The following is a 288358-nucleotide window of genomic DNA, read 5'->3' as shown; positions in this document are numbered from 1 at the left end:
ATGACCATCAGGGACCAGAGGACCCTGGGGAAGTTAATTCTTAGACTTGCCAGAATGCTGTGACATGGCACACAGAGAGCTCGGCCAGTCTGGTTTTGCCTCTTGGGAATGTGACCTGGGAACTATTGAGAATCTGGGAGGGGGACAGGTGGCTGTTGTGGCTGACAGCCACTGGGCGGAGTCAGAGTAGGGGTGCCTGGGGAACTCGTGGCTGTGCAGGTCAGATGGTGGGGAGGGGGCAGGGAAGAAAACAGGCGGCACTGTGGTGTACCTGCTTCACTGCTCCAGTCAGCCGTAATGGGTGAGCATCCACTGTGCGTCAGGCACTCTGGCAGGCGCTGGTGATCCAGCAGGGAACAAAGCAGACACACGTCCCAGCCCCTGTGGAGCTGACATTCACGTGGGGGAGACATAAAATAACCAAGGAAAGAAGAAATGTTTACATTAGTGACAAGCGCTGGGGAGGTTTAGAAACAATGCAGGGAAAATAAGGAGGAAGAATAGATGAAATAAGATCGGTAAAATTTAGGCATCTGATTGATGATGGATAGATGGGGGTTCATTATACTATTTTTGAGGATGTTTAAAATTTTTTCATAACCCCCAAATTTTAAAAGAATGCAGGTACATTGGACAGGAGGTATCAGGGTCAGGGGAGGCCTCACTGAGAAGATGACATGTGAGCAAAGACCTGAAAGAAGTGATAGCAGGTAACAGGGGCTGAGCGTTCCAAGCAGAGGGAACAGCAAGTGCAAGATCCCTGAGGCAGGAGCGTTCCCGGGGTGTGGAAGATCACAAGGCGGGCAGCATGGCTCCAGCAGAGTGACTGAGGGGGAAGCAGTGGGTGAGGGAGGGCATGAGAGTCACGTTGGGTCCGTGTAGTAACTTTGTCTTCACTCCGAGTGAGATGGGGAGTCACTGGAGCATTTTCAGCAGAGGGATGATGTCATCTGACACAGGTTTTAGCAGATCTTGGAAGTTTTTGGGGTGAAGATCCATTCATTCTTCCCTCTGGAGTCCACTGAGTGTCCTTGAAGCCAGGACCACACCTCAGCACTTCTGCGACCTAGCTCTATTATAGCCCCTGTTCTCGGATGGCCTTGGAACTCCACTTCTTTTTTATTTTTCAGGTATTCCCATAATAAATCTCCTTTATTTGACTTTACTTCAGTGGGTATCTTTTCCTCAAATTGAACCAGACCACAAGGACAGCCGCTTTTTCTTCTGTGGCTGCTGCTCTTGGAGAGCAGACAGGTGTGCAGCAGGACCACTTGGGCTGTCCTTCACCTCCGCTCAGGAGGTGAGGGGAGAAGGTCCCAGCTCTGGAGGTGAGGGGACAATACCGCAAAGTCTAGTCAAGACGACACATCTCTCTGATTTCATAAGCCCTCAGGTGGTCTAAATTTCGATGGTATTTCCATTTGGAAACTTTAAGACAAAAAGTACACTTGAACCCAAACCAAATGTAGATCTCTTTGTTTTAGAATCTCATGTTATGAAAAATAATAAAATCCTAAGACACTCCCTCTGCTTCTCAAGTACTGAAATGTGAACTTCTACCCAGAAGTTAAGAGGTATAATCAACTGAGTAAAGGTAGCCATTAAGGAGAAGAGTTTTTAATTATTATTCTCTGCTGCATTTGGTGGTTAAATAAGGCGCCTTTCTTTAGAGTCTTATTTTGCTTGGCATTTATCATGTCAATAGGCTGAAGAACTACTATCTAAAAATAGCACCTAGCGCTGAGTCTGTCAGGTTTCCAAGCCCTCCGGTCTCTGAAGCCAGCTTCTCTCTTCACTCCCACCTAAAACTCAAAAAACCACCTGCATTGCTTTCATGTGGGCCTTGCCCACACACAACTCCACCAAATCCAGGCTCACACTTGGGAATGTGCTGCACGTGACCTCCTCACCTGAGAATGTCACAAAACCTGTTTGCTAGAGAGCTCGCATGCTCTTACTAATGAATGAACAAGTGTGAGCTGGACAGCTTCTTCTAATGACATTATTTGCCTGTAGAATTCTTTTGTCCTCAGGATGGATGAGACAAATGCTACATTTTTTTTCCATTATAAAAGTTTTACTGAGAAAGGGAAATTTTTTTTAAAGATTTTTTTTAATCCACTGGACTCTTTTTACCTTGTGATAGAAAGACCCGTCCCAGCATCGAGGCTCATAGCATGTCTGTAGTGTTTATATTTGGTACTGTGTATTTCCCTCACTGCTGTTATCTGTAATCATTTACTATCTCTTAACTACATCCCCCCCCATGAGATTGGACAATTTTATCAACCTTATTTTACAGGGAACTGGTGGGATCAAATGCTTTACCACCATCATATGGGTGCAGGGTAGCCTCAGAATTAGGGCGCCGCTCAGCGCCCTGTCCTTGGGCTGGGAACCAGCATGGCTAAGTCCTTGTACACGTGTGGTCCCAGGCAACCTAGCGTGGATGTTGTTCCTTGATCAGCATTATGTGCTTCTCTAGAATATGATAGGAACATAGGGAGAAGAGGGTTCTCGCCTATCCTGTAGGCATGTTCTATTTTTTTCTTTGACTCAGCTTAAACACCCACACTTAGGGAGGCAAAACTGCAGGACAGTCCCCAAAAGTGAGGGCTTCTTTGTGGCAAGGGCATTCTTTCTTCCAGTCAAGAGGGTATTTAGAGGGGCTCTGGGAGAGATTATTCTCCTGATTTTTTTTTGGCTGCCTTGGGGCTTAGTCGCTGCACGCGGGCTTTCTCTAGTTGCGGTGAGCGGGGGCTACCCTTCATTGCGGTGCATGGGCTTCTCGTTGCGGTGGCTTTTCTTGTTGCAGAGCACCGGCTCTAGGCACATGGGCTTCAGTAGTTGCGGCACACAGGCTCAGTAGTTGTGGTGCACAAGCTTAGTTGCTCCTCAGCATGTGGGATCTTCCCGGACCAGGGCTCGAACCCATGTCCCCTGCATTGGCAGGTGGATTCTTAACCACCGTGCCACTAGGGAAGTCCCTGTTCTCCTGATTCTGCAGCAAGTTTAGCTCCAGAAGAATGGCCTAGGTATTGAGAATGGCTCAAATGTGACTTTGCCCCATCTTTCATTCCATCTGAAGTACGTAAATTATAATAATCTCAGTTTATTACTATGAGCAGGGAAACAATGAGAACTAACAGCCTATTCAGAGCTGCCAAAACCTTTCCCAAGAAGCAAACTGGTTCTCAAAGGATGGTCAGCTAATAACACGTTCTGTAAATACCTGCCACTTTATTAATATACCAAAAGCCAAATTAATTTGTCCCATTAAGGTCACCCACAGCTTGAACCCGATTTCTTCACTGTGGTGTGCTTTTTTAATTCAAAACAATTAAAATGGAGATCATTTTCTTCTGACTCCTTATGGGAGTATTAGTGTCATTTTACTTCCTGAATTAGCTGCTGTAACAAGTAGACCAAACCTTTTTCATGGTTAACATAATAGGAATTTATTTCTCCATCACTTCCGGCATGGCAGGTGGCTTTCCTCCATTTGATGATCCTGAGACCCAGGGCTCTTTTATCTCCCGATATCCCCTGGGCCTTAGCGTTATCCACATCAAGCTGGCAGAAGGGTAAGGAGGATATGAAAAAGGTACACCCACTTCTTAAAGCCTTGACCTAGAAGGACAGAAGTTGTTTCTGCTTATATTCTTTAGTGAGAACCAGCCACATGGCCACACTTAGAGGCAAACAAAGCTGGGAAATGTGGTCCCTGGCTGGGCAGCCAATATTCAGTGATAACTCTATACCGTGAAAGGGGGGAGTGAAATGTTGGAGGACATGTAGCCATCTCTGTCCCATTTCCTTCAGTAATCAAAGTAATCAATGTGGATAATTTTCTGTGGTACTTTCAAACTTGGTGCCACTTTAGATGCCCACATTTTACATTCTGCCTCTTATACAAAATCTTCAAGTGTCCATGAGGGCAAGCGCCACTGGTGCATACCTATTGTGTGTGAATTCAGGCCTGTCGGGGCCTGCCCAGAAGGCTGGAAGGAATTCTGTTTGCATGAGATCTGGATGAGCTTCAAGGAGAGACAGTGTGTGGCTGAGCTAGGCATGAAAATAGGAATCCCTTACCTTGCCAGACGGTGAAGTGGATGAGGAAGGAACCACTATGAGAGAAGAAGATGGACTGAAACTTCTAGGTCTGCAGATTCTGAAAGGAAGGGTGGGGATGGCTGTACAGGATGGAAATAGAGGGAGATGATTAAGGACAGCACTATTGCCTCCTCCTGCTATTGAGGATCGAACCTCCTACTCAGCTTCCTCTTCACACATGACTTTACTCTTCCACCGTCTTCAACATATAACTTCATTCTTCTAGGAAACACTTGGCCAGGGAGATAAAAGAACAGATAACTTTATTGATCACTGTAGGAACTTCCTGCAAGACCTATCTATTCTTTAATTAAAAAAAGCATCCCATGACAGTTTATACCCTAAGACTCTTTGAGTCTCTTGCCTCAAAATCCTTGCTTTGTTTTGTCCACCAATCCTAAATTGTATCATGATTCTTCCTCAGTCTTGACCATACCCTTACTTTGAAACACCTGTCTTAAGCCAGACTTCAAAATCTCAGTAAATATATCTCCTTAGGCCTTCCTGCTCAGAAATGCTACTAAGACTCTGAGGAAAAGTGCTCTCCTTTCCTGCTGTAAGCAATACACTCAGCTTATGTTTGTTTTTGTGATATTTTGTGTAGCCAGCATTCCACAATATCTCCTGGTCTGGAGGATTTGTGCCAACTTCCAAAGGGAAGGGGAACTGTAATAAAATAAAAATTGTACTCACATGAAAAAGTGGTCCCATTGGCAGCTCCAAGCCACTGAGTAGGCCCAACGGTCTCCTATTTTGGCTTACAAAAGGTCTTTTTAAAAATGGTGGGAAATGGACCTCACCCCTAGACTGTGATTCAGAAAAAGACTGTGATTCAGAGAAACACAACAAGGTAATTAGAGGAGCTACAGGACAGCCAGGAGGCAGTGGTCCTTGCAGGGGGAATCTTGAAGGTAGAGAGTGGCAGAAGGTAGGAGAAAAGTAAGTGCTTCCTGAAAGCACACTCAAGACATCTCAGGGGCTCTTGAACAGGCAGCGATCATGATTTCATGAATGGGACTCTTAGCCTAGATCCTAGTTACTTTTCTCTATGCACTGCTCCCCAAGCCTGGGGATGCGTGGCTGGGCATGGAAGGCTGGCATCTAGGAGACCTGGTTGTAAGAGTAGAGTCCCCTGTGATCTGGGCCATGGGGAGAAAATGGAGGAAGGGAAGGGAAGACTGTGATACCCAAATAGGAAGGAGTTGGGAACACAGGAGAACAGTCTACCAGGAAAGAAGCTGCTTTTTTCTTGATGAGCTGAGATCTTATGAGCCCTGAGGACCCCCCCCCCCCCACAATAGGATTGTGGACCAACATCCAATTCTGGGCTGGGTTAGGAATGGAGGAAAGAAAATGTGGAGGATTTATAATCTCAGCAGGGTAAAGATTTGCATTAAATGCCTCTGATAAAAACTGCACTTTCCCTGAGAAAATTATCAGGCCATCAGTCATTCACACTATAAGCTAAATTAGTGAATCAGCTACTTTCCTTCTGATATTTACAAGAGGAGGGAGAAAATTCAAGTTTGTATGAGGATAGGGGAGTAGGGTGGTAGAAGGGTGTGTGGGGAAGGAGATGGAAAGGTTGTGTAGAGCTCCACACACATCAGAAGAAGTCAGGTGTGACAGGATGTTGTAATGGGGCCCTGAAGCCAGAGGAAGTAGTGTGACATTCAATATGTGTGTGTGGGATGTTCACAGATGAGAAAGGGACCAAACAATCCTACTTGCAAATTTATTTTCTAGGCCAGAAATCCTATACCTTTCATCTAGTATTGGTTAGAGTGTTTAATTTGCAAGGTGGGAATATTTGTTTAGCACTGAGCTGAATACCTGAAAAATGAACATTTTATTTTAACGTCAGTTAGGAAAAGAAATCTTAAGAATAAAACCGAGAAACCTCAAAGATCTGAGATTTATCTGTAAGGACAGCAGCGCTTTTTTTCTTTAAGTGGAATAGATTATCTGCTTGGGAATGTGAAGCCTCTTCACTCTCCAACCCAACTGCTGAGAAAGCTACATTGAAAATGGAGAAGCTGAGTTTGTCCTTGGAGAGTCCTTATGATATGCAGCTGAGCTTTTGGTTAAATGTTTTGAGACCTGGTGAGAACCGTAAACTCCCCTTTCTCCTAGTTTCTCTCCTGTAAAACAGAGAAAAATAAAAACAAGGGTCAGAGGGTTATTTCACTTGGAGAAGATCCCAGGAAGGACCAAGTAATTCATCAGGTGGAGCAGATGTGGTCCAGAAAAAAAGATTAGCCAGAGAAAATCCATCTGAAGAGCCGGATCTTTGTTGATAGCTGGCCTGAAGGACACCCCAGGATTCCTTTACCCTCTGAAAGTGACACATCATCACCTGCATCATCAGCCTCTTTAGAGTAAAAATCTCTTTACTTACCAAATATATATAGAATATAGAAAATTTTGCATTAAAAAATAACATTTATTGAACTTACCTTTAATATAGAGAAGTATGAAGAGATAAACAAAAGGTTAGGCTATAATCTCACTTTTGATAAAACAGATCAATGAACAAACCTATCCATGGTCACAAAATACAAATATACAGAAAGGCCTAATTTATGATTTATTTATTCAGTTCCTGATTGATGGACACATTCTATATGTCCTCCCTCCCCCAACTTCTTTTTTTTTTTTTTTCCCCAACTTCTTTTTTTTTTTTTTTGGTATTATAAATTTTGCTGCTATGAATATCCTTGTATGAACATCTTGGTGAACTTTCATTCAGATACCCAGAGGGCAAGTTCCTAGCACTAAGAAGTTAAGGGAAATGTATAAGAATCATGACAGGTCATAGCTACCCTTTATTGAACAACTACTTTGAGCTGAGAAAAATTCTAGATATTACTTTTAATCCTCACAATAACCTTGCAAGGTCTTTATCTGTGGTCACAGGGGAGGGTGATCTGAAATTCAGGCAGGAGGAGGGTCCTGCCTTAGGTAACAGAGCTGCCAGTGGCGGAGCTGGAATTCGGTCCCGAGTCCTTCTGACTTGGAACTGACATGGCCATCTAAAGGTTACAAATAACATTCAAGAGGAGATCATCAAACTTTGTCTAAGGCCTTGACAATCCACTAGCCTAAAGCTTTCAATTTCAGATGTGGCAGGGAGACTTCAAGCTTAGTGTTTTGCCAAAGGCCACGGAGCTAGGTTGGACCCGGGACCTGCCTTCCAGGCCAAAGCCCTTTCAAGTTCACTAGTGGGTTTGCATGTTTGGGGCCACAGATGCTCTTCTTCTAAGGAAAAGCGTGTATGAAGCGTAGAAATTCAGAGCTGCTCTGTTTGAATGGAAGAAGGCCCAGCGCCTGTCTCTCCTTTGTTCTCCACCTATTCTGTCTCTGTCTCGGCACCTCTGGGGAGCACGGTTTGAAAACCACTGGTCTATATCACAGCTGCCTTCTGTGGGCAAAGTCAATAATCCTTGTTGTACTGGACAAGCTCCAAAGCTCTGACTTGATCCTCCAAATGGCTGTGTAGGGCCTGGGGGGCCACCCTTCGTGCTGCAGTTCCCTTGGCCTCGTCCTCCTGCCTTGGGGAGGCCTTGTGACGGGCCTGTCCGTGCTTCTTGCTCTTGGACAGGCTATTTCAGATGTATTTAGGACTCTGGGGTTGTAAAAACCCACTATTACTAATCCTAGAAAAAGAGAGGAAAAGTATAAGAAGAAATAATCCAAACATTTTAAAATGTGAAACTGTCTTCTTCTGCCTGGGGTGGCGTCAGTGGAGAAGTACAGCTGCTAAGCTGACAAGTGCGATAAGCATTCTTGGGCCGGATGCACCATGAGAAGATGGGTAAAAACACCAGGAGCCGTGCATCTATAAAAGAAGACAAACAGGAAATTTGATGTGAATCATCAGAAAGCAGACTGTGCAAAGAGGGGCCGTGCAGCTTCATCAGAGATGAAATGCATGGTGCTGTGTTGTTTAGGGCAGCGGACGGGAGAAAGCACATTCGCCAGGTCTAAGATAGAGACGTGGGGCGGCTGGGTTGACCTAAGCTGAAATTAACAGATTCCGCTGCTGGAGGTGGGACAGTTTAGGAAATTGAAAATGAACTTCAGCTTTGGGCACTGTGAGATGAGGCCATATTGATGCATCAGTAACGTCAGGTGTTCTGTGTCTGAGGTGCTGTAAAAACCTTCAGCAGACCATGCGGCCTCAGCTCATTTTCTGGTCATTTATCCACCAGTTTCTGTCACCTACCACTGTGGGAGCTGGGAGGCAGTTAGCCTTTTCATCCTTGTTGGCAGGCGCAGAGTAATCAGAGTTACACAAAGTTAAACACGGTTCTGATCAGAAAGACCACCATCTGATGTGGGTGAAGCTGCCTGCGCTCCTGGGCCCTGTGTGCGGGTCCCGTGGGCCCTAGTCTTCTACCCTAACTGGCTTCCCACACGTGTCGGAGGTAAGGGGGAAAGGTGGGAACAGGTCGTCTAGGACTGTGACGCTGTCTGAAAGCTGGAGCGCCCCGAACACTGAGAGAGGCCAGGGTTCCTTTCCTCCAAAATGGAATTCTGGAGGCAACACTGCCTCTGGCTTTCACCAGCTCGCCGTCCCAGCCGCAGAACTGACAGATTTTGCAGGCCTATGGATGAAAGCCTGTGATGCCGTTGAGAAGAGCTCCAGGTGGTTCTGAAGATGTTCAAGTCATCTCCCATGAGGACATTAACAAATGCTGCAGGCTGAAACGAAGGCAGAGAGGGAAAGTGTGGTAGAAAGAGTCCTGGACTTGGGCTCTGGAGAGGGGGCTTCAAGGGCCCCTCCTGCCACTGGGCTCTTGGGCTTCACTTTTTGTCTCTTTCCTCTCCTGTTATATAAAGAGGTTAGACCAGGACCTGAGTGAGGCCATTCCCACCAACCCTGGTGGCAGGACACTGTCTCCCGACTGCTCCCCCGTACTCAGTCTCTCTCCTCTCCCAGCCACCTCATGTAGTCCTAAATCTAACACTGCGTGTCTGCTACGGCACTGTGCATAGTGCTTAACAGATATGAACTCACTCAATCCTCATACAATCGAATAGGGTAAATACTATTTTTTCTACCTTACAAATGAAGGAACGGAGGCACAGAGAAATTATGTAACCAGTTCAGGGTCAGACAGGTCGGAAGTGGCCAAGCCAGAACTGAAACATCATACTGCCTCTAAAGCTGGGATACCCTGGGCCGTGGACCAGTACCGGTCTGTTAGGTACCAGCCTGTTAGGAACCGGGCCACACAGCAAGAGGTGAGTGGCGGGCGAGTGAGTGAAGCTTCATCTGCCTCTCCCCCATCGCTGGCGTTACCGCCTGAACCATCAGTCGCATTACCACTTGAACTATCCCCCCACTGGCCCGTCCTGTGGAAAAATTGTCTTCCACGAAACCGGTCCCTTGTGCCAAAAAGGTTGGGGACCGCTGCTCTAAAGTGTACAGTCATTCAAAAATGGGCAAAGGACTTGAATAGACATTTCACCAAAGAAGATATACAAATGGCCAACAGGCACATGAAAAGATGTTCAGCGTCACTAGTCATTAGGAAGATGCAAATCAAAACCACAATTAGATACCACTTTACACGCATTAGAATGGCCATCATCAAAAAAGCCTAGAAAATTATAAGCGTTGGTGAGGATGTAGAGAAATTGGAATCCTTGTGCTTTGCTGGTGGGAATATAAAGTGGTGTAGCTGCTGTGGAAACCAGTTTGGTAGTTCTTCAAAAAGTTAAACACAGAATCACCGTATTGATCCAGCAATTCCAATCCTAGGTATACACCCCAAAGAACTGAAATCAGGGACCTAAGCAGATACTTGTAGACCAATGTTCATAGTAGCATTACTCACAACAGGCAAAAAAGTGGAAACAACCCAGATATCCATCGACAGATGAATGGATAAACAGAATATAGTATATACGTACAATGGAATATTATTCAGCCGTAAAAGGGAATGAGGTTCTGACACGTACTGTACCGTGGATGTGCCTGGGAGACATGACACAGCATGAAATAAGCCAGACACGAAAGGACAAATATTGTATGATTCCACTTGTATGTGACACCTAGATCAGATGAAGCCATAGAGAAAGTAGATTACAGGTTGTCAGGGGCTGGAGGGGGGAGGGGATGGGGAGTTATTGTTTAACGGGTACAGAGTTTCTGTTTGAGATGATAAAAATAAGTCCCGGAGATGGATAGTGGTGATGGTTGCACAACAATGTGGATATACTAATGGCACTGAGTTGTACACTTAAAAATGATTAAAATGGTAAATTTTATGTTATGTATAGTTTACCACGATAAAGAAAAAGAAGTGTACAGCCAGACTCCTCATCATGATACACATCATGCCCCTCCTGCTCTGGCATTGTTAGTGGTTCCCTTCTTCCCCTCCAACTCAGCTACAGCACCTCAGCCTGGGACAAGAGCCAGCTGGGCTGCAGGCGGCCCGCCTCCTCGCGAAAGCCACGCTCCTGCTTACTTCCCTGCCCCTGCTGTGCTGCTCCCAGCCCCATGGGCTCCCACCTCTGCTCGCAGCCTGCAGGCAGAAGGGTCTAAGCCCCGCTCTTCACCAAGAAATCTTTGCCGTCTACATCAGTGCTTTGGGCTATATCTTTGAGGAATTTCCCTAAGAGTTGGAGTCTGTGCTACGATCTTAATGCTGAATTATACATTGTTTTGTAGCAGTGTCCGCCTGTGGAACGACTCTGGGTCACCATCTAGATTTTACTTTGGATCTAGAGTAAAGGACAGAAGTGGAAGTGCAGCAAACAATAAAGAAATGCTTCGTGACTTGCCTGGAAACAATAACGCCGCTGATTTTTATGTCAACTCCGGCCTCTATATTGCCTTTGGGATTGGTCTGTGTGGAATGAATTGCAACTTACAAAGTCAGGACTAAAGAAGGGACAGGTGAACATAAATAGGAGAATTAGGAAAGGAATAATAGGAGTCAGCCAGCCTGTGCTCTGGTTCATGGGTAATGGCCTTCGATTAGAATAGTATCGCTCTTTGAGTAGCAGTTCTAGAAATCTCAGCATCAAGAGAAGCTGTAATTGCTTACAGTGTTATCTGCTTTGTTGTCGTGTCATTTTATTTCTTACCCGTTTTATATTCTGGGCACAGACCAGCTGGGAAGGATACCAACCCGGTGGCGTCAGTAGTGGTGGCTCGCGGCAGGTATGGTCTGTTTAAATCTTGGCTTTTATTTAGGTCCTTCTTCTTGTACATGATGGGTCACTTGGAAAGAAGTGATTCCATTGGGTAGTTGAGGAGGGGAAGGCACAGGAATAGGGGAAGTACTTAAATTATGCAGTACTTCACAACCAAATTCAAATTAATTTGAAGCACCTTGGGTAATTTGCTTTTTTCCCTTTTTTACTTCTGTCTGTGTAACGAAGGGCAACGTACTTGCAGGCCCCTGCATCCTGACATACCTGGCCTGGGTGTGACCAAGCAGATTTCCCTGCCGCTGCAGCCTGCAAGTTGCTCCCCCTACGGTGGAGACGAGAGGCCGTCAGGCCTTCCCCCGCCCGACTCCGAGATGAGGTTGGAGTGTAATGAACAGCGACCTCCAGTGTGCGGTTCAGGATTTGCGCTTGGCTAAGAGCACAGAATGAAAATAGCAGAGATGGGAATTCTTCTGAAATTCCCTGCAAACAAAGGCGAGATAGACCTTTCCTTATTGTTTCCCCTGGTAGAGAAGCTCAGGACTGAAGTTTTGTTTCCCTTGCACCGCGCACAACCATCAGTGCTGGAGATGCTACTCAAAACGTTGTCTTTTTATTTCTCCAGCAGATTTCCTCCAAATAGATCACTGGGATTTGTTTTTCTTAAGCCTTATCGGTTGCCTTTAGAGTTCACTCCGGATAGCATCAACCTCTCTGACTGTGGGGTGTGTATGCCAGCTGGAGGGAGGGTTGAACGGGGGAGGTTGGAGTGGGGAGCTCAGAAAGGGGCGACGGGCAGTGTCTGTGGGGAAGGTCAGGGGCTCCTGCTCACCCTTCCTTGGTGACAGCGACTCTCAGAGGGTGGCCGGCTCTCCACTTCTTCTTCTGGCTATCGGCTATTGAAGACTGCCTTCCCCTGACCCGGTACTTCAATAACAGTAATCCGCCAGAGAGGGTTCCTGCCCTGTCTCTGTCCTCTCCTTGTCTTCTGCCCCTCCCACTCTTCTGAAGCCAGGTTCTGAGTCTCAAGGGCGATGTTTAGGCCAAGTTAGCTCACAGGCTGATGGTGTTCATTCCCTCTGAAAAACGGGGCCAAAGGGTGATCTCCAAACTCTGTCAGGAGCCAGGGGGAGGGTCTTCAGAGAAAGGCTAAAATCACAGTTCCTGGCCCATGACTCTGCTGTTTTGTGACGGGAATAGGGATTTGGGGGTGGGCGAGGGAATACATTTTCCTGTAACTTCAGCCCATTGAAGGCTGATACAGTCACCGTACACATTTGCAGTAATAACTGGGCTTGCCCTGCTACTGCCTTTTAACAAAACTTCAATGTGGAAATGCTGCATCTTACTGTTGTGTTTAAAGTTGTGAGCACATCCCTGTGCTTGGGTTTCCCTGGTTTCATGAGGGCTTCCTCCACCCTACATTTTTAGATCAAGGACCTAAGCAATTGCTTCAGGTGGAAGCCGTCCTTAGAGCTGACAGGCTAGAGCCATAGACTCAGGCCAACCTTGGCCATGTGTTCCCTTAACATCACACTTATATGCCAGGAGTGGGAGTGACAGATGAAGATGAGCCCATGAACAAGGTGAAAAGAAGATGAAGGGAGTGGTGGAAATCACATGACCAGGTAGAGCCAGGGAGGCCTGTGCGGGTGCTGGATTGGTTCAGCAAGTTTTCCCAGGTGGCCTGGCTGAGCATGTGGTGCAGCTTAGGAACAGGTTTGGGGACAAGAAGAAGGTCAGACCAAGGGGGAGGGACACAATGAAGAGGCAAAGTGGGCAGAGCTCCCTGTCCTTGGATACAAAGGATCAACACCTTGGCTCTATCTTTGGTGATGTGGAAAACGGCTAGAATCCCAGCCCAAGATGGGTAAGAAAAGTAAAATAAGAATGATGATTCAATAAAAAACAGTGCCAACAGGGGAAGATAATTCTGGCTGAGGTGGCAAGGGTCAGTGGAGGAGGGTAGTAGATTTAGAGGGAAGAAGTCTGGGGTGGAAGATGGTTCCCATGGGAAATTACCAGTGTCTGTTCTCAGGCTGTGACTGTACAAAAAGAAAGGTAGAAAGGCTAAATATCAAGAGGCAAAAGTGACAGCAGGATTGGTGAATGGATTCATAAAGACTGAAAATGAATTAAAGATTCCTCTGAAGTTCTCTGTCATGGAGTTGGCAAAATGGTGTCATTGATGAAGTGGGCACTCAGGAAGGGCCACCTTTTTCTGGAGGTGGATGGTGATCTAGGTAAAGATTGTGCCTTGGAAGCAGAGCCCTGCTGGAGAAGGGCTGGGCTCATTTCCGATTCTCACTCTTCCCCCTTCTACACCCCTTTGCCTCTGCCTGGCATAGCTCCATTCATGCGAAATGCGCGTTCACCCAGCAGATGCTAATGGCAGTTTCAGGGCTTCTCTCCTTCCTCAAACCTCCAAACTGCCTTCTGCATCTCACGCTCCCACCAATTATCTGCCAGAGCAGGTGAAGGCACAGTTGGTTTTGGTTCTCCCATGACTTGTAAGCTCTTCGGGGGAAATGAACCACATCTCATGTGTCCTTTATTTTTCATAGTATATTGCTTGGCATGTCACTGAACACCTAGTGTGTTCTTATGTGCCTGTGTCACTCAGCGTTCTTCAGAGAAAACACACACACACACACAAAGAGATTTACTTTAAGAATTGGCTAACATGATTGTAGGGTTCTGGAAAGTCCTAAATCTTTTGGGCAGGCAGCAGGCAGGAAACTCAGGCGGAAGTTGATGTTACAGTCTTGAGGCAGAATTTCTTCTTTGAAAAACCTCAGCTTTTGCTCTTAAGGCCTTCAGCTGATTGGACGAGCCTCACCCACATTATGCAGGGTCATCTCCTTTACTTAAAAGTCAACTATTGTAGATGTTAGCCACATTGACCAAATGCCTTCACAGAAACACCTAGATTAGCATTTGATTAAATAAGTGGGTACCGTAGTCTACCCAAACTGACATATAAAACTAACCATCACAGAGCAGCTGATAATAGAGTCATATTGAGGAGTACAGGCACAGCCCTTTTTTTGCGCTTTGCTTTGCTGTGTTTCACATATACTGCTTTTTTTTTTTTTTTTCTACAAATTGGAGGTTTTGGGCAACCCTGTATCGAGCAAGTGTATGGTGCTATTTTTCCAATAACATTTGCTCATTTCATGTCTCTCTCGCACATTTTGGTAATTCTTCCCACATTTCAAACTTTTTCATTATTATTATATATGTTATGGTGATCTGTGATCAGTGATCTCTGATGTTACTACTATGACTTAGCAATAAAGTATTTTTAAGTTAAGGTATGTACATTTTTTAGACATAATGCTATTGCACACTTAAAAGACTACAGGATAGTGTAAACATAACTTTTACACGCACTAGAAAACCAAGAAATCTGAGGTCTACCTACAATTTGCTGTACAGTATTCAATAAGGTGGAGTCTTCAGAATAAGAATGGAGAAAGTCACTGAGGGAACTTGATAAGAAGCAGCGAATCTCCAGGGTGTGCACAGTGGAAGCCACGTGGTGCTTCTGGGCCAGCTGGTTGTCAAGAAGTTTGCAAATCAGGAGGAGCTTGAAGATTCTGGGTTTTTTGAGGGTTAAAAGGAAGAGAGGAAGAGATCACTCTTAGAAGGTACTATGCAAAGAAAGGACTGGGGTGGGGTTGGGGGAGAGATGGGGAGAGGGAGAAGGGGAGAGAGAGAGAGAGAGAAGGAAGGGGAAGGAAGGAAGGAGAGAAGAAAGGGAAGGGAGATAGAGGAAAAGAGAGAGGAGGAGGAGGGGAGAGAAGAGAGAGAGACCTAGAGTTTTAAAATCCCAAGTCATTGTTTGTTGTCTATGGTTAAATGAAACTGAGGTAAATTTAAGTGGCTTCAAAATTAGAAAGAAATTTTGTTTTCTTTTCAGGCAATAGGAAGAAACTAATGAGGGACTTTGGAAATGTGAGAATAAAGTCAATAGGAATCTAAGAAAGGCAAAGCAGATGCCTCTAGTGAAGAGAGAGGGTTTTTGACAGATTTTCAGATGACAAAAGGCCAATTTTTATCTGGAAATCGGTTAATTTCAAATAAATTTGTGTAGGTAAGACCTTGAGGGAGTTAAAACAACAACAACAAACAAATAGAAAAGCCAAACAAAACAGCTTACAGCAGAAATCCAGATACTTGCTGCAAAACAATTAGTATTAGCATTGCTGGAGCATTCCCGAAATAGATGTGCTTCACCATCAGCCTTCTGTGAACTCGAGCAAAAAGGCATCATTACCCAAATTACATGCCAGGAGAAGGCGCTTCTGCACCCAGATGAACTTGTGAAAAGAACGTTTAAACCAAAAGCAATTTTGCCTATCTGTAATTTGCGCTATTCCCTTTGCTATCATTAAAGATATTTATTCTTGAGCAAATTTCTCACTCTCAATCTGATTTCTTCTTTTTCTTAATCCAGCCATGAAGTCATAAAATCCCCTGTTTGGGACAATATGATTTGCTGCCATGGAAACAATTACAATATCATAAATGTATCTTGCCCCATGAGATCAAAGAGGAAAAGCAATGATACTAATATTTTGCAGTTCAGTAGTGCCACTCATCCGGCAGTCAGTGGCTGGTAAATATCATCGATTTGCAGATGGGGAAAACTGAAGCCACAAGCTCTCATGTTTTGGTCTAAAGCTCTTGAATTTTAGACTGTGGCAAGAATGTCCAGATCTTTCTAATTCCCACTCAGAGAAGCAGCTAAGGGGCCAGACTCTTGGTCTCCATGTCTCTTTTTTGTTTTTTTAAATTTATTTATTTAATTTATTTGTTTTTGGCTGCGTTGGGTCTTCGTTGCTGCGCGTGGGCTTTCTCTAGTTGCTGTGAGGGGGCTACTCTTTGTTGTGCGTGGGCTTCACATTGCAGTGGCTTCTCTTGTTGCAGAGCATGGGCTCTAGGCGCGTGGGCTTCAGTAGTTGTGGCACGCATGCTCAGTAGTTGTGGCGCATGGGCTTAGTTGCTCTGTGGCATGTGGGATCTTCCCGGACCAGGACTCGAACCCGTGTCCCCTGCATTGGCAGGAGGATTCTTAACCACTGTGCCACCAGGGAAGTCCTCCGTGTCTCTTTTTGGATGAGGATGGAGAGCCAGCTCCCTTCCCAGTGCCTGTACTTCACCAACAATTCCTAATTATGAGAGTATTTGATGGAATCTAGTTTGATAAAATATACAAACAAAAAGTCTTTAGCAATTGCCACAGTAGTGAAAACATTTATATACATAGGAATAGGAAAGAGATTCTGGAAGTGCATTAAAAAGTAAGCACTCATATCCAGTCCAGCCTTGGCCTGACACCCACCCCCCCGCTCCAGTCTCACCTAGGTGCTCGTTCTCTTGGCTCCTGGCCATCGGTGGATTTACCTAGAAGCTAATGGCACTTGAACTCCAGGGCCCTTCACATGTACAGATCCTTTCAAGGCTCTGGGAAGGGCCCTAGCATTGTGTTCACTGGACAGACTTTAAAAAGATCTACACTCTTATTTCCTCTGTGTTGAGTATTGTTGGAGTGGGCTTTTGGGTTCCTGGTAAAAGAAAGTGAGGTAGGGATGCATTTGGATTAAGTGGTTTGCATTCACTTCTGTTTATGGTTAAGTTATTGCTGGCCATTTCTGAGCAGCGGTGGCTTCCAGGAATACTCTTATTGCCCACTTTCCCCAACCCCCATGCGTGGTGTGAAGTATTAATAAGTCTGAACCAGGTTCCTGGAACCAGGCATTGTTGGCCTTCTTTGTACATGGAGCAATGTGCATGATGCAATAATTTATCTTTTATTTTGGAGGGGACGCCGTGGCATTCTTCAGATTACTGGAGACCTAAAATTTTTACTGATGTGGTGGATTCCTGAATCTTCATAGGGTTTATCTCCCACCCTCCAGAGTGCATGTGGCTTAGCCAGGCCTGCAACACATTAGCCACTTCTTGCCCATCCAATCTAATTAGCATGATGTTGTTAGTATAATGGATCAATGTGATATTCTGTGGGATGTCTAACCACTCCAGGCTTTTATTTTGGACTATATTATGACAGCAGGTGGGAGAGTTAATCTAGCCCTCAGACCAGAGTATAAATATACACTGTTATCTGTTTCTGGTCCTCTTTTTTGTATTTGCCAGCTCAGTGGCTACATTCCATGTAACCAAGGCCATGTTCATCTGGTCCAACAAATATACCACATCTGGTACAGCAGCTGCATTTGGGCTTGGTTGAGTGGTACCATCTACTGTCATCCTTCAGGACCTGTCTGGTTTTTGCAGAGGCCAGACTGGTGAAGTAAATGGAGGTTAAGATGCATACTTTAGGGTTTTTTTCTGCCATTCCTGCAGGAAGCTTTATTGCTTTTGATTTACTATTTTGAACTGGGTTTGGGAAGAATGCTGTTTCAGAGTTTTCCACTTGGATTTCCCCACAGATCGAGGCATCAATGTGGGTATATTTGCATTGAATTGTACATTTAGGAACTGTGGGAATGACCATTGGATGGGTCCATGGATTCACTGGGCCCACTGTAAGCCAGACCTGGGCCAGGCTACCTCCACTTTTTACTTGGAACTGATATGTCCTCACTCTAACAGGAGGGCCATGCTGATGCTTTGAGTCTCCGGTTATCAATATCAAGTCAGATCTTATGTTCAATAGACCTCAGAATGTCTGGGCGTATCCCTTCCTCAGTGTATGTGTGGCAAGTGGTCACACCTCTCTCTGGGGGAGGATTGGAGGAATCATTACTGGGTGCACTTGCCATGATGTTGCAGGGTCCTTCGTCCCAGGGACCCAACCTCTCCTTCAGTTATTAGGTTCCAAGTCCACAGAACGTGCTCATATCTGGAAACTGGGCAAGGGATCATGGCTTCTTACTGGTATGATAGCCCCCAGCCTCCTGATCATTTATCCTTGATTTCTTTTTATTTCACATTGAGTAGCATCCTTGCCAGGTACCCATTAATTTTGTCCTAGGGATTTTAACCCTTAATAGAGAAGTGTGGGATGCTTCTGAAGTCTCAGAGGGTTCAGAACAATCTAGAATTCCAAGATTTTTGAGGGCTTTAGCCTAACTATCCCAATCCGGTGTATCACTTGGACTAGATGGACCCCAAGGTCCATTTTAACCCTGAAACATCTTTCAAGAATGACATTTTAGATCTAATTCTAACCTTTCCTCAAGCAGCAGCAAGGCACAGCCTCCGGGGGCAGACCACAAACGTTCGAATTGTGGCTCTGCCAATTTAACTAACTGTGGGACCTTGAGCAAGTTACTGAGTATCTCTAAGCCTCGGTTTCCTTATCTGTAAAATGGCAATAACAAAATACCTCCCTCAGAGAAGGAAATGAATCAATCTGTGTAAAGCATTGATAACGATGCCTGGTACATGTTAGGTAGTTTTGTATCAGTATTTGCTATCCCGGCTCCTGCATTCAACAAGCTCATTTTCGGATATGAGTGTTCGTTTCTGCTGCCCCTGTGCCCTGCGTGTACCGCGTGCTGTGTCTACCTTTAGCACAGCGTTCAGCACATTCACTGTGGTGACCGGGGCCTGTCTGGTTTTCCTGCCTCACTTTGAGCTCCTCAAGGGCCCAAGTACGCCTTGTTTCCTCTCCGCTCCTGACACAGTGCAGCCGTTTAGTAAATACTCCTGTGAGTGGATAAGTGAGCTTGCAGTCCAGAAATTGGCCTGTCTTCGGCTGGGTCCTGAAGTGATTTTAGGACCCAGCTTTTTCTCGCCCAGCTGCAGCTGGGTTCTCTGTCAGACGTGCACATCTGCATCCCTTGGTCTGAGAGCATCTGCTTCCCGGCTCCTCTGGCAAACAAATCATCCTTCAGGCACTCGCACGTCCTGAACCCTGCTGCTGTCGTTCCTTTCCCCTATTTACCTGCGCTCTGGCCCCTTGATTGTTTCGGCAGTTGAGAACCACCTGTTCCTACCTCTTTCCTGACCTTCAGGTTATCAGTTAGCTTTTAAAAACCAGCACCTCAAGTTCTCCGCTTTAACCTCCATGCTCCTAAGTTTTTGTTTTTCTCCCCAGGCAAATAACATGAAATCCCTTGTTTCTGTTCTGGCTTCTTGTACTGAGACCCCTCACCTAGCTTCTTGCCTCTGGTGGCTGAAACACCCTTGATGTTTCCCATCTCCAAACCTGGGTATTTGATTGGTACTGCCTGACCTCCTAGAGCAGGGATGAAACAGTCATGGCCACTCCCCATCCTGTGTTCAGGGCAGACAGAGCTAATCAGTCTCAGCTCTCTTTCCTTCAGGGTGCCCATAAGGTTGCAGATCATGTTCAACTCCCAGCAGCCACTACCTATCAGCATTGGCACATGAGTGCAGTCCTGTTTGCCCTCCCTGAATTAGATCATGGCCCTTGCCCACATGGATCTACTTTGCTAGTTTCACCTCTGCCTCTCGGGACTTGACCTTTCTCCTGCCCATTTGACAGATGATGCTACCTACCATTCTTCTTAGTCCCTGGCCCCTACCAGACAGCTCTGGGGCCTGTTGGACTTTAGCTACTAGGACTCTACAGAATCTGGCTCAGTTATGCCTTTTAAGGGTCAAATATGACTCTTGGCCCACAGTCCCTCCACCACCATTATTACTGCGCTGTACCTGGAAGCAGCTTCTCTAACCAAGCGTTTGAAGGAAGCCCAGAGAAATAACAGATCTTTTCTGAAATGTACTAGTTTCTTCTCTGTGCCCATTTATAGGATTTTCTTGGGGACAGAGCCAAGTCTGATTGATTGTGTTTTCCTGAAGATCACTCAGAATTGGGCTTCTGAGTAGGCTCTTTGGGGACCCAACTCTCCCATGCGTTCCTGTGTCCTCCACAAAAAAAATAAAAAGAAATCCATACTCCATCCATCTATCCCTGAGGACAATAGTGCTGATGTGAGTCAGTGAGATTATTGAGCCCTGGTGCTGGGGGTGAAGCTTGTGGTGTGAAAGGCAACAAGTTTAAATACTTTGACTTCCACATAATAGTTTGTTCAGTTTCCCCTTTGGGCTACTTGCCACGTGGTGTCATCTCCTGCCCTGGAAAGGCCAAGCAGAATCAGGTTGGGGCCTGGGGCAGGATGCTACACCCCAGAGCCCAGGCTTTAGGGAGAAATGCGCTCTTTCTCTTTCCACTCTTTGCTGAGGCTGGTCTTCCCTCAGCCCTTCTCGCCATTGCAAGGTCAAGATCAGCATGTTATTTGGAGAAGAGGCCCACAGGGCTGGCCAGTGAACGTTTAGCAGCTGTTTAGGCTTCCTAATCTCAAGCATCTCACGTGGCCATTCCCACTGTGGGGTTCCAAGGGAAGCCACATGCCTCACTGAAGAGGTCACAAACTGGCTACAGAGCCCGGGGACCCCTACAGCCCACATGGCCACATTTAAGAATTGAGGATTTCATGTGAAATTCCAGATTTCTGCTTTCTCCTGAGAAATAAGATGTACCGTCCATGTTGGACCCATCTTATGATGGCATACGTTAGCAAGAGTCAAGTAATGACTCCTCTTTTAGATGATGTCATGGGCTAAACCATGTCCTCCAAATTCATATGTTGAAGTGCTAACACCCAGTACCTCAGAATGTGACTATATTTGGAGATAGGGTCTTTAAAGAGGTAATTAAGTTAAAATGAGGTCTTTGGGCGGGTCCTAATCCAATATGACTGGTGTCCTTATAAGAAGAGGAGATTAGGACACTGGCAGATACAGAGGAAAGAGCATGTGAATAGACAGCAAAAAGACAGCCATCTACACAGCAAGGAGAGAGGTGTCAGAAGAAACCAAACCTGTCAGCTCCTTGATCTTGGACTTCTATCCTCCAGAACTAAGAGAAAATAAATGTCTGTTGTTTAAGCCACCCAGTCTGTGACATTTTGTTATGACAGGCCTAGCAGACTAACACAAATGGACATGCTCTCCAGTGGGCCACGGTTCCCACCACTCCTCTTCCTGGTCCACTTCAGCCATTTCTGTCACCTCTCTGAGCCCTGGAGGCATACTGTCTGTGACCCAAGTCTTACCAGACCAGAGAGAGTGCTTTTTCCTGGTTGCGGGGAGGGGACCTCCTACTTCCTTCACATTCTTACAGAGTGGCAGGTTGTGAGATTCTGAATCTGGGCCAAATGTCTATACTTTTCATCTCGATGACGCTTCCAGATACTTAGAATTCATTTATATTCAGAGTGGGTAGCATGATCAAGCTTGATACTTCCTAGACTGAGTGTTCTGGGACTTCCGACCTGGCGTGTGGGGAGGTGAGGCTGGCTTTCATACATGCAGTCCCAGGAAAGCCAAAAGAAAACACTGAGGCAAAGTCTGAAGCGAGGGCCAAGCAGAGACAACACAAGAAGCTTTAATCTGAGGAGACAAAGTAGCATGCTTGCAAACTAGGGAAAAGGCAGCAGGACAGAGAACGCAGACACAGAACAGAACAGATATGCCCAGAGTGAGGGACTGAGGCGGCAGAGCAGGCCTGAGCTGGAGGGAAGCCATCAGGTTTTTTGCAGGGTGCCTATGGCTGTATCCCTTGTGACGTACGGGAGCTTAGACATCTGGAGGAGAGCCATATTGCTCGGCATGCTATGAAAAACCCTCCTTTTGGCTTCTCAGTATAACTTGTACAGGTTTTAGGCCTATACTGGGGAGGCATAAACCAAATTAAAGTGTACAAAGTTCACAGAGGACAGAAATCCACACTTACTCCAGCACCTGAAGGCCTCACCAATTCACATGCACAGGAATTACAAGGAACTGGCATTGGTGGCGATCACATACACCTCTCCACTCTACCATATTGTTTTTTCTGAGAATGTAATATTTTTATTTTGATACCGTCTATGTGAGAGGATAAAGAAATGTTTTCTCCTTCTGAGGTTTCTGTGAGGGTAGATTTTGTTTATGCTATTGGAGGAAAAGCAGGGCTTTTGAGTAATATGTTGACTAAAGGCCAGCCTTTACCCCAAGTGGAGCAGACCATGCCAATGCTCGCCCTCATTGTCTTATGTCATGGGTTTACCAGTGCTCATGAAGCGCTGTCGGCACCATGTCTTTATTATTTCAACTCTCCACTGTGTATGGAGAGAATAAATCATTTTTTAATTGTAGTATAGTTTATTTACAATGTTGTGTTCATTTCTGGTGTGCAGCAAAGTGATTCAGTTATACATATATATGTATGTATTCTTTTCCATTATGGTTTATCTCAGGATATTGAATACAGTTCTCTGTGCTATACAGTAGGACCTTTTCTTGTTTATCCATTCTATATATTGTAGTTTGTATCTGCTAATCTCAAACTCCTAATTTATCCCTACCCCACCCCCTTTCTCTCTTTGGTGACCACAACTCTGTTCTCTATGTCTGTGAGTTTGTTTCTGTTTCACAGATAAGTTCATTTGTGTCGTATTTTAGTTTCTATATATAAGTGATATCATATGGGATTTGTCTTTTTCTTTCTGACTTACTTCACTTAAGAGGCTAAATCATTTTTGTCGTCTCTGTAAAGTCACTTTAATCACTTAAAGACTCATGGCTCCCCTTCATCTCTCTCCTTAAAAAACAAACATAGGCCATTTTTTGGGTATTTTCTCATAAGACTTTTCTTTCAAAACTTTTATCGTTCTCAATTTCCTCAGAAACTTCTCTGATTGGTCTACATTGGTTTTGAAATTTGGAACTTGAAGAATATACTTAGTATCCGTACCGGGTTTGTACTTAGTGAAGGCCCAATCCAAAGTAATGAACACATGCCTGTTTGACCTTAGAGTAAAATCCCTGCAGCCCAGCCTGACACACCATGGTCTGCTGTTGCCGTGGGGCCCTCTGTGGATTCCAAACCATTTATGACTCATGCTTAGCTGGACAAACAGTCTCAATTCTCTGCTTGCTCCATATTTGTTCATATGAGAAAATATGAACACTCCCACAGGAAGCCGTCATTTTCAGTGCCCTGATACTTCATCAAAAATGTTTTGGTCTGGGACTCCCCTGGTGGCGCAGTGGTTAAGAATCCGCCTGCCAATGCAGGGGACATGGGTTCGAGCCCTGGTCTGGGAAGATCCCACATGCAGCGGAGCAACTAAGCCCTTGCGCCACAACTACTGAAGCCCATGAGCCACAACTACTGAGCCCGCGTGCCCAGAGCCCTGCTCCGCAATGAGAAGCCACCACAACGAGAAGCCCGCACACCGCCACAGAGAATAGGCCCCACTCACTGCAACTAGAGAAAGCCCATGCGCAGCAACAAAGACCCAACGCAGCCAAAATTAAAAATATAAATAAATAAATTTATTTAAGAAAAAAGAAGTAACCCATGCATATGGTAAAAAAATTCAAAAGGTGTGAGAATACACATTAAAAAGTACGTCTTCAAAAAAAAAATGTTTTGGTCTGACAAGAATCACATCTTCCAAAAATTCGTGATAGAATTCCAAACTACAGAATAAATGTACCAGTTGTCTTACAATCCCCTGGTCACATCTATTTTATGAAATGAAGCATTTGCTTCATTAAATAAATATTAAGATATATTGTAAAATTTGAAAAAAAATCACATCTTTTGAGTATATATTAAGTTGGCTAGAGAGGAATATTCACTAATTTATTCATGCTTTCAGTAACTGTTGATGCTCCATTACGTGCAAGTGTATGGAGGATATAACAGAGAATGAGACATGACTTCTCTGGCCTTAAGGAGGAGGCTCCTCCTTTCAAATGGCCATGAATATAATAGAGATTGAGTCTATATTTTCTCCCCTCCTTGGACATCATTCAAATTCAGAATGTTCAATAAAGGTTTATTCTGAGCATAGTGAACTGACTGCTTCCAATAAACGACCCCTTCTCCATCCTCTCCTGCAAATACAGACCACCACCATGTTTGCTTCTCATCTAATGCATGGGGATTTTTATTTTGTGACTGGGAGCAAGAAAAGAAGATGAGGGAGATGGAGGAGATACTGTAACATGTGTCCCCACCCAGTCCAAGGAGCAGGTGAGTGCTGTGCTTGGTTGGGGGTGGAGGGTGCATGTCAGGAGCTGGTTGGAACCACTCAGATTGTGGACATAAGCTCAAGTAACAAAGCATGGCCCAGAGGTGAGGGAGAGGGACATTCTCCCAGCCACATTGGGAGTCTCACACAGTTCTGGAGCTCTGAAGACTGGACATATTGGGACCAGTAGAAAATAATACCCTAGACGTGAGCTTTAGGTTTTCATGATAAGTGTGGCCATTTGGAGTGTATGGGAGAGGCTGATTATTGCTAACTTTGCTCCCCTCCTGAGATTCCTAATAAATGCAGGAAACGGGGGTGTGACAACTAGCTTGGAGACTTCATGTGTTGTATTTGACATAAAAGTTGACGATTGCTAGCTACAGTGGGCATTGCAGGTAGAGAGGAATGGGGAGCAGGAAAAAGGGAAGATGAATATTATCTTGAGTTTATGTGACATATCAGCATATTGGGTACTTGATGTGTTTTGTCTTACCTTATCCACACAATAACCCTGTGAGATAGAGATCATCATCTTTATTTTCAGATAATTAAAGTGAGACTAAGAGAGGTTAAGTGACTTGACCAAACCAGGATTTGACTATAAGTCTGCTTGGCTCAAATACTATATTCTTTCCATTATATCATTGACTTGTTATTATGAATGGGATTGCCTTTTATACTCTTCTACTGTCATGTCATATGACCTAAACACATAAACTTGGTCTACTTTGGGAGTGAGGCCTCACTCTCATTACTTTGAGATGATAATATGACTTGTCATCACGTTCCTCTTATAGAAAACTTCCAAGGAGACAGTGAGAGAGTATGATGCTTTAGTGTACTTCTCTTCTGTAATAGAAAAGTTGTTCCAAATCTGGTCTGGAGCAGACTTTTCTATGTGACAAAAATCCATAACTTCCTCCTAGAAAAGAAACGCTTATGCAATTTTCTGCTGAATTTTAATGAGATGAAGATTGGGTCTAGGAAATTAGTTACTTACCCACCCAGTTGACTGCAGCTGGTTATCAGAAAAGATTTCAGAGACCTTTAACCAGGCATTCTTTTTCTTTTGTATCTAACAATGATATTTGCCCCATTCTCTTTGCCTTTTTTTTTTTTAAAACATCTTTATTGGAGTATAATTGCTTTACAATGGTGTGTTAGTTTCTGCTTTATAACAAAGTGAATCAGTTATACATATACATATGTTCCCATATCTCTTCCCTCTTGCATCTCCCTCCCTCCCACCCTCCCTATCCCACCCCTCTAGGTGGTCACAAAGCACTGAGCTGATCTCCCTGTGCTATGAGGTTGCTTCCCACTAGCTATCTATTTTACATTTGGTAGTGTATATATGTCTATGCCACTCTCTCACTTTGTCCCAGCTTATCCTTCCCCCTCCCCATATCTTCAAGTCCATTCTCTAGTAGGTCTGTGTCTTTATTCCCGTCTTGCCACTAGGTTCTTCATGACCTTTATTTTCCCTTAGATTCCATATATATGTGTTAGCATACTGTATTTGTTTTTCTCTTTCTGACTTACTTCACTCTGTATGACAGACTCTAACTCCATCCACCTCATTACAAATACCTCCATTTCATTTCTTTTTATGGCTGAGTAATATTCCATTGTATATATGTGCCACATCTTCTTTATCCATTCATCCGATGATGGACACTTAGGTTGCTTCCATGTCCTGGCTATTGTAAATAGAGCTGCAATGAACATTGTGGTACATGACTCTTTTTGAATTATGGTTTTCTCAGGGTATATGCCCAGTAGTGGGATTGCTGGGTCGTATGGTAGTTCTATTTAGAGTAGATCCATGCCTTTAGAGTATCTGTGACTTGGCATACTATGGGCCTTTTTCCCTTGCAAGCATGATTGTAGTGATATTTTGATACTTTCTCATGAATAGATTATCTGAAATTTTTTCTTTAACACAAACAATGGTAACTATTAATGGCATTTATTGAACTCTCACAATATGTTAGGCAAGGTTTTAAGCACATTACATGGATTATCTTATCCTCAGAAAACCTGATAAGGTAGGTATGCTTAGCGCCCTCATCTCACAGATGAAAAAATTGAGACCTAGGGAAGTGAAGTAATTTGTTCAGCATCTCACAGTTAGTTAAGTGGTAGAGCTGGGCTATAAATCCAGACAGTCTGACTTCAGTCCTGTTCTTCTTACTTCTTCCCCATAATGCTTCAAGTCTCCTCTCCTTTTATTTTAAAAGGCTTGGTAGCTTTTGCCTTATGAACCTTTGAATATCAGTATACTAGTATTCTCTGTTGGGTTTGCACTTTCAACTAGAAAAAAAAAAAAAACAACAACCAAAATGTTGCCCTTTGCTTTCATTTATTTATCTGGCTGAAATGTGTCCTAATCATTCTTTGTTCTGACCCTTCAAACTTTGGCTTTTCCTGGGGGAGATGGAGCAGTTTCTAGCCGAGGAGTGACGTGATCTGACTTGTGCTTTTAAAGGCTCACTCTGTGGTCTATAGAAGTAACTGTAGGAGGGCGAGGGTGGAAGCAGGGAGACCAACCAGGAGATGCTCACAGTAATCCATGTGAGGGCTGATGGTGTCCAGGACCTAAGGGGGAGAATAAGCTACGGTCTATATTTTGAAGGTAAAGTCAAAAGGATTGGGTAGATTAGCTCTGGGTAAGGAAGCAAAGAGCCTGACTGGAGTCTGTGTCTGTGGCAAGAGAAGAGAAGACGGCTGATCTTCTGAGCCTGGCTTCTGGACCATCTGCACGAGGGTAGGAATCATCTACACCAGCTCCCCTCTATAGACTAGAAGAGTCCTCCCTGTGGGAATCTTCCTAAACCCTGAGATACAGGATATCAGGTTTTTCATGGTTTCCTCTTCTTTATAAATGGTCACCTCTCCTGCTTGGAGCAGTTTATAAAAACAGCTTTCTCATTTGCCTGTTTCCAGCAACGTATATTCTCGTAACATTCATGGGTGATTCTCAATTTTGTTTTAATTTGCCCCTTTTAAACTGCATTTTCCATATTGTATGAAACCTCTTTTGAGGTGTCTTCCCAGGGCAGGATCCCTCCTTCTGAGAAGTGTTCCCCCCAGTTGCCTTGTCTGCCATGTAATTCTTTATAGCCATCTTATGTAACCCTTAGCTAATAAATTACTCCCTAATTTATCACTTGATAAGCCTGGATCTACTTATGTAAGTTTTGCCCATCAGTGGGATAAACCTTCTTACTGATACCCACAAGAAGATTGCTTTCATGTTGGTAATTATCTATATTTGTACCTACACCCATATCTATATATGTTTATGCATATGATACATATTTATGAATATTTACTTATTTAAGCTGTCAAAATTTAAGGTTAGGGGTACCACGAGTAATTCTCAGTTAGGATCCCAAAACCCTCTCAGTTTTAACAATACAAGTTCTCACTCAAGTCCCCCTTGGGAGCTTTAGTATCAAAGGTGAGGCTGGAATCATACCAGCGAGATGAGAAGTTGCCCAACTTGGGCTTTGTGATTGCTTAGGCATAGGGTGATAATCTCCCCATCTCCTTTCCTCATAAATTCAAACTCAGGTTTGTTTCTATTACACAGCGACGTAAGCTATTTGAGCGGGAAACACCAGTCCACCTGACTGAGTGCTTGGCTGAAAGTGACAGAAACCCAGTTGAAACTGACTTAAGCACAAAAGGGAATTAATTGGCTCATGTAACTGAAATGTCGAGGTTCGCCTGGCTTCAGGAATGGCTGCACTCAGGCACTCACGCTACACGATTGGGAGGAATCTGGATCTCTCCATTTCTCGGCTCAGTTCTCCTGTGTTCTCAACGCGGGATCTCCTGACCGCATGTGCCCCAGCAGCTCCAGGCTTATATCCCACCGGCTGGAAACTTCAGTGAAAGTAGAGGCAGGCCCAGCAACTGGGTCTCACTGGGACTTGGGTCCCAAATCTGTTCCCATCACTGTGGACGGTGGGACACAATACCATTTGGCTGTACGGAATGGGAGTGGAAAAGGCATAGTTCCCCAAAGAAAATCACCAGAAGGAGGGAGATAGATTCCAGACCGCCCCACCAGCAGGTGCCCTACCTTAGATTTAAATTCCATTTCTGCTCCCTTGGGCTCTACCCTTAGGGGATGAGCATCTTCGTGAGTTACCAGTGCCCACTGAATTCCCAACTCAAGACAGAAAGTGCCTTTTTGAAAGTGAAACAATGAGGTTGTTTCTTCAGGAGCTTTAAAAAAATACTTCCTCCCCCACTCCCTGCTTGAATTTAATCTTTTATATTTCCATCAGAAATAATTTCTAGTGTTCTTTCATCTGCAAATAAGCGCTGGTGTTGTCTTTGTCTGCATGTATTATTTATCATTCAATTCCTGGTGTCTCTGTCGATCAGCCTGTGGGTGTATGTGCCTGAATTTAAATGAGAATTTATCTGTGTGGTCAAAGAACTCCTTTAGGAAATCAAAAAAGAGGCTGGGGAGGCAGCAGCTTGGCCCCATGCTGCCCTGGGAGCAGGAAGCCTCCTTTGGAGTCGTTGCCTATACAGATGGCATGGAGTCCTTCTCAGCTCTAAGATCACCAGGCAAGTGGAGGGCAATTCACAGATCTAATGCAGCCTTGGTTCAGCCCAATGAAGAATTTCTAGAGTACCTAATGGCAGTGATACAGCATAGATGGCTAGCTTGCAGCTCACAACTGTTAAGAACACATTGCCCATTCTCCTGCTTTATCATTTCTAATTTCCCTCAAAAGGGGCGACTGCAAGGAAAGGAGCTGAAATGCAATTTATTTGTTCCCTTCTACTCTTAAGTGGTTATAACCACTTTTCAGAGTTTGTTGGTAGAAATGATAGGTGCTATTTGCAAAAAAAAAGAGAAAAGAAAAACAATATTAATAATGCTTCCCAACATGTAGCCAGCGCTGAAAATAATAGTTCTCCTGCCAACTAAAGGGTTTCTATCCCCATGGCAACAGGAGAACTACTCCCAAATATAAGGTGGAACGGCAAACACCTTGGAGGCCTTTTACTTGCTCAGTGGACCCTGGGTTTGGTTTTGTCCACTCGGCCAGGAAACGTCCGCAGGGTCAGCAGCTAATAGTTTTGGCTCCTAGAGATGCAGTCTAAAGGTAGAGCAGCCCAGACTTTATCTTGATGAATCCCTGAGTGCAGATCTCCTCTTTTGATACAACTTTGAAGAGATTTTATTAAAAGATGAGATGCTTTTTGAAAAGAATCACAAGTTGGAAAATTTCCTTTAGAGTTATTGAAAAGAAAACTTTAGGCAAATCTCCACAAAGGGTTTTCTTTCCCCCTCCTTCTTTCCTTCCCCTCGTATCAAATGAGTGAATTAATTAATACGAGGCATAGCAGCATCCAAACTGGAGAGACAAGACTCATGCATGAATAAATACAAGTGGGAACATATGCTAAATGCTGCCCTGTGGCACACACAGCAATTCACACAGGTCATTGTGGCCTAATAAACCTGAAGGAACGTCAAACAACAAGAATTCCCTTTGTGAATCTCGTTTAAGAAAACATTTCAACATCCTACAGGTCCTTAGAGCATTGTGTATTGTGTGTACTATTGGCGAGGCCATCCCCCTAAACGCTGCCAGATCCTGTGTTGCGTGTGAATTACGACTCCAGGACTATTACTCCCTTCCCTCCTCCCTTCTGTTTCCTTTTCCCCTCCTGTCCCACCCTTCTTTCACTAGCACTTTTTATAGAATATCTCTTTAGTCTCTGACTTCATAGTGACCTGTGTTCATTTCTGGTGAGGAACGTTGTCCCCTTAAATTTCACAACTTTATAGAAACTTGGACCTTAACTTGCAGATTTGAGAACCACTCACTTCCAGCTGGCCATGTAGAGTTGATATTCTCCCAGTGGAAGTCTCCTCTAGGCTCTTGAATTGCTAACTCTCTGTTTTCCTTTTGGGGACAGAGTTCACATATAATCTTCTCTTTGCCTCACAAACAACTTTTCTTTGCTGTAAGATGGAGTTCAACTTGGTGTGCCTTCGAGAAGCCCTCATCAGGTGCAGTTGAGCTTGGTGGTCCTAGTAAAGAGTGCGAACCCTGAGCCCGACTACTAGGGTTTGAGCTGTAGCTCCACCGCTTGCATGCTGTGTTGATTTGGCAAATTGCTTAATCTCTATGTGCCTTCATTTGCTCCTCTTTCAAATGGGGACAATGTACCTACATTGAAGGGCTGTGAAAATTAAAGGAGTTAACCTATGTTCCAAGCTTTCTTGCTTAGAACAGTGTTCGGCACTGGGTAAACTACACAGTAAGTGTAGCTATTATTATTCAAGGAGTGATGGTACTGTGGCTAACATCTTCTGAATGTTCACTAGAAGCCAAGTGTGGTACTAAGGGTTTCACATGAGCTATCACATCTGATCTGCACAAAGCCCTTTGGGGCATGTATTATTACAACCTTGGTCTTGTAGATGAGGAAAGTTGTCGCCTGATGTCAGTCAGTTATCCGTTAACAAGTAACAGAAACAACAGGAAACTAACCTAGTTCTGTGTGGTAGTGAAGCACAGACACTGAATTACAAGGCTGGGCTGTGTGTATATCAGTTGGTTTTTTTGTTTTGTGATGTGGGGAAAGGTTTGAGTAGGAAAAAGCAACCTTTTCAGAGAGTATTTTTTGTCTTATTCGTATCTCACTTGGATTTGAGAAACTAATTTCTATTAAATAATGATCAGATCTGTGAAGATCATTTTATATAATTGGATCCTCCCTCTGGACGTCTTGCTTAGCGCACGCACACCTCTCAGATGCTCAGTTCACAGCCCGGGAAAGGTGCGGCCAGTTTCAGAGGTGGGTCCAAAGCTGGATAAAGGAAGGTGAGCTGGCAGTGGCTTGAACAGCACCTAAAAGTGTTTCTCCTCCCGCAAAAAACACCAGTCCTCTGTTCTAATCAGTTTGGTGATCACCTCGGAGGGAACTCACAAAATTGAGTCCAGGACATGAATTCTGACGAGAGCAAGAAGGGGCAGGAATAGGGGCCTCCGTGGGGGAGAGGCCTAGGCCGCTGGGATTACTTGCAGGTAGCAGTCACCTGAGGCTGTCTGGGGTCTCCTAAACGAAGAAGGTGTCGATCAAAAGAACTTTTGAAGATCACTTTTATTTGAAACTTTTGCCTAGATCTGGCCTTGGGTAGCCCATTAAGGCTCTGGAAACCAACAGCTACTGCCTTTATATGCCAAATCTCAGCCTCACATGCACCATTTACTCTTGGGTGGTATTTAGTACTGGTGTTGTATTAAATTTCACCTTGTTAAAATAACTGCCATAATAATAATAAAAAAAAAATCCTACTGGGCACATGGGCTGTAGCAAAGGGAAGCTACCTTTTATTCTTTTTAACATGCATGGTCCAGCTGAGCTGATAACCAAACCCCAGCCTCCCTCAATAAACCCAGCGGACTGCTCCGTCCAGAAATGAATGTCGTATTTACAAGGTTTCTTTTATATAAGCAGCAACACCCCTACTCCACACCTTCTAGGCCATTTGTGGCTCTGTCTCAGTTCACAAAGGAAGCATTTCATTTTCTTTCTCTAATGGAGACTTTTAAAGGAGGTTGGCTATTGCCAAGGCATTTTCAGATGCAGGACAATGAAGCAGGTTGGTTTCTTCGTGAAGCCCTGGTTCCATCTTCCTTGGTGAACTGCAGGCATCTTACCTCCATAGACCAGGCTCTAACTGTCATGCTTTGCAGTCACCTGCGATTCCCATGGGAATGGCACGAAACCGTGTGACTTCACTCAACCTCATTTCCCACCAACTTTAAATTGAGTTTAACAGAAGTAACTACTTCACAAGACTCTTGTGAGGATGAAGCAATAATGCACACAGAGCATCTTGTGCAGTGCTTGCCACAGAGTAAGCGCTCAGTAAATGACAGCTAGTATTACCCCTCCAGCCTTGTTGTAGCCTGGTCTTGTGTCCTCTTAGGTGTCACAGTTATGAAAAGTATGCTATGGTGTCTTCTAGAAACTTGTGAGGGAATCTTATAATTTTCCTTAACTAACTCCTTGCAAGCTGGTGCTCATTTACTCATGTTGCTCTCCATTAGCATTAATGCCTCACACCTTCTCAAACGTAGAACCAAAATCAAAGGCTGCCATCATTGCCCTCAGTTATATGAGGCATAAATAAACTTCTCTGAGAGACTTGGGAACTTGCCTAGTTCAAGGTTAATTAGCTGTACATCTCCAGAGTGTGTGTACAACAGTGCATTGCTCCCACCAGCTTAGAAACCTTGTTATTTAAAGACATTTCAGTGCCTGGGAGGGAGGGTGCACAGTACATCTCTCAGGGTCAAGGCATCCCTGCTTATGTTCGGGGCTTGAGTGAGGGTGCGGTTCATCTGACCACAGTGACCAAGGGTTTCAACTTCAGGGACAAGCCTTCTATGGGGAGTTTTCAGAATGCAGTCAGCCTTTGTGGTGGTAAGAAGGACTCACAAGGCAGACTGTGGACGAAACAGTCAGGTGAAATCTTCAGCATCCATCCTCTCTTCTTTGGATCCTAGAATTCCAGCTCGAGAAGTTCCAATGGCCATTCTCTCTGCTGTTCTGAAAGTTAAGGCAGGTAGAGGGATGGTTTGGGGTATTGCCTCCCAGGGCAAAGCATCTTGAAAAGTTGTCAGTGCTTTCTCCATTCTCTCCCGAGACCTCTCCCATCAGACTTCTGTCCCCACCTCTGCATTCAAACTGCCCTTGTTGGGATCGATAGTGACCTCCACGTTGCCAGACCCAGTGTTCTCAGATCTCATGTTACTGGACTCATCAGTGCATCTGACATAGTCGGTCACTCTCTGCTGTTTCAGACACATTCTTTGGATGCCTCTCAGAAGCCTCCCAGTTTTCCCAGCCTCTCCAGCTGCTCCTTCTCAGTTTCCTTCTCTGATTTCTCCTGATATCCTACACTTCTGAACACTGCAAGAGCCCAAGCCTGGGTTTTGGACATCCTCTTTTCCTACAGGCACTCCCTGGGTGGTCCAGTCTCATGACAGTAAATGCGGATGACTTGTAGATTTATACCTCCAGCTTGTACCTCTCCCTTGAAATCCAGACTCATACAGGGATTGCTCATGCAACATCTCCACTGGGGTGTCTGTGGTAGGCTGAATAATGGTCCTCCAAAACACATCCGTGTCCTAATCCCTGCCACCTGTGTGTGTTACCGTAAATGGCAAAGGGCAGTTTATGATTATGTGATTATGTTAAAGATACTGGAATGGGGAGATGATCCGTGTTTATCTAGGTGGGTCTTAAACGCAATCACCTGTAATCTTACAAGAGGAAGGCACAGGGAGATTTGACACACAGAAGAGGAGAAGGCAATGTGACCGTGGAAGCAGAGATTGAAGTGATGCAGCCACAAGCCAAGGAATGCCAGCAGCCACCAGGAGCTGGAAGAGGCAAGGAATGGATTCTTTCCCTAAAGCCCTACTGTGGCCCTGCTGACACCTTGATCTCACCCACTGAAACTAATTTTGAACTTCTGGTCTGTAGAACTGCGAGAGAATACGTTTTGTTATTTTAAGCCGCCAGGTTTGTGGTAATTTGTTAGGCAGCCATAGAAATCTAATACCATGCCTAATATGTGTCTAGAACCCTGTGGATCCAGAATCACACTCCTGAGATTCCCTGCAAGCCTGCTATCTCAGAAAAGTGAAAATTCTATTCTTTCAGTTGCTCAGAGCAGAAACCCTAGAATCATCCATAACTCCTCTCTGTATTTCATATTTCACATCTCATTTAGTGAATCCTGCTTAGCCTACCTTCAAAATATATCCAGAGTCACCATTGCTGCCACTGCCATCCTGGCAAGGCCATCGTCACCTCTTGTTTGAATCATTGCAAGAACTTCTAACTTGTCTCCCTTCATCCTCTTGCCCCTGACACAGTTGAGAAGATACTACACAGCAGCCAGAGATCTTTTCTGTGGCGCCAGGAGGACGGAAGACGGAATCCAAAATTCTTATTATGATGTCAAGACCCTCTATGACTCGGCCCCTGTTTCCTCCCTCCCTCCCTTCAGCTCCCTCTCACTCTTCTCACCTTCTCGAATTCTACTCCAGCCACACTGGCCTTCTTCCTGTTCTCTGAATATTCGTGCCTCGGGGTCTTTGCACTTGCTGTCCCTTCTGCCCAGAATGCTCTTCTCTCAGATATCTGACAGCTCACTCCCTCATCTCTTTCAGGTCTGTCAAGTACCACCTTCCCAATGAGGCCTTCCTGGTCATCCTATCTGAAATTTCTCCCCCAATATAAACCCTTCACCCCACTATATCCCCGATTTCATTTTCTCTTTAGCATTTATGACTATCTGACATATAATATATTTATATTATATATTTTACGTGCTTATTGTGTTGGTTGTCTTTTTCCCTCACCAGAATATGATTCCAGGAAGAAATAGATTTTTTAAAGTTTTATCCATTACCATATCCACAGTGCCTAAAATAGCACCTAACACATAGTAAGTGCTCAATAAATACTTGTTGGATAATTGATTGGATTAATTTCCTGGTGGTCATTTTGGCCAAGAGAGTAGAGATATTCACACTTCATTCCTGAAGAAACTGTGCAACCCACACACATTTTAATTAAGCTTCACTAATGGCCTAAAGCATAGGAGGATCTTTGTTAAGGAAAGAATCCTTTGTTTAAAATGAAAAGAGAGTAATCATTCTTTGATTTTCTTTGTCTTCACTCACTCCCCCATTAGCTGTTTCAACCCTTCATTCATAGATTCTCTTATAGTTCTCCTATTCTTCTGAGTTTCCGGGGTTGTGTAAATGATGAGAAAGTTAAAAATGTGGAGCAGAAACTGATGAAAATCTAGGATCATTTTTCTTTTAATGGTTCAATATCAGAAACAATAAAATAATATAAAACATTCTTCCCTGAAAGGTCACACCTGGCCATGTGAGATCCTTACCTCTGTTCCTAGCATGAGGAAGGTGCAAAATTAGTGTCTAGTGAACGAAAGTACAGTCAGGTCTCCATATTTGAGGGTTCCACGTTTTGGAATGCAACCAACCATGGACTGAACTTCCTTGAGATAGGGACCATTACTAATCTCTTTTTTTAAAAATGAAACTGAGGCATAAAGCGATTAATTTGCCAAAGGCCACTGTATTAATTTTCCCATGGCTACCATAACAAAGTACTACAAACTAGGTGGCTTAAACAACAGAAATATGTTGTCTCACAGTTCTGGAGGTCAGAATTCTGAACAAAGTTGTCAGCAGGGCCACACTCCCTCTGAAGACGCCAGGGTAAGATCTGCTCCAGGCCTCTCTCCTAGCTTGTTACCAAGCTGGGCCTGTGCAGGTCTTCACATGGCATTCTCCCTCTGTGTGTCTCTGTGTCCAAATTTTCCCCTTTTTATAAGGACACCAGTCATATTGGATTAGGAGCCCACTGCAGCATGATCTCACTTTAACTTAACTAATTACATCTGCCAACAGGCCTGTTTCCAAATAAGGTCACATTCTGAAGTACTGGGGGAGTTAGGACTTCAACATATGAATTCTGGGAGCACGTAATAAGTCACCCACCAGTTAGCAAGTGGCAGAACCAGGACTTGAACCCAGTTCTGTGCTGTTGACACCACAACGTGCTATGACCCATGCACGGACAGAGTGCAAGGGAAACGATGGTGCTGCCGAGGGGGTAGGTACTGGATCCGTGGCTGTGGTGGTTGCAGTCTTGGCCATTGTATGGCGCACATGATGTTTATTTACTCTCATTTTCTACTTCCATGAAAAAAAAAAAATAGAATAGAACCGTGGGAGATGTTTCATAATTTTTATAATGAATTTTATGTGCTTTTGATGGTTCCATTGCCTTTCTGGCAACTTTGATGGTTTTCCACTGGGATTTAGGATGTTACATTGAGGTATCATGAGGTAAAGGATGGGGGTGGGCAGGCATGATTCCCCTACCCTGGGACTGGACTGAGAGCTAATGACTTGTTTTTGCATTCAGTAAATAATTATTGAGCCCTCCTATTGTGCTAGGCAGAGTGCTGGATGCAGGGATAACTAGTGACTACATCAGACTTAAGGCCTGCCCTCTCACAGCCCACAGTCTTGTAGGAGATGGGCAGTTATGACAGAGGCTGTGGACTGGGGAAGTGCAGGTCCACGGACTCGGAGGTCCAAGAACAAAATCCATGCAAGGAAGGTGATGGTGAAAAACCAGCTTTTCATATCGGTGAGCAACAAGTACAGTTCATGAAAAGTCCTGAATATATTTTCGTACCTTAAAGGAAATAATGCCATGGATACACATGTATAGCGTTTAGATTGCCTTCCTATTACTGAGCCATGAGGAGAACTGAAAGAGGATGGAGTGAGGTAAAATCAAAGTGTCTGCTTTTCTGCACCCCTGTGATTGTGATTTTCTATGTAAAGCCTTTCATATCTCCACCTCTACCCAACCTACATGATAGCTGGCGTCAAAGACCAAGCTGGAAAACCAGCCAACGGACAGTTAAGAGCCGCACAGGCAGTGTCAGGAGTCTTGTTTCTGCTCCAGGCGGGATGCATTTTTATCTCAGTCCCCAAATCACCCTTTCTATCACACACGTCCCTTCCACTATTTTACTAAAAGGCACCGAGAACATTTGGGGCCAGAGAACACACCAGGACAGCCCTCAGGGCAGAGAGAGGATGTGAGAGAGCCAGCCCCCAGGGATAGGGGAAGATCCAGTTGGCAGCCAGTGTGGTGCCTAATGTGTGAGAGGCCCAGAGCAGCGACTCAGCCTGGTGAGAGGCCAAAACAGCACCCACCAACAGAGGAAGGGCAGCCCAGGAGAAGAGGAGCCTGAACACGTCAGAACTCAAACCGGTTGGCAACAAACTCGTTCTCACTAGTTCCCAAATGGAATTACATCTTGAATCCCAATGCACAATATCATCTGAAGTTGTGTGTGTAGAGATGTCATTCTGTAGTAACATGCATCTAGCTCTTAGTCCGGTGTCTTGGTCCAGTCTTTTCCCAACAAATGCTTTTGGTATGTCCTTAAAGTCCTTGATCAAAGAGCCCTCTCAGGTGTCACTTTAGATGGTTGTCCGGTTGGAGTGGACCTTACCTAATAGTTCAAATCTATTCAGTGGCCAGAGGGGGGAAACTCAGAAAATCATACCCCTTCCAGAAAGGAGCTTAAACAAGACTTATTTCAGTCTGTTTTACCTTACACCCTCATTACACAGCAGGGACTGTGCCTTGATTTTTACTTCCCATAGCACCAAGCACTGTATGTGGCAGGCGTTAAATAAATATACATCTATATATGTGTGTGTGTGTGTGTGTGTGTGTGTGTGTGTGTGTGTGTGTGTATATATATATATATATATATATATATATATATATATAACATATGTTGAATTAAACTACATGTTCCGACAGTCTCAGTAAATGCTGCACATCTTTGGCAGGGGTTTTCAGGCCCCCTGTACCATCTAGCCCCATAGGGCTGCTAAGACCTATGAATTTTGACTGTCTAACCACATCCTGTTTTGCACAGGTACTTGCCGCCGAAGCACTTATAAAAGCAGTTGACTCTACTAAAGTCTAAAGTGATAAAAGATTACCAATGATGATGATGGTGGATAATTGCCTCCAAGAGTAGAGACCTACTGCTGTTACTGTTTGTTAATCAGGTATGAGCTGAGATGATCCTTCCTGAATGTAGAAGAGGGCAGAGTCCAGAAGTGGCTCTCATAGAAAAAGTCTCAGCATTCCAATTGGTCTTTAAACAGGATCTCTCATCTTGAGAGGCAAGATATTTGATACGCAGAGTAAATATCCCAGGTTGAGGGACACAGCTACAGGACAAGGCATAGATTTTAATTCCTCATGAAAGGGTCAAAGGACCACCACCCTCCTTGCAGGAGCTTTTAGCATCATGTGTCTGGGTTGTAAATTTCCAAATGGTGGGGTGATTACTGCCCTCCAAAAGGCAAAAACAGAAGAACTTGGCTTCTGCCCTCCCTCTTCCTCATCCCAGCCCTAGGAACTCACTTTAAGGAAGTATGGGCTTGTGAGGTCAATGACCTCTGGGATACCTACCTAGGTACCAAAGTCAGTGAAACTTGGACAGAGTAATGGGTTTTGGATTTGAACTCAGTGTGTATACCTAAAAGTCTATACTGCTAACTCCTTTATTTTTATTGGCCAAATGAAATGCAAATCAACTGATAAAACTAAGAAGTTGGCATCCAGAGAAGCCCCAGGCTTGCACCAGTGTTAAATGATAGTTCAGTCAAGCAGCACAAGGAAAACACAACAGCATAGGACCTTTATGGAAGGGCCCAGCTTCTTACTGACTGGGTCTCATATTGTGGGAAAGAGAAGGAATGTTGAAGAAAAGTCTCACTGTTCTTAATTACTCTAAGAGTGGTTCAGGCAAATTTAAGGGAAAGAAATTTAAGGGAACTAGGGCAGGAATCATTCTACCCACTGTGTGCTGTGAGCTCCACTCACCACATCCCTCAAGGATGACGCCCCCTGCTGGTACTCATCACAGATTCCTTGTTCATTAAGACAATGACCTTGGCCTAATAGGTTTTCTCTTGTTATCATGTTCAAATTATTAAGGTTGGGCTAGAAAACAAAGTGGCAGTTGCCCTAGGACTGATCTGAGTCAGATAAATGTGCCGTGATTTGTGTACAGATAGAAGGTAGGAGGAGTGATAGGAGAGAACTACAAGGAGCCCACAGTTCTTCTATCCCTGGAGGATTCTGATGAGATCTCCTCCGCTGAAGGCTTTTTGGAGGCATCCTCTGTGGACCAGTACACACTTCATCTGCAAGACTTTCCTGTTTAAGATTCAGAAACCATCTAACTTACTCCTCAATATACAGTTTTCTACACATTCTATGTCTTTGACACTATCAAGATAAGCAAGATATATTTGTAAGGATTGGGGGGTCAGGAAGGCACAACGAATCATGGCACTTAAGACTCGGTGGTCGGCAATCCAAAAATGGGCAGAAGACCTAAATAGACATTTCTCCAAATAAGATATACAGATTGCCCACAAACACATGAAAGGATGTTCAACATCACTAATCATTAGAGAAATGCAAATCAAAACTACAATGAGGTACTACCTCACACCAGTGAGAATGGCCATCATCAAAAAATCTACAAACAATAAATGCTGGAGAGGTTGGGGAGAAAAGGGAACCCTCCTACACTGTTGGTGGGAATGTAAATTGATACAGCCACTATGGAGAACAGTATGGAGGTTCCTTCAAAAACTAAAAATAGAACTGCCATACGACCCAGCAATCTCTCTACTGGGCATATACCCTGAGAAAACCATAATTCAAAAAGAGTCATGTACCACAATGTTCATTGCAGCTCTATTTACAATAGCCAGGACATGGAAGCAACCTAAGTGTCCATCGACAGATGAATGGATAAAGAAGATGTGGCACATATAGACAATGGAATATTACTCAGCCATAAAAAGAAACAAAATTGAGTTATTTGTAGTGAGGTGGATGAACCTAGAGTCTGTCATACAGAGTGAAGTAAGTCAGAAAGAGAAAAATACCGTATGCTAACATATATATATGGAATCTAAAAAAAAAAAAAGTGGTTGTGAAGAACCTAGGGGCAGGACAGGAATAAAGACGCAGACATAGAGAATGGACTTGAGGACACGGGGAAAGGGAAGGGTAAGCTGGGACGAAGTGAGAGAGTGGCATGGACATATATACACTACCAAATGTAAAATAGATAGCTAGTGGGAAGCAGCCGCATAGCACAGGGAGATGAGCTCGGTGCTTTGTGACCACCTAGAGGGGTGGGATAGGGAGGGTGGGAGGGAGATGCAAGAGGGAGGAGATATGGGGATATATGTATATGTATAGCTGATTCATTTTGTTATAAAGCAGAAACTAACACACCATTGTAAAGCAATTATACTCCAATAAAGATGTTAAAAAAAAAAGACTCAGTGGTGGGTCGGTATGGACTATCCTTTGCGGAAGCGGCTGTTGCGCAGGGATGCAGCAGGGGCGATGGTGAGTGAACCTCCTTTCCCAGGCCGCACGTTCCCTGTGGCTGCTCTCCTGGGGCCATTCCTGAGCAGGAGGAGAATTTGGTGATAGCAGTGACTTCTTTTCTCTTTCACTCATCGTCTCCCTGCTATTCAGCAATTAGAAGGCTGTGCCCATTATGTGCCAAGTACTCTTCTCTTTCAGCTTTTCCTCTGTATCCAAGTGATCATAGATTCAGGTAGTCAGAAGTCACTGTCTTCAGGAAAAGTGTAGCCCTCTGTCCTTCTCTAATCTCGGAGTAATTCTACAAAACTGTGAATCTCACACAAGTGTTTTGACACAATTTGACACCCAGGACCCAGTGCTTTAGCGGAGACGACTGTTGGGTCTGGTACAATACGCTCCTTTTAAATCATTCATGCATGGGTATATTCAACAGATTTGGATACCTACTGTGCCATCAGACTTTAGTTAAAGCTTCTGACTTAACCTCCTCCCTCTTTAGGCTTTTTGTGATACGGCCCCGCACCACCTATCTGATGCTACTTCCCACTCACTTATAACCTCATTTGCTGAGTACGTATACCCACAAGGGTATATCACAAGCGCACTGCTGCAAATTAGCATGCAGTACTTGATGCCGGGCAGCCTGCTGTCCGCGATACTGTCCATCTGTTCTTATCACAGCCTGCCTCACCATGGTGAGCCCGAGGCTGATCTCCAATAAATACTTGGCTCATTGATTCATCTGTGAAGCCACCGTCTTTGAACAGCCACAAGCTCGTCAGTGAGGAGTATCTTGAGCTGCCTGGTGCAACAGAAAAGGGAAATTTTGAGAAACAAAGGAAGCTAGGGCAGCTTCTTCTTTGAAATTGGGACTGAAGCTAATTTAAAAGGCTGCCAGAAATCTGGAACCACTTTGCTGGCTGCAAGTTTTTGGTGAAAGCACGAAGAGTGTTTCCTTTTTCCTGAGGCCAGTTTGTAACATCCTGGAAAGGGTCCTTGGACTCCACTAGAGTCTCTGTGCTCTAATGCCTTCATTGGGCCCCACGCCCTTTGTGATGGGCTGTCCTTCCCCCAGACTGAAATCAACCTCACCCTCATTACTTTCCTTTAAGTCTTGCCTGTCCTCCCCAGCACCCCTATACACACACACATATTTGGACCAGTATTGTTAATTTCCTTCTTTTTTCTGGCTCCTGGAATTCATTAGCATCCTTTTTCCCTTCCTCGACATAACCTGAAATCTTACCAACATCAAAATTCTCTTCCTCCAAAGTGTTTATATAGTGACTCTTTGCATGCAGTGCTGGGCTGGGCAAAGCAGCAAATAAGTTCGGGGATCAAGGTCCATGCCCCTCGGGTGTGTCGTTTTTCTGCCAGCACCAGCTTCGATGGGATGTTCAGAACCTTTGGTCAGTTAATAAATACTTCTTACCCCTTTACTTTTTCTTTGCATTATTTCCTTTTATTTTTCTTTTTGCCTGTAAGATGGAAATAAGATCACTTTGTTTCATGGAGCTATTTAGAGGGATAAATGAGGTAATTTACCCAAAAGCACTTTGACAACTATAAAGTCCCAGTTACATGCTTGTTATTATTTTCCATCACCTAGCATAATGCCTGGCACTTTGGCACTTTTTGGTTGAAAGAATGAGTGAATGAATGAATGAATGAAATAAAAACCATAGTCTCTGAACTCTGCTTAGAATCAGGCTGGGAAGAGGCTACACTCGTTCATGAAATACCACCAGAACAGTGTCTAACAACACCTCACTAATCGAGATGCCCTTTTTGGGTAGCGGCAATTATCTAGAACATAGTTGAAATCCAGTGTCCCCAGATCAGCCAGAATAAATGTCCCTGAACACTGGCACCAAAGCACATGCCCTTTACTCATTAAGGAGGTCTTCAAACATAACCTATTTATTCTTACAATTTTGTTCATTCTTTTAGCAAACATGCTTCTCTGGGCTGCCAGCCTCAGAGCAGCATTTTGGAGCAAATGGAAGATGGGAACGTCTGGCTGAAGGAAACTTGTCATGGGCTCAGAAGGTATCTCAGTGATCCAGCCTTGTGTGATAATTGATGCTTTTAATGATGGCCACTTGTAATCAAGTAAAGCCTCAAGTAGATTTAGTATCTTCTGAAACCATATAAGTTAAATAATACATTTTAGAAATGTTAAAAAAAAAATTTCATGCTTAAAACGTTAACTCCAAAGGTTGGAAAAATGCAGGGTAAGTGTAGCGTGACTGTGCCCACAGATGTGGAAGGACACTGTCTAGGTTCAGTGCATGAGTGCTGAGAAGGTCAAGCATAGGCTGTTCACAGCGGGTGTCTCTTCCCAGAGGAGAGGATTTGAGCAGTAATAGCCGCTGTGGTAGCAGGTGCCTTAATCTGTGCTTCGCAATAATCTAAGTGCTTTTTCTGTATCAACACATTAAACCCTTGAAACAGCTTTATAAGGTAACCTTGTTATTATCATCATTTTACAGATGAGACACAGAGAGGTTAAGTAACTTGCCCCAGGCCAGGCCACACAGGAGTGGAGGTGAGCCTGCCTCCAGACTCTATGCTACTCATCATTGTGCTAATTGCTTCCCTAGGTTTTTAAAGAGGAGAATAAAATCCACTGATAGGGAGAAGAACCGTAGGAGCGATGCGCTGAGTGGGAATGATGAAGGAAAAAGGAATTATTAAAACAGTACTTTAAAAACTGTGAGATCAGAAGAAAGCTGCCATGTACTTTTGTTGCTGTTGTTAAAGAAACATGTATGAAAATATGTGAGGAGCCGCCTGAATGATGCATTAGAAGAGACCATCACTCAAAAACAGGGCACGTTATATAATAGCAGGGGTGACAATGATTTCATAAAGCTCTGGTTTCAGTTGTGTGTGTGCCTGTGTGTGCGCGCTGGGATGTGATGTAAAATATTTTTCTTACTAAGAGTCACAGTCAAGAGACTTTGAAAGCCCTTGCTCTGTAGAGTTTGCTGCTCCACTGGGACAAAGCTGGCTGGAGCGGCCAGCGATCAGGTCCAGATTTGCTGTCTCACTGCTGTACAGTCTCTTGTAACCTAATAGCTCCGTCCGTGCTGCCCACTCCTATTTCCTGGGGGAGGGGCCATCATTGACTGAGTTGTTTGGGCAGCATCCAGAGTGTGAGTATGTGGGTTTGTTCACAAGGGGCTCTTATTGGAGGTTATTTCCTTAGGTCAATTGTGAAGTGTACAAAAGACCAGTCAGGCAATAAACAAACATGGATCGAGCGCCTACTACGTGAAGGGCCCTGTGTTAGGCTACTTGGGCTCTGACGTTTTCGATTTAACAAATATAAGCCTGATGTAAATTTAAGAAACGGCAGAGAGAATAATCTGTTTTGAAATGGGAGAAAGAAAACCAAGTCCTCCCCCTGTGTAGCTCTGTAGCTTGACAAGCTTCAGTTTAAGGGCTGGCTTTAATTCTGTTTTCATTTCCAGTGGGTATGCTTTGAGTTGGCACACAAATTCAATGTGTGAATGGCGTGGGAGTTGAGAAAGTTGCATTGCTGTTTCTCTTCTTAAAATTAACAGTGGAATCCTTGTGAGAGTTGTGTAGGCCCCGGAATGTGCCACACATGATTCTCTAACTGCATAATTAGGGAGTTCTCCATAATAAAATAGATGAAATAGTCCTCATTCTTGCCGAGATGTGTGCCCCTCCTCCGCAGCCTCCTCTGAGAAGCAGCTGACTGACAAAAGCTCTGCAGGCTTCTCCAAGTCCTAGAATCTTGCTGTCAGTGTAGTATCCACACCCTAGCCATTAGGACTTGTCTGGTGAGGTTTACAGATGTTCCTACTTGCCCTGAAGCCCTGTTGCCTTGAGCTTCCTGGCTTTTCTGAATCCACAGTGGATGCTTCACTGATCTACGATATGTGTGTACATGTTCCCAGGAGAGGTCAGTCCACAGTGGGTCACGGCCGCCTTCCTACATAAACGTGGTAGGTCATCATGGGAGCTTGTTAGAGCTGAAGACTCTCAGGCCCCGCCTCAGCCCTACTGGATCAGAATCTGCAGTTAATAAGATTCTCAGGTGATCTGTGTGCACACTGAAGTTAGAGAAGCACTGGGTAGACACTTGGGAGCAGCTCAGAGGCAGTCTAGATTTCTATGTGGAGCCTCAACCAACTGTTGACCTGAAACAGACAGACTGACTGTTATTTCTCCAACAAAAATGAGTTTATTTGGGGTCAGCAAAGAATTGCAATTGGGGTCTGCGACCATGATGAGCCACATGTTTGTCCCCACACAGCAAAGAGAGGAGAGCTCTTTGAAAGAAGGGAAAAGGAAGGGGCGGGGGAGGGCAGTGGGGTTTACAGTAAACAAAAAGCCCATTAGAGGAACTGAGAGTTCAAAGTATAGTGGTTTTTCATTGGCTGAGTGTGACAGTCTCTCATTGGCTGAGCTTTTGCCAGGCAAGAAGAGGAGGTCTTTCTTCTTCCTTTTGAGCTCTGTTATGGTGGTAGGGGGTGAGAGTTCCCCCTTCTGGCCTCTTGGCTCTATTTTAATTGAGGTTTCTGTTTATTGATTTTTACACAACCAACCAACTAACCAGCCAATCAATACCTACATTTCTATAGACCATCTACCATGTTTACCATGATAACCAATACTCATGATTACCAGTGCAAGGATCAAAGTAATAAAAAAGTGCAGTCCAGGTGTTTCCCAAGTAAAAACTTTCATCACAGTGGTAGCAGGATCAAAGGCAATAACTTGGCCCAGGGCAGTACTAAAGTGGGAGGCATCTGATAAGTCTGTGGTCCCTGCAAACTCGGATGTTGGAATGCAGCTTTGGCTAATTGTGATTCCATCATAGTGAGTGGTCAGTGCTGACAATAGAGAAAGAAAATCTGGTTTTAGTTTTTTGACAAAAAGCAATTGTTGGAACAGGTGCACAGGGAACATGAAGGTAGGCGCTGTGTCCTGCTGTGGCTTAAAACTTTTTCCAGAAGTCTATCAACCAGAGTCTGTAGTTATACAATGGTTATAAAACCATTCCTCAGGGATACACCAATTATGTATAGTTTTCCCTCAGCATCCGTGAGGGGTTGGTTCCAGTACCTCTTGTGGATAACAAAATCCACAGATGCTCAAGTCCCTTATATAAGATGGTGTAGTACTGTTGGCCTTCTGTATCCGCGGGAGAGTCTGACATCTGCACATTTTGATCCATGATTGGTTGAATTCATCTACGCGGAACCCATAGATACAGAGGGCGGACTGTATTTAAAGGATTCTTTTCAAGTTCTTAAGGCCATGTTTGACCCTTCACTTTCCTACTGGCCCAATATCCAGCTGCTTCCAAGGTTACTAATTCTTCTTTAGAAATGCTTTTCCACTCACTTCTCCCCGCTTCTCCCTCCACTTCCGGTTCCATACCTACAGTCCACACTATTTAGCTTCTGATTATAACAGTTATTAGATGATTTTCTTGTTTCCAAAATATTTCCCCAAACACATCTTGAAAATTTCTTTAGCTGTACAGAGTTTCCTGAGATGATGTGAATCAGGCCACTTCCATGCTCCATAACCAAATGCTATCCCATCTGTGAATGAAAAATGTTACCTGCCATATCAGTAAATGAGGGACGTTGCAACCCTCAGCCACTGCAGCCACCCCCAACAGTGAGCCCTGAGGGGACTCAGGATAAGAAAGCACAGGATGCTGGCCCTAGATAGCTATGGTGCCTAGCAAAGGAATGATTTCAATGAGCCCAGACTCTTGCACCTTTTTTATTTTTTAATTTTTATTGGAGTATATTTGCTTTACTATGTTGTGTTAGTTTCAGGTGTACATCAAAGTGAATCAGTTATACCTATACATATATCCACTCTTTTTTAGATTCTTTTCCCATATAGGCCATTACAGAGTATTGAGTAGAGTTCCCTGTGCTTTACCGTAGGTCCTCATGTTGCATCTTCCCATACATAGAAAAGCGCTAAATCATTAACTTGAGATATCTGGTTTTCTTTTTATTAATTAATCTTTTGATGTTCCGACTACCTGGTCTTTGAGACAAAAGCCCCTATATTTCCCGGCTCCTCCCTTACCTCTTCCTTCAGAGCGATCTGACAAGCTGTCTTCCTGGCTTGAGGTCCTCAGAAAGACCACCACGTAAAACATAATGCTCAGCTTTTAGGTTGTGCATTTTTTCAGTTGACACATCTAACTTCCCTCCTTGGTCTTCAAAGCTTCAGTGACCCGCTCTCACATCACGTGGACAAACTTACCATTTATGCCCAAAATACTGGTTAAGATTTCTTCCCCAATAGCATCCTTCAGAAAAAGAAAAGTCACTTTATATTTAAGTCTTTACAAAGTTTGATGACTCTTGTAAAGAGCACCAAAATTTGGGTGTTTTCTGAACTACTTTATTTGGAACAAAAGTCACTACTGAGAGGACATAGGATTAGACTAACATCGGTGAAAGTTTGGGATGTTTATTGAGGCCACCTGTTAGAATCATTTTTTTAAAAGGAAGCAAAGAAACTTAACATGGTTTACTAATTACTTCTAGGAGTACGACCTCACTTTTAAGATTTTTAAAGTGATTTATCTTTTAAAGATTACTTAGAAAAATACAGGATGAGGTTACTTTGTGGAGATCATGAGTATGTAACCACAAGAAGAAGGTTAAAAAAAAAACAACTGACCTAATGGGATGGTACTGGTAAATTGCAGCTTGGATAAAATGTTTAGTGACAACTTTGCACACAGATTTAAGTCACGCTGTATGTCTAGCATCTTAGATGACTGTAAAGATGGTGTGCCCTGGAAAATTGTGATGCGTAACTCAAAATATAGCTGTAAGTGATGATGATGATGCATATGAAGATACACAAGAAGTGTTTCAAGAACTGGGCTATAAGAAGTGAGAATGGAGAAAAGCAGTGTTTGTATGTATGTCTCTGAGACACAAAGATGTGCTGCCCAGATGGTCTTTGAGGAAGAACTTGCTGTCTCACCATCAGCACCATTGAGCTGCAGACAGCTCCCCAGCCCAAGGTCTCACTCTTGGGGGCAGTCCCTGTCCTGGGACCAAACGAGGTAGAGACACAAGGGCCTGGCTCTGGGGTATCACTTAGGATGTCTCTGGTCGGCACCATTGGCTCCTGAGCTCCCTGCAGGGCTGGCTGAAGTGCTGTCAGGCCTGTAGCTCAGTTACACGTCTTCCTCTGCCCAATCCTGCTTCCTCCCTCGTCCTTTTACAGGTGTTGATCTCTGTTAAACGTTGTGCACCCCAAACTCCCTCTCAGCATCTGCTTCCAGAGAACTCGCCCTGCGAGAGTAGGGTACCACATTAACAAACATTGCAGGAAGACACTGGCTAGTTCATCGATATCCTTGCAAGTTTATACATTCAGGTTGGCGAGTAGTTTTTTAAAAAAATTGTCTCATTGGGAAAACTGGATATCACCTTACGAGCAAAGGTTTTTATTTGCATATCCTCAGTATTCCCATCAGTAGCGTATGCAGGCCTGTCCACTCACTGTCCTTCACACCCATACCCTACTCCCTATATCACATCCCACCCCACTCATTCCTGCTCTTAGGTTTTGCCTTATGCTGTTCCCTCCACTGTAAATGCCTTTCCTTCTGCTCTCTTTCATATCTGTCTAAATTCGACTCATTCAAGGTCTTCAAGGAAGGTACCACTTCTTCCACGAAGGCCTCCTTGCCTTAAGCTGCACTCTTTTATTATTCCTTTATTTTTTAAATTGAATTACATTTTATTGTAGTTTAACAATACAACTCAATTAAGCACAGTTATTCTCTAATTGTTTCATGTGAAGCAGATACCAAATTCATATTTCCTAGTACCTGATATAGCCCAGAGTATTAAGTAGTTACCTGTAAAACACTAGTCAGTTGACTAAAATACATGCATGATAACAATATTGAAAATATTAGGAAATATATCCAGGAAAATTTTAAATTTGAATCATACCCTGGAGCAGTATGTTCCAAAACCTGTTTCCTGAATTTGTTCTTTAAAAAAGTTTTCGTGGTCAAATTAATTGGGAAAATTGTGCCTCTAGCGTCTTCCTATAAGGGATGAGCACATTGGCCAATTAAATAGTAAAGGATCTGAGAAGTCCTAGAGTAAATAAATCTGGTTGACTTTATTTAACCCAAACTACTGTAATTTTAAAAAATACATGTATTTTCCATTTTAAATAGCATCTATGAGCATCCCCGTGGTATTTGTGTAAAACAGACTCTGGGAGCCATACCCCAGCAGACAGCGGAGTGGGTGTCAGCACCGACAACACAGGTAGGCCTGGAGGCCAGAAAGATGGACTCTCCGTGGCAAACGGGCCACGACCTCTATTCCCAAATTTGGGGTGGGGAACAGGCTCCGCAGGCAGGTGGCCGATAGCACCATTCCAAGCACAGGAGGCACCATTCCAAGCAGTAGAAGAAGCAACAAGAGGCAGGGCTGGCAGTTCATACCAATGACTCCTGGGCAAAGGCTCTCTTTGGGCAGCTAGTCTCAGCTCCAGCTGCCAACTGGAATCACCTGGGGGAGCTTGAAAACATCTGGACGCCTGGGTCTTACCCTGCAAATGCTGATGCCACTGGTCTGAGGTGAGTCCTAGACCCTGGGATACTTAAAGCTCCCCAAGCGATTCTAATTGCAGCTCAAGTTGAGAGCCACTGCTTTAGGGGAACAGGAATGGAAATGTTTAAAAGAATGTTTTCTTCTGCATGCTAGGCTTCCTTTATTGAGCGTATCTGCCGTAACACAAGTTGCTCTGGAAATTGTCAACCGCTGCTGTGTAAGTCATGGCCATGCTGCTCCCCTTGGAGCCGAGCCTCCTGCTCCAGATGGGGGTCTGAGGACCGCCAGCACCGACTCCACCTGAGGGCTGGTCAGAAAGGCCCCACCCACATCGTGAATCACGATCCCCGGGAGATTTGTATTTGTCCCAGAGGCGCTGAGCTAGAACAGCAGCTCCACTCCATGTAGCGCCTGCCATCCAGAGAGTCTGCCTGTGTGGTTTTCATTCATCTTAGTATTGAAGGCACGTCTCTCCCTGTCACTAGTCATCGGCCTCCTGTACCTCAGGTCTGCTACCCTGGAGGCCAACTGCCTCTCTCTCGAAGGAGGCCTCAGAGTCCCCAAATTAAATTTTCCAAAGACCAGTTAGTCAATATTTTGAGTTAGGCAATCTCGAATTGGTGGAAATCTGTCCAGCTGCATTCCCCTGATGTGGTCAAAGCAGAAAAAACCAGAAATGTAGTTTGATTTATAGAGATGACAAATGGTGTCCGAAATGGCTCTTTTCCGTCTTTGTTTTGGATTAAAGAACGGGGGAAAGTCAGAAATGTAGGTCCTAAGTGATCAGCCAAGTCATCCAAATGAATCTGAGCCAGGACAGAAGAGTCTGCTGTTCCAAGGGCTCCTGGGGAGCTGAGCTGGATGAGGGAAGAGGCGGGGCTCAGGGGCACCCCTCCCATGACAGAGGCGAGCTCCTCACTGTGGAGGGTCATGCCAGCTTCACACCACACGTGATCGCACCCTGCCCCATCAATGACTGTCCTACAGCTTGAGCCCAAGTCTCCCACTGGGTGTGCTTGTTACCTTCACAGAAGGATTTAATTGTCAATTCTCCTCATGATGAAAACCAAACCGACCAAAACAGCCTCATGTTTCTGTAATGAGTACATGTTCTGGATCATCAGCTGTGCTCTTTCCTTCTCCATCAAGCTCACGGAAGGTCTGTCCTTCCAGGGCAAACACAAATGGCTGGCTCCTCCTGCTTCTCCTGCATGCTACTTGTGCCTTCACTCTTGAATTAGCTCCCTTACTCATTTGTTCAACAAACATTTATTATCCAGTGTTCATTGAGAATAGCACTAGGCTCTGGGTACATATGCTCCTGTCTACACAGAACTCAGAGACGAGCACATGTGGATAGACTATTGAACAACGAGTTTCTGGGAAGAACTCTGTGTTAGAAGGTGAAACTATAAACACTGCTTCATCAAGAGAGAATACTAATTTATTAACCTAAAGGATAAGATCGTTATTAGAGGTGTGCTGGCATATCCATTCAAAAGAAAAGATGAACATTTGACTTGTGTATAAATTCAGTCATTCTGAAGACCACTTACTTTCCTCTCTCCAGAATACGACATCAGCCTCAAACCTGACAATGGTAACTTTGGAAGCAATGCAGCATGTCTGCTACCTGCTCAGTCGTGCTGACCTCTTCCATCTCATGCTGTGCTGTGGTACAAGAATCAGGCCGAGTGTGGCCAAGTGGCAGTCCAAGCACCACAGGATTGTGCACAAGTTGATAGAAACGTGCCCATTTTGGGGGCTGGGGCAGGAATATTCGTTGAAGGTGATGCAGCAAGAGCCCAGGGAGAAAGCTGTGTTTATTTTTGGTCACTTAATTTCTCAAAGGGGTAAAAGGGAAAAACAAGGTTCTTGGTTACCAGCCAAAGGCCCCCTCCTGGCCAGCTTATGCAGAGGAGGAGTTCATTGGCAACATATTGGGTAGCTCACAGGATGCCCCGGAAATTTGCAGAACTAGGCTTGGAAAATGGGAAGCTGGGCAGGGGGAGCCAGTGGGGGTCAGGTCTCAGGAGCAATCGGGTCAGCACATTGGCATCAGTGCCGCCCGCTCCAGAGCAGGGCTCTGGATGTCAGCATCACCGTCACCATGACAACTACAAGTCACATCTGTGTCACTCCTTCCAGAGTCCCCATCACAAGCATTCAATTAGCCCAGCCCAGGTCATGTGTCCACACTGTATCTGCCAAGAGGTAGAGAAAAGCATCATTTGGCAACTTCCACCTCCTGTAGTAGGAAGTGGGACCCTATCTCCCTCCGAGACGCGTATTCTGGAAGGTTTATTCCCAAATAAAACGGTGTGGGTGCTGGGCAGCCAAAAATATGGCACATGCCCACTAAAAATCATAACTTTAAAGTTGCGTCTATCTGAGCTCTCCTATCCGTGCCCCTGCCTGTGGTAAGAGTCTGAGGAAGGTTAGGCCGGCCTGGCCATCTGCACAGGGAAGAAGACAAGGTAGCATTCCAAAAGAGGGCATACAAGTTAGAACTCTGCTTGATACAGTTACTAGAAACCCAATCCGGATTCACTGAAGCAAAGCAGAACATTATTTTAAGAGTATGGGGAGGAGTGTGTCTCGTGGAGCCCAAGGGCTGGTAATTGCTAAGACTTCGGCAGTGACGCAGTCCAGTGACTCGAGTGCTGTTGGGATTCTGACCCTAATATTATTATAATTAATAATAATATTTGTGAAGCACTTATGATGTCCTTGCATTTATTTGTACAACAACTCTGTGAAATCTGAACTAAAATCACTCCCATTTTACAGAAGAGGAAGCCTGGAGAAGTTAGGGCATGTGGCCAATGTCACACAGCTAGTAAGTAAGACAGCAGGTGAACCCGGAGTCTGTGCCCGTGACCCTCACCACACTGCATTCTCCTGCCTTGGTGCCAGACCACGGTCTTCTGTCCCTCAGCTCCACAGACCCCGAGTTTCACACCTGCGTCCATTGGCCTAGGGAGAGATCACACTCTCCTGTGTCCCAAGTCCAGTCTCTCAAGAGGACAACTGTGATTGGCCAGTAGGTGCCAGAGGTAGAGTCACCCCCAGTGGCTCTGCCATAACCAAGTAGATGCAATGGGTGAGGGCTGGGGACTTCAGAGGCAGGGCAACCGTTCCCAAAAAAATCAGGGCTGCTGGCAGCCGAACACTTGTTAACTACACATTTCAACCTTGCCTCCTGTGTGACTTTCCATGTTTGCCTTACTTTCCAGCAATTTACAAATAAATTTAATTTTCAAAGGCAATGACTAACTCATTCCATGTGTCTGGGAACACTATTTTTCTGCTCTCTTTTACAGAATTACTTTCTTCTTTTATTATTAAATTTTTTTCAATTTTGCCATTTCACGCTACGCTTGATTTTTCTGGCAATCCGTTTTAGAACTTCTACGAAAGTAGATGAGGTACAAATCATAGATTAAAAGAGAAAAAGACCGCAGAGATGTGCTGTCCAACATGGGAGCCCCTAGCCACATACAAGTATTTAAATTTAAATTAAATTAACTAAAGTTAAGTAAATTTAAAATTCAGTTTCTTGGTTACACTAGCCATATTTTAAGTGCCCAGTAGCAAGCACACTATAACAGCAAACTCTGTATTATAGAATCTTTCCATCGTTGCAGAACATTCTACTTGCCAGCGTTGCTGCAGAGGGTTGTCATATGGCATGGACTGTCTTCTGAAATAATGAGCTCCCTAATGGAAGTGGTCCCTAACGGAAGTGGTTCGCTGACCAGGACCGACCCTTCCGCTCCCAGGGGCTGTGAGTTCCAGCCTTCTTTCCCATCACTATACTTCCTTCGGATTCCTTTCTGACTTGCTCGCATATTCGTTTACTCAAAGCCAACACTGGAATCACATAAATGTGAGTTATTTCTTTTCTATAGTAGAAAAGGTATACAACTATAATAGAAATTTCTTGCGCTGGAGGGACATTTATTGCTGATACTGAAAATTTAATGCACTTGCTTAATTAGAGGTGGGATGGAAGGAATGTATGAGCTGGAGATGCTCGTTAACAAGATGAATTGTTTGCATGTGGAGATGCTTCCAGAGCCCAACAGCAGAGGCTCCGTGTTCTCCATGGTAGGGAAGTTTCCATCCTTCCTCTTTTTATAACTGTCCAGAAAAGACAGGCTATTCTTGATGAAAGCTGCTTTGAATCTTTAAAATTGTTTTGTCCACATTAAAACAGAACTCATTTCCATTCAGTGCCAATCCACAAATTGTTTTTACCACCCCTTGGTGCTAAGGGGGGGTCACAGCTGCTCCTGTTTAAGGTAAATTCTGCCCTAGAGTGGGAGGAGTACCTTTGGAGGCAGCTGGGTGATGTGGGAGAGAGTTCCCCCTACGACTGGTCAGAGGTCTTGTGAGGGTGGGGCTGCTTGCCCTTCCTTGTCTGTGTGCTGAAAAGAGGGCAGGATGTCCCCAGAGTGTCCCCAGCTAGAGAGGTTGGACCCCAGAGGTGGGACCTTGCAGCTCACCAATGATTCTCATGCCCCAAGCGAGGCATAGAAATAGCCGGGTCTTTAGACCCCAAGGAACGACAGGGGCTGGGACAATGTGGCCTGTGGGCTGCAGGAACCTGGAACCCTGATACAAATCAGGACAGAGCAGGTGCCCAGTAATGATAATGATTCAACTGCCCATCAGCTCAGTGGAAGGGGGACTTGGAGTCATATTTAACTTGATTTAAGGGATTCTAAAAATATATATTTCTTGTGCACCTGAGTCTCAGGACTAAAATTCTTGCTTGCTGCAGTTGGATATACTAAGTTTGGACATAAAATCCAAGGGGCTGGTAAGGACAGTGTCTGTGTGACTGGCAGGGGACACAGATGGCATTCCAGCAGCCAGCAGCCAGGACTGAAGAGTTGCTTTCCACACTCTGAAAATTTGACATGAGGCGCACCATGGGGAGGCCTCTTGTGGATGAGCCTTGTCAACTGGCAGCCCCACTGGTGGTGAGAGGAGCTCAGTTTTGTTCTGCCAGGTCTTACGTTAGGATAGCATGTGATTTCACAATTGATTCAATTACGTTGCATGTGGATTTGGCTAATGGTAGATTAGTATGTATTTTTTATTGTTTTTTTTTTTTGAAAAACAATGACTACTTTTCTGAATTCAAGCAGAAGCTTTTTAAAATGACCTCCATGAAACTGATGGGCCAGATTAACTAACTCTGCATTTTCTTTGTGAAGCATACTGACTGTAATGGACTGAATGTTTGTGCTCCCCCAAAATTCATATGTTGCAATCCAACCTTCAATGTAATGGTGTTAGGGAGCCCAGAGAGCTCTCTCCCCGTCTTTTCCCCATGTCAGTGTACAGTGAGAAGACTGCTGTATTTCAGCCAGGAAGTGGGCCCGCACCAGAACCTGACCATGGCCCTGATCTCAGACTTTCAGTCTCCCAAACTGTGAGAAATAAATTTCTGTTGCTTGTAAGTCACCCAATCTATGGTGTTCTTTACAGCAGCCTGAGCTAAGAGGTTGACTGATGTCCACAGCTCATTGAGGGCTGGCGGCTGGTACTGCACAGGCTACTGTTTAGTGGGCCCACAGTGTGTTGTTTGCTTCTTTCCTAACCTGTTAATTCCAATTGATTGTTTCCCGGTAATTACACAGTTTGACCAGATATTATTAAAACTAGTGATACACCAGTACACAAAGAAAGAGGGATGTGTTACCAGTGAAAATTCAGCTTAATGCTTTGGAAAGACTCAATGAAGGAAAGTCTATTTAAAAAGCATTGCTGAATTATATTTGATGGTTATCAGTACAGCAACTAGAAGGATTCTTGAGTCAAGATGCTTTGCACTGTCTTTAAATGCTCATCTCACTAAGGAAACCCAGTGAGACAATACAGAGGATGCATTATGTGTGTGTGGTTTGCAAAGAAAGGAAATATTACAGCACTCTAACCAGCAAATCCATATTCTAAGAAGAGGCATTGGCTCAATAAAAGGATTGGTGAGTAAATATACATTTTAAGTTCCCTGTTACGATAAAATGTTGGCTGCGTAAATGCATCATTTGTGTGCATGATTCTCCTTTTTGTCCGAATGGATTATCGCCCTCTACTGTCAGCAGTGAGGGATGCCAACCGTGATTCGCACGGCGACCCCACCCACGGTTTACTTTCAGAGCACCTCCTTTCAGTTAGAATGTGCAGGCAGGTGTCCGTAACAATGGGGCTGAAAATGTAGCCGCGCTCACACATCAATATAACGAAATTATTTTACATCCAAAGTATTTTCATCTATTTATTTTCAACTGTTTCATCTATTTATAAAAGAATGTTTTATAATTGAGTGATGAACACCCTCACCCCATCCCCACACGATTTTATTGCCTTTTAATTACACTCGGTAATATTTAAGCATAGATGTCGATTTAAAAGGCGGTGGCCTTCAAAAAGGACAGCTGCTATTCTTTGGTGCCACAGTGACAATGTGAAATAAAATAATTCTGACTATGGAAAGGTCCAATCTTCCAATGAATGAGAAAAATAATGTGTGTGACAGACAGTTCTCTCCTCCCACATCAAGGGACTTGGCAGGGAGTGGAAAGCATCTTGAAGGGACATCCCGGATACTGCGGGAGACCTGGCGAGATGGCGACGGGATCCTCCCACCTCTGCGGCAGCTTTGCAATCAATAACGCAGGGCTCTGCGGCAGCGCTGCGCCTTCTTTCTTACCCGCCTCCCGCAGCGGAGCGGAAGGCCAGTACGTTAGTCCATTGCGCCATCTATCGTCTATCAGTGTTCGTTGCAGGTTGGGTCTGGAAAACTGCAGAACTGCAGTTCTGAACATCAGAACTGAACATCAGAAACTGCAGTCTGAATTGTGCGTGGGGCAACGCTTAGCCTTCAAAAGGCGATCTAATGTTAAAAGGCAAAGAAAGAAATGAATGCCGTGTTTATTCATTTGCCTGTAAAACGAATAACTTAAGTCTAGAAACTCCAGGTGCCAATCATGTAAGGTAAATAAAGATTATCAAGCACCTGTCAGTCATTTTGTGTGTACCAAGGCTATATTGATAGGTCTCGTCAGTCTCCACCCTCTTGTGACTCGGTCCAGTTGGAACAATCCACATAAACGTTAAGTCCAGCTAAATCTGAGGTTCATGTTAACAACGAATAGATTTTTAATATAAAATATGTCCCATATATACTAAAAAAAATAATTGGGCACCCTATCATTATTATTACCATTCTTTTTATTAGCTAAATCTGGCAACCCTCCATGGAAACACGTGATTGCAATACAGGTTTTACAAGGCCATTAGCAGTGAACGAAGGGCTTGGGGACCTTTGTTCAGAGGTGCTGGTTAGGAAGGCTTCTCAGCAGAGTCACTAATGCCAATGGTTCACCAAACCGGTGAACGGTGGGCAGGTTTCTCCTGGTAGAACTTCATAAGCAAAGGCGAGAGTCTGGGGGAACACACAGCACAGCACACACACAGCATTTCTGTGCTGTGTAAGTGCAGGGGTGAGCAGGGGAGAGGCCCGCGGGAAGCCCGCTGCATCACGGAGGGCTATCTACCATGCTGGCCAGGAGGTGGATTTTATCCTGGGTGCAAGGGGGAGTAAGAGAAAGGTACTGAGTAGGAGAGTGACTTGGTCAAATTTGTGTTGAAGGAAGATACATCTGCAGCAGTGTCGAGGAGGGCCTGGGAGGTGAAGAAACCTAGAGGTGGGGAGACGTGGAGGATATCGTCCAAGGTCAGCGAGCTGGTAAGTAGCAGAACTTGCATTGTGAACTTGGGTCTGCTGGCTGCAAGTCAGCCAACGGGCCTGCCCATCTAATTGGATTATGATTCCCACGTGCAATCATGTTTAGGCTCAGGAATAACACCACATTATGCACATTTTCCTTCCCTGAAAGATGAGCTCCACCCACATTTGGAAACACGGGAAATACCTCGTCCTCCTCTTCTCTCCCTTCCTGCCTCTCAGGAGGCCCCTCAGCTCCTGCATCTGATTAACTCAGCCCTCTTTCCCACACAGGGCTCCCCCTGCAAACCCGTCTAACAGGGCCAAGTGACAAAGTGAGTTAGATCCTCTGAGGTAACCTCGCGGGCCTTGTTTTTCTTGGGCCGCAGCCTGACTTTCTGATGCCCTGGAATGAGGGCACCTGTTTCTTTTCAAGGAGACTCTGCTATGAGGCCCACGCAGATGGCAGGGCTGGCGTTCTGCGGTCGTCAGGGGCTGCTCGTTCTTGGACCCGGTTCACTAAAAGCTGGACAGGAGGCCAAGCAGAGCCTGGCAACCCTTCCCACCTGCCCTCCGAGGCGGGGGCATTGGCAGCACCTTAGCACGCATGGTGCAGCCCCTCAGAGAGTGCGCAGGTGCTGGTGAACTAGGCTGGTAGGTTAGTGGGGGAAGAAGAGAGAGCAAACTTGCTCTCCCGGACATGTGTCATGAAATCCATGTCAGGATCTTGAGGCTAGAGCTTTGCGGAAAAAAAAAAAAAGGTGGGGGGGCATTTAACAGAAGATACACACGTAGGAAAAAGGTACGTGAGAAGTGCAACAATTAGTTAAGAAAGGGCACAAAAGGATGCAGTGGATAAATTATGCAAGAATAGAGACATGCATAGATTTGGTAGTTTTAGGGCGATTTTAAAAGGAGTGCTTTTAAATAACCAACAAGTTTTTATTGAACACCTGCCATTTGAATGCCCTTCAGCACCGTTGGGCCGGCAGTAGCAAGTCGGTTGGAAGAATCCCTGATTAGAGATCTAGTTGCTGGCCCAGGCAGAGCGGACAGAGAACCAGAGGAGATGGTATAGAGGTTCCCGGCATTGGTTTTGTTCTGAGGCCTGTGAATTTTCAGGGGAGAATATGCACTCTAGGAGAATGGTGATTTTGTGAGACTTATGGTATTCGTAGCAAGGATGAATATGAAGCGACAAATCCAGGCATGTAGGAAATATCCGTTTCTTCATTGTCTTCAAATACAAATTTTAATTTGATTAACTTAATTTTAATTAAAGTTAAAATTTAAATTAAACCTGGCTCTGAAGCACCCGCCCCCATCTCCATCTGGAGATAAATTTATTATTCTAAGCCGTCATTGGTGGGCTCCTCCCAATTCCACCACCGCCACCAGCGGAGGTTGGTCAGCAATCCAGGAGGCCTAGCTGGTGCGTGGAGAAGAGGCCAGGCCTCTGGTCTTCCCTTGCTGAGCTTCCTGCCCACACCCGGACGGTCCACGTCTGCACGGGCACTGAAGGCTCTGTACCTGCACAGAGGTCCACGGGGAACTTGTGCGGAGATGGCCCGAGTGTCCAGTTCGTACCGCCCACCCCTCCCCGCCGGCCTCCCGAGCTTCCTCCTCCTCTTGGCTGCCTCAGACTCACTCCTCTCTTCTCTCCCAACATCACCTCTTCCGTGAGATCCAGTTCCCTAAAAGACGAGAGAAAGCATTGCAGTAGCTTCCTTCTTCTGCTTGGAGGATGGATAGAGGGAAATATAAATGGCCTCACTAACCTCTTGAAAGTAGAGAGGGGAGCAGGGGTGGAAAAAACGTTGAAAATGCGGTGCAAATTAATTATCTCAATAAATCATCCTGCTGCAGATTACTATGTAATTTACAGGCCATGCAGAGGGGCAGCAGAGCAGGGGGATTAAATGCTTGGATTCTTGGTTCTACCTCTTGCTATCCACGTGGCCTTGCCTCAGTTTCCTCAAAGATGGTAATAACCGTACCTCCCCGGCAGTGACGCTGTGACGAGCAGCTGAGTCCACACGTGTACAGCGCTCGGCACAGCGGTAAGGCGCCCTGAGCACTTGGTAATTGTTAGCTGCGGTTATTATTAAAGCTCTACTTTCGCTGACACACACGTTCAGCGCCTGACTACACCAACCATGTCGGTTCTTTTCTCGGATTAACAATAGCTCCCTCTCCACAACCAATAAGAGAGGAAAAGAAGGACGACGGGGTGAGGAAAGGGACACTCATCCCATGCTCAGTGCACTGACGGAGGTGTGGAGGCTGATCTCTGCCTGCCCAGATGACCCAGGAGAAGGGACTATTCTAGTTGTGATGCTGTGCCTGTCAGAACAAGCTCAGGAATCTTACAGGAAGGGCAGTGGGACATGTTCTTCACAGATGGAGCTTGTCACCACCAGAGGTGTGTGTTTTGCCAGTGGAGAGACCACTGGACCAGGAGTCTTCCCGACTCTTCAGCTGGCTTCCTCTCTCAACTCTTTTCTTTTTAAAATAAATTTACTTATTTATTTATTTTTGGCTGTGTTGGGTCTTCGTTGCTGCGCACGGGCTTTCTCTAGTTGCGGCGAGCAGGGGCTACTCTTCATTGAGGTGTGCGGGCTCCTCATTGTGGTGGCTTCTCTTGTTGTGGAGCATGGGCTCTAGGCGCGAGGGCTTCAGTAGTTGTGGCATGTGGGCTCAGTAGTTGTGGTGCACGGGCTTAGTTGCTCCATGGCATGTGGGATCTTCCCAGACCAGGGATCGAACCCGTGTCCTCTGCATTGGCAGGCGGATTCTTAACCACTGCACCACCAGGGAAGCACCCCTCTCTCAACTCTTTGTGTCACGGCCTTACAGATGTTCTCCCCGCCCCCTGATTTAAATTAGCTCCTACCTATCATTCTCTCTTGTAATTTCTTCTTCTTTATTATTAGCCTTTAGCCTTTATTCAATTTTTAATCATGGATACTTTGCGTGTTTATTTGTTTAGCATCTTCTCTCCCAGTAGATTACATAGCTCTAGAGGGCTGGGATTAAGTGTGTTTTGTGGACCAAGTGCAATCACTTAACCTCAACTTTTTAATCTGCTAAATGAGGATTTGCCTACCTCACTGAGCTGTGAAATTAAAAAAGATAATACATGTGAACTTCCTTGTAAATCATGAAACATTTTGCAAATATTAGTTATGCCCAATGACATGTCTATTTGAATGTACATCACAAGCTGAACACTTGTGAAATGAACTCCCAGGCAGATTAGCATTTTGTTAAATGAGATAATGGAGGAAAGTGCTCACAGCAAGACACGCACCGTGATGGCTCTTGATGTCTAAAGTAGAAGATGGCAGCCCCAACCTCTAGAAATACGATAGTCACTCAGTCCATCCGTAGTGGGCTTGAAATAGTTAAATAGGAGCACGCCCATGGCTGGAGATGTCTAAACACAAGCCACAGTGAGTAACCCAGAGCCCATCCATTCTGTACACTGGAGGAGGATTCGCAAGTTCATTCTCAACTAAGATGTTCCTTTCCTACCAAGAGGCAAGGATGGGGAGTATGACACCTTCCCCTGCCCCGTGGCAGAGAGACTGCCGAGGGAGGGAAGACATTTCCAGAAGAATGGCTGCTGCTGCCAGCATTTCACAGAGAGCACATGGGAGGAACATGAATCTCCTTAAGTTCAAACACTGAACAGATATGTGCAGTACCACATTTGGAACAGGATGGATGTAGTTGATGAATATGCTAATCCTGGGCTTAGATTTTTCTGCTTTTGATGGACCAGCGAGGAAATGAGAAATGATCCTTTCTCATGGCCAGTGTGGTGCATGAATCACTGAGGCTGGGAACCCAAAGATCAGATGATGTTAAACCAGAGAGACAAAAATAATAGACAAGATTGGACCAACACAGACCCATCTTCCTTCACTAGGCCGTTCTCAGGTGTTACTGAGTCCACGTTTGTACTGCTTATGGAGAACAGGCAAATCAGTCGAGAGACGAGGTGTTGGGGCAAGGAGTGGCGACTTTATTCGGAAAGCCAGCAGACGGAGAAGATAGTGGACTCGTGTCCCAAAGAACCATCTTCCCCGAGTTAGAATTCAGGCTTCTTTTATACTAAAAGGGGAGGGGGTGAAGTCTTGGTTCTGATCCAGCTCTGGAGGGGGTGTGTTAATTTCCTTTTTCCTGCAGCCATTCACAGGTGGGCCTGGTCAGAATGTTTCCTGTGAGCTAAACAAAGGTATTTTAGCTTAACTCTCAGTACCTGGGAGGCAGGGTTCCCAGAGAGGGGCCATTATGTTAATTTTAGCTTATAGGCAACATCCCTTTAGTGACTGACTTGTAATAGAATGCAGAGGTTTTTCCCTGTTACACAGGTTTTGTCCTGTTTCTCAGGGAGGAAGGATGAGGAGTTGACACCTATAACTATGCTGGGTATTCCTTGTTGTTTGGTGTGTATGTAATTATGGTGTAATTGACTACTTAGTAAACTGTGTAGAGTATGTTTGCACATTTTATGGAGTCCCTGGCCCTCCCAGGACCCCAGATTCCCCATTGTTGGCAGGAAGCCCAGTTTTTCCCCAGGTCTTGGGCTTGGGACTGAATGAGCGTCAGTCACTGTGTCCTTATACATAGAAACAAAGGTGAGCAGTGAGCCCAGGAGAGGCAACAGGTAAAGGGAGGATAGGTAACAGGTCAAAGGGAATAGAAATCGGCCCTAGGATGGGGGCGGGAAGATGGACCAGACACTGGATCCACAAGAAGATGAAGCCCCATCACAGACGCATGTCAAGACACACGGACAAAGACCAAGGTTGAGAAGCTGGGTAAGCAAAGGTCACGCACAACGGGACACAGGAGGACATGGGCTGGTGACCACACATGCCAGGGAGGTGAGAATTAGAAGGAGAGGGGGGTAAACATTTGTAATAAATTAAAAAAAAAATCTTAATTTGTTAAATGAATGATTGCCACTAGTGTAATTGTCTTATCTTAGCCCCAGAAGATCGGGCTTAACTTTACTCTCATCTATCATGGGGCTGCGGCCACAGAAAGGGGCTTCTCTCAGGCCCTGTACTGCAGGCGTCCACCTGGGTTCAATCTACATTTTTTTCCAAACCTAACCCACCTGCTATGAGAAACGTGCTGTAACAGAGGAAGTACAGGGCACTGTGAGTAGAAGCTGGGGAGTGAGGGAAGGCCTGTGGGAACCTGTTACCATGTGGAGGGAGAAGCCCAGATGGAGCAGGCTGTGATGGGGTGCTGTGGGCAGAGGCCAGGCTGGTACCCTGTGCTTGAGGACCCGGGAAAGCAAGCAGCACAGAGAGGCCTTGGAGAGGCAAACCCAGACGAGAGGCTGAGGGCAAGGCGGGTAACTGCGTCTAACTTCACCATTTTGCCCAAGGCGGGCTCTGATCTCTAGAGCAGGTGGGGCAGTTCCTCAAACAGAAGTCACCCCTGACCTGCCCTTCTCAGTCCCGGGAGGAGCGCGCTCCAGGCCACCGCGAAGGTAAATATGAGAAGAGTCGCCTGAAAGTAAACAGGGCAGTAAAAGGGATCCGGGAAAGCGAAAGCAGAGTCTGAGAGCAGGAGCACGAAGTCAGGAGCCGGGAGGTGGAGACGTGGGTCCTTTTCTCCAGGAGAGACAGGGGAGCTTTGTGCGCTGGCCTCGCATCTCTGGCTGCGCGCGGCCGGGCCGGGGCCATGCGAGGGCCGCTCCTCTCCACGCTTCTCCTGGCTGCTCTGTCACAGGTACGTCCTGGCTCTCCCACCACTGCTTCCCCCAGGGGATGCGGCGACTCCTATTTCCTCAGGTCAGAAATAAAAAGGAAGAGAAGATGGGGGAAGAGGAGGGATGCATTCCTTGTGGAAATGCTTGCAGACGAATAGGGAGCATTTTCCCCTCCAAATCGAGTCCTGTGTGGGTTCGTTAGCTTCGGGAAAGAGTGAAAAACATTTCTCCCTTTCGGGTAAGGGCACCTAATCCTGCTTCCGATATGTTTGAACAGCTCCCAGATTTTCCTACGGTGTAGTTTTTACTGGTGTCTGCTGGCACACGCACTTGGGGAGCGGCAACCCTGTGGGCAGGGTGGCCGTGGTCCTCTGTGGGCGCCAGGCCGGGCAGAATGCACAGAGCCGCCGGAAAAAGTGATGCTGACGGCTTTCTTCAGCTAAGCCTGTCCTTGTTGGAAAGGAGCTTTTCGGAGCAAACATTTATTTTTAAAACATTCTATTTCTTTTTTCTTAACCCATGAGTTTTTCACTTTTCATGAAAAGGAATCAGTCCACGGGATTTTTAAATATTTCACGCAGCAGACCAAAGGGAAGTTTAATTTAATATGAGCAATTCTTTGCTTTAGTATTTTTTATTAAGGCCATTAAAACAGGGTGACTTATTTATGGATTTATTTACATGGTGGAGGTTTTCGCTAGCCCAGAAGACGGAGCTTTTGAAACGTGGTTATTTAGAATACAGGGATGTGTCTGTGAGTTCATTTGGTTGAGGCAGTAAGTAGTAGATGTATTTTAGAAAACAAGGGGTTGAAAATTGTTATATGTGGAGAGATTGAAGATTTAAAAAGGGTCATAACAAGAATGTCAGTGGTACCATTATGTGGAGGGGTGCTTTTCCCCAGTAGGGGTGAGATGGGGCTGCCTATTGCCTATTCCAGTGCTCTTGAGAAAACCCCTGTCATTTTTGTTGACTGAGAACTACAGCATCTCCCTAAACAGCAAATATTCCAACAGAGAGAGATGTGCCCAAAGTAAAAACCAAAAACAAAGACAAAAAGGGGTTATATAGAGAGCAACAAGAAAATATTATGCTTGATGGCAAAGTTAAGGGTCTGATAATACCTACCATTGATAGAAACTCTATGTGCCACGCACTTTAGTCGTTATCTTAATCCTCAGGATAACCTTGCAAAGTGGATATTATTAGCCCTGTTTTACAGAGGAGGATTGAGGCTCAAAGATCAAATAAATGAAAGTTATCTAAATCCCAGAGCTATACTAAAGCTCAGCTCTGTGGTCAAGACCCCTCATTGTTTCTGTTGTATTATTCTGATGATTCTTTTGTTGTCTTGAGCATTTGATTTTGAAAACAATCAAAATGTCTGAAGGAAAAATTGTATACAGTTCTCTACATTTACCCACATATTTGCCATTTCTGAGACCCTTGATTTCTTCCTGTATTTCTTTTTTTCTTTAAATTAATTAATTAATTAATTTATTTTTGGCTGTGTTGGGTCTTCGTTTCTGTGCGAGGGCTTTCTCTAGTTGTGGCAAGTGGGGGCCACTCCTCATCGCGGTGCGCGGGCCTCTCACTATCATGGCCTCTCTTGTTGCGGAGCACAGGCTCCAGACGCGCAGGCTCAGTAGTTGTGGCTCACGGGCCTAGTTGCTTCGCAGCATGTGGGATCTTTCCAGACCAGGGCTCGAACCCGTGTCCCCTGCATTAGCAGGCAGATTCTCAACCACTGCGCCACCAGGGAAGCCCCCTTTTCCTGTATTTCTAAAGTACTATCTATTGTAATTTTCCCTTCAGACTGAAGAGCTTCCTTTAGTATTTCTTGTGGGACAGGTATGCTAGCAACAATTTCTCTCAGCTTTTGTGTATCTGGAAATGACTTTAATTTTACCTTCATTTTTAAAAGATAATTCCACTGGAGAAAGAACCTCAGGTTGACAGTTTTTTTTTTCTTCCAGCATTGTGTCTGGGGGCCTTGTTCTCCTTCTCCTCCTCCTTTTTTAAGGACATAGTTTTTTTTGGCGTGGTTTTAGGGTCATAGCAGGTTTGAGAGGGAGGTACAGAGATTTCCTGCGCACTGCCTGCCCTCCACCCGGATTATCAGTGTCCCCCACAAAAGTGGTACACTTGTTACAACTCATGAGCCACATTGGCACATCATAACCATCCAGAGTCCACCACTTACGTTACGGTTCACTCTTGGTGTTGTACATTCTATGAGTTCGGACAGATGTATAGTGACATGTATCCACTCTGATAATATTGTACAGAGTATTTTCGCTGCCCTAAAAGTCCTCTGTGCTCCACCTATTTATCCCTTCCCCCAACCCCTGGCAACCACTGATCTTTTTACTGTCTCCAGAGTTTTGCCCTTTCCAGAATGTCATATAGTTGGAATCATACAGTATGTAGACTTTTCAGATTGGCTTCTTTCACTTAGGGATATGCATGTCTTTTCAAGGCTTGATAGCTCATTTCCTTTTAGCACTGAATAATGTTCCATTGTCTGGATGTATCACAGTTTATCCACTCACCTATTGAAGAACATCTTGGTTTCCTTCTTTTGATGAGAAGTCAGATCTCATACTTTTTTTTTTTAAATTAATTAATTAATTAATTTATGGCTGTGTTGGGTCTTCGTTTCTGTGCGAGGGCTTTCTCTAGCTGTGGCGAGAGGGGGCCACTCTCCATCGCGGTGCGCGGGCCTCTCACTATCGCGGCCTCTCTTGTTGCGGAGCACAGGCTCCAGACGCGCAGGCTCAGTAATTGTGGCTCACGGGCCTAGTTGCTCCACGGCATGTGGGATCTTCCCAGACCAGGGCTCGAACCCGTGTCCCCTGTGTTGGCAGGCAGATTCTTAACCACTGCACCACCAGGGAAGCCCCCAGATCTCATACTTAATGTTATTCTCCTGTGTGTAATACTCCCCCTTTCTCAGACTGATTCCAAGATTTTCTCTTTATCCTTAGTTTTCAACTGTGTTACCTTGTGACCTTGGAGATCATATAGAAATGCTTCCAGACTGGAAAGATAAACAGGTGCCCCCAGGTGGGAAGTTTGGGGAGCAGGCACTCCATTAGAGGGAGCAACGTGAGAAAAAGCCTGGAGGAGAAACTGACCTGCTGCCTCTTGTCAGGTGCATGGCATAGGAGGAGAGTGCATTGAGTGCTGCCGCTAGAGAGGAAGGCGGGGACCAGCACACAGAGGGTTTAGATACCATGCTCAGAAGTTTGGACCATATACTGGTGACAGTGGGGAGCCACTGAATGGGCTTCTAGGAGATGAGGAGTAAAATCAGATATGGTGTTTAAAAAACCTTTTTTTTAAATTTTATTTAATTTATTTTTTATACAGCAGGTTCTTATTATCCATTTTATACATATTAGTGTATATATGTCGATCCCAATCTCCCAATTCATCCCACCACCACCACACCCCCGCCACTTTCCCCCCTTGGTGTCCATACGTTTGTTCTCTTCATCTGTGTCTCTATTTCTGCCCTGCAAACAGGTTCATCTGTACCATTTTTCTAGGTTCCACATACATGCGTTAATATACGATATTTCTTTTTCTCTTTCTGACTTACTTCACTCTGTATGACAGTCTCTAGATCCATCCATGTCTCTACAAATGACCCCACTTCGTTCCTTTTTATGGCTGAGTAATATTCCATTGTATATATGTACCACAACTTCTTTATCCATTCATCTGTTGATGGACATTTAGGTTGCTTCCATGACCTGGCTATTGTAAATAGTGCTGCAATGAACACTGGGGTGCATGTGTCTTTTTGAACTATGGTTTTCTCTGGGTATATGTCCAGTAGTGGGATTGCTGGGTCATATGGTAATTCTATTTTTAGTTTTTTAGGGAACCTCCATACTGTTCTCTATAGTGGCTGTATCAATTTACATTTCCACCAACACTACAAGAGGGTTCCCTTTTCTCCACACCCTCTCCAGCATTTGTTGTTTGTAGATTTTCTGATGATGCCCATTCTAACTGGTGTGAGGTGATACCTCATTGTAGTTTTGATTTGCATTTCTCTAATATTTAATGATGTTGAGAAGCTTTTCATGTGCTTCTTGGCCATCTATATGTCTTCTTTGGAGAAATGTCTATTTAGGTCTTCTGCCCAGTTTTTTGGTTTTTTTTTTAACATCTTTATTGGAGTATAATTGCTTTACAATGGTGTGTTAGTTTCTGCTTTATAACAAAGTGAATCAGTTATACATATACATATGTTCCCATATCTCTTCCCTCTTGCATCTCCCTTCCTCCCCCCTCCATATCCCACCCCTCTAGGTGGTCACAAAGCACCAAGCTGATCTCCCTGTGCTATGCGGTTGCTTCCCACTAGCTATCTATTTTACGTTTGGTAGTGTATATATGTCCATGCCACTCTCTCACTTCGTCACAGCTTACCCTTCCCCCTCCCCATATCCTCAAGTCCATTCTCTAATTGGTCTGTGTCTTTATTCCCGTCTTACCACTAGGTTCTTCATGACCTTTTTTTTTTTTTTTTTGCCTTAGATTCCATATATATGTGTTAGCATACTGTATTTGTTTTTCTCTTTCTGACTTACTTCACTCTGTATGACAGACTCTAACTCCATCCACCTCACCACAAATAACTCAATTTCGTTTCCTTTTATGGCTGAGTAATATTCCATTGTATATATGTGCCACATCTTCTTTATCCATTCATCCGATGATGGACACTTAGGTGGTTCCACGTCCTGGATATTGTAAATACAGCTGAAGTGAACATTTTGGTACATGACTCTTTTTTTTTTTTTTTAATTTTTATTTATTATTTATTTATTATGTTTTATTTTTGGCTGTGTTGGGTCTTCGTTTCTGTGTGAGGGCTTTCTCCAGTTGCGGCGAGTGGGGGCCACTCTTCATCGCGGTGCGCGGGCCTGTCACTATCGCGGCCTCTCTTGTTGCGGAGCAGAGGCTCCAGACACTCAGGCTCAGTAGTTGTGGCTCACGGGCCCAGTTGCTCCGCGGCATGTGGGATCTTCCCAGACCAGGGCTCGAACCCGTGTCCCCTGCATTGGCAGGCAGATTCTCAACCACTGCGCCACCAGGGAAGCCCATGACTCTTTTTGAATTATGGTTTTCTCAGGGTATATGCCCAGTAGTGGGATTGCTGCGTCGTTATGGTAGTTCTATTTTTAGTTTTTTAAGGAACCTCCATACTGTTCTCCATAGTGGCTGTATCAATTTACATTCCCACCAACAGTGCAAGAGGGTTCCTTTTCTCCACACCCTCTACAGCATTTATTGTTTCTAGATTTTTTGATGATGGCCATTCTGACCAGTGTGACATGATATCTCATTGTAGTTTTGATTTGCATTTCTCTAATCATTAATGATGTTGAGCATTCTTTCATGTGTTTGTTGGCAATCTGTATATCTTCTTTGGAGAAATGTCTATTTAGGTCTTCTGCCCATTTTTGGATTGGATTGTTTGTTTTTTTGTTATTGAGCTGCATGAGCTGCTTGTAAATTTTGGAGATTAATCCTTTGTCAGTTGCTTCATTTGCAAATATTTTCTCCCATTCTGAGAGTTGTCTTTTGGCCTTGTTATGGTTTCCTTTGCTGTGCAAAAGCTTTTAAGTTTCATTAGGTCCCATTTGTTTATTTTTGTTTTATTTCCATTTCTCTAGGAGGTGGGTCAAAAAGGATCTTGCTGTGATTTATGTCACAGAGTGTTCTGCCTATGTTTTCCTCTAAGAGTTTGATAGTGTCTGCCCTTACACTTAGGTCTTTAATCCATTTTGAGTTTATTTTTGTGTATGGTGTTAGGGAGTGTTCTAATTTCATACTTTTACATGTACCTGTCCAGTTTTCCCAGCACCACTTATTGAAGAGACTGTCTTTTCTCCACTGTATATGCTTGCCTCCTTTATCAAAGATAAGGTAACCATATGTGTGTGGGTTTATCTCTAGGCTTTCTATCCTGTTCCATTGATCTGTATTTCTGTTTTTGTGCCAGTACCATACTGTCTTGATTACTGTAGCTTTGTAGTATAGTCTGAAGTCAGGGAGCCTGATTCCTCCAGCTCCATTTTTGGTTCTCAAGATTGCTTTGGCTGTTTGGGGTCTTTTTTGTTTCCATACAAATTGTGAAATTTTTTGTTCTAGTTCTGTGAAAAATGCCAGTGGTAGTTTGATAGGGATTGCATTGAATCTGTAGATTGCTTTGGGTAGTAGAGTCATTTTCACAATGTTGATTCTTCCAATCCAAGAACATGGTATATCTCTCCATCTATTTGTATCATCTTTAATTTCTTCCAACAGAGTCTTATAATTTTCTGCATACAGGTCTTTTGTCTCCTTAGGTAGGTTTATTCCTAGATATTTTATTCTTTTTGTTGCAGTGGTAAATGGGAGTGTTTCTTAATTTCACTTTAAGATTTTTCATCATTAGTGTATAGGAATGCAAGAGATTTCTGTGCATTAATTTTGTATCCTGCTACTTTACCAAATTCATTGATTAGCTCTAGTAGTTTTCTGGTAGCATCTTTAGGATTCTCTATGTATAGTATCATGTCATCTGCAAACAGTGACAGCTTTACTTCTTTTCCGATTTGGATTCCTTTTATTTCTTTTTCTTCTCTGATTGCTGTGGCTAAAACTTCCAAAACAATGTTGAATAATAGTGGTGAGAGTGGGCAACCTTGTCTTGTTCCTGATCTTAGTGGAAATGGTTTCAGTTTTTCACCATTGAGGACGATGTTGGCTGTGGGTTTGTCATATATGGCCTTTATTATGTTGAGGAAAATTCCCTCTATGCCTACTTTCTGCAGGGCTTTTATCATAAATGGGTGTTGAATTTTGTCGAAAGCTTTCTCTGCATCTATTGAGATGATCATATGGTTTTTCTCCTTCAATTTGTTAATATGGTGTATCATGTTGATTTGCGTATATTGAAGAATCCTTGCATTCTTGGGATAAACCCCACTTGATCATGGTGTATGATCCTTTTAATGTGCTGTTGGATTCTGTTTGCTAGTCTTTTGTTGAGGATTTTTGCATCTATGTTCATCAGTGATATTGGCCTGTAGTTTTCTTTCTTTGTGACATCTCTGTCTGGTTTTGGTATCAGGGTGATGGTGGCCTCGTAGAATGAGTTGGGGAGTGTTCCTCCCTCTGCAATATTTGGAAGAGTTTGAGAAGGATAGGTGTCAGCTCTTCTCTAAATGTTTTATAGAATTCAACTGTGAAGCCATCTGGTCCTGGGCTTTTGTTTGTTGGAAGATTTTTAATCACAGTTTCAATTTCAATGCTTGTGATTGGTCTGTTCATATTTTCTATTTCTTCCTGGTTCAGTCTCAGCAGGTTGTGCATTTCTAAGAATTTGTCCATTTCTTTCAGGTTGTCCATTTATTGGCATATAGTTGCTTGCAGTAATCTCTCATGATCCTTTGTATTTCTGCATTGTCAGTTGTTATTTCTCCTTTTTCATTTCTAATTCTATTGATTTGAGTCTTCTCCCTTTTTTTCTGGATGGGTCTGGCTAATGGTTGATCAATTTTGTTTATCTTCTCAAAGGACCAGCTTTTAATTTTATTGATCTTTGCTATCGTTTCCTTCATTTCTTTTTCATTTATTTCTGATCTGATCTTTAGGATTTCTTTCCTTCTGCTAACTTTGGGGTTTCTTTATTCTTTCTCTAATTGCTTTAGGTGCAAGGTTAGGTTGTTTATTTGAGATGTTTCCTGTTTCTTAAGGTAGGATTGTATTGCTATAAACTTCCCTCTTAAACTGCTTTTGCTGCATCCCATAGGTTTTGGGTCATCGTGTCTCCATTGTCATTTGTTTCTAGGTATTTTTTGATTTCCCCTTTGATTTCTTCAGTGATCACTTGGTTATTAAGTAGTGTATTGTTTACCCTCCATGTGTTTGTATTTTTTACAGATCTTTTCCTGTAATTGATATCTAGTCTCATAGCATTGTGGTCAGAAAAGATACTTGATACGATTTCAATTTTCTTAAATTTACCAAGGCTTGATTTGTGACCCAAGATATGATCTCTACTGGAGAATGTTCCATGAACACTTGAGAAAAATGTGTACTCTGTTGTTTTTGGGTGGAATGTCCTATAAATATCAATTAAGTCCATCTTGTTTAATGTATCATTTAAAGCTTGTGTTTCCTTATTTATTTTCATTTTGGACGATCTGTCCATTGGTGAAAGTGGGGTGTTAAAGTCCCCTACTATGATTGTGTTACTGTCGATTTCCCCTTTTATGGCTGTTAGCATTTGCTTTATGTATTGAGGTGCTCCTATGTTGGATGCATAAATATTTACAATTGTTATATCTTCTTCTTGGATCGATCCCTTGATCATTATGTAGTGTCCTTCTTTGTCTCTTGTAATAGTCTTTATTTTAAAGTCTATTTTGTCTGATATGAGAATTGCTGCTCCAGCTTTCTTTTGATTTCCATTTGAATGGAATATCTTTTTCCATCCCCTCACTTTCAGTCTGTATGTGTCCCTAGGTCTGAAGTGGGTCTCTTCTAGACGGCATATATATGGGTCTTGTTTTTGTATTCATTCAGCCAGTCTGTGTCTTTTGGTGGGAGCATTTAATCCATTTACATTTAAGGTATTTATCGATATGTATGTTCCTATTCCCATTTTCTTAAATGTTTTGGGTTTGTTATTGTAGGTCTTTTCCTTCTCTTGTGTTTCTTGCCTAGAGAAGTTCCTTTAGCATTTGTTGTAAAGCTGGTTTGGTGGTGCTGAACTCTCTCAGCTTTTGCTTGTCTGTAAAGGTTTTAATTTCTCCATCAAATCTGAATGAGATCCTCGCTGGGTAGAGTAATCTTGGTTGTACGTTTTTCTCCTTCATCACTTTAAATATGTCCTGCCACTCCCTTCTGGCTTGCAGAGTTTCTGCTGATAGATCAGCTGTTAACCTTATGGGGATTCCCTTGTGTGTTATTTGTTGTTTTTCCCTTGCTGCTTTTAATATGTTTTCTTTTTTTTTTTTTTTTTTTTTTAATGAGGATCTTGAATCAGATGCGTATGTTTTGATTGATTGATTGATTGATTGATTTTGGCTGTGTTGGGTCTTCGTTTCTGTGCGAGGGCTTTCTCCAGTTGTGGCAAGCGGGGGCCACTCTTCATCGCGATGCGCGGGCCTCTCTCGTTGCGGAGCACAGGCTCCAGACGCGCAGGCTCAGCAGTTGTGGCTCACGGGCCCAGCCGCTCTGCGGCATGTGGGATCTTCCCAGGCCAGGGCTCGAACCCGTGTCCCCTGCATTAGCAGGCAGATTCTCAACCACTGCGCCACCAGGGAAGCCCCCAATATGTTTTCTTTATATTTAATTTTTGATAGTTTGATTAATATGTGTCTTGGCGTGTTTCTCCTTGGATTTATCCTGTATGGGACTCTCTGTGCTTCCAGGGCTTGATTAATTATTTCCTTTCCCATATTAGGGAAGTTTTCAACGATAATCTCTTCAAATATTTTCTCAGTCCCTTTCTGTTTCTCTTCTTCTTCTGGGACCCCTATAATTCGAATGTTGGTGTGTTTAATGTTGTCCCAGAGGTCTCTGAGACTGTCCTCAGTTCTTTTCATTCTTTTTTCTTTATTCTGCTCTGCAGTAGTTATTTCCACTATTTTATCTTCCAGGTCACTTATCCATTCTTCTGCCTCAGTTATTCTGCTATTGATCCCTTCTAGAGTATTTTAAATTTCATTTATTGTGTTGTTCATTGTTGCTTGTTTCCTCTTTAGTTCTTCTAGGTCCTTGTTAAATGTTTCTTGCATTTTGTCTATTCTATTTCCAAGATTTTGGATTATCCTTACTATCATTATTCTGAATTCTTTTTCAGGTAGTCTGCTTATTTCCTCTTCATTTGTTAGGTCTGGTGTGTTTTTACCTTGCTCCTTCATCTGCTGTGTGTTTTTCTGTCTTCTCTTTTTGCTTATCTTACTGTGTTTGGGGTCTCCTTTTCACAGGCTGCAGGTTTGTAGTTCCCGTTGTTTTTGGTGTCTGTCCCCAGTGACTAAGGTTGGTTCAGTGGGTTGTGTAGGCTTCCTGATGGAGGGGACTAGTACCTGTGTTCTGGTGGATGAGGCTGGATCTTGTCTTTCTGGTGGGCAGGTCCATGTCTGGTGGTGTGTTTTGGGGTGTCTGTGGCCTTATTATGATTTTAGGCAGCCTCTCTGTTAATGGATGGGGCTGTGTTCCTGTCTTGCTAGTTGTTTGGCATAGGGTGTCCAGCACTGTAGCTTGCTGGTTGTTGAGTGAAGCTGGGTCTTGGTGTTGAGATGGAGATCTCTGGGAGATTTTCACCGTTTGGTGTTGCGTGGAGCTGGGAGGCCTCTTGTGGACCAGTGTCCTGAAGTTGGCTCTCCCACCTCAGAGGCACAGCCCTGATGCCTGGCTGGAGCACCAAGAGCCTTTCATCCACATGGCTCAGAATAAAAGGGAGAAAAAATAGAAAGAAAGAAAGAAAGAGGATAAAATAAAATAAAGTAAGATAAAATAATGTTATTAAAATAAAAAATAATTATTAAGAAAAAAAATTTTTTTAAGTAAAAAAAAAAAAACTGACGGACAGAACCCTAGGACAAATGGTGAAAGCAAAGCTATACAGACAAAATCTCTCACAGAAGCGTACACATACACACTCACAAAAAGAGGAAAAGGGGGAAAAATAATATTTCTTGCTCCCAAAGTCCACCTCCTCAATTTGGGATGATTTGTTGTCTATTCAGGTATTCCACAGATGCAGGGTACATCAAGTTGATTGTGGAGCTTTAATCTGCTGCTTCTGAGGCTGCTGGGAGAAATTTCCCTTTCTCTTCTTTGTTCGCACAGCTCCCAGGGTTCAGCTTTGGATTTGGACCCGCCTCTGCGTATAGATCGCCTGAGGGCGTCTGTTCTTCACTCAGACAGGACGGGGTTAAAGAGCAGCTGCTTCGGGGGCTCTGGCTCACTCAGGCCGCGGGGAGGGAGGGGTATGGATGCGGGGCGAGCCTGCGGCTGCAGAGGCCGGCATGACGTTGCACCAGCCTGAGGCGCGCCGTGCGTTCTCCTGGGAAAGTTGTCCCTGGATCATGGGACCCTGGCAGTGGCGGGCTGCACAGGCTACCAGGAGGGGTGGTGTGGAGAGTGACCTGTGCTCACACACAGGCTTTTTGGAGGCGGCAGCAGCAGCCTTAGTGTCTCATGCCCGCCTCTGTGGTCCGCGCTGATCGCCGTGGCTCGCGCCCGTCTCTGGAGCTCCTTTAAGCGGCGCTCTGAATCCCCTCTCCTCGTGCACCAGGAAACAAAGAGGCAAGAAAAAGTCTCTTGCCTCTTCGGCAGCTCCAGACCTTTTCCCGGACTCCCTCCTGCCTAGCTGTGGCGCACTAACCCCTTCAGGCTGTGTTCACGCCGCCAACCCCAGTCCTCTCCCTGGGATCCGACCACCGAAGCATGAACCTCAGCTCCCAGCCCCCGCCCGCCCCGGCGGGTGAGCAGACAAGCCTCTCGGGCTGGTGAGTGCTGGTCGGCACCAATCCTCTGTGCGGGAATCTCTCCGCTTTGCCCTCCCCACCCCTGTGGCTGCGCTCTCCTCCGTGGCTCCGAAGCTTCCCCCTCCGCCACCTGCAGTCTCTGCCCGCGAAGGGGCTTCCTAGTGTGTGGAGACCTTTCCTCCTTCACAGCTCCCTCCCACTGGTGCAGGTCTGTCCGTATCCTTTTGTCTCTGTTTTTTCTTTTTTCTTTTGCCCTACCCAGGTACGTGGGGAGTTTCTTGCCTTTTGGGAGGTCTGAGGTCTTCTGCCAGCGTTCAGTGTGTGTTCTATAGGAGCAGTTCCACGTGTAGATGTATTTCTGATGTATCTGTGGGGAGGAAGGTGATCTCCGTGTCTTACGCTTCTGCCATCTTCTCCTCTCTCTCTTCTGCCCAGTTTTGGATTGGGTTGTTTGTTTTTTTAATATTGAGCTGCATGAGCTGTTTATATATTTTGGAGATTAATCCTTTGTCCATTGATTGGTTTGCAAATATTTTCTTCCATTCTGAGGGTTGTCTTTTCGTCTTGTTTGTAGTTTCCTTTGCTTTGCAGAAGCTTTGAAGTTTCATTAGGTCCTATTTATTTTTGTTTTTATTTCCATTACTCTAGGTGGTGGATCAAAAAAGATCTTGCTGTGATTTATGTCAAAGAATGTTCTTCCTATGTTTTCCTCTATGAGTTTTATAGTGTCCGGTCTTACATTTAGGTCTGTAATCCATTTTGAGTTTATTTTTGTGTATGGTGTTAGGGAGTGTTCTAATTTCATTCTTTTACATGCAGCTGTCCAGTTTTCCCAGCACCACTTATTGAAGACACTGTCTTTTCTCCATTGTATATCCTTGCCTCCTTTGTCATAGATTAGTTGACCATAAGTGCGTGGGTTTTTCTCTGGGCTTTCTATCCTGTTCCATTGATCTATATTTCTGTTTTTGTGCCAGTACCATATTGTCTTGATTACTGTAGCTTTGTAGTATAGGCTGAAGTCAGGGAGTCTGATTCTTCCAGCTCTGTTTTTTTTCCCTCAAGACTGCTTTGGCTATTTGCAGTCTTTTGTGTGTCCGTACAAATTTTATTTGTGAATTCTATCAAACACTTAAAGAAGAGCTAACACCCATCCTTCTCAAACTCTTCCAAAAAATTGCAGAGGAGGGAACACTCTCAAACTCATCCTATGAGGCCACCATCACCCTGATACCAGAACCAGACAAAGATACTACAAAAAAAGAAAATTAGAGACCAATATCATTGATGAATATAGATGCAAAAATCCTCAACAAAATACTAGCAAACAGAATCCAACAACACATTAAAAGGATCATACACCATGATCAAGTGGGATTTATCCCAAGGATGCAAGGATTCTTCAATATACAGAAATCAATCAATGTGATACACCGTATTAACAAATTGAAGAATAAAAACCATATGATCATCTCAATAGATGCAGAAAAAGCTTTTGACATAATTCAAGACCCATTTATGATAAAAACTCTCCAGAAACTGGGCATAGAGGGAACCTACCTCAACGTAATAAAGGCCACATACGACAAGCCCACAGCAAACATCATTCTCAATGGTGGAAAAACTGAACACATTTCCTCTAAGATCAGGAAGAAGACAAGGATGTCCACTCTTGCCACTATTATTCAACATAGTTTTGGAAGTCCTAGCCACGGCAATCAGAGAAGAAAAAGAAAGAAAAGGAATACAAATTGGAAAAGAAGAAGTAAAACTGTCACTGTTTGTAGATGACATGATACTATACATAGAGAATCCTAAAGATGCCACCAGAAAACTGCTAGAGCTAATCAATGAATTTGGTAAAGTTGCAGGATACAAAATTCATGCACAGAAATCTCTTGCATTCCTATACACTAATGATGAAAGAGAAATTAAGGAAACACTCCCATTTACCACTGCAACAAAAAGAATAAAATACCTAGGAATAAACCTACCTAGGGAGACAAAAAACCTGTATGCAGAAAACTATAAGACACTGATGAAAGAAATTAAAGATGATACAAACAGATGGAGAGATATACCATGTTCTTGGATTGGAAGAATCAATATTGTGAAAATGACTATACTACCCAAAGCAATCTACAGATTCAGTGCAATCCCTATCAAATTACCAATGGCATTTTTTACAGAACTAGATACAGTGTTTTTTGTTTGGTTTTGTTTTTTTTGTGGAGATGCTGGGGACCGACAGATATGTTTTTTAAGAGCTCCTTAAAGCTGTGACGTGGTAGATTTGTTGAAGTCATTCTTGAGGGAGGGAGACCGGTTAGGAACTTACTGCAGTAGTACTTGGTAGCAGTAAAAATGAGGGAAGGGTGACTAGTTTTAGGGCTATAAGGATGATAAGCAGGATTAGTTGTTAAATGACTATGGGAGGTGGGGGAGAGGAAGATGACCTGGATGACTCCTAGCTTCCTATCTCCAAGGTATGGAGAAGCTGTCTCGGGTGGGTGGGGCAATGTTGAGTTTGGGCCGTGAGTTTTTCCTGTAGGATGTTCTAGTGGAGACATCCAGTAGGCAGCCAGCTATATGGGTCTGCACTCAGCGGAGCAGTTCTGGATGGAAATTTAGATTTGAAGCTGCATAGTGTCAAAAATGAAGGCAAGGGGGTGGATGAGATGGTCAAGAGACAGTGTGCAGGGTGAGAACAGCAATACATTAAGGTCATGAAACACCAGTGAGCTTAAATCTAAGTCAAATGCAGGGTAACAGGAGCCTGCAAAGGAGATTGAGACAGTATGTCCAGAGGTAGGGGTAGAACTGGGCAGGGAGGTGGGGCTGCTGTCATGAAAGCCAAGAATTGAGAGTCCAACACTTAGAGAGGGGAGGACGGAATGTTCATGAACATGAGCCCAGCTGAGAGGCCACCGAACCCGGCAAGGGGTCCCTGGTAACCACGTCTGAACCTGGGCAAGAATGAGAAGCGGGCACTCACTATTTGTAGCCTTGATATTCTGCTCCTCTACATTTGGAATTTCCATTGCTCCTCCAGAAGCCCAGCACTGTATCCTCAAAGTCTATTCTCACATGGTATATTCAACTCAAATAGTAGCTGAAAGTGTTACTCTGGGGAATACATGTCTCATCAGTGGTAAGAAAAAAGGCTGAAGATTCAATGGTGGAATTTCAAACAGATACTTTTAAATGTAGGGTTTTTTTTTTTTTTTCTGATTCTGACTTTCTTTTTCACTGTCCAAACTTTTTCTTTTTTTTTATTAGCTATCTATTTTATACATATTAGTGTATTTATGTCAATCCCAATCCCCCAATTCATCCCCCCCCCCCCACTGCTTTCCCCACTTGGTGTCCCTTAAATGTAGGGTTTTTGAGTTGGAAAGAGGTTTAGGATGTCTGAATCAGTCCAATTGCCTTCAGTTCCATCAGATAAAAATTGAGAGTTAATTACAGAAATTACTTGCCAGGCACTGTGCTAAGTGCCAGTTGTACACCAGCAAGTGAACCTCAAGTCCCTGTGGTTGGGTAGCTTTAGGGTGAGTGGAGAAGACAGGCACTTACACACTAACTTCAGTACACCGACAGGGAAAAGGGAGCATGGAGAAGTTATAGAAAGTCTTCTGGAGAAGGTGGTAACTCAGTGAAGGAGTGGGGGCAGGTGAAGAAGGTTACAGGTAGAAGGAACAGCCTCAGATATGCAGGGAACCGCAGGCACTTTCACTTGCTAGAAGCTAAGGAATCTAAGGAACGCAAGAGACGAGGAGGGCCCTGAATGCTGTGCTCAGGAGCTTGGACTTCCCTGCAGGTCACTGACGTTTGGGTGTGAGGGATGAAGGAGATGGAACAGGTGAGGGTGATCTCAGTTTCCTGGCTTGGGGAACTCAGGGGATGATGCCACCATTCACTAAAATGGGGACTAGCTGAGAGCAGTTTCTTGTGGGGAGGGAGAAAGTGAGGTGCTTGTGGGACATCAAAGTGGGATATACCCCGTAGAGATGAATGAGTTAGTTGTGAGGTCAGGGGGAGAGTCTGCGCTGGAGAGGAAAAACAGACGCAGAGATTCAGTGATCTGTTCAATATCAAAGCTGGTTGGTGGCAAGACCTGGCCTGGGGAAGGGAGGAAGGTAAGGATTGAGAGCTCAGGCTCTGGAAGCTGCCTGCCTGGTGTAAGTCCCTCTTCTTCAACTTACTTGATATGTGACCTGGAGTAGGTTAAGCAATCAGAGCCCCATAGTCCTCCCTTGTGAAATGGGGTGTATTGTTTCCTATTGCTACTGAATAAATTGCTACAATCTTCAAACAGCACAGATTTATTATCTTCCAGTTCTGGCGTCTGTAGTCTGGAAACAGAGCTAAAATCAAGGCAGGGCTGTGTTCCTTCCGGGGGGAGTCTAGGGGAGAATCTGTCCTTTGCCTTTTCCAGCTTTTCTAAGCTGCCTGCATTCCTTGGCTTGTGACGTCCCCCCACCCCACCCCCCACCCCTGCCCCCTTCAGCAGCGGCATCGTGTTACCTCTGCTTCTAGCATCACATCTTCTCTGACACACCTGCCTCTCTCCTTCCCTTGGAAGGAAGAGTAGATTGGAGGGGAGAATTGGGAGTTTGGTTTTGGTCATGTGAAGTTTGCTATGCCTGTCAAATATCTAAGTGGAGACCTGTTAAGTAGGCAGTTTGAGTTCAGAAGAGAGGCCTGGGTGGAGATATGAGATAGAGTGAGGGAAGTTACTTCAGAGGTCTTTACCCACAGGGGGTTCCAGTGTTTAGGGATGAAGATGATGAGAAGAAACTAGCAGAGGAGACTGAGAAGGAGCCATCAGTGAGAAAGGAGAAGAGTCATGTGTCGGAAGCTGAGTGCAGAAAAGTTTAAGGAGCGAGTGATCATGTCAAATACTGATAGATACTATTATTATTACAATTCACCACACCGTGTTCTTGTAATCTGGGGGAAATCTGTTTCTAGAAAACCTCTGAAATTAGTTTGCGGAACCATTTCTAACATCACCTTTGTTGTCAAATGAAGTTCTACCGCAGGGCCCAAGGCACTGGGCTGTTAGACACGGCACCCGAAGGAAGGCCTGGTGAGGTAGCAGAAGTGCACCATCGTCAACAGTTTTGTCACTGGCCCTGTCAGTGCGCTCACCAGAAGCCCAGCTGCCCTCCTGGAGTGAGCCTGGTGAGGGATGGCTGTGGATGCTGTAAAATCTGTGCCAGGCAACCGGGCGACACCTGCAACGAGGCTGACCTCTGCGACCCCCACAAAGGGCTGTACTGTGACTACTCAGCAGATGGGCCTAGGTACGAGACCGGAGTGTGTGCATGTAAGTGTTTCCTTCTGCACTGGCTGGCGAATGTGGAGTCTAGACAGGATTTTTGTCTGCAATTGTTACTTTGGAATAATCAGCTTAATGTGACTAACTATGAGGTGGGTTTAGTTTCCATGCACCAGTGAGACTAGCCTTCTCATACTGGACACCATGTGAAACGAGCAGATGTTACACACACATTCAGAAACCTGTTACTTTTATTGCATTGAAATGATCTTGCAGTTCTTCTCAGGTAATTGCTTTTAATGATAAAAATAGGAGAAATTATGTAAACAGTCTGACTTATTAAAGTGCCACAGATGACAGCTTTCGTTAATACTGTCAGAAGCAATCTGAATTCAACCTTTTCTGTGACTAAAAAATAATCTTTTTTAAAATGTAAGGATGTATATCTAGTATTCAGACATACAGCTTTAATCTCAGCCTTCCCAACTAACCATCAAGTTACTGTACTTTTAAAATTTATTTATTTTTTATTTTTGGCTGCGTTGGGTCTTCGTTGCTGCACACGGGCTTTCTCTAGTTGCAGAGAGCGGGGGCTTCTCTTGTTGCGGAGCACGGCCTAGAGCTCGCAGGCTCTAGAGCGCAGGCTCAGTAGCTGTGGCGCACGGGCTTAGTTGCTCCACAGCATGTGGGATCTTTCTGGACCAGGGCTCGAACCCATGTCGCCTGCATTGGCAGACGGATTCTTAACCACTGCACCACCAGGGAAGCCCAAGTTACTGTACTTTTTACTGAGGCATATTTGTAAAAAAGAAGGTAGGGGCACCCCAAATCACAACAGGATCCTCAGCTTTATGGGCCTTAGCTCTGCAGACTGCTTGAGACCATCTAAACCTATGCCTTGACAATAATTCAGGATACCGATTTATTGAGGATTAAAAAATAAAATTTCTAAGGGAAGAGAAATACTCATGTCAGCTGGGTGGTTAAGTTACTCTGTAGAAAAGTCTAAGTGGGAAGGAAAACTACTAGCAGAAGTTTGGTTGTAAGTATGGAATGAGAGCACATCTCTGGAGTTGGACTGAATGTGTGGAACAGTTCAAGTTGATAGCCTGATGCCCCTGTCAGCACTTGATTATTGTATATTGGTTAAGAATGTAGGCTCTGGGTTCAAATTCTGAGTTCTGTCTGATGAGTGACCTTGATCAAGTTGCTTAACCTCTCTGTGCCTCAGTTATATCATATGTACTTCCTATTTTATAGAGTTGTTAGGAGGATCAAATGAAATGAAGACACAAAACCCAAAACACCTAACACAATATCTGGTATGTAGTAAATTCTCAAAAATGTTAGCTATTACTTATGGAAATTCAACAGGAAAAACATGATCTATCAGACTCTGGCATTCAGGAGACCTCTTTCTCCCAAACAGTGCCAGGCAAGGTATTTCATTAACCTAACAAACACTTAGTGAGCATCCGCTACTGAGCTAGACACTGTGACCAGCAGGTGGGGGCACAACAGGGAAAAAAGAGATACAGGTCCTGCCCTCACTGAGTCGAAGTTTACTGTGTCAGACAGACCTTTCCACAAGTAACTTTATGTACAATGTGATGAGTATTGTAACAGAGCACAGCCATGAGGATGGGGGTGGGGATGATAGTCACAAACTATGGCTCAGGGACCAAATCCGCCCACAGTCTGTTTCTGTAAATAATGTTTTATCCGAGAACAGCCACACCAGTTCAGTTACATATAGTCTGCGGCTGCGTTACATACAATAGCAGGGTCTAGTAGTTGCAACAGAGACCGAATGGTCTATAAAGGCTTAAGATATAACTTTACAGAGAATGTGCTGATTCATCATATAGAGCAATGGTTTTTAACCTTTTTTTTGGTCTGAGGATCCCTTTAGTCTTAGAAATTAATGAGGACCCAAAGGGCTTTTCTTTTTTTTTTTTTTTTAAATTATTTATTTATTTATTTATGGCTGTGTTGGGTCTTCGTTTCTGTGCGAGGGCTTTCTCTAGTTGTGGCAAGTGGGGGCCACTCTTCATCGCAGTGCGCGGGCCTCTCACTGTCGTGGCCTCTCTTGACGTGGAGCACAGGCTCCAGATGCGCAGGCTCAGTAGTTGTGGCTCACGGGCCCAGTTGCTCCGTGGCATGTGGGATCTTCCCAGACCAGGGCTCGAACCCGTGTCCCCTGCATTGGCAGGCAGATTCTCAACCACTGCGCCACCAGGGAAGCCCCCAAAGAGCTTTTCTTTATGTGAGTTATCTCTTGGTATTTAACGGATTAGAAATTTTAAAATATTTACTAATACATTTAAAAAAACAAACCCATTGCAAATTAATACGAATAATATATTATTTGTGGAAAAATTTTACTTTAAAAACAAAGAAATTTAGAGAAGAGTGGAAGTGGAATTGTTTTACATTTTTGCAAATCTCTCTAATGCCTAGCTTAACAGAAGATAGATTCTTACATCTGCTTCTGCATTCAATATACTGCTATATGTTGTTTTAGTTTGGAATATATGAAGGGATTCCAGCCTCACACAGATACGTTGTTGGAAAAGGAAGGAATATTTTAACAGACTTTTCAGATAATTTTGAATATTCTTTTTCCATATTATATTAAAACTTGAGAAGTGGAGTTTCTTAAAAATTAGCTGCATCACTGCTAATCATGTGGAATCGGAAACCAAATCAATGAACTTTTCAAACTCTGTGACATTAAAATACATTCCTCTATTCAAAGACCCACTTGGAATGGGGCTTTTCCTCATGTATAATTTTGTAATACCATGCATTGGTTATTTGGAAAATACCAGTTTGGAACAATGGGTTATATAGATATTTTAAAAAATCACATTAGTTAGTACCAAAATTATCGGAAAAGTCTACATATTGGGTAGCTATAAAGATCTCAGTGGTGGACACAAGTTTTACAAAATTCTAATTTTTGCTCAAAAGCTTAAATTCTGTCACTGGCAACAAGTACTGTCAGTTGTTTTCCTTGAAGTGACAGGCTTGTTTCATTGATTTTCAAGAAAATGTCTGCCAAATACCCGAGTCTGAATAACCATGAGGTATCTGTCAATCATTTCTTCAGGGGAAATTACCACTAAAAAAGTGGTTAGTTCGGCCCACAACTCAAACAATAACATAGGTGCTTTTCCTCGAGATAACTATTGTACTTTGGTACAATATCTAGAGAAAGGCTCTACGTAACTTCCTGTTTTGTCACACAGAATATTAAGACATGTATATTTGATCACTCAGATTTAATAAAATTAGTAATTTTTACTGTGTCATTAAGGACATTCTTAGGTAGAACTAAGAACTTTAAAAAACAGTACATTTATGTACAAGTGTATGGCAAGGAAAAATAGTGACTAACCTATACAGTTTGATTCACGCTAAAGTGCCAGCAGCAGTTTTAGCCACTGCTGCTTTTGCACCATCAGTACAAATGTCAACACAGTGAAGTCAGTCACATCTTAGTATTCTGAAAAGGTTTTGACCTTCCAGTTGTGTGAAAGGTCATCAGTTACTGTGCAGTATTGTAAACAAATTATGATTTCTTCACGCATTCACTTATCCTAACTTCCTAGGACTATATCCCAGCCTGCTGCTGCGCATCTGGGGATGTCTGTCTCACCAGCCATCAGCCCAGCTCTGAGGTTTACAGTCGTTATCCCAGTGCTATACTCATAGTGATTTTTTTTTAAAAAAATAAATTTATTTATTTATTTATTTTTGGCTGTGTTGGGTCTTCGTTTCTGTGTGAGGGCTTTCTCTAGTTGCGGCGAGCGGGGGCCACTCTTCATCGCGGTGCGCGGGCCTCTCACTATCGCGGCCTCTCTTGTTGCGGAGCACAGGCTCCAGACACGCAGGCTCAGTAATTGTGGCTCATGGGCGTAGTTGCTCCGCGGCATGTGGGATCTTCCCAGACCAGGGCTCAAACCCGTGTCCCCTGCATTGGCAGGCGGATTCTCAACCACTGCACCACCAGGGAAGCCCCATGCATAGTGATTTTTTTATTAACTTTACTCAAGAACAGGGAACAGGGTCTTAATTTTGAAGGTGACTAGTCAGGGCTGATAATCTACGATATAATGAAAATGTCTCATTTTCACTTTTTACAGATGTTCTGTGAAGGAGGTTTCAGACGTGGCCTAAAAAATTGAGAATTGTATTTCATAAAGGAGATAGCAATTTCCTCTATGGTTTACAACTGGAAGTCTAGACTATCAGTTATGGCTTCTTTGGTGATTTTGCTCTTTTCTCTTTTCAGACCTTGTAGCTGTGGGATGTGAGTTCAACAGGGTACATTATCATAATGGCCAAGTGTTTCAGCCCAATCCCCTGTTTAGCTGCCTCTGTGTGAGTGGGGCCATTGGATGCACACCTCTGTTCATACCAAAGCCGGCTGACAGGCACTGCTCTAGGGCTAAAGGTGGAAAGAAGACTGATCAGTCAAAATGTGGCCTGCGGTCATCACAACAGCAGCTGTCAACAAGCTACAAAACAATGCCAGGTACTCATAAGTAGAACTCTCTCTCATGTACGACTTTGCCTGGTTTTCTTTCATGTTCCTTTTATGTACCATAGGAACTAAGTAGGTACTTACTGATTGGTGATCAGTGTGAGTGTGCCGTCATACTCAGTCTCTACCTCAGGCAGGTATGCTCTGAGTATCTGAAAAGGGAACTTTATAATGTTTCAGATTTTTTACTTTTTTTTTGGCCATGCAGCTCATGGGATTTCAGTTCCCTGACCAGGGATTGAACCCACGCGACAGCAGAGAGAGGGCTGAATCCTAACCACTAGATCACCAGGGAACTCCCCGAATGCTCCAGTCTTTGAAAGCTCTACTAGGTCAGGAAAACTCTTCTAAACTCTTACTACCTCTACTTATTTCCATTTAACCTCTTCTCAGGAAAACTGACCAAATATTATCCACATGTACCCTGGCCTAGAAAAACTTTTATCTGTATTCTATTATGGGCAAGAGGTATGAACCATCCAGTGCCAAAAATTTCCAAAGGTAACTTTTCCATATGGTAAAAGCAGAAATGGAAGGCTATGATCAAAAATATTTGAGGGTACATTGATTTGTAAACATTTCTAAAAACAGATAAAACTAATATAAAATTACCCTTTCATTCACTGAAAATGAAGCTTAACAATTACCAACTTCTCTAAATAAATGTGCACACAGGCATTTTTAAGTAGGTTACCCAGGTATGTGTGTAGTCAGAAACTTGTAATGAGAATCTTTATTACTCATCTGGAGCATCTGGCCATTTACAGTTGGCATCAGTATGTTCATAAACCTTGTAGTTTGGTCTGCTCTAAGCTAGCATCTTATTTAGGTGCCAGGGTTTTTTGGGGACAGGAGTTTCAAAAATGCCAGCAGATGAAGCACAGGTGAGGAAGGACTCAAAAAGGGCAATATTGATGCCTGGTTATTATTCACATCTGTGCTTTCATCCAGAAATTAAGAATGCCTTTTTCCTGAAATTTGGAGCGTAGTAAATGAAAGGTGCCATGGAAATATGGAATACTTCCGTATGCTAAAGACTCCTGAATTCACTTACGTGGATAGTTAATAAAAGCAACTGTAATCAGAGAAATGAGTTAGATCTTTAAAAACTAATTCTTAAAGGAACATCCTCTGGGATTCCAACTATGCCAATTAATTCAAAAAACTTTAACAGGTTACGGCAAATCGGCATTCACCATCCCTGGTTTTCAGCTAACTGCGTGATACTGCTAATGCTCTAAAACTTTTGAAAATATAAGCCAAATTGTTTTTTTTAACACACGTACAAGAACAGTTGATTTTCTGCATTGGATCTTAGTGACTCAGTGTTAAGTTCTTAGAACCCATGCGTGAACCTCCCTGGTGAGACCACCGTAGAACAGCAGTTGTCCCCAAGGCCAGGCCTTTGGGTCACGGTCAAGTTGGTCTCATTTGTGAAGTCAGAGCAGTTTCAGTGGATTCACTTGGAACCTGGTTGGAGGAGGTGTCAGATGGTCATTCTTAGTGGTCAGTACTTTGCTACAAAAAATGAGAAAATCTCCCAAGTGCTCTCTGGTAATTAAAATATAGGCCTAGATATGTTTCAAAGGAAGTATATGTTCAGTTTAATGTCTCTCCTCTGCTTAACTTTGAAACTGTACTTATGGGCCCAAACAGGAGTTTGCTTTCAAAGTTGAGCACAATGACACATGCACACTTTTATATTTGTGATAGTAATTTATATACTTAATTCGACAGTCTACGGTTGGAATCTAGCTTTTGCTTGGTCAGCAGGAAGCATGCAATGACGTAATGCCCCTATGCTTTTCTCACTGCTCACCAAACACTGAACTTGTACTTTGAAAATTTCTTCTAGTTTTCTTGCCCTTTAATGAATGTTAAGCAAATTCCTGAACTGCAGCTCTTGGCTTAACTCTAAGGGGGGGTTCTTGGTAATATGATAATCTAACCTACCTTTATTTATTGCAGATGCATGCCAAGCTTTTAACCTGCTTCCTGTGCTGAGGTCTTTAAACTGTTGTCTACCTTCCAGGTATCTCCATTTTTCTGCTTCCTCTCCCTCAGTTCTGTGTGCAATGGCAAGATCCTACTGTAATAACACTGACAACAGTATCAAAGTATCATTTTATTCAAAGATAGCACATACTTCAAAGTGACTCTTCTCTATCAAGAAGGCATTTTTTTTGGGGGGGGGGTCGTTTTTAAGTTGATATTTTAAAGTAATGTAGCCTGAATTTTGCTGTGTTAATTGCAGACTCAAATCTCCACCTTACTCCCAAAGCACCCACTTTAGGATGCATATTAACCTGAAGGAAATGCTTTGAGACAATGAACCAATTAGCAGTTTGCTTAAAATGAACCAAGTGCCTGATTCATTCATGAGCAGGAGGCAAGCTCCCCATGGATTTACAAGAAGATGGAAGATTATGCACTCTTTATATTTTCATTATTCACCCCCTTCCCCTCCCTTGTTTCTCCTAAGCTGCAGGCAGTGGAGGGGGTCTCTGTCTAGCCAACCCACTCACCCATAGAGCCGTCCATGCATTCCGAAGTGATATGAAATGTCTAGACAACAGAGGGAATACCATAGGCCTGATACCATAGGGAATGTAACAGTTAAGCTGAATGAATAAAACAGATCGCACGTTTTTCATGACTTAGTATACGAGTATTTAGATTAGTTCAGTGTAACGTAGAGAATTTTCTAAAAGAATAGATTTTAAAAAGTGGAGAAGAAAATAACTGGTCTTATTGATAGCTGAATTCTCAAATCTAACTTTTGTATTTTAGATTTTAACATCACGAAATTTAACGGTAAGACCACCTTGTTCTGATTAATATCTTGAATTCCCTAATATTACTAATGTCTGTTTCAACATCTGTTGAAAATAACATCAAGCATGAGGCAAGAACCAGGGAAAAGGCAGATATCCATCAAAGCATAAGCGTGTTTAGTACTCAGAGGATGGGCTAAGCAGAAAGAAGCAAATGGGTACTTTACTCAGTTTTTCAAAGATAAAGTATTTTTATTCCTCCTAAGATACTGCACTGTAATACTTGATTGAAAGATAATTTGGGGAGTGGGAAAAAGAGAGAACGATTAATTAGACCATAAGCTTATTTTATTCTGAGTTACTTTATATAAAGTTCAGATCTATTAACTATTAGCTTAAAAATGATTAAAAATTATCTACCTACAGGAATACATATATATTTATACACATGCACTCCCTCCTCCTTTATTTTAGCTTATAGGAATCTCCCACTTATTTGGAAAAGAAAATGTCTTGTGCAAGCAACAAAGTGGACCCCTTGCTCCAGAACATGTGGGATGGGCATATCTAATAGGGTAACCAATGAAAACAGCAACTGTGAAATGAGAAATGAGAGAAGACTGTGCTACATTCAGCCTTGCGACAGTAATATATCAAAGACAGTAAAGGTAAAGTTTAAGTAGATTTAACTTAACTTCATCATAATTCAATATTGAGACTCATGAAAAGTATGTGTGTGTCTATATGTGTTTTGGAAGTGTTTATTAATAAAACCACTTCATTGTAACTCTTAAAGTCAAACTATCTTGGAGGGCAGCAGATATTAATTAACTGCACTTTGTGGGAAAAATTTCACCAAGCAGAGAGGTAACGTTAGGGTATCTAGAATCAACAGGTTAACAGCTTACTAGTGTGGGTCTTGATCAGCCTGATTTGTTGGGGCACCCCACCAGGTGTATTGTTTTTTCAGAGTAGATCCTTTTCAGAGTCTATCTTCTTTTTCCTATATTAATTTTATGTAGTGGATTCAGAGCAATTGATAAAAGATTTTGGTTGCTACATCGTAATTATAAAAACAAACATTAGGAACATCCGAGAAGCTCTGATCTTATGTATCACCAACTTGGAGGGGAACCACACTGTTTCCAAAATGCTCTCCTTAGCTACTACTTGCCAAAGGACTATGATATAATAATACATACTCTAAGATTGCTTGGTATAACTAGAGCTGGTCCTGCTTCTGTGACTGTCTCAAGAGTAATTTTTAGAAATGCTACAAAACCAATCTTATCCCTAAGTTATTCCCTATCATATTAGAAAGTTGACAATTTCAAAGGGATTAAGATGTTTATTCATCTATCCATCTACTTAAAACTGTCTGAGCCATGTTAGAGAATTTAAGTCTTGGCCCTTGATATTAAACAAAACAGAGAAATTTTCATTTATTGTGGAACTAAGTCAAGGGTAGATAGCAGAAAAACATTGGGGAGTGGGTCCTATAATATGACGGAGGAAGCACAGGGAGGACTTTCAAGGTCCTCTGGCGAGAGGGGATTTTAAAGGTAGAAAAGGGCTGGATGTCACTAAATGGCAACTATTAATGCCCTGAAAATAATTATATCTGTGTATTTATGTAACAGTCCACAAAGTATCACTTTTCTGAACTATTGTAATCAAGTTTAAAGAGTGATTTAACGTTATATATCTTTTCAGATCCCCAAAGGAAAAACATGCCAACCTACTTTCCAACCTGTCAAAGCTGAAAAATTTGTCTTTTCCGGATGCTCAAGCACTCAGAGTTATAAACCCACTTTCTGTGGGATATGCTTGGATAAAAGATGCTGTGTCCCTAACAAGTCTAAAATGATTACCATTCAATTTGACTGCCCAAATGAAGGGTCATTTAAATGGAAGATGCTGTGGATTACATCTTGTGTATGTCAGAGAAACTGCAGAGATCCAGGAGATATATTTTCTGAGCTCAAGATCCTATAAAACCAAGCACATGGGGAAAAAGTTAAGGTTAATCATGTCATTACATCAAAATTTAAAATGGTTTTAAAAGGGTGGCAAATCTGCCTTATTGGTTTAAAACAGTAAGAATGCCTAGCTATTCTCAGATAACTGTATTTAAGGCATTAGAAGCTTTAAAAAAGGTTCTCCTAAAAATTTATGTAAAATATGAAAACCTTAAAATTGAGCTCTTAAAATGTATAATTATGTAATACAAAGATATTTGGTTCCATCTACATATTCCAGAATGAAAAATTATACAATTTACAAGAGAACATTTTAGTCTATAAAATAATCTGAAATGATCTGTTGAAGCTATATAAAAAGCATATTAAAGTTTTAAAACTTTGTACTTTGACAATACAGCCTAGGCTCCAATCACATAATCATTATAAGGTGAGCAAGATTTTCTAGATTAAATCTTAACTAGGAATAAGACTAAGCTGTAAATATATTTATTATTTCCATTGCCCTATCCTGAATATCAGTTTACTGAGATTTCTTTTGGAAGGAAAAAAATGGAACTTCTTTGGCCACTGTTGACAACTGTAATCTAAATTTTTATACCAAATATTGTAAAAAACTTAATTTCCAAGATAAAGACCAAGAGCAGTATCCTTAATCTGAAAAGGAAAGAAATTTAAAAAATAACATTAAAGAAAGCACACAACAGATTTTTCTGGCTTGAAAATAAATTGTTGCTCAAAATTACTTCCTTAAATGATAAATCACCTATGAATTTTAAATATAAATTGTGATTAAAGATAAATTAATGTTGAAGACTAAAACTGGAGATTTAGAGTAACTGGAACACTTTCACTAGACTATTAGTCATTTACTGCAAAGTTTCAAAGAAAATATCAAGCTTAGTAATGTTCTGTTTGCTTGTATAAATAGTGACAAGTGGGCCTTCCCTGGCAGTTCAGTGGTTAAGACTCCGCGCTTCCAATGCAAGGGGTGCAAGTCTGATCCCTGGTTGGGGAACTAAGATCCCACATGCAACGCGGCATGGCCAAAAAAAAAAAAAAAAAAAAAAAAGGGACAAGCAAAACTGATAAGTAGCATAGTTTAAAAACATGGACATTTATTGTTACAAAATTAACTGGTTTGATTAAAAAACCATTATATTTAAAAATAATTTAATACAAGTTAACATAATTGTAAATTGTGATTCTTTTGAGTGCAAACAAGTGCTTACCCAAAGAAGAAATAAAACCTCAAGTTGCAATAAAATCTATTCCTGAAGTTAGTGGGTATTACATAGAAATATTTATACTGTGTTCTTCTACTCCCATATTTACTTTTAAAGAGTTAGGAGAATTTAAACAGAATGTGAAGACATAAATTATCAATAAATATAAAAAATATATCTGTACAAGACTTTTATTGAAGACATGATTATCTCTGTATAAATGCCTAAATATGAGACTATAAATAAAATAAAATGTTGAAGAACTCTGTTCTCTCAATTTTAGAAAACACGACTTTTTGGAAGACAGATGTTTAAAGTCAAGGCACTAGGACTTGGCTAATTTCACACAGTGGGATCATCAACAAATTGTGATTAAATGGAAACTACTCTAAAGACAAAAACCTTCCCAATATGAAAAACACACATCATGCTTTCTGAATTACAAAAATTCTAAACTAGAAAGGTAAGGGGACAAAAAATGTGAAATTAAGAAAAAGAAATTGTATCTTTGGGGTTTCTTTTTCACACAGCTATGCGTAGTCTAGGTAAATCTTCTGCAGGCATGCTTTTTGTGGCATCCAGTTGGTTATATTCCTGTATGAGTGCTGATAAAGATGACATGGCTTCTGTGAAACAGCTTTCCTCCATCCCTTCAATTTGGAGATAGTGATGAAGATGAGCCTATAAATAAAAAAACTGAATGATGTTGACCATTTTCAGGAAATTTAACACAGACAACTATCCTATAATGTAAATATTCTTATTAAAATGATAGTTCACACTCAGCTTTACAAGAGAAATGAGAACCTAAATCCTATAAACCCATGAGATTTCTCATTTAGAGTCTCAGTAAGCCTCTCCTCTTCAGTTATAATCAATACACAGATATAGCAGGCGGGATCACACCTGATTTGTGTTACTTTAATTCTTGAGAATACATCTTAAATAGCCAAAATAAACACATATAGTTAGAAAGGTGTACTGATGATTACCCTTTTTTTGTAGAGCCTCATGAATCTCTCTCTCAGTTCTATGAAGGTAGGCTTCACGCATGTGTTGTTTGCTAAAGCTAATAATGAATGGGAATGGCCCACAGGAGGTACTGAACACAGGCTGGTCTTCCAGCCTTCTTGATTCCAGGAGACAAACCGTAGAGAAGGTTTTAATCTGAGATGCAAAAACTCAAAGGTAAGAATTAAGGTACTAAAATATCTGCCACATTATGGCAGCCCACATTAGTTAAACTAGGACATTACTAATGGTACCATTCTAAGTGCTTAGTATATAACATAAGTTACCTATTTTTTAATACTAGCAGTATTATGGTACAGTCTGACAGTGAACTAAGGGACATTAAATTGGCCGTAATGGTGATTCAAGAAGCTAGAAACACATTCCTTAACATTAGAAATCTGGGGATGAAAAGAAATGAAGGTATTATAATTTTCCTTACTTTGTAATTCAATAGAGCGGTTTTCCTAAAAAATAAGACTGTCAAATAGTAAAACAAACTTAGAAGCAGTGTAGTGGTAGTGGCGGTGGTTAATAAAAACAATAACAATAGCTAAATTTCCCGAACATTTTCAGAAAATAACATCTCATCATTTAATGTGCATAACATAATTAACATAAATAACAACTTTGTACTATTATTATTCTTATTCTACATTTGAGGAAAATAGGCTGAGAGGCTAAGTAGCTTGCTCAAAGTCACACATCAATTAAGTTCACAGTGCTACTTAACTACATGCTACACTGTTACAAACAGTACACATAACATTATCTTGAAAAATATAAAATTGAACCTTTCAATATTTCTGCGAAGATCAGAAATCTGTACATTTCCTCTAACCATGAGGGCACAGGCGAGGTAGAGACTATGTTTGGGGTCAGCTCGAATTAGCTGGTGATCTTTACTGAAGGCATCTGAAAACATCTGATCCAACCTAAAACAATGAGACAGTCACTGTTTATACAAAATACTGTACTACATCTTTCTTCTATGTGTAACTATAAAATGAAAAGACAGTCATCTACAGGTAAATAAACTTCACACACAAATATATTCTGAATCTCAGTTATCATTTCCTCAAAGCAATCTGGATAAATATGAGGAGAGGAAATCATGCAATATTTTTTTTTAGGGGGAATAAAAAGCTTCTGTAATATATTGGTGATTTCAGGTAGCTACAAAATATTGACTACATCATTAGTGAGCTCTATGTAGTACTAATTTCTGAAAATTGTGTCATTTTTACTTAGTTCAGTATGCTTATCTACTTCGTAGTATCAGAACTATCAAAACTAATTAAAAACCTACTACATTAAGATTACTTTGTCTATAAAATATATCATGAATTAGTTAGGAATAATAAGGAGGAAGCTATCAAAGGACAATGTTAGGCTCTCCAAAAAAGACACTACTTTATACTACTATTCCTGAAAAGGGAGGCTTTTAAGGGAATGAAGTCTTTTAACTTCATTCTTTTATCATTCCTCTAAAGAGAGGAAGATAAAAGTGACCGACGAAGTTTATATCTAATAATATGCAGGCTCCTAGGCCTTTAATATGACCCCAGTCTGGTTCTTAAATCCCACTGAACTCAATACAAATATGATTAGGTTCCTTAGATAACTCTAGCCAGAACTGTGTGCTGAATTTGCAGAATGTCTAGGAAGAGCCACAGAAATTACACTACGCTGCCTATTCATTCAGTAGATATTTACTAAATGCCTATTATGTGCCAGGCACTATTCTAGGTGCAAGAGACCCAGCAGTGAACAACAAAAAAAATTTCCTACTCTAATGGAGCTTACATTCTATCCTGATTCTTCTACAGTAAGAAGGATAGAGGACTCTCTTAGTGGATGGTGAGCTTTGGGGGATTCATGAATCCTCTACTGTGCTCAAAATTGTGGTGTGTATGTGCTTTTGGGCATTTTTATGAAGTCAAGGAAACCCAGAAGAGGTTAAGAACCACTATACAACAAGTAGGCACACTCATTCTTTTGTCAAAAAAATATAAAAACTAGCAAGGAGCTATTTATAGTTATTGGGATATTTCTCTTTACATTAGAAACAAGGAATTTAGCATACACACTCTAATATGTGCTTTAACATTTTCATTGATAAAAATGGACTAGATGACGTTTATTAATATGAAGCACATCCAAAAACCATTCTGTTGTTTGTAAACTACTAAGAAATTAAAGTTTTAAAACTATGCCTTTTACTAGTACAATTTAAAAACAATTTATTATTTGCTCAAGGATAAACGTGTCCATATGTGGATATGGCAGCCTTTGAAATACCTATAGTACAGTAGAAGCAAAAAGAAAAAGGAAAAAACCCACAAAGCTAGAAAGAACACTGTGATAAGTTCCTTAAGAGTCTAACATTCTTAAGGTTCCTTACAGATTTTCCACTAACATATTTTAATTAAAAACAAACCTGCAACAAGCTATAATTATATAAATAAAAATTTTAAATGTTGACACTGTATTATTTTTATCAAAATATACCAAGCACGGGACTTCCCTGGTGGCACCGTGCTTAAAACTCCGTGCTTCCAATGCAGGGGGCCTGGGTTCAATCCCTGCTCGGGGAACTAAATGCCATATGCATGCTGCAACTAAGAGTTCGCATGCCACAACTAAGGAGCTGGTAAGCTGCAACTAAGGAGCCCACCTGCCACAACTAAGACCCGGCACAACCAAAAAGAAAAATGTGTACACTCACACACACACACACAAGCAGGATTATGCTGAACTTAATTAGAAATTACATGTCTATTTTTTTAAGGAGTAACTTTAAATGTCTGGATAATCACTATTGTACAATAAATAGTTTAGCACCAATTTACATTCAATGTGTCCACATTAAAGGTGTACCTTTTACTAAATATACTCATTTTTAATATGCTGGGCTGATAATAAAAGCAAACATTTAATGATTCCCATGTTCAGTAAACTATGCAAGTCGCTTAACCTGTTAAGCTCATCAGCATCCCACAAAGAAAGAGACCGCACCTATTAGTTGGCATAGTCAGTTATTTGTTACTTGCTCAAATAAAAGTTAATCAGTATTACTGTGACATTCCCACAGTATAGAATTGTTATGTTGCCAAAATTTAAACTATTAAAAAGATCTGTAATCTAGTTTTTACTTTATCATTTACATAATTTCCTCTAGCAGAGTCTGACAAGACCTTTTCCCTCAGTCAACTGTGAATGTCAGTGTGACCTTTTCAAGCTCATCATCACTGTATATGCTAAGAGTATGTTTCAACTACATTTTTGTTAAGTAAATTGATGTAAGTTTTATGCTTAAAAATGACACAGTTATAAAACAAGGTGTTCTGGAAGTGATACATAATAGCTATAATAGAGTAATATCTGTAAACCCTCTATGGTGCTAGACTGTGGTAAGAGCTTTAAAAGATACTCTTATTTAATATACCAACAAGCTTATGAGTTAGGTACTCTGACTCTCATTTTTAAAGATGAGAAAAACTAAAAGTTCGTCACCTGCCCAAGGTTCTGTAGCTAGTAAATGACAGAATTAGCATTCATACTTAAGTACATCAGACTTCAAAGCCTTTAAATCTTTTTCAATAAAAACTATATCTTTATTAATTTTCATGAGCTTAAAAATTTAGTTATTAGATTTAATTTCAAATAGTTTAATACTGACATTTTTAAACAATGACTTCTAAATAAGGAAGTATTCACTTAATGGAAAAATGGCTGTCATCACCTATATTTTATATAATTCTCACAAAGAAAATGGTACGAAGAAATAACTAGAGTTATTATAAACTTTTCTCTTTAAAATGTGTGTTTTTAAAGTAATTTGAGCCCTCAAGTAATTGGAATAAAGTTACTACATCTTACCTTCGAGAAGGAATGTTAACATCTGCCAGTGTATACAGAGGTGTTAGGCTTGACACAAGATAATGCAGTTGAGGAAAAGGAACTAAATTCATGCTGATTTCATTAAGGTCCATATTAAGGGATCCTTCAAACCTTGCAGAGCTAAAAAATTAACATTAAAGCATGAAAAATATTTAACTTAATGTAGCTTGATTTAGTAAGCAGGCACTTTCCTACATCCTTTTGTACGCTGTACTTCAGTAGAGAATATATGCTCTTTTTTTTCTGTATTAGTGAAATTTAGTATCATGAACATCGTGTATAAAGATAATTAAAATATAACATAACATCTACAGCAATTCTTATTTCAGGATTATCTGAAGTGTAACCACTCTATTACAGTTGCTAATTACCTACATAAAAATCTTACTTAAAACAGACTTTAGATTGAATTAAATACATACAGTTCAATAGTTATTTATTCTATAAGCCTTACTAATTTCCCCCGGGATTTGCTTACATGCTCTATAATTTGGAATATAATAATGCCAAAGCAATTTTTTAGATCAAAGTCGAAGAAATATTTTGGACCAGCTAATAAAGAGGTATAGATTAGCTGGTTTAAAAGGTTAAGACATTTCGCAGCAAAAAAAAACAACAACCAAGTTTGTTTTTGTCTAACCAAGTGTTTCTCAAGTGTATATCCTTCAAAACCCTTTACCATTTAACACCTGTTAATATTCCATGGAACGTACCTGGGGAAAATAAAATGCTGCTCTGGAGTCAGAGAAAATAAAATTCTGGTCTATCACTCCAAGATCTGAAAACACTAGACAAACTAAAATTTTTATTTTAAATAAAGTTTTTAAAAAATCTTCTACAACTCAGAATAACTAAAATATGCTACTGCAAAACATTATCAAAAGCAAGTGAAGTTTTTAAACTGCCCTTAAGTACACTGTCAACAGGATTACCTTGTTAGGTTGAGCAGCAAATTTGCCACAATGTTGTTCATTGCATCAAATGGTTTCTCCTGCCGCTTTTTAAAAGCTCCAGCACTTGAAGTAACCAGACTCTTTGGCTTTATAGCTGTACCCAACTTTCCAGAATTCACCATGAGGTCAATTTTGCTAATGATGTCAAATAAAGACTTTTAAGGAAAAAATATTGGGAGAGAAGCTATTAAAAGAGAGGACATAGATGACATTCTACCAGGAAGAAAAGACAAAAAAAAGCAATTTAAACTTATTTTTTCTCTTAGACGGGTAGGCTGAAAAGTGAAGAGACTGTTTCATGTACACACATAAGCATAACACAGGATTGAATGTATACATAATATGTCCATAAATTACAATGCCATTTCTTACTTGGTTGTCAATGGGCAACACACAGTCTGCATGCTCATTAAGTTCCTTCATTGCCAACATGCTATTATAAGGCGAGGTTATGACATCATCTTCACCAGAAGGATAAACTGAAGTCACGAATTTGTATACTTCTGGGAATTCATCCTCAAGCACCTTTAAAAGAAATGTGCCAAGTCCAGATCCTGTTCCTGAAGATTAAGATTTCAAAAAGAAAACAGCATAAATGGTTCAGAATATAACGGAATTCTGTGTTTTTTTGGTAAAAACCTATTTATTAAAGACATACAATTTTCAACTTATTCCTGTGATTATATATTAACTAATTAATTTCAGATAAAGAAATGAAGACAATATAGGTAGTGAGACTTAAAGTCATGAATTCAACCTCTGGGTCTGACTGTGATGATGAGAGGCCTTTCTACATTTTACACTTTTTTACATTTAAGTTATATCTCTATGATGTCAAAAGAACTGACTGAAGAGTAAAAAATGCAACTAAGACAGTATTTAGTCTACACTTGATGTTAAGCAACTTAAGAAAAAACAAACTACCTTGACATCTTTAGTGTAGCACCTATATAATCTTAATGATGAACACTATCCTGACCTTAAGCAACTTAAATGCTGAGTTAAAATTGTTTAAAGTTAAGCATGACCAACTTGAATTTACAAAAATTTCAAAGAAGAAACTTTTTTACTATCTATCTAAAAGCAGAAACTCTAAGAATCTCATTAAGGTAATTTCCTGACACACAGAGTTACATATATATAAATTCAGATATTTTTAAGAACTTAAAGAGAGAAAACTGGAATCCTTTACCCTGGTGCTTTTCAAACTATGGCTTGTGAACCATCAGTGGGCTATGAAACTAATTTATAAGGTTAGGACCAGTATTTTCTTCTCTTAAATGAAACGCAGAAATATTAGTATGTCACATATGGTGTGGGTAAATAATCTTTTGTTTTAGTTTGTGTATGTTTGTGTGTGTGTTGGTTTGTAATGTAAAACGTATTTCTTGCTGTCCTGATGAGAAAAAGTTTAAAAGCCAATAATGCTCTAACCCCATTTGGATAAATATTAAAAGGCTATGATGTGAAAAATATTAGATGAAAGCGAGGGAGATTTTTTGGGTTAATCTTTAATGAGGACTTTCTAAGCATTATAAAAAACCAGAGCCATTATAGAACAGATAGTTTTGACTCCATTAAAAATAAACAAAACTCCCCTCTCTCTCTATATGTATATATAAAAACAAACAAAATAAAAAGGCAAACTAAGAAAAAATCTTCAAACATGATGGAGGACTAAATTTCTTTAATAAAGAGGGTCACAAATCAACAACAGAAAAATATGAATAATGCAATGGAAAAATGAGCAAAGGATATATATAAGTTGTAACTCAAAATAAATCAAATGGCAAATAGATGTAAAGGTGCTCAACCTTTTCTCTAATTAAAAAATGCAAATTAAAACAATATAATTTTGAACATATTGTATTAGATTTATGTCTCATAATACTCAGTGTTGGTGACAGTGTGGGGAAATAAACTCTTATAAATTGCTGCTAATCATATGGATTGATGCAATAATATAGGAAGGTTATTTAGTAATATCAACCAAAACTTAAAATGTACATATTCTTTGGTTCCACTTTCCTTTCTAGGAATATTGCCTACAGCTATTGTGGCACAAATGACCAAAGATGTAGGTACCAGATGTTTGCTGGGGATTTTATGTAGTAGCTAAAAATCATAAATAACTTGACATCCATCAATGAGGAACTGACTTTAAAAATTATTACATATTCTCACAATTGGACAGAGCTGATGAAAGATGTTCAGGAAAGATTTAAAGTGAAAACATTACAGGGTAGTATGTATTGCATGATCTTGTTTATGTAAAAACACACACAATGGGCACAGGAAATATCTGGAAGGACAGACACTGGCAAACTTGATTATCTGTGAGGAGAGAGATTAGGGATTAGACGTGGGAAAAGACTTCATTTTTAGCCTTCAATATTATTTAAAGTATTTTTGCCATTTTCAGTGAATTATGAATAAAGTACAGTCTACTGAGATTCTGAGTAACAGAGGGATATAAAAAAAGCACCATAATGAACTATAAATCAAATTGGTTTTTTTCGAAAACTTACTCAAAATCTGCAGGTTAATTGTACCAGTATAAAGAAAATTAGTTTCTTAATTTAATGATTATGATGGTCTTCTAAAGGCATGGTTACATAGCAATTTTAACTTTTTCAAATGCTATCATACTGAATAACAGATATGTATAAGAAAGTCAACTGTACATAACCTGCTGAATATAAAAATCTTTATCTCAGCTTGGAGGAAAAAAGCATGGCAAATTTTTCTTTTCAAATAGGCTAATTCTCTTTTGAAATTATCAAATTATGATCTGTTTCTACTTCATGGAACAAGGGAGCAAAATACTTCACTTGCAAGGTACAGGCTGCCCTGGGAAAGAAAGCAATGCAGATCATTTATTCTAGGTCAAGGTGATTAATTACCATGTAAGGAATGATTTAAGGGAGTTGACTAAAAGGATTTCTTTTACTTATTTCTCTTATTGGACACAAGAAAGGATTGAAGGTGGTTAAAGAAAGGGTACTGATATTCTTTTGCAAACGTACCTATGAATATGCCACAAATACTTCGTTCTAGTCAGCATATGAAACTGCACAAGCAAGCTCTTAGGAGAAAAGCAGCATTCCCAAAAAGCTTATACTGAAATCTACCTTCTACTAAAGATAAAAGAAAAAATTTTTTCAGATTCAGTTCTACTGACTCTTTAAAAGGGTTTAAATTTTTAAAAAATGGTCATAGTGACACAATTTGACAAAAATTTAAGATAAAAAGCTGTTATGTACATACATTCATAAACACACTCTTAATTCTTAAGCAAAGGTCTGAAAACAAGACTTATGTTGGCAAAATGAATTCTCACTTGCATTTACACATTGTTATAGACAAATGAATAAATAATTTTACCTCCTCCCATGGAATGTATTACAAAAAAACACTGCAAACAATCACAGTGCTCTGCTGACTTTCTGAGTTTCTCTAAAATCTGTTCCTGATAAAGACTGCCAAACACTTTGTGACCCACAGCCCTGGAAAAAAGAATATAGATTAAAAAAAATATCCTTGCATTTATTATTTCAAGATTTTATTATTTCTGAACTAAATGAAAAGACTATAGATAAGCTTGAAAATGTATTTTTACTGTAGTAAGTAAATTCTATTCCTGTTTAACATCAATAAATCATATTATGATATCTCAAGGATATAGGAAGATAATTTAACAAATATATATACCTATAATCCTCAAATATCCTGATAAAATAGTTCATTATCAATGGATATTAAACTATGGTTTTTAAAATTTATCTGCTCTTAAGGTATAATTACAACAAAACAAGTTTTTAGTTACATAGTTTTTTCTCATCTTCATTGAAAGTAAACTGATTGCACTGCCTTTTATGTATTAAAAAGCAGAATGTGGTCAACTAGAAAGACATAAAAGTAAAATTTAAACTGACCTACTTTGGTTTAAAACATGAAAAAAATATTGGTCATATCATGTTATTACTAGATGAAATGCCACACAGTACAAAACTGATATTCATGAGGCTCTTCAAGCCTTTTTGGTTGCCCAAATTTGCAAGTATTATTATGATGAATTGAAATGTAAGAACGATTTCCACACAACATGTAGTCAGGTGTAACTCAAAAGTTACAGAATAAGTTATACGACAATTAGAGAAAGCTGGTTGGATAGTTAGGTGGACTCACTTATTTAGTGACTGGTTCTCCCCAAATGAGTCTCAAGACTCAAATTCATACTTTAGTAAAATTACACAATATTACACATTATAAACCTGAGGGACTAACTGCAAATAATTTAAATAACAAATATTAGATTGGCAAACAAGAAGCTACTTACTTTTTAAAAAATAGCAAAACCAGTGTCAATGTAAATTTTAAAATGATCACTGTTGGAGCTTTTTTCCCATTAAGGAGAAGAGACCATTATATATTTAAGGGCCAAATATAGCCTCAGACTGACCTTGAATGCTAGGACACTGGTCTGGCTTGCATCTCTATCAATTCTATTAAATCTGACCCATGGGAAAATTTTGACGGAGTCAAATACTATAGGTAAGAGAACAGTTTATAAAAATACTTACAACTTTTAAATTGATACAGCCACTATGGAGAACAGTATGGAGGTTCCTTAAAAAACTAAAAATAGGGCTTCCCTGGTGGCGCAGTGGTTGAGAGTCTGCCTGCCAATGCAGGGGACACGGGTTCGAGCCCTGGTCTGGGAGGATCCCACATGCCGCGGAGCAACTGGGCCCGTGAGCCACAATTGCTGAGCCTGCGCGTCTGGAGCCTGTGCTCCGCAACAAGAGAGGCCGCGATGATGAGGGGCCCGCGCACCGCGATGAAGAGTGGCCCCGCTTGCCGCGGCTGGAGAAGGCCCTCACACAGAAACGAAGACCCAACACAGCCATAAATAAATAAATAAATAAAAACCTTTAAAAAAAAACAAAAAAACAAAAAAAACTAAAAATAGAACTACCATATGACCCAGCAATCTCACTACTGGGCAAATACCCTGAGAAAACCAGAACTCAAAAAGACTCATGTACCACAATGTTCACTGCAGCACTATTTACAATAGCCAGGACATGGAAGCAACCTAAGTGTCCATCAACAGATGAATGGATAAAGAAGATGTGGCACATATATACAATGGAATATTAATCTGCCATAAAAAGAAACAAAATTGAGTTATTTGTAGTGAGGTGGATGGACCGAGAGTCTGTCATACAGAGTGAAGTAAGTCAGAAAGAGTAAAACAAATACCATACGCTAACACATATATATGGAATCTAAAAAAAAAAAAAAAGGTTCTGAAGAACCTAGGGGCAGGACAGGAATAAAGACGCAGACAGAGAGAATGGACTTGAGGACACAGGGAGGGGGAAGGGTAAGCTGGGACAAAGTGAGAGAGTGGCATGGACATATATACACTACCAAATGTAAAACAGCTAGCTAGTGGGAAGCAGCTGCATAGCACAGGGAGATCAGCTCCGTGCTTTGTGACCACCTAGACGGGTGGGAGGGTGGGACGCAAGAGGCAGGGGATATGGGGATATATGTATACGTATAGCTGATTCACTTTGTTATACAGCAGAAACTAACACAACAATGTAAAGCAATTATACTCCAATAAAGATGTTAAAAAAAAAAATGGTAAGGGTTTTCATATACAAATTAGTATGCTAGCCACATTGTTCCGTGCCTTAATACTTCTGATTTTTAAAATGTTAGAAAATTTCCATGCAGGTATGTTACATTTTATAAGAGTTGCATGATTTTCCATTGTATGGATATACTATAATTGATTTAAACAAGCCCCTGTTGAGTATTATCTGATGTTAAAAACAATGTTTCAGTGAACAATCTTTCATTTGTATCTTTATAGACAAGTGAAGAGTTCTATAGAATAAATATATAAATGTGGAACTACATAACCAAAAAAATAAAACTTTTGTAACTACTTAGCAGTTATGCAAGAATCAAATCACAACGAGAAATTTAGTAAATCAATTTTTCATGATTCATCTTTTTCTTAAAAAAGAAAGAGAAACAACTAGGATACAGATGGCTTCCAAGTATTGTGAACACCATCATCTATCAAGGAAAAGATGATGGGCTGAAAGGCCTAGAGTCAGGTATGGCAAGTTGTATCTTGCTTTCATGTCAGCAGGACCTATCAGAATAAAGGAAAGATTCCTCATTTTTTTCAGATGATATTTAATTTTTACATCCAGCATATTCTCACCAATTATTTCCTGAGCCAGAAATATCAGTGATGAGCTGCTTACTATCAAATACATCTCTCAATGGTCCCTGAAGAATTTCATTTACTACCCCTTCCTCCATGTCAATCAAGACAGCCTGAGAAAGACAAATAAAATGTAATTAGCATATTTTTCTTTAGTCACTCTGTAAATAAAAAGAATTTTTGAGCTAGAAGTTGCATTGTTCTTTTTATAGTTTAAGTTTGATCAAATCTTTGACTCTCTTTGTGCAGTCTGTTATAAAAATTAAAAAATAATTTCACTCTGCTCCAAAGGTGGAATCCAATGAAAAGATGGATTCTAAATTCTTACCCTAAGAATAAGAAGGAAAAAAAGGAACTGAATAATTCTGTCTGATTTTCTAACAATTCTTTTATTTATGTGCTTATGTGACTATAAATTTCTTGAGAACAAGGTCTCAGAAGTTTAGAAGGTAATCTTAACCAGAAACAATTCTCAATAAATGTAGGGTTCATTAATGTATTTGGTCACTAGGAATAACCATGCTGCTCTTTATGAATCACAGCTGAAAACTGTCCAAATCAAATTAGTAAACTACTATTACGTGCAAAGCCAAGGCACTGGATAGATGTCAAAGATGACAACAGGGTCCCTTCCCCTAAGTAACTCGCAATCTGAATTCACAAACTCACTAAATATCACAAACTTTATTGACATGGGAGATAACCTCTATTACTAAGAAGAAAATGAGAAAATAAAACATAAAATTAGCTATGGAAAGAAAAATAGAAAAGACTGGATGGAAATACAGCAAAATGAAAGCAGGGATAGCTTGGTAGTAGAATTATATACCCTCTGTCCCCACTGTTTTGTACTTTACTTTCTATATTTTCTACACTGAGGAAGAATGAAAGAATAAAATAGAGTTAAATAAATAAAAAAGCAAAGCTGAAAAAAGTAATCTGAAATGATGTTAGGGTACCCTTTAACCTAAGCCTTTGATTCAGTGTCACAGAGAAAGTGCTTGATTTATGGGCTTTTTCAGTGCGGGTGAGCATGTAACATTAAGCACTTCCTACATGCCACTGTACATGTATCACCCCATTTAATCCTCACAACCCTATGCATAGTTACTGTAATTACTCCCAGTTTACACATGAGGAAACTGAGGCCTAGAAAAGTTAAATAACTTGGCTGTGATTACCCAGCTAGGAAGTGGTAGAGCTGATTCAAACCTGGCTAGCCTGGCTGCAGAATCTTCACTCTTAACCACCAAACTCTATGCTCTATTATCTTATCAAAGGGAGACAGTCAAGTTTGGCACTTACCGAGTACTGACTACAGTGGAGTCACAATTTATGCCCATTTAAATTCTGTGAATTCAATTATTTGTGTAATTAAGTATGCTACTGTAAGCTGGCAATTAAAATATTATTACACAGTACTTTAGAAATATATTTCTAATTGTATGATAGTATACCACTTTTTTTTTTAACATCTTTATTGGAGTATAATTATTTTACAATGTTGTGTTAGTTTCTGCTTTATAACAAAGTGAATCAGCTATACATATACATATATCCCCATATCTCCTCCCTCTTGCGTCTCCCTCCCACTCTCCCTATCCCACCCCTCTAGGTGGTCACAAAGCACCGAGCTCATCTCCCTGTGCTATGCTGCTGCTTCCCACTAGCTATCTATTTTACATTTGGTAGTGTATATATGTCCATGCCACTCTCTCACTTTGTCCCAGCTTACCCTTCCCCTCCCCGTGTCCTCAAGTCCATTCTCTAGTAGGTCTGCATCTTTATTCCCGTCCTGCCCCTAGGTTCTTCATGACCTTTTTTTTTTTTTTTAAGATTCCATATATATGTGTTAGCATATAGTATTTGTTTTTCTCTTTCTGACTTACTTCACTCTGTATGACAGACTCTAGGTCCATCCACCTCACTACAAATAACTCAATTTCGTTTCTTTTTACGGCTGAGTAATATCACATGTTATATCATCATATTACAGTGGTATATTAGAAAGACTGTAAAATTCTGTTTTATAAATATGCTCCTTTAAATACAGCATCAATATACATACACAGGACTATACAGTCATTTCTTGGCACTTTTAGGGATTTTCAAGGATATTTTTAAAAACATGCATTTTTATCTTAAATGCTGACTTTAACACCTAATCAACCATGTAAGAGGCATTTCACTGTTGCATAAGATTACAAAAAAGAACAAAATTAGCTTCTACTGTCCTTGCTCCAAAACAGATTTATTGAGATGATTTGTGGAAGATTAAACATATTTAAGCCATGCTTTCAATTACTTTGCAATCAGGCAAAGGAAGGGGAATACAGAATACAAACTGACATTCAAGCACCTCCTGAAGTCAGTTTTGAGAGAATCATCACTGTCGGAGTCACTTAGCACTAAACCCTGACAGTCTGTAACTCTTTCAATCTTTCCTTAGTCACATAAGACCTCTGATTTGTTTTTCCATCGGAAATTAATTACAATTACAAGGAATTATTCTGGATTCCTCACTTAGCCATCCAAGATCTGGAGTCACGATTTCCAAGATTTGATGTTTATTATTTTCTTCCAGAGCTACCTGGTGATAGCTTTCAGGCCCTTGAGCTTCCCCTTAATTGTAATACAGGATTTACAAAATTCTGAGTGTTTGCCTATTAACACAGTGGAGGAACTCAGCCACCAAATTACCTTTTGAAGCCTAGACTCTTCAGTGATCAGAGCCATATGATACCAAGACTACTAAGAAGAAATGGAAGAACACCTTCTAGGAAAAAAGCCAAAGGCTATAGAAACATGCTGATTTATTCTCTTCCAGCAGTGTTTCCTCCATTTCCCAACTTGCTCACTGGTAGGGTGGTGGGAAAGAGCTCAAACTGGGAGTGGTCTAGGAAATGTCAACGTTTCTTTATCTCTGAGTAAGATTTGGATTGGGATGTTAGCACTCTCCAAGGCATGAACTATACCAAATGTTAATCAATTATCCTAACAGACTACAAGCACGTAGTCTCTGCCCTAAATTTGTTTCCCAAGGACACTGGAGATCACAGATACAAGGAGAGGGTTCCCAGGTACTACAACACTACTGCTCTCTACTCTTTCAGCCACTACTCCAGGTCTGATCCTTATCATCTCAATTACTTCCATAGCACCAAAACTGCCTTTCTTTTCTGTCACAGTCAAACATTACTGATCAACAGCTGGAAAAAGCAGTTTGTTGCAGAGACACACTCACAGAAGAGAAGTGTTATTGCAATGAGATTAAGACTAAATATGGGCTATTGACTAGAAGTATTTTTGTTCAGGAGGTCTTACATGGTTATGTTATGTATTCACTAGACTGTGGTTGAATCTATGCTTTGTACTGGGAATAGTAACTCTGGTGCAAATAAACCTTTCACCATTTTTATATGAAAATTAACCTTCATTAGAATGTATTTTAGGCTTAGAGTTAAGAAAGCTTTTGTTATCATTTATCTAGACATATATTTCCCCTAAAACATTTAGAAAAAATGCCAAATATGCAGTATTTTCACTTTAAGCACAAAATTTTCCCCCTAAAGTTTCATGGAGACACAAATGTCTGCTTAATTATATTTATATTAAATGTGGCTTAGCAAATACCTTGTTTTTATTTTGAGAAGTTAAATTAAAATTTTATTCTTATGATAGTTACAGAAGTAGAGTTATTTTAAAAACATATGCAATATAAGAATCCAAGTATATAAGACTTACTCGTGCTTTTAAAGAACAAATTTTCCCCTTGGAAATACTGCCACCATCACCAACCACTCTGAAAGATAAAAGATGAGAAAAGGTCATAAGATCTTCCACGCTAATAGTGCTATCAGGTAATAAAGTTAACTTCCATTCACATAGTAAAGCTACTTATAGGCCAAGTGAGGCATACACAAAAGGCAACAAAGAAGCCATTCATAATCTCCTTCTCCCTTACCCACCTCCCAATAGGCTGAAAAAGTGAGGTACTTATTTCCCTGGCTTTCTTTGTAGTTTGGGCTGGTCATGTAATCCAGTTCTGGGTAATGAAATAAAAAGGAGATATTCTGGGAAGCTTTCTGATAAAAAGGACCAGATGCAGTTGGTCCTTTTGCCTACCTTGAACACGAATCTGGATGGGATTCCTGGCAGTGGAGGCTGTCATTTTATGGTTATGAAGTAAAAAAACATGAGGACAAAAAACCAACACATGAAACAATATGACAGTATCCTGGTCTTTAGGGCACTTCTCTAAACACAGATTTCTTTGTATGTGACATAACTGGATACATCTACTGTTTAAGCCACCATTAGTGAGGCTTTCTGTTGTAGCCAGACACACATCAACTAACATACCAGTGACATACAGTTGAGTATCTAAAGCTGTTCCTAGAATTTCACGTTGAAGATAAGTCACCAAAGTAACTAAATCTATGACTAAAACAGTGGACAAGTCAATATAGTTTACAAGACAGAATATATGAAGGTAAGCTGAATTGAGCATAGATGATGCTATAGGTCGGGGGCTGATAAATCTATAATCCTCAAGCCAAGTCTGACCAGCTACTTGTGAAAACAAGTTTTACTGGAACAAAGCACGCTCATTTGTTTATGTACTATCTATACCTGCATTCATACAACAATGGCGGACTCAAGGAGATGTGATATGGACTTTATGGTCTGCAAAACCTGAAATATCTACCATCTGGTCCTTTACAGGAAAGGTTTGCCAACCCCTGGTATAGGTAAATTCTTATCATGTTATTAAAAAGGTATGATAATTTCCTCAAATAAAGAAGTATATACAAAGGTGTGGTCTTATTTTTGAAAAAGAATTTTTGTACTAACTTGTGGAATAGATGCTGCATGTGTTGATACTACGTTGGAAAGAAGAGCAAGATGCCAAGGCCCTTCTCCTCAAACTTGATATTGGAGAAATAAGTATGCTCTCGGGTTAAATTATAAAACAAACCGAGTAGATGAGAATAGAGTTACGTAAAGTCACCTGATTAAGAGAGAATGGCTTCCAGGCTGAGTCTCAACTATGTAATATTCAATGAAAGGAGTATTACAGAGGGAACGGAAGTACAGATTTAGTTAGAATACTACCTACAAGGAAGTATTACAAAGGCAAATTTGAGTCTCTTAATAGTATGTAGGGGAGATGTTCTAGTTTACAAACAAGAAGTAATCTAGTCTATGTGAGATACCTCCATATTAATAAATAACACCAGTCATTAAGGTAATACACCTAACTTACCTTGGTCTGATTCCATGGTCACTAAGTAACCTTTTATTACTTAGCTTTCCTGATAGATTTCCTACAGAAGAGAATGTGCTTTTGAAAGAAAATGGGTGTCTAGTCTCTTTGAGTTATAGCTCCACTGTCCATGACTACATTGACTTTCTGCTTTGTAATTTCCTATCTGAGTTTGGTTTATCTGCCTGTACTAGAGAGCACTGGACCCATTCTCAAGATGTCATCGAAGTTTCTGAGTTTGCAAGCCTGAGGGTCAGACTCTGAAATTCACTAAGGAAGTCGGGCCTAATTAGCCTTCCCGGAGAGATAACTGCCTCAAACACCCAACCAACTAATTCAAACTAGAACTGAAATCTTTATTAGATTAAAACTGGATCTAAAGTATGTATTTTTCAGTTCAAGCCCGGCAGGTTTAGTTTTATTAAGCATTTTGAAAATGCATGAACTTCATGATTCAACATTAAAAGCTTAGAAACACACCCTGAATGTCAAATTACTCTTTCCGGTAAAAGATATATACTTACATATACCTTTTATTAAATAAAACTAATCTGACAACTGCTTTGCTCCTTTTTAGCACATTCTATTTGTAGAGCAAATACTCCTGACCACAGGTAATATCACATAAGTGTAAACAATATATTTTTCTTTCAAAAGTTAGCCATTATTGAATGCACTAACAAGACACTCTCAGGGAAATTTTCAGCATTCCTTTCAGTGAAACTTTATTTCAAGGTCAAGTGAAAATTAAGCACACTAGGGCTTCCCTGGTGGCGCAGTGGTTGAGAATCTGCCCGCTAATGCAGGGCACATGGGTTCGAGCCCTGGTCTGGGAAGATCCCACATGCCGCGGAGCAACTGGGCCCGTGAGCCACAGTTACTGAGCCTGCGCGTCTGGAGCCTGTGCTCCGCAACAAGAGAGGCCGCGATAGTGAGAGGCCCGCGCACCGCGATGAAGAGTGGCCCCCACTTGCCACAACTAGAGAAAGCCCTCGCACAGAAACGAAGACCCAACACAGCCATAAATAAATAAATAAAAATAATTTAAAAAAATAAAATAAAATAAAATTAAGCACACTAAAGTTTCTTTTTATTCCTTTATATGGCTTTAAAAGGAAACCTGTTGTCCTGCTCTGCCTAATGATATGAGAATATTAATGACAAGAGAATGACAATATGCTTTCAATAATGAGAAAAACAAACAAAAAAGCCAAACAACTTCTTTACAGCTATCAACTGCTTTTACTGTCCTCTGAAGAATTTTCTCCCAAACTGCTGACATGAAAATAATTATTAAGCTATGTGACAGACTTTAACCCCATCTTACCTGGTATCCACATTTCTAAAGAAGCTGCTTATTGCCTCATCATAAATTGCTTTCTAAAAAAAAAAATACATTTATTAGTGCTTGATTACGTTTTGCCTCTTTCCCAAACGAAGTCCTTTTAATTTAATAATCCCACAATACTTTAAAGGCCGGCATATGGCTACAATAAGAAAAAGCAAACAATCATAAAATGCTTATACTGATTCTTCCAATCTAGAGAAGAGCAAATACCGCGAGATATATGGATTAAGTGCAGCTGAAGGTACTGAGAAAAGGCGTCCCCACAGGACTGTAGAGCAGGTGCATCACATGAGAGCTTTCCCTGCATTCTTGGTGATCATTTAAAAAGCTGACTGGTTAAATTAAGGAATATAATGCCACACATGGTACCTATTTCACAAAGTACTTTCACATATGCTATCTCATTGCTCCTCACAAGAACCCTGATAAAGACGCAACCCTGAGAATTAAGGAACCTTAAGACTAAGGTCTCCGGCGAGTGTTCGTTTGGACTCTTGTGTCTAACGCCAACAGAAGTTTACAAACCAGCTTAAACCAGAAGTTTAAAAACTCTTCCCTTTACCGAGAAGATCCCATACAACTTACACCGGCCAGATAAAAGCTCCCGGAGTATTAATTCTTATTTTTTGGAAGAGCCTCGGGGACAGGCGCGCATGGGGGTCTCCCGCGCGGCGGGGCCGGTACCTGGTTGACCGCGGCGTGCTCCCTCAGCGCCAGGTCCCAGAAGCAGCAGCCAATCTGGTTTCCGCACTGGCCGACTGCGCCCAGGAAGGTAAGAGAATAGACATTAGGCAGCAACAGGGCCACTCGCCTCGGCGGCGACCAGGTCCCCACCCTCCCGGGGCGGCTTACCCTGTATGACCACCGACTGGGTCATGCTGCGGCGCGGCCGTCCCGCTGCAACCAGGAGCCCGCGCCGGCCCGCGTATTTGCCTCGGCGGGGCGGCCGTAAGTCACGCTGCTGCTGCAAGTCGCTGCCGTAGCTCCGCTCTGCTCTAGCTTCAGGCTCAGATTTTACGTCCGAAGGCTGCGCAAGTGCACTTGCGTCTCACCGTTACCATAGCGACTGGTCCTCCCGATAGCAGATCTTCGCTGCCTTGTAAACATCTGAGCAACTGCAGCTCCGGAGGCCGGGATCACTGGCGGGTAACTAGGCTTTGGCGTGGGATTTTAAAACATGTGTCTTTAAAGCTGTTTATGATCTATCAGAGGTTCAGTCTCCGTTTACAGTCTCAGTACCTGGGGCGGCGGGTCAAATTCCGTTCATTCCGATTCCTCCGGACTCTGCGTTAATCTATTCAACAAGTCCTTTGTTCTAATAGAAAATAATGTCGATGAGCACAAAGAAACCCCAGACAAATAGACGTGTCAGGGTACAACCGAAACTAGGTGGTTATACAGATTGACAAAAATGGCGCTTCAGAGGCCCAACCAGTGTATGTTGAAGCTGTATGCTCCCAACCTTAACTTCTAGGCCCTCTGCAGGATTCAAAAGAAATTAAGACATAGATCCAGCTCCAGACGGCTTACAATCTGATTGAAGATACACACGAAATACTCAAAAAATTGTGACGATTTTGTGGCGCTAAGTGTAATAGGATTCAATAGAAGTCTGATGGAAGAGATGAAATTAAAACTAGGCATTTTATTTATGTACAGTGTTTAGGTGGGACAAAGGAGGAGGAGATTGAAAAATCATGTATTCCTGAAAACGACCAACTCCTAAAATTTTCAAACATTGAAAAATACTGTAAACTCTTATTGATTAATTTAGACCAGATTTCAATTAAGAACTCAAGCACTTCTTTCATAAAATTAATATTTTCCACAAAAATTCTGAGCAACTATAAAATACTAGGAAGCCTCCCCCCACCAAAAAAAAAGTTAAAATTACATGTGCAACTAATGTGTGGTAATAGGAATTGTAATATTCGATTGTTTGGAACACCTTATTCCCCTACCAATACAAATAATAGTTGTTACTGTATCTCTGATATCTGGTAAGTTTGAAGTTGCAGTGGGTGGTTTATGAGGCTGAGGCTTTCCCACATTTCCATTTAGATGTTTTTCACCTTATTACTCACATATCTTATGATTAATAGGTAACTTTTAGTCAATAATTTTTTGCATTTGCTGGATTTTACTCTTAACTGCTTATTAGTGAGCATGGAGTCAGTGTTAGAGGTGCAGTCAGGTTCCCCTAACACTTCACTTAGGTCTTAACATTAAAGTCCTAAAGTCTGGGGCTTCTAAAATTTGCAAAGCTTGGTCCAGTTTGTGAGTAGATCTGTATCTGTGAGCTATGGTGCCAGCTCATCTGGTATTCTGGCCTCTGCAGAGCTCTACCCTTCATGCAGTGGTTACGTCCTAGTCATGACTCCCTAGAGGTCATACACGGGAACAGAATTAAATTAAGAAAGTTCTAACAAGTCTCACTAAAAACTTCAGTCTGGGGAGAATCAGACTGAGAGGAAATTCTGCTTGAGAGTCAAGGTAGAACCTTACATACCAGCCACTTTAGGACTTCAGTAGAAGCAGAAGAAACATTTTAGAGTTTATACTTTCCAGGAGTCCACCTTGAAGTCATATATCTGAACATATCCTAAAGTTGAATGCACTCCTAATTAGATGGACTGAGACCTCATTGAAAATATTCAACAGACTTTCAGAAGAGCAAGCAGAACGCAGGCCACCCAGAAGGCTACACACAGCTCTCATGGAATTCTCTCTGATACACCTCCTCTGATAAAAACACAATGAAGAAGAAAATATGATTTACCTTTCAAACTCTAGCTGTGAGTGGAAGAGCAGATTTCAGATAAGTAGGAAAGAAGTCAAGGAGAATTTACCCACGGAATAGCAGAGTATGGTGGATTGGAGTATTGTTCTGAATTGTTTACTCTCTCCCTTTGCACATGACTGTGCAGTACCTCCTGGAATAGGGGTGTAGGCAGAGTATACGTCTTTGTCCTATTGGTCAGGCTTGGTCAGGTAGCTTGCTTTGGCCAGTGGAATGATATCAGGTATCAAAGGTTTTAGGGGTGCTTGCATGCTTTTGCCTCTTGGTCTTTGCTATTTTTCGTAAGAAAAACTACCTCAGGTGGCTGCTGTTTCCAAAATGATGAAGACATGGGGATCAGATCTGAATCTGCATCTCAGTTGAAATGTGGAGTACTGCTAATCCTAGCCAAACCCAGGAGAGGCAAGTGGAGAGCAGCTGAACAGCAGTCTCTCCACAGTCTTAATAAGAAAAAAGGTTTTTGGTTGAAGCTGTGAGATTTTGGGGTGCAATAGTATTGGAGCAATAGCTGTCTAACACACCAAGCAAATAGATTGGGCAAAATTTTATATGTTAAATGTGAGCAAGAGGAAAACATCATTGAAAATTATGCAAACTACTCCTGTAAAAGGAAGGAAGGATGGAAGGAAAATAGCATGTAAAAGATGAATGAAGTACATGACCTGTAAAACCTAACCTAAGGGGAAAAAAGAAAATTCATATAATTTTTGTGCTGTAGAGGAACTTATTAATAATAAGAATATGAGTTTGGTAGTACAGGAACTTAAAGACAAGATGCTAAAATAATGTATTGAGGGCTGAGTCTTGCCTTGTTTTTTTCACTACTATATCCTTAGTACTTAGAACTTTGCCTGGTGTACTATAGGTAATCAATAAATATTTGGTGAATAAATGAACTAAAATGGAAATAAAAGAGAAAGGAAACTAAAGACCAAAACATGTTAAAGGACTAATGAATAATTAGAAGCACAGAGAAGCAGACTAGAGAGCTGAAAATCAAATTACTGATTAGAAGAAAGGCTTGAGATAATCACAGAGAACACTGAGGCAAAGGACAAAGGTATAATAGCTCTTGGAAGATAATATATGTGAAACAGATAAAGACGGTTCAACGTAAGATTAATAAGTGCCCCTGAAATAGAGAACACAGCAAATTGAAGACGAAATGTTCTTATTGATATAAAAAATAATACAGGAGGAAAAATCTATAGATTAAAAGCATATACCATGTTACATGGAATAATTTCTATAGAGCAGTCAACACTAAGGGATATACCCTGGTTCAGTTACTCAGTTTTCAGAATAAAGAAAGAATTCTTTAGGTACACAGGCAAGAAACAAAAGTTGGGGGGCGGCATGGAGAAAAAACAATTAGGCTCCTTTAGATTCATCTATAGTACATTTAGTACTGGACGACATTACAAAGATGCTACAAATTTCGGAGAAGGAATAAAATGTGTTCCAAGAAAAATATACTCCTGTAGCTTTCAAAGTTGTCATTTAAATATACTTTGAATTTGTGGGCACTCTATCAATTTTTATTCCTGCTTGCACACTGCATTTCTGAGCCCATCTCTTTGTCATATAACTTGACAAACACAGCCAACAGCAGCTAACATGTTATTGGCATTCTGTCTTCCAACCTCTTCACCTAGCATTCACCAGCAAATCATCTGCTTTCTAGGTTATCACAGAGTTTTCCAAAGATTTTTCCAGTAGGTTTGCCACTGAATAGCATAGACAACTATCCTCTCAGTTTCCAATAACAATTTTCTTGACACTCGCTGCTTGACCACTATGCTGGTGACTTATATTTTATGTTTTTGTTATGGCAGTACCTAAGTCTGGACCTAAGTCTGTATAAGTCAGGATAAATTTTATTATGCTGTGGTAACAGCCAACCCCCAAATCTCAGTGGTGTAAAACAACAGTTGTTTATTTTTTGCACATGATACATATCCATTGGAGGGGGGAGTCTGGTGGCTATGCTTTATGTTATCTTCACCCTGGCACCCAAGTTGCTGAGCTACCACTATTTGATAATTCCTGTTTTTTGTGGCAAAGAGAAAGACAACTCAGGAGGGTCTTGTACTGCAATTAATGGCTGCTGTTAATTTACTGGCCAAAACTAGTCACATGGGCTCCAAGTAATCATAAGGGGACCAAGAATTACAATTTCTGGAAGACAGAAAGCCAGAAATATTTGATGAACAACATTTGTAAGTTCATCACAAGCACTCTCAAACATGACACCAAAACACAGTATCTGTGGTAGGCAGCCTCTCAGATGGTACCCAGTGATCTCTGCCTCCTAGTTTTTTTTGAACTTCTCTACAGATGATCTGCCTCCTATTTTTGTGTAATCACCTCCCATTGAGTCTGGGCTGGACCTAGTGGTTTCTTTCTAATGAATAGCGTCCAAACACAGCCCAGCAGCCATCCTGAGTTGGGGAGACAGAGGAACGAAGACAAGAATGACAGCAGACTTTCTTGTTGGAAACAATGCAAGCCAAAAAACACTGTAGAAGAATATTTAAAGTCCTTAAAAAAAACCCCACAAAATTGTTGACCTAGGATTCTATACCCAGCAAAAAGAATGTTCAAAAATGAAGATGAAGTAAAAACATTCAAAAGGTGAATGAATTAATCACCAGAAGTCCAAAACTTAAATGAAAACCTTCAGATAAAAGGAAAATTATGTTGGATGGAAATCTGGACCTACTCAAGGGGATAAGAACACTGAAAATGATAAATATGTGGGTAGATATAAAAGACTTCTCTTGAAAAATTTCCTAAAGAGATGATTGCTTAAAGAAGAACTAATAATAATGTGCTGTGGGGTTTATGGTATACGTAGATGTAAAGTACGTGATGACAAAGTAATACAGGGTGTGAGGGGGAAATAGAATATATTCTTGTAATTTTCTTGTGTTGGAAGTGGTATAATGTTATTGAAGGCAGACTGAAAAGTTAAAGATGTATACCATAAACCCTAAAGTAACCCAAAGCAAAGCAAAACAAAACAACATGCGAGTTTGTATAGCAATGAACCAATAATGGAGATAAGATAGATTCATAAAATATATTCAGCTGTTTCAAAAGTACAGAATAAGAACAAAAGGGGAACAAAAACTGATGGCACAGAGTACAAATAGTAAGAAGGCAGATTTACATTCAATCATATCTATCGCATTACATCAAAACACCCTAATTTAAAAGTCAGAGATCATCAGAGTAGATTTGTAAAAAGCAAGACTCAGCTATATACTGTTTATAAGAAAGCTACATCAGGGCTTCCCTGATGGTGCAGTGGTTGAGTATCCACCTGCCAGTGCAGGGGACACGGGTTTGATCCCTGGTCCGGGAAGATCCCTCATGGTGCGGAGCAGCTAAGCCCCTGTGCCACAACTACTGAGCCTGCGCTCTAGAGCCCACGAGCCACAACTACTGAGCCCACATGCCACAACTACTGAAGCCCGCGCGCCTAGAGCCCATACTCTGCAACAAGAGAAGCCACCACAATGAGAAGCCCGTGAACCGCAATGAAGAGTAGCTCCCACTCGCTGCAACCAGAGAAAAGCCGGCATGCAGCAACAAAGACCCAACGCAGCCAGAAACAATAAATAAATAAAATAAAATAATAAAAAAAGAAAGAAAGCTACATCAAATATAAAGTTTGAAACTAAAAATATAGGAACATTATATGAACACTAACGAATACAAAGTAGCTATATAAATTTTAGACAAAGTAGAGCAAAGAATACTACTAGCGATAAAGATATTTTATAATAATAAAAATATAAATTCATCAAGAGTACATAATGCTACTAAAAATTTATGTACCTAATGAGTTTCAAAATACGTGAAGCAAACACTGGCAGAATTGAAAAGAGAAACATATTCATAATTATAGTTGGAGATTGCAACATCTTTATTTCAATAATTGATAAACAAGTATACAGAGAATGAGTAAGAATGCAGAAGACTTGAACAACTCTGTCAACCAATTACGTGTATAGAATACGTCACCCAACAACAGCAAGATACACATTCTTTTCAAGTGTACATAGAACATTTACCAAGATAGTCCTTATTCTGGCCATAAACAGGTCTCAATAAATTTAAAAGAATTAACATAATACAAAGAATGTTCTCTGTTAACAATGGAATCTAAGAAATCAGTAACAGAGAAATAGCTGGAATATTCCCAAATATTTGAAAACAAAATATCATAGTTCTAAATAACCCATTGGTCAAAGAAGAAGCCAAAAAGGAAAATTTTAACTGAAGGAAATGAAAATAACAAAATTTCAAAATTTGTGAAATGAAGCTAAAGTACTGCTTTGATGGAGATTTATAGAATTAAATACTTATGTTAAGAAGATCAAATCAATGACCTAAGCTTCCATTTTAAGAAACTAGACGAAGAAAAGCAAATTAAACCCAAAGTAAACAGGAAAAAAGGAAATACTAAAGATTGGAGTTGAACTCGAATAAATAGAAAACAGAAAATTAATAGAGGAAAAAAATCACTGAAACCTAAATATGTTTCCCAGGAGATTAAAATTCTTTTGCGGGCTCCCTTGCTCATGAGGTAAAGTCTAAAATCTTTATCTGGGGTTCATGTTCCTGCTTGATTTAGCCTCTACTTATTCTCTCTGACCTGGTTTCTTTTTTATTTTCTCTGCTGTGGTTATGCTGGCCTTTCAGATTTTCTGTTGTCCTTTCTACTGGCACAGGACCATTGCACATGCTGTTTCCTCTGTTTGCCCCCTTCCCAACTGTCTCAGTGTCTTTGCTTCCTACCCACTTCCACCTAGTTAATGCCTACTCGTCCTTTAGATTTAGTGCTAATCTAGAGCATACCCTACCCTAACTTGTAAACTCCATTAGGGCAGACACTGTATTTGTTTTGCTCAATATTTTACCTTCAGTACTTAACACATGCCTTGCTTATGGTGGATTATCAGCAAATATTTGTGGTATGAATAAAGTAATTCTAATAATGGATATTTTCTTAGGATATGACCAGTTCAAACATTACTCTTTTTCTGTATCTCATGAATCAATATCCTGAAGATTGAAAGATCACTATTCTTGCACTTATGAGAATTAAGAGAGAGTATTTAGAGATTTCACCATTTTTTTTTTCACTATTTATACTTCACCTATTCATCCATTCCCCTGTGAAGATCTGCTGTAGAGTCAAGTTTATTTTATCTTCTGATGTATATACTCTAGTGCTGGATAGTTCCATCATTAAGGCTACTTTTTGGTTTGTCTCACTGTATCATCCATATTAAAGAAGAACCTTGGCACAACTTGTGCCAAATAAACTAGTTTAAAATGATGGTAAACTGGGGGAATTTAAGAATATTTCACATGCGAATATTTGCTTTGCAGCTTAAAGATAGTATATCAGTGATTAAAAAGTGAAATCAATGCCTCAGCACTCTGATTGAAATTTTGTACCCCAGCTGTTGGCTTTTTATTCCTCAAAACAACTCTATGATGTAGAAATTAATACCATTTTACAAACTTTTAGTGACTTGCTCAGTCTCAGAGTTAACACGGTGTTTGAATTTAAACCTAACTCCGAGGCGCTAACCCACCGTTTTCGCACTGCCACCCACACAGAAAATTCAAACTATTAAAAAAATGTTGCCATACTAAGCGTCAAATGTTTAGGTCCTAGTGATATATTAGCTAACAATGACCAGCAATTATTTCAGTTTGTCTGACTGTGACACAGTCAGTTAAATGATTTCTCTAAGCTAAGATTGTGATCAACTCTTCACAGCACCCTAGTAAGAAAGAGAAGGTAGAGTTCAGCTTTTATCTAACATCAACTTAATTATGTAAAATGCTAATTTCCTATTACATAAAGCATATGAAAACAGAACAGTGGGAACTTAGCATAAAATGTAGGTAGTAAAAAAGATTTTCATTAAATGTGAAAAATGCTCATTAGCATTTAATAGTTCAGTCATCAGCTAAGAAAACTGAAAAAAAATTGATTAGCTGAAGAGTAATGTTCTGGCTTAAGAGTTAAACTTAAGTATTACATTCAGTGAGGTAAGCTGTTGATATAGAAACTGGGAGAGAAAGGGCAGTCCAGAAGATAAGTTTCAGCTTGTTGCTGGAACTACAAATTGAGACATTTTATGCTCTAGCAGGTAGGGAACTATATGAAAGAATCTCTGATGTCATAATTCCTTGGTGTCACTGGGATATTTTATCATCATTCATTTGGTGAAGATGTTATAAACGGAGAACTCAGGGCCCAGGGAACAGAATAGAGAGGACAGTGTAAGATGTATTCTTCCTTTCTCATTATTCCTGTCACTTGGGAATTTCAAGCGTCTTTTGAGGAAACAGGAGAGAAGAGGTAGTCCAGGCATTAGAGAGAGGGTTTAGAGAGTCCTACATAGGAAGAACGATAAAGAAATTTGTAAAGGTGCAGTTTGAGGCTTTTGGCATGGGACAAGGACATGTCTAGATTGGATTAATTTGGGTTATTAGTTAAGGGAAAGTCTGGAAGACAAAGGTAATGAGAATAGGATATAAAGTGAGGAGAATCTCATGAGATTTTGTGCAGATTGATTAGACTGTCGGTTTAGAATAGATACAGATAAAGTAATTCATAGATTAAAATATTTAATGTTGGAAAATAAACAAGGCAATGACAACAAGAATAAAACCTTCACACAAACTTTAGAGACAATTTTTTAGCTAGGTTTCAGCTTGTTGCTGGAGCTATGAATCGTGATATTTTATTTGTTAGCAGGTAGGAAACTATGTGAAAGAATCTTCTGGTGTCAGAATTTCTGGGTGTCACTGGAACATTTGATCATCATTCCTTTGGCAATTCCAGCCTTCTCTGGAAGGTCAGTAGAAGCAATTGATTTATTCACCTCTACAGGAATCAGACTCGGCCTATTTTGGTAAGTCTGTGTATCCTTGATCAAGTTAGCTGAAGCTTAATACTTACATATGATAGCTAGTTATACTAAACCATAGTTTTTACTATGGTTTTACTAACTTGTCATTGAACATAACACTTTTTTCTTCGATAATGGACACACAGTCTATAACAACTATTATATAATATTCAAATTCCAAAACTTTTAATAATTTAGTTTTATTATTACCACAATAAACACTTACTTATTAGGCATAGAATACTGCCCTAGGCATAAGAAAGTTATAAGACATTTTTCATTTTTCCTGCCCTTTGCTGAAGACATGTAAATTTATACAAGATAGAGCTATTGATTACCCACTGTGTCCCAGACACTGTTCTAGGTATTAAGGATTTAATCACTGGTGACAAAGACAGACATGGAATGGGAGTGGGGGGGACAATGATAAAGCAAAAACATTTACAAAAAAATTAGAGCACTGGTTCTCAACAGGGGGAGATTTTTCTCCCCTTTTCTACCAAGTGCTATTTGGCAATGTCTGGAGATATTTTTGCCGCAGCTTTGTGGTGGGGTGCTACTGGCATGTGAGTGATGAGTGGAGGCCTTGGATGCTGCAAAACTTCCTACAATGCGCGGGACAGTCTCCTCCCTCCTAAACAAAAAGTTACATGACCCTAAATGTCAATGGTGTCAGAGTTGAGAAATCCTGAATTAGAGCGATGATAACTGTTATAAAGCAGAAGTAGAGTGCTAAGAAAACATATAATGGAGGGGTTATAAAAATCTTCTCCGAGAAAGTGACATTTAAATTCACACTTAATGAATGAGTTGGCCCTAACAAGTAAAGAGTGGGAGCAGTGAGGTGGGGAAGAATTCCAAGCAGAGGCAACAGTAGGCAGTGAGGAGCTTATTTTGTGTAGTTGTGTGTGTGTATGTGTATCATATATAGCGTATGTATCTCATATATACATTACATTGCATATGTGTATGTATATATTTAATCATGCTCAGTAGTATCTGCTGAGTAATAGCAGTTAACATTTATTGAGCCTGTACTACATGTTAGGCACTGCATTTCACATGTATTACTTTATTTAATCCCCATTATTACCCTGGAGGTAGATAATATTATTAAGCTCAGTTTATCTTTGAGAAGCATACTTGGTTAAGTACCTTGCCTAAGATCACATAGTTGGGAAGAGCCAGAGCCAGGGTTTGAATCCAGGTCAGTCCAGCTCTTCCAAGGCACTTTCTTAACTAATGCACTGTAAATGTAGAGAGGCAGGGGTTAACAAATAACCACCAGGAGGAGAAGGAATAGCTGTAGATATCAGGCAGATGTGAAACTCTTGTACTTCAAAGGAAGACAAGGGTTTAGATAGGCAGAGAGGCAGTGGGAGCTCAAGCTTGTCAATTGCCATAACCATTCAAAGGAAAACAATTTTTTTTCACATAACATAAATGGACTTCAGTTATGTTAACCATAGGGCACAGTTTACTTTATCATCTAGTGGCTATTTTATATTTGCTCAAGACTTAAAATTGAATGTAAGGGAGAGTTGTATAATAGAGTATTTATGTACTTTTATAGATATTTAAATATGTCGTTTTCAGAATGTTTCTATATGCCTATAGCAAAATTAATATTAAGAATTTCAAAGAACTATTTGAAAACAACTCATCCCCCCTCTCCATTATTTTAACTTTCTAATCTAGGTTTTCAGTGAATTATGCCTTTTCGGTTTGGGATCCAGCCAAGGAGGTTTCCAATGGAAGGGGGAGACCCTTCAGTTGGGCTGGAGCCTGGGCTGAGCTCCAATGCTTCCTGTAACGGGAAAGAGATGTTACCAAGCAGGTAAAAAGTCTTCTTGTCCTAACAACTGAGGAGATGTGTAATGGCTATCATCAATGCAAGCTTTAGCTGACATTCAATTAGTAAGAAAGAAGCCTAGGAGCATTGCTGTTATTAAATTAGTTTTACCAGAGCCTAGGTTTTCTTAGCATAGAGTCTGTATATTGTAAGTCTGAATGATAGACCAATTTTGGGGGGTAAATATTTAGCTAGTTTTTTGCTAATAGTTTCAAGATTATATAACATTAAATCAAATAAGCAAACCTTTAGTGCTATTATGTGCAGGGCACTGTGCTAGGCATAAGGCTACAAAATATGAAAAAGACTCAGACCTCAGAGTCAGTGTCACTTTGGCTTTGACTTGACCTTTGGCAGAAGGAGAGTGATATAGAGGTGAAGATTCTATTTTTGCAAAATTGAGGAAAACTATAATAGGATTTATTCCACTTTTCTTCTGTTTACCATAGTACATTGTTTGATTTCTCATGGCTTGGAATTTTCAGAACACAGATTTAAGCTTAATAAGGTAGGTACTTTAAACATCAGAGTTATTCAAGGATAAAATAGGCTACTTCGGGAAATACTGATTAGTAGTCTTTAGAAATGTTTAAGGTTGGGTTATTATTTGATGGGGATGTTGGAAAGGAAATTCAAGCACTAGGTGTATTTTTAGACTAGATGTTATTTAAGGGCTCTTTTAAACCTGAGATCCTATCAACATTTGAATAGTATGTGGAATAGTATGTTCAGTTTTATATTTTTCCACAAATATTCTAGTTTTTAAATCACTCAACTGGAGTGATTTTAAGGTGCATATATGTATGAATTGCCATAGTATTATCACTTATGTTTACAACCATGCACTCCCCCCTGCCCCACTTTTCTTTGCCATTTAGAAATCCCTGCATACCTTTCAAAAGAACATCTGGAGGGTTATCTTTGTATTTATAAGTTTCTTTTGATTAAATGTATGGTACAACATTTAACAACAATTTCTTTGCAATGTAAGTCTAAAATGTCTGCCTCATTAGTGCCACTCTGTTATATTTTGTGACATTCAGAGATTTCAAAAAGACTTAAAACAGCTGAATATACACTCAAACTTTGGTTCTCTGAAAAAAGTTTCCTTTTTTATATCTAAGTACATGTCATTTGCTCTTTTATTTAGGCAACTCCGAAGATGCCCTGGAAATCATTGCCTGACAATAACTGATGTTCCCATCACTGTCTTTGCAACAATGCGAAAGCCACCTGCACAAAGCAGCAAGGAAATGCATCCTAAATAGCGTCATTAAGTCTTTTGTAGAGGTTTGACTAAGTCAAGGGTAATGGACCAGTATCATCTTATGATCTGGTAAGCAAATAAAAGTGGTGGCACCTTTGGATGGTGACAGTAGTTGAAATATTTACTTTTTGTAGGGAAAGACCAGAATGTAGTCTGTAAAACATGTGTAGTGATAAGCCATCAGTTATGTTTGATAGATAAGACAGAATAATATTTCACAATTAGAAAGTGCCTTAGAGATCATCTTGCTCACAGTGGATCATTAATATCAACAATTCACAATGAAGCTTAAGCCACCTTGATTATCAGTCAGGAAGGGCACATTCTAAATGCTTAATGTGTTTTGGGCTGATTTCCTTTGCTTATTTTTGGGTTGCTACTTAGCTGAATCCTTTCACTTGAATACCCTAAGCCAGTTTCTGTCTTTCTGTCTTTTGATAATGTTCTGCCCAGGAATGATTATATTGGGTGAGAAATGGAGCCCTGTGGGTTATGCATTTTGAAATAATACCCAAGACTGAAGGAAATTCTTAGTCCATGGTTAATCTGCAAAGCATATACACTGCTATCATATGGGAGCTCAGGTTATTGGTTAAATTTATTATAATGAGGTCAAGGCTGTGAGTCTAACCCCTATTTTTCCAGGAAAAATGATGTCTCATCATCACACTATTACCTCAAGTCCCAGCCAGTCATCTTGAAATTGTCCACAGTTAGTATTGAGAAACCTCAGATGGATCTTTTTATTTGATTAGACGTAAGGCTCAGTTTTGAGGTGTAGGCCAGCTCTTTCTGTTTTCTTTTTCTTCTTGTAATAGTTCCAAGAAACTCAGCTTGCTTTCTTTTCCTCTTGATGGTTGCCACCCTTCATCCCATGAAATTTTTTTTTCTTCAAAAGACAGACTTTAGTATCAGATATAGTTTCCCCAGTTTCTTGTCTACTTTTCTGCTCCTGAAGAAATATATATATATTTATATATATATAAGCCTTTTTAAGTGAAAGGTTTATTAGCTTATAATTACTTGCACATAGATGCATGTGTGCTACATGAGGTGAAAAGAAAATCTTTTCATCAGGGATTTATAAATGGAGAAATTCTGAGAGCTCACACAGTGCTAGGAGATGTTTGAATTCCAACCAGCCAGAGTGGAAAGACCTTATTGAACCTGTGGGGCATTGAGTAGAGTCCTCAGAAAGGTCATGTCTTAGTAGGAGGTCTAAACTAGCACTAGATTAAAGGTTAATGTATACTAACTTTAACAAAGTTTAAAAATAAGACTTGAGAGAATCAAGATGATCCATGAGTAACTTAATTATTTGCCAAATAAAAATTTAATACTCCTCAAAGGAAGAGAAAAAAATCCATAAAGGAAATTGCCCAAGGCTGGGGAAAGAATCATGGGAAAGGAGAAAGGAGTAATGAAAAATTCCTCAGAGCTCATACAAGGCTGGGAATAATTTGTGATTCAACCATAGTGGAAAGAGCTTTTAATATATGGAGTAGAGTCCTCAGTGAGATATTGCCTCATTGGGGGTAGGTTTGGAGTGGAGGATAGCTTTAGACTGAAGGCTGCTCTGGACCTGCCCTAACAAAGCTTAAGAGCAAGAGTGGAAAGGGTCAAACTGATTCCAAGTAACTAAATTGCATCCAAGGAGGGAAAAAAACCCTCACAATTTAAAGAACTACAGTGAAATCCAGCACCAAAAATGTAAAATTCACAATGATTGGTGTCCAATAAAAAATTACCAGGCATGCAAAAAAGAAGGAAAATGCAGTCCATAGTCAAGAGAATCATTAGTCAATAGAAACAGATTCAGAGTGCTGGATGATAGCATTAGCAGACAAGCTACCATAAGTGTTCAAGTAGTAGATGAAAGCATAATCACCATGAAGAGAGAAATGGAAGGTATAAAACGGACCCAACTGAACTTCTAGTGATGAAAAATACAATATCTGAAATAAAAATGTACACTGAATGGGATCAAGAACAGATTATACACTGGAGAAGAAAAGATTAATGAACTTGAAGACATAGCTATACAAATTATCCAGAATGAAATATGAAGGAAAAAAGACTGGAAAAAAGAGCATAAATTTTGTGTTTTAATAGCAAGCAGTCTAACATATATGTAAGTAGCTTCCCAGAAGGAGGGAGGACAATAGAAAAATACTTGAAGAAATAATGGCCACATTTTTTCCAGATTTGATGAAAACTATAAATTCACAGGTCCAAGTAGCTTAACTGACCCCAAAGAAAATAGACATGAATAAAACAAAACAAACAAAAAGCCATATAATTAAATTGTCTAAAAACCAGGGATAAAGAGAACATCTTAAAACCCAATAGAACAAAAGGACATATTCATTCAGAGGAACAACAACAACAAAAAGAATGAGAGCACTTTTAATCAGAAAGCATGCAGGCAAGAAGGCAATGAAGTCATATCTTTAAAGTATCTCTCAAAAATGGTGAAGTAAGGACTTTTCATCACCAGCAGATCAGTACTATAAGACATGTTAAAGGAAGTTTTTTCAGGCAGAAAAAAATACTAGATGGAAATTTGTATAAGGAAATAAAGAGCACCAGAAACAGAAAATATGTGGGTAAATATAAAAGACTTTTTCTCATTTTTAAACATTTATTTAACAGGCAAATGACTGTTTAAAGCAAAAATAATAACAATAATTTATATAAAAGTATAATGTATGGTAACAATAGCAAAAAAGACAGGAGGAGGAAAATGGAAGTTTACTTTTGTAAGTGTCTTAGATGATTTATGAAATGGCATAATAGTATTTGAAGATTGATTGTGATGAGGTAAATATGTAATTGTAAACTTTAGATTTATCTCTAAAAGCAAACAGTAACAGAGGGCTAATACACCAGTCAGGGAGATTAAATGGAATAAATATCACTCAATTAATCCTAAAGAAGGCAGGAAAAGAGGCAAAAAGAACAAAGATAATAGATGTAAACCAAACCATATTGACATTTGCATTAATTACAAAAGGTGTAAACACTTCAATTAAAAGACAGATTATGAGATTGGCTAGAAAAGAGGATGGTGTTTACATGAACCTATGTTAAGAGTCTCATGCTGTACTGATTGAGCTAACCAGGCACTACATGAACCTACTTTAAATTAAAAGTATAAAAGGATAAAAATAGATATCCCATGTAAACATTAATCAAAAGGAAGTTGGAGTAGCTATATTAATAATAGACAAGAAGATTTTAGAGCAAGGAATACTACCAGAAATAAAGAGGGACATTTCATGATGATAAAAGGGTCATACAATCTTAAATGTTATGCAGAGCTTCAAAGTACATGAATCAAAAACTGATGGAAAGAACAAATAACTCCACATTTATAGCTTCACATTTTTCAACAACTGGTAGTAGAACAACAGTACAGCAGAATACTATACATTCTTTTCAAGCACACATGGAAAATTTACCAAGAATAGACCATGTTATAGGCAACAAAACAAAGTATGCAGAGTGTGCAAAGTATGTTCCACAACAGAATTAAATTCGGATTCAACAAAAAAATGTCTGGAGACTCTCCAAATATTGGAATACTAAATAAAACACTTTCAAACAACTCATGAATAAAAGAAGAAATTACAGAAGAAATTAGAAAGTATTTTGAACTGAATGAAAATGAAAACAACGTATCAAATGCATGGGGTACAACTAAAGTAGTGCTTAGAATTAAAGCCTTAAATTCTTTCATCAGAAAAGAAGAAATGTCGGGGAATTCTCTGGTGGTCCAGTGGTTAGGACTCCAAGCTTCCACTGCAGGGGGCATGGGTTCAAGCCCTGGTTGGGGAACTGAGATCCCCACATGCTGCATGGTGTGACCAAAAGAAAAAAAAAGAAAAAAGAAATGTCTCAAGTCAATTAATCTAAACATTAACCTTAAAAAAGAAGAAAAGATGAGCAAACTAAACCCAAAATAAGCAGAAAGAAAGAAATAAGATGAAAAAATTAATGAAATAAAAGACAGGTAAATAATAGAGAATAATCAATGAAACCAAAATCTGGTTCTTTGATAAGACCAATAAAATTGATAACCTCTAGGCAGAATTAACAGGAAAAAAAGGACACAGATTACTGGTATCAGGAATGAGAGTGGGACTTCACTGCAAATTTTAAACATTAAGAGGATAAATAGAGTTTTTCACTGGTATGAATTCTTTAGTCTTCTAAGGCTTCTACCTTGAATAAATGCCTTCCCATATTCCTTACATTCCTAGGCAGGAGCTTTCTGTGAAGGGAATATTATAAACAGTCTGAGGGCAACCCTGTGGCATCATGCTTTCATAACCTTCCTTTAGGTTGACATCAGCTCACGAATCATCCATCTTTAGACATGATCATTTGAAAACGTGTTCTCTGAGGTTGCTGATTTAGCTCACTGTAAACTCACTGTGGTCTGGCTGGGCTAGTGAGGGACTCAGTGCTAAGCAGCTACCATCACTACACTTCCTTCCTTGAGGGATTCAGTTGCTATTCTTCTGGTTGGTAGTGTCATGTTACATTCCTCTTCGGTGTGAGCCTCTCTGTCACATGATTTGGCAGATTAGCAGGCTTTCACCCCTAAAACTCATCTATGCTCTGCCCACCCCATCCTGCCCCCTAGCAGTATCCTCTGTGAATGGTGTCCTCTGGTGTTGTGAGGTTTATAAACTGAGTGGCCTTATCCATGGTAGCCAATCTTTTCCTCTACTTTTCAGGACTTGAAAGGTTACCAAAGACTTGAGGGAATGCTTCTTGTCTCTCTGATCAGCTATGCTATTTTTTCCCCTAGTCTTCTCTCCATATCTTCAGGCAAATCAGAGATCCCTGGGGCTCAGGGGAACCCAAGTGGAGAAGTCAGTATCACTTTTTCCTTTCTGAAGATTGCCAGGCACTTTGTAAGTGATTGCCTTGGGAGGTGAGATGAGGGGGTAACTTTTATGGAAACTTGGCTTTCCTGAAATTTACTCAAAGAATATTTATTGAGCATATACCTACATGCCAGGCATTGTTCTAGGCTCTTACAACACATCATTGGATGACAGACAAAAATTCGTGGAACTTACATTCTGGACAGTGCCTCTTCTGTTGCCTTTATACAGACTGTGTGTGTGTGTGTGTGTGTGTGTGTGTGTGTGTGTGTGATGTGTATGTAGTGTGTTGGGGGCATTGTGGTTTTACATTGCTGGTTATACTGAAATGACTTCTTTGAGCCAGTCCTGAAGAGAAGGGATTGGCTTCACACCTCAAAGTTTGGTGAACCTAAAATGTGTATTTACTGCTTTATGGTCCTAGTTATAGGCTGTAGTCACCAGTTAAGGTAAGCAAAGACCCTACTTAACACCCTATACTACCATGCTATGTACAAGGAAGTGGGAACCCAGGGAACAGAAATAGCCCAGTGTCTTCTGAGATGCCCCCTTAACAAACTGTGGGCTGAGAACTGAGGTGGTTCTTACTGGACAAAGGGTAGGTGGATATATATTATTCTATGTTTACAGAATGGGAAGTATGTGTCTATAAATGTGTATGGTAAACACTTAAAACCATTCTTCTAGGTAAGATCATTTTGGCTTCAGCTATTATTGCTATGGGCTTGATTCTTTCTGTGTTTCCCAATTCACAATTTCAAGAGAAAATTTTCAGTTGTTGGAACTCATCTTTTCATACCACCAGATAATGGGATGTTGCTTCACTGGACAGCAATAGGATGGTGCCCTCACCCAATCAGCTGTGGCCATGAGAGGAGGAAGTGGGATACAGGCCCAAATAGGGCTGCTTCTTCAAACTGGGGCTATGGGAGGCCTCTTGATTTCAAAGGTGCTCTGAACTGGCAGGGGCCATGAATGACAACTAGTCAAAATTACTCTGAACATCCAATCTATATTTCTATGTATGAAGTTCCAATATACTATGATTAACTAAAAGACAGGAAATCATACTTCTTTCTCCCTAGACAGAAGTTGAGAGAAGATGGGGTCCCATCTAAGAACTGAATCAAGCTCTTATAAATGGTAAATTCAAGGTTTCAGAAGGTCATTGTGTGGTTAAGAGGGTCAGCAGATATGCGTCAGTAGATTCTTACTTGCTGAGCTTAAGAATGTGAAATAATAACTGCAAAGAAGTGGCCCTGTAAATTGCAGAGAAGGTAGAAGAATTTTTGTGGCTTTAGTCTGCATATATGTGAGTCTGCGTACACACTTGCTGTAGCTACTGGAGGTCCAGCCAGGGTCTGGGCCACTGCTGAGAATGAAGGGCATAGAATGGCCCTCTAGGATGTCTCAGGAAAATGTCTTGGAAAAGAAAATGGCAGGCTGTTTCAGAGCTACTGCCTCCATCTTGGGTCTGTTGTAGGGAGGACTGTGAAGGCTTAGTGTGTTTTAAGCATTGGTTCAATCTGTACTGGTTAAGGCCCTAGACTATTGGATTCAGAGTCTTTAGCTCAGAAGCCACATAGGCCCAGAGGCCATATCTCTCAGAAGGTTTTGTTTGGTCAGCCCAGTATTTTGCTCTTGTGATTGCTGTTGTTTTAATTAGTTACTAACTGAAAAATCAGGCCATTTCAAGCCCCTCAAATTTCCCATTTCCAGCTTCTTTTGGAAATTTTGGCCCTTTTGATTTTCTCAGTCAGACCCCACCAGCTTCACTCCTTTATGATACCTCTCTGGCTGTATAGGTGGTTGAGTCTGTGACTCCAGCTTTAGAGACCAGTTGAGAGCTGGCCTGAAGGCAGGCAGTCCCCTGGGGGCAGGAAGCAAGGGGACAGTCATACTGCCCCTGGAGGCAGGCAGCAGTCCTATTTCCAATTCTGGCTCCTCAGTCTAGCTGAATGACAGCAGGCGAGTTATTTAACCGTTCTAAATCTCGGGCTTCTCATCTGCAAATGCTACCTCATAGGATTAGTGTGATGATCAAGTGAAATCTGCTTTAATTTAGCTTATTGTGGAGGCTGTCACTTAGTAAGTCCTCTATGAATGATATTAGCTATTTTTGTTGATCTTCATCATTATTATTAATGTACCTGAGACATGAGGGTAGTAGGGGAATGTAAATAATTACATATATATGTAAAAGATTATTTTATTCCCTTAGTAATTCCTCAAAATACTTTATACTCCCTCCCCATACCCCAAAAGTCACTCCTCTTACGTACCTTCAATCCTGTTGATATGAGGGTCTATTTTCTCATTTTGTCTTCATTGTTGATTATCTTTTCATGTATAATTCTTAGTCTCTATATTTTAATATTCTACCAGCTAGTCAAGTCTACTTTTCCTTTTCTAGACTTTATTAATATATATATATATACCTAAAAATGATTATAAAATTTTAGAAATAAGACTAGTTGTGTTGCAGGTATGTGGGAGAAAAAACTTTTAATAAAAGAACTTTTATACTTTTAAGTGGAATTGTATGACTTTGTCTTATTCTCTTTGCTATAACGTCCTTCATGATTCCTGCAGAATACACAGTAACAATATCCTACAAGAACCTCCCCTCATGCACAATTTTATTTTTCTTTTAAGGAAGAAAGGAAAAAAAGTAGGCATTTATTCGATTGAGGCTTTCTTTTTTTTCTCTCCTGGAAACAAATTATATTACCATTTTCTGATACTTTGTTAGAAATTTACTTTATTAAACCTTGATAAAACTAAAATATTCTTGCTATACTGATAGACCAAACAAAAGTGCTAAAAGTAAATCTATAATCTAATTTTAGATTTTATGTAAATTAGTAAATCTTTTCAGATAAAGAAAGTATACCAAAGATATTTTGGTATAGGCCGAATGTTATCTTACCTAAATGAAAGATGAATCTGAGAATTCTAGCCACGCTTTAAAAATGTGTGCCAGTGTTTATTTAGAATCCCTTCTATTTTATTAGACACAGGAACAGTAATTTCACCAGCAGGAAGTAATACAATACAGGTAAGTTGAACGCTCCTTTGATTGTTATCCATGGCAGACATTTTGGATCCAAGGTGTAAGAATCCAAATAAGAAATAATAAACATCCAGTCCCTGATGATTCATTTAAGTCCTGCTCAACTAGATGAAAGCTTCTACCAAGAGGAATAACTGCCACTCCTCCTGGCTGGCTTTGTGTTTCTTTCAGTGCTCTGAAGAACTTTGTACTTGAGTAGCTCTGCTGTGTCAGGCTGCTGGACAGGAGTTGATGCTCACGGCACCGCTGACCAGGGCTGCTTTACTGAAGCTCACTGGGCGCCCGTCAATCACAAAGTGACGGATGCAGCCTGTGAAGGGTCTGCCAGGGGCCAAGCGTGGTGTCAGTAGAGACTCTGGAAAAAGAAAGAAATGAACACAAAGACTGCAGTTGAGATGTTCCAAGCCCAAATATTACTTTGTGGCAAAAATATACATCATAACCGCTCACATTATCAAGATGATTTACATGTCAAAGACGGAATATAGTAATAATTTACGCATTTTCTCAGAAACATTATCTGCTTTTGAAGTAATATGAACATGTAGTAATTTTAAAGTTTTGCCATGTTTTCCATGATCAAATTTCAGAGTATAATTCAGCTGTGTATTTACCATTGAAATTTACCACTTACAAGTAAAGCCTCAGCACTGAATTTTCAGGATCTATGTATGCTTTTTAGAGTTAATTTCACCTGGGCCTCACTTATTTTGTGTGCTTTACTGAGACAGAGGAAAGAAAATTCAGCTTCCAAACTCTTCTTGGAATTGGTTAATGTTTCTGTTTAATCTGTATCATTACCCTTCATCCTTAATCCTCCACATTTTTGCCATGCTCATAAAATATAATGAGAAAATAATGAATTCAAGTAAACTAAATTTTAATTTTTCTGAGCTCAGGGCTTAAGAACTATAAATAGGATAATGACAACTAGCCTAGTCTTTGTGTGGCTACAGGTGCCCTGGGGTATGCCAGGGGAATTTTCTCCCATTATCTTAATTAGAGATCTAGAAGAAGACTTGATGCTTATTAATTGTACAGACACAATTAAATGTGTTGAGATGACAGAAGCAATATAATTTAAAGCAATTTAGAGAACTTAGAAATATCATGAAATTAAAATCTATTTAGTGAAAGCTTATTATTATGTACAAAACAGCTATGTGAGCAGTAGCAGATAAAAGATGGAAAACACTTAGAAATCAGTAACTCAGGAGGGAAGATAAAAAAGGACAGCAAATTAAATACCATCAAGCAGCTGTAATAAGTTTTCCAAGCAATGTAGATTAAGAATATGCAGAAGCTTTGTATTGAAATAAATCATGGAAATAACATTTCATATTTAGATGTAGAAGAGGCCTAAGAGATCAATTCCTTTTGTCTCTAGATTAGTATGACTATATATATTCTTCAAGCCTGTTCAGTGTACTTCATCATCAGAATAAAGATGAACAGGAAAGAATGTAAGGGGTAGAAACATCTATTTCTTCTGTTCATTTTGGATACTAGTTTTAGAACATGGATTTTGATTCTGCCCAAGCTTACCACCCTTTGGTTCATGGGGGACAAATTCTAGAGGAAATAGTTCATGTAGAAATTATGGTCTGCATAATTCACTACACAATTTATTGCAGTAGTGACAATAAAGTGCCCCAGAACCCTAAGTAATTGATTGATAAAATCAACACATGATTTTAAGAGCAAACATTCTGCAGGTTGAAAGCTTGACTATATACAGAATAATGCAGGATCTTCAGTAGAGGAATGAATGGTCCTTAACTCAAAAAATTAACTTCTAATTTTGATTTTTAAATGATCATACAATGAAGTTGAATTTTCTGGTATAAAGGTCATTGGATTTCAATACATTAACTTTTTATTGATAGAAACAATGTGTTACCAGGGTTCTGCCTGGTATAAGAGAGCTGGTTGGGATTCTAAGAGATTTCAGTGCATATAGGGGTTTTGTTTATGCCTAATTTCCTTTAGTTATTCTTTTTCATGCCCCAGTTTCTGATATGATTTTAGTGGAATTAATCTCGAACAGCTCAAAATTATGTGATTAATGATGTTCGGCTTAAATTATAATTGCTTCTGTTCTAGGCTTGCCGGCATGATTCGTAGATGGAATTAAAGGCTGCAGTGGTGCAGTGGGCTGGTGGGTATGCCTTGCTAGTTCCTGTGTGTTGGCTCATTAGCTAAAATTTGCTATTCATTGCATGTCTCAGAAAGGCAGAATTTGGCTTCAGGTATATGTTGCCCACCCAGTCTGTAGAGCTTAGCAAGTCTTATAGTGAGAGATGATGGCAGTGTGTAATGCTGGGATGAGACTGAAAACAAACACAAATCAGAGAGACAAAAATTTGTTTGAATGAGAGACAAATATTTGTTTGATATAGTAAGCACTCTGGATGCAAAGTAAAGAACAAATACCGTAACTTCCATGAGCCCACGCTTGTTTTGTTCATCTCCTGGAGCCTAGCACAGTGCTTAACAGACACTCAATACATATTTGTTGTGTGTTGAAGTCGTGTTCTCTGGCAGCAAGGAGTGTACAATTTAAATTCAACAATATTCTGCAACAAGTGCCACAAAGGTGGTATGCATAGCACACTCTAGGGGGGGGGGGCATGTGTGTAAGAAGTCTGAGCTGGATGCTCAAGGTCAATAGGAGTAAAGTTGGGGGAAGAGTGGGAGAAGTTGTTCCTTGAAAAGGTACTAGGGGAGGCAAGAAAGAACATCTTCCAGAAACTGATGCCTTGTGCACTTGTGCAAAGGCCTGGAGCAAAGAGACCATCATTGAACATGCAGAGAACTGCAAGTCCCAGAAGGTAGGGGGAGGCCCCAGAGGCAGGGGCAAGGTGGGGGCAGATGATCAGGACCTTGCATGCCAGGCTGACTTTGATCCTGTAGGCACTTGGGAACCTGTGAAATATTTTAAACTATCTTGTGATTTCCAGGAAGAAAGCAATGTGCAGAAATGGAGGAACTGATAGGACACATCTTCCACACTGTACCTGCATGAAGTGCAATGTGGTCTTTGGCAGTATTTCTTTCAGAACCGAAGCCTGGAGCAGGAGGAGAGGACTGAGAAATGGAGATGGGAGTGAATAGTGGAAGTAAAGGAGAAGAAGGGTTGCTTTTTGAGGGTCTCAAATATTTCATCAGTGAGTTACTGTTATTGTCTATACTGGTATTTGAAAAATTGATATTACAAAGCAGAAGAGTGCTTTGTTGCTACTATTTTGTGAGTACGCAAGACTGGATGCTTAATCTTTCTCACTCTCTTAATTAAAGCATTATTTGCCTTTACATGGGTCAGTCTAAAATAGTCTAGTTAGGATGCAAGGTAAAACCATGTTAAGTTCTTCCTTAAAATCCCCACCAAATTCCAGATGTAAAAGCTTGATTTTTCCCTCTTGCTACCTTTATCATTCAGTTTTTCCAAGTTAATGAAGTGTGTGAAACAATCACTTTCAACATAAGGCCATGGTCCCTGCTTCAGAGGTTTAAAGTAATTGTGGAGGGTCCATAAGTGTCCTGTCACCATCCTGGATTATACACCATTCTTGGCAGATGACAGCAGTGATGTCACTGATGATGTTTACAGAACTGCAGCTGGGAACCTCTCAGGGAATGTGACTGCATAGGAACAACAGAACTTATGGTCTGCAGCTGTTTTCACATTTCAAACTAGTCCTGGTCGGGAAGAACTGTGTATTCTCTCTTAGTGTGGAAGAGGAACAACTTTCCGCAAACTTTTAGTCCTCCAAGGTTCTTTCTCAGATCCTAGAGCAGCAATAGTGCATGAGTTTTCTTTGTGTCAGAGATAAGATAGAGTGTGTTTCACTGTGTGTATGTGAGGAGGGTATGTAAAGTGAAGAGAAAAAAATTAAGCAGATACAGCAGAGGGAGAGAAGTTATCTACTGGTTAGAATGCTGTGGTGTATAGTTCTTATGTGTTACTTTGTTTTGATCCTTGGATAAGGTTTCATAATTGTCAGTACACTTTTTCCTATGAAAGGATATTGTATATAAAATCCTTTGAGTTATTAGGTGAATTATGAAAATACATAGCTCAATTCTTAATAGTATAATAACAGTTATGAGAACTTAGTGTCTTTTTGGATTTGGAAACTTGTCACTTTTAAATAACTCTTACCTGGAACACCTCCAACAAACACAGGCTCCCTGTGATCAACTGGTTTTGGATTCAGGGGTCCAACCACGTGGTTCACTTCAGAGTCTACATCCAACTGAACCACATTTGAATCTCTAATAACTGAAATACAGGGAAAAGAGTGGTCATAAGTGACACTGAAGGGATTAATTTTCACATGAAAGGTAATAATTCATTACAGTAATGGCTTTTATTTATTCCGGAATAAACCATACACTTTCCTCTAATCACTGAAAACATCAATGTCTAACCAAAAAATAACTAACATTTTCCTTTGAAAGGGATAATATTTAGGATACTCTTTCTGCTACTTTTTTGCTCCATAAGGTATGCATTATTTAAACAACTCCCGAAGACTATTCTGGCAGCATTAATATTTTCAAATCACATGTGGATTCAATATACACATTTTAGTACAGTAACATTTGATTCTCTTTTCTTCACCACCTTTAGACTGTCATCTATTACCTATTGTCATATAAGTTATAGTCTAAGTTCTGCCAAGCCATCATGCCACAGGTGGGTGTGTAGGCTCACTTTATTAAGGAAACCCAGGACACTCAGCTTTTCTCACCTGTAATTCTGTGCCATCTGCCATCACAGAGACTCTGCTTGGGTGTCACTAAGGTGGAAAAGTCTCTGATACCATTATTGACTTTCACTATGACCTGCAAAAGACAAGGCACATTGTGGAATTTAATTTCATTTCTCCTCATTGTGATAAAATGAAATTTCTTACATTTACCACAGGGAAGCAGAACTTTTAACATCCAGACATGATTAGCTTTGCAATTTGAACGCAAGGGGTCACTCTTTAGTAGGCTACAGAAAGTTTAAACTGTTCCTCAGACAGAGAACAAAATAATGGCACAGGAGAGAAGAGGGGGCAGAGGAACAGTAAGATAACACAATGAATTCCTTTAATTTTAAAGATGAACTGTGTTATACAAGGCAGGCTAAGGTACTGATGAAGAGCATGGACTCTAGGAGCCAGACGGCCTGGGCTCCCACGCCAGCGCTCCCACTTACATCACTCTGGGCCATGTCTTCTCATTTGCAAAATAAGGGTAATAACGGTAATACTGACTTCATGGAGCTACTGGGGGGGTTAAATGAGTTAATCCATATAAAGCAACTGGAATAGTATCTGACACACAGTAAAGCACCACATAAGGATTTGTTTTATTATTATATGGTTTAATAGAATATACGGGAACTCAAACGAAAATCAGTTATATTAAGTTAGGGACATCATTGAAAATATGCTTCATATTTATTTGAGTACTCTCATGAATGTTCTTTAGTAATATTATTTAAGGATGAAAGTGGTGTTTAATTATAACAGAATTTTTTGTTTTTAGTAGTTGAAAATATGATATGCATATAGATTATAGAGGGATGTTTTAGTACTTGTTGGTTTTGATAGTTAACATGTTTGCTGCTTCCATTTGTTGTAAAAAATTTCTCTTCCGATTCTTTTGTTAAAACCTTTTAATTATTGATTTTTGCCACAATTTCATGGCTCTTTGCTCTAATCAAATCAATTCCCAACATATGAATCTGAATCCAAATATTGCCTGTGTTTAAATTTTATGTTATACCTTCCCTGTTGTTTGTTCTTTGCCCCAGTTAGGAAAGATTGATGAAATAATTCTGTGAAATAAATCTGCTTCAGATCCAGAATCCAAGATCAGAGGAGACAGACTGTTAAGACAATTTTTAACACACTACCTGCCCATTTTTCATGTGAACATTTAGGTACTCCCCACTGACACTGTGGCCGTGAACAAGGGTTCCAGAACTGCTTCTGGGACGGACTTCAAATGCAATCTCAAACTTCAATCCAATATTGAAAGACTCATCTATGGAGAGAAATACTATTAGTTCTCAAGAACAGCAACCTAAATTTTGTAACCATGGTTTGATTGCAGGTTTTTGTATTTGTTTTTGAAAGTTTGATGCATTTTTCAATAGGTAAGCAGAAAGTGTTGTTTTCCATGTCAAACACACTGTGGAAAGCTCCGTGGGGGTCTGAGATAACTAGCACACCACTCCTGCTCTGGGGCCTGGGGAGGAAACAGCTTGCTGAAAACACAGCATGGCTATGTGAGCACAGGTGAGGAGAAATTGATTCCAACTAGCAGGACCATTTAATACTTCAAAAGTGAGAAGGAGGAAAGAGCAAACTGGGAAGAGTGAGCCGTCTGAACAAAGTACAGAGGCTGGAACATTTGGAGAGCACTGTGGATGCCAGTGTGGCTGGACTGTCCCCTGCAAGGGTAGAGGGAGGCAAGGTGAATGGGGAAGGCTGGTGGGAGCCACACTGGGAAGGGCCCTAGTGCTCCAGTATGGAAGGTAGACTTGACTTTGCAGTCATTGAGCAAGGGAGCTGACTTGATCAGATCTGTATTTAAAATAATTCTTAAACAAGTAACTGGTGCCAGTGCTGCAGAGCATTTGGGAGGAAAAACAAAGTGAGAGCAGCAAAAGCAGTTAGGAGCTGTTATTGCAGTGATGCAAGAAAATGAATTCTTCTTAAGACTAGCTGGGTTCACTCCAAGAGACTCATTGCAAACCTGGGCATCTTAATAATGTTCACTTGACGTGTCTCCTCATAGATAACTTTTTAATTTTTCCTGCTATTAATTAATGTTTATTGAGAACATAAATTGTGCAGGTTGCTATGCTTTTCAGGCTGTCCAAGTCTTTGAGTTCTTATCACCGAAATTCAATGAAGGGTTGAGAAATGTGCCTGTAGGTGTTTTAGTAGGGATAAAGGAGGAGAAAGGAAAGTAAAATCATGAGCTAGACAAAGAGAGGATATATTACCTCTGGTTATTCTATTGGACATGCGGGCGGTTTAAGAAGGAATACTTGGCTGCACTGTAATGTCTTTATTCAGGGGATGTTGAGGGCGGGGAACATGTGGTTTTATACCCTTCTCCTATCTTCTTTCCCAGCACCTGTCCTGGTACCTACCTCACACCTAATGGTTGCCCTATAGAATGTTGGTGGAATGGATTGGATTGTGATTGTGTGCAGTCTGTTTAGGATTTTATTTATTTATTTTTTGGAATTATTGATGCTACTTTTTTTTTTTTTTTAAGTCTTCATTGAATTTGTTACAATATTGTTTCTGTTTTATGTTTTGGTTTTTTGGCCATGAGGCATGTGGGATCTTAGCTCCCCGATCAAGGATCGAACCCACACCCCCTGCATTGGAAGGCGAAGTCTTAACCACTGGACCGCCAGGGAAGTCCCAGGATTTTATTTATTTATTTTTAGAACTATTATGTTCCATCACCTGGCATAGGGACTGTCATACCAGAGGCACACAATAAAAACTTTGTTGAATGAGCGAGAGAGTAAGAGTTGAGGAGAATAAAAATCCAGAAATAAAATGTTTTTAGGATAGTGTTGTCTGCTAGAGTTGCTGGCAAGGGGAAGAAGTGGAACTTTCCTTAGTAGGAACAATGGGTGACGCTTAGAGGGAGCAGAGAAAGACCTAGAGACTGAGGTGGCCAAGAGCCAACAAAGGTTAGACCATGGTGCAGCACAGGAAATTCTAAAGGGGCCAAGATGGTCTACCTCCAGAGGTTTGGCAGCTGTGGAGAAGCACTGACTGGGGAAAGCAAACAGGGATGGGCACGGTCCATGTGTCTAGTTTGGAAGGTAGGAGAGGAGAAAGGTGGTCCTTATGGAAAGAGGCCATTTTCTAGGGCTAAGTGAGTTAGATTTTCTGGTTTTTATCTTTGGGCCCAATATCCCTGTTAGCCACCTCTAGGAAAGAAGTATTTCATGATTCATGTTTTAACATAAGTCACTGTTACCTAGAACCACGTATCCTCCTTCTGTTGAAAAGTATGTTCCTGTTTCCATTGGGCCTTCAAAACAAGGAGTCACGCTAAATGTCTGAGAAGCAGAGGTGATGGAGGCCCCATTGAGCTGGAGATTGCTGAGGCAGCCACTGAAGCTATAGACTGAGTTTATCTGAGAGAAGAAGACATTTCTTAAAATCCATTTTCTCAACACTCACAGATGTACCAAAGGGAAACTAAATGAAGGGATTTGAGTCCAGAGAGAAACCAAGTAATTTCTTGCCTTATTTATCTTAGCTATCTGAATGATCAATAGTTTGCCAGGTAGCTGCTTTATAAGTAGCTCTTTGAAGCTGGAATTTTGTATTTGATAATGACAGCCTACCGTAATTAAGGTAACGAAATTTTTTACGTTTTTCAAGACAAGGTAAATTGTAGCTGTGGTTTTCAAATTGAACATTAGAAATATCCTCATTTGTTTCTCTTCAAGAAGAACAGCTGTGCCCTAGATCACCTAATGCTGATGAGGGCTAGCAAAGTTCTTAACTGTTAAATCTACCATGGTTAAATAAACAGCAGAAAGCTTGCTTCATTGTTTTGTGGTTGAGCATTTATCATTCTACAGAACATGAAACACGGGCCACTTGAGATAACTGATTTCACACTGCTTTGGAAATCTTTCTTTTAAAGAAGTTATCATGGAATTGGGGGTACTTATCTAAAATATAATTAAACATGAACATTTTCCCCCTTTTATGCTTTATCCACATATATTAACGGATCTTAGAAGTATATTAATTCTTTGTGTTAAAGTCAAATCTATATTTATGTTAAAAAAACTTAGTCCTTTGATGCATTCCTTTATTGCTAGATAATTTTTAAAGGTCCAAAAGGTTAAACTTTTAAATTACAAAAATAATGTTGTTGTTGTTTTCTACTATATCCTCACGTCTCCCCAGGGGTAACCACATTTCCTTGCACATTTACAAATCGTGTGTATGTGTGTGTGTGTAAGAAATGAAAATGAGATCATAGTTTACATAAGGGCCTGAAAGGTTTTTTTCATCCAATAATATATTGATATAATGGAATGACTTGCTTTCTTTTTTGGGTTTTTTTTTTTTTTTTTTTTTTTTTGGCTGCGCCGCACAGCTTGCAGGATCTTAGCTCCCCAACCAGGGATTGAACCCAGGCCATGGCAGTGAAAGCACTGAGTCCTAACCACTGGACCGCCAGGGAATTCTTTCTTGGGTATTTTTTTAAGATTAAAAGTATGGGTACTTGCTGAACAAATAAGCATTTCCTTGAGACATAACTTTTCATGACAGTTTATATCTCTGAAACATTTTCCATCTCACCTCTACCCTAGAATCAAAAGATCACTCTGGGCTTTGTAATGTCATAGGGTGGACAGACAACCTCAGGACAATACCCACTTATGTACCCCATCTCCAGCCAAACTACAGTTTTACTTTTGCCAGTTTCCTAATCGCAAAATGAGGGCTAGATTAAATGATCTTCCAGCTCTAAAGGTCGATGGCTCTACCTGGTCACGCCTGGCTTACCTGGACATTTTTCACAGCCTTTCCAGGAGCCACACCTCCCAGATAAATAGGACCCTTGATTTTCCAGGTAGCTCCAGTAGGGGGAAGACTTTCTTCTAAGACTCGAAGACCATCAATTATCAGCCGGCCGCTGCTCTTTTCCCGAATAAATATCACCTGGATGGAGAGAAGGACAATAGAGAAGGCTGTGTTGCCTCTCCTCCCAACTTTGCTACTGCAGTGCCACAGAAGTTCTTTAAAAAAGCGGTCCTGGACTTCCGTGGTGGCGCAGTGGTTGAGAGTCTGCCTGCTAATGCAGGGGACACGGGTTGGAGCCCTGGTCTGGGAGGATCCCACATGCCGCAGAGCAGCTGGGCCCGTGCACCACAACTGCTGAGCCTGCGCGTCTGGAGCCTGTGCTCCGCAACGGGAGGGGCCGCGATAGTGAGAGGCCCGCGCACCGCGATGAAGAGTGGCCCCCCCTTGCCGTAACTAGAGAAAGCCCTCGCACGAAACGAAGACCCAACACAGCTAAAAGTAAATAAATAAATAAATAATAAAAAGAGTAGCTATTAATTTTAAAAAAAAAGAAAAAGTGGTCCTTTCTCTGAAGGTTAGGAGTCTCTTCCTTTAACGCTTGATTTAAAGTTACAGGCTTAATTTCTGAATACAGCTTATGTTTAGCAGAGTTCTCTATGAGGCTCTGCCCAGCTGGCCAGCCCACATGCTCTCTCTTGTAAATTTAATTATAATTAATTGTAATGCAGCTGACATTGCTTACTCTTTCCACTATATACACACTGAATTGCTTTGATATTTAGGTTATTCTACCTGTTGTATCCTGTCGTCCTAACAGATTTACTCTTCACTTTGTACCTTCCACAGCTTAGTCCACGAGACACTCAGCAATCATTGAAAATTTAGAACATTATAGGCAGTGGAAAAAAAACCCAGTCGAGCGAAATATCCTTAAAAACCAAACTTCGGTTTATGTTGGCCATTGATCTTTTGTTTAAAATAACTGCACTAAAAAAAAATTGATCTGTAAAAAAAATTATACTCAGACTGTATTTCTTTTAAAATAATATGATTGAAGATTTTTATAATGAATTAATGGAAGTTTTGAAATTGAACATATAGCAACAGAATTTTTAAATGGATGTTTCTAGAAAAACCCCTAGTGGGTATTAGTGTCAGTCCATTTGACAGTGGTGGACATTTGCTGATAATAATATTCTCTGCCTTCAACTTACATCATGCCACAAACCATCATTGTATTTCTCTTGGCTTCTAATCTTCAGTTTCTTGTGGCCAACATTAAACATGAAAACCAAGCGGCCGTGGGCTAAGAATAGAGCCATGAAGTCATTCTCTTCTTGATCCGAGACATAGAAAATCATCCCATGGGAGGAACGTGTTTTCAGACGAATGGAAAACTGGGATCTGGTAAATGAGAAGAAAAAGCTTACCACCTGTCAAAGGAGACTGAGGGTGATCTCTAACTTCCCAAGGCAACAGAGTGTAAGAAAGACTAAAGCCATTTGATCTAATCCCAAGCAACATTCTTCTAATTATTAGTATTATTAGAAGATTAGAATAGAATACTATTAGATTAAAGATTAAATTAGAATACTAACATTCTTAGTATTGTTAGTGAGTATCGGGTAAGCACCGCTAGTTCAAAAATGTAAATCCTTCTCCATTTCCTCACACAACAGGGATACATCCCACATTTAAGAAAGTGTTGTTTCAGTAAAGGATAATCTCATGTCTTCCTTTTAAAATATGGTTGCAATTAGTTTAGTAAAAATCTTTATGTTAAAGAAGCTTTATGTGGACAAAATAGTAGTAATTAATATGCATATATAATTTTGCATAGAAACAATATGTGTACTGTCTAAAATACAGATTCAATTTTCTCCCTGTAAAAATTAATCGATGGATATCACATGCTAAAAACAGCTACCAGAATGTGTAGAAATTAAATTAAAATTTCTAGAAATTTAGCTCTAGGCCATAGGTAAGATACATTTATGAGGCTAATTTCCAGTCTGATTAACTCTAAATTTTTCCTGAAGAATACAAAATACTGATTCTGCCCATTAGGAAAACAGGAAATTAGAAGGCATTAGGAATTTCTTATTGAATGCACTGCTTGTATGAATGTTTGAAAGAGCTATATAAGACCTATATAAGAATATTTGGGTGCTAACAGTTTACAAAGAAATCTTCAATAATACTAAATAACCTGGAGATTTGTGAAATACCAGGAAGAGTGATGAACTTTAGAGATAGCTTGAGGGCCAACAGAGATACAAGCGTATTTGTATTTTCAGTGTCTTTCCTTATTAACCTTCCAGCAGTTCAGATGCATTCCCATTTACAATCTGAAAGCAATTTGTATGGGGGAGGGAAGGTGATAGCAAGGTTAAATGATGAGTCATTTAAAATTTACCCCATCTTCCTTTCTTTGATTGTCTTTTCTTTTTGATAAAGTACAGCAAACTCCTAGGAGAATGCTGTTTTATGCACCTTACTTTTGGGAAGAAAGAGAATGTTATTTGTTGGACAGTATGAATCATGTACTATTTAGTATTCGTTTTGATGATAAATGAATAAGATTAATTTGACACAGAAAAATTATAGGAAAAAGATGACATATGGCAAATAAGGATGCAGCCCAGCCATGGCATCAAGTTTCTGAAAGGATAGTATGTTACTTTACTTTTCACCAAAATCTCCTTTTAAGTGTTCAAACTCTTGGCGGCTGTTGGCTGTCCCTCCGTACTGATAGGCGTGCTCTATTGCTCTAGGGCTGTTGGAAAGGTGGCAGTGAGAGTCTCTTGGAACATTCCTCTCTAGGAATTTCAGGTCAACAGGATCCCATGAAGGAGCATCTTTACTTTTCTCTCCCTGTAACAATAGGCAATGAATCATTTAAGGGACAAAACTGACATACTAGTAGCAAAAATTCATTTTTGATTTTCTTATCATTAATAATGATGATAAATAATTAAAGGGTATATTATTTGTGCATTTTCCACTCATAAAATATTAGGCCTCTCTCTTCCTTCCTCCACCACCATAAGCAAATGCCAGCAGTAGCTGCAGCAGTAACAACAACAAACAACAACAACAGAGTATGTTAACAAATCCAAAATTCTAGTCTGTGATAGTGAAGCTATAGAGACAAGTGCTCTGTGATTTAAATTAAATGCACATCTTAATCAATGATGAAAAATGAAAAAGCTGGCAATAAAATAACCCTGAGACAAATCAATAAAAATCCTCATATCATATGCAACAATATCACTTGAATACACATATTATTATTTACACATCCTGTATAAAAAGTTAACAACTTAGTAACATCCTCAAAATATTTAAGAATATTTTTGGTGATATGTAGCAAACCTATGTGACAGGATATAAAACAATTTTTAAAAACTATCTTGTGCTCTTAAAATTGCACTACTGATTTTAAAATTTAGAATTGTGAAACTATAGACTAATATTTAATGGTCATTTAGCCAATTTCTGAAGCAGAAGTACATGCAAGTAAATCTGAGCATTCATCTACTCATTTATTCAAGCAAATGTTTATTGAGTACCTAATAGGTAGGAGTGAAGGGGAAAGAAATCAACGTTTCTGCGTGCCTTCCATGGGCAGTGTGTGGTGGGGAATAGAAAGGTGAGTGAGACATGCTTCCTGTTTTTTAAGGACGGAAAATTGATTTGGAAGAATAGGCTTTTAAACAACAAATTGGAAGACAGGTTGTTGCTGGACAGAAAGAACCTTAGATGACTTGGTAAAGAAGGGGGTCTTGTGTTTTAGGTGATGAGGAGCCACTCAGGTTTGAAAAGCAGGGAGTGGTCTGATCTGACCCACTTGGGAAGAAATCCTGCAACAAAGCAAGGGTGGAGAGAGAGGAAATGTTTGGCGCTAGGGAGAACTGGAGAACATAGTAAGAGTCAGGATGAGACACAGGATTAGAGGAGAAGAGACAATTTCTGGTTCAGATTGTTGAATGAATGCACACATTTAGTTTTCCTCCTCCCTAATTTCCACTGAAATGTCAGAAGAACTATACACATACAAATAAATCCACAATAGTCCTGGAAGTCTATGAGGCTTTCTACTAGTCGAACAAAGCAGTGTGGAATTTACAGAAGATAATAATACAGATTGGAACAGACTGACAATAAAATTCTTAATCTCATATGGGCAAAAGATAAGACCTCCAAAAAAATCAGTGTTCCAGGCAAATCCCAGAATTACCCTCAAAATACAGGTATGGTGGGCAGAGGGCAGATGAATGAATTAAAGGGCAGACCAGCTGTGCCAGTGCCCTGCTCTCAGGGCAGAGGCTCTTAAAGTTGGGTTCTGATACTGGAAACTCTCTCAGTGGTGGTTAGATTGGAGAAAGTGAAGTGGTGCTCAGAGACTCACCTGTCCTAAAGAAAAGCCCACCTGGTTCTACCATCCCTTCTTCCGTTCCTCACATAGTTGTCAGGACTCAGAACCTGATTCACTGCTACAGAAGCAAGACTTCTCTCTTGGATGGAGGAAGTACATCCAATCACCAATGTGTTTGTGGTTGGCCCAGGCTCTCACCTATAAATAACGGCCATAGCTTCAAGCTACGGGTGGGCAGAATGGGCTGGAGTGGGGCTTCGGGGAGACTCTTTTCCTCTAATGTATCTTGGGAAATTTCCCCTGACTCCACACTGTATTCCAACCCTAGTGGAGTAACAAGCCTTATAATGGGAGATTGATCACCTTTGTCTCATTGAGGAACAAAGCTGGAAATGGTGTGCACGTGGCATGGAGGGTGCGGGTGAGAGATTGGTGGGGGTCGGGGACTTTCCCCAACTCTGGCCATTCTTCATTCTCTCCATTCCAGTGGAGAGGATCTCACTTTTTCTCAACCAGTGTATCCACTTAGCTGTGAGAGGAGAGTGACAGTAACTTAGACGACAGGGGGCTCAGCAAAGCAGGGCTTGTTGGATCACGAGTCTCAATTGAGCAGCCTTGCCTTTCTCTGCTTCAGTGTGGGAATACATGGACTAGGACCTGTCTCTTGTCTGCTGCAAAAATTAATAAAATTTATAAATGGCAACCAAATACCCTAAATCCTCTGTGGATATATGCTCTGAATAACAATAAAAAAAGAAAAGTTATAATTTAATCAATTGCTTTGCTACCATATAACACAGAGACTCAGTTTACTATCCCAAAATGGGTACGTGTGTGGGGATTCCCACTGAACCCCACTAGACTTTACCAGTGTAATTTCTTTCTCTGAAGGTCTATTAGTTGCAAACCAACTGGTGGTACTAATTTCAGTTTAGTATGATTCTTTTGTTTCAGATTATAGCCAAACTGGTTGAGCTACTTAAGACAAAGAGGGAAATGTGTTATAAGGATATAGGAGTATCTTCCACAATCCAAGAAAAGAAAGTGTAGTGGGGGTCCTACCACAGGCAAGAATCAGGAACTGGAAAGCTAGGAAGAATTAAGGCACTCCTTTTCTGGAGGTTTCTGGTATCTCAGCTTTGTTTTTCTCAGTGTTTGCTTTCATTCTCCTTTTCTCTGCAGGACAGCTTTCTGCCTTTTTCTATAAAGAGTATATTATTTGTGCATTTTCCATTTATGAACTATTAGGCCTCTCTCATAATAACCATAATAAATAAAGTCTATAATAAATTAAAATGTGATAGGTGCTATGGAAAAAAGAACAGCTAGGAAAAGGTAAAAGATTAGTAGTAGCGGTAGAAGGCAGGAGGTGGACTGGGGTATAAAATAAGGGCTAAGATACATCAACATCGAAAAAACAAACAACCCAATTAAAAAATAGGAAGAAGACCTGAATAGACACCTTTCCAAAGAGGAAATGCCAAAATCCAACAGGCACATGAAAAGGTGCTTAACATCACAAATCATCAGGGAAATGCAAATCAAAACCACAGTGAGATATCACCTCACACTTGTCAGAATCGCTATCATCAAAAAGAACACAAATTGGTGAGGATGTGGAGAAAAAGGAACCCTCTTACACTGTTGGTGGGGATTTAAATTGGTGCAGCCGCTGTGGAAAATAGTATGGAGGTATCTCAAAAAACTAAAAATAGAACTACCATATGACCCAGCAATTCCACTACTGTACATATATCTGAAAAAACAAAAACTCTGATTTGACAAGATACATGCACCCCAATGTTCATAGCAGCATTGTTTACAATTGCCAAGATATGGAAGCAACCTAAATGGCCATCAACAGATGAACAGATAAAAAGATGTGGTATATATATACACAATGGAATACTAATCAGCCATAAAAAAGAACAAAATTTTGCCATTTGCAGTAACATGGATGGACTTGGAGGCATTATGCGAAGTGAAATAAGTCAGAGAAAGACAAATCCTGTATGATGTCACTTATATGTGGAATCTAAAAAATACAACAAACTAGTGAATATAACAAAAAAAGAAGCAGACTCATAGAGAACAAACTAGTGGTTACCAGTAGGGGGAGAAAAAGGGGGAGGGACAATATAAGGGTAGGGAAATAAGAGGTACAAACTATTAGGTATAAAATAGGCTACATGGATATATTATACAACATGGGGAATATAGCCAATATTTTATAACAACTATACATGGAGTATAACCTTTAAAAATTGTGAGTCACTATATTTATACCTGTAACTTATATAATATTATACAGCAACTATACTTCAATTTAAAAAAAACAAATAAAATAAAATAGGGGTTAAGGTAGGGCTCACTGAGCAGATGACAGTTGGGCAGTCCTAGAAGGCAAAGGAGTTGTCCATGCAGATATTTGGGGGAAGAGTGGTCCAGGCAAGAGGAAAGCTCAAGTGAGGATCTTAGGCAGGAGTGTACATGGCCTGTTTTAGAAATAGCCAGGAGATCAATGGGAGGAGAAGAGTGAGTGAGGGAAAGAGGCGTGGAAAATATAGGGCCTCTTATGACATTGTAGGAACTTGAGCATTTACTCTGAGTGAAGTGGGGGGCCACTTTGAGCAGAGGAGTAACATGATAGGGCATGTTTAAAAGGATCTGGTTGTTGTGCCGAGAATATACTATTGGGGAACAAGGTAAAAGCAGGGAGTCTTCTTGGGAGGCTATTACAGTAATTCATATGGGAGATGATGATGGCTTTGACCAGGATGGGAGCACTGGTACTTGAGTGCATTGTTAACACTGAACCAGGAAGGAGTAGGGAGGGTTAGATTGAAAGAATGAGAAGGAATTAGACTTTCACTTGTAATGAAGGCAAATAATGTACATGCTAGGAGTAAATGAACGAGAAAGAATAGTCATCAGTGAACGCAATTTAAGACTCAAGAATTTGATGAAAGAGCTGCCTTAGTTGATGCCACAGGTCAACTGTGTGAGTGGTTAAAATGAAGGTCAAGGAAGGAGGGGAAAACAGGGTAAGATCAGAAACTAATAATTTCCATGACTGTGACAGAAACCAGAGATTGTTATGCAAAAGCAAATGATACTAGAGAATTAGCACAATAAATAATATATATTATAAAGTACAGAGCAATTTTAACCATTGTAATGAAAAGTAGTTGGAAGTATGAGTAAAAGCTTATTCAAACTGTTTTTCTGGGAACAAGAAATGATACAACAAATCTGGTAAACTGCAGTATCAGATACTACAAGAATCGTATCTTTCATATATACACAGTTGCAAACAAGAGTAAATTCTATAAAGCATCAGTGTCTAGAACTGTGTGTGTGGAATACAAGGGCAATCAAGAAGTTGGCACGGCATTATCTTTTACCTTTTTATTCTGACTTGTTTTAGACTTTGAGGAATTTTTTCCTTTTTTGTGAAGGAGAAACAATGGCGAAGACTCAATGGGACACTCATAAAGAGAAGTATGGACCTTTTCAGAATACCGCTGGAAATCTTCAACCTCCACATCTCTATCCAACCTGTGTTTGTAACAGAGGAAAGAAAAACCTTAAAAATGTTGTTTAGAATTACATGATGAAACTATGGCAGTCAAAGAACTTTAGCAATTAAAATGTGTGTGTGTGCACACGTACATGATGGGCCTTTATCCAACAACCACTACCTTAATGAGAACCCTTGAAATGATCATTTAACCAATTAACCAATAACTTTGTACCTGGGACCAGCACATTCTGACAGATGAACATGTTTTCCCTCACCATGCTCTGGGTGATGGGGACCTCATCTGTGTTACTTAATCTGTATTAAATTCCTTCCTTGCATGTTTTTGTACTCAGGGGGCCCTCACTGTCTTTGTTAAGTACAAAACAAAAACGGAGCCTACAGAATGGGAGAAGATATTTGCAAACAATATATCTGATAAAGGGTTAATATACAAAATACACAAAGAACTCATACAATTCAACATAAAAAAACCAAACAGCTTGATTAAAAAAGGGGGCAGAGGACCTAAATAGACATTTCTCCAAAGAAGACATACAGATGGCCAACAGACATGTGAAAAGATGCTCAACAACACTAATCACCGGAGAAATGCAAATCAAAACTACAAAGAGATACCACCTCACACCTGTCAGAATGCCTGTCATAAAAAAGACAAGATATAACAAGTGTTAGTGAGGATGTGCTAACCCTCAATATAAATTGGTGCAGCCACTATGGAAAGCAGTATGGAGGTTCCCCAAAACATTAAAAATAGAACTGCCACATGATCCAGCAATTCCATTGCTGGATATTTACAGAAGAAAACAAAAACACTAATTTGAAAAGATATATGTACCCCTATGTTCATTGCAGCATAATTTACAATAGCCACAATATGGAAGCAACCTAAGTGTTTACTGATAGATGAATGGATAAAGATGTGGTATATATATGTATATGGAATATTATTCAGCCACAAAAAATGAAATCCTGCCATGTGTGACATGGATGGATCTAGAGGGTATTATGTTAAGTGAAATAAGTCAGATGGAGAAAGACAGATACTACATGACTTCACTTATATGTGGAATCTAAAAAACAAAACAGACAACAAAACAGAAACAGAGCCATAGATACAGACAGCAAATGGGTGGCTGCCAAAGGGGAGGTGGGGGTGCAAAACTGGTGAAGAGGGTTAAGAGGTACAAGCCCCTCTTACAACGTAAATAAGCCCCAGGTGTGTAACAAACAGCAAAAGGGACACAGTAGATAATACTGTAATAATGGTATGGAGACAGATGGTTAGCAGAATTATCTTGGTGAGCATTTCATAACGTATGCAAATGTCAAATCACTATGTAGTACACCTGAAATTAACATAATACTGTATGTCAACTAAATTTCAATAAAAGAAAAATGATGAAAAAAAGTCATGCATTAAATTAAAAAAGACTTTCTGAGAACTTTAAGGATGATTTGGGTATGTTGCTCTGTACTATATCATTGATAATAAGTACAGAAATAATCGCATTTAATATTTATAGTTTGCTGTATGCAAACTTGCTGTACGCAAGGTGCTTTATGCACATTATCTCATTTAATCCTCATAACAAGTCTACCAGGCAGGCCCTGTTACTATCTGCATTTTGCAGGTGAAGAAACGAAGGCTTACTTAGCCAATGTCATACAGAAATTAAAAGGCAAAACACCTACACACAAACCCAAGTGTGTCAGTTTCTCAAGCACATGCAAGCTTTTAATTACTACCCTCTAATGCCTCTGATATTTCATAGTTCTAAGTTTTAATACCATAAATATTTTCATTATTGACTTGATCTTCTTTATCAATCATGCAGATTTATGAATAATAAAAATATTATACCTGGTAAAGTAGGCATTACTTATACAGCCAGTGAAATTAGCATACTGGGGACTGATGGGTGAGCCACCAAAGTAGAACTTCTTTTCACCTGCTTGTGTCTGTTCCACTTTTCCTTTGGTAGGGTTCTTACTCCCAAGTCTGCTTTTATCTACTATCAATTCATACCTGTAAGGAAAAAGCTTCTTTAAGCACTACACAGCTAACATTTTACCTCGAGTTCCATTCTAGGTTGCAGGTTTTCTCATGGAATTGAAATGGAACATTTGGTTAGTGACAAGATAACAAGTTGCCAGACTCTTCGTGAGACTCAGGATAAAATGGTTGACTATGTCTATATGCAGAAAAGACTCTCCAAACCATGACTAGAATTTAAACCCATAGAAGCAAGTTCAGATGACTAGTCATTGGCAACTTTTTTTTTTTTTTTTTTTGGTGTGGAAGGATCAGAACATAAATCATGGTGATCATTTAATCACATTTGTGGGAAACTATTTTCATTGTAAAGCACATTGATAGTGATTGGAAATGCTGTCTTGAAAAGACCTTTTAATGTTTTTTATAATGGGAGGGCTCCATAGAAGTGGACACAGAATAGCAGCAGTCTACAACAGAAATTTCCTTCTTTTTCCAGAAAGACTTTCTTTTCATGAAAAGGAAACTCAGTATTACATATTTTAAAGATAAAGTTAGACTTTTTAAAGTGTGGCCGTAAATGCAACATTCTCAATTGTTTAATTAAAACCTAATGAAACCAATTGTTTGCTGAGCTCCTTCTATGTGCAAAACACTGCACTCCATTTAGTAAGTGCTATGTGCAGGTACTTCCCTCAAGGAGATTATAGCTTACGGTTTCACTGGGAAAAAATCTTTACATACCTGTTAGTTAATTTTATAGTGATTTATTTGGCATGTCTTAAAAATTAATATCAATTTTTAAAAAGAAGGTAAGTTGTTCCTTCTATCATTTTTTTAAACACTATAAAAGTAATAATATAGCCTATTATTCACAGTGGTCACTGGGCGGAATCATGCCCTACAGATAAAGCCACCTGGTGGAAAGAAAATGAAGTGAGGAGCTGTACCTTGCGGGGGAGACAGAGGTAATGATGAAGTGGGACAGCCCATCATTATACTGCTTATCTGCCGACTGCACCTTGATTCCCTTTACATCCATGATCACAGTGCCATTATCCAATGAAATGGAGAACACGTCTGACTGAAATGCAAGCACAGGTTTTTTAACGAGGGAGGCCAGGTATCCAAAAGATGGACACGTTTTCAACACTTACTTAATGGGATTGCTTAAAGGAACACCCATCGTGTGGGAAGTTTGCTTGAAAAATAATTTCTATGAACAACAACAACAAAATACTCTATTGCTTGTATTGGTGTTACCTATAAAATCAGGTACATTTCAATGGAAAGAGGAATTTCCTGTATTTTGAACTGAAAATTTCAGGTGATTTTGTCATGCTAAGTATTTGTCATCCCAGCATCAGTTACTTTCTTAACTCAGGCATTTCTATTCTGTCATCAGTCTCACTTTTGAAAAGGCAATATTTGAATTTCCTTGGGGATGTAGCTAGATGACCAGGCAAGGGTTAATTTGCTAATGTGGCTTTTAAAAATGTTTCACTTTTCATCTACAGAGGCAGAAAAATTTAAAAATAGCAGAAGTTAACATCTTTTTTTGAATTTGCTTGTCTTAAAATATTGGCAAAATGATAATTTTCCTTCTCTTCCCTTATGTGGGCATCAACCTCTACAGTTAGCCCTCAACATAACTACTTTTTGTGGACAAAAGGTATTATTTAACTAACCATGGTAATCTGAGGCAGGTTTGAGGCAGAGGTCCTACAAAGTGTTTTGGGTAAATCCTCACAGATGCTACTGATTTAAATTGGATATAAATGTGACAGATACAAGGTAATAAGAATGAAAAGTAAAAGCTGCTTTTATAAATCATATTATGACCTGGTCCATCAGTGTATATATTGGTGATGACCTTTTCAGAGATAAATCAGTTAGATCTTAAGGTCACCAAACTTTTACAAACCTTATTTTATTCTCGACACAGTATATCTTTATATATATCTTTATAAGCTGAGCTACAGTGTTCTATAGCAAATTCAAGAACTGTTTCACAAACTGAATCACACATGAGTTTGTATATATACACAGAGGTTCTTAACATTTTTTGTGCTATGCACTCTTTCGGCAGTTTGGTGATATGGACCATATGGACCCCTTCATAAAATATTTTAAAATCACTGAACAAAATATGTAGGCATACAAAGGAAACCAATTACATTGAAATACAGTTTCAAAATATTGAAACAATAAATATGTGATATAGTTATATATGTACGTCTATATTAAGGCACGAAATAATAAAATCTATTAGCAGATCTAATAACTACTGCAATTTAGAAGTAGCAATGAGCAAAAATGATATTTTGAGATACCCGTGACAACTATAAAGTGCAATGAAAAATGCCTGGGATTTCTATTAATGACAAAGTCACAGGTACTGCTAATATTACTGTGGTTTGTTGCCAACATTCACAATTGAAGAAAATGCTAAATTTTAGTTAGAGAAAATAAAGTTGTAATTTTTTCTCACCTAGTTCACAGACCCACTGAATTCTTTCCATGAACCCTTGAGAGGTGGGTCTATGAAGCCCAGGTTAAAAACTCCTCATATACAATATATATAATATTTTACAAAGTGTCTGAAATGAAACATTTGTGTGTGTACACGAGTCAAAATTAATCTGAATTGAAAATCACTTTTAATGTGCTTAAAAGTATTTTCAATAGACAAAACAATTACCACAAAGAAGCTTCCACAGGGAAAAACAAATACTTACCCCTGAAGCATAATAGAATAGTAACCCATTTGGCTGTAATGTTCGGAAATTAAAACCTCCCTCAAAGCCATCGAAAAAAGATATTTTCTGAATTGAAGCAATGAAACTCTGTCCATTGAAATATGCTCTGCGAGATATCTGTGTGCCAGAGAAAGTAGGAATACAATGTTTGTGATAATTATCAAATGCTTAAAATGTCCATTTCTTACATACCAAAGGCCTTATCTGCTAGCTCCTATGTTAATAGTTATGTTTTAATTTCTGGTTTATACTGGAATTCAGGCATGCTAGCCTTCCTTCTGTATGCCTCTAAAAGGTGGGGTTTCAGCTTCCCTACTTCCTCCACCATGAGTGAGTGAAGATGCTCACACAGCCTCTATGGGCTTTGGAAGCCCCAACCATTGAAAAGTGAAGCAACTGGACAAGTCACAGAGGATCCCCACAAGCCTTTTTAGCTTAATGATTCTTCTTTCCACTGGTGGCAGAAAAGAGCCCAAGGTGTACACAGGATCACAGAGAAAAAAGCTTTTTCAGCTTTTAAGAGTGGTTAAGTTTCTTGTCTATTTATTAAAAACCTTTTGATCGTGTACTTACAAGAGAGTCTTCTGGGCATCCATAACCAACTCCCAGGGTTTCTGTCTGTTCTAATAAATTGAAATCTTTCTTTTGGAACTGGAAACCCTTCATGCATCCTCTGAAATTGATATCCAGGGGAAGGTGTACTCTTAGGGTCCTGGAAAAGAAAATTAGTCTTTACTGATATAGCCATGATGATGATGGTGGTGGTGGTGATGATGATGTTACCCTACATATGTAGGATATAAAAATTTGATTTTATTTATAGTTATTTTTAATAGCTTTATAATTATTCATATTCTCATACCTTCTTTCATAAGCACATAGTAATGTCTAATCTTTGCATACAGAACAGCTTTATTCTGCATGAAGCCAATTTGTTTACTTCTTTATAGTTTTCAAGATCCTTTAACTTACATTAGCTCATTTTATCTGTATAACAATTCAGTGATATAGATGGTGATGCTATTATTTCCCTTTTACAGATGATTACTAGGTTGAACCATAATGAACTGACATATGTATGGGTCAAAAATTGGCAGTTTCACATGGTTTACCTATAAAGTGAAACTGAGAAATATTAAGTAATTTTTTTTAATGTCACAAGTGGTAAGTTAGGATTTGAACCCGGGTCTTCAGTCTTCCACTAATCCACTTGGGTCATGAACTCATTTACTTGTCCTTAATGTATCTGCAACACACTAATCAACTAAGGCTAGAAAAGTTTTTAGTGAACGTTGGGCCTCTGGAGCAATAGGAAAGTGAGAAATCCTTTATCTTTAAGATCAAGGATGGCATTTTGCTCAAAACTGTAATCCTAGCACCCATCATTATGGCTAATAGATAGGAAGTGCCCAAGAACATATTACTGGATATTGTATGAATATGAAGTTAATTTTGAGCAAGTTACAATGACTTCCATGTATTTTAGGTGAACACTGGCCAAATTAAGGGGTAACAGTCCCACTGTACTCTGCTCTGACAAGATCGTACCTGCATGACCATGCTAATTGACAGACTGAGGTGCACATACAGCAACCATAATGGTTAAAGATCCCATGTGGCATGGCTGAAGGAACTGAGAGGATATTTAGTTTGGAAAGGAAGCTTACGGTTGGGGCCTCAGCGCAGAACAATTAGAATTTCTGGAGAATGGTCCTGGGTAATGATGTTTATAAAAGTTCTCTAGGTTATTCTAATGAGAACCAGGGTTGAGAGTGACTGGACTGGAATATCCTAAGGTTGTCTCTCATTTTTAAGAGTCTCTGATGCTATGAACCGATTGTAATAAGAGACAGCTGAATTTTTGAATATATTAGAGTAATGTTTCATTATACTTAATTCACAACCCCCACAGGCTTAAAATTTTTGTTTACCCTAAGATGCTATTTGAGAGTTCAAATAAGTCTAAATTAATACTAAAACAAAAGTAAATGAACACAACGCTTCTTTGTTTTCACATAATACACATGCTCCACCTTTCCTCTTGTGGATAAGAAATACTGCATTAGACTATGTTTTAAGAGTAATAAATAATTAAAGAAATCTGTAGATCACATCTACTAGATGACAATTTAAGGGGGTCATGAGGACTAGCTGCACAGGGCCCACGGGTGAGTGACTGTGTGTGTGCTCCTGTAAACGTGTACAGCAGTAGTAGGTGGGAATGCTCCAACATTTACTACACCTCTCCTGGATGTTGAAGCCTCAGCCCAGTGCTTCGTTAGGAACAAGCAGCTTAACAACAACAAAAAAGCTTACCTTGATTCTAAGATTTCTGGGGGAGCTCCTCCAATGTATATGTCTGTAAAAGGTACTTTCATCTTTTCATTGTCCATGCTCTTGACATGTCGCCTGTCAACTACCAAAATCATTTTCTTATCATTGTGGTAAATGATTGAGATCTGGGAGAAATAATGCATAGTAAGTTGATCACTGCTTAACAATCACCTTTTTGAAGACTGCTATATATTTTAATTATTCTGGTTGTAAGAGCTGGGCCTCCATGTTCTTATGCTTGTTTGTTCACAAAGCGGGGAATAGATCTTCCTTTCTTACTCACAGACATGAAAACTCTTACTTACATAACCAGAAGTTCGTATTTGCTGGAGAAGGGTTTCCATATGGAGACAGAGCTAGCCCAAGAAAAATTCTGCTATGAGACCAACTGTTTTATTTTGCCCCTTTGAGGGGATTCAGGAAAAAAATTATGAACAGTTACCTTCTGGACCCTGGACTGAATGCTGCCAGGTGTCATTTTTTGGTGGTGTAGTGAGATGCTTTAATGAATGTGGGAAAATGCCAGTCAGAGAAATAGTTAAACTATTCTTTTATTGTAAACCATCCTCATGAAGGCTATGGACTTTGAACTGAAAAGAGAAATATAGCTTCTGCATTTCAGTTCAACTTAAAAGATACTATGCCTTTTATATATTTTATTGAAGTGTAGATTTAAAGTAGTTGTTAGTGAAAATAGATGAAATATATTATCAGTATACTTCACATCTGTTTCAGGACTAAAGAGCATTCTTTGTGGGTTTTCTTTATAAGAAAATCTGTGTTACTATTTTCTAAGTTTTGGATAAATGGTTTAAAAGGAAATTATTTACTTATATCTACTCTTTTTACATTTAATGGGACTCAAGGAAAAAGCAAAAAAATGGCTGTGTATCTACACTCTCATTTTCAACAAATGTATAGAAATGCCATTGTAATCAAGAGATAGAGTATTAATGGGAGTCTTTTGATCAATGAAGCAATTAAAATGAATCTTCACTGACTCTTTTATTAGAAACTCCAATGTGGGACTTCCCTTGTAGCACAGTGGTTAAGAATCCGCCTGCCAATGCAGGGGACATGGGTTCAATCCCTGGTCTGGGAAGATTCCACATGCTGCAGGGCTACTAAGCCCATGTGCCACAACTACTGAGCCTGCGTGCCACAACTACCGAAGCCTGTGCGCATAGAGCCTGTGCTCTGCAACAAGAGAAGCCACCGCAATGAGAAGCTTGCACACTGCAATGAAGAGTAGCCCCCGCTCATGGCAACTAGAGAAAGCCTGTGCACAGCAAAGAAGACCCAACGCAGCCAAAAATAAATAAATAAATAAATAAATAAATAAATTAAAAAAAAACAACTCCAATATGATAAAATATCCATTCTTTTAAAGCAAATATTATCCTGGAGTTGAGTAGGTGAGGGCCTTTCACTTGGTTTTTATATGTGAAGGTGTTCAGTTTAATTACTTTCTCACCTATCTCATTTGACCATCTGATTAGATCAGTATATCTAAATACAAATAAAACAAAACAAAATACTCAAACTGCAACGATCAGTACCTCATGGTATTTTGCATCATTAATTTGAGCTTTCTTCATTGTGTCTTCAAGATGCACAGGGCCGTTGCTAAACCCAAAGTCATAGGACACATGTAGGTAACCATTGCGCATTTCCAGGCTGAAAAACATACTCTGTGGAGAAGAAAAAAAGTTATAAGACGTGAGCATCTGCTATTATGAAAGAGAAGGTTTAGCTGAATTTGAGAAATAACACTGTATTCTTTATTATTGAAACTGTTTGAAGACTAAAGAAGTCTCATGATATTCTTATTATGAAATAAAAATCACAACTACATCCATATCAGCAGTTATGTCTCATTTATACACCAAAATTTTAATATGTATCTACAATTTAAAACAACTATCTTCTATTGTTTTTCATTTACTTTGTGAATTAATGAAATTTTAAATTTACCTTACTGGCCTTTAACAATCTTGAAAACAGAGTATTATAGACCATATGTATTCAACTGCTCTTTTTTAAGGCAACATTTCAAAGTTATAACAGGCCAATAGATGTGATTACATTTCATTTTAAGAGCAAAATTGGTAACACTGAAAAAGAATTCCAAGGTATGCTGAAAAGAATCTTAGAAAATTATCAGCAAATATGGACCTAAGAAAAAGAAGGCCATTCCTGTGTTATTTTGAAACACTGGAGTTATGTAGATAAATACGGAATTATTATGCACTTGGACCATGTGATATTCAAGAACCAAAGTAATTCTGTAACACTCAAGTAATTTACTGGTCAGGCTTGCTTGTTTTAGAAGATAGTTCATAGACACAAAAATTCAATGGATTTTTGGGACTTCCCTGGTGGTCTGGTGGTTAAGACTCTGCACTTCCAATGCAGGGGGTGCGGGTTTGATACCTGGTCAGGGAGCTAAGATCCCACATGCCTCTCAGCCAAAAAACCAAAACATAAAAACAGAAGCAATATTGTAACAAATTGAATACAGACTGAAAAAAAAATGGTCCACATCAAAAAAAAAAAGAATTCAATGGATTTGAAAAATAAAGTATTATGGAAAGTCCCTATTTCACAGAAAGTGATCTTTTGGACACAATTTATATACTCTTGAGAATGTGGAACAAAATCCACTGAGGGATAGAAAGAAAATATTTCAACTTCTATTTATACTCATTTTAAAACTCTAAAATAGAGAAAGAAGCTAACTTTTAATATTTAATACGTGGATTGACTCTGGGCCTTCATTTTGTCCTTTGGATGAATTTTCACGGGATTTAGATTCACACAGTATGTGAGGCTTTGAGAATGAAGTTCCACACTTGAAGGCGGGCCATGGCCCCCCCACCCATTTCTTTGTGTTTAGCCTATTGCAATTATTGACGTTTATGTGTGCCTGGTTACATGGATTCATGAGTGAGGTCACTTAATAATAGAATATTTACAGTAATTTTCTACTGAGATACAGTGATGTGAAAATATTTTGAGACACGTAGATGTTTGCAGATTATTTCCTGTAAGTTACTAAAAATGCTGTTAAGTTTTAAGAGGGTTACACATTTTCCTTATAAAATGAATTATTCTAAATTTATTGACCTTTATTTGTGATGACAAATGTTTTAGTAGTATAAGACCTATTAGCTACTAAAAAAAACATACTTGATCTGTAATTTCAAGGTAGGGGCATTATAACAATGGATGAGAAACTATTTTGGCAGGGAAGAAAGTTGTACTCTGGAGAGATGGGTTTCTTTAAAAAAAAAAATTATTTATTTATTTATTTATTTATTTATTTATTTATTTATTTATGGCTGCACTGGGTCTTGGTTGCTGCACGCGGGCTTTCTCTAGTTGCGGCGAGCGGGGGCTACTCTTCGTTGCGGTGCGCGGGCTTCTCATTGCGGTGGCTTCTCTTGTTGTGGAATACGGGCTCTAGGTGCGTGGGCTTCAGTAGTTGTGGCATACGGGCTCAGTAGTTGTGGCTTGCGGGCTCTAGAGCACAGGCTCAGTAGTTGTAATGCATGGGCTTAGCTGCTCCGTGGCATGTGGGATCTTGCCGGACCAGGGCTCAAACCCATGTCCCCTGCACTGGCAGGCAGATTCTTAACCACTGTGCCACCAGGGAAGCCCTGGGGAGATGGTTTTTTAAAAATGCATATGGAACTTTTTCTATTGGTAAGTAAATTTGTTGATGAAAAGAATGTAAGTATACTACCATAAAAACTCTCATATCTGCACTATTAAAACATTTCTGGAAAGAAATTTCTAACCTGTTCAAAAGTCTTTCAAATGAAGATTTTTAATGGTCTTGAATTCCTTTGTTAAAGTTTACAAAATGATACGATATCTGATTACCTGGCAAGAACTGACATCAGGAAAGATGAAAATGTGCCAGCTGAATTTCAAAGACAATTTTGCCTATTGGTGAATGAGACTGAATAACCGTACCATGATTTAGTAAGCACAGCCAATCATATATTTCCTACATTTTTATTTATATGAGGTATCTTGTCTAGTTATGATAGCCAATAAAACTTAGTACTGAAATAAGCTGGACTCAGGACAAAACTTGTCTCACAAAGCGTTTAATGAGACTTTCAAAAATACTTAAGCATGTTTAATTACACTGTTCTCACTAACACTGCCATTAATAATTTTTGTATCATTAGCAAAATAAAATTAATTTTATTTTACTTCATCTTTATTTTAAAATTGTATTTATTTTTATTCAGTATTTATATAAATTCTCTTTTTCCTAGTTTTGAATATTATATTCATATGTAGTATATGTATATCATTAATAAAGAGATGTATATGTGTGTGTGTATATATATATATAAATATATATATATACACACACGCACACACACACATACACACACACATATATATTAAACATACAAACTTCTTTTTAACTGATTAGGGCATATGATTTAAAAAGTCAGTGCTAAATTTCTGTAGACACATGCTCGCCTAGATCTTGGTGCTGATTTTCCTTAAAGTTCCCTTAGTTTATTAAAGGGGTTATATTTAATATACATCCAAAAATGTACTGCAGGGAAATGCATCTCATGGCTGTTTTTACTTACTGCTGACATCATTTCCCTGAAGGAAAAAAACACAATTTTGCTTTCTAAGCTAAAACTTCAGTTTGATGGCATGACACACTCAGCCTGGGAAGGTTCCTAGAAACATGCATGGCAGAAAGTAAAGGCAATAAGCGAGAAGATGTAGGATTTTTATTTTTACTCACTCCATTGACCATCAGGAGCACAAGGCCGTTGTCAGCTGGTGTTCTAACTTCTATGTCAAAGCGAGTCACCTGACCGAATTTCCCTCTCCTCGTGATATCCCTCACCACGGCATAACTAGAACCATCGAAGAAATAGCTGGCAGCCCGACTCTGAGTAAAGGCCAGTTTATCTCTGAAATAAAAATACAAGGATCATATGAATATGACAGCTTCAGTTATGCTTTTCAAGTGATGCCCTTTTAACACATTCTCACGACATTTTTCATGGGCCTTAATAGCATTTAAATGAAGTCCTGATGTCTGCATGGGAGACACAAAGAAGCATTTAAACAAATTGTTTGTAATGGATTTTTTTTTTCTCTACCCTATATGCTAAGATAACAGAAGGTTCTAGTGAGACCCCAGTCTCTGGAATCTGAAACCAAAGCTGCAAACAAGTAGTTTAACACTTTTAATAATAGTGCATGCTCATTATGGTAGAGAAGAACTGAAAAGTTGTGTGTAGGCATGACTATTATGCAGTTTCAAAACTGGTTTCCCCCAAGAAAAGACTGAAAACCTGAACATTTACCCACACTTGTCTCATCTGCAGCTCTTGCATGGCTATCAAGTTTTTAGTACTCTTAACACTTTCTTACCTGGCACAGGGCACTGACTTGGAGGGATCCATATTATAGATGTGCTTAAAGTTGTACAAGCTGATCACATCGTTGTTCAAAGTGGCCAATTCCAGGCAGCCAACGAAGCCAGGCAGGTTTAAGCTGGCAGGGAGCTGTGAAACAAGGTGAAGTCAACTGTGCCATGACCACATCTCATCCAGTCCACACAGATCAGGCAGTGAGACAACAGTAGGTCAAGGGGACCTTCCCACTGATAGAAATATCTTTCTAGACCTGAGTTTGTATCTATTCTATGCTAAACCATTTAGAATAACAATGATTTTTCAGTTGTCCACATCTTAGAGAGGGTGGGGTTTATTGAGCATATACTATGTGCCAGTCACACACCTGACTGTGGATTCATGACCAAAGTCAATCCTTACACCAGCTCTGTGAGGTAGGTATTCCTGTCCTCACATAAAGAGAGGGAAAGTAATTCTCAGAGCGGTTCAATAATGTGCCTCTCACTAGTGAGTAACAGTTCTGCAACTGAAATCCTAGATCAACTCCCTGTCTTCCTGGGCCTTTCCTGTATCTGTCCTTCAACAGGTCTCATCTCCCCTCCTAGACCCCACCCCCTCCCTCATCCTAGGTATTTCATTTCAAGCCTGTATATTAGCTGAGATAACTGAGTTTTTGAAACTGTCATCTGTGAACCTGAAGACTAGCTATAAACCCACAAGGTACAGACATTCCTGCAGTAAGTGGGGGTAATTAATTACATATGCATGTATCAGAATGAAATAAATTGATATTCAAGTGTTAGATATAGCTTGAAAGTATTTGACATTATGAAAATATGGGTAGCACAGACCAGATTTAAGCAGCAGATTTACAGATCCTAATTCAGAATTCGACCACCCACTGAGCTAAACTCTTTTTTTAAAGATATTAAGGTTTCCATCCAAGCCCCGAATCACTGTAGGCTTTATGGACTTCTAAAAACAATTACTATAGATTTGCAGTAAGTCAAAGTATAGCTGGATAGCTCACCTTGAAGTTTGAAGGCACGCCACCAACATAAAACACAGTGTCCTCAGGATCCAGATCCAACAAGGAGTCATCTCCCGCAAATTCCCCCTTTTTAATAAACTTTTCCTCTGCGGTGCTACTTAGACTTGGGACTGTTAAAAACACCTTTCCGTGTTTTCCTACCCTGTTCAGATAAAGAATTTGCACTCTTTATTAGCCAGATAATTTGTAGAAAATATGTTTTTTTTAAAATGTCAAAATGTGAATGTCCCTTCATCACAGAATTGGTGATTTGATTTTGTCACTTTCATAAGCATTTATAGAATGTCAACAATCAAAGGGAAGGGGAAAAAAGACATTCCATCTTGGAATCAATTCATGGATTGGCCAGATTAAAAAAATCTAATAATCAGATTGCTCTTTAGAAGTGATGACTATTCTTTCTAATATTTTGTTTCCCACTAAGGTATTTGTGAAGGAATACAGGAATAATGGAAGAAAGAGGAGCAACATCCACAGAAAGACTGTGTGTGTGTGTGTGTGTGTGTGTGTGCGCGCGCGTGAGTGCATTCAATAGATTTTTTATGAAATTTGCAGATGAGCCCTGTGTCACGGATTCACTTTACCTTTCAATCTTGACAATGCTGAAGTAAGCAGGCCAGGAACTGACAGGCTTGGAGTCCAGGGGAATCTCGACATCCTTAGTTCCCAAATTATAAACGTACACCAGGTTATCATTTTTGATTGCAAGACCCATGTACTCTTTTTTGGCCTGAAATGTCAAGAAGTCTCTTAAATAAAATCCATATGAATGAATATCATCTTTCGTTCTCATTTCTTTAAAGGACAATTAGCAATCCAGACGCTTGGCTGTATATAAGGCATGTCTGGCTTGAATTATTACCAAAGTGCCTGTTACACTGGGCAGCACCTCGTCCTTTGCAGCCTCCCCGTGGCATCAGTGTGCTGCCCCTCCCCCCGATCCCTCCATGCCTGTACAAATATACCTTGGGCAGGAAGGCAAGCAACTGCGGGCTTGTGGACATTTGATGGCTGCCAGGAGTGTGCTAACCTTGTTTGGTTAATCAGGGGATATAATGCAGCCTGGCAATACCGATTGCTATGCACCTTCAAAGCAGGGTTCAGCATGAAACATAATAGGCCTCTGTACTCTGGATGTCTTTGAAATGCTGCATTCAGACTCCTCAGAGTTAGCAGTGTGAGGCCGGTATGAAGAAACCACAGAAATATCCCACACAGAGAAGGAATTACTTTTCCTAAAGTCACTACTTTAGTCTTGGCCTTAAAATGGTCTACACCTTTTGAGGTGCTAGAATGGAAATTTTGTTTATTTGCACAGGTAGCTTTGTTTTAAGGCAAGAGAAAAAGCACTTATCTTTCCTTTCAACATTATTCCATCATTTACAACCACATGCTCTTACGTTTTTGCTTCCGAGGTATAGGACGAACTGATCTGCAGTCCCACCCAGCTCTGGTTGCTTCACAGGAGGAGGCTTCATGTACAGGCTCAGGGATGTAAAGGTCTTTAAGTCATCCATTCTGGCTTTGGGATGCACTTCGACTGCCGACTGACCATCAAACATCATGGAGACTTGGATCTGGAGTTGCAAAATTATTCCATTAAAAGTACCCTGCAGAAATGGGCATAGTGCTTTCCCATGGTTCTCAATGGGCTTCCCTCATTCCTTATGAGGTCTCTGAGCTTTACCCATGACCTCCAAGCCTTTGTTTATTTATGTCCTCAACTTGTTGGAGAAAGGATTTAAGGAAGATAATATAGTTTAAATTTAAAGTGAGGTGAAAGAAAGCAGAACAAAAAGGTGACAAAGTAGGTCTAAGAATGAGGATAAATATGCATTCCACAATGAACTACATATTTGGTTAAGGTGAACTAAACAGCTTGAAGGGATACTTGGTCAGTTATACAATTCACAAGGCCCATAAAATTAACAACTAATTGATCAGGAGAATAATAACTAATCTTGGGTACTAACATAGCTAGGACCTTTTCCCTAGGGTCTTCAAAAGAGGAGCATGGGGTGAGGCTGTGAGCAATATCCTTGACCATGTCTGGACAGTTGGGAGGGGTCTAGAGGCCAGCTTTGAAGTCTTAGATGGGGTCTTAAAACCTGGCTCTGCCACTTACTAGCTATGGAACCATGAGCAAATCACTTAACCTGTAGTTTCCTCATCTGTAAAATGAAGACAATAAATTTGTTATGAGAATGAAACAAGATGATAACTATAAAGTGTTTTCCAGTGCCTGGCTTTATCATTATAATAACTGTAGTGATGAGTTCATTAAGATGTTTCTTATAATGATCCTTAGAAAAGCATCACAACAAAGCAGGATTTAGTAAATACATTTCTAAGAGGCCCAATATAACGTGCTGAACTGGTCTGATTTGAGGTGATTTTCAGAGTATTAATAAGTAGATGGACTGTGTATATTCATGTCATTTATGCAAATATTTATGAATAAGTAGATGTATTACATAATTGACTAATATTAATTTGGTTAATACTGATGGTCAGTGAGTTCAAGATTATATTTCCAAGTGCCTAGAGTGCAGCTGTCCTATGTTGCCAGTTGAGTAAAGGACAATAAATCTTAATGAACAATTAAGCAGTGTATGGGATTAAAGTTCCTTTGTAAAAACTGAGAGTTTGAAAAAGATGTATATATGCATAGAAAGCATCTCCCTTTGGGGAGCTGTGTGGGCCCCAAAGGCATTGCCAAGACTCTCTTCAGAAAATGATTTCAGGTGATTAAGGCCCCCAAATTCTACCCCATAGAAATAAAACTACCAGAAGGCATTCACAGAAACCTAGTATTGGAAATGCCATTTCTTGACAATAAATCTTTTTTGAAATGTTCTTCAAGGTATCTAAAAAAGGTGATTTGTGGTGTGGAACCAATTATCATATATCATTTAAAAGTTGGGTATATTTACCAATAATAATTTCCTTCATTACCAAATAGTTGATTTCCAGTTCTTAATTCTGTCAGTAATTAGGACCAACAGTCTGTTCAGGCTGACTCTCAATTGAAAAAATAAAACCATATAATTTGGTTGTAAAAAATAATGCTGGTCTATAAATTAATAAAAAACAAATTAGAAAGGGGGCCAAGAACAAGCCACGTTTTGCCACACTGAAAATGTTAATTGCTGTGTCAGGATATTTCCCATCAATGCCGGCACTAGTTATGGTGTTGTGTTGCTTCTATATAGCATTTCAGGATGGGGTCTTTGTTGAAATTGTTCAGTTTAGCTGCTATGTGTTAAGCCTGTAGAGAGGTCAGTAAAAGCTTCATATCATCTATGTTGCACTAGAGAATTCTTTGAAGAGGTAGATGAGCAAGATTATTCCATATAGTAATTGCACAAAGACAGCTGTTAGGATAATTAATAATAATAATAATAATAATAAAATTGAGTCTTTTAGTGGGGTTGGCTTTCCTTGATTCCTTTTGCTCTACGAGCTTTGTTGACTAGGTTAAATGTGTGCTTCTTAATCTTGATTACACATTAGAATCACTGAGGAGCTTCAAAAAAATACAGGTTCTGAGCCCTTCCTCTAGAGAGCATGAGTATTGCTTTGAGGTTGGGACCAGGAATTGGTTTGGTTTTCAGAGCTCCTCACATGATTCTAATGAACGGATAGAGCTGAGAACTACCAAGTTGGATAATATAGTAGAAAGTTTCCAGCTCTGGAAGCTGCCCAAGGATCCTGAGTCACCGAGTGACTGATGACGACTCCTTTCACTGGTTACCTTGCTGGCAACACTTCTGGTCTGAGCAATGAGCTCTCGGATCCTCTGGATACTGGCAGAAACGTTGCTTGCAGGCCGCTTCTGCTCTACCGTGCGAAGCTGATCCAGGAGCTGAGGGACAACCTCTGTCAGATTTCCAACTGCAGTTAATAAAAATTAATCACTTGAGTAGATACCTCAGTATTAAGTCTACTTCAGGAATGAGATGAAGAGACAACAAATACATGGTTACTTCTGGTAGAACTATAAGAAATTATTTTTAATTCTGAAAAATTAGTAGCTAAGCCCAAAGCATAATCAGTTCCTATCTTGTGACATTTATATACATATTGAACTATAAATTGTATGCAGAGCAAGCTGACACATAATGTACACTTCTAAAGGGCAGGGCCCATGACAAATATGCAGATGTTCATTTCACTATATAGCACAAGTTCTGCTTGCATTTCTAATATAACTGATACAACAGGTCAAAAGGAATGCTGGGCAAAAGGAGGTGGCATCTTGTTTTCCAAAATGCCTGTTCAGATATCAGAGTGCCACTGCAGTGGTCCCAGCAGAGGCAGAGCTAGATGGAAGAAACAAGGGAGCATCCAGAAAAGTGGCAGTTGTGCCAAGGTGAGGGGCAGCCATGGTTTATGGTCCCAGACAAAGGTGATGGTAGGAGCAGATCTTACTGACTTTTTAGGTTACTTTTTGTTGTGTGGGGAGGGGGGATGTATAACACACACAGAGAAAAGAGCACAAATCATAAGGATACAGCTTGATGAAAGAACCCCAGACACAGAGAATGCCGTAACTTTCTCCAAAGTTTCATGGACTGGAGCACTGGCTCTCCATGTGTGGTCCCCAGACCAGCAACATGGAGGTGGGGCTCAGGTGATTCTGACACACACTAGTGTTTGAGAACCACTGGACTTGGAAATAAACATCTTTGAGCAAACTCCTATCTAAGGGTAGGGCATGGTCACTGAGCATTAGCAGCTGAACAAAAGCAAGCCTCTTCCTGGAGCCAAACTAAGCAAGCCTCTTCCTGGAGCCAAACATATTCAGGAGAATATGTCAGTGAGGACCTAGGAAACTTCTCTTTTCTGTACTTAGGAAACAAGGTGCTTCTCCAGCAAAAGGAATGAAATCAGGTAAATAATAGCTACTATCACTTAGTGTGTTTGTTAATACAGCGGTAAACATTTGTTATTTGGATCACTGACCACAATAGCTATGCTATAAGATGGCTATTGCTATAGTATAATAGTCTTCAACATCAGAGGCAATAAAGTATGTTTAAAGCATTACATTAAATGTTGATTATGAAAATGTGTACAAAACAGGGTTTCTCTACCCTCAATTCTCTCAGAGAAAGGCAGCCACTTTATAGTCTTTATGAAGTCTCATATTATGGTATGCTTTTTCATTTACTTTGTTTTGAACCACAGAATGCTATTTGAGGAAAGCACACAATTAGTGTTAGTTCTAGATGGTTACTGGGATCACTGATGGTACTGCACAAGGAGGAAAAAAAATTAACACCGATTTAGTAAATATTCCTGAGGCAATATCTTTACAAATGTAAATATTGGATATCATGTAGGCAAATTTTTTAAAGATTAAGTTTCAAAAGAAATTGAGTGGTTACACGAAGGGCTCATGAATATATACTTAAAAGATGAGTATAAAAGAGCTATCTTCCTATTACAGGAATGGATATTGTGCCCTGGGATAAAATTTCTAGCGATGGACAAATCCATACGTGGATTTAAAAAGTTGGTTCTTAATCCAGATGGAAGTGAAGGGAATATGGTCTGCAAAACCATTCTGGAGAACTGGAAGTTCTAATCATGACAAAGACATTGATATTTAGGAGATACGAAAAGATGGAATAAAAATATGAGACTGGAAAAAAATTCTCAAGTAATATGTGATTTTAATATCTATGCATAACTAAATTAATTAGATAGATATCAACATATTTCATCTTCATTACTATATATTTATATTCAAGTTGGCCAACAGACTTTACTTCTTAATGGGAAGCTTAAGTTATATTTGGCCATATTCAGTACTCGTTGGTAATAACCTGCTTTACTCAGGTAAGGAAAAAGCAATGATGTTTAGTAACAGCAGTGCTGTTTAGTAAATTTTTTTCCTAAAAGCAAACCAATATTTTGTTAACATATTTATTCTAACAGGTGATTGCCCTTCTTCCCCAAAGAATCACTCTTACATTGATAAAAACAAGTGCTACCATTATTTCACCTAGAAAAAAATTGACTCAACCTGTCTGGTGTTTATTTATGGGAAATACATATATTTCCTATGCCCACACACATACATATATATTGATAGATGAACTGAGCAAAAGTTTTTATCCTTTTCTAAGCTAACTTCTACAATATTCCAATCTAAAACTTGAATGAAAAAAATTGCTTCTTAACAAAAGATGTGTAGGGTTTAATGGCCAGTTCCTCAATTGGATGCAAATTGTGAAGTTACTAAGTGATACCTGCGTCTCTGGCAGAGTCCACTGCAGTGTTGTAAGCAGATGAGTCAAAATGTTGAAGATTCTGTGACCAGTTGGTTAGATTGTTAGCCATCGGGGCGGCCGCCTGCTGGACTTCCATTGTGGTCTTGTTAGCTTCCGCGGTGATCAGCTTGGACTGACCCAGGCGCTGCTGAGCGTCACCTTCACACAGAGCACAAGGACATTTACTTTGCAAAGAAGAAGGACATTTGATGGGGTCATGAATATCCAGTTCATCACTGGGATGAGAGACCTCAAATTCAGGCTTTTCAGCCAAACCCGAGATCTTTAAATAAATGTTAATTATGGTGTAAGTCAGGTGCACTAGAATATTGCAAATAGTATTAACAAGTGAGCTTGAAAGACCCTAAAGTCTCATTAAAATCATGTCGTTCATTTAAAACATTTCCAAATTAAAGGGAAATTAAAAAAAAAGAGTAGCATTTCTTCAGGATAGAGACCTGGTGAGGAAGCTATAGAAAATGCATATGAGATACTAACTCATAAAATGCTTATGTCTGAAATTCATTGTAAATATCACTTTCTTCTTTGTGGGACACCTTCTGCCATAAAAATGATGCTCTAGTACAGAAGTAAATTGATAAGGAAAGGTATTTTTGAATAAGAAAAGCAAGTTTCAAAAGAGGTCTATAGTGAAATTTTTTTTAAGTTATATATTTAAAATAAAAACAATATAAGTTTACAAGAAAATGGTTTTTTTCCTGGGTAATGAGATTATAAAAGATTTCTCTTCTTTCTCTTTTTTTGTTTATATTTTCTAATTTTTCTATAATGGTCATGTATTATTTCTGTAATAAAAACAATTAAAAATCACTCAGGTGAGGTTGTAGCTTTAATTATTTTTAACTGGAGAAACATTTAACTTAACTCCTCATGCTCTGAACTCTGATGGATGTAGCTTTGAATCCTGGGTCTGCTTCTTTTTGTGGCTGTGCCTTTTGGAGCAAGTTCCCCAACCTTGACAAGCTTCAGGGTTCACATCAGCCTAAAGGCAACAGCAATACTTTCCCACATGAGATAATGTTTGTAAAACACAGCCCAGTGCTTAGCATGTGGTAGCTCTGGTGATGCTGATGACACCCTTCTGGCCAGGGCTTTGGCATCCTGTAGTTCTGTAGCTGAATTTGCTCTGTGTAGTGAAACACCACATCCAGCAGCAATGTGTTAACTTTCACTATGCCGGGAAAGGCACTTAATGCGCCCAATCACATCTTTCTAAGATACCACTGTAGTTCCAGATTAGGCAGCATGAGTGCTCTTGTTTTTCTCTCTGGCTCAGTGGTCTCCCTGCTTGCACTATAAGAATGACATGGCATGTTAACAGAGAGCAGCTGTTTACTGCTGGGGCCAGAGAAACCCAATAACCAAATTAGGGCATATCTGTTAATGAAAAAGGATGTTCACAAGAAAGTAGGTTACCAAATAGTATAAACATCATGATCTCATTGACATGCATGCGTGCACACACACACATACACACAAGACTGGAGGAAAATGCTCTCAAATTTAATTGTCACCCCTAGGTGATGTGACTACAGCTTTTATTATTTTCCAGGACTTTTGTGTGTATGTGTGTGCGTGTGTGAGTGAGATAAACATAGTTTCTTTTGTCATCAGAAAGCAATATTTATAAAAAGATTAAAAAGCAAATAATCACCTACTCTTTCCTCAAAGGTTTACCTTAACACTAGTGAACAAACAGATGAGCCTTAAGTTCTCCCTGAGATCCTCACCTCTCTCTGTGGCTTGTAGTCTCTTAATGGCATCATTTAATCTGTTTTTGAGGGCAGTCTTCCTTGCTAGGGCTCCACCCACGCGCCTACTGGTGTCAGCCACTGCCTCATCATTGCCTGTGGAGAAGAAGCCAAAAAAAGTACAAGTAGGGCAAAGATGCCAGGAAAGAAATCTCCACTGCAACAAGGAAAATTCTGGTTTGTACCACTAAGTCATCTGCAATATTCTGAATATGACATAAACATAGAACACCAATTCTGGAAAGCGGCATTTCAACTCAGAGGTAAAGGACTGCAGAAAACTTGTAACACTGCTTGGGAGTGATTTAGGATGTCATAAAGTAACTCATACGGATGTACAGATAATGGCTAACTTTTTTGATTGAAAAATATAGCACTGCTGTGACTAACAACCACGAGCAGCACGATTGATAAAGAGCTGAAAAGATCTATCTATACTTATCGTGATAACTGGTTAGATAAGAATAATTATTTTTCTTGATTGTTTTAATAAATTTTAATTGATACACAACACACATCTAGAAAAGGGTACACAATTATAAGTGTACAGCTTGATGAGCTTTCACAAACTGAACACAAAATATAACCAGCGCCCAGGTCAAGAAAAGCATTTTTAAAAGCATTATTAGCCCGTTACGGTTTCCTGGGACCTCCATGATTACTCAAAGGTGACCACTATGCTGAATCCTATCTCTGTCCGTTAGTTGTGTCTATTTTTAAGCTTTATTCAAAAGAAATGATAGAGTATTGTAATTTTAAAAATCTTTTTGTACCTCTGTCTTAATTTTTGTACAGTTGTAAGTCTTGATATTGGGTAGTTTAAGCCTTCTAGTTTTTTTTTTTTTTTTTTTTAATTCTTCAAGACTGTGCGGGCTATTCTTGCCTACCCCCATCCACTCCCATTTCCAAAGAAATTCTAAAAGCATCCTGTATATGTATATACAGTTCTGGTACTTTAATTGAGATTATATTGAATCTATAAATTTTGGCAGAAACTGTTATTTTTACAAATTCAAGTCTTACACTTAATGAACAGTTTTTATTTATTCTTCCCTAGATCTAAATTCTTATTTATTTATTTATTTTTAAAGTATTTATTTATTTATTTATTTATTTATGGCTGTGTTGGGTCCTCGCCTCTCTGTGAGGGCCCTCTCCAGCCGCGGCAAGCGGGGGCCACCCCCCACCGCGGTGCGCGGAGGGGGGGGGTCCCCACCATCGCGGCCCCTCCCGCCGCGGAGCACAGGCTCCAGACGCGCAGGCCCAGCAATCATGGCTCACGGGCCCAGCCGCTTCGCGGCACGCGGTATCCTCCCAGACCAGGGCCCGAACCCGCGTCCCCTGAACTGGCAGGCAGACTCCCAACCACTGCGCCACCAGGGAAGCCCTAAATTCTTATTTTGATCTCCATTTATTTAGATCTTTTAATTTCTTCAGTAGCGTATTATAGTTTCATGTGTAAAGATCTTAGCATCTTTCATCAGATTTATTCCTAGGTAATTTATGTTATTGCAAATGGTGTTATTTTAAAAAAAGTTAATTTCTAATTGTTTTACATAGAATTAAACTGGATATTTACACATTGAATTGATAATGTGGGGAATCCTTGTTTTATTTCCAATCTTAATGGAAAAGCTTTCAATATTTCAGTATGAATATCGGTTTGTTGAATATTATTTTATTATTCTTTATTAGATTATGGAAGTTTCCTTCTATTCCTAGTTTGCTATGAGTTTTTTTAAAACATGAGTGGGTAGCGAGTTTTGTTAAATGATCTTCCTGCATGTAGTGAGATAAGCATATGAATGTTCTCCTATGTTCTGTAAATGTGGTGAATTGCTACTGATGTTTTAAATGTTAAAATATCATTGAAATCCTGGAATAAACCTAACTTGGTCATGTATTACCATTTCTATGTATGCTAGATTTGATTGGCTAATATCCTGATTAGGAGTTTCACATCTCTTTTTAAGAGAGAATTTGGCTTATATTTTTCCTTGTTTATAACCGTCCTTAGGTTTTGATATCTAAGTTTTGTTGGCTTCATAGAAAAAAGAGAGTATTTCCTCCTTTTCTATTTTCTGGAAGAATTTATGTACTAATAGTGTTATTTCTTCTTTAAATGTTTTGGAGAATTCACTGGTGGAGCCATCTGAGCCTTGAGATTTCTTTGTGGGAGGGCTTAATTACTGATTAGATTTATTATACACATGTATGTACATACAGTTCTATCAGATTTTCTATTCGTTCTTGCATCAGTTTTGATAATTAGTCTTTGTCTTAAAAAATTATTCTTGAAAATGTACTTGTAGCATAGACCCTAACTGGGGCTACCTTGGCACAAATCTAAACAAGTCATGATGTATATCTTGTCACCTGAACTGATCAACTTTCCCAAGAATACTTGTTTCATGCTTTGTTTACTTCCAAAGCATCAGGAAATGTGTGTTTCTTGACAAACAAAAAAATAATTTCTCCACTTCCCCTTCTTTTCTTTCACTCCAATGGGCTTGCAAATATATACTCTCCCATGGTGTACTGTCTCTTTTCAATTATACAGTCTTGGTGTGCTTGGTTTATTGTTCAGTTATCTTTTCCCCATATATGTACATAATGGGCATATACGGGTGATGCTTAGTTGATTCTGTCAATGTACTTGTACCAAGTACAATGTAACCAAAGTACAAGCACTTCTTTCTTGTTTCCTCTGGGTAGTGCCAATAATTTCCCAGAATTCAAGGAGGGTCTTAAACATACTTTGTTGCTGTTTTGCACCCTCTCTCCCTCTTTTAGTTTCAATTTTTGAATATTGTGATACAAGCAATCTATTCAGCTCTTCCTTTTGGGTCTTGTTACTGCAAAAAACACTGGCTGATATACTGAGAAAGAATATATTTAACTATATTTGGAGTTTTTGATAAAATAGGAGAAAGAAAGTCGATTTGGGGCTGGATGGTCATAAGAAGAAATGCTTCATAAAAAGTCTGTCCTAGGGCTTCCCTGGTGGCGCAGTGGTTTAGAGTCTGCCTGCCAATGCAGGGGACATGGGTTCGAGCCCTGGTCTGGGGCTCCCACATACTGCGGAGCAACTAGGCCCGTGAGCCACAACTACTGAGCCTGCGCGTCTGGAGCCTGTGCTCCGCAACAAGAGAGGCCGCGACAGTGAGAGGTCCGTGTACCGCGATGAAGAGTGGCCCCCGCTCGCCGTAACTAGAGAAAGCCCTCGCACAGAAACAAAGACCCAACACAGCAAAAATAAATAAATAAATAAATTAAAAAAAATAAATTTATTAAAAAACAAACAAAAAAAGTCTGTCCTATTTGGAACCCACTGTCTTATATAGACATTTTTCATTTTACAAATTAATTCAGTAGAAGATTTTAAAAGACAGCAGCTTCCTGAGTTTATTACAGATGGCTATTTGATATAGATAATGAAAAAAAGGAAATCTGGTAAATAAAGATTACTGATCATTGAAATTCATTTGGAAATGAATTAACAGTAATCTGAAATTACAATGTAACTCAATAGATGAAATATGGTTCAATCTGAACATCTGAATTTATATTACAAACATGCATATTTCCTAAAGGGAGGCAAGTTCTGATCCACACAGTCCTAACTCCCCATCAGTGTCCCTTTGGCAAATAAACATATGAAGGGATTTAACCAAACAAGATCATGAAATAGGTGGCCAGATCTGCAAAATATTCAGAGAGACCAACGCAGAGAGATTTATCTACACATAAAATATGGAACTTTGAAGAGATAGCATTATCAGAATAGAAAAATTGCTTTCATGAGGTTCAACAACTCAATAATGACAGGATTGAGAAAATACCTTGCAAATTATCAAGGAGAATAAAATATTTAAGTCACTGCATCGTGAAGACCCACATACTCTGGTCTTCACAAACAAAAGCAATACATACATATGACAACATTTATCCAAAAATATCTTACTATAAGTATTCTAATTCTTTACTGCTAACATTCTAATTCTTTTCTAAAGAGCATGTTTAGACTAAACTTGTATAATGAATTAATTAGAATGAAGAAAGAGCATTTTTATTGTCTGTTTACCCAGATAATAGCTGCTTTATGGTAATTAAATAGTTAAATAGTCTGCATATGAAAAACAAATGCATTTATTTTCTCTATATAATGGCTCTACATTTAAAAAAGAGAGAAAATGTACAGTTAGACTTCAGGTTAATTGCTTTGATAAAATCACATGAAATTTTCAGTTTCAAACTTGGTCTTTGTTTTTAGGTGGTAGAAGTTAGCTAGATAATGGATTTCCAACCTCATTAGTCAATGCTCGAAAATCCTTAGGAATGAGCTCATTACCTCAGAGATGAGTAAGGTTTAGTAAAATTCTTAGTTTGATTGTTTTCAAGAGTAACTCATAAGATTCAAAACTAACTGAAATGATTTCACTTTTATTTTTTCCTCCCTCTCCCACTCTGAGATGTGCTTGATTTAGCAGGTGCAGACACCAGCCTTTGGAAGTGCTTTTTTCCATACGGTCATTAGGCTTGTCCTAAATACAGCAAACTTGTATAACACAAACTACAAGAAAGTGCAAAAAACCAGATGGCTTTGTGGTACCCTGTCCTCCCGACTTTCACAGTGCTGACCCATCCCTTCATGGTAAAACTTTAAAGGGCCTTCTGAATTGTTGAAGGAAGGTTACATTATGTGCAATATAATTTTAGTGTTAAAGTGTATTTTATGGTACTATCTCCTTGAGAATTGGTATTTATAGTAAGTTTCTATTTTGATTAGCAAGAATTAGCCTTTTTGATTAGCAAGAATATCCACTATATGTTGGATAACTATATGTTTCCATGTAATTTTACTACATGGAATTTTTTTTTTTTTTAGCTTTTTTTTTTTTTTAAATTTATTTATTTATTATTTATGGGTGTGTTGGGTCTTCGTTTCTGTGCGAGGGCTTTCTCTAGTTGCGGCAAGCGGGGGCCACTCTTCATCGCGGTGCGCGGGCCTCTCACTGTTGCGGCCTCTCTTGTTGCGGAGCACAGGCTCCAGACGCGCAGGCTCAGCAATTGTGGCTCACGGGCCCAGCTGCTCTGTGGTATGTGGGATCTTCCCAGACCGGGGCACGAACCCGTGTCCCCTGCATTGGCAGGCAGATTCTCAACCACTGCGCCACCAGGGAAGCCCTGGAATTTTTTTAAAACCACAATTTATTTGAAAATATCTAATACTTGCTTCTTTATTATTCAGATGAAATATAATTTATTCTTTAATCCTAGCATTTTGAAACCTCTGTTTATATGCAGAAACACTGTGTGAAAGGAGGGAAGCAGCTATAAATCAGAAGGAAGACAGGAAAGAGAAGATATTTACTAGAATTTGCCCTTGCTTGCAGCTCTCTGGCTTGATTGAGGAGGTTCTCACTCTCATCTTTATGGTAAATGATTTGCGTATCAATCCCACTCACAGCCTACAAGGAAATTGGATGGAGAGAGTAAGAATGACAGCAGAAGAAATCAACTTTTCATCATTCTAGGATTTCAATGATACAGTTTATCTGCTAAACACCAAGCAAAATTCATACAGCTTCATTTTCATAGCTCAAAATCAAGGTCAAATGTGAACATGAGAAAATAATATCCTTGACATTTTCAAGATAAATGGTTTTTGAGGAAAATTCAGTGAACTTGGAATAGTGCTTGGCCAAGGGCCCACCAAAGTGCTTGTCGTGAAAACGCTGTTGAATAAACAACTTTTGAGTTGAGGAAATCTGAATGTATGCATAAAGTATCTTTTCTATCAGCAGGAACTAGTCTTAAATATTTTTTATTCAGGAACTTTGGTTTAAAAAAAAAAAGCTGTCAAAGAAACTGGCATTTGCTGATTGGAGTATGACACACCTTGAAGAATCTGCATTACTGAAACATTCATAACATAAATAAAATGGTCTTTTCTTAGTTCTCCTGCCCTTTCTGCCATTTGTATTACGTTGGAAGCTCAACAGATGACATTAGGAAACAGAAAAGTCATAAGCCAGGAAAAGGCAACATATAAATGAATGTTAAAGTAAGGGAATACTCACATCATATATTCGATCAGTGATGTTCAAAGCCTGTTCTGCCGTTTCATTGGCTTCAGTAACATAATTGGCAATATTTTCATAGACATTTGAAGCGTCCAAAGCCTTCTGTACCAGCCCATTCACATCTGAACTGTGCAAATTCCTGTTAATAAACAAACGTGGCATTATTTCTCCTTCTTACCTTCTTGGGAAATAGGGCCATTTTTAGGGCCTGATTGGAGTACTTCTGGGACCAAAGGTACTTCCTTCCTGTTATTTAAAGTTACCTGGCTGGGCAAGGTTTTCCCGAGCTGCCTTTCCTAGGGGCACATTTTCTTTGCATTCCTCTACTTTTGGTTCCCTCAAGGCTTCACCTTGTTTTGGTTCCTTGGCAACTGCCTGCCTGGTAGTAGCCTCAGGGAAACGAAATGCTGATTTAATAACAGCGTCTGCACCTCTTTACTCAAGAGTTTGTTTACGTGGTGGCTTCAGGCAGAAGAATGAACCCACAATCATCCCCACCTGCTGCTTACCCGGATCAGCATTGTTATTCCCTGCCTGGCAAAGAAACTAAGGCCCTTGGAGAGGGTGCATAACCTCAGCTGGTGTTAAATACTAGTTGGTTTCACTCTATTCAATCTTTTTTCCTTCTTTTATGTAACAGATCACATTTTTCTTTAAGCAAGGTTATAACACATATTGAGCATCATGTGCAGACACTGGGCTAGCCCCGTTCCATATATTATGTCTCTAAATCTTACCACACCCATGAAGTTGATATTGTTATTCCTTTTTCCATAAAAGTTGCTGAGGCTCTGAGGAAGGGTGCATAGCTTGCCCAGGGCAAACATGGTTAAGCTCTGTCTCACTCCTGAGGCCCAGCTGCCCCCGCTTAAGTGCACAGCCTCATCTCACAACCACCCCTGCCCTGACACCACGTTCTCTGCCTTTGTCCCTTCTGGCCCCTGTAAGGTTCCTCTAACACGTACTTACACCATGGTGCACTGGACACCCTCACATAGGAGTTGATAACAGTATGTGCCTCAGAGGATTCATATGAGGTCTAACAGGGATAAAATATGTGTAATGCTTGGTTCCATGCCTGGCATCCAGTAAATCTCAGGATTTATTTTACCTAAACCAGTTCCTAAATGGAAATTTCAAACTGTAAGTGTATCCACACAATAATTCATATTATTGACAAACACTTCTTCCTCTGTAATACAAACTCCAGACCCCTCTTCTGCAGCTCATCCTGAATCCTTTGTCTTAATTTTATTCAGTCTTAAATCCACCAGTTCCATACGTTTTTCCCAATTCCATAAATTGATGACTAGTATCACTTTATTCATCAGTAACTTCTCAGAAGATTCTCTGTGATGCAGTACATGACACTGCAGATCCTACACTGGCTCCTCTCTTCACACCACCCTGACCTATTGAGCTCAGCCAATTGTTTCTCAGCCTCCTCCAACCAGTTTCAGTCCCTGTACACCGGCTTAGGCTCAGAGGAACTTCCTCTGTATTTCCTTGGCAACTTTCTCCTTTTTGGTCCGAGTTCATCATCATTCTGGCTCCTCTGCAGTAGGGCTGACATCCATTCAGGGGCCCACAAAGATGCTTTCATGTTAACTTTTTTAAAATCAGAAGAAAAAAATGAGGATAACAATAATGATTACATTAGCCTTTATACTAACGTAGTAATGACATATAATTAAAAGAAATTTTTTATGGCCCATGAAGGTCATAACGCAGCCCTGCTCTGCAGAGGAAATACTGATCCAAATGCCTGCTACTTAAATCTCCCCACAACCCCCTGTTCTCAGAAATGGCACAGAGAGTAAAACCTGAGGAAGTTTTAAAAGAAAGGGATAAAAGGTATAAAATGTTACCAATATTTATTAATATTTAAAAATTTTGCTGGCTAGAGTGGTGAGCAGATATATCAAAGAGCTTGAAACAAAAAGCCTTTATTACTTTGTTTTCATTACTAGGCACAAAACAGGTACTACATCAAGATACAAAATAAAGATGTGCTTTTGAAATGGAAGCTTCTTGATGAATTATGTTTATCTCTGTTTGAGGCAAAACATGTAAATCACTGGGCACACCAGATAGATGTTGAAGAATAGTCACATTTTGAAGGGAAGACGTCTATAAATTTGGATGTTTTCCTGAATATATGTAGTCAGAAATATGCTAAACATAAAAAAGGGACTACAGGGTGATTGATATTTCTGATCATGTTTCATGTAAAGCATGGGGTAACTTCCTTAGAAGTTCTAGCTAGAACACTGTTTGCTGCAGGGTTGGGAAGGTCTGTGTTGGGATCCCATTCAATGCGATGTAGTTACTAAATGACAAAAGAACAATGAAGAGAGCCACAGAATTAATCTCAAAAATAATAATCTACCAATACAGTTGTTACCAAAACTAGTATTTTCTCCAAGTTCCATTTTATTGGCTTGATCAAAAGCACATTTCCTGGGAGCATGACACTGAGCTGGATACAACACCATCTCACACATCAAGGTTTCACCCATGATCTCTCCATCCCCTCTCCCACCCCTGCCCTTGGCAATCAGGAAAGAAAGGTGATTTAAGTTTTGAACAGAAGTGAATACTGGGTCTTATTTTATTCATGACCTTCACGATCCTTGTTTCTAATTGCCAGACTTGCAGTCTTTCTCTATAATGATCTCATTATTACCTATTTTTTCAGGGTCATGAATTCAATGCCAATCTTTTAGTACATTTCAATTAACATTAACTGAGTGCTTAGGACTCTCTTCTAGATACTGCGAGGAAAATTATCAATTGATTTTTCTCTTAACAGGTGTTGAAATCAAATAGTTCCTGCTGGGCACTGTGGAGTGGCTGGAGTACCTGCCACAAGCCCCACGTATTGCCAACTTCCAACCAGCTTTACTTAAGACACTTGGGTGTGGAAAGCTAATGCTGTCTCTGAAATAAATAGGTGATGATGGCAGAATTAGACCTTGCAGAGGGATCTGATTTACTTGATACTATTTTAGGCAGCAGTTATGTTCCTATAACTAAAATGTGTTAGGTTATCTTATCAATAATGTGGAACAGAACTACCCCTCCCACAACACAGGTCTCTAATCTGACAGATTTTTTAAAATCGAAAAACTGTCTCCCCAAAGCAACCGCAATAAACAATAATTGGCTCTCAGACTGGCCAACCAACAAACAGAAAAATAAGCAAACCCAACTCTAAAACCAAACTGCTAACACTGTATCCCAGCAACCCTGTCATGTGAAATTGAATAAAAATAAGTTACTCAGCCTATAAAGATGTTTGCATTTCTAAAACCAGGATATTACCTGCTCAATTCATCAGCCTCTTGTTGAAGGTTCTGTGCATGGTCAACAGCCTCCTGAACTAAATCATGACTGAGGTTGCTTAGGTTGGATAGTTTTCTTTGTAGTTCATTTTTGGCTCCATCTATTTCAGCATAAATCCCTGATGCATTCTAAAGAAAATATTTAAAAAAGAATTGAATTTAGAGGGACTTAAAATATTTTTCCCAGGGAGCACCAAAGATAATCTCTATTCCTCCTTACTATGAAGTTCAGTAAGTTTCAGGACAGATCTACAAGAGTCTAAAAGGTTATACATAGATATTTATCTACTTGCATCTTCAACTCCTTCTCTACTGATTGCTTCCCTAGCATTCAGACATGCTCTGCCATCTCTCATCCGAAAAGAAAACTAAACAGAAACCCTCCATTGTCTACACTTCTCCCTAATGTTATTACCCGACTTTTTTATTCCTTTCATAGCAAAATAGACACCCCCCCCCCAAAAAAAGTTTTTCTGCATGCTATCTCTATCTCATCATCTTTAAATTCACGCTTTTGACCTATTCCAGTCTGGTTTTTACCTCAATACTCCACCAACACAGAAATTCACTTAATGATTTCTGAGTTACTAAACCTAATGGGTATCATTCAGTTCTCATCTTATCTGACCTCTCAGCTGCATTTCTTTTGCTGACTACTCTCCCTGACACTCACCTTGTAACATGACCTCCCTTAATTTTCAATTCAACTGTAGACCTATGATCTTAGCTAAAGACCCGCACAGGATGCTGCTGCAAATTTATGACTTTCAGCCTTGGCTGGGCCCTCAACGCTGAAAAGAATTCGCTCTCCCAGTCATCACTCACACAGTGACTCTAAACACTGTCACCATTCCAAAGCCAATAATAATTCCTTCCCCCACCCCTTTCCGATTCTCATCCGGTCACCTTATTTTCTTTTTTATTTAGAAGACATGAGCTAACTGTTAGTGGGAACACTTTTTTCCAGCTCCCAATGTGATGTTCCTCCCCTATGAAGGCAGCTCAATTAGTGGAACTACAGACCTTTCCACCTTTTCCTTATTCTGCCCTGCGAGGAGGAGTGGTTTATCTGCTTGGTCAATTTAGGGGATGACTATAGAGAGCCTGCGCAGCTCCACCCTTCTGCTCTTGGGAGCAAGCAGCTAGCAGAAAGCTGAGCTTCCCTGTGCTCCTGCACACAGCGAAAGCTGTCCTGGGCAGAAGCCCCTCCCCGCCCCAGGAACCCTGCGGTGTTGCCGGTCTCCGTGGGCAGACCTGCCTAATACTGGGATTGAGTATCAGCAATCCCTCTTGGCTAAGAGATCTCTTAAGAAGCCACACCCTCAATTTAGCTGAAATAAAGGTGATATTCTTGGTCGTAATATTTACTGTTTATTTTTCAACTTGTTTAGAACTTGGGTGCTGAAAGGGGTACCATTTTTTGATAGCCCCTAAGAGCCTCCAACACCGACAATCAGGAGTTTCCCCAACTCTTTGCTACCACCCCCCAACTCCCTCCCCAGCCAACCCTATACACTTACTTATAGCTACATCTTCCTCATATTTTAAGATGAAAAGTGTTCCTTTTCTGTACAAGGCATGCTCCCCTATTTTCTCAGTGCTCCTGTTTTCTGTTTTCTTGCTCCCTAGCTATTGGCTCTTCTCAGATATAAATATGCTTAAGTTCCTACTAAAGAACAAACAAACAATTACTTGACTCTAGCTTCCGCTGCAGCTTCTTCTCTTGTGTTGATGAAGTGCTCACCACAGAAATGGTTCTTGCCCCAAGGTTCCCAATGTCAGACCCCATACTGCCAGGTCCATTAGACACTTTCCTGTATTTACTGGGTCTGTCTCTGGTTTGTGACAGTGTTGGTCACTGTCTCTGCCTTAAGACCCTCATTTTCCCCAGTTTCTGTGATGCTGCTCTCTCCTGGTCTCCTATTTCTCTGGCCAGGCAGAAGACTTTCAAAGCTGGTGTTCCTAGGGGCTAGACTCAGTCCTTTCCTGTCTGAGCGATCTAACTCCTTTCTCTGAACCCAGCCTTTTAGTCTTCTGATCCATTCTCCACCACCTTGCAGGAATGGTGAACTTTCTATTAAGCAAATCTGATCATATTATTTCCCTTCTGAAAATCAGCCACTTGCTTTGCATGAACAAATCCAATTCCTAAGCGAGGCTTCAGCAACTGACTCCTCCTCTCACCAATTTCATCATTTCTCACCACTTCCCACCCAACCACATCCCATGGTCCAAACTTGACTGATTGTTGTTTTCATGCTCCGTAATTTTTTCTGGCACCTGTGCCTTTTCACATATTTTCTCTGTCTGGAATAACTTCTCTTTGTTTTCTGTCTGATCCACCTGGAAAAGTTCTACTCATCCTTCCAAATTCAGCTCAGATATCACTTCCTTTATGAAGCCATCTCTAACCTCTCTAGGGTGAGCTGTGTTGCCACGTATTTCAATTATTCACGTGCCACACAACTGTAATGATTTTACATTATTATCCACCCACCAGATTATATAATCTTAGAAGGCAGGGACTATGTTTAATTTATTTTTATACTCCCAGAATGTAGCATAGTTCCTAGCACATAGGGTTTATGTCTATGGAGACAGTATTAAGGCTGTAGTCCATTTGGTTGGTCATCTGGGGAACAATACTTTGAAAAAAAAGTTTTTAGTTGTATAAGCAGAAAAAATACCATGGATATTCTACCTTTACTCATTAATTTGCTCAACAAATATTCATTGTGTACCCACTATGTGCCAGGTACTCTTTCAGGAGATAGAACACATAGCTATGAACACAGTCTCTACTCTCAAGGAATTTACAATCTAGCGGGAATATACAGTAATAAATAAAACAAGTGGTTAAATAAATGAACAAGCTAATTTCAGAGAATAAAAAATATTTGGAATAAAAGATAACAGGTACGATGGGTTAGAGAGTGATCGAGGGCAAGAGAACCACTTGGACTGAATGTTCACAAGGACACTAGACATTTGAAGATCTGGGGATAGCAGGTGCAAAAGTCCTGAGGCAAGAAAAAGTATGGTGTGTTTGAAAAACAGGGAGGAGTTGGACTGTATGAACAGGAGTGGGCTGAAGTGTAGTGAGGAGGGAGAGAGTGGGTATGAGGTCAGAGAGGTGGGCCAGAGTAAGGTCACTTACGGCCTCACGGGCCATGTAGCATGAGTTTGTTTCTTACTTTAAGTATCACTGGAGGTTTTGTGTGGGATAAATAATGTTATCTGATTATGTTTTTAAAGGATTGTTCTGCTGCTGCATAGAGAATGGATCTTGAGGGGCAGGTGTGGAGGCAAATGAATCAGTAGGAGGCTCTTTCAGAAGTCCATGCTGGAGATAAGGAGACTTGGACTCATACTCAAGAATAGCAGCAGAGAAGAGGGTAGTGGTCAGAAATCAGGATTCGGTTTGGAGGTAGGGCCAACAGGTCTTGTTGAAATGGGAGTGAGGGGAAAGGAGAAATCAAGAAGGACTCCAGAATTTTGATTTGAGCAATTGGATTGTGCCAGTTACTGAGCTAGGTGAAACTAGGGAAGAGGGTGTTATTCAGAATATGTTAAGTTTGATATGCCTATCACACATCTAAGTGGTAGATGAAATTGTGATTTAGCTACATACCACGCTGAGTTCTTACTTGAAAATGTCAAGTAAGCGTTTGGATATAGAAGCTTGGAACTCAGTGGAGGTCTCAGAGCTAGAGGTACACATTGTGGAATCATGCATCTAATTGTTCTTTAAAGTCATGGGATTCATTGCGATCAACTAGGGAGAGAGTATAAGTAGAAAAAAGGGCCCAGGACTGAGCACTGAACCATTCATTATCCAGAGCAGGGACCAACGTGGCCCAGGGCCAAGTGTGGCCTGAGGCCTATTTTTATATAGCTCCCCACTAGGAATATTTTTTACATTTTTAAAGAGTTCTAAAAAACATAAAACCAAACCAAACAAAGAAGAATAAGGGAGAACAGTTTTATGTGGCCTGCAGAGCCTAAAATATTTACCACATAGTGGACATGCAGAAGCGAAGCTAGCAAAGTTGGCTGAGAAGTAATGGCCATGGAGGAAGGAGAAGAATCAGATGAGTGGGGTACTGGAGAACCCAGGACAGGAGCTCCAAGTTTTTAAAAATAGAGGGAAGGGTAATTAGTGGCAGGGCTAACAAAGCTGAGGAGAGAGAAACAACCATGGTTTTGGCTATGTTGAGGTCGCTAATGACCTGGACAAAAATAGTCTCAGTGAAGGGACATGGAATCCCATTTGGAGTGGGTTGAGTACAGTAGACAGTGGGTGGCTGGAAGGTGGAAACAGCAACTGTAAATGACTCTTGAGATGTTTTGCTGTGAAGCAGAGTAATGGGGCAGAGATTAGAGGGGATGTGAGCAGGGCTTTTCTTCTTTTTAATTTTTAAAAGATAGGCGACACTAGAGTATGTTTCTATGTTGGCAGTAATGATTCAGTAAAGAGTAAGAATTGGGCAAAACAGAAGAGAGAGGGCACAGTTTGGGAGTGAAACCCAGCAACCATGTTTTTGAGCAGAGGAAGGATGGGATTCAGAGCATAGGTGGAGGGATTAAACTTTGACAGGAGAAGGGACGTTTCACTAACTATAATAGGAAGGAAGGCAGAAGTGTAGATACACATGCAGGTAGACTGGTAGCTTTGGGGAGGGAAGATGAGGGGAATTATCCTCTCTTTGTTCCTAATTTTCAGCGAAGCATGAAGCAAATTCACCAGCCAGACTGATAGAAGGGGAGGTGGGTTTCCCACCCATCATACTGGCTTCTCTGGTGTGGCCACGATGCTGAGGGTATTTGGGTTTACAGGGTTAAGGGATTAGAATTCTCAGGTGAGTACAATAGGGGAAGAGGTAGGTATGGAAGTAAAGGGTGTTTGCAAAGAATGATTATACTGATAATTTTGGCTCCTTAAGGAAGGAAGGGCAAATGAAATGGAGGAGGTTTTGGGTGGCTAGAGAATTGGTGGAGTGTGCCTTCTAGAGCAAGTGAGATAAGAGGTGGTGCTCAGGGAGGGAGGTGCTTGATACTGGGATGGAGATGCTTGATACTGGGATTTGGGAGAGGTACTCTTAGTGATGACAAGATCTGGGTCTGGTCATACTAGGGATTACAGAGGTGGATGGGAGGAAAAGCTTGGTGGACAGGAGAAGTTCAAGGAACTGGAGGTCTGAGAGCTGGTGGACTCATCCATCTGGATTTTGATGTCACCAAGGATAGTGGTGGGAGTAGGGATGGAGAGGAAGTCAGGGATGGAGAGGAAGCTAAAATAGTCAAAGCATGAGATAGTGATCAGATGACTTTAAAATAATATCCTTTTAAAGGTAATAAAAATGAGCTAGGAGTACTTTTGTGGGAGAGGAGCCAAGATGGTGCAGTAGAAGGATGTGCTCTCACTCCCTCTTGTAAGAACACCAGAATCACAACTAGGTGCTGGACAATCATCGACAGGAAGACACTGGAACTCACCAAAAAAAATACCCCACATCCAAAGACAAAGGAGAAGCCACAATGAGATAGTAGGAGGGGCGCAGTCACAGTAAAATCAAATCCCATAACTGCTGGGTGGGTGACTCACAGACTGGAGAACACTTATACCACAGAAGTCCACCCACTGGAGTGAAGGTTCTGAGCCCCACGTCAGGCTTCCCAACCTGGGGGTCTGGCAACGGGAGGAGGAATTCCTAGAGAATCAGACTTTGAAGCCTAGTGGGATTTGATTGCAGGACTTCGACAGGACTGGGGGAAACAGAGACTCCACTCTTGGAGGGCACGCACAAAGTAGCGTGCACATCGGGACCCGGGGGAAGGAGCAGTGACCCATGGGAGACTGAACCAGAGCTACCTGCTAGTGTTGGAGGGTCTCCTGCAGAGGCGGGGGGTGGCTGTGGCTCACCGTGGGGACAAGGACACTGGCAGCAGAAGGTCTGGGAAGTACTCCTTGGCATGAGCCCTCCCAGAGCCTGTCATTAACCCCATCAAAGAGCCCAGGTAGGCTCAAGTGTTGGGTTGCCTCAGGCCAAACAACCAACAGGGAGGGAACCCAGCCCCACCCATCAACAGTCAAGCAGATTGAAGTTTTACTGAGCTCTGCCCACCAGAGCAACAGTCAGCTCTACCCACCACCAGTCCCTCCCATCAGGAAACTTACACAAGCCTCTTAGATAGCCTCATCCACCAGAGGGCAGACAGCAGAAGCAAGAAGAACTACAATCTTGCAGCCTGTGTAACAAAAACCACATTCACAGAAAGATAGACAAGATGAAAAGGCAGAGGGCTATGTACCAGATGAAGGAACAAGATAAAACCCCAGAAAAACAACTAAATGAAGTGGAGATAGGCAACCTCAGAAAAAGAATTCAGAATAATGATAGTGAAGATGATCCAGGACCTCAGAAAAACAATGGAGGCAAAGACTGAGAAGATGCAAGAAATGTTTAACAAAGATCTAGAAGAATGAAAGAACAAACAAACAGAGATGAACAATACAATAACTGAAATGAAAACTACACTAGAAGGAATCAATAGCAGAATAACTGAGGCAGAAGAACGGATAAGTGACCTGGAAGACAGAATGGAGGAATTCACTGCTGTGGAACAGAATAAAGAAAAAAGAATGAAAAGAACTGAAAACAGCCAAAGAGACCTCTGGGACAACATTAAATGCAACAACATTCGCATTATAGGGGTCCCAGAAGGAGAAGAGAGAGAGAAAGGACCTGAGAAAATATTTGAAGAGATTATAGTCAAAAACTTCCCTAACATGGGAAAGGAAACAGCTACCCAAGTTCAGGAAGTGCAGAGAGTCCCATACAGGATAAATCCAAGAAGAAACACGCTGAGACACATAGTAATCAAACTGGTAAAAATTAAAGAGAAAGAAAAATTATTGAAAGCAGCAAGGGAAAAATGACAAATAACATACAAGGGAACTCCCATAAGGTTAACAGCTGATTTCTCAGCAGAAACTCTACAAGCCAGAAGGGAGTGGCATGATATACTTAAAGTGATGAAAGGGAAGAACCTACAACCAAGATTACTCTACCCAGCAAGGATCTCTTTCAGATTTGATGGAGAAATCAAAAGCTTTACAGACAAGCAAAAGCTAAGGGAATTCAGCACCATCAAACCAGCTCTACAACAAATGCTAAAGGAACTTCTCTAAGTGGGAAACACAAGAGAAGAAAAGGACCTACAAAAACAAACCCAAAACAATTAAGAAAATGATCATAGGAACATACATATCGATAATTACCTTAAACATGAATGGATTAAATGCTCCAACCAAAAGACACAGGCTTGCTGAATGGATACAAAAACAAGACCCATCTATATGCTGTCTACAAGAGACCCACTTCAGACCTAGGGACACATACAGACTGAAAGTGAGGGGATGGAAAAAGATATTCCATGCAAACGGAAATCAAAAGAAAGCTGGAGTAGCAATACTCATATCAGAAAAAACAGACTTTAAAATAAAGAATGTTACAAGAGACAAAGAAGGACACTACATAATGATCAAGAGATCAATCCAAGAAGAAGATATAACAATTATAAATTTTTATGCACCCAACATAGGAGCAACTCAATACATAAGGCAACTGCTAACAGCTATAAAAGAGGAAATCGACAGGAACACAATAATAGTGGGGGACTTTAACAACTCACTTACACCAATGGACAGATCATCCAAAATGAAAATAGATAAGGAAACAGAAGCTTTAAATGACACAATAGACCAGATAGATTTAATTGATATTTATAGGACATTCCATCCAAAAACAGCAGATTACACTTTCTTCTCAAGTGCGCATGGAACATTCTCCAGGATAGATCACATCTTGGGTCACAAATCAAGCCTCAGTAAATTTAAGAAAATTGAAATCATATCAAGCATCTTTTCTGACCACAACACTATGAGATTAGAAATGAATTACAGGGGAAAAAACATAAAAAACACAAACACATGGAGGCTAAACAATACGTACTAAATAACCAAGAGGTCACTGAAGAAATCAAAGAGGAAATCAAAAAACATCTAGAGACAATGACAATGAAAACATGACGATCCAAAACCTATGGGATGCAGCAAAAGCAATTCTAAGAGGGAAGTTTATAGTTATACAAGCCTATCTCAAGAAACAAAAAAAATCTCAAATAAACAGTCTAACCTTACACCTAAAGGAACTAGAGAAAGAAGAACAAACAAAACCCAAAGTTAGCAGAAGGAAAGATATCATAAAGATCAGAGCAGAAATAAATGAAATAGAAACAAAGAAAACAATAGCAAAGATCAATAAAACTAAAAGCTGGTTCTTTGAGAAGATAAACAAAATTGATAAACCATTAGCCAGACTCATCAAGAAAAAGAGGGAGAGGACTCAAATCAGTAAACTTAGAAATGAAAAAGGAGAAGTTACAACAGACACCACGGAAATACAAAGTATCCTAAGAGACTACTACAAGCAACTCTATGTCAATAAAATGGACAACCTGGAAGAAATGGACAAATACTTAGAAATGCATCACCTTCCAAGACTGAACCAGGAAGAAATAGAAAATATGAACAGACCAATCACAAGTAATGAAATTGAAACTGTGATTAAAAATCTTCCAACAAACAAAAGCCCAGGACCAGATGGCTTCACAGGCAAACTGTATCAAACATTTAGAGAAGAACTAACACCCATCCTTCTCAAACTCTTCCAAAAATTTGCAGAGGAAGGAACACTCCCAAACTCATTCTATGAGGCCACCATCACCCTGATACCAAAACCAGACAAAGATACTACAAAAAAAAAAATTACAGACCAATATCACTGATGAATATAGATGCAAAAATTCTCAACAAAATACTAGCAAACAGGATCCAACAACACATGAAAAGGATCATACACCGTGATCAAGTGGAATTTATCCCAGGGATGCAAGGATTCTTCAATATACGCAAATCAATTAATGTGATACACCATATTAACAAACTGAAGAATAAAAACCATATGATCATCTCAATAGATGCAGAGAAAGCTTTTGACAAAATTCAACACCCATTTATGATAAAAACTCTCCAGAAAGTGGGCATAGAGGGAACCTACCTCAACGTAATAAAGGCCATATATGACAAGCGCACAGCAAACGTCATTCTCAATGGTGAAAAACTGACATCAGGAACAAGACAAGGATGTCCACTCTCACCACTATTATTCAACATAGTTCTGGAAGTCCTAGCCACGGCAATCAGAGTAGAAAAAGAAATAAAAGGAATACAAACTGGAAAAGAAGAGGTAAAACTGTCACTGTTTGCAGATGACATGATAGTATACATAGAGAATCCTAAAAATGCCACCAGAAAACTACTAGAGCTAATCAATGAATTTGGTAAAGTTGCAGGATACAAAATTAATGCACAGAAATCTCTTGCATCCCTCTACACTAATGATGAAAACTCTGAAAGATAAATTAAGGAAACAGTCCCATTTACCATTGCAACAAAAAGTATAAACTACCTAGGAATGAACCTACCTAAGGAGACAAAAGACCTGTATGCAGAAAACTATAAGACACTGATGAAAGAAATTAAAGATGATACCAACAGATGGAGAGATATACCATGTACTTGGATTGGAAGAATCAATATTGTGAAAATGACTATACTACCCAAAGCAATCTACAGATTCAATGCAATCCCTGTCAAATTACCAATGGCATTTTTTACGGAACTAGAACAAATCATCTTAAAATTTGTATGGAGACACAAAAGACCCCGAATAGCCAAAGCAGTTTTGAGGGAAAGAAACGGAGCTGGAGGAATCAGATTCCCTGACTTCAGACTATACTACAAAGCTACAGTAATCAAGACAACATGGTACTGGCACAGAAACAGAAACATAGATCAATGGAACAAGATAGAAAGCCCAGAGATAAACCCATGCATCTATGGTCAACTAATCTATGACAAAGTAGGCAAGGATATACAATGGAGAAAAGACAGTCTCTTCAATAAGTGGTGCTGGGAAAACTGGACAGCTACATGTAAAAGAATGAAATTAGAACACTCCCAAACACCATACACAAAAATAAACTCAAAATGGATTCGAGACCTAAATGTAAGACCGGACACTATTAAACTCTTAGAGGAAAACATAGGAAGAACACTCTTTGACATAAATCACAGCAAGATCTTTTTTGATCCACCTCCTACAGTAATGGAAATAAAAACAAAAATAAACAAATGGGACCTAATGAAACTTCAAAGCTTTTGCACAGCAGAGGAAACCATAAACAAGACAAAAAGACAACCCTCAGAATGGGAGAAAATATTTGCAAATGCATCAACGGACAAAGGATTAATCTCCAAAATATATAAACAGCTCATGCAGCTCAATATTAAAGAAACAAACAGCCCAATCCAAAAATGGGCAGAAGACCTAAATAGACATTTCTCCAAAGAAGACATACAGTGGCCAAGAAGCACATGAAAAGCTGCTCAACATCACTAATTATTAGAGAAATGCAAATCAAAACTACAATGAGGTATCACCTCACACCAGTTAGAATGGGCATCATTAGAAAATCTACCAACAACAAATGCTGGAGAGGGTGTGGAGAAAAGGGAACCCTCTTGCACCGTGGGTGGGAATGTAAACTGATGCAGCCACTATGGAGAACAGTATGGAGGTTCCTTAAAAAACTAAAAATAGAATTACCATATGACCCAGCAATCCCACTACTGGGCATATACCCAGAGAAAACCACAGTTCAAAAAGACACATGCACCCCAGTGTTCACTGCAGCACTATTTACAATAGCCAGGTCATGGAAGCAACCTAAATGCCCATCGACAGACGAATGGATAAAGAAGTTGTGGTACATATATACAGTGGAATATTACTCAGCCATAAAAAGGAACGAAACTGAGTCATTTGTTGAGACGTGGATGGATCTAGAGACTGTCATACAGAGTGAAGTAAGTCAGAAAGAGAAAAAGAAATATCGTATATTAACGCATGTATGTGGAACCTAGAAAAACGGTACAGATGAGCCGGTTTGCAGGGCAGAAGTTGAGACACAGATGTAGAGAACAAACGTATGGACACCAAGGGGGGAAAGCCGTGGGGGGGTGGGGATCGTGGTGTGCTGAAGTGGGCGATTGGGATTGATATGTATACACTGATGTGTATAAAATTGATGACAAATAAGAACCTGCTGTATAAAAAAAAATTAAATTAAATTAAAAAAAAGAGTACTATCGTGATGGTTTGGTTCACTGCATTTATCAGAAAATTTCTACTTTAAAAAATGTGACTTTTATTGATTTTGAATGTCAGCTTTATTAAACATACAACTTACGAGTAAAGAGTGAGTAGGATGTATCTAGATTTACATTTTCTACAAAACTTTCTCTGATTATCTATGCTGACCAAAATGGCAGCCACTAGCCACATGTGGTGCTATTGAGCACATGAAATGTGGCTAATGTGACTGAGGAATTAAATTTTAATTTTATTTCATTTTAAGTAATTTAAATTTAAATTTAAGTAGCCATGTGTGGCTAGTGGCAACTGTACAATGAAAGGAACTGAAAAATTCAGTCACCTGATCTTATTTTTACAATGCCAGCTAACTTGATAGACTGAATTGGAGTTGATTATTCTTCTGTGACACTGAGCTCCTATTCTAACCTGCTATAAATACTAACCTGAACAAGTCGTGTGTGTCCTTACCTTTATTATGTCATCAAGTTCTGAAAGGGTCAGCCGAGGCATAGTTAGTGAGTCGGAAGACATCCTCAGAGACGTGTTCACCCCTACCATCTGTTCCCTCACTCTGTCATGCTGTTTCTGCACGAGGAAGAGCAAGGGAGAGAGGAAGAAAAGGTCGCTTTAGATAAAGAAGGCATCAGGGAGAGTGCTGTCAGCTTGCTGCCACTGCACTCCGACAGATCCAGGTTCCTATCCCAGACCCACCAATGAATTGCTGTGTCACTCTGGGTAATTCGACCCGGCCCAGGCTCAGCTTTCTCATTTATAAAATGGAGATAATGAAAGTAAGCACCTCAGGAGCTTCAAAGAACTTAGTTATAATTATTACTTACAGTGCCACCACATCAAAGAGAGTTCACACTCCAGAGAGGGCCCTTGCCTCTTTCTCCATAAATGTGAAATGGGGCTAGGGATACAGGATTGAACAGGCTCTGTATTTGCAGTAATTGAAAACTGAATTAATTCCAAAAAGCATTTATCATGTGCTAACTTTGGGCCAGGCACAAATAGCTCATTTGGACAGGAATAAAGTATAGACAAAAGAATCTAAATGTCCTTTTAAAAATTTAAAATGGCCCTATTATCAAAGCATAAAACTGTGATCTCGCTTCCTCCTACTCTGAGCTCTTTATGTTAGATGCTCAGATGTTCTGAGGAGGGAAATTGCCCAAGTGTGGTTATATTTTTTTTCTTCTTTTTTTTCAGTTTTTTTAATTGAAGTATAGTTGATTTACAATGTTGTACCAATCTCTGCTGTACAGAAAAGTGACTCAGTTATACACATGTATACACCCTTTTTTTAATATTCTTTTCCATTATGGTTTATCACAGGATATTGAATATAGTTCCCTGTGCTATACATTAGGACCTTGTTGTTTATCCATTCTAAATGTAATAGTTTGCATCTACCAACCCCAAACTCCCAGTCCATCCCTCTCCCTCCCCCACTCCCCCTTGGCAACCACAAGTCTGTTCTCCATGTCTGTGTCTGTTTCTGTTTTGTAGATAGGTTCATTTGTGCCATATTTTAGATTCCACATATAAGTGATATCATGTGGTATTTGTCTTTCTCTTTCTGACTTACTTCACTTAGTATGATAATCTCTAAGTCCATCCATGTTGCTGCAAATAGCATTATTCCGTTCTTTTTCATGGCTGAGTAGTATTCCATTGTATATATGTATCACATCTTCTTTATCCATTCATCTGTCGATGGACATTTAGGTTGTTTCTATGTTTTGGCTATTGTGAATAGTGCTGCTATGAACATAGGGGTGCATGTACCTTTTTGAATTATAGTTTTGTCTGGGTATATTCCCAGAAGTGGGATTGCTGGATCATACAGTAATTCTATTTTTAGTTTTCTGAAGAACCTCCATACTGTTTTCCATAGTGGCTGTAACAACTTACTTTCCCACCAACAGTGTAGGAGGGTTCCCTTTTCTGCACACCCTCTCCAGCATTTGTTATTTGTAGACTTTTTCTCTTTTTAATTTTTTTCTTTTTATTAATTTATTTTTGGCTGCATTGGGTCTTTGTTGCTGCACGCAGGCTTTCTCTAGTTGCAGCGAGCAGGGATACTCTTCGTTGTGGTGCGCGGGCTTCTCGTTGCTGTGGTTTCCCTTGTTGCGGAGCCCGGGCTCTAGGCACGTGGGCTCTGTAGTTGCTCTAGGGTGTGCGGGCTTGTTGTGGCGCTTGGGATCTAGAGTGCAGGCTCAGTAGTTGTGGCACACGGGCTTAGTTGCTCTGCGGCATGTGGGATCTTCCTGGACCAGGGATCAAACCTGTGTCCCCTGCATTGGCAGGCGGATTCTTAACCACTGCATCACCAGGGAAGTCCCTTTTTTTAAAAATAAATTTATTTATTTATTTATGGCTGTGTTGGGTCTTCGTTTCTGTGTGAGGGCTTTCTCCAGTTGCTGCGAGTGGGGCCACTCTTCATCGCAGTACGCGGGCCTCTCACTGTCGCGGCCTCTCTTTTTGCGGAGCACAGGCTCCAGACGCGCAGGCTCAGTAGTTGTGGCTCACGGGCTTAGTTGCTCTGCAGCATGTGGGATCCTCCCAGACCAGGGCTCGAACCCATGTCCCCTGCATTAGCAGGCAGATTCCCAACCGCTGTGCCACCAGGGAAGCCCCGGGAAGTCCCTTTTATTTGTAGACTTTTTAATGATGGCCATTCTGACCGGTGTGAGGTGGTATCTCATTGTAGTTTTGATTTGCATTTCTCTAATAATTAGTAATGTTGAGCATTTTTTCATGTGCCTACTTGCCATCTGTCTGTCTTCTTTGGAGAGATGTCTATTAAGGTCTTCTGCCCATTTTTCAATTGGGTTGTTCCAAGTGTGGATATATTTTTTTGATGAATGCTTTAACTTATACTTTCACTTTGGGGTTCTAGAGTCAGGGATCTTATGATTTTGACGAAATATTGTAGAGCTTCAGAGACTGAAAGCAACACAGAATGAAACTTTAACATGGAAAAAGTAAAAGACCCGTTTTATAATCTGAGTAAAAAATGAGCTAGTTACTTTAGAAATGGTAATTTAAATTAGAGTTGAAATTTTTGTTATGGTATAATCTAGGATATCACACAAATAATTATAAAAGCCTATACTTGAATGACATACTTTAAAATTTTCTAAGTTCATCTTAATGTCTTTTCTCACTCCCTGGACTCTTTTCCGATTTAGTGGAAAAGAAGAATGAAACCCATCTTCTCCAAATACCTTGCTACAGGGAAAGACATAGGTCTAGGGACAGAAAAGTATCTCATTTGAACATCCTCTTAAAGCAAGAACATTAAAAAAAATCAATTTCCCCTCAAAATCCATCAAGCTTAATACAGTGTGACTATCTGGGGTTAATTGTTCTTGTCTTCACAAGGAGAGGTAGTTAATACAGCTCTACACAAAAGCAATATTTTAAAGTATGTACGGAAGGGAGGTCAAAAAGATTGGTATTATCTAGCTGTCTCAGAGCAGTTTTCCTGTTATAGAGTTTGAGATATGACCCCTTCCAGAAGCGCTTCTATCTGAGTTGCCTTAATGGAACACAGCTAACACCCTGAAGTAACAACCAAACTTCAAAGCCATGTGTGAACAGCACTGCCTGATAAGCTCATTGGCAGTAGTTGGAAAATGATATGCTTCAAGTTAAAGGGTTTCTGTCATTTACCAGATATAGCATTAGACAGAAATGAATAAAATTAGCTTTGAAACAAAGATATTCCCACAGAAAGATGGACAATTTGAACAAAAGAAAGTTTAGAAACTAATAATTAGTGAAAACGACAATAATTCGCACTATTTAGCATGCTTCAGTATCCATTTCACGTATCCAAAAAATAAAACAAAGTTTCCTGACACTTAAAAAGAGATAGAAACAGTCTTGGGAAGGTGGAGCTTTGGAGTTTATGAGAATCCCTAAACAGACAGAATCTCATTTCTTTTTTCTTTTTCTTAAATTTTAAAATTTTATTTATTTTTTTATACAGCAGGTTCTTACTAGTCATCAATTTTATACACATCAGTGTATACATGTCAATCCCAATCACCCAATTCAACACACCACCACCCCCACCCCCCTGCAGCTTTCTGCCCTGCAAACCGGTTCATCCATACCATTTTTCTAGGTTCCATATATATGCATTAATATACGATGTTTTTCTCTTTCTGACTTACTTCACTCTGTATGATAGTCTCTAGATCCATCCACGTCTCAACAAATGACCCAATTTCGTTCCTTTTTATGGCTGAGTAATATTCCATTGTATATATGTACCACAACTTCTTTATCCATTCGTCTGTCGATGGGCATTTAGGTTGCTTCCATGACCTGGCTATTGTAAAGAGTGCTGCAATGAACACTGGGGTGCATGTGTCTTTTTGAATTGTGGTTTTCTCGGGGTATATGCCCAGTAGTGGGATTGCTGGGTCATATGGTAATTCTATTTTTAGTTTTTTAAGGAACCTCCATACTGTTCTCCATAGTGGCTGTATCAGTTTACATTCCCACCCACGGTGCAAGAGGGTTCCCTTTTCTCCACACCCTCTCCAGCATTTGTTGTTTGTAGATTTTCTGATGATGCCCATTCTAACTGGTGTGAGGTGATACCTCATTGTAGTTTTGATTTGCATTTCTCTAATAATTAGTGATGTTGAGCAGCTTTTCATGTGCTTCTTGGCCATCTGTATGTCTTCTTTGGAGAAATGTCTATTTAGGTCTTCTGCCCATTTTTGGATTGGGCTGTTTGTTTCTTTAATATTGAGCTGAATGAGCTGTTTATATATTTTGGAGATTAATCCTTTGTCCGTTGATTCGTTTGCAAATATTTTCTCCCATTCTGAGGGTTGTCTTTTCGTCTTGTTTATGGTTTCCTCTGCTGTGCAAAAGCTTTGAAGTTTCATTAGGTCCCATTTGTTTATTTTTGTTTTTATTTCCATTACTGTAGGAGGTGGATCAAAAAAGATCTTGCTGTGACTTATGTCAAAGGGCGTTCTTCCTATGTTTTCCTCTAAGAGTTTTATAGTGTCCGGTCTTACATTTAGGTCTCGAATCCATTTTGAGTTTATTTTTGTGTATGGTGTTCGAGAGTGTTCTAATTTCATTCTTTTACATGTAGCTGTCCAGTTTTCCCAGCACCACTTATTGAAGAGACTGTCTTTTCTCCATTGTGTATCTTTGCCTCCTTTGTCATAGATTAGTTGATCATAGGTGCGTGGATTTATCTCTGGGCTTTCTATCTTGTTCCATTGATATATATTTCTGTTTTTGTGCCAGTACCATATTGTCTTGATTACTGTAGCTTTGTAGTATAGTCTGAAGTCAGGGAGTCTGATTCCTCCAGCTCTGTTTTTTTCCCTCAAGACTGCTTTGGCTATTCAGGGTCTTTTGTGTCTCCATACAAATTTTAAGATGATTTGTTCTAGTTCCGTAAAAAATGCCATTGGTAATTTGACAGGGATTGCATTGAATCTGTAGATTGCTTTGGGTAGTATAGTCATTTTCACAATGTTGATTCTTCCAATCCAAGAACATGGTATATCTCTCCATCTGTTGGTATCATCTTTAATTTCTTTCATCAGTGTCTTATAGTTTTCTGCATACAGGTCTTTTGTCTCCTTAGGTAGGTTTATTCCTAGGTATTTTATTCTTTTTGTTGCAATGGTAAATGGGAGTATTTCCTTAATTTCTCTTTCAGATTTTTCATTGTTAGTGTGGAGGAATGCAAGAGATTAATTCACTTTTATTTAGGAAATTTTACAATGACTTACTAAGAGATAGTGATGACTGAAAATCAGGGCAGAGAACCTAATTTAAGTTGGGTTTGCTGACAATAAACAGAACTAAAGTAATGAGTTTGCTCACAGTTGCTTCCTATTTTTGACATTGCTTTTTCACTCTAACCTTTACAGATATGTCCAAAGAGGCAGGTGTCTTCCTATCAGAAGATGACCATTCTTGGTGATGAGTGTGTGCATCACTTGGCGCAGAAGTGTGAGCATCACCAGTTCTAAGTCTGGCTGTATGGGCATGCACAAATCCTGGCCCCGTAGGGTGACTGCCTTGCAAGCTCTGGCCAAGCCTGGGAATTTTCCTCACCTCTTTGTAATTGTATGACCTTGGCTTGAATTAGACTCCCTATCTCTGCAGCTGCTGATCAGCCAGGCTGTGAGATCTGCTTATCAGGCCCTTCCAAAAATTATACATATCTTTACAGGAACATGGTTCCGGGTTGCTTTGGGATTTTTACTGCTCTCAATATAAAAAAAGTTAGGCACAGGAATCATGCCTTGTTTACTCAGTTGCAAGAGCAATACATCCAACACAGGTGGACACAAGCACCAGGAACAACTGCATTCTTATCAATGCACAAGCTCAACAACTACAACGGTTTCAACTTGATTTTAGGTGTACACACTTATATTAGCAAATTATTGTGGCAAAAAATGTACAGATAATTTTAAAAATAAAGATTTAAATGTACCAATATTTTAAAAAAGTGTTTACCAACTGTCCCTTCTTGGGATAACTTCATGTTGTGTATGCCCGAAATGCATTTAGAGTGTCCACTGTACCTTGTGATCCCGCTGCCTGGCTGCTGTGGCTCTGTTCATGTCTTCGGCATCCCTGATATGGTCAAGGGCCAGGTCAAGTGACTCCTGGAGGTCTGACAACTTAGCATTATAGTCGTCCAGCTGCTCCAGGACCACAGGAAACAGAGAGTGAGTATCGTTGTACTGCCGCTGCCAACTCTCAGCCTGGCTCAGCACTGGGAAGAAAGGTACATAGAAACTCAGTCTGGGCTTCTCCCTTCTCCTCCCATCCCATCCCGCACTTAGAAAGATACAAATTCATCAGGTTATGTCTTCTTTAGCAAAAGCGATTGAAGCTGTTGTTCACAAAAACAGTCCCATCTTTGATATCTGAAGTTTTAAATACTATTTTGTAGGGTTTGGGAGCCCCTGGACCACCATCAGCTAAAATGGGAGTTGATTAGTTTTCCCATGAAGGTTATGCTTTAAGTAGAAATGATGTCATTAAACTAGGTTTATTATTACCGAGATTATTAATAATTTGACCATACAAAGGAAACTTGGATATACTACAGTCTTACTATTAGAGACAACCCCAGTTGTTCTGTCTGTTACTGGCAAATGATGTTCACAACCATTCATTTTCTGTATTCTCTCCAGGCAGCTGTTTTTACTTAGCTCCTTTAGGTAAAACCTAAATCATTATCTTGGAAAGAAGATTAAATGGCAATGATATATTCTTAAACTTTGCATATATCTTAATTCTCTGATCAAAGTTACACGCATTGACTATGTGCCTTAATTCTATTTTTTCTCCAGGGACTATCAGTCTGTCTTATTGAGGTTTTCTATTTACTTTCATCACCATGAGCAGAAGATACGAAGTTCATGGCTGAGTAGAGAAAGTGGTTGAAAATGCATTCACTAGGCGGAAGGCAGCTAAGTGGGAGATGTACTTGGTTCCATTTCCCCAGAACAGTCTTGTTAAATCCCAAAATAGCCAAGGAGCGTGAAAGCATCTGGCTGTGACATCAGAGCTCCAGCCTTCCTGACTGCTGGCCTCATCCTGACTCAGAAATGGGCCTGAGATTCTTCTTTATTTCTTACTGTTTCTAAGACCTTATAAGTTTGCTATCACAATAGGCCTTTATGTCAACAATGTTCCTCTTCTAGAATATTCACAGTAAGTTTTAACAGAAGTTGATAGTGACAATTGTAGAAAAATGATCTAACGTAGGCGTTCCTAACCCTTTCTGTATCATGGGCCCCTTTACAATCTGGTGAAGCCTTCAGATCCCTTCTTATGTGTTTTAAAATGCACAAGATAAAATACATAGAATTAAAAAGACCAGTATATTAAAAAAAATGGTAATATAATAATATATGTGCTTCTTTATTAATGCATTAACTAACAAGATTTAGAGGTGAGACCAATAACTGCTAAAACTTTGAATTACTGATGAATTTAATGTTGTGAGATAACAGTACCAACTAAAATATGATACGCAAACCTGGGGCTTCTTTTGTTGATTGTGTAGATTAAAATGGACACAAATTCTTTGTAACTCTTCCCATCAAAAGCGGAGTCTTTTTCCTCACCCTTGAATCTGGACGGTCTTGACCAACAGAATGAAGATGACATTGCTGAGTTCCAAGGCCAGGCCTCAAGAGACCTTGCCCTTTCCATTCTTGCCCTCCTGGAAGGCTTCTGCCATATGAACAAGCCTCAGCTAGCTTCCTTGAGGATAAAACCCCACATGGAGGGAGAGGCCCAGCCATTCCAACTAAGACCCCAGACATGTGAGTGAGCTCGACCATGTCACATGGAGCAGAGGTGAGCTATCTAGGTTGAGTCCAGCCCAAATTACCAACCTATGAAATCACAAGCAAATAAATGGTTATTGTTTTAAATGAATATGTTTGGGGTGGATTGTGAGATACTAATTTATAACTGATACAGTGACCAAGTCATAGATTAACAAATACTGCTGTGGTTTGTTACCTACATTAATCATTAAAGGAAATGTTCAATTTCCATTGAAGGCTCAAAGTCATTAAAAAGTCATTCATGGACATCAGAACATGAATGTTGCTGGGCTTGTAGCTTTACTGTCTTCTCAATGAGACTAATTGTAGTTCTGGTAATTGGTTCCCCTTAGATTCCCTTCCCTTGTTTTTCACCAACTGCTAAGTTCCTATTTCTTCTCAGGAGTAAAATTTTGTAGATTCCTTGTGGAATCTCAGCTGTTTCTCAAAAGCTCAAGGTTGGGCCTGGATCTAAAAATCATGGTCATATAGTCAAGTTGTCCTGAATGACTCCCTGAGGCCATGTATAAACTCTAAATAACTGAATATTGGGAATTGCTTGCTTTGACCAAATGTTGCCCTGTGACTGGGTGTCCTCTCCTGGACCCACAAAGGAAGCAGATACGTGCTGGGCTCTAGGAGTCGAATATACCTACATTCATAGGCTTCGTCTGCCTCCTCATCCACAAGTTCCCGTTGGGTGAGGAACGGTTGACGGCGTCGGATCTCCTCAAGCATCTTCTGGGCCAACACCAGTTTCTCAGAGATTTCCTCAGGGCTAAGTTCCTGATCTTTCCCATAATACAGCATCTTGTTGTTGATCTCTGAAAGGAAGGACATGGTGAGAGAAGACAGTAGGGAGAGATGACTGGGCATTTGACAGTGATGTCACTGAAAACATGGACAGTGAAGACAAAGGGAAGGGCTGATCCTAAAATGGAAAGAGAGACTCAGCAAAGACAGCATGCTGATGTTCATGCTGTGAATGTGTTGGCAGCAGAGTTCATCGTATATTCCAGGGAGAGGTTAAACCCGAGGAAATCACTCTTCTTTGCTTTTCATTTGGTGTCTTCAGAACAGGAATGGAATTAATACAAAGCCTGCCCTGATTTCAGCTGAATCTGGTTTCTATTCTGATTCAAAACCGTTAATATTTAAGACACACAAATCTGGGGTCTTTGACCAACCTTTTATATAAAATACATAATATGGAGAAAATGTTCTGAGGTATCTCCTGTCACATGCAGTAGGCAATGGAGATATTAATTGCAATTTAGCCAAGGATTTTACCCAAGCTCTAAGCCAAAATGAGTGTATATTGACAGTTGTTTAAACAAGTCTTTCAGATTGTCGTACAGACTAGATACGATATAGAGGTTTGCTATAGTAGGATGTGAGTTTTTGCTCATTAATATATACATTTTTTTTGCAATTGCTATTTGCCTTCTGTGGTATGACTGCTTGTCAAGATTGTGCCGTTTTGACTTTGGGTCGTTCTCACCCCACACCCCACATCTGTAAGTAGGACGGAGAATTTCAGAACCGCAGGGACTGCTGAGGCTCAGAGGCATTAGATAAGTTGTCTGAATACTGGCGGAGCTGAGCAGGCCTCTGGCTCCCTCTTCCTACTACCTATGATCAGATGATAGTTATGTAATTGCCACCTTGTCCTACGGCCGCTCTAGGAGAGGAAGCATTTTATCTTCCTGGCATAAATGAAATTGTCTGTCTTTGGTTTACTATGATCTATGTGGTTGGCCAGACAAGATGGGTAAACAACACTGGTCTCACATAAATCATACCAGGATAAGGGCTTGTATTTTATATGGATAATAGCTTGAAGGTCACCAGTAGTTATTTTAGAGGTGGTTTGGAGATGGTTGGGAATAAGGAATGACACACTATTGGTGTTGTGAAGCATCCCTGAATTCTGAAGAGAGGGAGATAAATGGGAGAAGAGGTTTTCAGTGTTGTAAATATTACTGAGAAAGTTTTAGGGAAACCAAGATATGTTTAAAAAAAAAAAAAAGAAACTTACGAAGGGATTAAATATTCACTTTTCAAGTAAAGTCTAAAATATTAACTCCTGAAATAAACTAAACATAGATACTTTTCCTCAGATCTAGCACTTGCAATGCTGAATTTCTTGGCATTTTGATGCAGATATTATTTTTACAATATGGCTTATTTTATTTTAGTCACATCTGGTCTAGATTAGAAAAAGGAAATACAGAGAATAATATTTTTGCCTTTGGTCTTTGAGACTGTTCATATATTATTTTAAAAAAGGTAAAAAGTGATGAAAATTATTGTTTCCTCTTTACATTTCTTTTGTATTTCTTCCTTCTTTCCTATGCCCTAAGGGTCAAATAAGAGGACTTAGATTCTTTCCAAATGAAATAACTTAGAATCAAAATTTGAGCTACAACAGGAAAGGTGACATTTTTTTCTCAATGGCTTAATAAGATGCTGGCTTTATTTGCTGCCTAGAGGGACATTTATTTCTTAATTAGATGAGATCAGCTAATCTAGGTTTAATCTTACTTTTTGAATAAATCAACAGTAACTCTAAAATACTATAGGAAAAGAATATTTTATTGGTAGATGCAAAAGCACGAGATAGTGAGGATGGGAGCAGGGGATGTTTGAAATGCATACCATTTGTTTCTATTATGTATTATGGGCACCAAAGGAAATATAGCAAAAGATTAATCTTGGCTCCATACATCCCTTTTCCTGGAATATGTTCTCTATACCTCAGTATAAAGATATGAATCTTCCACTGTGGGTCCCTTTATGGTCATTGTGCCCTTGAGATGCACCTGGAGTTGTCATCCAGCTCTTAATATATAGGATAATAAAAACTATGGAAACACACAAATACTGTATCTTAGCAGACTGTAACCCAAGGAAATTCTCTTTATCTTAGAACAAACACAATCACCTGTTTTCTGTCAGTAAATTGAAGGTTGGCTTTCAGTGTGCTATTAAGATAGTCTTCAAAATGCAGCCTGCACTTGTGAGAAGTTAGAACACAAATAAGTAAACCCTCAAGAAGAAAGGTAAAGTCTGCCACAATTTTATGCGTTAGGGCAAAGAAATCTTCCACACCCCCTCTTGGCTTTTCTTCTGGATTGGGGACCAGAGCATGCGGCCTGCCTGGTCCTTGGGAAAGCATTATAGAGACAGTTTAGGACAATTTGGATTAGTGGACAGTTTACTGCCACTCTAATGGCAGTGTTTTCACTGCAAATAATTGAGAAAAATGTGACTCCTACTCAACTCTTGCATTTTACAGACAACACAGTATGTAATTCCCTCTACCAGAAAGGTATTTTGGCATTCCATTTCTGTGAAATGCCTGGAAAGGGAATGATTTTCTACATTTATTTTTTATTTTTTTGGCCTCGCCGCGCCGAGTCCTAACCACTGGACTGCCAGGGAATTCCCTCTACCCTGTGCATTTACTATTGAAAATAGACAGATAGTAAGCAGAGATGAGTGCTCAGAAGTCCCAGGTAAACAAACTTGAAAGAAGATCTTACACGAGTCTAAACCTATAACACTCTAACAACAGGTCCTGGCACACAATAAACACTAACAGTAGCCACTATTTTTATTGTTGTTAATAACATGAAAGATTCCTTGGCATGAAGCTAAACCAGAAGAGAATATATTTACCTTGGATTTTATCCCTCACATCGTGGGCTTGCTCTGCAAGCTGAGTTGCGTGGTTAATGGTATCCATGCTTTCCTTCTGAGCCAACTGGCTCTTTCTTGTGGCTTGACTTTCCTATAAATAATCCACATAAATACCAGATTAAATTTGCAAGAAGGAAAGGTTGTGTATGTGCATGTGGGGGTGGGTGGGCATAATGTATGCCATAAACATAAATTTCCCTGACATGTGAAAGTTCTAGAATATAGAACATGGTCTCAGAAATCATGCATGAAGACGGATGTGATGACCCGCTTTGGAATTATAGATGCTATTCCTAAGCCATCAATCACAGTTCAACCCAAACCAACCATCTTATATATGTAATTTACCCTTTGAATTTTTATTGTATCTCAAGATGCCAGACTAGGGAATTACCCACGTCTGCTGATCAGTTTGACATTGTGCTGACTGAAATGCTTAAAGGTTCAAAGGGAAACTTGCTGAGAAAGCAGGCAGATCTCAAAATGCTCCATGCATTCAGTGGCTTCTGGGTGGTCCAGCCACTGCTGCAACTGAATTACCACAGAGATTTAAAGGATTATGCTCACTGTGCTAAATGCTGCCTTCCAAATTCCCATCAACATTGATGGCACTTGTGCACAAATAACTACTCAAGCAGCTTTGGCTCAGAGTGAATGAAGTTCTTCCCTGAGAAGCCGTTTTCATTCTTTTGACTCTGTTTCACAGAGCTCCCACGTAGGATTTGTCAAAATGAAATCCCAGCTCAAATGTGGCTCCTGAAGAAAGGATGTGTGGGTGTGCATGTGTATGTGTGTATTTCTCTCTGTGTGTATAAGGTCAGAAGCTGATCTAAAAAATGGTTCAAGGCCAGGACACAGGCCTATATGCACAGCATGGGGACGTGTACTTCCTTTTGGCATCAGAAAGACTGACTCATGGGTTATATTTGAGATGAGGGGGAGTTCTTCAGTCTGGCATTTGGTGAAGTGCCCACTTGCCTCGTCCAGTGTCTTTTTGGCTCAGCCCTGTGACAAAGGGCTGCAGTACCTGACTGGACTGCAGGGTAATCTGCTACACAGAGTTCTGGCTGGTAGACCTCCCCCAGGACAGGAGAGTGGCTGTTTCAAATTTCTCTCCTTTCACCCACTGTTCCAGCCGGAGGATTAGGCCATGATTTTACCTGGAATGTTTTTACACTTCCCAAGCATAACCCAAGCAAGTGGCTCTTCATCAAGGACGAGAATGCAGACATGGTATCATAGCAGACACATGCCCCAGGAGCTTTTCATCGGGCATTTTATCCGAAATCTCCTCCATACAAAGCTCCCTGTGCAGCAAGACTGCAGCCATCAGCCCCTTCCCTAAAGCATGGGCTCTCTGAATGGACATTGCAATCTTGAGTCACGATGTTCTTTCCCTCAATTCCAGTCTCCCTCTTATCCTGTTCTAATGCTTTCCAGAGACACAAAAATCTGTGGCCACTTTAAAATTAGATGATACAGAAAATAAGATGAATCTATTCTTGGCTCCCCGCCTTTAAAAAATAGGGACACAGACATATAAAACATTAAAAAAATTTTAACAAGTTGATTTTTGGTCCAGTTTAAATTGAGTTATACTTAAAAAACACAACATGCATATTTTTGACTTTGGCTTCATCCTTCAAGGAAAAAGATTTATTGTTATTACTGTGTTCATTTAATTGATTTCTTGATATGGAAACTTTGAATTATTGAAGTAATGAAAGACAGCTGGCGGATGTCATAGCTCTAAGACAACCTCTTCTGACAAACACCAGAGGGCGCTTAGATATATGTATTTAATAAAAGACAGCGGCAAAGAGGAACATGTTACTTTAAATTGCAAAATTACTGGATATAATATATAGTGACGCCTTATTTGAAAGTTCTACTTTTTTCTTTAACTTTGATTATGGAAGGAAAATAATGATATGGGCACATGGTAAAACAGGTGTACCCTGCTTTAAGAAAAACTGAAATTAAAAAATTAGCTTACAACTATAAGCCGGTTGATGTTTAGCATTACAAATGGATTAATCATTTACTCACCTCAACAGTGAATTTTCCTTGTACATATTTGATGTAAAAAGTGGCAAGAATTTTATTTATTATACAGTGCATAAAGTATAGTGTGCCTAGAATACTATTAAATTGATGATGATAATATCTAGGATGGCCATATACTTTATTGTTTAAACTGGGACACTTTTGAGAGGGAAAGGGGAACTTTTAATAATCACTCTGGGAGACAAGCATAAACAGGGGCCTTCTGGACAAAATGGTAGTAGGAATATTGGCGTGCCATTTCAGAATCTGTACAGTGATATCTAATTTGGGTTTAAATATCTCCTAAACATTGACTTCCAAATACCTTTCCAGCCTTGATCTCTTCTCTTGAGCTACAGACTCAAATCTCTGGCATCCACAGAGAGCTCACCCTTAAAAGGTCCAGAGAAATCCATTCTGAATTTTTAGTCTTGGCCATCTATTTCTCAAAGTCAGAGCTTACATCCTTGCAACTCTTCATATCCAATTGGTCACTGAATCATTTTTATTCCACTTGTCATTCTGGCCTCTCTTCCTGGTCCCCACCACCACAGTCTCACTTTACTGCTCACTGCAAATTCTTTTCCAATGAAGACAAGGCAGCAATTGACCACTCTTGTTTGGACTACTGCGGCAGTCTACTGACGGTGTCCCTGTCTTCAGAGTCTTAAACCTACCATCCCCACTTCAGAGGAATGTTTCTGAAGCTTCACACCTAATCAGCTCATTGTTGTAGGTAAATGCTCCAGTATCTTCCAAAGTCCACAGGATGAGCATGGTGGGCAAGGTTCTTCATGATTTGGCCTCTGAGAACTTCTTCAGCATTGTCTTCTGCTCCTTGCTTTAATATTCTGCAAGGCCAAGGCCAAAGTTCTTCAATCTTCTGGTCAATTGGAATTGAAACATATTTTGACTTTTTGTCCTGTCTTTTTATCAGGATTGGAGATCCGGCTTGGAGATCAGGCTCAGATGCTTTTGATGTGTGGAAGTGACCCACTTTCCTCCCAACCCTAAAGATCTTTGCACGTGTTGATATATGGGGAGCTTTTGCTGTGGCTCCCCATAGGGAAGGAGCAGGGAAGAGATGGAGGAGATGGAGAAGTGGAGGGAATGGTGCAGCACCCTCCTGGGCCAGCCCTTGGAGACTGGGCTCTACAGTGTACCTTTTGGATCCAGATGGCAAAGGGCAGCACTGAGATTGAGAGAGGGCCACCATCTTCACTTCTGCTTGTAGCCTAGTCCCACTCTGACTTTGAGCATGGTGGCTTTGGGAATATGGGAGAGTGGAATCTTGACACAGGCTTTGGTACTTTCATTACAGACATGACCAGCAGTGGCACAAGTGAGACCTTTTTGAGCAGCAGCTATTTGGGAACACAAATGCATGGGCATCCTGTAGGGGTTTCCCAGAAGTAGCAGGTGGGAAAAGGCAGTAAGATTTATCAAAAGGGGGCTAGAGGACTTAGATATGGGGAAAAAATACAGTAACTTTAGGTTAATATAAATTGTGAGATTTGGATTACATGAGATTCATGTGACAGGTACTTTGCATACAGAGGCATAGCTGACCCTTGAACAACGCAGGGGTTGGGGGCACCAACACAGTTGAAAATCCACGTATAACTTTACAGTTGGCCCTCTGTATCTGAGGTTCTGTATCTGCGGACTCAACCAACTGTGGATCATGTAATACCGTAGTACGTATTTACTGAAAAAAACCCTGCATATAAGTGGACCCGTGCAGTTCAAACCTGTGTTGTTCAAGGATCAACCGTATTTTCAAGTTCAAGAGGCAACACTACTGTGATTTTTTTTATCACACTGTGGGAATCTACAGTGAAATCCTTCACTCTAGCTAAAGATAAATATTAGTTACTTTTTTGATAGAAGGCTTTCTAAGACAAAGCTTTTCTTAAATCCTTCTAAGAATCAATTATGGACTTTTCTAGACTAAGGGCTTGAAGGATGCTTGAGAAGTCATTAAGACCCTCTCTGGGTGTTTGTTTCAAAATGTTTCAGCAGGTTCCTTCACCATCAGGACTGTTTGTGTTGTCTCCAGGTTGCCAGAAGGATGTTATTTTCAATAAGAATCAATGGCAACAGCTGGGTGAATGCTCCAGTCGCTTTATCATCAACTTCTGGCTTTGGTGGTCTGTTCTCATTGTTCAGGAGCCTTTTCTACTGTGATGTCCCTTTCAAGTTTGCACTATTTCCTCCCCACGAAAGGCTGCATTTAACTTATATTGGAAGTAGGAAAACTGTACAACAAAAGAATCAGTAACTTCATGTCTGAGCTACGGGAGGAACTAATCTTGGTGAAAACATTTCCTCAAGAATTTGAGACACTTTCAGCAAGTTCTAGCCATGACACAAATAAAATTACGAGTTTTCACAAAGATTTCTTTCTTGGTATTTCCTTTGAAACTTAAGCGATCTCACTGCTCTTCAAACGCTCATGGTTGGATTAACATGCTCCATTGCATGGGAACGAGGGACACAATTTTTATATGCATTTAAAAGTAGTTGAATCTTCCAAGGATCCAATTAGAGTAATTCACATTTTTAGAAGCATAATCTCTTAGTTTAAGAGGTCCAAGGTCAAAAGAGATTATCAGAGTTATTTTAACCTTTATTTTTGTAGAAAATGAGAATTGTTTTTGAAAAGAACTTCAACAATTTATAACGTCAAACATCAGTATCTGAAAGCAGAAATTCCAGAGTACTCTGGGCAGAACTGGTGGAACATAATCAGGGAAAAAAATGTGTTAAACATTTTAACATGTTAAACATGGCGCCTTGTAGCTTAGTTGTATTTTTTTTATTAGTACAGAGGATGGATATTTTTCCATTAGGCTCTTGGGGAATGTGTTTAATAGTCTCTCACATTGACTTTGCTCATGTTTTAATGTTTTTCTTGTTAATTTGTGAGAGCTTTTACAAGTCATATTTCCCTCGACATTTTTCTTAGTCTTGTTGACTTTTTTCATTTATTTAGTTGTTTTACTAGGTATTTGAAATTTTATCTTGTCAAATCTATTATTTCTTTTTATTATAATTCTTCACACTATATTTAAATGTATTGTTATTTCCTTTCAAGGTTTAATAATTATCTAGTTCTGTTTTCTTGTAGATTTGAGATTTAAACTCAAGTCTTTAATCTGTCTGAAATTTATTTTAGTATATGGCATAAAATGAGGGTCCAAAGTGTTTTTTTTCCTGCCAAACTGCAAAATTGCTTTCTCAACACAATTTCTCTTCTTTCATTATTTAATGCATACTTTAGCAAACATTTAAATTTTATATTCTATATAATAAAGTTTATTTCTGGATGTTCTATTGCTCTTAGCCATAAAATGTTAAGGTGACAGCTGAACGACTATCCTAATTAAAACATATATCAACCATATTTACCAGCAGCAAATACAATGAAAGTTTCCCATAAACCTGTTTTTTCAAGGAAACCAATCAAAATGGGAAGACACAGTAGAGACCAAGTATATTAACTTTCTCCTCAGGTCTTGCCTTGATTTATTTTAAGGCACCTGGGTCACTGCATTTTTTCTGGGCTGTGTTAAGCCTCAGTCATTTGTGACTAGCCAGTCTCACACCAGCTAAATCCCGTCTCTGAAGTTAGCCCCAGAAACTGAACACATACCCTTCCAGCTAATTCCTCCACGTCAGACAGAAGGCTTTTCATTGTGTTTTCAGCATTGTTGATCTGTATCTTTCTTAGGATGTATTGGTTTTCTCTTTCTGACAATTTTGTCTGTGGAAAAAAAAACACGTATTTTTCCATAGTCAGTAGATATGCACACCAGCTTTGTAAAAATATGCAGAAAACTCTTTCAGTGTAAGAGGACTCAGAGCAGAGTGTGAGCCTTTATTCTCAAAATAGTGGGGTCCACAGGCTACTGCAGGCTGGTATGAAGTTTGAGGTCTGCACAAGGGGGTGGAGGGCTCTAGGGGCAGAAATTCTGCAAGCTCCACTTACCAGGCTGGAGATTCTGGCTTGGGCTGTGCTGGTTCTGGGGAAAGAGTATCTTTTCCAAATTTGCACAAAGGCACAATATAGACTGGCAGTGGCCTTGGGTGTCTGAGCCTTAAAACTTCAATTTCGCAGGTCTTGGAGGAAATGATAACCCACGTCAATCAGTGCAAATGGAGTTTAGAAATTCACTTTCCTCTTTTTGGTGTAAGGAGAACAATTCTTTTTATTTCAGACCATTTTCCCCTTTCTTTTGAGCAGTTTGGTCCAAATGTAGCTTTCCTTCGATTACTTTGGAGTAAGCCCTTCAATCTTGGCACTGACTTCCCATCAGCTATAATATTATTATATATGATATAATAATTATTTCTACCTTGAAGTTGTGCTGTTGGGGAAAGAGGATTCAAGTGGTATCAAAAGGACTGAGTCTGGGTAACTCCTCTGAGAATTAGTGCCTTCATGTGTCCAAACAGATGAGTCTGGTTAAGAACAATTCCTAAATTGGGAATAGAGTACTCACTAAGATTCCATCCAGACCATCCAGGTTCACAATTTTGTGATTTTTGTTTTGTTTTACACTTTGCACATTTGGGCAATTGCTGTGGATATCATTTGCACCTCCAAAAAGCAGAGTAGTGAGCACTTTCTATGTTAGGTACTGTTCTAACTGCTCTGCATATAACAACTCACTGAATTCTCTCAACAACCCATGAGATGGGTATAATAATTATCCTCAATTCCAGATGAGGTAACTGAAAAATAAAGAGGTTAAATAACTTACCCAAGGTCACATAGCTAGTAAGTGTCAGAGCTGGGATTTGAATCCAAGCATTCTCATGTCAAAGTTTATGCTCTTAACCATTATGCTAAACTGACTAACAAAGTAAAAAAGTATGCTGGTATTAATTCTATTATCCTTTCATCAAATCATTATTGTTTTAAAAAATATCTGTTGGTTGTGATTGAAGCCCATGATTTAAAGGGGGGAAAAACACCTCTTAAAGCTTAGACATACAAGCACTGTTATGGTTTTTGACTATTGCCTGTCTTTAACTTGCTTATTAAATGTTAACTACTAGATCTAGGAAGAGAAACAGAGCATGTGAGTGTGCTTGTGTATTTGAGTGTGTGTGTGAGATGAGAAAGAATGTGTGTCAGTGAGAAGGAAAGGTAAGGGCAGGAGAAAGAGGGAGGGAAGAAGGAGGAAAGAGAGAATGAGAGTGTGTGTGTTAGTTTTTAGAGAAACTTCTGAAAACACAGCAAACTGAAGCTAAGGTAATGGTATGTTTGCAATGTTGACTTGAATAAGCAATGTACAGCTCCACTGAAATAAGAGTGTTTCTCCTCCATCAATAGCTTTGTACATAGATACTAGTTTTTTAGTCATTTCATTTTCCATATTAACCTTTTTAACAGATGACAGCTCTTGGTTTAGGCTGGAGTTCATGACTGTAATCAACTTTTCATAATTTCCTAGGTCTAACAATCTGTAATATAACCACTGGACTCAGATACCAAAATGGATAGGATTACCAGGAGTGACCCTATGAAACCAGAATGAAAATACACAGAAGGTATACCATTCCTGCATACTTTGAGGAGGTAGATGGTGGAGTTGATTTCATTCACATGCCTATGAGCAGCGGCACCAGATGACACACTCAACAGACCGGATTTGCTTTCTTCAATGGAGAGCGCTGCTAACCGAAGGTCATCAGTCAGATCCCAGATGCACTTATCGCAGCCTGGAGGTAAAATGGGTATGTCATTTCTTCAAAATCAAAGGTCAGCTGGGAAGCATGCTGCTTTAAGTCGATTATTATATGCACTTCCTTGGTTAATACTACTTGTAATTTTGTTTCCTGAGGAGTTGTTCTGGGCCAGGAACTAGTCCTTACACTCAAAACAGAGTAGGGCCTAAGATGAGCCAAAGTGTACATCGGGCACTTAAAACATAACAAAAAAACAAACACATGCAACTGAAAAGTAGGTTAACGTGAACACTAAAGGCTGAACTGAGAAAGAAAGGAAGCCCAAAGGGCAAGGCATCTGTGAGATGCGTGGCAAAGGAGAACCCTCTCTCCACTTTTCTTCGGTGGTAGGAAAGCTGTCTGGGATGACTCTCTCCATGTCAGGCTTTGGGCTTCTGCTTGGTGCCGGCTAGTGAAGATGGAACGTGCCAGGCATTCCCCCTCTCCTAGCAGCTTTTCTTACTGCCTATTCAGGCTCTAGTGCCTTCACCTCACCCCAGGGATGTCTCAGCGCCTCCCCATGGCCCGACCTCCTGTTGGGATGAATGGTTCAGCAGAATCAGGTCTGCAGGACATCACTGTTTGCGAATATCACTCCCTGATAGCTGACGGACCTGCACACATGGTTAGGTAGGTGGCAGTTTCTCGCTGCTTCCTGCATTTCACGTTTGAGTTCCTCTGACCACTGTCATCACCCCCAGGACCCAGCGCCCTCCTGTGACACACTCACAAAGGACACCCTTTGAAACTTTTCTGTTCCCAATCTCTTTCCCCCAGACTGCACTCTCTTCTAGAGAACTGATAAATGGAGACTAAAGTGTTAATGGTTGTTAAGATGTTAATTTGTTATTTGAAGTTCAACGCAGACTTCCTCATAACACTCTCTCAAAGGAATGGCTCCCCAGCCAGTACATCAGGCTGGTGGAAAAGATGCGTAGGGCCAAGCAGGCACCTTGATGTCTTTAAAGTGACCTTGCTTAGGGGGTCACCTATGCTGTCAGTGTGTAAACTCTGTCCTGCTTGTGCCTCCCAACCTATGTCACCTTCAGTAATATTAATCTCTTGTGCCCAGAGGGACTGAGCAGCCAAGATACTTTTGTTTGGGGGAAGGGATATCTAATATTAAAGCAGTCTTTAAACCACTCTACCTAAAGCAAATATTAGTTACTTTCTTGATAGAAGGTTTTCTAAGGCAAAGCTTTCCTTAAACCCTTCTAAAAAATCAATCATGGACTTTTCTAGGCTAAGGGCTTGAAGGATGCTTGAGAAGTCATTGAGACCGGGTCTGGGCATTTGTTTTGAAATGTTTCAGCAGGTTCCTGCACCATTAGGAATACTCATGATTTGAATAACCAGAGGGGCAGGAAAGAGAGGAGGCAGCTCCATTTCATAAGGCCTGAATATTATATTTCTGGTGCCACTTCAGATTTAGAGTGATTTGAGAAAAGCCACTTAAATCTCTTGGCATCTCAGTTTCCCCAGTGTTGTAAAGCGTAGTCTGTGGATTACATTATCTGAGGACCTGAAGAGATAATACAGAAAAAGGAGCTAAAATGAACTCAGTCGCTGGGAACTGTATTTCCAACTTAGCCTTTACCTACTAAGTAAGATGTTGAACTTAAAGACTTGATAAAATAAATTTTCTAAAATAGAGCTGTTTAAATGTAAATCACCTATCTGCCCATTGGAATCAAGTGGACTGAATGTCTTTTGTTTAGGGTCCATTTGGTTGAGGCATAGACAGGGTTAAAGCCAAGGGTGGGACTCAGGCAGTTTCTAGAGAGAGTGTATTGCATAGCTTTTCTTAATCCTACACCTGCAGCACATTAGAGAAAGTGGGGTTAGTCAATCATGTACTGTTATTTTTACTTATGGTTGGGCAGTCCATGCCTGTAGGGGGTTCAGAACCTTCTTCCAAGCATTCTCCGGTTACGCTGTCACACGGGCCTCCCCCACAACTGCACACTGTGGGAAACAAAAACAAGAGATTAGGGATTCATTTCTTAATGCCTAAAATATGGCAATGTTTTAGTGGTTTGTAGAAATACTGGCTATCGGTATATAATTCTTCAATGGGGATTAATTATATTCTTTCTTAAGATCGTGTGGAATACATGATTTAGTGATTATTCCTCTCACCCAATTAAGCCCCAGCTCAGGGAGATTTTCAAAGGTGACCCTGGGGCAAAAGTAAATCTAAATGTTCTAGGATTCCTTTCCCAACTATTTGAGATTCTGACATGACTCTGCAACTGCTTCAGTCCAAAGAGCTCCTGGTCAGTTTCACAAGGTACAAAATGATCACAGAGTCCATCATTCAGCTGGAATCTGAAAGCCATCCTTTCATCACAGTCAAATTCTCCAGTTAATCCAACTCCAGGTTTGATTACTGCCAGGTGTGAGGGAGGAGCAGCCCACTAGGAGTGAGTGAGGAGACGCAAGAGCGATTCTTGGGTCCCACAGTGCTTGACTCTTGGCAAGACTGACTCCAAACCTCCAAATGATAGCTATCAGTGGGATAGCTAGTAACAATGTCATGGAAAGAATTAGGACCACATTTACATGAATTTAGAAGATCTGAGAGCCCATTATTAATCTACTAATAATTTTCAAGAATGCCTTTTGGAAAAAAACAAAAACAAAACCCTAATCTCACCAGACTGTTCATTTTCCACTGAGTTTTGGAGTGGAGATTAATTTTTTTTAACACCTTTATCGAAGTATAATTGCTTTACAATGGTGTGTTAGTTTCTGCTTTATAACAAAGTGAATCAGCTATACGTATACATATACATATATCCCCATATCTCCTCCCTCTTGCATCTCCCTCCCACCCTCCCTATCCCACCCCTCTAGGTGGTCACAAAGCACTGAGCTGATCTCCCTGTGCTATGTGGCTGCTTCTGGAGTAGAGATTAATTTTTAATATTTACAAAGGATTTCTTAAGCTATCTAGGCTAGCAATAAACTGGAATTGTGAATTTCCTTCCACCTCTTAACTGTCTTTACAGAATAATCATAAAAAATTAGCTTCAAGGGTAACATACATTTATTACATTTTGGCTGTTTAATGTTCCACAAAATGTAAATTTATTAAACAATTCAGCAAGATCATGCTTTATTGCTTCTAGCATCAGCTTCTTTTCTAAGACTGATCTGCATCTCTGTAACTTAAACATGAGTTTACATATTGACATGAGTCAATATTTTGAGAATCAGGATGTCAATGTTTAAGTCTTTGATTTTGCCAACACTCTTTCTGATGCCCACTTTCTCTCTCTTTAGTCTGACTGGGCACAGAGCTCCTCTCTCCACTCTGTTATTCTCGGGGTTATGCTTCTGTGCACATAGCTTTCCTGGAGACATGTTTACTTTTATTGCGACTTCTGCAGATCATATTTGTTTCCTTCTCAATTTCAAACTCTTCACTTCTTAAAAATCTCTTCAAGTGGAAATCTGTTTCAGTGAGAGAATCTCCAATTGAAGCATGCCACAAGAGCACAATACCTCTCCCTCACTCTTCTTCCCCTCAAAGTCACATAAGAGAAGGAATATTCAGTCTCAGCCTCCCTTTAGTCCTAGAGGAAGGCAATTTAACTTTACTTCTGAAGAGCTTCACTCTCTGAGGCAAATGGATTGGAGAAATCCTGAATAAAATTTGTACCTTTCAGTCTAACTGAAGTCTGACCAGGAAGATTTCTTATACTATCCCTGAAATATTTACTCTGCTAATGTGAGGAAATAGGGGGATGATTAAACTACCTATGGCTTGCTAATCTATTTTACTGAAATGTTGATTTTACCAAACATAACTAAAAAGAGACACATAGCTTGCAGAGTAAGAAAACTGATGTCAAGCATGCAAACTTTCATTCAGTCCTCTGGTCAATGACAGGTAATCTATGGAAGTCTGATTTACTTCTTTGATCAAAATTGGAAGGACATAAAGATGATAAGACAAAAGTTCACTAGTGTTAGTGTCTCATGGTTCATTCTACCCATGAGCTAAGCTACATTAGTCTTGATAAAAATACCCCTAGGAGTATGGGATGCACATTCCTATATTGCCCTGGAAAAGTGTCAAGGGAGTAATTGCAATATTTCCCCAAGATAAATTCATCTAAATCCAGCACTGACAGAGACCCTGCTCCTATCACACATGTGCTGGCTGGGTAGCTGCTGCAGCATGCACAGCACCGTACCTGCACAGTTCTTGGCTCTCCTGGCATCCCCATAGTAGCCAGGTGCACAGTGTTCACACTTGAATCCGGTGGTGTTGCGTAAGCAATTCCTACACTGGCCAGTGACCTCATCGCAGTCTTCAAAGATCAGGTTAGGATCTGAATTTCCACTGCAGTCACATTTCTTACAGGTGCTTCCAATCAGCAAGGGGTTTCCATAGTAACCAGGAGCACATCTGAAGGGGAATCACATGTTAAAAATTTAGCATCCATAGTTTTCTTCCTTTTTATCTTCTTTCCTACCTAGAAGAAAGTGTAATGAATATTTGTGTATTGCTCTCCCAGAATTAATTCCCACTCTCCCATCTTCCTAATAGGACCAGATTTTAAGGAACTACCCCTCCCCATTGTGTTGTAGCCCATTCAGTTCGGCGAGACCTTCAGGTGCAGGAGTGTCTGGATATGACCAGGGTGGGGGCATTTTTGGTCACCTCAATGACTGGGGTGCACAGCTGGCATACGACGGTGGTACTAGATATGCTACATTTGGCCGTGAGATATGCCACTAGGGCATAGCTAAGAACTGTCCTGGACAAAATGTTAGTAACACCTTTACTGAGAAACACTGGTATGTATTCTACCTTGCCATAGTGAATTGTTCTGATAGCCTAAACCTGAGCCAACCAGTGCCTGGCATTGTCCTGGCCAAAATGGTTTGGCTCAGGAGTGATTCAGATGGAGTGGAGCTCAGGGCTCTTGTTTGAGGGTTGTGTGACGGCCTTCTCTCCCTCTGCAGGTGAATGAAGAGGCAGGCAGCACGCTTAGCTCTGGCAGCCATCTTGTGACTGAAGGAAGACAGTGTGGAGACAAAGCAGAGGGCAGAGCTGGGAGTACCACAGATAAACAGAGTTGGGGCCAGATGGCCATTATTCTGTATGTTTTAGATATATGAGCCTACAGAGGCCAGGTGCCTAACTGCATTTGCTGTGGAGGCAGAGCTGAGGCCTACGGTCACGCCAGCTGGCCTTAATAAGAGACTCCAGCCCAGGTGGAGAGCAGAGGGTGAACTACTTCCAGCCTTTGCTGGCCTTGCCAAGCTATGCACTCTGGGGGGGGCTGCCTCTGACCAGAGGAAAAGCGCCTTTCTCTACTTTTTCCAAAAGGTAACCTGTCGGCCAGCAGAGGCCCTGCTCTGAGTGATGGGACCACAGGCCCCACCTAAGGGGGCAGCTGCTTCTCAGCTCCTATCAACTGTTTCTATACTGTAGCCTTCAGGGAATGAAGGATCTGTGTTGTCAGATCTTATTTTTAAAGGAAAAAGTTGAAATTCGGATTTTTATGTGAAATCTCAGTTTTTAAAGGTTGGCTCAAACTTTGTAAGAATACTATTTGAGGCAAACTACACGCTTTTTGGCTGGCTGTGGCCCCCTCTCTGCTATGGACCTAAATTAGTGTTGAAGACTGGCTAAGGTGGGCTGAAGATGCTTTGGGAGTGGCTGGAAGGAATGTGCAGTCACACCGTCATGGGACTGAAGGTCAGACACAGGAGTTAGTTTTGATGAGAGAGAAAAAGAAGAGAGCCAGTGAAGGTTTCTGAGTGATAAAAGTGATGGTGAATGAAGCCGGTGTCGGCATCAGAGTTCAGGACGGACTCTGGGCTGGAATGGGAGATCAGGGTTGGGTGGGGAGGGCCTGGGGTGGGACCTATGCCTTGGGAGTGGAAAGGAAGAGAAGACTTTCCAAGGACACCAATAAGAGCCAGCCAGCAATAATAGGACACCATTTTTAAATGCTTCCATTTAAAGTAAAAGAATCATGATTCAGAAGATTTGAAAAATAGAGAAATGAAAAAAAATCACATCTGTAATCCCAAGATCTTAACAATCACTGTTCAACATTTTGCATATGTTTTTCCAGGTTTTATTCCTATGTCTCAGTTTTTTGATGTAGTTGTAATGATGGTGTATGTTCAGTCACTTGCAATGTATCTCATGACTTAACCCAGGTAAGTTCATTTAGTTACCACAGACACCTGGGAGGTAGGGCACGCAGGCTTGGCATTCCGAGGCTGAGAGGCTACTTTGGTTTTCCAAGCTCACACAGCTAGGAAGTGACAGCATAAGACCCAGACTTTCTGACCCTGATGTTCTTTCCTTTGCTCTGCCCTGGACCACACTGCTGCTGCTATAAATGAATGAGTGAATTCATCCAACAGAAGAACAATTCATGTCTATTTTGTGTAAGGCACAGAGAGACAGGAAGAGGAAAAACACATAGCCTATGCACTGAAAGAACAGGAAAAGAATTAGGCATAATTATACAAACTCTAGAAGTCGAGGACTATGAAAAAGATAAGAATGAATGTAAGTGCCACACAACCCACAAAGAGACATCTCCCTGAGGAAATGTTCGATAAATTTTATTATTCATACTCATGTCTTTGTACCTTTGGTTCACAGGCCCTCTCATCCCCAAGTCAGCATAAATCATTCCTCTATGGAACACATGGCTGGATTGAATTTCTATCCTGTGCCGCAGTTCACCAAACAGAATGTTAGATACTTAGGCTCACTAAAATGGGACTCAGATCTGCCACCTCAGTGCGCAGCTGGGAAGCCTGAGGTCTGGGAGTGAACAGACTTGTCCAAGCTCACAGAAGCCAGATGCCAGTTGCTTTCTTTTCTCTGTTTAAGTCCACTGTATTTGATCTCCATAGGTGGTCCCCTGGTCTTCTACTAGTCAGAATCTCAACCACAGTGGAAACCTACTTTGAGTCACTTTGAATTTCAAGAATATCTTTTGGTGGTAGGCTCAGAGGCAACTCTGAAGTCACAGTCCCAACTTCAACCTTACAGATTTTATAGAATGAGCACACGAAAGTTTTGTACTCCTGGCACCCTCTAACCCTGACTTTATAGATGAGCAAACTACAGCATGGAGAAGCTGGACAATTGGTTCACTGCTTCAGGGCTCAAGCATCGTATGGGACTCCAAGCTTATGCTCTTTCCACCCCAAAATCTGGCATTAATGAGTTAACTAATAAGTCCATTAATGATATAACAGTTGAGTAATTAAATGCTATCTATTAATACACCTAATTCCTGTCCTCCAAGAGCAAATTACAAAAGATACAAAGGACACAAAAGGACAAGGAGTCGGATTTAGAGTCAGCATTGGAGCCCAGGTACCCAGTACTGGTGCACTTTTATTTTCTTCCATAATCTTGTTTCTAGCTTTATTAATGACTTGATTCACTTGGAGAAAATAGAGCTGATAAATTTACAGTGTAAATGAAAGAACTGTGACATACGAACTTTGTCATTTCAGTCAGTGATCATCTCATTTGGGAAAAATGGAAAACAAAAAGATACGTTTTTTGGAAAAAAAATGCTTTTGACCAAAAACTACTATTTTGGGAATTTTTGTAGTGCTTTCCCTCTCCTCTGCTCCTTCTCCTTTTCTTCTCTTCCCAAGGCCATATACCTCTTACTGAATGCCTTTATCAAAGGTGCCAAAATTCCCAGCCCAGGTGGCATAGAAGCTTTTCTGGGGGGGGGAAGTCACTCTGTAGCTGTCATCTGGGTTAAATGAAATGAAGAAACAAAAAGCCCCTGTTACATAGTAGGTGCCATATACATGCTCTCTACTTCTCTAGAATGACTGGGAGCTAAGGCTAGGAAAACATAAGCAACCCATTCCAGGTCACAGGGCAAGAATCCAGAAATGAGGCAGGGCAGAGAGTAGGGAGCAATAAGAATTCTATACAGATAACAGGGCTGATACCTTAAGTTTGAAAAACTTGACGCCTGCAGAAAGAATCAGACTAAAGCCCTGAATCATAATATAAGCCTCAATAAATGTTAGCTTCCTCTTCCTCTTCCTCTTCCTCCTCTTTATTATTGTTTTCTAACATCAAGGTCATCATCAAAATCATTATCACCGTCATCATCGTCTCTGATGATACTATGTTCGGCCTTTCCTGTTAGGATTTTCAGGTCTCCCTGAATTTGCTTTAATTTGCTCCATTCTTCTTTCCTGACCCTTAGGCAATAAGATCCACGTGAAAAATCCTCATACGGTTTTAGCATGTCTCTCTATCCCCTGCAGAACTGAATGGATGAAGGTACACTGTTAAAGCTGCCGCAAGAGACAATGTGGAATGCTAAGGCATTGACATCATACATGTTTATTAACTGAAAACTTTGCGTTGAACATTGAGGGTCAATTGTGTGACCTTAGATTAAGTCTCTTCATGGCTCTGAGTCTCAGGTCCCTCATCTTTAAAATGTATTACTTAGGAGCAGAGGGACGGTCACTCTGGAATGAGAATGAGAATTCAAAACTCCTGTCCATTCGGTTGTGCATTTTATCATTATTTGCATCAGAAGATGACTTCCATTTGCAACCTCTATTCAATTCTGGGTCTTTGATTTTCCAGGCATGGGGTGGGAAGTGGGGGATCAAATGGGGCAAGAAATGACTGACTCTTGTCACTACATCGTGCCTTCTTAAAGGAACATTAAAGATTCTGGGTTTTTTTAGTAAAAAAAGTTTTAAGAAAGTATTATTGAAACAAATATAACTCAGTGCCTGCAATGTTCTAGACACTGCAATGGAGGAAGAATGGATAGAGAAATAAGTAAGATGCTACTTCTGCTGAGAAGCTCATATTTCAATGAGATTTTAAAAAATTGTTTGATTTTGAACAAGTGGCTTAACCTCTCTGTGTCTCACATTCTTTCTCTGTAAATAAGGATGAAAATGGCATCTCATAGGATTTTTTTTTTGAAGTTTAAACGTATCATTGCAAGTGAACTGCTTACAACAGTGCCTGGCATAGAGTAAGCACTCAATAAATGTTAGTTATTATTTTTATCATCATCATCATGATCATCACCTAAATGTAATAAAATGTGGTAAGCTCTACAGCTGACCTGGTGGATTTTAAGAGCAGCAGGTCCAGCATGGGGAGTTTAAATTGTGAGGTGAGAAAGGACTTTGGGAAGAGACAGGCAGGGCCCAGAGCAGGCTAAGTAACATGGACCTCACTGGGAGGACAGCGTGTTTTGAGCTGTTCTGCACAGCACTAGAAGAGGCTCATGTCTTACGTTCAGACCAGTGTTGTTCAAAATTGTATGTAGTGTGGATCCTTGTGAAAAGAAAAACATTCATACAGAATATCTCTTCCAGTGTTCATTTAAATTACCTTTAAATATTTCAAACATAAAACTAAGTAGTAACTCCTTATGTCTATGACTTGTATACATCTCGAAAAACCAAGATAAATTTTCCAAATAAAACAAAACTATAAAATGGATCGAATTCAAATTAACAGTATTAATTCAAGGCAACGGATGATGTCGTTGCAACTGAATGGCTACCTGCAATGTGATGTGGTAGAGGACTGTCTGAGTTCAGCATGCATGACCTGCCCTGTGCCGTGTCATGACTCTGTGTGCCTCACTGTCATGTCATTCGGCCTCCAGTTGTCTGTAATGTCTCACTGACGCACCATCAGCCATTATTTTCTCCTCAGCTCTGAGGCAGATAGATCCCCCTTTATTATAAAATGGTACTTCAGAAAGTCCAGAACATGTTTCAATGAACTTTTTTCTCAAGATTATCACTGAAATGAAACACAAAATTAAGAAAATACTCACTGAGAACCCATGAACCTCCACGAATATTTCCAAGGACACCAGTCAGTGGCTCTTGAGCCCCAGTTTGAGAATCACTGTTTTGTGTTTTGCGGGTGTGGTATTAAAGGTTGAAATAGAGCAGTAGTTCACAAGTCAGTGAGAGGATTGGTGTGAGAACCCAACGGGGAATCAAAATATGGGTCCCCAGGCCTCACCTGAGAGGTCTCTTTTCAGTGGGGCACGGAGGGGGTGGGGGAGGGCTAGGGAATCCAGAGGTTTCCAGGAGATACTTACACACAGTCAGACTTGAAAATCACCCCTGATTAAATGATCTTTAGGTACAGAAACACCCAGAGTGTTCTTGTTTGACCTAACGAGATAGATATCCATGCAAATCAGCTGCATATTTTTCAAAGATCTTGTGGAGAGATCTGAGTTTACAAATTCATTGAAAACATATTAGATGAAGTTTAATTGGGACAATTTAACAACTTGACGATTAAACTCAAAACAGAAACCCCCTTTCAGTCCCAGAGTCAAACAAATCAAAAGCAGTTAAGGCCACCTCCTGTGGGATGATCCAGTCCCTCTATGGGAAGGAAACCACTCCTTTCACTACGCTTTTGAAGAGCCTCTGCTTGCCTTCTCTTTAGCTTTTCATTTTTTCTGTCTTGCAATGAATGGTTTTCAGGTTTGTCTCCTCCCCTAGCCTTGACTTCATTGAGTACAAGAGAACATGTCTTAGATGTATTGCATCCCTACCCTTCCCACCAATCTGTTTGTGTGGTCATTTCTATTTTGAAAAAGAGTTACCTGGATTGTCAGGTCAATTTTTGATGTAAAAGACCTCAGTGGATTCTTTTTAAAAGAACAGGGTGAGAGGAAGGGTGGATGGGAAAGAGAAGGAGAAAATAAAGTTGCTCAAAGTGATCCTCCCCCAATGCAGATGAAAGGCCTTAGAAGGGATGCTTACTTCCAGCACCTTTGTAGATGCAGCCTCCTGTCAAAGGGAATCTACTTAACAGACTAACCATTTTTCTCCTCCATATCAGAAGTTCATCTAATTCATTAATTGTCAATGTTTAAAATAGGAGACTCTTAGAAGACATTCGGGAAAAGCAGAATGGGAGAAGAATCCAGATTTTTAAGCCAAACTTTCCAAATCCTGGTTCCCCCACTTAGCAGTGATGTGACTTTAGATAAGTCACAGTTTCCTCATATGCAAAATGATAAAATACGACCTCCTCTCAGGGTAGTTATGAGGCTGAGAGAGGACATAGGAAACAATCAATAAAGGGCACTATTTCTAGCTAAGGAAACTGAGATTCAGGGAAATGAGCCAGCTTGTCCCAAGCACACATTATGCCAGCAGTGGCAACAAGACAATAGGCACAATGACTCGTACTGTTACCAGTTAATTTTTATTGAGCATTTATTAAGTGCCAGGTGCCATACTAAAAACTTCACAGTATTACTCACAACAGTCCTACGAGGTGGGTATTTTCATTTTTTCCTTTCTGGAGATGTGGAAATAGCCACTTAGAGATCAAATAACTTGCCCAGGAGGATCATAAAGGGCTACAGCTGAGAGACAGACTCAGCCAGGCTGACGCTACATCTCAACACTGCACTTCCACTTCCCAAACTAGTGCTCTCTCTTCCATCCTATCAATCCAGGCCCAGGCTAAGCAGCAGATCTGTCTGAGCCTTGCTGATTAATGGCAGGTTCCAGGAGCCTCTGATGTGGGCCAGGGGATTTATCATCTACAATGTCACGTGTGAGGTGGGCATGATGTCCTGTGCCAGGCCCCCCACTGTCGCTGACAGAACCCTAATCCGCACCCCTGTGTGATTTTGTACGACTGAGCCCTTGGGGCTGAGATTACTCACTTCTGGAGGAACTTGCATTTGGTCAGCAGGACTCTATTTAAGGCCATTAATTCCCCTTCAGGAGCCATACAACACCCATTAGCTGGTAATATTGCTCAGTCCTTATCCGACTAAACTGAGTTAAACCTCAGACACCGAGGAGAAAAATCTCCATCCCTGGCTGATGAACAATCCTCTCACCCCCACTGAGCCAGATAATGAGTAAATCAGGTGGCTCATGTTCCTGGGTCCCCAAATAAGGAAATACAGAAAAAGCATGTCATCAACATTAATCAGCCAAAGGTCATCTGATCATCTCTAGAAGTCCCTACTAAAAGATGACATTCATATGGTCCCTCAGCTTTCACTTCCCTGTTCTCTTATAGTAAAAAGGGGGAAAATCCCACAGCTCTTTAGCAAAAGAATTATCCACATTTTGCACATTTAATAATCACAATAACAATGCCCTCAAAATACAGAGATTTTTCTATGTACCATAGACACTGTGGCTTTTTAAAAAGAGTTCCAGAGCTACACTTTTAGAGATGGAGGGTGTTTTCCTCAGAAATGAGATGGTATTTAAGGTTAACCTTTTGAGCCTAGGCTGAATCTGTGAGCCCCACCCAGGGCAGTAAGCAGCGTGCTGCGGTGAAGTGAGCGCGCTGCAGATGTGGGGATGTGGGACTGTATGTCTGACCGGTCCCTTCTGGCCCTTCCCTCCCTGTCTTGAGGACACCACACATCATTGCACTGCCTAAACACAGTGGGGAGGATATTAATGGCATTTATGTTAAAAATAAGAAGGCCTCTCTGTGAGACTCTTTCAGTGAAAGCCCTTTTATCTTAGAAAGCTGTGAGCAGCTGAGGGAGGATGGGAAGCGTCTTGCCAGGAATCATTCAGTGGGAGTCTTGCACCCCTGCTTGCCAAGGCCATTCTTGTTTGAGCAAAGCCCAAAGCAACTTAAAAAAGAGTGTTAGGTGTAAATACCAAAAAGGGATTCAGAAAATCCAAACTCATGAATTAGTTTACTTTTCAGGAGAGGAGATGGTATAAAGAATAGGTTAAATAATAGGTTTGTGCTTTTTTTCAATGTATCACTCTAATAACTGACCAGTTGATAAAAAAGGAATCACTGAAGAAGACTTTCTCTCTTTCTCTCTCTCTTTTGGACATGAATTGTACTACTGGTTCTCAGTGAGAGTGAGAGAGAGAGAGAGAGAGAGGATTGTTTCCAAAACCATCTCGAGAATCTCTTCAAAATACGCATACTCATTTTTCCTCTTTCCTTGCCCATTTATCCTGAGATGTAGCCCTGGACGCCTAGGGAGCATTCTCATAGCTGTATATGAGGCATGAATTTGGGAACGCTCCCCCAAGGGCTTCTGAAATGCTATCTCCTACTCCCTCTTCTTAAGATCTACTGAACGAGAGAATGGCAGAGCTGATGAGTGTAAGAAACAGGAAGTTTCCTTTGACCCCCATAGCACATAGTGACTTTCAGTAGCCTACCTTTCACAGTTAGGTCCAGCATAGTTTTCTTTACAAATACACCGAACAGCTCCATTTTTCCTATAGCAGGATTCTGCAAAACTGGAATTGAAAGAGAATATCAGAAGTCAATTCCATACATCACTGAAGAGACTGTCTTAACTTTTGCTTTTGATTAGATCGTCTCTACCTTGGTCCCCTCAAGTTCAAATGGGTACAATCATTTGCTTCAGTTAAATTAAATCTTCCTCCTTTCAGGAGAGCTCAGACTATCAGGCTCAGACAGAAAATGACACACCACTGGTGACACCATTTCCCATGTGTACCTCATTTATTTTTCCATAGAGGCACTTTATTATTTTTACTTGAAACAGTGGGAATTTCCAGAACATCAGGTATATGTGTATGTGTGTGTGTATAAATATATATGTATATATTTTTTAATGCAAGTGTAAAACACATATCCTAAAGCTAGAGTAAAATAAGTAAATTTTACCTGTGATTTTAGATTTCTATGAGAATTTTCTCTTATTCCTACCACTTTCTGTGTATTCACTTGAAAGTTTCCCTCTTTTTTTCTGCACTAGCTCTCTTTCACTCTTCAAGGTCATGAACCAATTCTAAACTATGCTTTATAATCTCCACAAAACCTTAATTTCTTTCATGTGTACCTTAAAGATTGGGAATAAAGGGTGCAGGGACTAGCTCAGCTGATCAAAGTCATAAAGCAAGTACTCAAGCAAGAAATAGGACCCATAGTAAAAGGATTCTACTTCATGAAACCCACTCTCTTGATTCTTCTTTTTTTTGATAATAAAAATTAGGACACAGGACAGAAAACAAATAAATATATTGTTTCAGCAGAATAAATAACTATCTTAATTATGAAGACAAAGGAAATGGAATACTGTTCTCCATACGTTTTGAAAATTCTACCTACACTGACACATGAATTCATCCCCATGAGGGGGGTGTTCAACATTTTTAAGACTTTTAAATTAGTTTTGGCTTAGGTACTGTACAATCCACGGAGTGTGACCTGCTTTTCTCACATTCCTGCATGTATCAGCAAAGACCTAACGGTCTTTGGAGGAAAACAAATGGATATGCTTGCTTTGTGTGAAAATATTTATAAAATCAATCAGAAAACAATATGTGCTTCTCAGTGAAAGGTAGTACACAGAATTTATTTTCTCTAAGAGTTTGGTTAAAAACATTCCAATGAATTACATTTCTTTGGCATTTACCCTTTATTTTGCTTGTTCTTATTCCTCAGCCTACTTAAAGAAACTATCAGTTAAGTGTCCAGAACATGAACAAACCCACATGCATGTTTCTTTGAAGATGTTCCACCCAGCAGCCCACCCATGGCTTGAAGGAATGAAATATATGCCTGGAGTTGTCTGCTTTGAGCTAATGTCCTACAGTTTCAAACAGATGACATTTTCCTTGTTTGGAGCAATTATTAGTAGACATGGAGGATGTCTGGCCAACCCTAAAATAAATAAATGAGCTCTGTGCAAATGGTCCCTGGGAATAGCTGTGTGACTATTGGTCTTGGTGGAGGGAGACTCAGAGGCACTAGAGCCACTGAGGGTTCCTTTTCCGTTTTCCATCAGCATTAATTGTTTATATTTTGCTTAGGCTAAAGTCTTTTTTGGGCTAGGGAAATGAAAACACTGCACCTTTTTCAGCCCACACTAATAACCATGGTGCCCTCTCCAAGTGGAAGGGAGTCTTTTGTTCTTGGAAAACCCTCAGGGAACTTAAAGGAAAATAGACTCAGCACTCTTTGTTTGCAAAACTCCCTCAAGCATCACTTCCTTGCCTTCTGATGTGGCTATTGTAATATCTGGAGATTCAAATTCCGGGTCTGTAGGCTCAACTTGCATATCTTTCAAAGTGTAATTCAGATTCCACGCTTGGTGCCTTTCTGAAATCTCAAATAAAAGTCCTGGCACTTTGATTTTTTATAGAAAGTAGAAATACGAATTTTAAGAAAAGCTGAAAGAGGCAGTGGGGAGTTTGATTTTTTATGATATTTGATTAGTATTTGAGATTAGTTAACTCAGTCAATAACAAGGCCAGATCAAAGACTAGCACTTTATAGGATCCAGGCAAATCTGTCCTGTTCTATGATCACACACTATCCCCCCCACCCCACCCCACCCCACCCCCGCTTTCTGTATCCAGTTCTCTCCCCCAAGGGATTCAGGAAGTAGAACTATTGCCACTACAGAGAAAGCTGGTCTCTTCCACCCTTCCCAATTCCTCCACACTCCCACATAATGTTCTTTACTTATAGGTCATATATTTTTGCTTTTGTGTTAATCTTCAGCAGGTTTTTCCACCTCAAATCTGTCCTCTAGAGCAGGAGTCCCCAACCCCCAGGCCAAGGACCAGTATGGGCTGCACAGCAGGAGGTGAGCAGCGGGCGAGCGAGGGAAGCTTCATCTGCCGCTCCCATCACTGGCGTTACCGCCTGAACCATCCCCCGCCACCCCTTCCATGAAAGAATTGTCCTCCACGAAAGCAGTCCCTGGTGCCAAAAAGTTTGGGGACCACTGCTCTAGAGACTTCAGCTTTTACATCTGTGAATATGTACTGAACTGCGCAGCCTGTTCCTTAAGTCCCTCAATTGCTCTTTTGAACCTGGATCCACTCACACAAGCAGAGAAAGAACATGGGTGGAAATGGTGATTCTTGTTGCCTATAGAAACTACCTGTGTTTCCTCTTTCCAGACAAGAAGCTCATACTTGATTGGCAAGTTTCTGCTTCTTTTATCTGAAAAAGTTAACAGTCTTCAGAAGAGCTTCTTGATGAACTAAGATACTGCATAATCTGGCTCAAAGGTAAAAAGGTCATTTGCTTTAGAAGCTGCAAAATATTGCTGTAATTTCATCTATTTTAATGAAGGCAGGAGTTTTTAACTGTTTTATTCACAACTGTGACCAACAACCAGTACATGATTGGCACATAATAAGTGCTTGATTAATATTTGTTGATTTTATGTAGACAAGACTTCTCAGCCCATAGGAATGAGGCTCCAGAAGACTTATATCTCACGGCATTAATGTCCTATAATTTAGATAAGGAAGTCTTGTCATATGAATGGTGCAAAAAATACAAAATTCGGACAATACAATGAAGAATTTGGGATTACCTTTCTAATTCCTCTGGTAGTTTCTAAAGAAACTGCAGCTCTAAGCTTAAAAGCTGCTTTGAGCAGGTGGTGCTGTATAACATCTTTGTTTATATGGGAAAATGAGTGAAACCTGTTATTAGAAAGTTGGAGGTTAATATAGTTAACAAAATAACTCTACCACGGTAAGGGAGCAGCATGCTAAACACCTCATCAGATATGGTTAAGACTCATGTTTTAGAGTAGAATCTTGTTTTTTAACATCTTTATTGGAGTATAATTGCTTTACTATGTTGTGTTTGTTTCTGCTGCATAAAAAAGTGAATCAGCTATATGTATACATATATCCCCATATCTCCTCCCTCTTGCATCTCCCTCCCATCCTATCCCACCCCTCTAGGTGGTCACAAAGCACCGAGCTGATCTCCCTGTGCTATGCTGCTGCCTCCCACTAGCTATCTGTTTTACATTTGGTAGTGTATATATATAAATGCTACTCTCTCACTTCATCCCAGCTTACCCTTCCCCCTCCCCATGTCCTCAAGTCCATTCTCTATGTTAGAGCAGAATATTAATGAACAATTAAAGAATACATCTAGATGAGGCAAAGGGAGCTCATAAATCAGGACACACTTGAATGAAAATAATAGAACACAAAGTTTTTTTCCACTCTCACTCTCAGTCCCATCCATTTTGCACACATTATTAATACCACTGGACATGAAAAATCACAAAGCAAAGGCTGAGACAGTTTAATGGTTTCTAAAGAAAGATGGGGCTGTAAAACATCTGACTTCTTCACTGACTATCAGACTCATCAGAGGATTTGAACAAATCACAAGCTATTAGGTGAAATGTTAGGTGGTATTGGTGTTCAATTAAGGGAAAAAACATTAGGGGGAAATTTGGTTGTCATCTCTTTTCTCTTTATAAGAAAGTATGTGTGATGATATCACTTATATGTGGAATCTAAAATATGACACAAATGAACTTATCTACGAAACAGAAACAGACTCATAGACATAGAGAACAGACTTGTGGCTGCCAAGGGGGAGGGAGGGATGGAGTGGGAGTTTGGGATTAGCAGATACAAACTTTTTTTTTTTTAATTTTATTTATTTATTTATTTATTTATTTATTTTTGGCTGTGCTGGGTCTTCGGTTCGTGCGAGGGCTTTCTCTAGTTGCGGCAAGTGGGGGCCACTCTTCATCGCGGTGCGCGGGCCTTTCACTATCGCGGCCCCTCCCGTTGCGGGGCACAGGCTCCAGACGCGCAGGCTCAGCAGCTGTGGCTCACGGGCCCAGCTGCTCCGCGGCATGTGGGATCTTCCCAGACCAGGGCTCGAACCCGTGTTCCCCGCATTGGCAGGCAGATTCCCAACCACTGCGCCACCAGGGAAGCCCCAGATACAAACTATTATATACAGAATGGATAAACAGTTCCTATTGTAAAGCACAGGGAACTATATTCAATATCCTGTATTAAACCATAATAGAAAAGAAAAAAAAAGAAAGTGTGTGTGTGTGTGTGTATGTGTTTGTGTGTCAGGCATTCAGGCCTTTTAAAAATTATTTTATATGCATTATTTAATTTTTACTACAACTATCAAGCAAATATTACATCCAAACACTTAGAAGAGTGCCTGACATAGAGTATGCAAAATACGTTAGAAAAAAATATAAAGTATGTGTTCAGTAAAGCCAACATCTACATACACCTTTCTATGTGTGAGGCACCAACCCAAGTGCTCCACACATGCTATCCTAATCCAACTTTGTGAGGCAGATCCTTACACCAACTCTTATTTACTAAGGAAAAAACTGAGATCCAGAGCAGGTTAAAGGAATCAACAAATGAAGCTAACATCTGAATCTAGTTTCCTTGACCCGAAATCTCATGGAAAGTAAGACACAGAGAGAAGGGACTTTGTCTAAAATAACACAGCTATAATGTGCCAAGGCAGAGATATGAACCTAGATTTTTTACTCTTTCCACTTGTGGGATAATAAAAAATATATATTTGATTTTTGTCTTGGTTCCTGGTACAGAGCTCCTAAAATCCATGGAATTTCTTAGTGACATGACTGTCTTTTGTTATTCATAATGAGTCCCTTTCAATTTTTCAATTGTATCTTTTTTTTTTTCACCAGTGATCGAACCATGCCCCCTGCAGTGGAAGCGAGGATTCTTAACCACTGGACCACCAGGGAAGTCCCAACTGTCTTTGAGTTTATGCTAATGAGGTGACTTGATGGGTCCCTCAGTAGCTTCAGGATGTGGGCTGGTCTGCGGGAGGAACCTACTACTGTAGTAGGGTTCCTGTAGTAGCGTTGGAATTTTCAACCCCATCCCTCCCTCCACCTCATGGAAGGGGAGAGGGGCTGAAGATTGAGTTCAATCACCAATAATTCAATCACGACTATAATGAAACTTTGATAAAGCTCGGAACAACAAGGTTTGGGGAGCTTCTGGGTTGGTGAACCCACAGATTTGCTGAGGGGCAGTGCGCCTGGAGAGCAAGTGCACAGAGGCTCTGCTCCCTCCCATCTCCCTGTCCATACCACGTCCCTGCGTCTCTTACATTTGGCTGGTCCTGAGTTGTATCCTTTGTAATAAAACTGTATTTGTAAGTACAGTGCTTTCCTGAGCTCTGTGAGTCATTGTAGAGAATTATCAAACTTGGAGAGGCATTGAAGGGACCCCTGAATTTGTACTTAGCTGGGCAGAAATGTGAGTAGCCTGGGACCCCAACTTGTGGCTGGCTTTCAAAGTGGGACTGAGCCTTTAACCAATGGGGTCTGCACTAACTGTAGTGGTTAGTGTCAGATTTGATTAGATTGTAGGACACCAGTTGGTGTCAGAGAGTTGGAGAACTGGTTGAATACTTGTCAAACCAAACACCACTACATCATTTTAATTCTACATTCTACATTTTTAAGCCAATAAAATGGCTAGTCATGACCTAACTACTGGATTTATACATATATGTGCCTGAAAAGAATCCCATTATTTCGCTTAAGATGCATGTGTATGTCTTTAACTTCTCACTCAGGAAACACAGCCAGAAGTGAAAATTAGTTTTCTCAGATATCTTCTAAGAGCTGACTGGTCTAAAGCACATCTGCTTATCTGTGTTCTATTTCTGACTGAAAGCCTACTTAGCCGCCACATGTAGAAAATGTCTGCTCTGTGGGAGCAGGAGAAACACTACCACTGAAAATGACGAATTATAACGTCTGTTGGCATCACCAGTTGTGATCTCTCTAGGTCAAGGGATGGCCAAGAAGAGATGAGACTAGCCTTGATCATAAAACTTGGGAAGCTTCACTGACTTCTGTGATGTGCCCCGTCCCCACCCCCAATACTTAGGGAACAGAGGCATCACCTATGCTGCAGTGCTTAAGCTTTCCTGAAAGTGGATTTAGGCTAGAAGACTTTCCTATCTCTCTCGTCTCATTGCAACGTGAGATACTCAATTCTGACTGTGGAAAAACCTTAGAACTCTGTATAGGGAGAAAAAAAAGAAAGAAAAACTAAGCGGATAAGTGGTAGAAGAGACCATCTTCCTTTAAGACTTACTTGGCAACATGAGGCAGGGGGCAGGCGCACGGCTGGCAGATGCGGGGTGCTCCCCTGATGGCATCTCCGATATAACCATCTAGACATTTCTCACAGTGCTCGCCTGTTGTGTTCCGCTGGCAGTGCTGTAAGACAAAAGATAAGAAAACTGACAAGGACACAGTCAGAAACTTTATACACAGCAAATCTGGGAATCAAGCAGTAGTTCAAGCAAAGGGGATGCCAGGCCTGACAAAATAGATGGTGTGCGATGGTCCTGGTCAGCACAAAGGAGCCACGCTGGCCCCAGTCAATGCTACAAAGTGCGGACAATGGGGATGACCTCCGCGTGTGCACTAGCAGCCTGGGGACTCTCTTCAGACTTTGTGTGAAGAGGGGATTATTCTTCAGTTACTCATTTCAATTCAGAATGATAATCAGAATGATCAAACTCTGGATATCCTAGAAGCAACAGTTTACTGACTTGGAATAAATATGAAATGAAAAAACAAATCCGCCCGGGTAAGCATCAGGGGGAACACTTTAAGAATTTATGGGCTCGGGACTTCCCTGGTGGCCCAGTGGTTAAGAATCCGCCTGCCAATGCAGGGGACACAGGTTCGTTCCCTGGTCGGGGAAGATCCCACATGCCACGGAGCAGCTAAGCCCGTGCGCCACAACTACTGAGCCCACATGCTGCAACTACTGAACCCGTGTGCTTAGAGTCCGTGCTCCACAACAAGAGAAGCCACTGCAATGAGAAGCCCACGCACTGCAACGAAGAGTAGCCCCCGCTCGCCACAACTAGAGAAAGCCCGCGCGCTGCAACAAAGACCCAACGCAGCCAAAAATAAAATAAATAAATAAATATTTTTTAAAAAAATTTATGGGCTTGGAAGAACAAAATGTGTCTGAATAAAGCATAAATGGCGTAGAAGGTAGATAAAGAATATTCTGCTAATGGGTTGATATCTTAGATAATGATATACAAAAAATAGTAAGCAGGTTTATTGTGTGATTCTTCCATTTGTGGTGGGGATAATTGGATAAAAAGCACAAAACAGTTGATTCTTCTGCCTAGAATGTCTGTTTATCATTCAAGATCTGCACCAGGCCTTGAGAGCTTCAGGATTCCTTCCTGATGTCCCCCTCCCCGATCCTTCTCGCCTTCCATTGCCCACATTGTACTGTTATCATCTGCTCTGAGCTTCAGCAGCGCTTCCTTCCACACTGCGTCTCTCAGCATTATACTGCCATCAACTTGAATGGAGCCTGTACTCAGCAGCTGTTTGTTGAACTGATGGATTAATTTCTCACTAGTCCTCTGGAAGAGTCAGTGATGCTAGTCTACTGATATTTTCTCCAACTGGACATGACTGGATTGCACAAGGCAATGCCAGCAGCACTACGATATTTTCAAAGATGAAAAGAAGACATCTATATTCACCAGAGTGTATAAAGTTTGAATAGGCTTTTCAGTGAAAAATTGTACTGTTAGAATTAGAACGCCATTGAAGAGGCACCCTCCTGTTTGAGCAATTCCCTTAGTAACATCTATGCATGAGAACTTCAACAGATAACTTTGTTTAAATAGGGCTCTGTGGAAGAATCTTGGGGAAGGCAAGACGGAGTGACTGTAAACTTAACTCTGAGTTCTTTATTTTGTCTCTATGTTCTATGTTGAGGTTCAAAATAATAGTGAGGTCCTGCTCAAAACATTTTATCTGGATTAACTAATTTAATTCTCACAATAATTCTAAGGTAAGTTACTATTTTTTCCCCATTTTACAAATGAATAGAGACACAGGGAGGTTAAGTAAATTGCCCAGTGTCACACAGAGGTAGGTGTGTCTCAAAAGTGAGATCTGAACTCAGGCAATCTGGCTCCAGAGGTTAGGCTGGAAACTCCCATATTATACTGCTTCTCCAGTGTGTTAGAGAAAAGCCTTCTTTCCCAAAAGAGTCATAAAATGACTGCATTAGAAAGTGTCAGATTGTTTTACTAACAGTTTGAGTTTCATATCAAGAACAACACACTAGACAAAAGGGAGGAATCCTGATGTGGGCCACAGCTATTGTGGTTGAATGCTCTTTGGGCATTTGATCTGCCATTAGATGTGGACAGTCTTTGGGTCCTGATTAGAATTACGTTAACAGAATAGAATTATTGATAAGAGGCTAGTTCAGACCACCTGACAGAAGAGAAACTGAAAAATAAAGTATGATGTACAGACAACAGGATGTTAACATATTTCCCTCACTGTTCTTAATGCTGTATCAAGTGCTAAGTCAACCTTCAGTAAATGTTTGTTGGAAAGAAAAATGAAGGAAAAAGTGGGAAAGGGTGAATTAGCATCTGGAGCAAGTAAAGGAAATTAATATGCACCCAAAGCCAGCTCAAAATTGGTGGCAATCTCTCATCCCAGGGAAAACCAACGAGCCTTATCCAACTACCAGGAATCTAAGCCATAAGCAATCTGGCAGGGCAGCTCTAGACTGGGGTCAAACTTGTCTGAGTCCTTTTTGGACAGATAAAGCCTATCTGTGCAGAAGAAAACAAGCCTGTTGTAAGATGTTAGACCACTCTTCATGCCTGAAGAGCCTATTTAGCTGCAAAAATGAGCCAATTCTCAATTCTGTCACCTTACAACTCATGGATGCTTTGGATTCCTTGTCAGGGCACTAATTCTTCCATGGCAGCCACAGGGAGCAATTACCCTCAAGGGCAAAAAGCCTCCAAATCACTGTGACCTCTAAACGCTCAGAGTGCAAACACTGACTCTTGTCATCTGCCTTCTTTTAAAGACTTAGTTATGAAATTCCCTAAAAGGCAAATGATGTACATTCTGGGAGATTGGCAGGGATAGTGCTGGCAGCAGGGACAGAGGACCCTAGCTCCTCCATTTTCTAGCTGGTTGACCTTGAGCAAGTCACTCGACTTTTCCGGGTCTCTCTGTGTGTAAAACGAGGATCTAGCTGAGACGGTCTATAAGGTTTCTCCTAGCTCTGAAAATCTTTTACTCTGAGATTGCAAACATCCTTTACCTTCATTGCTCTGCCATTTAAAAAACAGAAAGGAAAAATGACAGCAATAAATAGTACGCTGTTGTTGGAGTGGGGTACAAATTTATTTTTTAATGAAACTGACCCCACTTAAAAATGAAAAAAGCATTCTGAATTTTTGGCCAGTGGTTAAGAAAGCTACATCTAGATAATCAATTGCACGTTAAGTGTCAGGAATGACATTTGGGCACCAGCTGTGTCTCCTTCATGTGAAAAATGGAGTCTCTTGACGACTGGGCCACAGCGCCAGCATAACGTGGGAAGAAAGCCTAAAAGGATCAGGTCAGTGGCTAGTCACAGGCTTCATGCGTGACTACAGTCTATCTAGACCTGTGGTTCTCAAAATACGTCCAGGGAAGTTAAAACTATTCTCAAAATAATACTCAGGTTTTATTTCTCTTTTGCACTCTCATTTCTCATGTGTGTAAGGTGGGGTTTTCCTGAGGCTACGTGACAAGGAGATATCACCACAGATTGATGCAGAGGCAGATATGACATCCAGCTGCCTTCCATTAAGCCAGACATGAAACCTATTTTCAATTTGTAAAATATGTTTATATTTTTAAAAAACATACTGTTTATGTTAACATGCAATGGGTTTATTATTGTTCTTTTCAAATAGATTAATAAGAAAATATTATAAAAATTTTCCCTTTTAAATTTCAAATGCAGTAAACATGAACAGGTATAATCCACATAAACAAAAGCTCTTTGGCACCTTGAGTGATTCTTATGAGTGTAAAGGGCTCAAGAGACAAAAAAGTTTGAGAACTGCTGCTCTGTCTAGATCAGAGCTTCTCGGACCTGTGTGCACAGAATGCACTGGGGATTTTGTGAAAATGCAGATTCTGTTCAGGGTGTCTGGGTTGGGCCTGGGTTTCTGCATTTCTAACAAGCTCCCAAGTATCACCAGTGCTGTTGGTCTAGACTATACTTGAGAAGCAAGGGTCTAGATGGAAACACCTCATGTCGGTAGCACTGTTTGCTAGTTACTCAGCACTCGGCCCAAGCCTAAGGCTCTAGAATAACAAGACAGTGCATTTTACTGCAATAAAGGTGACCCCAGTGTCTCAAATTATAATATTAAAGATTTTTGCTTTTAAGTTAATTTGTTATTCATTCACTTAAACCTGGATTAAGCTGGTATCGTGACAGACAATGAGCTGTCACGGTTACTAAAATGAAGACCCAGTTCCTGCCTTTGAATAACTCACTTTGATTAAGTTGTGATAAAAACACAGAGGTAAACTGAGAAGAATATAGTGTGCCAGGTGCTATGACTCTGCTATGGGTCAGAAAGAAGGGAAAGGGTCTACTCTTCCTGAGGAAGCTAGAGAAGACTTAATGGAGGTGGTGATATTTGAACTAGGCCTTGAAGGATAAGCAAGAAATCCCAGGCAGAGAACAGGGAAACACAAGTTCAGACACAGAGAGTGAAAGTATAGAGTTAGTTTAGGTGGCAGAGAGAAGCTCAGTGAGTCTGGAATAGAAATCCTTGAAAGATTTTAGAAAGGGGGATGCCTTGATTAGGTTGTGTTTTTTAAAGATGTTTCCATTGCTTGTGAGGAAGACAGATTAGGGGGAGGAGAGTCTGGAGCAGGGCATAATGAGTAGTTGGGAAGCTGCACTAGTGGTCAGGGAGGGATACTGTGGGCATGAATTAAGACAGTGGGATGGCACAGAAGAGAGGAGGCCCTCTCCTAGGTTGAACTGGCAGGATTTGGTGTTCAGCTGAATATTGGTGAAGAGGAAAAGGCAGTTGATGAAGCATCTGGGACATCTAAGCACAGGGGATTGGAAGAATGGTGCTGTCATTAATTGAGGTGGGGAATACAACAGGAGGAACATGTTCAGGGTTGAGAAAAGAAGGAAAAACAATGTACAGAGAACTTATTATCTGCATTTGGTTCCCATCATACTCTTACATTGGGGGCACAAAGCAACAGGGGGCTCCACTGAGCTAGCCATACTTAAAATCCTTTGCACACAAATTTTAGGACTTTATTTCAAAACTTTAGCCAACATGGAACCAAATCAATCACTATTTGCAAAATTTGGTTTTTCCAAGCTTGCAACAGATTGGAAAATTGTCAAAATTTTAATGTAAGAATTATGCACTTGATTTAGATACCAATTTTACAGTTGCAAGTAAAACAGGAAAAAGAATTCCCTATTACTCAATTTCTTCTTTCTACTGGACATCTAATAAGGGTGTTGCTTTATCCATCACACATGCTTAGTCTTAAAGGGACTTACATTGGTTGATTTTGGCTTAATACACATAAAGGACAGTTTGACAATCAGGAGAAAAATGCTAGTGTCTACAGAAATTAGAGATGTAATATCTTTGCTTTCCTGAATTAGGTTTTAATTAGGCTTTGAGAGTAATAAAAAATTCCTTAGCCTTCAATATGTTGAATGACTTCCCTTTCTCTATTGTGCTTAGGGTGGGGTAGAAGTCCATCTAAATATCAATATCTTTTTAATTATAAAATTACTACAGGCAGTTGTAGAACACTTGGGTAGGTATACTGTAAAGTGAAAAGAAGAAAATAAAAGTCCGTCCACATTTCTACCAGCCAGATGTGAATCCTTAACAGCTTGATGGTTTTCTTTCTAGATTTCAATTATGTTTTGCAGTTATTTAGTGGTTTCAAGTCCAAATCTTTTCATTCAGATTTATATTTTTTCCTGAAATGCTGGCACAGACCTCAAAATCTTTTAATTTTTTTTTTTTTGATTGTCACTGAGCAGGTGGGGGGTCTCTGCATGTGTTTCTGAAGCGCCCCTGGTCCTCGTACTTTGAACTTCATTATGTTGGTCACGTCCACAAACATTTTCAAGTAGGTGTTCTGTCCCTACAGCCCTTCAGTCCACACAGTGGAAACCACTTAATCCAGATCCTAGAATAGTGTCAGGCACATAAGTGGTACTCAAAAAATGCTTATTTGTTAAGTGGATAAATGAAATCAACAGATAAACCAATGCTTAATCAAAAGGAACCTGAGGAGCCCATGCCAGTGTTGAACTTCAAGTCAGATTTTCTCCACTCTAGTTCTGGTCAATGGGCTCCACGCTTTCTCCTAATGATGAAGCACCAGTTCTTTAGATGGGAACTGGCCTTAGTCATGGTCTCTTCTTGGTTCTCTGCACCTAGCCTCTAGATCGGGGGATAAACTATAGGTTATCAGTGACCAGGCATTCCTATCACTAGCCATCTGTCTGCTTCTGTTTGTTTCTACACCTTAAATCCTTTCTCATGCCTCTTTCGGGAGCTTTCCTAGAGAGTCTGCCATGCCCACTGGAGTTGCCTGGCCTTTAAGTCTCTGCCTAGCTGACTCCACTGAGAACCCTGCCCAATGCACCCCAGTTCTGATAAGATGCAAAGTGGCCCTTTGGAAAGACAACCAATGCATACTGGATTTCATTAGTTAATCCACTTTTCACTTAGCCACCTTTCTGCATTTGAAGAGTTGGCATTCCTCTTGTGAAGAAATCTCTTAAGATTTTTTGGTATGTCTGAAATGGCAGCATAACTTTGTTTACTCTATATATTTTGTCAAATGGCTTAGTTCCTTAAAATCAGTCTGTAAAATATAAGGTCCAATTGAAATTGATCATGGGAATGGAGGAAGAATTAGAAACAAAGAGGGGAAGATAAGACAGAGGCATTACAAGCCTTCAAAATAAAACAAAATGAAATAAAAGAAGGCCATTTATTTTTGGTTGCTTATGGAACATGGGAGAAATGAGTTAGGCCAGGCAAACTGTAAGAACTGATTGAAACTCTGGTGCCCACAGTGAACTGCAAGGTGTTCAGGTGGAGCCGCTGTGTCTTCTATGGCTCCCTGAATGATGACAAGGAGCTGGGGCTACAGGGCAGAAGCTGAGAAGTAAGATGGCTATTTTCTTTTTTTTTTTTAATGTTCTATCTTGGAACAAAGTAATTGCAGGAAGATCGGCAACTTCCCTGAGTGTGCATATAAATGTTTATACCCTAGCCCATCCCCAAACTTTTATTAGAACTTCGTATGCCCCAAGAGCTATGAAGGAATCACGTGATGACTGCCCCCTTCAGAAGCTCAAGTCCAGGTCAAAGATAAAACCATGATAGCTCTTATTCTGACCAGGTCATTGTAACGAACAGTAGTTTTGTCATAGGCCTCCATAGGCACTAGCAGGAGGGACATTTTTCCCCTTTAATTTATTTCAGTCTTCCATCTTACTGACTGCCTAACAGCAGCTGATGGGCTGGTCAGTCCTTGTTGTCTTATATTTAAATAAACTAGATGACAAAGAGCCTTCAATTGGTCAAATTATCAGAGATGTACATTATTAGTTCAAGTGCATCCATGGGATTTTCTTTTCAAATGTCACTGGGATTAAAATAACAGGAAACCGGAGCTGGAAGCATTAAAAAGGGGTAGACTTTGGCAGCTGCGGGTGCCTACACTGTGACAGAGGACATCCTGGATGTAATGGTTATTTAAGAAGATGGGGGAAGGGGAAAACAGAAACGCCAGGACTAAACAAACACTACAAAGAGTTAGCAACGTTTAGTGTTTGCAACTTAATTCTGTCCCTAGAAAAATGTGAATTGTTAGGTTTAAAATAAATGGAAACGTTCTAATTTGCATCTTAATCGTAATACATGAGTAAAATAACACCTTCAAGTACACACCCTGAAGACCACTTATAATCAAAATTATCTGCTTAATACAGACAATTATGCTAATTTTGAGGTAGGTAGGTATATTTAAGTATTCTTGCAGTTTATGCAAAAATATTCTTGCAGTTTTGGAAAGCCTCTTTGCCTCATGGGAACTTCTACTATTATACTGCTGTGTAATAGTATTGCTCATGAAGGAAAACATGATCTTAGGGCATAAGTCTTTAAAAACGCCTCCTACTACCTCTACTGAAGTCACTTCTGGTAAATATTTCAATCCCCATTTTCACTAAGTTGTCAGTCCCTTTAGTGAAAATGGGAAATACGTAGTACGTACTTTTGCTAAAAGGTTTCTCATTCTGCTTCATAAATCTCTATCATGTTTCACTGTCTATTGGAAAATTCATTTCAGTTAAGGAAAAAAAAATTCTTTGGGGGCTTGATTACAGAGTTACAAAGACCATAACGCCAAAGCTTTCATTTTTATTAGCTATTTGGTTTAAACTTTTTTTTTTTTTTGTTAAACAAATTTTGATCTATAGACCTGACTATCTTAAGTTGTAAAATAGGCTATGAAACAACTGTTTTATTCCCCTGGTCTATGTGGAGTGAAGCCAAACATATGGCAAACTGTACTATTACAGAGGAATTTGGATGGATGATTTCCTCCTCTGTGTATTATTTTCAAGCCCATCACCAATGGCCGTTAGCAGGAAACCAGCTGCCGAGGGTGGTGGGGCAGTTGCTGCTAGGGACACACGCACATTCAGACATACACCTTGGTGACCACTTAGAGTCATACGCAGTTTATATGAGGTGTTTTACAGGAAAAGTGAAGGGTAAAAGGAAAGCCTGATTAGCAGTTTGCTCCTAGGTAGCTCAAACATCCAGGAAGAATATTTTATCCCCACCCAAGATGCAAAGGCTCAATGCAATATGTGAGAAGTGATAGATGACCCCGACTTACCACACAGAGTCCAGAGCCATCCAAGCACTCGTTGGAATTACCATTACAGTCACAGGGCAAACATTCTCCCGACTGGGCAAAAAAGAATCCGGCGTCGCATTTCTGAAACAGACACAACAAAAGCATCTTCATGACCGAAAAGATCAATTCTGGCCATCATTTTCTGAGAGGAGTAAGAGGAGATGATTGGTAAATGATCTAAATATTTCTTTACAGAACATACTAACATGAACTATTTGTACTACCATTCAATGATGTATATCCAATTTTCTTTATGTATCTTTTCTGCCTTTTTTTTCATTTCTTTTCTTTGGGGGGCGGGGGGAGCCTGGGGGCGGGGGTTCCTGCCGAGGTTGGCAGACCAGCCACGGCCCGGACACCACGAGAACAAATGGCGTCCAATTCTCGCGATGCGTAGCTGTTCTCGCAGCAGGAGCTCGTCTCTTCCTCTCCTGCGCCGCGGGGACGTCTGTCACTTCTCCGCAGAACAGGAGCACCTTTAACACAGTCTACCACTGTGAGGAAGTATAAGAAGATTTTAGGTAACAGTGAAGGAGAAATTTTCTAATGTTTTCTTCCAATCCGAAACAAAACAAATCCAAACTATTTGGGTGAGGCACTGCATCACGCTCCCTATGAATAAAGACCTGTGGGTTCAGAAATTATTGGCTGTGGCAGAACAACTTAGAGATGTGTCTTTCATAAACTTGAGCTCTTAAAAAAATACGCTTTTCAGAGCCTAAAATTTTAAAGGGAGGGGTAAGGAAGTTAATGAGGCCTTACACTTAGCAGGTCCTTCGTGGGCGCTCTTCCTATATTTCATTTGTCCTCGTAACTGCGAGAAACACATGTTTTCCTTCGTTCCAGTGGTGAGATAATTCAACCCAGAGGTGTGGGTTGTGGTGATGTTAACCGATCTTGCATTTGCTGAATTGCCCTGCCCGAATGTCACTTGTGCTCAGGTTGAGAAACTTTGTGAGATTGTTCTTGGTTTATGCCATTGGGCTTATGGATATGTATTTTATGTTTCTTTGGAATGTTTCAATGCTGCAAGGCAGAAATGACCTCATAGGCCTGGAAGTCCACTCCTTGCCTATCAGACAGATTTACATCTAAAGAATTCCAGACAGATAAGAATCTGGGTTGTTTCCACAAACTTACAGAGGAGGAGGGTTCCCATCACACCCGCCATTGACTCGTAGTTTGTACTGTCTTGGCTACCAGGAAACTTTTCATTGTATCTGGCTGAGGTCCCTCTGACTGTTATGCAAACCCATTTCCTCTTGCTTTTTTCTCTGTAGAGAAAGAATCACTAGACACCATGCACAGTATAAAAACCCCATAGTCCTAAAACTAAAATGTAACATATTCCATTTGGAGGAAGTTTAATAGAGCATAATGTCATTTACCTATGAAGAAAAGGCAAAGAAATTCTGTCTTTCTAAGTGAAGACAAAATAAGGCTGAGAAGGGACCAATTTATAATTTATAATGGAGACTTTGTAGTTGATGGTAAGCCTTTTTCTCAGTTTCCACTAGGGAACAAAAGAGAGGGAAAGGTGCTAATACTGCAGTAGGAAGCATTTAATTCACATCACCTAATTTCACATATTTCTAACTTCTGTTTCAAAATACAAGAAATACATGTTTTCACTGTGATGCAGTACACGGAAAAAGGAATTCACAGAAACAAGAGTAAGAAAAAAGACTCACAAAACAGTAATTAATCTTACTGTGTGTCATATACTTTAAACTTCTCTATTTTATTTTATCTTAAAATATATGCTGGTCCTAAGACATAACATTGATTTGATGACCCATGAATGTGTTGCATCCTGCATTTTGACATTAGGAGGCTTTTAATTATAAAAGGAATGGATGACAGTAATGAGGGCCTTAGTTATCTCAGGAGCCTCCATACCAGTGGTTTCTGAGTTCTCTAACTGACCAAGTTACAGACATCTGATTGGGGGAGTTTCTGATTCAATAGTTCTGATGGTGAAGCCAAAGAATCTACATTTTTTTTTTATAAAATAAATTTTGTATTTTAAAAATTATTTATTTTAATTAATTCTTCCCCCCAGCCTTATTGAGATGTAACTGACATATAACGTTGTATAAGTTTAAGGTGTACAACATGCTGATTTGATATACGTATGTATTGCAAAATGATTACCACCACAGCATTAACTAACAACTCCATCACGTCACACAACTACCATTTCTTTTTTGTGGTGAGAACATGTAAGATTTACTCTCTTAGCAACTCTCAAGTGTATAATACAGTATTATTAACTATAATCAAGGTGCTGTACATTAGATAACCAGAATTTGTTAATCTTTTAACTGGAAGTTTGTACCCTTTGACCAACCTCTCCCCGTTTCCCTGTCTCCCCTCCCAGCCCCTGTAACCGCCCTTCTGGTCTCTGTTTCTATGAGTTCCAAGGAGTGGGGCAGAGATTGGAGGTGTATTTGAAAGAGAAAAACACACCGGTGGTGGCCGGGAGTCTGGTAGAGATGCCTGGAAACAGTACATGAAAAGACCCACTTGTACCATCAACTATAGTAAGGACCTTCCTCTGGCCCAAGGAATCAAATTTCTGAAAGGGTGTTTTGAAATTGATAGTAGTGCAAGTCTTTTAGGCATTCTCGCAGCTCTTTCTTCTGAAGAAGACAAAGAAAATTAAGATTTGCCCTAATAAATGCATCATTGTGAATATGACAGTGGCTAATCTCTTATTAGCCTGAGGCCCTGACTAAATTAAGAGACTCATTTTTAAAAAACAAAAATAAAATTATCACAACATAGGAAAAAAAAAACACCAAAAAAATTGGAAGATTTTGTATTTTAGAAGAGTTTTAGGTTTACTGAAAAATTTTGAGGGATCTGTATTTTTAAAAAGCCCCATGAAGATTTCAGTGTGAGACTAGGTTTGGAAGGATTGCTTCAAAGCACCTGTCACAGTACCTTGTACATGTTCATTGCTCAATGAACTTGTGATCGTGATTTGAATGGTTTGGACCAGGACAGGACATCTGAGGTATATGTGCTGTTGGAAACCGGTGGTTTTTCCTGCTCAACTGCTCACCGCTCTCTGCTGGGGCTGGATAGGGTCTCCAGTGTTCCTCAACACAATCCAGGCAGCCACTGCCTTGACTAGACTGTGTACAAGATGAAATCTTTGTTATGCCAAGTTTAGGAGGAGACTTCACTCTGAGAATCTGTCATTATCCACTTATCCACCCACCAGACGAAGGTTCTGACCTTGTGTGAAGGATGATTTGGCTCAGGTCTCGTACTGTGGGAGATGGGAAGAGAAGGGAGGCAGGGACAGGGTTGTGTGGAATAGTCACTTGGTCCCCTGCCAAGAGGGCAAGGAGAGTTGGAAGCCTGGCCAACTCCTTTCTTGCTGAGTTTTGTACACTTGAAAGGATTGTATTTTCTAACTCATCTATCCAGAGAGGAGGCACCATTTTAAAATGCACATAAAGGCACCATATAGAATAATGGAAGCCCTGGGTATGGGGAGCTTCTGATGTCGTTACTAGAGCCCATGCACTGGATACCTTGGACCTTGCGTTGTAGAACTTTAGAGGATTCCTTGAAACAGTAAATTGTTAAGTGGTTCAAGAGAAGCTTGAGTATCCTCAGGAAGAGCTGTTTAAGGTTGTTTCTTTTATCTAAAAACATGTCATCATTTTTTTCGCAGAAAGTTCTGTTAAGTTTTACTGAATCTCTTCTTGAAATTCTGTAAGAACTGGCAAAATTGACCTTTGTCATAATATTAAAAGGTAGATATTTTCAAGAATGAAAGTGTGGCTATTTTTTAGTTTTGCTCTTGGTTAACAATCTTTTCTCTAAGTGATTCTAAGACCTGTGCTATTTAGAGGCCTGTGAAAGCTGAATAGTCTTCTCACAAGGAGAATAGTATCTGTCTGCTTTCTTTGGAAATATTCTCCAGAATTTACTAAACAAAATTGTGTTTATGTATTATATATGTGTGTGTGTAAGCAAGAGAAGTCTTACAGTCAATTTTTAGATGCCACCCTGAACCCTCTTGCCCACATAAGATTGACCTACAGCGGACAGCTGTATAAACACGTGGGTGGGTGATTTAGAGAGCACCCAGGGAGATTTGTATCTTCTGGGATGGTGCCACAACCTTTAAAAAATTGATACTAATAACAAGGATAATAATGACAATAATGATGATGCTGATAACGATAATATGGTAACCATTTACTGAGAGCCTGTGTACCAAGTATTGTGATAAGTACTTTATCCATGTTATGGTATTTGCTCTTCACATCAACTCTGGGAATTAGGTATAAATACCTGCATTTATCTTTCTGACTGAGAGTCAGAGAAGATTAGAAATGTATCCAGTGTCACATAGGTTTATAAGAGGTTCAGACTGATCCAAATCTTCTTGTTTCTCTACTATACCATGCTGCCCCTCGTAAGTAAATAAATAAATAAAATTTAAAATTTTATTTAATTTACATTTTAATTAATTGAACATAAATATTTATCATGCTAAATCACTGCGTTGGTCATGTTGTATAGGTCTTGCATTTTTACCCCACCATAGCTCTATGAGGTAAGTTCTGTTACCTTCGTTTTGCAGATGCGGTCTGTGTGGCTTACAGGAATTGTTATTCAGACCAAGTAACACAGATAAGAAATGGTGGACCCAGAAATTAGATTCTTTGTTTGACTCCCGCATTTGAGCTCTTAACCTGCTGGTGTACCATTAATATATGTTAACCAAACCCTTCTTGTTGGGCATTTAGGTTATTTCCAATTTTTTGCTGTTATAAACAATCCAAAGCAGGCTGAAATGAATAAAAAATATAAAATCTCTCCTTTAAGCCCCAGAAAAAATTCTTTAAAAATAGATACATGCTTAAAAATATATACAATCACTAATATATAAAAACCATTGAATGGGAATATTTACTTTTTAAACAACTTATTTCAGCCACATTGTCATTTTGCTTTACACTAAATCACTTGTAGACTTTTTACAGCTCTCTATTCTTAAGCCACTCTGTTACTACAGCTTGCCTCCTGCTCTGACACTGAGATTGGATTAATCAATAATATTTACTTCTGCCTTTGAAGAATAAGAGTTAAAATTGCCATTTGCTTACTTTGTTATGATTAGTGTGATGTCTGGCTTGGAGTAAAAATCAGTATATGTTTACTTGACTAATTTTATATTTATAGAAATCAGAACTAGATAGAACTTAGGAGGAAATTAGTGTGGTGTATCCATGTGCCACTTATATTTAAAGGAACTGGAAATGACAGTGTATATATATGTTGATATCCTTGAAGAAGGCATTATTTCTAGAGGTTCACCGTATAATCACAATGTTAATTATTTCACTAGATGTAATTATAATTAAGGTTGTTTCTTAACAAAAAGGATAACATTTATACAGCTGATTGATCATTTTTGTCCTCATTCAAAGAAGTCTCCTTGAAAACACTAGACTTAAACCAACAATACTGTCATCATACAGAACATGTTTTGAATTTTCCTAAAAATTCTTAAATTGTGTTCTTTTGAAGTATAGTCCAGTCTGCATCCTTTGGGTGTGGCAAACTTCTAAAAATCTCTTGGAGTTATCAAATAAAGTGAGTACCAAGCAAAGTAATATTAAGTTAAAAACTCATAAAAATCTCACTGTGTTTTCCAAATATTGTCACAGAGGAGCCAATTAATTGGCCACAAGCCACTACTTTCACATAGAGAGTGAATCTCTAAGACCTTCAGAATTTCTGTTGAAAAGCCCAATTGACTAAACAACTTAAATGCTCTAATAGCATTCTTTAGGAATTTGAGGTCTCCAATCACCCGTTAAAATAAACTAACAATAGCAGGGGCTTCCCTGGTGGCGCAGTGGTTGAGAATCTGCCTGCCAATGCAGGGGACATGGGTTCGAGCCCTGGTCTGGGAAGATCCCACATGCCGCGGAGCAGTTAAGCCTGTGAGCCACAACTACTGAGCCTGCGCGTCTGGAGCCTGTGCTCTGCAACAAGAGAGGCCGCGACAGTGAGAGGCCCGTGCACTACGATGAAGAGTGGCCCCCGCTCGCCACAACTAGAGAAAGCCCTTGCACAGAAACGAAGACCCAACACAGCCAAAAATAAAAATAAATAAAAGAAAATAACAATAGCAAAAATTGACCAGATTTAGGAGGGGCCTGAAGTTGTCATCTGAGGGTGTGAGACACATCTTGAGATCTCTGAGTAGGTACTTGCTGTCCCAGAGAGAAACAGACTCTAATCTCCAGTTCCAACAAAAATAATGAATTAATTATAATAAAATTCCATTATAGAGAGCACATGCCACAGCCCTGTGCCTATTCTAATAGGATTTGACCTAAAATTGGAATAGATATTTGCATTGTGTCTTCAACCAAGGATCTACAAACATTTTACAAATATTGACTCATCTTGCTTTCTGAATTAGACTTGTAAAATTTTGATCCATCAACTTTTGCTTTAATTTACTAAGGCTTAATGTGGAAAGCTTTAAAAAAAACCTCTCTGAATTCATTCACTTGTATCCACAGTCATTGCTACCTTCCAAATTAGTATTCTTCAAACTTAACAGCCCACATTCAATTATCTTTCTGCTTAGGTTTTTGTATGGGTATAATCAATCCACTTTTCTCTTGTTTCCAGGCAACAATGATTTCAGCTCCAGTTTTAGTTTTAGTGAATTCCAGTTTTTGTTTTAGTGTATTAGTCACCTTAAAATTTAGTCACCTTAAGATTGAATGTTATGCTCACTTAGGAGCTAAAGCTTTGTGCCTTTACTCAGAGTCTCTGGATCTTACACAACACTGACTTCCATCTGCTTAAAACTTGGGCAGAATTAAGAATTGGATAGTATTTAGGGACCTTCTAATAGGAACCAATTGTTCAATTTAATGTATTTAAAAATAGCAATGTAGCCTTTGCTGAGGAGGAGTGACTTCTAAGAACATATGAATTTATTACATGGGTAGGCATTTCACAGGCTATTTTTTTCTGTGTCTATAAAAATAAAAGATAAAGTATGTGACATGGAAAGCAGTCCCGAATTAAGCTATTGATAACTTTGCCTCTGTATTTTTTCTGGTAGGACTTAACATGTTTTGATTGTTCATATACAAAACTATAATGGAAGTGACAAAATAAGTTAAAACGCATTATGCAGTGGGTTACAGTTAGCAAGTTGCCTTCTTGATTGACTTTACTTGAATATAGAGAAAATTACCCATGTACCCTCCCTTGTGTCTCTTTAAGCTCTTGTTTGCGTAATTGAAATTCCCCACATTTCAATAGGCGAAGTTAATTTTTGGATTTTGACAGTGATTTCACCATAGCTTGATTAGGAAAGTGGTTTCAACACTCCTCAGGGGTTTATCCAGTTCAGAGATATTTTTTCTTAGGATTGGCATAAATAAAGCTGGTGTATCAGCTGAACACAAACTATGGTACTGGTTTCTCCTAGTTGGCTCTTAGAGCTACCTTTGTGCTTATTGCTTGGGAGCTCTATCTGCCATTCTGTGGCAAACTTGCAAAACACTCCAGCCCTCAATTTAATCACCAAATGAATTAGAGACAATGATTTAGGTCCCGAGGAATTCTGAGGAGCACAGCACTGCTATCTTGTCCACAGTTAAGGCAGGTCCTTTAATTTTGTAGAGTGGAGAGATAGTTATCATGGCATTTACTTTACATTTATGTGGCTATTCCTCAGCACTCTTTATGGGTCTTTTGGGTATTCTCTTGGGTGTGGAAACCAGTGCTCCACTCAAAGGTCTCAGATAACTGTTCTCAAGCCCTGCACTTGATCAAATGCTTATTTGGACTTTTAGATACCAACAGACTCAGGCTGTGATGAAGTACTTACCACACTTGCTAATAAATAGCTCTCTTTAGTTGTAAAACTAAAAGGATCAAACAAGAAAAGTTTAGAGCCCTAAAGCCATAAAGATTTTCCTTTTGAAGTGTTGGATTGGAGGATGATTATGTTCATTAATACTGATGAAAATTTCTTTAATTTTCTCCTTGAAAAGTTATTTAAAACACTTTATAAGTTGCTCATTTATAGTAGTGATTGCCACTTATAAAACATAATGGGGCTTTAGCAGTGCCTTTTTTCCTTTGATTTTTCTTAAAAAAAGAAATCTGCTAACATCTGGCTTTTTGCTCCGGGTCCTCCTCACATTGCCTCATGTAACTGGCTTGTGCTTTTCACTTCTCGCCTTCCAGGCTGTGGTTACACAACATAGCCTCTGCCAGATTTTTTTTTATATCTGAAAACTGACTCAGTTTTATTTAATTTACTGGGGCAAATGCCATGGACACATTTCCAAGAAAGGAAGAGATGCGGACCACAAGAGCTAGCCTTAAGAGCAAGGAGAGAGGAATGACTTCAGAGTTACAAGGTTTAGGGGATTTTGATATGACTCCTTAACCACTTAGTAGGAATCAGTGTTGTGAGATGACAGGCATCTCTGTCCTCTTCAACTGGTTTTTGTGAATAATAATAGCGAATATTTATTGACAGACACCAGGCCCTGAGCTAAGTGCTCTTTATATTCTGATTTGATCATTACCATTTAATAGCCCACAGGATTGCAAATGTCTGCCTAAATTACCATTACTTTTTACAGGAAATTGGGAAGTTTAATTGTCTATAAACTGACTATGGGTTCTGTTCAGTATGCCCAGGGAAGGCAGCAGTGCTTCCTTAGGCGAGTTCTCTGGTTGGGGTATTCTGTCAGTTTCCATTGCTAGTAGATGTACCTGTTTCTGTCTTGAGGTGCCCTGTGTACTTCATTGCTACCTTCACACTGGACCATTCAGGATGCAAAGCAAAATGTGACTAGCAGTACCTGTCATTCTTTATGCTCTTCCTTGTGGGTCTATGCATCACTGAAGAAGTGCTATGGTGAATTAGTAGGAAAGGAGAAATGCATCCCAAATCTCTACTCTACCCATTTATTCTCAGGAGATAATCTTTCCACTTTTGATGAGAAAGTGGAGGTCATTGGGTGGAAAATCTCATACTATCTACCTCTCTTCTCTTTCTCAAAATTCGTCTTTATCTTGACTCATCCTAATGTCCTCTGCCCACCTCAGAGGAGGTAGTGCTTCTCTGGTTGTTAGGAAAGACTAGCCCTCTATCCGTGCTCTGGGGCTTACACACCTGTGGCCAGCAGGCTCTCTCCCATCACCTAGCCTCCCTCCCTCACATGCCACCCATCTCTTTGCACCCACAGGGATGAGGAAAAGCAGAGTACAGTTAAGTGCTGGGTCTTGTGTTGGATGAGCCCTGACTTCTTCCCTCAGGTTCAGATTCTAAGAACACCTTCCTTCAGCTCTGCCTCTTCTTCATTTTCCTCCGTTCTTGCCCAGCCAGGCTTGGTGAGTGAGAACTCAGTCACACTGGCTCTGCTTCCTTCATGCCAACCTATGCCTCTATCCATCATCCAGTTTCTGTCTCCATGGTGCCACTGAAACTGCCCTGACAAAGCTGTTGGGTGATGTCTTTGTGGCTTTGCTTTTCCAATGTTACTTGTTCTTATTCCAGTACTTAATATTTTTGAAATTCCCTCCTTGAAATTCTCTCTTCTCTCTGCAGGACAACTCCCACTTTAGGTTTTTCTCCTGCCTCTTTTTCTCAGTATCTGTGGGGGAAGCATTTGGGGGGAAGGAAGGTAGGTTGTTCCTCTTCCTCTGCTGCCCCTGCATTGTAGGTGTTCCCCAGGATAACCTCTGTATCCCTCTTTTCTATCAACACACTCTTGCTGGATGAGGTCAACCTCTGCCACAGTTTCAGCCTCCATTTATATTCTGGTAACTCCCCAAACTCTCTACATAACCCTGATCTCACTCTTTTAGTCCACACTCTTGTTTCCAAGTACTTGTTAGACAAGTCCTTCTCCAGCTCTGTAGGCACATGGAGTTAAATGTGTCCCACACTGACCTTATTATATTCTCTCCCCAATCTGTTTTTCTCCTTATATCTCAGTTAATGATAAAGATTATGGAACATAAAGGGAAAAAGTAATGGATTAATGCTTTTAAATCACATGAATGTATTTTGCATTAATGTAGTTTTTGGAAATGCTTCCAGAAGAGTGAACTCTGCAAGGATCAGAGAATCGTTTGCTTATAGAATGACAAAGTTTAAGAACTCACGTTTTATCTCTTCCTTTTTACAAGCACTTTGCTATCATTGTTTATTTCAAATGTATGGTTTAAATGGAGGTAAATGAAGTATCACAGAGGTTAGAGTCTCAAGTTAGAAATGACCTTACACAATTCTGATCTGTTATAAATTTACTCTCTAAATGAATATCTCTATCTATGTGGACAGTAGGACTGGATGTTCTCCAAATTAATTTCTGTGTAGAATACCATGTTTATCAAGGTTAAGTAACTGGGATGTGCTAAGTTGAAGCTTATGTGTTTGTTATATTATTAAAACTCAACAGTTACCACAGCGACTGCTTAGAACTTAGACAACAAAAGATTTCTCAGGGAGGAGAATTTTGTCATGGACATTATTTAGAATTGCTGGCACACAGTGCTAATAAAAAGCAGACTGTGGTTTAGTAAGTTTTATTATTGTTTTAAAATTCTCTGTACACAATGCACCCCTTATTGCCTCCACCTGAGTGAGACTGATCCCACCTCCTATCACCCTTTGTATACTGTTGCCTCATAGAGTTTGCACTATTCCTCTGAGATATTTACCAAGATGACTCTTCCTCCTTGTTCCTAATGCCACTGTTTAGGTCAGAATCTTGGCGTTTCTCTCCTGGATTATCATAATTACATTTACTCTACTCTCTTGGTCACCAGGCTTTCTCCCTTCCGGTCCATTCTTTATTACCAGAATTAATTTTTAAAAACCTTATCATACTGCTTTTCTGCTTCAGACCTCCCAGTGGCTCTTCATGCATTGCATACATGAGTAAGTAAAATTCCTTAGCATGACATACAAGGCTCCTATTTCACAGTAAAATCCTAACTATCTCTTCAGGTTCAACCTTGGCTCCCTCTGCTCTAATTAAACTACATGTTTCCCTCCTCCCCCAACATACCATTCTCTTGACCAGCTTGACTTTGCATGTCCTGCGCAAAGGGTCTTGGGGTGCCTTTCCCTCACCATCACCTATGAATCCTTTCCTCAGTCTCAGACTCAGTTGCTCTTCCTCTGCATTCACATGGCACTCTGCACACACCTCATTAGAGCACATGGAACATGCTATTGCAAGTTTTAATCTACACTCCAGCCTCCCTGAAATCACTGTGAGCTCCTTGAGAACAGGGAGTGTCTTATTCAACTTTGTATCCTTATCACCTATCAGAGTGATTAACAAATAGCAAGTAGGTGCTGAAAATATGTTAGTTGAAAAAATGGATTTGAACCTGGAAAGAACAAACCAAGAGAGGGAAAATCATGTAAAAACTTTGGAGAGAAATTTGGCAAATCTCACAAGTGAAGATCTCCAATCATGAATGATCTTTAAAAAATAATATTAAGGAAAAAAGCAAGCTGCAGTATAGAAACAGTATGATATTTATATTGTATTTTAAAACGTGCAAAATAATTTTGTGTTATACACTGTGTAGGGCTGCATGCATATAAAGAAAAGTAAAAGAAATAAATGGGAACCTAAGAAATCAGGCAATTTAAGGGTAAAGGAGAGGAATGAGATTGAGGATATATGGGCTTAACTATATTGGCAATATTTTATTTCTTAAGATACATGGAGGGGATACAAATGCTCATGAGAAAGAAAGAAAAGAAAAGAAAGAAAGAAAGTAAAAGAAAGAAAGGAAGAGAAAGAAAGAAAGGAAGAAAGGGAAGGGAGAAAGAGAGAAAGAAAGAAAAAGAAAAGGAAGAAAGGAAGAAAGAAAGAAAAAGAGAGGAAGGAAGGAGGGGAGGGGAGGGAGGAAGGAAGGAAAGAAAGTAAGACAAAAGATCCCACTTAGGTTGGCTGGCTATTGGATTTCCATGTCTAGACCTGGTAAGGTCTCTAAAACATCATCTCTAGGAAGTGACTAATGTGGTCATGACAATAGATTCAGCTGCTTGTGTATAATTTCCCTAACTTCCTTGTTATTCATTTTATGAACCATTATCATTACACACAGTTTAAAAAAATAAGCAGAGGAACATTCCTTACTTAATTTGTTCTTCCTTTGTTTTTCATCGTACAGCTAGTAGCTACCTCATCCCATGTGGAAGCCTTTCACGTGTCTGTATACGTCTCAGTTAAAACATACACCAGCTTTTAGGTTCTTCTAAAATGTTCAAATGACTGCTTAATTTGATTTCCACTAGTTAATTTATTCTATCAGTAAAGCTACATGTCCTAGGCTACCTGTGCAATCTGGAGGACTTTTAGGGTGCTTATTTATTCTAGTTGGGGCTTACTAATTTAAGGTAGAGGTAAAAGAGTCTCAAAATAGTGCACAATACTCCCATTTTCTAATGACTGAGAAACTAAAATGTTAAAATCCATGTGAGATGGTTTACAGGCTAGTTTTCTGTTCTAAGAGGGGAATTGGAGTCCAAACTCAGACTCCTGCCTCCTCAGGGACCAAGACAGCCAATAGTGGGAACCCCAAGCATCTCTGGCTTTAAACTGGCAGAACATGGCAGAGTGACCCACAAACTCGGCTAAAGGTTGCCCTCTCCAGCTGGCCTGGAGCTGAAAAAGGGGAATGGGAAAAGACTGTGCAATGATTCAAACGAAATGAAGCTGACTTATGGAATTTAAGATTATGTTCTTATACTTGGTTAGTTTTTTGGGGGTATATTCTCTTCTCCATTATTCCTTTACATGAAACTAAAATAATTTGTAAATTACAACAGCTAATTGCAGCAGGTACTTTTGGAAAGGGTTCCCCCACTAGAAAGGAAATGGAAAAAGCCATGAATTTTGAAAGAGGGCTTGTCATTGATTTAGTCAATCAGTCATTCAGGGGCCCAGTAGGAAACAATTCACTTTAGAGGATTCAAGTGAAGAGAAGGAAGACATGAGAATGGATGGATGGTTTACAGACGCGTGGGGAGGTTAATGCAGCAAGGAATAGAGAGGCCATGGGAACAGAGGCCTAGCACCCCTAGGGCCCAAGGAACAAAGAAAGCTCTTACTCTGGCCTCTTACAGAGAGGCCAGAGCTGTGAAGGAGATGCCCCCATTGGACCTGCCGGGGTGGGGAGTCACAGCTTCTGCCCAAGAGGCAATGGTGAGGCAGAGAGGGAGCAGGGCAGAACTGCCCCACCTCTCTACTCTCCTTTCTGACTCAGCAGTGGAGCCTGAGGGAGGAGTCTTCAGGGGTCTGCCTCTGGAGGCAGAGCAAGGTGGGTAGGCAGGCACAGCTAGGGTCTGGGGGGAATATAAGTGGGCAAGTGGAGAGTAAGCAACACACCTTCATTCCCAGGGGTGTGGCAGGAGAAGGTACTCAAGCAGCAATATGAAATAATTGACCTGCTAGCTCTTTATCTGGGGATGATTCAAATGGTCCCCATTTGAAGTAGATGTAGAAAATAACATCTGATTGACTTTCTCAGACAGTCCAGGCCAAGGCCGCTTTCAAATAATCAAATTGCCTTTACCAAATCTTTGAAGGCTCATTTAAAAATGTTAATTTACTAATTAGGATGGTTTCGAACACTAAAACAGAAGCAAAGTCAGCTTTTGTTAGAAAATCATTAAATGTGATACCAGAAATTACTGTGACTGTGTGGATTGAGCTAGAACTAGGCTAAAGTTTAGGATTATTTATATCCAGTTATTTTGTTTTGGAAGTAGAGTTGATTTACAATGTTGTGTTTCTGATGTACAGCAAAGCGATTCAGTTATACATACACACACACACACATATATGTATGCTTTTTCATATTCTTTTCCATTATGGTTTACAGGGTATTAAATATAATTCCTTGTGCTATATAGTAGGACCTTGTTGTTTATCTATATCCAGCTGTTTTTTAATCACATCTTCCTTGCGGCCCCACTCCTCGCTTTGTTGGTGGAGAGCAGTGCATCTCCTTCATGTTTTTTGCCTCCTTAGAGAGCCCTGTTCTTCAGCCTTCCTGAGGCATAAGCCTCTGAAAACAGGCAAAATCATAACCACACCCATGATCTCCCCCAACATCCTGAACTCAGCTTTACGTTTCATATACATTTAATCAACTCTTGGGAGATAACAATTCTCTGTTGAAGTGGAAAGGTCTTTTTTAGCTGTAATCATCCTAAATATTAATATGGGGGTTATAACAGATTTTTAAGTGGGTCCATTAGGGGCCACAGTCAGGAAAGAGCATGGATATAAGTGCTTCTTACAAGAAATATGTTTGGAATAGCCAGTAATGGACTGAAAAGAGCTAGCAAATTGACTTCTATTCATCTGGAGGCTGAAGCTGCACCATCTAAAGATGGATTGCACTTCACATATTTGGACTCTTCTTTCATAATTTATAACAATCTGGGAAAAGTGACATATTTCCCCTGTTCAGTTGATGGAGCATATTTTTAGGGAATCTAAATAGATAACGAGTTTGTATTCAAAGGTGGGATCCCTTTCAAGTATCAAATTTTATAGGTTTCTCAGTATAATTGCAGTCAGTTAATTGTTAAATCAAGAAGATTAAGAGCATTTCATAGGTAGGGGGAAATTTTCTTTTCGAATGTATTCTCTCTGTCCCTCTTTTTATCCCTTATTCTTCCAACAGCTTACAAATCGTCCCCCGCCCCCCGCCGCCCCCCACCCTGTAGCACATCTCTTTAGGTAATTTTTCTTTAGAATTTGCACCCCAAATTGTCAGAATATGTTGAAAATCTACTCTTTGGCATTTTAAGAAGTGCACACATGTATATCCATGTTCAAGTCCCCATCTGTCAACCATGTACCTGGCAGCCATTCAGTTTTGTACATATTTGTTGAGTGAATGAATCAATTTCTTCTCCATATATGCTTCCATTGAGGATACCCCCAGCTTCTAGACATCACTGTTTTATCTCCTATGTGCATTGATGTGGTGCACTACAGTCTGTTTCTTACAGGAGCCATAATTCCCTATAGTTACATCCTCTGGAGACAACTGGGAGCAGTGGAAAGCATGAGGTCTTGATTCCAGTTCCAGTTCTACTACTGGGTAACCTGGCCTGGCTTATTTAATGCTAGGTCTCAGTTTCTCTTTCTGAAAAAAATGGGAGTGATCACCATATTATCTCTTAGAGTGGTTGTGAGTATCAACTAATACTGTGCAGTTAAAGTCCAATGGAAGGGTATAGAAGGGGTTCAGTAGCTAGTAGTTTCCTCCCTTCCTTTTGGACGTGTCTGTGCCAGGGTTATCTGTTTTAACTGGCAGCTTTTCAGTAAGCTGTAAGTCTTTCTTTATGGGACACAGCTCAGCAATGACCCCTGAAGTTACTGGTTCATTGTCTTTCTTCCTCGGAAGACTTAGCTCCCAGAGAACAGAATCTGGATTTATCTGTCTTGTCACTGTATCCTCAGTGCCTTGCACAGCAGGTGCTTAATGAATATGTAGTGAATGTATGGCACTATACATACATTGGTATTATAGAATCACAGGATTCCAGAGCTGCCAAGGATCTTAGTTGTTCCTTCATCTAACCTCGTATTTAAAGTTTGGAAAACTGCAACCGAGAAAAGTAAGGGACTCATCTAAAGTCACGTACATAGAGCAAGTTAATGCCACCCTTAGTGCACCTTCCAGTAAACCACACTTCTTGATGATGATGAAAAAAGGGATGTCAAGAATGGTGGGGGCTGTTCTGGGGCTGCAAACAGGCCCACACTGTCCACTTCTGCCTTTCCCAGGCTTATCTGGGATAAAAGTCAACTCTGCTCATGGTTATCAGATTTATCAAGAATCTCATTTCCAGTAGTACCATTGCTCTTATTTCACAGGTGAGTGCCATCGTCATCCAAAGTTCTGACTACCACTCCCCAGGCATGAGGATGAGGGAGTGGGGTAGGATGGGATGGAGAAGTGGGGGCAGGTGAGGGGGAGAACACTTTTTAAATCTTGCTCAGGTTTGCTCTGTGTGGCTCAGCTGAGATAGGAAACCTTGTCCGTCGGCCCTCTGTAATTACTAGATTTGGCATATGGCGATTATTTGTAATTTAAATATAATAATTTATAACTGGTGTTTCAATTTTTAGCAGTTTCTATTTAGTGCAGATAGAAATAGACTGTGAAGCAAATAATGTAATTACTCATTAGAGAAGTCAACTCTTGTTAGAAGCTGGTTGTATGACCTCCAGCTGCATCCCTGACACCTCCCTTGTTTCATTTGAGAGATCTGACAATGGGCCTTGGGAAAGGATGCCCCTTTGTGTAACATACACCAGCGGGTATGCAGGTGTTTCCCTTATGAATCAGAAGCAGATGTCTGGTTGGGCAGAATGTATGACAGCTTGACCCACCTAACAGGAAAACTCTGACCTATAAATTGCACTAATAAAATACCATCACTACAGTTTTGACTGGGCCATGAAACTAACACCATCGCCCTTCAACACTGAGAGAGGCTAGATCCCACAGAGGGTTTGTGACTGGCTCAAAACTTAGGATTGTAATTTGAACCTACACGCTGCCTTTGATATATTTTATAAGACAAATTTTATGAGGCAAATGACAGTGAGATCTTACCCCAAGTGTTCTTATTTGTAAAATGGGAGCAGTAGAATTCATTAAACTAACATTTTACATCTCTACAATGTGTCAAGCACCTAAAAGTCTCAGGAGAATGAATTTTCAGCCCACGACTGAAGTATTTCAGAGTGGTGGTCTGTTCAGGGTCTCTGGTGACAGGGCCATTTTCAAACAGTTCAAGAATAAACAAATATATCAAACACCAACTGCTTACAGAAAGCAACGCAAATGAGTTACCATCCTGCCCATTCAGCTCCTCAATTTGGGGAGCTAATTAAAACAGAACAATAACAGAAAAACTTTTCCAACAAGTGGTAAATCTATACGAACAAAATTTTAACTACAGTGTCATGAACTGTTCCTAAGTTCTGTTATTTTTAGAACATGAATGAGATTCAAAGTTGGTACAGAATTTCCATTCTTTTCATGTTATTTGGGATTGTTTCCTACAGTTTTCCTCCCTAACTTCCCTCTCCTAAAATTTTATTTTGTGATTTTGGTAAAATACTATTTAATTTAAATCTTTATTTCATTCAGTTTTACATTGATAAATGGCATAAATAACCTGCACATTTTCCTTTTTGTAAAAATTTTGAAGGGTAGTTTCAGAATTACTTTACAACCTGATATTATCTCTTTATAGCTTTTAAATTTTGCCCCCAAATTACTGTTTTGATCCAGATAGTTACTGTGTTAAAGCATGTTTATAAAAGTGAAGGTAAAGTACACAAAGTGAAAAGAAAATGACTGAAAGGAGATGGCAATGCCTCAAGTGCTATAGCTCTGTTCTCTGCACTGCTGTTTTAATGACAGCAAAATAATACGCATTTATGAAAGGAAATGGATGAGGAAGGCTGAGAATGTTTGATTTAAAGTAATTTTGTTATCTGTAATTTGAGGGGGAAAAATTGTGCTGCTTTTAAAACAATACTTTAGTTACAGATGTTTCCAGACCCCTTCCCTGATCCAAGGAAACAAAATACCATTCAGCAACAAGCCCAGATTTAGAGATGGGGCTTGGTCCAATATAAACATTTCTTAGCTAGACCTTCTCCATGAAAGTGCATAGTCAATTTTTCCATATACAGTGGGAAAGACAAAGCTTTTAGCTTAAAAGGCATTCTCGCCCGTGGCACAGAGCTCCTGGAATGAACAGCCTAGGGATGTCATGGTTCATTATTGATGTCAAGCTGAATGCTGATTTGTTCATCAGAGGTATATGACAGGATTATGTCAGAATGGACACATGCCACAAACAGAAAACTCAGCACCGTTTTGGCCTTCAGTATTTGGTATGGTCATTTATTCATTCTGTCTCTCTGTTTCATGTAGCACTGTTTACCCAGGGCCCAGTTTAGGGTGTGGCACAAAGCAGGCATTCAACAAATAAGGAATGCATGAACTATTTTCTTGAGCAACTATTATACTGAAGGCACTTGGCCAGTCAATTTGGGGAATCAGAAGATGAATCATGGACACTGCTGGCCTCCAGGAGTTTAGTGAGGGCATTTAAGGTGCATATGTAACTTACTATAATATATGGTAGAAAGTGCTAAGAATCATAGTATAGGAGAGGTACAGAGAAATGCTGAGAGAGTAAAGAGGAAGGGGAAATTACTTTTAACATGGAGGTGGGGGATGGATCAAGAATGGTTCTTCAGAGGAAGTGGCATTTTTGCACGGTTTTCTTAAAGGAGAAGGCTGAAGCCTAAAGGCTGGAAAACATAGGGTGTTTTTTAGTCACTTCCCATAAGGCAGAGAGGCTCAAACTTATATTCCTTTTGTTGTTTTATTGCTCAAACTAAGCATCCTCCCCCCCGCCCCGTAATCTACTTCAATAAAAGAGACCAGATGGACTGACTTTTTTTCTACTTTCTGTGATCTTCTTTGGAAGGATTAGTTTAATATCAGCAATTAAACTCATGTGACATCTTCAGCAACATTCTGGCTTACAGTATACTAACACGGAGATACCACTCTCTGTCCCCATATTGTAGATAATACTGGAGGCATGCCCAAATCCCTGAACTAAGTGTTAGGTATGCCTAGAAGCCTGATTAATTCTTCGTGGTCACCAGGATCCCATAAGGGACTGTCATGTGGCTTAAAAGTTAAGAGTTTGGAATTGACAATAATTTCCAAGTTATAATTTATGCATAGGGATAATGCCATTCAACTGTAAGAAGAGAATATTTTTTTATCCTCTTTCATTCTGCTACCGCATTTTACCCAAAGTGAGATGAGCAAAAGCATGGTAATAGGAATACCTGGTTGTGTGGCTCTCTCGGTAGCTACAAGATTGAATTGACTGAGAATCTATCAATAATTAAAGCAAGAACCTGGTACACTTGGTTTTTAATACTCTACTGTCAATAGCCCAGTCACTGAACAGCTGAAATAGAGCAAAAATCTATCCTCATTTAAAGCTTCAACTGCTTTTTCAGTTTTTTCTCCTTTTTAAAAAAGGACTTAATTGATATTTATAGGACATTCCATCCAGAAACAACAGAATACACTTTCTTCTCAAGTGCTCTTGGAACATTATCCAGGATAGATCATATCTTGGGTCACAAATCAAGCCTTGGTAAATTTAAGAAAATTGAAATAGTGTCAAGTATCTTTTCCAACCACAATGCTATGAGACTAGATATCAATTACAGGAAAAAATCTGTAAAAAATACAAACACATGGAGGCTAAACAATACACTACTAAATAACCAAGAGATCACTAAAGAAATCAAAGAGGAAATTAAAAAATACCTAGAAACAAATGACAATGAAAACATCATGACCCAAAACCTATGGGATGCAGCAAAAGGAGTTCTAAGAGGGAAGTTTATAGCAATACAATCCCACCTCAAGAAACAAGAAACATCTCAAATAAACAACCTAACCTTACACGTAAAGCAATTAGAGAAAGAAGAACAACAACAAAAAAAAAACCCCAAAGTTAGCAGAAGGAAAGAAATCATAAGGATCAGATCAGAAATAAATGAAAAAGAAATGAAGGAAACAATAGCAAAGATCAATAAAACTAAAAGCTGGTTCTTTGAGAAGATAAACAAAATTGATAAACCATTAGCCAGACTCATCAAGAAAAAAAGGGAGAAGACTCAAATCAATAGAATTAGAAATGAAAAAGGAGAAGTAACAAATTACACTGCAGAAATACAAAGGATCATGAGAGATTACTGAAAGCAACTATATGCCAATAAAATGGACAACCTGGAAGAAATGGAAAAATTCTTAGAAAAGCACAACGTTCTGAGACTGAACCAGGAAGAAATAGAAAATATAAACAGACCAATCACAAGTAATGAAATTGAAACTGTGATTAAAAATCTTCCAACAAACAAAAGCCCAGGACCAGATGGCTTCACAGGCGAATTCTATCAAACATTTAGAGAAGAGCTAACACCTATCCTTCTCAAACTCTTTCAAAATATAGCATAGGGAGGAACACTCCCCAACTCATTCTACGAGGCCACCACCACCCTGATACCAAAACCAGACAAAGATGTCACAAAGAAAGAAAACTACAGGCCAATATCACTGATGAATATAGGTACAAAAATCCTCAACAAAATACTAGCAAACAGAATTCAACAGCACATTAAAAGGATCATAAACCATGATCAAGTGGGGTTTATCCCAGGAATGCAAGGATTCTTCAATATATGCAAATCAATCAATGTGATAAACTAAATTAACAAACTGAAGGAGAAAAACCATATGATCATCTCAATAGATACAGAAAAAGCTTTTGACAAAATTCAACACCCATGTATGATAAAAACTCTCCAGAAAGTAGGCACAGAGGGAACGTACCTCCACATAATAAAGGCCATATATGACAAACCCACAGCCAACATCGTTCTCAATGGTGAAAAACTGAAGCCATTTCCTCTAAGATAAGGAACAAGACAAGGTTGTCCACTCTCACCACTATTATTCAACATAGTTTTGGAAGTTTTAGCCACAGCAATCAGAGGAGAAAAAGAAATAAAAGGAATCCAAATTGGAAAAGAAGTAAAGTTGTCACCGTTTGCAGATGACATGATACTATACATAGAGAATCCTAAAGATGCTACCAGAAAACCACTAGAGCTAATCAATGAATTTGGTAAAGTAGCAGGATAGAAAATTAACACACAGAAATGTCTTGCATTCCTATACACCAGTGATGAAAAATCTGAAAGAGAAATTAAGGAAACACTCCCATTTACCATTGCAACAAAAAGAATAAAATACCTAGGAATAAGCCTACTCAAGGAGACAAAAGACCTGTACTCAGAAAACTATGACACTGATGAAAAAAATGAAAGGTGATACAAACAGATGGAGAGATATACCATGTTCTTGGATTGGAAGAATCAACATTGTGCAAATGACTGTACTACCCAAAGCAATCTACAGATTCAATGCAATCCCTATCAAACTACCAATGGCATTTTTCACAGAACTAGAACACAAAATTTCACAATTTGTATGGAAACACAAAAGACCCCGAATAGCCAAAGCAATCTTGAGAAAGAAAAACGGAGCTGGCGGAATCAGGCTCCCTGACTTCAGACTATACTACAAAGCTACAGTAATCAAGACAGTATGGTACTGGCACAAAAACAGAAATATAGATCAATGGAACAGGATAGAAAGCCCAGAGATAAACCCACGCACATATGGTCACCTTAGCTTTGATCAAGGAGACAAGATATACAATGGAGAAAAGACAGCCTCTTCAACAAGTGGTGCTGGGAAAACTGGACAGCTACATGTAAAAGAATGAAATTAGGACACTCCCTAACACCATACACAAAAATAAACTCAAAATGGATTAAAGACCTAAATGTAAGGCCAGACACTATAAAACTCTTAGAGGAAAACATAGGCAGAACACTGTATGACGTCAATCACAGCAAGATCCTTTTTGACCCACCTCCTAGAGAAATGGAAATAAAAACAAAAATAAACAAATGGGACCTAATGAAACTTAAAAGCTTTTGCACAGCAAAGGAAAACATAAAGGCCAAAAGACTACCCTCAGAATGGGAGAAAATATTTGCAAATGAAGCAACTGACAAAGGATTAATCTCCAAAATTTACAAGCAGCTCATGCAGCTCAATATCAAAAAAAGAAACAACCCAATCCAAAAATGGGCAGAAGACCTAAATAGACATTTCTCCAAAGAAGATATACAGATTGCCAACAAACACATGAAAGGATGCTCAACATCACTAATCATTAAAGAAATGCAAATCAAAACTACAATGAGGTATCACCTCACACCAGTCAGAATCGCCATCATCAGAAAATCTACAAACAATAAATGCTGGAGAGGGTGTGGAGCAAAGGGAACCCTCTTGCACTGTTGGTGGGAATGTAAATTGATACAGCCACTATGGAGAACAGTATGGAGGTTCCTTATAAAACTAAAAATAGAACTACCATACGACCCAGCAATCCCACTACTGGGCATATACCCTGAGAAAACCATAATTCAAAGAGTCATGTACCACAATGTTCATTGCAGCTCTATTTACAGTAACCAGGACATGGAAGGCAACCTAAGTGTCCATTGACAGATGAATGGATAAAGAAGATGTGGCACATATATACAATGGAATATTACTCAGCCATAAAAAGAAACGAAATTGAGTTATTTGTAGTGAGGTGGATGGACCTAGAGTCTGTCATACAGAGTGAAGTAAGTCAGAAAGAGAAAAACAAATACCATATGTTAACACATATATATGGAATCTAAAAAAAAAAAAAAAGGTTCTGAAGAACTTAGGGGCAGGACAGGAATAAAGATGCAGATGTAGAGAATGGACTTGAGGACATGGGGAGGGGGAAGGGTAAGCTGGGACGAAATGAGAGAGTGGCATTGACATATATACACTACCAAATGTAAAATAGATAGCTAGTGGGAAGCAGCCGCATGGCACAGGGAGATCAGCTCTGTGCTTTGTGACCACCTAGAGGGGTGGGATAGGGAGGCGCAAGAGGGAGGAGATATGGGGATATATGTATATGTATAGCTGATTCACTTTGTTGTACAGCAGAAACTAACACCCCATTGTAAAGTAATTATACTTCAATAAAGATGTTTAAAAAAAAATGAATAGCATATAAAGAAAAAAAGGTTTGTAAATTTCTTAGACGATGTGAACTATGTTCCAGGGAAATCCATGCTGACTCATGACTTTGAGGAGAAAGCACATTTTCTAGATGAACTTATGTTAGCAGATTACAAAAAGAGAGATTGTAATCAAAGGAAAATCAAAACAGTTTAGATAATCTGAGATGATGATATAATGTCTTAAAATTAAAACAAGGGTCCAACACTTGTTAGCTTTCAAAACAACTGAATGGAAGAGCAGATAAAAAGATATTCTGCAGAAAAGAAAATACTTATTTACACTGAACATTTTGATATATTGCAGGTCCAGAAACACAGGTCGCAGGGAAAATGTGCTTCACCTGCCAAAACAATCACCAATACTGTTTGAGAGTAGGAAGAGCCCAGCCCTTTAAAAAAACACAGAGATTTTAAGCACGTTACAAAGAGTATTATCCTTCCCCCAAAAAGATTATTACTCTGATCTGACAAAGATATTTATGTTTCCTTAAATACGGTATTACTTTCACCGTAGTGAGGATCTCCTCACATCAAGACCAGGGGAGAGAACAAGGGATGATTGTGCCTGCCATTTTGAAAGTGAACCACTGAGTCCGCAGCAGATTAGAACTGTTCTGCCTCCCAAAGACCTTCTTATTTTGCTGACCACAGCGGGCTGCCCCAACCCCTGAAATCTTCATTATTTCTTATCCTCTGTTAGACTCAGGGCACATCTAAGCAGATGCTACTCCTGGCGCAGTCCCTGGATTTTACTAACTACAGTTCTGCTGGGAATTGGTAGATTGCCTTTGAGAAACTTGCTCTTAGAAGAGTAGGGTGACTTGACTTTGAAATCAGCAGTGAAAAAGCTCCACAAATAAAAATGGAGATGCTGAAACTCAGAACTGTTTTAAAGCAGGTTGGGGCAGTCACAACAAGGTACAACTGCCAGAGTAGACCACTTTGGTGCCAGCACACATTTAATTTTCCTCATTAATTTCTCATGTTACAATTGTTTTGCTACATGATAGGGAAGTTTCTGACAGTCATGTGGAAACCTGAATGATGACTGTGTGCAGGGGGCAAAGCAGACATAATGTGGTCTGGGAATTTTTAAACTTAGTTCTTCAATTGTTTTAAAACAGAAGTGTCATTGTTCATTTTTGAAATTGATCTTATTTTCTTTCTTCCTTTTAAGATCCAGGATGTGTTGTTTATTTTTATATGACCATCAGGAAACTCTAACCGGAAATTCTGAAATCTTAGTGCACTTGAAAGCTTTCTTTTTAAGTATAGGTGCTGAAAGCATAATTTAAGGGGTCAATAGCCATATGGGACAAAGCAAAAATCCTTGAAATGAAAGAAGAGGTATGAATAGTGTGTTTATAAATTAAATTCAAAATTGGGATAAATATACTGACCAAAAGGCCAAGAGAATTAATATTTTAGTGGTTAAATTATTTCGGACTAAGGCACAGATGGTGACATAAGTCATAACAAGAAGGTAAACATGGATGTGCTCTTGTCTGATCCAACTTGTTTAATATCCCAACACACAGATCACCAGGTGTTCCTCACCCCTATTATTTATTCTGGTGATGGCATCCATGCTGTGATTCAGTAGGACAAGAAAACTGCTCTAAGAGTCAGGAAACTTGGCTGGTTCCAGTTCTAGAAACTTGCTGTGGGACCTCGAGGAAGTGACTTAACTTCTGGCTCCAGTTTCCTCCTCTTTCAATGATATTAGTGGCACGATGCTTTCTAGGCTCTTCCCATCTTAACAGTCTAGAATTCTATAAAGCTGCCTGCTGTTTCATACTGGTTCCATGCTATGAAACTTTGGGCAAAGTATTTAACATCTCCACGTTTATATAAATTAGATTAATAAAACCAGTGGCCTGCCTGGTTTGTAATATAGTTGAAAGGAATAAAGGTGGAAATATGTACGAATATACCTTGTAAATCATGAAAGCTTTACTTTTATTTATTTATTTAACTTTTTTTAAATTAAAATTTACTTTTTTTTTAACATCTTTATTGCTTTACATTGTTGTGTTAGTTGCTGCTTTATAACAAAGTGAATCAGCTACATGTATACATATATCCCCATATCCCCTCATGGAAGCTTTAAAGTATTAACATTGTTTTTCAACTGAGTTAGTAGTCATTGGAAATTCCAATATTTTTCAGTTGTAAATAACATTTGTCCAATGTCAAGAGGTTTTTGAAAGCTGTGCTCTTTAAACTTGGGTTGAGATATATAGGAAGCTTTCCTAATTTATCAGAAGATCAGTTCTCTCTCAGTGTTTGAATATGTCATAAAGCAAAATAAAATAAGTGGCAACTTGCCTTAATGACACTGTGAAATGCTCAAGGTGTCACTTTTTTCATTCAAATAAAAAAAATTCAAATACGGTTTTAAATGTTTATTTTCTCCCTTTTAATAGACATAACACTAATAGTGGAAGCATTTTGGCCTTTGGAGATGAAGGACCAAAGATGGGTGTAATCCTGTGTTGAGGGAGGGGAAAGTAAGACTAAGAGCTGTCTTTTTAGGTCAGAGTGCAGGTGAGTAACTGTTTAGGTTTAGGATAAGATGATGTTAATAATGATGAAACCATTGGTTTAGAAAAATAAGAACCATGCAAACATCTGACTGTTCCTATGAGGACTGAAAGATACCGGTTATCTGTTCAACCCACTACCACCCTCCAAAGCTTTCCAAAACTCCTTTGCCTTTTCCTCAGCACTCCCAGGTAATAACTGAGACAAATTGGAATTTCCTAAGTTCCTAGGAAAGGGCCAAAAATATCCTCAGACAGGGAACAGGAAGCATAAAAATCTCTCTCAGGAGAGCACCAATTGTTCAGTGATTTCTAGCTTGTGTTTGGAGCTGCAGCAGAGATGCTCAGGGCACCAGCACCTCTGTGCAATCAGCACTACACCCTGGCCCAGAGGCAGGTATGTGTAACACTGAGAAACTGCCTAGGAAGCACTGATTTGAATGAGATTTTGGGCAATATTTTGGAGACCTGTCATGATTTAGAATATCAACTCGGAAGCCCCCAGCATCATGGTTCTCAAACACTGTAGGGCAGAGAATTCCTTTTTTCCCAGGGAAATCTCATGTAGAATTCATCTATAAAACAGATTAAAAAGATGCACTGGTTGAAGGAAGAAGAGCCCCCACTTCTTGCTGCTCAGCCTCCCTCACCCCAAGTTATACCCGAGGCAAGGCATTTCCATGAAGCCTCAGCCTGAAAGCCACTGATTTAGTAGGTCTTGTGTTCAAAGGTCTTTGAACCCAAGATTTTTTCCCATGATGTAATGCATTTCTACAAACAGCAGCAGCACCTCTGACTTCTCTGTCATCCTTGCTCTCCAAAACAGGGCACGTCATCTGCTAGAATCTCTGCAATGACCCCAGCGTCTGTTTCCTCCTTTCCAGACCATGGCCACCATCTAAATCCAGACCCTTCTTACTCGCTCCTGGACAATTACCAATACATGTTATAAGTTACCCTGATTCCAGGCTCTCTGCTGCCTACTGCATCCTCCATCCAATAGCCCATGTCCAGATTAATGTTGATGAATTCTCATTGAGCATCTTTTCTGCTCTGAAATCTTCAGTGGCTCCCTGTTATCCAGTACCACCAACTAGGACTATATCCCTTTCCAGAAGAAACCTGTGTCTTTTGACTTTACTTATCCTATCCCCTCAGCTTGAATTTTCCTCAATCTTAAAGATTCAACTCAAATGTCGCCTCTTCCATGAATTCACTTGTGAACTTCCCACCAGGAGTGAACATTCCTTCTAAACCCTCTTAGAGCTTTGATAACATTTAGTTGTATTACACTATTGTTTACTTGTTTTATCTCTCTGACTGGATTCTATTCCTGTTTATATCATACAAAGCAACTTGCTGAGGTAGTAGGTACCTTTTTAAAATAAGAGAATAAAAACATTAATGCTAATCAATCAAGTGTCCCTGGACACCTAAGGAATACAAGGTGGCAATATAGGGCTGAATGTACTATTCTCCATATTTCAAAATATCTAATAAAAATTGCGACACATTCATAAAAATGTACAATCAAAATGAAATGCTAATGAAATTTTTGTGTTTGTTTTTGCTTTTGGCTGAGCTTAATACAGAGTGATAACACTACTTATTTTACCAGAAGCTATCTTTTGCTATTATACATTACTTTGCCTAATTAAAAAAAGAGTTACGCTTACCACACTTCCCTTGGTAGGTGTTACCAACTCAGTTAACACGCCTCCCCCATTCCAATTCACATGTTGAAGTTCTGTGCCTAATGTGAGTGTATTTGGAGGTAGGGCATACAAGGGGCTAGTAAAGGTTAAGTGAGATCGTAAGGGTAAGGCCTTAATCTGATAGAACTGGTGTTTTTATAAAAGAGGGTGAGATCTCTCTCTCTCTCTCTCTCTGCATGTGCACAGGATCAAGGCCATGTGAGGACTCAGAGAGAAGGTGGCCATCTACGATCCAGGAAGTGAGCTCTCACCAGAAACCAAGCCTGATGGCACCTTGATTCCAGACTTCTAGCCTCCAGAAAGGTAAGAAAATAAATTTCTGTTGTTTAAATCTCCCAGTCTGTGGTATAACGTTATGGCAGCCTTAGCAAACTAACACAGTAAGCAAAACATTTCAAAACCTGAGGCTAGAGGGATAGGAGAAGCAGTAGAGATTCTTGGGCGTGATTGTCTGGGGGACCGCTACTGTAACACCTTCCTTTCTTCCAGGCTAACAGCACACTCCACAAGTGACTGCTGCTAGCAGAGCTATCCTCCTGGTCCAGCAGGGTGGAGGCTACCTGGGTTTGTCCCAGACGGAATCACTGATGCCTTGCCTGGTTCCTCTCAGCTCTTAATCACTGTGAGCTGAATGAATAACTCACTTATTTCAGACATGTTGTTTTATATAGTGCTTGAAAATTTCTAGGAAAGAAGTTAACAGCTTATGTGTCTTTTAGGTCTGACTTGAATCCTTTCAGTTGCCAAACTCCATTTCTTTCCATATTTTCCTTTATAAAGAAAAATTTGTAAAGATAAATAGTTTCTAAGCCTTCATTCAGTTTTCCTATGATTGACATACTTTGTCTAATCATTTCCCCTGAGATCCTGCTTTTACTACAGTTCAAGTTCCTTCTTTAGCCTTCTATCAAGTTCTTTTAAGTTGGAGGTCCCTAAAGTAAACTCAGGATTCCACTGAAATGACTAATGCTTAGCATATTTGGAGATACATAAATACATATACATTCAGATATTATATCAATCTTTATTCCTATTATGCCTAAAGAAGAACCTCCTATTGTTATTGAGATGATAGAGTGAGTTTAACTCTATAACTTGAAAAACAAGTCAAAGTATAAACATACCACTAATTTAAATGTTCTTTAAATAGACTCATCAGCTTCTAAGACCACTCTGGCATTCCTGGATGATACTGGGGACCCTTGTTAGCTGAGGTATTGTAAGACACTCTGAGATTTAGAAACAGACATGAGAGGGTCATTTACAGGACAGAGATTAAGAGCTTGGAGCCAGATTCCCTAAACTGTGATCTTGGGTAAATTACTCAACTTCTAGATGACTCAGTTTCCTCAAGTGTAGAATAGTGCTAATAGCAGTGCCTTCCTCATTACGTTATGAGTAAAATTAGTAATACACATAGAGCACCTCAAACAATGCCTAGGACACAGCTAGTGCTAAGCAGGTGGTTAGGCATTAAAATCAAAAGGATGACAGCTGTCCTGTAAGGCTGTTACAGAATAACAAGGGGCCCTCTCAGGGCTGTGGCGGCATCAGGAGACCTGGAATGGGCCAGGAGAATGGAGATGACTCTGCTGATGCAGGAGGAGGCCGAGACGCTGTCTCAAGAGCACTTTCCTGCAAATCTCAATCCCTCTAGGGAGGTTCCATCTTGAGGGCTAGCCTTGGCAATTCTCATTCCGGGGAACTAGCTCTTCCATATCTCTTATCAAGTATCTTTCTAGTTTAGGCCAGAGACCACACTCCTCACTCCCCGAAGACACATTATCCTGAATTAGAAAGCCTCCCTTGTTAGCAAGAGAGACGTTATAATCCCACTATTTCCTAAGAGTCTGGCAACGCCCTGTTTCCAAGAAGGTTCCACGAGTAAATTCTTCCCGTCTCTGCTCCCTTCCCCTCAAGGACACAGATCTCCAGTGGTCCTGTTTCTAGGGTGTGTGTGCTGGGAGTAGGAAACCTTCCTTATCATTTCATGTCTGTCTTTTTTGTCTGTTTGTTTGATATCCTCTAAGCATTTTAAAAAACATTAAAAATATTATTATTATTCATGTCTTTCTTTAAGTTCCCTTCCTGAACACCTGCTGCGTGTGGGCCAGGGTTTCAGGAAGTGACGTTACCTTCTCAGCTCCTCCAGATGCCTTGAAGCAGCAATTTTCTTTGAAGCTTGATTTTTATTCTAAAGTGCACCTTTCCAGGCCAGGGGCTAGTACCCGGGTGGGCTGTGAGCTCTCTCACTAGCCTCATGCAGCCATGATTTGGTTTTATTTTTTAGGCCTCTCTATAATTATGTCAAAAACGCTTCCCTTTTCTGGATTCTCAATTTCCTGAAGTCCATTAAAATCTAAGCCCAGCTGCATTTTAGAGACTAGTGCTTCTTATACTTTAATGTGCATGTGAACAACCTGGGCATCTGGTGAAAATGCAGATTCTGATTCCAGAGTGGGACCTGGGAGTCTGCATTCCCAGTACGGGTCCATGTGCTGCTGGTGCCGCTGTCCTTGGGCCACATTTGGAGTCTCCACGATTTCAACCCCTCCTCCCCACAGTCATTCACACCCCCAGGGCAGGCTCCCTCACACACTGGCGATTCTGACTTCCAGAAAGGTCCTTTAAAATATTTGCTTCCAAATGTTGCATTCTGCTCAATCTAGAGCAGGCTATCAAATTAAGCTTCCTCTTTACCTTGTCATGAAGGCTTAGTTGGTGGCATTTTTGTGTCTACTATAATGCAGTGATTTCAGTTGATGTTTATAGTGAATTAATAATCCCTCACTGGCTCTTCCTTCCTTTTGTGCAGAGTGAAAAGACATTCTCCTCTCTGGACCCTCTGTCACATGTCACTTAAGTGTTAGAAGACTCAGGGACACAAGTCCCCATGTCCCTTATCTCGTCCATTGTCATCCTTCTTGTTTTTCCATGTGGAGCTTCATGCTTAGGGTCACCCTGAAGGGTCTGGAGAGGGCAGATGGCAGCAGGAACCCTGGCATGGGAGACCATTAATATTCATTGGACACACTTAGGTGTCTGCACCGGATGCTGGCTGGGAAACCTCCTGGGCGTGTCATCTTGGAAAGGCTCATGTCCGTGGCTGGGCCAGTGCTCTGTCCTGCAAACCATCCTCAGCTCTGCCCCTGAAGGAAGCAGGAAAAAGGACTCTTAAACCATCCCCACCCAACCCTCTTAACCAGATCAGGACCCTGTGTTTCCCTCAGGTTCTGGATACTAAATCTTGGGGTTCTAACTAGGATAGCAGCTGTGACTCTGAGTGATTCTGTTCCTTAGGTCAGCTTCCCTTTAAGTAGTTTACAATTTGATATATTTATTAGCCAATTATAGAACTTGGTTGCTTGAAGGAACCTTGATTTTGTTTTGTTCTTTTCAAGCTGTCCCAGGAGGTGAAGGGACTTACCCAGGTTCCTTTAACTGGTAAGGGTAATCTGGCTGTTAGTGGCATGGCCAAGAACCCGAATAGTTAGTTCCAGACTCACGGTTCAGTGCTTTTCCCACTCCACTCAATTCTGGGAGACTCTCCTACTGATAATTCAACTTAAGGTTAACTAGAAACAGTGAAGAGTAAAGTGATAGTATATTAGAAGTAAACAATTCTTCTCTTAAAGATATATCTGTGTATATATATATATATCTGTGTGTATACATATATATATTTTATTAAAAAATATATATTTTACTTAATGATCCCCAGTTCTAAAGCTAAGGATGATTCAGTTGATTGAAATAATTTGAAAGAAAATAAGGCTGGAAGTCAGAAGACATAGTTCCTGGTACTGCTGCTAATGAACTTTGTGTCCTTGAGTGAAGCACCCCAACCCCTCTGAGACCCAGCTTCCTTACCTACAAAATGAGAGGGTTTGAATCTCTAAACTCTCTTTCTAGATCTAACATCCTATGATCCCTTTGATTTTATGGTTCCCAGTGCAAGGTCCAATAGAGTTATACATCCAATAATAACCACCCACTGGCTCCGCATTCAAACACGTCTCCTCTATGCTGAATTCTGTGCTTCAATAGAGGCTTCAGGGCTTGTCTCTGATGAGAGGAATTTCAGGGTGTCTGCTGGCATTGATCACGACAGACAGCAATTCCAAGGGAACAATATAGAATGAGGCGGTTATTCATGCACTACAAAGAAACACTGGTCCATCTCCAGGCATTCAGACTCAGTTCAGTCTCCAAATAACAGGCATTTAGCACCTCACCTGTGACCTGGGGATTAACAGAATCACAGATGACAGAACTGCTCTGCTGCTCCTAGGACTCATGGCATATCAGCAGGAAGAGAGGTTACACTTAGGGCACGCTTAGCTTGTCAAATTATATCACTGATCATCAAAGGGAAACATACACACTGTGGCTGTGAACCTTGAAAGGCACTGTGGAATAATTCTGTGTGGAAGAAGCAGCCAGCCATGATTTTAAACCCTGAATTTGTGCTCTGGCTCTTGCAGTGATTCTAGATGGTTCTACAGCCCTGGCATCCCACGGTACAAGGCTTTTTAGACATTTATCTCGCCTTCCGCTTGTGTCTATATTATGCATTCCTTTGGGTCGACATTTGGCTTTACAGAGCTGCTCAGTGCAGTGTGCCATGCTGCAATTCACTTTGTAAACAGACAACAGTATTGCATGTAACGGTCACGTCCAAGGTGAGTTTTAGTGAAGACATCTTTGATCTCTAGACATCTCGATTTCCTTTAAAGTAATCATGCCACTCCATGTAATGGAAGGCATAATTTCAAAATAAATATTAATATACAGAATCTGCACTGTGCTCAAGCATCCTTTTAGCTGTAGTATGCAGCATGGATCACTGCTCTAGTCTCCAAGGGGCTTGGGCTAATGCAGCTGTTAATGTTATGGGATTCCTCCAACTCATTGGTTCTCATGGAGTCATAAACATTGATACTTCACTCCATTTAGGTAAACACTAGATCTCTAGCCTCCAACAAAACACAACACACAAACTAAGAAATTCCTGGAAGTGAAAAGAGGGCCATATTACATGTTACTGAAAGTACATTTGACCACCCCCCACTCCTTTTTTTTTTTTAAGAGAATTTGTTTCTTCGTGTATTTTTTTTTTTTTCCTTTATGTAGAGGATTTGGGCTTGAATATGGACAGCTTCCCACTACCAGTCAGCCTCGGAATGCTGTTTTCCCCAAGTTTCTCATGATAAAAAGACTCAGATTCAGAGCCGACTGCTTGGCAGCTGAATTTCATTAAGACTTTGATGGGAAACTTAAGTTGGAATTACAAACATCTGTGGTTAAACTTCCCTTTAGTAAACCATTTCCCAGAATTTAACTTTACCACACTAGGAGCAAAAAGAAAAGCAATTGAAAAAAGAATGCTGCTTTTTGGCAAATGCTGGAGTAGATATTTAAATATTCTTCTATGTGGTCACTATATCTCAGTCAAGTAGCAGATTATTTGCTTTAGAAAACACAAAAGTAATTGTTTGGAAATGCTAAGTTTTGGAACTCAAAGCATGTACTGGCAATCTGATTTTAATGGTTTCTAACCAATCAAATGTCTCATAACTATGTCTGGCCATCATTATATTTATGTGGTTACTTTGAGTAAGGAAAAACCCTAAAGGATAGGCGTGTTTTTGGCATTATATGCTTCAAGAATCTATGACAAGTCAGATTTTAGAACTTAATTGTGAAAGGGGGAAAAAAAAAGGTTATAGTCCTTGTCATAGCAAATATGCTGGGTTTTTTGTTTAGTTTTTTGGGTATTTGGGAAAACTGACTCATTTCTCTTAACTGCTCAGATTATCCTATTTCTGGGGAAAGGTTATGTTTAAAGAACCATTAGGGATACAATGATTTTAATAGTTAAACTAGTCTCCTTCTTGTCCAATGTTGGATAATCAGCAAATTTGTAAGCAGAAGTTGAAAGTAATCAAATTTACAGAATAAGTAAAAATTTAGATGAAAATAGACTGATACTACAAATCTGAACTCGCAGGTAGATAAAAACAGATAATGGAAGAAAAAGGGTGAGGAGGGAGGGAGAGAAGAGAGAATGAGGGCAGACTTTGAGTTAGTTAGCTTATACACACGATTTCACTTCAATTTCACAAATATCTTGCAAAGAAAATACATTTGTATTCATTTTAAAATCAAACAGACCGAGCCTCTGAAAAATGAACTAATTTGCCTAAAGTCAAACAGCTAGAAAGTAGGAGAGCTGGATTCATAGCACATCTGTCTGGCTAGATGCCCACATTGTGCCTTTGATGAAAGGTGAATTTCAAATGTCGTAAAGCAGAGACTGCAAATAAACAGTCCTCAAATGTGCTTCCCACAGGGCATTAAAAAAACTGAGTCAGCAATTTCACTTAAGAATCCAGATTCTGTCTTGTAAAAAACAGAAGGCCTGGCAACACTGAGAGGCGGGTGCCCTCTGGAAGAGGCATCCCTTCCTCTGCTGTTGCTTGGGTCCCACCACTCACAGGATGCGTTCCTTTCCCTGCCCAGTTATTTTTTGCTCGGCCTCCATAAAAATCTGAGTTTTAAAACTGTCTCTGTTCCATAGGATCAGCAATTCCACTTCTAGGTATGTACTCAAAAGGACTGAAAGCAGGGACTCAGATGGATAATTGTAGACCAATGTTCATAGCAGCACTATTCACGGTAGCCTAAAGGTAGAAATAACTCAATGTCCATCAACAGACAAATGGATAAATAAAATGTGATATATACATACAATAGAATATTATTCAGCCTTAAAAAGGAATGAAATTTGGACAAATGCTACAACATAGATGAACCTTGAACACATTATGTTAAGTGCAATGAGCCAGGCACAAAATGACAAATACTGTAGACTCCACTTATATGAGATACCTAGAGTAGTCAGATTCATAGAAATGGAGAGTAGAATGGTGGTTGCCAGGGCCTGGGGAAAAGGCTAACAGGAATTATTGTTTAATGTGTATTGAGTTTGAGTTTGGGAAGATGAAAGTTTTGGAGATGGATGGTAGTGATGGTGATGGATGGCGATGGATGATGATGAATGGTGAATTACCTAATGTCACTTAAAAATGGTTAAAATAATAAATTTTGTGTATATTTTACCACAATTAAAAAAAAACATTTCTTCTGGTTAAATCTGAGAACTCTGGAATTACAGCAAATGGAATTCTCTGTTTTCCAGCAGTTTTATAATAAATTCTGTAAGATAGGCCATGTAATTTATGCTACTCATCTAGCAGGCACTGCATAAATGGTCTTTGAATGGTATTTTATATATCTTCACTTTAAGAAATTCCCAAACTTTGACTAAAATTGTTCCTACAGATAGTTCTATTTACCTCACCACATTTTTCTAGATATTCTTGCACAGTTGAATTACTTTCATAAACTCCTTCCTAGCTGGGTCACTTACTAGGCAGGTTGCCTGGGCAAATGCTCTGTGCCTCAGTTTCCACGTTTGCAAAATGAGATAATAACTACACCAATCCCACTGAACTGTTATGAGGGTTAAGGGAAATAACTCATGGAAGGTGCTTAGACCAGTGTCTGGCATGTGGTAAATACTCAATGAGTGTCATCGATAAGCCACGCTGTTATTATTATTACCATTACTGTATTCCAGTCCTTCTAAAATAATGTTTCCCAGGAACTTTCTTTGGTGTTTGATGAGTAAGTGGCTGTGCCCTACTGGCCTAGCCCAGGAGTAATACTTTTTCCACATTAGCCCCCTGGCACTTAGCTGATAGCCGCTCTTACAGAACATAAATTCATTCTGCTTTATATAGTGGCTATGTGTATATATTTCTATCTTAGATTGCTTACTCCTTGAGGGTAGGGATGTGACTCTGCCTTCTTTCTGTCCCTCCTGGCACCTGCTTTATTACTCTGTACATGGTAGGTCTCCAAACCTGCTCTTTGGATGGCATTAAGTGAGTGAAACAATGACTGCATGCCAGGCTGGGGGTGGCATGTGGGTGTTAAATTACCAACTGCTCTGTGAACAGCAGTATAGAATGATGGCCCAGGCCAGTGACTGGAAGTCTTGATGTTGTTCTACAAAGCCTTTCTCAAAGTAAGGGAGCAAGGTAAGGCAACGGAAAGCAGATAGTGAAAGGGATCTGAGCTGTCTTTTAATAAACATACTACAATCCTTTAGTGGCAGGGCACCTACCTATGTGTTGGAGCACGGGATCACAGATCAACCTGAAGGGAGTCTAGAAGAAAAGTCCCTCAAAATTAGTCTAGTTCATATTGCTTTTTTGTTTTTAGCAAGCAAGTTTGTCTAGCGCGAGGTACATTTGTGGTTCATGGGGCACGAATCTTCTTGGAGGGAAGCTAAGAAGAGCAACTGCAAAATCCAGTCAGGTTATCAGGAGATAAACTCCTGGTTTCCCCTCTCAAGGAAGTTTGCTCAATATTGTCAATTATTTCCCTTATTTTCTCAATAATCTACCAAAGGCAGTAACAGCACCATCGCCTTCCACCACCTCCCGCTTTGCCCTTACAGCAAAGTCCCCACTCCTCTCTGAGTCTCTGGGTGGCTTCTTTCCAGCCACGAAGGATATAGACAACAGAGCTATGGCAATATTAAGTAAAATAGCACCATAAAATAAAGTTCTGAGAAATATTCCCAACTAAGGGTTTCTTTTAATCAACCTCTAACCTGTGTTCTTGACCTTGTTTAACTCCTGCTTCTTTTTGATAGACAAGAATGTCACTCTTGTAAGATGTGACAGGGTAAGATGTGACAGGGTGAGAGAGTGGCATGGACATATATACACTACCAAATGTAAAATAGATAGCTAGTGGGAAGCAGCCACATAGCACAGGGAGATCAGCTCGGTGCTTTGTGACCACCTAGAGGGGTGGGATAGGGAGGGTGGGAGGGAGGGAGATGCAAGAGGGAAGAGATATGGGAACATATGTATATGTATAACTGATTCACTTTGTTATAAAGCAGAAACTAACACACCATTGTAAAGCAATTATACTCCAATAAAGATGTTGAAAAAAAAAAAGAAAAAAAAAAAAAAAAGAATGTCACTCTTCCTAAGGACACTCTGGTACCCTCTCCTGCGGGACTGTTCCCATCTCCATCCCTGCATCCCCTCCCATTCTTCTGCATCTCCATATTGGCCAAGAAGACTTTTGCCTTGTTTCACTTGCTATAATGTGTGTAATAAAATTAAGACTTTCTTTTCTTAAATGTGGAATATTAGAATACTAAATACACTTTTTGACACTACCTAGTTTCCCCTTTGCCCACCCCCACCTACTGAGAATCATTGTTCTCACCATATACTCAGAAATAATGGACTCAGTAAATTATCTGCTTGTAAAAAAGCAGGTAGTAGGAAAATCCTACCAACTAGCACAGAGTTACCCATGGTGCTCCTCTTTTCAAATTCTCTGCATCCTGGAGGAGCTTGTGCTTATTTTAGAAGGAAAGGAGGGGCCTTCCTTCTTGGTCAGCCCATGCTTCCCATCCTTTTATTCAATGCATGTTGAATGTATTTGTTCTCCTAACCCACACTGTGCACCCGTGTGCCCTAGTCTGTGCTGAGGGTGGAGAGGACGCCAGTCCTGCTATGGAGGAGCGTGGGAGAGCCTTAGGAAGGCCGTCAGCCTAGCACCTCCCACTGCTCCATGCTTGCTTTACTAGTTTTCTTTCTTCCCTTTGAAGGAGAATTGAGGAATGACCATTTATATATATATCCGATTCAAATAAAATGAATGTATTTTTAGAATATCCTTCCATCCACCTCTCCAAACGCCCGCGAATGATGTCTTGTATGAGTCCATGTTCTCTTTTTCTCTACAGATGAAATATAACCTCCTGAACCAATTCAGTGGAGTGGTTGTACCATGTTATTAAATCTCCAGAATGTATTTGCTTTCAGGTCTCCTTACTGTCTATAAAAAGCATGGGAAACCCGAATGGTGGGGCGTTGGGATCGCTGTGGGACTGCAGGCTGACTGGAGGGCATTATGTGAAACTATGCAGTGGGAACATAATTACCCCAATCCCACCCTCTCTACATCATATGACCCTCCGGAATGACTAATAGATTCTTTCTGTTTCCCTAAACCAAAAGCCTCAACGGGCATTCTGAACCTATTAGTCTCCAACAGTATTACAAATTTAACATACTACGTGACACTCTTTTTGATTGGAAGGATACAGACAAGCAATATTAAGTAAAATAGCACCATAAAAATAAAGTTCTGAGAAATATTCCCAAATAAGGGTTTCTTTTAATCCAGCTAGCCATGTATTTTTTATAATAATAATAAAAACAACACGTAGGATGTATAAAGCATTTATACATGTTAGTCACTGTGTTAAGTCCTCTATGTATTTTATCTAATTTCATCACAGTAACTGTATGAAATATGAAGTAGACATCAATAACTTATCTAAGTCTCAGTTTCTTTATCTGCAAGTTGGGCATCTGTAGTTTGCCCAAGGTAAGGAGCAGGCAAGCTGAAATTTGAACTTGGGACCATCAGACTGCAAAGCCTGCAATCTAAAACCCTCTGCTGTGCTGCCTTCATATTATTTCACTGAACATATGAGTATATAAGCAATTGCCCAGGGTTTCAGCAATAAATTTAAGGTTCCCTAAAAAATCAAATAATTATTTTCTTACTTTTTGTGAGATGAGAGTTACAAAAAGTTATGTGTGCCTGTCTTTTTAGAATTAGCAGGTAAAAAGACAGGATGCCCAGATAAACTGAATTTCAGATAAACAGTGAAAAAAATTTTAGTATAAATACATCCCATGAAATATTTGAGACATAACCAAAATCTATTTGTTGTTTATCTGAAATTCAAATTTAATTGGGTGTCCTGTATTCTATCTGGCAATCCTACTCTTAAGCATTTCATTCTGGAACTTTCCACTCAAAGCAACAGGTGGAGATAATGCTTCCTGGGGGGTTGATTCCAAGCCTGTAGAGAAGTGAAGCCTTCTCATTGTGTGGAGTGTCTCTTGGTCTGGCTTCTCCCCATGTCTGAGTACAAAGTTGACCAGAAGGCGTGCCCCTCTTTCTCATGGGGATTACATTTCACACCACAATGGGAGTTGGTATGCTCTGGCCCTACCCATCCTCCCCCTCATTTTGGGGTGTGGGTAGGGCTCACTCCTGGAGAAGGACCATCTTCATGCATCTTAACAGTAGTTTAATTAATAACTACGGTTATACTAACAATTAGTAGGACTAATAGCAATAATCCAGACTTCAGTGCTGTTAGAAATGGCACTAGAAATGCATCAATGGCATTAGAGATGTATAAATCCACATAACTGCTTTGGTTCTATAGTTGCTGTAATCATAGCTATAGGGGGTGTGTGTGTGTGCGTGTGTGTGTGTGTGTTTGTGTGTGTGTGTGTTGTTAGGTCAACTGCTCTTTCCTTTCCCATGAACTTAGGTGACTTCATTTTCCTCCTATTTAGCATCTCCCACGCCCTGGACATGCTGTTGTCTGTCTCGGCTCAGGGGGTTCTTAAATTACTTACTCTGGATTCATCCACCTCTACCCAGTTTCTACACTTTGGTTATGCTTTTAACATAAACGCTTTTGCAAGGGGTTCAAACAGCAGCTCTTTGAATAAGCATATCATCAGTAGCATATCTCCATCATTTTTACATTTGGGATGGGGCTTGACTTTCATCATGACTTCTTGTTTCTGGAATATAATGGCTTGTGTCTATTTGAGGTATCTGCTCTGCAGTTTCCTAACAGCTTCTTCAGTGCCCTCACCCACTCTTCACCCTCCCCTGTTGCAGAGGACCTTCTGTTTAATTTGTGACAAAAAGATTAGTCCTGCAATGTTGTTCCCACTGTCCTAACATCACAGAGGAGCAGGAAGCCAGTGACAGGGCACACACGTTAAGTGGTGTGGCTTGACAACAATGACTCTATTGGGACAAGCGGCGGAAAGTCACAGACGTGCTACTGCAGCCCCAGCTGAGAGTCTAGCCTACTAACTCAGAGTATGCAGGACACATGCCCTTTTACCAGCTTGAACAGGGATGTGTTCCAAAGCCTCAGCTCTCAAATCACAAAGTCCAAATCCAACATACAAAGTAAAACTCTTTATTTCAAGTTTCTGAACTGACCCGTCCAGGTGAAACTCATAAGGCGGGTGGGGAAGGGAAAGAGGGGGGGAGAGAGGGGGACACAAGTGTGACACACACAACACGGGGCACAGGTGCCCCAGCAGGGTGACAATGGCAGGGGCACTGTACCTTGGCAGCAGGCGGCAGGCTTCCAAGAGCCACGCGGGCCTCGATGGTCTCAGGCGGGTCTAGTTGGCCGACCGCTGAGCTCCCTTCAACGTCAAAAGGAAAAGCGCTGTCGTCCCCAGACGCGGCGCGGGAGCAGGCGGCGCCCCAGAAGAGCCACAGGGGCAGGACTGCGTACCAGGCTGAGCTCAAAGCCATCTCTCCGCTGACATCCGACAGGGCTCTTACAGGGGCTCGGCCACTGTTGGTCCTCGCCGGTCCCCCCTGTGGTGCAGCGGTGCCTCGCTTATTTTACCTCCTGTGCGTCTGCAGTATCCAGATGTGGGAACTCAAGGCAGCTCAGGGAGCAACTTCGTAGAAAAAGGAAGAGTGAGAGAGTAAGCCAGAGCCTGCCCCACCCCCCCTTCTCTCTCTCTTTCTCCTCTTTCTGTCTTCCCCCTCCGTTTCTCTCTCTCACTTTCTCTCTCCCTCCCCAGAGGCTCTGGCTGAAGAATGTACAGATGGATGGAGCTTAAAGCTCAGCATCAAGAGGCGGATGCGTTTGGGGCGAGCCCCGCGAGCGCCGGCCACCTCCTGTCCCTGGCGGTCGGGATTGAGGGCTGCGCTGTCCTGGCTTCCTTCCCACACCCATTTTCACCACTCCCTTTTTACCTTCACTTCCAGGCCCTCCCCCTCCAAGCTGGTCTTTCAGACACCGTGGCCGGGCCTTTCCTGGCGGCCTCCCCTCCCCTCTCAGTTTGGAGCCCCTCCAAGGGCCCCAGATGAATATTCAGCTTTTGTGATGGCTTCCTCACATCTCTTATTTATTTAGCCAAGGTGCCGGATGTCTTATCTATATTTATGTACATCTTTTATGTGGCCCTGCTAGTTTGCAGTGAAGTGGGTGGAAAAGGGATTCCTGGGCTGGAGCCGGAGGCGGATGCGCTCAGATGGCAGAGGGGGAGGGCACCCACTCTCTTGGGCAGTGTTTCTCATCTTCTAGAGACAGGCTGCCGCGCTGTTTGTGCTCATACCTTCCCTGGAGACTGGCTGGCCACCCTCTTCCCCCTGACGGTCTTCACCCAGAGGGCTCGGGAGAAGAATATCTTTCACTGCAGCCCTGGAAAATGACTTCATTACTCAGATGCATGAACTTTTATTTACAAAGAACATCTTGTTTTCGTCCTAAAGAGGTGCTTTGTAAGGGGCCCGGAACAAGGCTTGCAGTGTATGAGCCTGTCAAATATACTGCCACAGCTCCGACCTCTTCCTCTTGGCCTGTAATCTCATGCCTACTACATCTGTCTGTCATGTAACCTTTCCAAGGCTTCGGGGTGAAGTTGAGCTACAATTATGTGGGGTACCCATGTGGATGGGTCAATGGCCACTACAGCTGATAGGTACCTTTGCATTCATTGGCTTCATAAGGAGCTTTAAACATTCCCACAAGACCCAAACATGTTTTAAAAAGGATTAAGTGAGACAACCATAGAATAACGCTTAAGTTTCTAGGTGTTTGAAATCACTCACAATCATGCAACAAAGCATTTCAATAAAGTCTAATCATTAGCTCTATTTATAGGACAAAAATCGTTTTATCTAAGGATAAACAAAGCAGCCATTTATTTTGCACCTACAATATGCCAGATACTTTGCATGTGTTATTTGCAAGCCTCATAGCATTTTTGCAAAATTGGACTATTATTTCCTTTTTATGGAATTAAAAAGGGAGGTTCTGAGAGACTAAGACATTTTCGCAAGTCACACAGCTGCTAGAAAGCTGGCCCCACTCCTCACTGATTCCAAAACTATCTTGCACATTTACACCACACTGAAACTCACGAAATAAAGGCCACAAATTCAGAGATAGAAGAGATTGCACTAAAAATTCACAAAAAATTTTTGAGTACCTTCTAGGTGCCAAAACGTTTGCATAAATTATCTCATTTATTTCCCTCTTCACTGTAATGAGATAGGCGTTGTTATACACATTTGGTAATGGGTGTGTGGTAAAAGTACTACTAAAACAGGTAAATCTGATGCTAAGGTCATTGGTGTTTTCAACAACAAATTGGTATAATACAAAAGTGCCAAAGCTGGAAGAAGCAAAAAGTTTTCATATTTCCCAAAGCATCTGTAATGTTTTCAATTCAAGATATAAAAATAGTATTGCAATGAACCATTAAGCTAAATTATGATCATCTTCTTCCACATAAACTGGTTAACCCACTAAATTAAGTAAAAGAACTTAAAAATATATGTTTGGTTTGGTTGGTTCTTCAAGAGCCTTGCATTGGGAGACAAGATGGCCAGACTCTGAAGAGGAAAAAATGATGCTCAAATATCCTGTCCCACTGTCGCTTTTAAAAAACTTTAAATAATAATAATAACAATAATGATTTAGGTACATATTATTTTCTAACTTCAGATATAGACCTCGTCAGTACACAAAAGCTGTTCACATTTGCTTCCTGATGGATTATGTCCTGTTCTTCGTTAAATGTCAATTAATCGCACACTTTTTACTTGACCCAGCGCCTCTTTTCCCTGCTTGCCAGGCAGTGTCATGTTCTATGAGAGGCCTGAGCAGTGGGGGTAGGAGTGCATTTATTCAAGACCTATGAACTTTTTGTTTTTGATTAAATATATGTTTCTAACTCTTCCTCCTCATCTTTCTGCAGATAGTGTTATTATTTTTGAGGCAAAACAGCAAAGTACACAAGAAGCATGGGTTTTGTATGAAATAAAATAGGCTGAAAATCCTAAGTCTGTTTACAGTGGTTCTGGGAGCTTGACAGAACTTAGTCTCTCTGGGTGTCAGTTTCCTCATCTGTAAAATGGGATAATGATGCCTCTTTCATGAGTAGTAAATGAAATAATGTGAATAAAGCATTAACACAGCCTGGCATATAGTCAACTGCTCAATGTTTACTATTTAACTAACTGTATTTTAAAGTCTTAAAAAAGCACAGAATCATTATTTTTAAACAGAAAAAATAAGCATGTTTATTTATCCTGTGACTTGGGTAACCTCCTATTTGCTGAGAATAGCCGTTCACATTTCTGGCTGCTACTTGGGACTTCCTTGTATTAACCATGAATGAGACATCTTAGAGTGACAGAGCAGTCAGGCGAGGAGGGAGACTGGCTGACTATTTTATAGCAAGTTGGAAGGCACTAGAAGAAAGGTAATCATCACCAAAGGGCCACCCCAAGACCATCAAAGGCCTGAGTGTGGGAGGATTTTATTCCTGCTAACACTACAACTGCGGAGTGTCTCCAGTATGGCTGCTTTCTTATCATGACCCTCCTTCTCTCCCTCTCCAGGCATTCCGCAAGTACTTTCATGTCCACTCTCTCCTTTGGGACTCCCACCTACCCCATGATGGAAGGGGTACTGCTCCATCATTCCCAATGCACAGAAGAGAGCATGGCATTATGACAGGCTAAGAGGTTAAATGGCAAGGACACTAGGCCGGTTATTGCAGGGTGAGGGCCCCATGCCTTCTGACTCCCAGACCAATGCTTTCCCAACCAGACCAAGCTATTTTTAGTTCTGGCAGCAGCAGATCTGGTGGTTTGGAGGCTTTATCAACAGAGGGTTCTGGAATTCTCTTCTGAGTCCCCTGCTGCAGTTATCAACAGATCAAGGCTGCCCACTCCCTTCAGCACTTGGTTGTTGGGCCTGTCCATAGTGTCCAAGGATCTGGCAAGGGTGTTGTTAATGTATCCCATGTGCCCTTCTGCAAATAGAAAATCGCGTCAGATGCTATTTAGGATTTTTAAGTGCTAATCTTGGACATAATTAGACAGGGGATTGTTGTGGGGACTGTGTACTAGTGACAATTTTATGACGAGATTGGTCAGAGAAGAAAGATGCGCTATCCCTGCCATGAGGTGTCTAACTGATAATCAAGTGGCAGGAAAGTAAGGAGGGAGATGGGGTCTCTTTTTCTGTTCACACTCCTCTCCTCTCTGGCCATGAGTCTCCTCTGTGAATGACTCTGGTGGGAGTTCAGGCCACCTGAGGAGGGGCAACAGCGAGAATGCTGGGAGAGGATAAGTCTTCTAAAAGTGGTTCTTTTCCCATCAGTTTGTTCAGGCTTTTGTTCGGGGTGTGGGTAGTATGTGCTCCCTATGCTTTGTCTCCTGACTATGACACTTGTCACAGCCTCACCTGGCTTTTAGCGTGTGCCACCTGCATCCTTTCCATCCATCCATCCCTTATCTATTTAATTAATTTATTCATTAATTCACTTATTCATTTATTTAATCAGCATTTCTTGAACACTTCAGTATGGCATGTGAGATGCTGAAGGTAAAATAATAAAAACATGATCCTGACTCTCAGGGAGTTCAGAGTCTGGTGGGACAGTCCATGAGTAGACCCTGTAAGCAATGCAAAGTGATTAACATTAATTGAAAGCAGAAGTCCAGACATGCTGGTAACTAAGTATCCAGAACAAGCCCTTTACTGGAGCTCGGCTAGGGATTTTGGGAGAAGGCTCCAGAAAGGGGAAACTGTGTTGTCTTAACTGAGGGGAGGAGGGGAAGAATGGTGGTCCAGGGGGAAGAACTGTATGTGCAGAGGGACAAATGTGCCAGAGCGCCGATGCCACAGGAGGGTGAGAAGGCCGTGGGATTTCCAAAGGCTCTTTGAGCCTCCCTCTTCACAGCACACAGTCATGGCCTTCAGGGCTGTGAGACGGAGCCGGGTGAGAAGAAACAGCTTCCCCGCCTCCTACCGGCCTCTCACCGCCACAGAGGGATCCTCCCAAAATGCGGATCTGAAGACTGGGGAGCTGCTCAGAGTCCTACTCACGTCCTGATCAAAAGCCTGAGAAAACGATTGGGAGGAAGAACAACTTTTTTTAAAAAAAAATTATTTATTTATTTATTTATTTATGGCTGTGTTGGGCCTTCGTTTCTGTGCGAGGGTTTTCTCTAGTTGTGGCGAGCGGGGGCCACTCTTCATCGCGGTGAGCGGGCCTCTCACTATCGCGGCCTCTCTTGTTGCGGAGCACAGGCTCCAGACTTGCAGGCTCAGTAGTTGTGGCTCACGGTCCTAGCTGCTCCGTGTCATGTGGGATCTTCCCAGACCAGGGCTCGAACCCGTGTCCCCTGCATTGGCAGGCAGATTCTCAACCACTGCGCCACCAAGGAAGCCCCCAACTTTTTTAAAAATAAAAAAATTTTTTAAATTTCATTGTGGTGAGAACACAATAGGAGACTTACCCTCTTAACCAGTTTTGAAGGGTACAATGTGGAATTTTATGTACAGGGAAGAACCACTTTTAGAAGCTCCATCCTCTCCTAGCACTCTTGCTGTTGCTCCTCCCCAGGTGGCCTGAACTCCCACCACAATCGTTCGGAGATGTGTGGCCGGAGAGGAGTGTGAGCAGAAGAAGACCCCGTCTCCCACCTTAACTTCCGACCACGTGATGGTCAGCTGGAGACCTCATGGTAGGGGAGAGCTCATGCTTGCTTCTCTGACCAATCCCATCATAAAATTGTGATCATTTATTTTAAGTGAAGAAATTTAAGCGCAGGAATGACATGCTCATATTTTCATTTAAAGAATTTAAAAAGTGCCAAATATAATAATTACAGTAAAATAGGAAATTACAGCTATCACACAAGAAGGAAGTGAGGGGCACCAGGAATCATACCACTCTGGGGCAAAGACTGACAACACTGAAAATGTTTGGGTGTAAATACCTTCAGGCTTTTGTCACATCTATGTTAACGGATTCCATCTATTTTTATATTTTATGTATTCCATTATATATACATATATTTTTGTGCATGTAAAATATATTTTAATATATATCCATTTTACAGATTCCATCTCCTTTTTTCTTGCAGTAATGAATCAAACTGTATATAATATTTTAAACTTTTTTCTCCATGTCACTGTAACTCCAGTGTTACTGTGAATAGCTCACAGTGTTCGGATTGGCATTTTGGGAGGATTGGCTAGTGTGGATAAGGGCAGTGCTGAGGGACCAGTAGGAGGTTGGGAAGCCCTTTCTTCTCACACTGGCTCTGTCAGCTCCAAGGGCAGGGACTGTACCAGTGAAGAGGGGGCTCAGAGAGCATTTGGGAATGATAATAGAAATGAGGACGTCCTGATCCAAGTCGTTCATCCTGATGGAGAAAGGGTGAAACCAACAGGTGAGAGAGAATGGTCCTAATAAGGATTATCAACTGCCTCAGCTGTGACCTTCCTTTAGATCTGCTGGAATAATTACTTCATCAGGCTAAAAGGAAGTGATGGATGCCCTGTGGTAATGTAATCAACTGAGTACAACGGCATCAGCATCCGTTAACTCAGTGATGAGATCAGTAGAAAATAGGAGCACCTGGGACTTGATAATGAAATGATACAATTAAGGAGAATTGGGCAACATTCAAAAGAGGAGGTCTGAAAAACGGGCTTTTTGTGTTCTTGCACACACCCCACCCCCAGCACCACAAAAGGAAGAGAAGATTCTTTAAGAGAAGGCTTGCTGTCACCATGGTGGGCATATAAGCAGGGCGGAGGGCTAAAATATGTTCTAACCTGCTTTGTGTGAGCAGCTGCAGACCAGGCTGTAAGATGCTAACTCAAAAGCTCCACAGTCTAGCTCTGCATCCCTTGCATTATCCTCTAGAGAACGCATACTGGACATGCTCACCTTGGGAAATCAACTGACTTTGGAAAAAATATTTCAGAATAGGGAGCACATAACCATAACAATGCCTTATATTTGCACGGTGCCTTATAGTTTGGAATTGAAGTACAGCTACTGCTCCTCTAACAAGTGAGAAACTGAGCCGATTCTAAAAGTTCAATTGTACAGATTCTGACCTTTAGAGGAAAGATTCTCAAGTCACTATCCACCACATCCCTTAGGTGGTCTACAGCCCCTGAATATTTAACACTCTAAATAAGACTTGTTCATCACCCATTCATTCAACAAATATTTTCTGAGTGTCTACTTTGCCATTGGCATTTTTATAGGCTCTGGGAAAGAGCAAAGGAGAAATCAGATAAAAATTTCTGCCTTCGATTAACCAAGATGGCGGAGTAGAAGGACGTGCTCTCACTCCCTCTTGCGAGAGCACCAGAATCACAACTGGCTGCTGGACAATCATTGACAGGAAGACCCTGGACTTCACCAAGGAGGATACCCCACGTCCAAGGACAGAGGAGAAGCCACAGTGAGATGGTAGGAGGGGCACAATCAGAGTAAAATCAAATCCCATAACTGCTGGGTGGGTGACTCACAGACTGGCGAACACTTATACCACAGAAGTCCACCCACTGGAGTGAAGGTTCTGAGCCCCACGTCAGGCTTCCCAACCTGGGGGTCTGGCAACGGGAGGAGGAATTCCTAGAGAATCAGACTTTGAAGTCTAGTGGGAATTGATTGCAGGACTGTGACAGGACTGGGGGAAACAGAGAACCCACTCTTGGAGGGCACACACAAAGTAATGTGTGCATCGGGACCCAGGGGAAGGAGCAGTGACCCTGGGGGAGACTGAACCAGACGTACCTGCTGGTGTTGGGGGGTCTCCTGCAGAGGCGAGTGGTGGCTCTGTTTCACCATGGGGATAAGGACACTGGCAGCAGAGGTCCTGGGAAGTTCTCCTTGGCGTGAGCCCTCCCAGAGTCCACCATTAACCCCACCAAAGAGCACGGGTAGGCTCCAGTGTTGGGTTGCCTCAGGCAAAACAACCAACAGGGAGGGAACCCAGCCCCACCCATCAACAGTCAAGTGGATTAAGGTTTTACTGAGCTCTGACCGCCACAGCAACAGTCAGCTCTACCCACCACCAGAGCCTCCCATCAAGCCTCTTAGATAGCCTCAACCACCAGAGGGCAGACAGCAGAAGCAAGAAAAACTACAACCCTGCAGCCTGTGGTCCAAAAACCACAGTTACAGAAAGACAGAGAAGATGAAAAGGCAGAGGGCTATGTACCAGATGAAGGAACAAGAAAAAACCCCAGAAAAACAACTAAATGAAGTGGAGATAGGCAACCTTCCAGAAAAAGAATTCAGAATAATGATAGTGAAGATGATCCAGGACCTCGGAATAAGAATGGAGGCAAAGATTGAGAAGATGCAAGAAATGATTAACAAAGACCTAGAAGAATTAAAGAACAAACAAACAGAGATGACCAATACAATAACTGAAATGAAAACTACACTAGAAGGAATCACTAGCAGAATAACTGAGGCAGAAGAACGGATAAGTGACCTGGAAGACAGAATGGTGGAATTCACTGCTGCAGAACAGACTAAAGAAAAAAGAATGAAAAGAAATGAAGACAGCCTAAGAGACCTCTGGGACAACATTAAACGCAACAACATTCGCATTATAGGGGTCCCAGAAGGAGAAGAGAGAGAGAAAGGACCAGAGAAAATATTTGAAGAGATTATAGTCGAAAACTTCCCTAACATGGGAAAGGAAATAGCCACCCAAGTCCAGGAAGCACAGAGAGTCCCATACAGAATAAACTCAAGGAGAAACACGCCGAGACACATAGTAATCAAAGTGGCAAAAATTAAAGACAAAGAAAAATTACTGAAAGCAGCAAGGGAAAAACGACAAATAACATACAAGGGAACTCCCATAAGGTTAACAGCTGATTTCTCAGCAGAAACTCTGCAAGCCAGAAGGGAGTGGCATGATATACTTAAAGTGATGAAAGGGAAGAACCTACAACCAAGATTACTCTACCCGGCAAGGATCTCATTTAGATTTGATGGAGAAATCAAAAGCTTTACAGACAAGCAAAAGCTAAGAGAATTCAGCACCACCAAACCAGCTCTACAACAAATGCTAAAGGAACTTCTCTAAGTGGGAAACACAAGAGAAGAAAAGGACCTACAAAAAAAAAACCCAAAACAATTAAGAAAATGGTCATAGGAACATACATATCGATAATTACTGTAAACATGAATGGATTAAATGCCCCAACCAAAAGACATAGACTGGCTGACTGGATACAAAAACAAGACCCATATATATGCTGTCTACAAGAGACCCACTTCAGACCTAGGGACACATACAGACTGAAAGTGAGGGGATGGAAAAAGATATTCCATGCAAATGGAAATCAAAAGAAAGCTGGAGTAGCTATACTCATATCAGATAAAATAGACTTTAAAATAAAGAATGTTACAAGAGACAAGGAAGGACACTACATAATGATCCAGGGATCAATCCAAGAAGAAGATATAACAATTATAAATATATATGCACCCAACATAGGAGCACCTCAATACATAAGGCAACTGCTAACAGCTAAAAAAGAGGAAATTGACAGTAACACAATAATAGTGGGGGACTTTAACACCTCACTTACACCAATGGACAGATCATCCAAAATGAAAATAAATAAGGAAACAGAAGCTTTAAATGACACAATAGACCAGATAGATTTAATTGATATATATAGGACATTCCATCCAAAAACAGCAGATTACACGTTCTTCTCAAGTGTGCACGGAACATTCTCCAGGATAGATCACATCTTGGGTCACAAATCAAGCCTCAGTAAATTTAAGAAAATTGAAATCATATCAAGCATCTTTTCTGACCACAACGCTATGAGATTAGAAATGAATTACAGGGAAAAAAACGTAAAAAAGACAAACACATGGAGGCTAAACAATACGTTACTAAATAACCAAGAGATCACTGAAGAAATCAAACAGGAAATTAAAAAAATACCTAGAGACAAACGACAATGAAAACACGACGACCCAAAACCTATGGGATGCAGCAAAAGCGGTTCTAAGAGGGAAGTTTATAGCTATACAAGCCTACCTAAAGAAACAAGAAAAATCTCAAGTAAACAATCTAACCTTACACCTAAAGAAACTAGAGAAAGAAGAACAAACAAAACCCAAAGTTAGCAGAAGGAAAGAAATCATAAAGATCAGAGCAGAAATAAATGAAATAGAAACAAAGAAAACAATAGCAAAGATCAATAAAACTAAAAGTTGGTTCTTTGAGAAGATAAACAAAATTGATAAGCCATTAGCCAGACTCATCAAGAAAAACAGGGAGAGGACTCAAATCAATAAAATCAGAAATGAAAAAGGAGAAGTTACAACAGACACCGCAGAAATACAAAGCATCCTAAGAGACTACTACAAGCAACTTTATGCCAATAAAATGGACAACCTGGAAGAAATGGACAAATTCTTAGACAGGTATAACCTTCCAAGACTGAATCAGGAAGAAACAGAAAATATGAACAGACCAATCACACGTAATGAAATTGAAACTGTGATTAAAAATCTTCCAACAAACAAAAGTCCAGGACCAGATGGCTTCACAGGTGAATTCTATCAAACATTTAGAGAAGAGCTAACACCCATCCTTCTCAAACTCTTCCAAAAAATTGCAGAGGAAGGAACACTCCCAAACTCATTCTATGAGGCCACCATCACCCTGATACCAAAACCAGACAAAGACACTACAAAAAAAGAAAATTACAGACCAATATCACTGATGAATATAGATGCAAGAATCCTCAACAAAATACTAGCAAACACAATCCAACAGCACATTAAAAGGATCATACACCACGATCAAGTGGGATTAATCCCAGGGATGCAAGGATTCTTCAATATACGCAAATCAATCAATGTGATACACCATATTAACAAATTGAAGAATAAAAACCATATGATCATCTCAATAGATGCAGAAAAAGCTTTTGACAAAATTCAACACCCATTTCTGATAAAAACTCTCCAGAAAGTGGGCATAGAGGGAACCTACCTCAACATAATAAAGGCCATATATGACAAACCCACAGCAAACATCATTCTCAATGGTGAAAAACTGAAAGCATTTCCTCTAAGATCAGGAACGAGACAAGGATGTCCACTCTCACCACTATTATTCAACATAGTTCTGGAAGTCCTAGCCACGGCAATCAGAGAAGAAAAAGAAATAAAAGGAATACAAATTGGAAAAGAAGAAGTAAAACTGTCACTGTTTGTGGATGACATGATACTATACATAGAGAATCCTAAAACTGCCACCAGAAAACTGCTAGAGCTAATTAATGAATATGGTAAAGTTGCAGGTTACAAAATTAATGCACAGAAATCTCTTGCATTCCTATACACTAATGATGAAAAATCTGAAAGAGAAATTATGGAAACACTCCCATTTACCATTGCAACAAAAAGAATAAAATACCTAGGAATAAACCTACCTAGGGAGACAAAAGACCTGTATGCAGAAAACTATAAGACACTGATGAAAGAAATTAAAGATGATACCAACAGATGGAGAGATATACCATGTTCTTGGATTGGAAGAATCAACATTGTGAAAATGACTATACTACCCAAAGCAATCTACAGATTCAATGCAATCCCTATCAAATTACCAATGGCATTTTTTACGGAGCTAGAAAAAATCATCTTAAAATTTGTATGGAGACACAA

The 288358-nt window shown here is 40.3% G+C and overlaps 4 protein-coding genes across 12 annotated transcripts; 2 read left to right on the top strand and 2 right to left on the bottom strand.

Annotated features, from left to right (window-relative positions):
* The first annotated feature begins 78977 nt into the window (after positions 1-78977).
* CCN6 (cellular communication network factor 6) lies at positions 78978-88589 on the top strand. The gene is made up of 4 exons (XM_007191090.2): positions 78978-79281; positions 83531-83773; positions 87031-87224; positions 88270-88589. The coding sequence occupies exons 1-4, from the start codon at positions 78978-78980 to the stop codon at positions 88549-88551; spliced, it is 1023 nt and encodes a 340-aa protein (XP_007191152.1). The 3' UTR covers positions 88552-88589.
* A 1042-nt stretch (positions 88590-89631) lies between these two features.
* Positions 89632-109460, bottom strand: TUBE1 (tubulin epsilon 1). Of its 2 annotated transcripts, none has more exons than XM_007190716.3 (12): positions 109345-109460; positions 109177-109250; positions 108472-108524; positions 105623-105680; positions 101876-101991; positions 99013-99134; positions 96001-96188; positions 95608-95783; positions 94655-94795; positions 91567-91707; positions 90754-90928; positions 89632-90442 (listed from the first exon to the last, which is right to left on the bottom strand). In XM_007190716.3, exons 1-12 carry the CDS (start codon positions 109367-109369, stop codon positions 90284-90286), a joined length of 1428 nt encoding a protein of 475 aa, XP_007190778.1. In that variant the 5' UTR covers positions 109370-109460; the 3' UTR covers positions 89632-90283. The 2 variants fall into 2 exon arrangements, with proteins under 2 accessions (XP_007190778.1, XP_007190779.1); XM_007190717.2 differs by having other exon boundaries at positions 109078-109250; positions 109345-109436.
* A 58-nt stretch (positions 109461-109518) lies between these two features.
* FAM229B (family with sequence similarity 229 member B) lies at positions 109519-121449 on the top strand. Of its 5 annotated transcripts, none has more exons than XM_057528168.1 (4): positions 109519-109638; positions 118080-118179; positions 119932-120070; positions 121236-121449. In XM_057528168.1, the coding sequence occupies exons 3-4, from the start codon at positions 119946-119948 to the stop codon at positions 121351-121353; spliced, it is 243 nt and encodes an 80-aa protein (XP_057384151.1). In that variant the 5' UTR covers positions 109519-109638; positions 118080-118179; positions 119932-119945; the 3' UTR covers positions 121354-121449. The 5 variants fall into 5 exon arrangements, with proteins under 5 accessions (XP_057384151.1, XP_007190781.1, XP_007190782.1 ...); XM_007190719.2 differs by having other exon boundaries at positions 118080-118236; XM_007190720.2 differs by having other exon boundaries at positions 109540-109638; positions 118077-118179.
* A 7758-nt stretch (positions 121450-129207) lies between these two features.
* On the bottom strand, positions 129208-277759 carry LAMA4 (laminin subunit alpha 4). 4 transcript variants are annotated; one of them, XM_007190723.2, is made up of 39 exons: positions 277572-277759; positions 276924-277270; positions 237540-237641; positions 228862-228986; positions 222160-222240; positions 213162-213376; positions 210829-210924; positions 208802-208953; positions 206879-206989; positions 201157-201268; positions 198132-198299; positions 195712-195905; positions 189596-189712; positions 177826-177974; positions 174499-174640; positions 173790-173886; positions 168395-168511; positions 166623-166802; positions 164120-164259; positions 161766-161942; positions 160950-161095; positions 160345-160507; positions 159331-159464; positions 158693-158864; positions 155469-155600; positions 153892-154034; positions 152149-152287; positions 151555-151692; positions 149767-149900; positions 148685-148849; positions 146684-146837; positions 141588-141775; positions 140116-140305; positions 138884-139039; positions 137331-137490; positions 135232-135362; positions 134075-134168; positions 133483-133602; positions 129208-129675 (listed from the first exon to the last, which is right to left on the bottom strand). In XM_007190723.2, exons 2-39 carry the CDS (start codon positions 277116-277118, stop codon positions 129530-129532), a joined length of 5475 nt encoding a protein of 1824 aa, XP_007190785.2. In that variant the 5' UTR covers positions 277119-277270; positions 277572-277759; the 3' UTR covers positions 129208-129529. The 4 variants fall into 4 exon arrangements, with proteins under 4 accessions (XP_007190785.2, XP_007190786.2, XP_057384149.1 ...); XM_007190724.2 differs by lacking the exon at positions 277572-277759 and adding an exon at positions 277378-277526; XM_057528166.1 differs by lacking the exon at positions 277572-277759 and having other exon boundaries at positions 208802-208959; positions 210856-210924; positions 276924-277371.
* Between the last annotated feature and the right edge of the window lie 10599 nt (positions 277760-288358).

This window comes from Balaenoptera acutorostrata, chromosome 14 (genome assembly GCF_949987535.1).
Source record: "Balaenoptera acutorostrata chromosome 14, mBalAcu1.1, whole genome shotgun sequence".
NCBI classification, from domain to species: Eukaryota; Metazoa; Chordata; class Mammalia; order Artiodactyla; family Balaenopteridae; genus Balaenoptera; species Balaenoptera acutorostrata.
This window is presented reverse-complemented; position numbering and strand designations above follow the sequence as displayed.

What these genes read in the sequence shown, in the direction of transcription:
- FAM229B (XM_057528168.1), top strand. Translation starts at nt 119,946, where the DNA reads ATGCCTTTTCGGTTTGGGATCCAGCCAAGGAGGTTTCCAATGGAAGGG. An exon ending in AAAGAGATGTTACCAAGCAG is followed by an intron (nt 120,071 to 121,235) that starts GTAAAAAGTCTT and finishes TCTTTTATTTAG; the next exon opens with GCAACTCCGAAGATGCCCTG.
- LAMA4 (XM_007190723.2), bottom strand. Translation starts at nt 277,118, where the DNA reads ATGGCTTTGAGCTCAGCCTGGTACGCAGTCCTGCCCCTGTGGCTCTTC. An exon ending in CATGGACTGCCCAACCATAA is followed by an intron (nt 208,954 to 210,828) that starts GTAAAAATAACA and finishes TTTTACCTCCAG; the next exon opens with GCTGCGATAAGTGCATCTGG. An exon ending in ACCTCTGTCTCCCCCGCAAG is followed by an intron (nt 148,850 to 149,766) that starts GTACAGCTCCTC and finishes TTTTCCTTACAG; the next exon opens with GTATGAATTGATAGTAGATA.
- CCN6 (XM_007191090.2), top strand. Translation starts at nt 78,978, where the DNA reads ATGAAGTTCTACCGCAGGGCCCAAGGCACTGGGCTGTTAGACACGGCA. An exon ending in CGAGACCGGAGTGTGTGCAT is followed by an intron (nt 79,282 to 83,530) that starts GTAAGTGTTTCC and finishes TTCTCTTTTCAG; the next exon opens with ACCTTGTAGCTGTGGGATGT. An exon ending in ATATATCAAAGACAGTAAAG is followed by an intron (nt 87,225 to 88,269) that starts GTAAAGTTTAAG and finishes ATATCTTTTCAG; the next exon opens with ATCCCCAAAGGAAAAACATG.
- TUBE1 (XM_007190716.3), bottom strand. Translation starts at nt 109,369, where the DNA reads ATGACCCAGTCGGTGGTCATACAGG. An exon ending in CCAGTCGGTGGTCATACAGG is followed by an intron (nt 109,251 to 109,344) that starts GTAAGCCGCCCC and finishes TCCTGGGCGCAG; the next exon opens with TCGGCCAGTGCGGAAACCAG. An exon ending in TCTGGCTCAGGAAATAATTG is followed by an intron (nt 99,135 to 101,875) that starts GTGAGAATATGC and finishes TCTTTTTTCCAG; the next exon opens with GGCTGTGGGTCACAAAGTGT.